The sequence below is a fragment of the Sus scrofa genome, chromosome X (assembly GCF_000003025.6).
Source record: "Sus scrofa isolate TJ Tabasco breed Duroc chromosome X, Sscrofa11.1, whole genome shotgun sequence".
Classification (NCBI taxonomy): domain Eukaryota; kingdom Metazoa; phylum Chordata; class Mammalia; order Artiodactyla; family Suidae; genus Sus; species Sus scrofa.
Window position 1 is genome coordinate 86,465,339 of NC_010461.5, and position 288,358 is coordinate 86,753,696.

Genomic DNA, 288,358 nt, shown 5'->3' on the forward strand with positions numbered 1-288,358 from the left:
TCATGTGAAAAGTTGTTGAGGATCTGTGGCTAACATTGTGGAGCTCAAAAGTAGGAAATAGGCTTCAGTGAGAGAAGAAACAGTTCAGGAATAAAAGAAATTTATAGAGAAGTTTCAAGAGCACATCAAAAGTATCCTATATATTACCTTTTTGCAACAATTTGGAAAATGACAGGTGTGAGAAAGAAGGATATTCTGGAAAGAAAGAAGTAAAAGGAGACCCACTTGGTGACTGAAGGGATTTCAAGTATATAGAACCACTGGTTTTAAGAATGCACTGCCCTTTGGCATTTTATTTTTAAATAAATTGGTTGGTTTTCACCAAGCATTTTCCAGAAAATTAAATAATGACCAAGGGAAATATCCTGAAAATTGCACATATAAAATCTTTACACTCCTGGTATTCATTTCCCAAAGTGAGGTAGTGAGCTGATAAAACCAGAGTGAAGTTGGAACAGAAAATGTCTCCATAGTGACCAGTTAAGTTTGAATACTTGCAATTGTTGTTACTCTTTTCTAGGAGAGAATATAATGTTGAAAATTTTCTGGCTCAAATTTCTCTATTACTCACACATTTTTGTTCTAAGATGTTTGATTGGAGGTCACAGTTTTGAACATTAAGGCACTCTGATAAATGTATGGGGCTATTTAGTAAACAATAATCATTCGCTTCCAAGTCTTTCATATCAAACTTGTCTATTTTAGAACTAAAATCAGCCAGAGGCAATTTAAGAAGGTTATTCAGCACTCTATTTAATTACTGTAAGATCAGAACTTGTAAAATCACCTATACCCATCAAAACTTATCTTCCCAACTGCTCACTGATATTTAATCAATCACATTTCTCCAGAGGTTACTAAAGTCAACTGTGAATACTAGGTGCCCACTGTATAATGTCCACTACATAAAGTATAATAGAAATATTTTTAATTGAAGTGCCTGTTTTCAAGTAGTTTATGCACCAAATGCAGGAAGAAAGGGGTATTTTCAAGACACATCCCAGTGTAGGAAAATTAATATTGTACATGCAGAGTTGATAAGAGAGGTGGAGTGACACAATCCTGAACTGGGCAAAAGTAAGTTTGGAATAGAGGGAACAAGTGGTAAGAAAGGCAATTTCCCAAGTTCAGAGAATAACATGTATAAAGACTGAGGGGGAGGAGTTCCCGTCGTGGCGCAGTGGTTAACGAATCCAACTAGGAACCATGAGGTTGCGGGTTCGGTCCCTGCCCTTGCTCAGTGGGTTAACGATCCGGCGTTGCCGCGAGCTGTGGTGTAGGTTGCAGACGCGGCTCGGATCCTGCGTTGCTGTGCCTCTGGCGTAGGCCGGTGGCTACAGCTCCGATTCAACCCCTAGCCTGGGAACCTCCATATGCCGCGGGAGCGGCCCAAGTAATAGCAACAACAACAACAGACAAAAAGACAAAAAAAAAAAAAAAAAGACTGAGGGGGAAATAAGTAATCCTCATTTCGCTGATGAGAAAGTTTGGCTAGCAAAAGCAGAAATCTTGTGAGGGCATAATAATAAATAAGGCTGGGAGATTCTCTTGAACATTCATCTTGCAAGGAGAATTAGATGGAAAGAAAGAATGGTGGCAGGGAGACCAGTCGGGAGGTGCATTAGAGTCCACTTGTGAGGTAATAAGATACAGAGAGTGGTGGCCTGGACATGCTCCTAAAAAAAAGGCAAATCTGAGGATGAAGAGGAATAGGCAGGATGTGGTGATGTGAAAAGTGGAAAATTAAGAAAAAAACACAGGTTGATAAAGACTCCAAGGATCAAGAAAGTTAGTTGCATCAAAGGCATTATTTCAGAGCAATTGACTTATATTCTTAATTGAGCATCCTGACACTGTAAAGACAAGAATAGAGATAACAATAGGAATGTTTGCTACTAGAGCAAACCTGAAGTGTTTGCAGAAGCATATTTGTCAAATATGATTTAGAAACAAATAATTGCAATTACTCTGTTGAGTACGACCACAAAATCTTAAAGAGGGAAATGATGGAATTTGATCATTTTGATAGCTTCTGATTCTATTTAAATTCCTCATTCCACTCTGGAATAAAGGATTTTACGTAATCTTAAAGACATTGAAGTTATTCAATCAAAGGAAATTCTGGAAAGCAAAGATTAGGGGTATTTTCCATGAGTTTTAAAACAGAAAAAAAAGTGCCAATAGCTTTTATGAATGTAGATGCAAAATATTAGCAAACCAAATCCAACAATAGAGGAAACAGGCTATATACCGTGATCAAGTTGGATTCATTCCAGGGTCAAAAGAATGGTTCAACATATAAAATCAATCAATCAATGTGATACACCATATCAACAAAAGACAAAAATCGCATAGATGCAGCCAAAGCAGTTGATAAAATTCAACATCAATTCATGACAAAACTCTTGCCAAAGTGAGTGTAGAGGGAACATACCTGAACATAATATAAGCCATTTACTACAAACCCACAGCTAACAAAATATTAAATGATGAAAAGCTAAAAGTCTTCCCACTAAACTCTGGAACAAGACGAGGATGCCCACTCTCACCATTTCTGTTCAAAATAGTATTACACAACCTAATCAAATCAATCAAACAAGAAAAAGAAGTAAAAGTTATCCAAATTAGAAGGAAGAGGTAAAATTGCCATTACATACTGATGATATGATACCAAACCCTAAAGAAACCACACAAAAACTATTAGAATTATAAATGAACTAATCAAGGTAGCCAGATACAAGATTAATATACAAAGTTCTATTGCATTTCTTTACATTAACAATGAAATATCAGAATGCTTAAAAAAAGGCATTTAACATCACATATAAAAAAAAACCCTAGGAATAAACCTAACCAAAGAGATGAAAAACTTATACACTGAGAACTATGAAACATTAATAAAAGAAATCTAAGATGATTCAAGGAAGTGAAAAAATATCCTATGCCTTTGGATTGGAAGAATTAATCATGTAGTTAAAATGGCTGTACTACCCAAAGCAATGTAAAGATTTAATGTGATCCCTATTGAATTACCCATGACATTTTTCACAGAACTAGAAGAAAAAATCCAAAAATTTATATGGAACCATAAAGACCCAAAATTGCCAAAGAAATCCTGAGGAAAAAGAACAAAGCTGGAGACACAACCCTTCCAGACTTCAGATAATACCACAAAGCTATAATCATTAAAACAGCATAGAGACAGCACAAAAACAGACATTTGGGGAATTCCCATTGTGGCTCAGTAAGTTAATAACCCAACTAGTATCCATGAGAATATAGGTTCAATCCCTGGCCTCACTCAGTGGGTTAAGGATCTGGTATTGCCATGAGCTGTGGTGTAGGTAGCAGATGTGGCTCTGCTATGATATGGCACTGCTGTGGCACAGACCAGCTGCTCCTGCTCTGACTCAAATCCTAGCCTGGGAACCTCCAAATGCCACAGATGCAGCCCTTAAAAAAAAAAAGACAAAAAAAAAAAACCCTCAGACATTTGGATCCATGGAACAGAATAGAAAGCCCAGAAATAAACCCATGTACCTATAGTCAATTGATCACTGATAAGACAGAGAGAATATACAATGGAGAAAAGACAGTCTCTTCAGCAAGTGGTGTTGGAAAAGCTGGACAACACATGTAAATCAGTGAAGTTAGAACACACCCTCTCACCATACACAAAAATAAACTCCAAAGGGCTTAAAGACTTAAACTGGGAGAAACATTTGCAAATGTTGTGACTGACAAGATATTAACTTCCAAAATATATAAACAGCTCATACGACTCAATAATATATACATACAATGGAACATTTCTCAGCCACAAAAAAGAATGAAATAATGCCACTTGCAGCAACATGGATGGGCCTAGAGAATATCATACTAAGTGAAGTAAGTCAAAGACAAATATTAAATGATATCACATATGTGGAATTTTAAAACAATATGAATGACTTTATTTATAAAATAGAAACACTCACAAACATAGAAAGGGACATTATATAAGTAATAATAGATAACTATTGTTAAGGACAACAACCCAAATCCTGCATGTATTGCCTGCTCAAATTAGTTCAATGAGGATTAAATGGAGTTATGAGTAGAGGCTCTGCTCAAGAGTCATTCAGAGATAGGCTCTTTCCATTTTGTTTCTCTAATCTCCTCAAGGTCCAAGGGATCCTCTCCAATCAACCAGTGGATGGATGGATAAAGAAAAGAGGGCATGAAAGTTGGTACCAAATGGACCACTAAAACTACTCACATACCAAGAAGTGGGCGAAGGTTAGAGAGTTTGAGAGGTAGGAAATTTACTCTAGCTATTTGCCTAGAAGGAAAAGGAGTTTAATGAACATGGTCTCTGTTAATAAGATGTTGAGCAATTCTTTTCCATAATGTCATAAGATGAGACAAAAAAAAATAGGAAAGTTCTAGGAAGGAGAGCCTTTATTTTCTGAAGCAGAAAACAGCAGATTAGATGAAGTTTCTAAAGATCAATGGTCATGTCTTATTCTTTGTTATAATCCAAGCACATATAACAGTGCTAGTCACAAAGTAGGTGTTCATATCACATTTCTTGATAAATGGACAAGTAAATTTGAGAGCATCTGTGAAGTTTCAATTCCTGGAGTTCTTAAAAATATTAAAGGAACATATTTTTTCATTGGTTTCTTTCAACGAGTAATTTATTGTTTCCAATTTTTTTAAAAGAGAAAAATAGATTATCTCTTTACATCCTGTCTAGGTCTAGAATTTTAGGATTCTAGTCAATTTGTGGTTGGAGATCAAAGTTTCTTAAGCATTTTGCCAGTCAAATAAATCATTCTCCCTCAGAGCATTCAGACAATTTAGTTCTATGAGGCCACCCAATTGTAGTTCATTGCTCCTAACCACATAGTCATGTTTCCTAAATATATGCTTTATGTACTGACTTATTGCCAACAAAAACATTGCCTTTCTTTTTGCAAATGGTACTTTTATGCCTATAATTATCATATTGGGTGGAAAAATAGGAATTAGATTAAGCTCCTTTGCTTAGCAAAGGGTGTGTCACAGTATCAGTTCCTCCAATGAATTCAGTGCACAGAAAAATCCAAGTTTATCTCTTTTGACAAATTTTCTAGACAGTCAATACATCTAGTCCCTGCTACCATTTTAAGAGAGGGAATGTGGAAAAATGAACAGAAATATAAGAATGCCATCCATTTTCATCTTTGTCAAATTACTTAACCTTCTGTGTACCTATTTCCTCACCTATAAAATGAGGATAATAGTAATACACAAAGGGCTGTTGTGAGCATTGTGATTTAATGCATGTAAAGTGCTAATAACAGTGTTTGACACAAAATAGGCATTATATGAGTTAATATTGTATTATAATTATTTTATACAAAAATGGCACCAGTGACCCACCATCCATGGGAAATGCATTTTTATGTTACGTTCTAGTTGGTAGATATTAGCTATTCAGTTTCTTGTATGACTTCCTGTCAGACCAAGGACTCTCATTTTCCAGACAGCTGGCTGAGGCTAGAGGTGCATTCTGTGGTCATGGAACAAATCAGAGCTAACTGGCCCATAGAAGGAACAAACCTACAGTAACTTTGACCTCATTAGTAATGTGTTCTGAGCTAGACACAAAACAGGACTCTCAGAACATGGATTATTCAGATTTGCTGTCCATGTTAATCAAAGTCCCCAGATGATTGCTTGATATTCTCCTTCACTTTAGCTAGGTTTACATAATACCAAAACATCTGGATGAGAAGTGAAAAAATGCAGATGTTTAAGCCACATTATGGGAAACATCCAGATGTCTCGAATTTGTATTTGTCATTTTGTTCTTTGTTTTAAAAGAAAGAGAAGCCAAAAACAAACAAACAAACAAACAAACAAACAAAAAAACTACCATGGTTTGTCTATTTCCTTAACCTGGGTAAAATCGAGCTAGTTTCTTGTCATAGAAATTTAAAATGCCCAAAGGCTTATTAGGAATCTTGCTGATAATAGCACTAGATGAGATGTTTTTCAAGAGGATTTGGGGGTGTTTGTTTATGTTGCTTTTTTTTTAATTTAAAGAAGACATCTGATCCATGAGTAGCATTAGTGAGAATTGACTGCTTTTAGAGTGAGACACTATCTTGGAAGAGTTGATCACAATGAACTATCAGGGAAAGTATGGTTGGGATAATACCAATTGTAAAGTAGAATTTGCTAAATAAACTCCTCAGAAATAATCTGTTTCCTAAGAGGATCTGTACTCAGCTAAATGAGCAAGAAATCCAAAAGAATACATATAAATATTTTCTTCTGTTTATGAACTGACTGGATATTTTCCATCTTAAAACCAACAGAAAGAGTTTACAAAATAGGTAGCTATTTGTGGAATGTGATTTTAAGGAAATCCAAAGTCATGATAAGTCCCCGAAATGCCTATCATTAGTGTTCTAAAATAATTTTAACTAGGTTAAATCTTAATGTGCCTAGGGAGTTGACATAATCTGGCCTTTATGATTCCACCAAACTCCTCTATCAGAAGTAAAGCATATTTACTAGATACCACATTAGCCCAGGTATTGACTCATGCAATTTTACAGCCGAATGGGGACCTTCAATGTTATCTATTTCAATCCATTTATTTTTACTTATGGGAAAACTTAAGCCCAGAAACTAAGTGACTTTCTCAAGTGCATTAGAATACAAGAGTCTATAATTATGAGGCAATTGATGGATAAGTTTTGATAAAGGTGGAAGGAGACGAAGACAGAAAATAGTAAAGATTCTTGAATTCGTGAAAGCACTGGGTACTTGGGAAATGCTACGATTATGCCTAACACAGGAGTAGGAGTTATATAGACACCATGTTGATGAGTATGCCTCACCTATGAGTATTTTTGTCAATATAAACAACACTACTTAACACAAACAACAGCCTCTGCTCCATCTTCCAAACTGGTTAAAAGTCATTAAGCATAATGTTATTTGGGCCTTGGATCAATTCATTTGACAGATGAAGACGTAAAGGTTTAAGTTTTCCCCCAAAGACTCAAATAAGGCATTTAAAGACCAAGCTCAAATTTGGGGAGTTGTTTTTGATTATCAGGTAGTGCACATGGAAAAAAAAAAAAAACCTTCCTTCATATCAAAATGAGTCTTTCCAGGTCTCTAGCACTGTCTTTGGCAATATGTGTAGAGAAAATACAGATCAATTGTTCTCAAATGCTTTAAAAGTCCTGGATAAAAGAAATCAGGAAAATATTCTACACACTTGGGTTTCCCCAAGTATAAAAGGCCAAAAGGAATTTTCTCCTCAGAGTTCCCTGGTCCTCTCAAAAGAACTGCCATATAATGAAGAAAAACTTAAATTAGGACATAACCTTTTTCAAGTATTAAGACCAAAATCCATATAATCATCACATGATGGCCATTTTGTCTAATATAGTGGAAATCTACCTGGGAATAAAAATGTGTTCATTAAAGAGAAATATAGAATATCAGTATAGAATTCAGAGTTCAACCATTGCACCATACCCGACCATTTATCATTTCAATTTAAAAACAGTAATGCTGCCAGTGGAAACAGAAAACAAGTTGTCAGCATTTTTCCTTGAGCACGATGGAACCACAAAGCCATAGACTAGGCAGTAAAATTTGTTTAAAAAGTTCAATGTTTCAAGACAAGCCAGATTATTATGGGAGATATACTGTAAACTACTCGTCTAATTTGTTTTGCACTGATGCCAATTCACATGAAATTAGCTTTATTAGGTTGAAATATTTGTTTTTTCCTTCCCTTCCCTTTCCTTTAATGTGAGCAAACCCAGTTCTGAGCCACATTATGCAGGATAAGGGTCATTGATCTCCTTCTTTGTTTTTCAATTCCAGTTACAACCCATGATGATTAAAAGTGGTAAGGGCAAGGCTAGATTTTATTTTTTCATTCATGGCAATTTTTAAAACTTTTTTCTTTACTTGTCTACTGCTGGTTTCCTTTAATCTTTTAAAACATGGAACATGAGGATTGCAATAGTCCTAAAAGATGATGCAATCCTCTTATTTTAAAGATGGGGAAACTGAGACTCAGAAAGGCTAAGTGACTTATCCAAAGCCAGAGAGCTAATTAATGACAGGGCCAAAAGTAGAATCCAAGATATCTGTCTGACCTCTCTTTTCACTATTCCAATCATGCTCTCAGCAATTCATAGACTGAATCCTAAAGATATTTATCCATTCATCTACCTTTTCAGGTGGAGGGCAGCCAGTGTCTTTCAAATTTACATAACTTTAAATCTTTTCAAACATCTTTATGTCACATGGATTCATGTGTGAGATTTTAAAACATTTAATAAAATATACTACATACACGAAAGTGACCGGAATCAATTGTGATACTTCCTCCCCCTTGACCACCACCACCACTTGCAGGAGAGAAAAAATCTGGAATATAGAATCTTAACTTACACTTAAATTTGTTTTTTTTAGCCCAAGCAATTTGGGGTAATTTTCTAGATACCATAAGTCTTGGATTACTATTACTTGGATTCTACTATTCTCTTAGAGTCTACTGTTGTCTTTTTTATCTTTTTGAGAGCCGCAGCTGTAGCATATGAAAGTTCCCAGGCTAGGGGTCGAATTGGAGCTGCAGCTGCCAGCCACAGCCACAGCCACAACCACGTAGGATCTGAGCCGCATCTGCGACCTATACCACAGCTTGCAGCAATGCCTGATCCTTAACCCACTGAGCCAGGCCAGGGATTGAATCCACATCCTCATGGTTACTAGTTGGATTCATTACCACTGAGTCACAATGGGAATTCCATGGATTCTACTCTTCTAATTGAGATGTGTGACTGTGATTGGATATGAGAAATACTATGGACACCAACTCTGGAACCAGACGATCTTGATTCTAAGTCCATATTTTAAGTTACTGGATTTGCGGAAGTTCCTTAAATTCTCAGTCTCCGTTTTCTCAGCTGTAAAATATAGATTGGGAGTTAGTTATAATGATTGTGCCCATTTTATGGAATTGTTGAGAAGTTTAAATGAACGTGTAAAATGCTAAGCAGAGAGCCTCACATACAGTAGTTGCTATAAAAGTATTAGCTCTCATTTGTATTTTCTCTCTGCTGTATAGGGGAAATAGTTGCATCATCAAATTAATTTCCCACATTGAACATTATAGGGACTGTTTTAAAGAATTTTAACCATGAAATGTATGTAAAGTAGGGTACTATTATTACTGGTCATGTCTTTTCATCAAACATGGCTAACACATCCTTTCCTTGAAAATATCAGTCTTTATTCCAATTTTTATTTTTATTTCAAATATCATTTTTTTCACATTAGAAAATGATTCAGACTTTTCACTGATTCAGTAAATATATCTCACTATTCTTGAATTAGTGAGTTGTAACTGTACTGCAACCTTCCCTTCTCCCCTCAAATAACAACTCTAGGCATTTTTAAGAAATAAGTAGTTTTTTGACCTAATGAGTCACCTGTATTTTCTATTCACAAAGATATCAACAGGTTTGAAAGGCCAAAATAGTAAAGAGGAAGTTCACCAGGTCAATAAGCCATTACGTAGCTGTGGCTTTTAGGCAATCGGAATTTAAAATGTCAAAGTGTGATGTAACTGCTTAGAAAGCAAATGCAGTGTTAGAGTAGAGCAGTACAAACAGAATGCCCAGTTCAAGGGAGGAACTTGGTCACTAGTTATACCACATCTGGTAGGCTGTGTTCATTTCTGGGCACCCACATTCTCATAGCAACTTTACCAGACTTAGATAGATTTCAGAAGATAGTCCAGATGGCTAAGTTTCTAAAATCATGCCAGGGAGGGATGATTGAAGAAATTGGAAGTGTTTTTCCTGAAAAAGAGTAAATCTTGCCAGAATATGATGTGGACACAAAATTAGACATTCAGTGTAGTCCCAAGGGGAGAACCAAGATAATGAGAAGTCTTGAGGAAGCAAATTTAGGTTTGGGATCAGGAAGCTGTCTAAGTATACAAAATACCCATACACAGGGTGTGCTGCCTTGCAAAACACTATAACTCTGTCACTGCACACTGTCAGAGACTAGGAAAGTGAAGAAAGGATTTCTACTCTAAGTGTGAAGTTAAAGTATTCATTATCTAAAAAGATGTTTAACTGGGATCTATGATTGTAGCCCCATGACTATATGCTCAGAGAGCTGAAATACCCATTTAGCTGATCTATCTTCTAATCTCCAGTGAACACTACTATTACATTGTCAGACCAATATTTTTACTTAATTTTTACTTATTACCTCCCCCCTCACCTTTCTCTCTTCTATTTAATGCACATACACATAATTGTGAGACACAGATGGAGTTCACTGTTTGCCAGACACTCTTCTAAGCACTATATGTACACACACAAACACACCTGATAAATGACTGATTCTTATCTTCTGAATTGGGTCCAAGTCTCTTTTATGACACTGTATACCTCCTACCACCTGAACTCCTCCCTCTTAGCAAACTTATTTCTCTGTATTCTCCAAAATACACACTCTTCTATTGAAGACATTCTAAGTCAAACTCATATTTTATTCTTTGTACGTACTATGTTTCTTACTGAAATTCTTTTAATCCTTCCCTCCACAAAATTAAATTATACTTATTTTTAAAGGCCAATCTCTAGCCCATCTTTTTTTTGGGGGGGGGGGCTATTACAGTCCACTTCATCTCTCATTTCTCTGAATGGTGTAAATTTAGCACTGTCTTATTTTCAATCTCTAATTTTATGTAATCCAAAATTTTCCAAATGAAGAAATGATTAATGCCCCCAATAAAGTGACACATCCAGGCTAACCTAGCATATTAGTAACAGAGCCATAAAGGAAAACTTAAACTTCTGGTTTTGGTCTGGGTGCTTTAGTGTGTAACTGCTTTTGTATCTATTTTATCTTCTCAGATGGATTCCAAATTTATGGGGGATAAGGAGTGCTTCATATTTAAAATGTTCTTTTTATCTTCTGAAAAATTACCACTTTGTTGGGCATATAATGACCACTCACTAAACTCTTGTTTATTGAGTCTACTTGGAAATTTTTATTGAGTGCCGTTTCTGATAGGTACTGTTCCAGGCACTATGTTACTAAAATGAACAAGACAAATACAAATGCATGCCCCCCATAGTGCTTACATTTTAATGGATGGCCAATAAAACTCCTATAAAAGAGTGATTTGTTGAAATAATAGTTAATCTGATTGGCCCTTCTAGAAAAGTTCCTTGCACCCTGCCAAACCGACTTAAACTAAACACCACAGACCTTTCCACATAGAACAATTTTGGAAACTGGATTCTTTCCCCTCTCTTTTAGTGTATCTATTAGAAGGGTCATCTGTCATACTTTTGTGAATGAAAGTAAATCCTGGAAGCTTCTGGTCTTGTCCAGTCTAACTAGTTACATCCAGTCTAACTAGATCCAAGCCAAGTTGACCACCACTAAGAAAAGTATGCCTGAATTTGGCTATCCAAAGCCACATTTACCCAAAGATCTCTGTTCCTCGGATTTATACTTTCAAAAGAAAGTCCAACCACCCTATCCCTAGGAGTCAGAGATATTATTTTAAATCACCGAAGTTCAGAAATTACTAATCAACATGAAAACTGAAATGTCAGTTGATATTAAGTATTATATGCTAAACTTTGTGCATATAAAGTTTAAATCATTATCCCTGCTTTTGTGATGCTAGACAAGAAATAAAATGTACCAAGTATGAAATATAAGCACTTCATATGTAACCCTTCACCATCTCACCAAGGCAAGCATATGCATAGTGTTGGGGAAGGGGATGAATTAAATAAATTAGAGCTCCAAGTTGATGAAATCTGAAAATGCTTTAATTATAATGTTGTACCTCAATAGATGAAACCCTGTTTCTGAGAGAGAGTAGCCTAAGAAGTTGAAGAAACTCTTTTTCTCCCCACTTTTTACTTCCCCCACAGACCAATGCAGACTATGGAATGTAAGTCCACAAACCACCACATCTCCACTCTTTACCTTGTGAGGAGGCCAAAAATGTTTAGCTATGTCAGTGGGTCCAATGGCCAAACCTCATATTTTTATGCATAAATAATTGGGAGTATGTGTAACACTCTGTCCTCAGGGTTTTCAGGGTCTGTGAGGGTGTAAATCATCTTAGAGTGCTGAATAAATGCAGATTGATAAAGAAATGTACACAGGTTTACACATATAAATTCACAGATATTAATATGCTGGAACATTTTCTCCAGCAACCTACAAATAACAGCTGGACCTCAAATATTTGAAAAAGATTTATAAGTCCAGCAACAGTTCCTTTGCTGTTTCTCCTTTAGGAGCTACAACTGGTGATTTTTATGTGACTTCTAACAGTTCAGCTAGTAGTCTTTAAGTTCCAGCAGCTTGAAGAAGGAGACTCAATCTCTAGGTGAGAGAGTGCAATCCCAAAGTCAGTTTTTACAATACAGAAAGTTCTACCCTCATTTCATGAGAACTCTCCAAAGAAAGGGAAAGATATTCCTAAGAAGAAACTCCTTTTTAGGACAGAGACACTTATTTCATTCTCTGAAGAAGTTCTTAAGGCATATTTCTCTAGTTTTGTATACAGTGATAATTTTGAACATATTTTGGCTTATAGACCGTATTGAAAATCTTGTGAAATTTATGTATTCTATCCCTCAAAAAATGCACATATATGCAAGTATACATATTTTTGCTTAGCTCACAAATCTGAGAATGTTCATGTATTTCTAGAGGCTCATCTATGTGTGCCATTAAGGGACAGTGATCCCTGAATTAAGAGTGCCTCCTCTAGAAATTGAAAATTAAACATAGAAATGGGATGCATAAGAGAAAAAAGTAGGAGATATAGCATAACACTTTCAAATTAAAAAAATGCAAAGACTATAAGCAATCTACAGTTAGAGCTGTGATAGTCCCATCCTAGGAACAAAACAAAACAATGAAGAATGCAAGGAGTTGTCACAAAACTGAGTTTTTACTTTACAAAAATAAAGGCAGAATATGCTTAAAGATATTCTTGCAGAATGCAGAAACTGTGACCCTTGGCTGCTATCATTTTTTTCTATTTTTCTTGCCAAACAAATGTTATGAAAGAGTATCTCCAGGCATTCACTCTACCCTGAGGGTTAAAAACATGTACAGGATGGAAACTGGCAGAGTGCTTAGGTTGGCGGACTCATCTGCCTTGCTAAAGCTTCTAGAGACCTTCAAGGGCTCTAGGGATGAGGGAGTTGTCTTTTTTAGAGAAAATCAGGTCACAAAAGAAGTGTCCAAGTCCTCAGAAAAATTGAGCCATGGCAGCAGATACAAGTAGAAAAAAAGTTCTTCAGTGTAGATCCCATGATCTCAGAATGCTGCATTTTACATTAAGAGCATCTACAGGAAATACTCTTGCCAGCACAAATATCAGGAACCTTTCTTGACTGGAGAATCTGGGAACAAAACAGCAGAGACATTATATCCTGGGAGGAGGATAGATGATTGAGGCTTTGAGACAGGATTCCTTGAGGCTAAAATTCTCAAAAAGAATTCTATGGCAACTGAAATTACTCTCAGATATTGCTAGATTTCCAAGGGTCTTTTCATTATTGTCCTGCCTCCAAGAAAGCCAACATCATACTGCCTTTTGCATACTTGAATGACTTAATACACATTTACGAATTCCTCTTATAAGCCCTGCAACTTACCAGGAAGAAAGAACACAACAGAGAGCATAATGGATAAGGTTCCTATTCTTAAGGAATACAGTCTAGTGAGGAAATTAGAAGTGTAAGCATGTAATTATAATTATGTGTTCTAAGTGGACTAATACAGACAGATATATATATATATAAGATATTAGGTAGGATAGCAGAAGGAAAAACTAAATCTTCTTGAAGAAGCGACACTTTGACTTAAGTCTTGAAAAAACAGTAAAACCTTGTGAGGTGACCAAGGGGAAGAAGGATTTTCCAAAGAAAAAATACAGAAAATACAAAGAGAACAAGAAATGAGGTAACATTTATGTGTATAAAAGTGCAAACAGGAAGGATATTGTACTGGAGCCTAACATGCAAATAATTAAACAGAAGAAAGTTAGTTTTTCAGTAGACTCATTGATTTCCAATGCCCATGATCCATAATACCCAAGAGAATTATAATTAAGGATTAGGTTGACCCAAAAGACTTTAAGAGCCATTTAACTGGACATTGGAGCTCCCCACTGTCTAACACTATTTAAAAATATATACCTTTATCTCAAGGAGGTCTTTTTCTGCCTTTTAAAACACAGTTCATTTTGGGGTGCAAAATATGAACAATGCTATAACACATATTTCCACAAAAGCAATATGAACATGATAGCCTACTGCCTTCTAAAGAAACCAGTAGAGTTCCTTGATAAACCAATAAAAGAATATTTTTTACATTTCTGTGGCAAAATTCACATAATATAAAATTAACTAAAGTTTACAATTAAGTGACATTTAGTACACTTAGAATGTTGTTGTGACTAACAACTCTGTCTAGCTCCAAAACATTTTCATCACAACAAAAGAAAACTCCATATCCATTAGCAATCATTACTCTTCCTGCCCCACCCCCAAGACTTTGGGCAACCACCAGTCTGCTTCCTGGCTCTATATATTTGCCTATTCTGGATATTTAATATAGATGGAATCATTCAGTATATGACTTTTTATGCCTGGCATGTTTCACTTAGCATCACATTTTTAGAGGTCCTTCAACATTGTAGAGAGTATCAGTACTTATTTTTATGGCTGAATAATATTCTATCACATGGATATACCATATTTTATCTATGCATAAGCTGATGGACATTTGGGTTGGGCTGTTTCCACCTTTTGATTATTGCGAATAGTGCTGCTATGCACATTCATGTATAGGCTTTTTTTAAATACTCATTTTCAATTATTTTTGGTATATACCTAGGAGTGGAATTTCTGGGTCATATGTTAATTCTATTATTAACTTTTTGGGGAACTGCTAAATTATTTTCCTGCAGATGCATCACTTTACCTTCCTACAAGCAAAGTATGAGTGTTCTGCTTTCTCTATATCCTCAACAAAATTAATTATTTTCAGTTTTTTACGGTTATGGCCATTCTGATGAGTGGGAACAAGATAGGATTTGCCACAATATAAGAGAGAAGATAAAATAAACCTCAAGTGTACTTTGGTAGGCTATCACATCAACTGGTGGAAGATTTGGTTGGTCTCTGACCTAGAGCATTAAAATCTGTGGGCAGCACTGTTGGTTAAAAATTATGATCAATAAATCTTAAGTATCATGCCTTAAAAAAAGCTGTTTACCCTCATTCTGGAGACACACACACACATTATACACACACACACACACACACCCTCAATCGAAAACAACAGTGAAGTGTATAACCATATCTAGCCCCTCAACTAGAAAAAGATTCCACATTGGAATCTCATGATGACAAGTTAGAACATCTTTATCCTCTATGAAAAATGTACTTCTTCATTAACATTAAAGCCTAAAGATGCTATTTTCTCTGTCAAAATCTCATATGTATAAAATATATGAGCCTGTTAAACCCCGGGGCCAACTCAGGATCTCTTTATCATCAATTAGAGCTACAATAACTTTCCAGTGATTTCAATTCTGAGCACAATCCTGAGGGAACTAAGATGCTTGGGTGGGGTGGAGAGATTTGTATGAAATTTTTAGCATTGAGGAGTCTCTGGCAAGCCAAAGCAGCTGGATGAGCAGCATAGAAAAATTCATAAGAACCTGGGACCAGATTATATGACGATCTCTTACTTCCAGAAAACCAAGCCAGCAAACATTTGCCAAAATTAATTATCCCACAGATGAGCCCTACAGCCAAAGGCACATAAAATCCAGAGAGACCAAAATTCAAGCACCATTTTGTCCTAAACTATATATATTGTTTAAGTTGTAAATTGTAACAATGGTCAGCTAGTGAAGAAGTTTCTAGGAATTTAGGTCTTTCCATGAGTCAGGGTATACAAATCAAGACTTATGGAAGAGCTTCTTCAACAGCTAAGAGACAGGAAACCATAATGGAATAATGAATAAAGGTGAGATAGGTTGGAGAAAGTTTTCACTTGTGAAGTTCTTCCAGAAAATCTATTGTCATTATTGGGCCTACCATATACATAATTATGGTGCCTTCCTTCATGGAGAGGAATTTGATGGGTGCTTGAGAAAGTCTATCCTCTGACAAAAAAAAAAAAAATACCCTATTAGTCTGCTTTAGTACCTGAGAATTTAAACATTAGACTCATTCTTTGAGGTTTTGGCATTGTCTCCAGAGGAATTCAGAACTTGATAACAGGCCAGGATCAACTAAAAACTTTGCCCTAGAGAAATGTATTAATAACATTTTGAATAACATTTTACTTGAATTTATATAGTATTTTTGTAGAACACTATGCTAAATATTTTAGGTATATTATCTCATTTAGTCTACACTGTGAGGAGAGTAATATAATTACTTCCCTTTTGCCAATGGGGAGAGACTGAGGCTCCAAGATTGTAAGGGACTTGGGTAAGTTGAAAATTGCCAGTGATAAAACGAGAACACATTATATATGCAAATATTCTTATTTAAATAGGAATATACAGAAAGTTCCATTTTTTTAACCAATGGATAGAATTAGGAGTGAATATTTCTATCACAAAATAAATTGTTCCCATTACAAAAAAGATTTCTTTAGAGAATCTGGTATATGTAATTGTAAAGAGAGACAGCCGAGAATAGAGCTTAGTGAGAAAACAATTTAGCTAAACAGTTAAGACCATTTTGAAATGAGACTGTATATTCCTGAAAGATAAGACCTTTAACACAAGGTATATTTTATTCATTATTCCATGACATTTGGAGTAGAAAGAAAACCAGATTTTTTAATTATTGAGGTATAATTGGCATACAGCATTTTATTAGTTTCAGGTGTACAACATGATTTGTTAATTGTAGAAATTTCTAAATGACCGCCACAGATGTCTACTTAATATCTGTCACCATACATAGTTTCATTATTTTTATTGTGTTGAGAACTTTTAGAACATACTCTTAGAAACTTTTAAATATGCAATACAGTATTATTAACTATAGTAACCATTATATACATTAAATCCCTATTACATACTTATTTTTAAATGGAAGTTTGTAACTTTTGACTCTCTTTACCCATTTAACCCACTCCCTACCCCAGGCCTCTGGCAACCACCAATCTGTTCTCTGTATTTTTGAGCCTGTTTTTTTTTCCTTTCTTTTTTTAGTTTCCACACATAAGTGAGATCATATGGTATTTGTCTTTATCTGACTGATTTCACTAAGCATAATGCCCTTAAGTTCTATCCATGTTGTTGCAAATGGCAAGATTTCATTCTTTTTATGGCTGAATAATATTCCACTGTGTGTATGTAATGTTTTCTTTATCCATTCATCTATCCATGGACATTTAAGTGGTTTCCATATCTTTACTACAGTAATAATGCTGCAATGAACACAAGGGTGAAAATATCTTTTTGAGTCAATGTTTTCATTTTCTTCTGGTAAACACTCAGAGGTGGAATTTCTGGATCATGTGGTAGTTCTTATATTAAGTTTTTGAGAAATATCATACTGTTTTCCATAGTGGCTGCACTAATTACATTATCATCAGTGCACAAGGGATCCCTTTTCTCTACGTCATGGCCAACAATTGTTGTTTTTTGTCTTTATGGATGACAGCCATTCCAACATAGGTGAGGTGATATCTCACTGTGGTTTTGATTTGCATTTCCCTGATAAGTGATGTTGAACACCTTTTCATGTACCTGTTAGCCACCTGCGAGTCTTCTTCAGTAAAATGTTTTTTCAGATCTTCTTGCCCATTTTAAAATCAAATTGAGTTTTTGCTATTGAGTTGTATGGCTTCTTTATATATTTTGGATATTAACCTCTTATCAGATATATGATGCAAACATTTTCTCCCATTAGTAGCTTGCCATTTTGTGCAAAATGTGCAAAAGCTTTCCAGTTTGATGTAGTCCTACTTGTTTATTTTTGCTTTTATTCCCTTTGCTTTTGTTGTCAGTTTCAAAAATATCATCACCAAGACTGATGTCAAGGAGCTTATATCACCTGTTTTCTTCCAGGAATTTAAAGGTGTACCATATCACATTCAAGTTGCAATCCATTTTGAGTTAATTTTTGTATACGGTACAAGATAGAAATCCAGTGTTATTATTTTGCATGTGGCTCTCCATTTTTCCCAATAGCATTTATTTAAAAGATTGTCCTTTTCCCGTTGTATATTTCTGGCTCTTTTGGCACAAGTTAACCATATATATGTGGGTTTACTTCTTAGCTCTCTATCCTCTCCCACTGATCTGTCTTTTTTAATGCCAAAACCATACTATTTTGACTACTATACCTTTGTAGTATAGTTTGAAACCAGGGTGCATGTTATACTGGCACGGTTCTTAAGACTGATTTAGCTATTTGGGGTTTTTGTGGCTCCATAGACATTTTAGGTGTTTTTACCATTTCTATGAAAAATTCCATTGGGATTTTGAAGGTAATTTCACTGGATCTGTGGATTGCTTTTTTTTTTTTTGTCTTTTTAGAGCCACATCCACAGCATATGGAGGTTCACAGACTGGGGGTCAAATCAGAGCTACAGCTGCCAGCTTACACTACAGCCACAGCAATGCTGGACCTGAGCAGCATCTGTGAACTACACCATAGCTCATGGCAACACCAGATCCTTAACCCAATGAGTGGGGCCAGGGATTGAACCTGTGTCCTCATGGATACTAGTTGGGTTTGTTAACCACTGAGCCATGAAGGGAACTCCTGAATCTGTATATTGCTTTGGGTAGTATGGATATTTCAAAAATATTAATTCTTCAAATCCCTGAGCATGGAAACATGGAATATATTTCTATTCATTTGTGTCATCTTCAATTTCCTTCATTAATGTCTTAAGAGGTTTTAGATACAGGACTTTTGCCTCCTCACTGGGTAAATTTATTCCTAGGTATTTTATTATTTTTGATGCACAAAAGGAAAACTAGTATTTATTAAATATTTATCAAGAGTTAACAGTATTATCAGACATCATAATTAGTTAGGACTAGGTTTGTCTTCAAATGACAGGAGTCCTAAGAACAATTTTAAAATAAACAAAAACTAAACAAAATAAATAAGTTGATATTTTTCTGTTGTATAGGCAGGTATAGATAATCTAAGTATTTTACATGATATTGTCAGGAATTCACTTCCCTGGTTACTTGTGGTTCTGTTATTTTGTCACTTCATAATTCAAAATATATCTGCCATGGTTCCAGTCATTGCATTCTTCTTCCAGCTATCAAGAAATAGGAGCAGGAGAGCACACTCTCTCTCCTTAAGGATTCTTCATGGAATTCTTATATTCCACTCACAATGTATCCCCTGTTTCAATTACCTATTGCTGCATTATAAATTTTCCCAACATCGAACAACTTAAGATGACTCACAATTCTGTGAGTCACGAATCTAAGCATGGATTAATTGCAATTTCTGTCTCATATTCCCACACAAGGTTGCAATCAAGGTGTTGGCTGAGGCTGTGTTTCATGTGAAAGCTTGACTGGGAAGGAATCTGCTTTCAACCTTACTCACAGTTGGCAGGATTCAGTTCTTTGCTGGCAGTTGGCTGGATGTTTCTCTCTGTTCCTTGCCAGTTCTTTCCTCTACAACATGATCCCTTTGGTCAGAACTTAGTCACATGGCCATACTCAGATTGAAAAGGGACTGGAAAATGAGGTCTTTATTCTAAATGGCTGTGTGGTAAAATAAAATTAATCATTATACTATAAAGAAGGATAAGGACTCCAGTCAAGATAATGGAATAGTAGGATGTGGAACACACCTCTTCCCACAAATACATCAAAAATACATTTACAAATGGAACAATTCTCACATAACACCTACTGAACACTATCAGAAGACCCTAAACTCTGTTAAGGACAAAAAATATCTCCACATAGCTGGGTAGGTGAAAGGGGAAAAAAAGAGGAAGCAGGACAGGACCTACACCCATTGGAGGGAACTGAGGGAGAAGAGAAGTTCCTGCATCCTGGGAATCCTTCACTGGTGGGGAGATCAGGCAGGACAAAAAATAAAGGAGCTTCAGATGCTCAGAGGAGAGCCAAAAAATGGTTTGTGGCGGGCAGAACAGAGAGATACCTATATAAACTATCTGTGTCACCACTTTCCATGCCCCAGCCTGAGACACACTTCTGTTGGTACGAGCAGAGACTGGAACTCAGGAGTTTAGAGGACAGACCTAGGGAGAAGACTACTCTTGGCTGCACAGAGTGAGCCTGAAGCGGCTGGAGTGTGCTACAGGTACCACCAGGGTTGTTTATGTAAGAATCCTGGGCCCACCAGAAAAGTGAAGAACCACTGCTAAGTGATGTATCACAGATGAGGCCACCACAGCAGCCTCTTTCTCCATGTGCTGGCCACCACCTCCTTGGGTTCTGGGAGAGTGTATCCAAACTGCCATGTCAGAGGGCCATGGAAGCAGATGCTAGTGGGTTTCCCACATGCAGAGTGGGGGCTGAAACCATGGCTGAGTCCCAGGGGCTTCATGATTTAGGAATCAGGGCTGAAATCTCTCCTAGTAGCTACACAAGCTGTGGACTTACACCTCTACCACTGGCTTTGTAAATTCAGCAAATGTGGAAATCTTAACAGACAATGGCTGGTCCCGTGGCTGGATAGGCCTCGCCTTAGCAGCTGTGGGTTTTGTGGGTGCATGTACACGGGGGCTTGGCCAGACCAGGGTCTGAGCTGCCTCCATATTTCTCATAGTGGGTCCAGGTGCACAACTATTGCAGTCCAGGAAACTGACTGCAGTGGATCAAGGCTGATGACCTTGTGAAAACAACACCTGAGAGATACCACTGCTGATTGCTGGCATTCCCACAGTTGAGGTGGGACCAAGGGCAGTGCCAACAGTGGTGTACTTTGTGAGCCCACATAACCAGTGTCAAGTGACATAACAGAGCACACTCACCAATAAACATCTCCAGTGGGGGAATATTCTGTGGCTCCTCTCCCAGTGGGATTGCTCTAATACCACCTACCTCACACCACAGCTCAGGAATGGATCTTGGGGTTTTATTAACAACAACTAGGGAGCCAATCCTATCCCTTATAGGAAAGTGACAACCATAGAGCAACAACGCAGACAACTCAATATCCAGTGCAGGCTCTGGTCACCACAACACCAGTCACACCTCCTGTCAAGGGGATAACAGCCAGCATACACTGAGGAAAGAGGTGGCAGGCATCCATACTAAAAACAGCCCACAGATGAAAAAGTTAAATAATAAACCCATGCAGGACACACAGGGACGTTTCCAAAACTAGCTTAACAAGAACACAATAGATAATTATTTTCTTTGTTCTATGATTTTAGGAGAAACATAAGCAAAATGAAGGAGAGGAACCACTCTTGAATAAAAAGTCAAGGGAATTCCCATCAAAAAACAGTGGAACAGACTTTTTCAGTCTAATAGACACTAAGTTCAAAAAGGAGATAATGAAAATAGTGGAGGAATTAAGAAATGATATCAATAGAAATGTTGGTTACTATAAAAAGAAACTAGAAATTACAAGAAGGAGCCAAGAAAAATTGAAAATTCATTTGCAGAGACAAAAGCCAAAAAAATTTCAGAGATGGAAGATGAGCTAAAGGCAATGAATATCAGAATGAATAATGCAGAAGAACAAATAAGTTATCTGGGAGATAGAATAATGGATATCACTCAATGAGAATAGGAGACAGACACCCAAATGTAAATAAGTGAAAGCAATATGAGAGACCTGTGGGATAATATAAAGCATTTCAATCTATACACAATAGGGATCCCAGATGGAGAGGAGAAAGAATGGGGGATTGAAAATATATTTGAAGAAATCATGGCTGAAAACTTCCAAAATCTAAAGAAGGAAACAGATATCCAGACAAAGGAAGCACAGAAGGTCCCAAACAGACCTATGTGAAGACATATTACAATAAAAATGGCAAAATTTAAAGATAAAGAGAGGATTCTAAAGACAGCAGGAGAAAAACAAAGAGTTAATCACAAGGGAACCTTCAAAAGATTATCACCTGATTTCTCTATAGAAATGTTTCAGGACAGAAGTGAGTGGCAAGATATATTCAAAGTCCAGAAAGAGAAAAACCTGCAACCTAGGATACTCTATGCTGCAAGATTATCATTTAGAATAGGAGAGAGAACGAATTTCTCAGACAAGCAAAAACTAAAAGACTAGAGCAATACTAAACCTATCCCAAAGGAAATACTGAAGTCTATTCTAAACAGAAAATAAGAATTTGCAGGAAAAATAAACTCACAATTGGAAATCAAATCACTTAAGCCAGAAGACAGCACTACAAAAAATCAAAAATTTTCTGTGAAAGGAAAGATAACCATAATAAACAGCGAAAGGATGAACACAAGATGTAAAAGAGGACATCAAAATCATAAAATATGGGAGAGGAGAGTAAGAAAACATAGATTTTTTTTCTAGAATGTGTTTGAGCCTATATGACTACAAGTATAAAGCAAGCAGATATAGCAAAGGGTTAACATATTTCAAAAACATGGCAACCCCAAATCAATAACATAATAGATTCACAAAAACCACAAAGATAACATAGGCATAATACAACAGAAAATCATCAAAACACAAAAAGAAAATAAAGGGACAAAGAAGAAATATAAAATCAACAGGAAAACAAGGTTTAAAATGGCAATAAATATCAATAATTACCTTAAATGTCAATGAACTAATTGCTACAATCAAAAGACAAAGAATAGCAGATTGGATTAAAAAAAGAGCCTATAATATGTTGCCTACAATAGTCTCTCTTTAGGGCAAAGGACACATAGATTGAAAGTGAAGAGATAAAAAATGTATTTCATTCAAACGGAAATGACATGTAAGGGGGGGGTCACAATATGGGTATCAGATAAAAAGAGATGTTAAAACAAAAAGCCATGAAGAAAGATAAAAACACTATATAATGATAAAAGGATCAATACAAGAAGAGGATATTATACTTGTCAACATACATGCACCCAATATAGGAGTATCCAAACACATAAAACAAATACTAACAGACATAAAGAATATAGAAATAATAAAGAAAAGAAATTAATGGGAATACAATAATAGTAGGAGACTTTAACAACCCACTGACATCAGTGGATAGTTTTTTGACACAGAAAATCAATAAGGCAACAGAGATCCTAAATGATACAATAGAATATTTAAACTTGATTGATATTTTCAGGACATTACATCCAAAAAAAGCAGAACACATGTTCTTTTCAAGTACACATGGAACATTCCTTAGGCCTGACCACATAGTAAGCCACAAAACAAGCTTCAACAAATTTAAAGTCTAGAAATAATTTTAAGCATCTTTTCTGATCACAACAGCAGGAAACTACAAATCAACCACACAAAAAAATAAATGAGGGGGAAAAAACAATAACATGAAGACTAAACAACATGCTCTAAAACACCAGTGGGTGAATGATAAAATCAAAGCAGAAATTTAAAAATACCTTGAGGGAGATGACAATGAAAACAATATACAATATACAGGATACAGAAAAAGTAGTTTTTAGAGAGAAGTTTATAGTGATACAGAATTTCTTTAAGAAATAAGAAAAATCTGAAATAAACAACCTAACTCCCTACCTAAAAGAAATAGAAAAAGAAAAACCTACAAAATCGAAAGTCAGTAGAAGGAGATAATAATGACCAGAGAGGAAATAAGAGTTTTAAAAAAAATAGGGAAAAAAATCAATAAAACCAAGGGCTGGTTCATTGAAAAAGTAAACAAAATTGACAATCTCTGGCCAGGCTCACCAAGAAGAAAAAAGAGGGGACTCAAATAAACAAAATAAGAAATGAAAGAGAAGAAATAACAAACTATCCTGCAGAAATAGAAAAAAAAAAGAATACTATGAACAATTATATGCCAACAAATTCTACAACCTAGAAGAAATAGATGACTTTCTAGAAACTACAGCCCACAAAAACTGAATCAAGAAGAGATAACTTGAAAAGACCAATCACTAGAAGTGAAATACAATCTGTAATTAAAAAAAAAAAAAACAACAACAACAAAAAAACACATCCCTGCAAACAAAATTCCAGGACCAGATGGCCTCATTGGGGAATTCTATGAAACATACAGAGAAGAAGAACTTACACTGATCTTTCTTAAACTCTTCCAAAAGACTAAAGAAGGAACACTCCCAAAGACATTCTATGAAGACATCATTACCCTGATATCAAAACCAAAGCCACTACCAAAGAAGAAAATTATAGGCAAATATCTTTGATGAGTATATGAGTATGAAAAATTCTCAGCAAAATATTAGCAAACTGAATCCAAGAACACATTTTAAAAAAATCATACACCAAGACCAAGTTAGATTCATCCCAGGATCACTAGGATGGTCCAACATATGCAAAATCAATATGGTACACCACATCAAAAAAAGACAAAAACCACATGATCATATGGATAGATGCAGGGGAAAAAAAGCATGTGATAAAATTCAACTTCCATTTGTGATTTTAAAAAAAACCCTTACAAAAGTGGGTTTAGAGGGAATATATCTCAACATAATAAAAGATATTTATGACAAAATACAGCCAATATAATACTCAATGGAAAAGCTGGAAATCCTTCACACTAAAATATGAAATAAGAAAAGGATGCTCCCTCTCACCACTTCACTTCAACATAATATTGGAAGTCACAGCAATCAGACCAGAAAAGGAAATAAAAATGTATTCAAATTGGCAGAGGTAAAATTTTCATTATATGCAGATTATATGATACTATATATAGAAAAACCTTAAAGACTCCACACAAAACTACTATAACTTATAAACAAATTCAGAAAAGTAGCAGGATACAAGATCAACACACAGAAATATGCTGCATTTCTTTACACTAACAATGAAATATCAGAAAAGGAATGTAAAAAAATCCCTTTTAAAACTGTATCAAGAATAAACATCACTCAGGAATAAATCTCACCAAGAAGATGAAAGACATATGCCGATATAACTATAAAACATTAATAAAGGAAATTGAAGATGATTCAAAGAAATGGAAAGATATTCCATGCTCTTGGATTGGAAGAATTAATATTGTTAAAATTGCCATGCTACTCAGAACATCTACTGATTTAATGTGATCCCTATCAAATTACCCATGACATTTTTCACAGAACTAAAGAAATAATCCTAAAATTTATATGGAACTATAAATGGCTCAGACTTGCCAGGGCAATCCTGAGGAAAAAGAACAAAGCAGGAGGCATAATCCTCCCAGACTTCAGACAATACTATAAAGCCATAATAATCAAAACAGCTTCGCATTAGCAGAAAAACAGACAAATGGATCAATGGAATGGAATAGAGACCAGAAATAAACCCATACACCTATGGTCTATTAATCTTAGACAAAGGAGGCAAGAATACACAATGGAGAGAAGACAATCTGTTCAGCAAATTTTGTTTGGGAAAGCTGGAGAGCTGCACTTAATCAACAAAGTTAAAACACACCCTCACATACACAAAAATAAACTCAAGATGGCATAAAGACTTAAATATAAGACAAGACACCGTAAAACTAGAAGAGAAACATAGGCAAAACATTCTCTGACATAAATCTTATCAATGTTTTGTTAGGTCTTCATCCTAAGGCAATAAAAATAAAAACAAAAATATACAAATGGGATGTAATCAAACTTATAAGCTTTTGCATAGCAAAGGAAACCATAAACAAAATGAAAAATCAGTTGTTCCTGTTGTGACTCAGCAGGTAAAGATCCCCATGTTGTCTCTATGACAATGAGGGTTCAATCCCTGGCCTTGCTCAGTGGGTTAAGGATCCAGTGTTGTCACAATCTGAAGTATAGGTCACAGAAGTGACTTGGATCCGGTTTTGCCATGGCCATGGCATAGGATTGCAGCTGCCTGGGAATGTCATATGCTGCAGGGGCTGTCATAAAAGGAAAAAAAAAAAGACGATATATAGATTGGGAGAAAATATTTGCAAATGAGGCAACAGACAAGCATTTTGTTTCCAAAATACACAAGCAGCTTATACAATTCAACAACAAAAAAACAGAAACAACCCAGTCAATAAATGGACAGAAGACATAAATAGGTATTTCTCCAAAGACATTCAGATGACCAATAGGTACATGAAAAAATGCTCATCATCCCTAAATAATAGAGAAATGCAAATCAAAAGCTACGATGAGGTACCACTTCACACTGATCAGAATGGTCATCATCAAAAATCTACAAATAATAAACGCTGGAGAGGTTGCAAAGCAAAAGGAATCCTCTTACATTGTTGGTGGGAATGTAAATTGGTACAACCACTATGGAAAACAGTATGGAGTTTCCTTTAAAAACTAAAATAGAATTGCCATATGATCCAACACTGCCACTTCTGGTCATATATCCAGATAAAACTATAATTTGAAAAGATACACGCATCCTAATTTCATAGCAGCACTATTTACAATGGAAGCAACCTAAATGTCCACTGACAGAAGAATGGATATAGAAGATGTGGTATTGAAGTCCCCATCGTGGTGCAGTGGTTAACGAATACAACTAGGAACCATGAGGTTGTGGGTTCTATCCCTGGCCTTGCTCAATGGGTTAAGGATCCGGCATGGCCATGAGCTGTGGTGTAGGGTGCAGATACAGCTCAGATCCCATGTTGCTGTGGCTCTGGCATAGGCCAGAGGCTACAGCTCTGATTAGACCCCTAGTCTGGGAACCTCCATATACCGCAGGAAGTGGCCCTAGAAAAGGCAAAAGGACAAAAAAAAAAAGATTTGGTATTTATGTACAGTGGAATGTTATCCAGCCATCAAATTAATGAAATAATGCCACTTGCAGCAATGTGTACAGAGCTAGAGATTATCCTAGAAGGTGAAGTAATCAGAAAAAGAAAGACAAATGCTGTATGATATCGCTGATATGTGGAGTCTAAAATACGATGCAAATAAACATATCTCAAAACAAAAACAGACTCACAGACATAGAGAAGAGATTTGTGGTAACCAAAGAGAAGGGGTGTGGGGAGGGGAAGTCTTGGGAGTTTGGGTAGGAGATTCAAACTATTATATATCATATGGATAAACAAAAAGGTCCTACTGTTGCACAGGGAGCTATATTCAACATCTTGTCATAAACCATAATGGATAAAAATATGAAAAAGAATATATATAAATATATATGTGAGTAACTTGGATGTATAGCAGAAATTAACACAATGTTATAAATCATCTATACTTCTAAAATTAATGTTTTTAAAAAAGAAAGTACAGTACAGAATTTGGGGAAACATTTCATGGTTTCCACCACATATATTTTACCCCATTGATTATTATAATTACCCTGTAAGATAAATATTATCCTTTATACAGATGAGAACTTTAATAAGGCTCAGTCTCTTTTGTTGTCATTTTTTTTGCTTTTTAGGGCTGCACCTGCACCACATGGAAGTTCCCAGGCTAGGGGTCAAATTAGAGCTACAGCCACTGGCCTACACCACAGCCACAGCAACACGGGATCCAAGCCGTGAATGCAACCTATACCACAGCTCACAGCAACAACAGATCCCCCACCCACTGAGCAAGACAAGATATCAAACCTGCATCCCCATGGACACTAGTCAGATTCATTTCTGCTGGGCCACAACAGGAAGTCCCAAGGCTCAGTCTGTTAAGTAACATTTCCAGAGTTAAAAAACTGCTTAGGTTGGGTAGAAAGTATTGTGATTATTATGGCATAACCTAGCCAATAGTAACTGAGATATCAAGGGGATTTTACAAGTTGGTAAACTACTAGAAGAATAGCAGTTAGATTTTAAATTCCTTGAGGATTGCATACATGACTATTTCCAAAGGTACAGTGATGGTAATCACCTGAATTTTCTTTAGGCATTATGGGGTTTATCTTCTTTAAGCTGATCAAGATACTGTAATTAATACACTGATAATTTGCATAGATAAGTACAATACAGAAAGAAATAAATGTCTAACAGTGAGATCACTGACCTTGATTATACAAATGGCTGATTCAATAAACCAGCTGATCAGATACTAGAAATGAGAAAAGAAAATGATTTCAGTGAGTCCTAGTCCTATATAAAGTTGGAGAAAATTTTTTTTTCTTTTTTTAATTTAATTTTTTTTTTTATTTTCCCACTGTACAGCAAGGGGGTCAGGTTATCCTTACATGTATACATTACAATTACATTTTTTCCCCACCCTTTGTTCTGTTGCAATATGAGTATCTAGACAAAGTTCTCAATGCTATTCAGCAGGATCTCCTTGTAAATCTATTCTAAGTTGTGTCTGATAAGCCCAAGCTCCCGATCCCTCCCACTCCCTCCCCCTCCCATCAGGCAGCCACATTTTTTATAACCAAAAACCAAGACTAGTACTTAAATTTGATTTTAACAAAGAAAAGTATAATTCTAGTTCTCTTGTGAGCTCAATTTCCCAGCACCTTCTCAAAGCCAACCAACTACTTTCCAGCTAGACCCTTAAGACCACCACAGTCTCTTGAGTTCCTAGTCCCAAGTTTCCTTTTCTTTTGCTGCCCAAATCCCAATGTGACACCCCACTTAATTTTATCTTGATATTTTCTCTATTCTCTGCCTTCTTGTTTTCCCCCACTTTTCCTTTGCTTTATCTCTCTCTCTTTTTTTTCCTCTGAATGACTCTTCTATGAGAATGGGGAACATGTCTGTATGAAAGAAGAAAAGGAAAATGAACAAAACTTACTCGTATTCCTTTTACCCCTCATTTCAATTCCAGGCTCAACTTGGAATATGTCTATTATTGTACCCACTGAGCTGGGGCCCAAATGATTCCTTGACTTTGGTTAAACTTAATCATTAAGATTCTCTAAGTTCTCTGGGATATTTTGAAAGAGAAAGCCTCCATAATCAATCTGTCTGCATACTTCTGCATGTTAAGTTTACCACCTCAACTTTGCAGAAGCCCTCAGATCTATGTTTAAAATATGGGTAGGCATGTAAACCTAATGCTGATAGGCATCACAGAAAAATCCTTATAACTGGGGCTGCAATGTAGGAAGGCTGAGCTATGGCTATAACATCTATGATCTGTTATTTACACTTTGTCCTACATAAGTAATTAAACCATGTTTGTAATAGAACCTTGAAAGCCTCTTACTTCTGGAAGAGCTTCCATGAATGTCTTAAAAGGCAAAAGAAACATAGAACATAAGGGATACTTGGAAGATAATGCCTAGTTTGGAAAGGCAAGAATATCATTAAGACATGAAATCTTCATTTTTTAGTTATAACCAGAGATGAGGTTGATATCAATAAATATATGTGCATTTCAAGCATTCTAAAAGCAAACCTTGGAAGATAACTGATGTGTTAAGGTCCACATACAGAAACCACTGGGCTCTGTTATAGCTAAGCCCTACTTTGCTAGGAAATGGCCTATCAAATTTACCTAAACATATTAAAATATCAAGAGCTACTCAAAGGCAACAGAAATATCAACACACATAGAAAAAGTTATCAGAAGTGACAATGCCTTTGTTTGGAGGCTTTTTTATAGGAGTGCTCAGTTGCTCCCATAAGCTTAATGAAAGAACATTCTTCTTTCTGAAGGTTAGTTTCTTCCAACATGTGTGCAGTTCCATGAGAGATCCATAAGGAAAACTGAGCAATGCTTTACACTAATCATTTCAATTTTCATTATAAACCAGCCTTGGTAATCACCATCTTAACCAAACTGCAAAATCCAGACGATACTTAGGGGATCTTGACATTTTGCAAAAGTAGGATTCAACAAGTAAGACAAAATAGAGTTTCTACTTTGACAAAGTGTTCTTCATGCTTTTCATGGCCACCTACAATGGTACCAATGGGGAGGGACCTACATCGCATTAAGTACCTACTGTGTTCTACGCACTGTGCATTTATTTGCTTTTCATATCATATTTAAACCTCTCAATATTTTTGTAGATATCCTTTCTTTTAGAGAAGAAATCAAAGCCCATAAAAGTAAGTGACTAGTTCAGTGATAACACACAGGTAGAAAGTGACAGAAAATAGAACCAAGAGAGTCTGGGTCAAGGACTAATGCTCACAGCATGTCGCTGCTGTGGTATGGGTTCAATTCCTGGCCCCAGGAACTTCCACATGCCATGGACATGTCCAAAACCAAACAAACAAAAAAGATGAAAATTATAAGTGTACTTTTCATGTGGGCCTTTTAGTTTTTGCTATGTTCCAGAACCAAATAAATAAACAAATAAATCTTTTAGAAAAATATTTCAGGAATGTCCACATCTTTGCATTTCTGTCATACTAGCTTCTATTCCTTGTGAAAAATATCCATCCCAATTAACACTCCTTGTTTCAACTTGCTTCTTCCTTTTTCTTTTGATCACTTACTTTCATTTTTAAGTATCATTAGAGTACCACCCAAGAAGCTTTGGAAAGGGACCACTATGACCTGAAAGGTGAGCATTTGGAAACTACAATGTAAGCCTCATTATTCTGAATTCTATTAATTGGAGGAAATATATTAACCTTGGAGTAGAGATAGTTAATATAACCTATAGCATTTTACTTCAGTACGGTAAAAAGATAGCAGATAGAATGTCCCTTGTGTGAAAGTAAAAGAGAAAATAAAGGAAATTCACTGTTGGTCCTTGAATGCTATAAAAATTGCAAAAAGTTAGATTTTTTTAGACAGAAAAGTAACTATCTCAGTTTTTATCTGAATAAACCTATCAGTAAGCAAGTTCCAAACTTATGTCTCTGAAGTTAGAGCCCACTTAGAAAGAAGAATGTAACATTTAAATGGCCTTCAAAAGAGAATCTAAAATGAGTCTTTAAAAAGAGAAACTAACATTCTCTAGGATTGATGACAATCCGGGCCACAAATCAAGCCTCAATAACTTTAAGAAAACTGAAATCATATCAAGCATCTTTTCCAACCATAATGCTATACAATGGAAATCAACAAGAAAAAAACTGCAAAAACACAAACACATGGAGACTAAACAACATGCCACGAAACAACCAATGGATCACTGAAGAAATCAAAGAGGAAATTGAAAAATACATGGAAGCAAATGGCAACAAAGATACAACACTCCAAAACCTATGGGATGCAGCAAAAGCAGTTCTAAGAGGCAATACGAGCCTACCTCAGGAAACAGGAAAAAGCTCAAACAACCTAACTTTACATCTAAAGCAGCTAGAGAGAGAAGAACAAACAAGACCCAAAGTTAGCAGAAGGAAAGAAATCATAAAGATCGGAGCAGAAATCAATTAAATAGAAACGAAGAAAACCATAGAAAATATCAATGAAATTAAAAGCTGGTTATTTGAAAAGATTAACAACATTGATAAACCCTTAGCCAGACTTATCAAGAAAAAAAGTGAGAGGATTCAAATCAATAAAAATCAGAAATGAAAAAGAAGTTACAATGGGCATCACAGAAATACAAAGGATCATAAGAGACTACTACATGTAACTATTTGGATAGTTGCATGCAATAAAATGTAAAACCTAGACGATATGGACAAATTCTTAGAAAAGTGCAACCTTTCAAGACTAAACCAAGATGAAATAGAAAAGATGAATGGACCAAACACAAGTACTGAAATTGAAACAGTTATTAAAAAACTTCCAACAAATAAAAGTCCAGGACCAGATGGCTTCACAGGCAAATTCTATCAAACATTTAGAGAAGAGCTAACACCTATCCTTCAGAAACTATTCCAAAAAATTGCAGAGGAAGGAACACTCCCAAACCCATTCTATGAGGCTACCATTACCCTGATAACAAAACCAGACAAAGACACCACAAAAAGAGAAAATTAAAGACCAATTTCACATAGATGCAAAAATCCTCAACAAAATACTAGCAAACCAAATCTAATAATACATTAAAAATATTGTACATCATAATCAAGTGAGATTTATCCCAGGAATGAAAAGATTCTTCAATATCTGAAAACCAATCAGTGTGCTACACCACATTAAGAAACTGAAGAAGAAAAACCATATGATCCTCTCAAAAGATGCAGAAAAAGCCTTTGACAAAATCCAACACTCATTTCTGATAAAAACTCTTCAGCAAGTGGACATAGAGGGAACCTACCTCAACATAATAAAGGCCATACATGACAAACCCAGAGCTAACATTACTCTCAATGATGAAAAGCTGAAAGAATTCCCGCTGAGATCAAGAACAAGACAAGGATGTCTGCTCTCACCACTACTATTCAACATAATTTTGGAAGTCCCTAGCCTAGCCACAGCAATCAGAGAAGTAAAAGAAATAAAAGGAATCCAAATTGGAAAGGAAGAAGTAAAACTATCACTATTTGCAGATGACATGATAGTATGCCTAGAAAATCCTGAAGACGCTACCAGAAAAATCTTAGAGCTCATCGATGAATTTGGCAAAGTGGCAGGATACAAAATTAATACACAGAAATCAACTGCATTTCTATATAGTAACAATGAAAGATCAGAAATAGAAATTAGGGAAATGATCCCATTTACCATTGCATCAAAAAAATAAAATAAAATACTTAGGAATAAACCTCCCTAAAGAGACAAAAGACCTGTAATCTGAAAACTATAAAATGCTGATGAAAGAAATCAAAGGTTAAACAAAAAGATGGAAAGACATACCATGCTCTTGGATTGGAAGAATCAATAATAACAAAATGACTATACTATACAAGGAAATTTACAGATTCAATGCAATCCCTATCAAATTACCAAGGACATTTTTCACAGAACTAGAACAAAATATTCTAAAGTTAGTTTGGAAGCACAAAAGACCAGAATAGCCAAAGCCATCCTGAGAAAGAAAAATAGAGCTGGAAGAATCAGGCTCCCTGATTTCAGATTATATTGCAAAGCTATAGTCATCAAACCTCTATGGTACTGGCACAAAGACAGAAATATAGAGCAGTGGAACAGGATAGACAGCCCAGAATTAAACCCATGGACCTATAGTCAACCAATCTATGACAAAGGAGGCTAGAATGTACAATGGAGAAAAGACAGTCCCTTCAATAAGTGGTGCTGAGAAAACTGGATAGCTACAAGCAAAAGAATGAAATTAGAACACTTCATAACACCATACATAAAAATAAACTCAAAATTGGTTAAAGCCCTAAATATAAGACCAGATACTATAAAACTCTTAGAAGAAAACATAGGCCAAACACTCTCTGATATAAACCACAGCAATATCTTCTCAGATCCACCTCCTAGACTAATGACAATAAAAACAAAAATAAACAAATTAGACATAAAATTTTCTGCACAGCAAAGGAAACCCTAAACAAAACAAAAACACAACCCACAGAATGGGAGAAAATATTTTAAAATGAAGTGACTGACAAGGAATTAATCTCCAAAATTTATAAACACCTTCTGCAACTCAATACCAAAAAAACAAACAATGCCATCAAAAAATAGGCAGAAGATATAAAGAGACAATTCTCCAAAGAAGACAGATAGTAAAAAAACGCATGAAAAGATGTTCAATATCACTAATTATTAGAGAAATGTAAATCAAAACCACTATGAGGTACCACCTTACACCACCCAGAATGGCCATCATCAAAAATTCTACAAGTAATAAATGTTGGAGGGGGTGTGGAGAAAAGAGAACACTATCACACTGTTGGTGGGAATGTAAATTTGTGCAACCGCAGTGGAAAACAGTATGGAGATTCCTAAAAAAACTAAAAATAGAATTACCGTTTGATCCAGCAATCCTACTCCTGGGTATTTATCCAGAGAAAAGCATGTCTTGGAAAGATACATGTACCCCAATGTTCATTGCAGCACTATATACAATAGCCAAGACGTGGAAGAAACCTAAATGTCCATCGACATTGGAGTAGATAAAGAAGATGTGGTACATATACACAATGGAGTATTACGGAGCCATTAAAAGGAAAGAAATAACGGCATTTGCAGCAACATGGATGGACTTAGAAATTACCATGCTAAGTGAAAGTAGTCAGACACCAAGACATTGACATCATATGCTATCACTTACATGTAAAAATCTAAAAAAAAAAAAAAAAAAAGGACATGATGAACTTCTTTGCAGAACAGATACTGACTCATGGACTTTGAAAAACTTATGGTTTCCAGATGACAGGTTGAGGGGTGGAGGGATTCACTGGGGATTTGGGATGGAAATGCTATAAAATTGGGTTGTGATGATCATTATACAACTATAAATGTAATAAAATTCATTGAGTAGTAAAAAAGAGAGAAACTAAAAAAGAAATAATTCCAACATAGTTTGCAAGGTGGGAAAAGGGGGGAGGGAAACAAGGTAAATAAAAACAAGTAACAACGATATGGAAACCATTGAGATAGGCAATGTTTAATATTATATACTGCTATATCAGGAGGGGTAGCCCACTTAATGTGTCTTTAATTGGGATAAATAGGCAAAATTGTTGATTTTATTCAACCTAGATTCCCAGTTTGCTCTCCAATCTCCAAAAACATTCATATATTTCCTCCCCACTTCTTCCTCTTTATATTTCCTTATCCTGTGTCATAGTATTTTAGCAGCCTGTTTAATACTAGATATAATATGATAAAATTCTATCAGCTAAGGAAGTAAAGGCTCAGAGTGATTTATTAACTCCCACATATATATAAATTTTAACAGGAGTCTTCAACAAAAATAAAATCCAAAGGATCAAAGGATATTCTAAGATGGGAATGTCAGGCACTGGCACAGACTGACTAGAGAGTCATTGGGGAGCAGAAAGGGATGGATTTCAGCATATTTCAACACATACCATGGAATATTACACATAGGTAATATACAAATTGCTGAGAAACAGGGCCATTTTAAAGTTGATAAACTACACAAGAAAACAAATACAATAATATAATAGGGTTAGAACCATTGCATTAGGCAATAACTTAAAAGTTCAATACTAGTCAAGTCTTGGGGAGGGGGAGAACGTATCTCCCAATAACATCTATTTCCCACCAGCTATCCCCAAGTCCACACATAAGCAACGCATTTTTTTGGCCCTTGCCTGGAAAGAAGAGCAAAAGGAATATCCAGGAAGAGGGATCTTGGAAGTGGGCAGCTTCCAAGTCAAAGACCAGAGCTAATGTCACCAAACACAGAAGCAATGCTCTTCCTGGTCTATTATTATTAAACCAACACTTGCAAGTACTAGGATCCCTACCACTGGGCTTGGCTAACTGAAAATACATATATATAGCATGAGTGTCCTGTTTAAAAATACACACAAAATAATAATGTTTCTTCATAATATGGCAAGATATTAAATCAAGGATGAATCAATCAGGCTGTGAAAATTCAGGCAACTCTTTTGCCCAAGAGGACCAGGGTGTTAAACAGAATATAGTAAACACATAAACAACCATTCATATAAAGCTACTCATCCTTAAATGGGTATCCCCAGTGATACTGAATACAGAGCTAAGCTCTCATTTCATCTTCTGAGGCCATCTAGCTAACGATGTAGGCACTCAGATATGATGGGGGTTAGCAGGGTGCTTCCTTTCCTCATAAAGTTGCTGTCATCACATTGCTAACAGCCAAGTGACCAAATAGTTTATATAAAAATTAACATTGGCACCAAAAAAGTCAAATAAAAGGATATTAAAAGTTTCAATTCAAGTTGAGAATAAAAACAAAATAGAATGTCTTCTTTTCCCCATCAGAATTTCTGTAGAAAACATTTAGACACCAGGGTGAAATATTTTTCAAGTAAATATTTAGAGAAAAACATTCCAAATATATGTTTAGAAAAAACCAAGTACATAATGAGGGAACATTTTCCTTTCACTGCAAGTAAGTTTATCCTGATCCTATAACAATATATACATCCCGTAACAATACAAACAGTTATACATTAGAGTGAAACTGCATTAAATAAACAGAGAAGGTAGCTATGCTAACCATTATACCAAAAACACTTCTGCATTAAATGAACCTAGAAGCACTTTTTTGTCCTTTAGGAAACAAAGTATAGTATTTGTGTTGATGAGTTTGAGGATTCTTTTTATGGCAAAGTACTTTGTTTTAAAGACACTTTAAGAGTATTTAAGTAATGTTACTGAAAATTTTATTTTAATCTATAAATTTAAAATACTTAATATTTGAAGACTATTCATCCCAAAACAGAAAAAGCTCTCATTAGCTGGGGTTCTCATTTACAAATAAGTTTACATTCCAAGCCAAGAGCATAGACCAAAGGAAGCCGAATCCTAGCCCAGTACGCAAAAAATAAATAAATAAAAAATAAAAGAGGAATTTGATAGTGACACAAGCCTGTGCAAACAAATACTGTTGAGAATGTCCCCAAAGGAAATTTCACTGTGTGTGTCTGTAAATATAAACAGAAAACCTCTAATGACCAGTGTTACTTGAGAAATAATGTCATGACATTGTGGGATAGAATTTGAGCATAGAAGCTATGTTGAACACATACATACACACACAAACACACATATACACATATACATATCTCTATCCTGAGAAACCTGGAAACATCACTGAAAATGCTACTTTGCACAAATTTAATTGGTGGTGTTTTTGAATAAAGCACCAAGGACTACCTTGTCAAGTGACTAAAGCATGGTGTGATTGAAACTTGGAGCTCAAGTTTGGCTAAGGAAATAAAGGCAACAAAGGGTACGATTTGATTAGCATATTAAGGCCCTCTTCCAACTTGACTCCTTCAACAGGGAATACTTGGGGGAAGGGAAAAACAGAACTTGTGAAAAATTTTGAGGAATTCATTGAAAAAAACTCCAAATTTGAGAAAAATAAGATTTGTTTAAAAATCACCATCTACTAAAGTAAGGATATTAAATCACAAGTAGCAACATTTCTTCTGTTAGTAGATCCAGAAGAAGAAAAGGCCAATTGTTTTTTTTTCCCCTTATTAATGTAAGACCAACGTAATTTAAGATCCCCAAAGTAATGCCCATACCACCTAAATCAGAATTCAATATATTCTTCTGGGAATTGGGATTATTTCATTCACCCGCATACTGATCATGGCACAATGATCAAAGTGGATAGAACCCACAAATCAACAAGAGTAAGCTTGAGTACACTTTTGGATTGTTGCACCATCTGAGCGATGTTTATTCACTTTCAAAAGGTGTTAACAAGTCAAAGGTTAGTGTCAAGTAGTATATAGATTTAAGTCTTTTGGGACATATGCTAACAATTCTCTAGAGAAAAATCTTTTTTCCTTTTCTCCAAAATAATATGATTTAGTATTAGAACCAGCTTGTTTTGCTCATGCGTAGAATCACAAAATATTTTCACCCATTTAATAATGATCTAGACCAAGAGACACTGGGCTTGGAAGAGCTATTCTTCATCATTATGAGTAGTGATCAGAATAGGCAACTTAAATCATGGTGTCATTATGAGGATATCATGAAGACACCTCTGTCTCCTTTCCTTTCCCTTACCCTGCAATTATTTCCCTCATCTTGTTTGCTGATATCTAAATTTCAGTTATTGCTTTATCTTTTTGGCTTAAGGCACAGTAGTATTGGTTAAGAACACAGACTTAAGATTCATTCAAGATTGTATTCGAATCTTATCTTTACTACTTATTAGCTGGGGGGCCTTCGGGAAATTATTCAATCTCTCTGAGCCTATTTTCCCAAGTTATAAAATAAGCATGGTGCTAATAATAATAATGCCTACTTTATTGGATTATCATGTAGGTTAAATGAGATAACACTTAACAGCATCATGTACTAAGTCTGGAATACATATTAACTATTAGTATTATTAGAATTCCACCACCCCCAAGAGAGAAAACATATTTAGCTTTATCCATAATTTTCTAATTAATTTAGCAGCTCTCTTTCTTTAGAGCAGGCCGTGAGGAGGTAAAAATCCAGAGAGGATGCCAGGTTATGGAGGGAGCAGCACAGTCACTCTAGGTGAGGGGAGAGGATGCATGAAGATAAATGCAGAACTTAAGATATGCCCTCAACCTCACAAGTTGTCTAGGGTTCAGCCTTTCTTCTGCTTCATATATTTTCCAGCTACTTAAACAAATCAGGTTTGTGAGCACTGATTTTGGGGGTAGAACTACAAAATCTCCATCCTTATAATGAAAATGTTAAAAAAACATATCTTGAAAAAATAGATGTATTAAAAACAATGCCTAAAAGAAAGGGATGTTTACATAGGAGGAGCATTTCACTTCTCGCTAAGCCTCCCTTGTGACTTCTGGCTTATATTTTCTAGGGGAAATGGCATGTCTTTTACAAAGGAAAACACAAACACCTCTGTCTTATTCATTTGTTTTTCATTTAAAGAGTGATCTTGTTTTACTGCCTCACTTTTGATCCCAGAAAATCTGGACCTGGACTGAAGAAATATGAAGACCCAACTGAAAGATTAGTAATTTCTTTCAACCTGACCTTAAGACAAAGCCACTTTAGGAACACAGTGGTCCGTATTAGTCTAATGCTTGACAAGAAGAGTAACTCGTAAAAAATTATCAGGTGGTGAAAGTGTGTATCTGTAATTGACTAGCCATGTGACTTGAGTTGCTTAAGCTCTCTAGGCCTTGCTTGCTTTCTTCATAGGATAATAGCAATTCCTAAAGGAAATAATTGTGGATGAAGTGAAATCATGTCCCTAAAGCTTGTTAGTGCAGTAGCCCCCTCCCAAATGTAACAATCAGTATTCTTGCTGAATTAACTCACAATACTGGGTAACATCATGGTATAATGACATGAACATGGTATAATGACATGAACATGGTATAATGACATGAACATGGTATAATGACATGAACATGGATTTCAGAGGCAATCAATCTCAATATGCTTTTTTATGGCTGTGCCTGCAGCATATAGAAGTTTCCAGGCCAGGGATTGAATCCAAGCCACAATTGTGACCTATGCTGCAGCTGTGGCAATGACAAATCTTTTAACCGACTGCAGCAGGCCAGGAATTGAATATGTGCCTCCACAGCAACCCAAGCTACTGCAGCTGGATTCTTAACCCAATGCACCACAGCAGTAACTCCCAATCCTAATATTTTTTTTTTTTGCTTTTTTTTTTCAGGGCCACACCTGTGGCATATGGAAGTTCTGAAACCAGGGGTCGAATCAGAGCTACAGCAGCTGGCCTATGCCGCAGCCACAGCAATGCAGGATCTGAGTCACGTCTGTGACCTACACCACAGCTTACAGAAATGCAGGATCCTTAACCTGAGTGAGGCCAGGGATCGAACCTGCATCCTCATGGATACTAGTCAGGTTTGTCACAGCTGAGCAACAATGGGAACTCCCCCAATTTTAATTTTGAATCCCAGACTCCCATGTTACCTTGGGTGAGTTATTTTACCTTCTTGAGTCTCAGTCTGGTCATCCACAAATGGAAATAATAACACAGACTACCTTGAGCTCTTTGAGGAAATAAATATAATGAAATAGTGTATGTGATGAGTCTGGCTTGTGGAAAAGTCTCAATAAATGTCAATTCCTTTCCTTTCTGCATAGACCTTAAAAAATGCTAATATCTAGGTATTATTCCTATAGTAGGAAAAATTCTCATTTAGAAAATATTCTCCCCAACTCAATAAAACAGTTGCACTTAGAGTAAAATGAGGCATGAAACATACCTATCAGGTATTATTCCCAGCTAAATGACACCTCTTCACTGAGGCTTTACTTTTACTACATTATATAAGGCGAGTCTCATAATTATTCTTTCTCTTATCCTTTTTATTATTTCCCTAGCACGTGTTAAAAGACAGGGATTTTTTTGCTTATATGACACATAATAACAGGTACCCCATAAATATTCCTTAAATGAATGAAACCCACCTATTTCAAGAAAGTGTAATCAGTGCCTAGAGAAATGGCAGGTAGTTTCCTTATTTTTCACACTGAAATAATAATCTACTGTCACTTCCCACTTACTTTAATTTCCCTTCAGAAACCTTATTTTTATTTCCCTTTGAAAATCTTTTCCAGGGTGATGAACACTTCTAACCCAGCACCACTAGGAAGAAATAGGCTTTGAACTTACTTTAAGGTAGTAGAGGAGGGTTTTATATTGAGCTATTCACACACATTCTGCCCATCTTGTGAGGAAAGCAACAGATACCCAAAGAGTTGACAATGGCTAGTGTTGCAGTCTGTAATTCTGGAACACAACAAAAACTAAAAGGCCCACATGAAAACAACATCCATAAATTTTATCTTTTGTTCATTTTGGCTTTTTGACCATGTCCATGGTATGTGGAAGTTCCCAGGCCAAGGATCAAATCCATGCCACAGCAGTGACCTGTGCCACTGCAGTGACAATGCTGGATCATTTACCAACTGTTCCCCAAGAGAACTTCCTCATTTTATTAACTTGTTACTTCTCACACTTATTCAGATAAGAAGAGCATACAAATCAAAGCCAAGCCTACAGGCACCAAGAATTGACTTCACAATCCCCCTTGCCAGATAGTAACGCTGGCCTAAATGATGATCTTCAAGTTATCAAGTAACTTGGGGGACTCTCCACCCCATCAATCACTAGAAGTTGTGGAAGATGAGTCAGTACCATTCTAAAGTCCCTGTTTTCTGGCCTAACAGGGAATCCTCTAACAAAGAAAAAGCCTTGAAAATATCTGTTTTTCTTCCTCCCAAAGCTTTAGAATCTCTATGATCTGACAGCATTTTGGGGAATAGTAAATCCTTTTGAAGAGACTGTCATGTTGTGTCTCATCAAAATCATCAAGGCCCATGATCTGATGAATGTGCAAAATTTCCAGATAACCTGGGAAGTTTAATTCAGTCATTTAAAAAGTGAGCACCTATTCTATGAGAGGCACTGTGCTAGACACTGGTGAGCAAGACATATTCTGTCATTGATCTCATTATCTCTCAGTATTGAGGGATATACTGCAAAAAATAATGTTTAAAGCTATCAGGAAAAAAAAGGCTTTTCTTGGAATATATGGCATTGTCTAAGGGCTTTTTAGTAAGTTTGTCTACTGTTGAAATCATTGACAAAAGTATAATCCTTCAATCACTCTTAATACTTAAAAAGTTACATAGTTGTTATTTTTATAAGTCATTAATTGTTGTGTAGAAGATGCCCTTAAGCTGTTGGAGGATGAATATGTTATAGAACAAATGTTGGCACGGTGGGTAAACCTTTGGCATGGTATGTGAAATAAAGAAGAGCCAGGTTTGAAAAAAAAAAAAAAAGAAAGAAAGAACCCAATAAATACAGGCTTGTTCAGCGAAGGCTAGAACATTTGAATAGATCCTTAGAAAAGGATCACTTTGTAAGAGATAAAATCAGTACATATATGGTACTGAATAGACAAACATCTCCAAAAAAAAGGCTTAGATGTAGGCATGAACGATTGACCATATTGAGCTATTAAGGGAAAGTTAATGGCTGACACAGTCTTTCAATTATGTGCTTGATAAGCTCTACAACCTTTGAGATGACATAGATTAGGGGTCAGCAAACTATGGCCCCACAAGCCAAATCTGGACCACCACTTCTTTTTAGATGACCCATGACCTAAGAACAGTTTTTACATTTTTAAATGGTTGAAAGAAAAAGAAAATGTTATTTCATGACACATGAAAATTATGTGACATTAAAATTTTAGTATCTGTAAATAAAGATTCAGTGGCACACAGCCATGTTCATTTGTTTATTTATCACCTATGGCTGTTTTCCTGTGACAATTAGTTGCAGAGACTATATTGTCTACAAAGCCAAAAATATTTACTATATGACCATTTATAGAAAAAGTTTGCTGACCCCTGCCATAGACCATAATAGCTTTAAAGTTTCACAGATTTGAGTTCAAGTCTTCAGTCTATCTTGGGCAAATTAACTTCTATGAGCCTCAGTTCCCTGTACGAAAGTTGAAATATTAATAGCCCTCTCATAGAAATTATATGAGATGATTAATGTAAAACATTAGCCCAGTGCTTTTCATGATTTAAGCATTCAATAAATCAAACGTATTACAAATAAACTTCTCTGGGTCTGAGAAAAAATACTGGGCTGTATGGCCCATGAGAAAGCCATAGGTGACAGTTATGATGTTTTTACTGAGATCCTTGACCAAGAAGTTCTAAGCTGAAATCTGGAAAACCAATATTTGTTATTCTTTTTCTTACCCCAAATTAAGCATCTTCTTTTTAGAAAGTTGTTAATCTCCTTGATAATCTCCATAAAAGCATACCACTACAATGATAATTTCATTCCTCAGTGAAGAGATGATCATTATGCTAGTCCAGCCAGGTGTGTAAAAATATTGACTCTAAATTTTGGCTGGCACATTGGCAGTGTTAGTTGAGAATCTCATCAGTCTACCAGTTATGCTAACATCAGACACCAAAGGGATGAACTGAGATTTCTGTACAGTTAGATAAAATTAAGTGAATGATAGGCCTCAAAATAATAATACTTTTCACTATATTTAAAACACTTTCCCCCCACTATCACCACCCCCTCCCACAAACCCATACTACTGAAAGAAGAATAGCAATAGATTTAAGAACTTTTTCTGTATGTAAGGTGTTTGGAAATCACCACTCTAGCAAACAAGTAAAAAGCTGAACAGTTCAAAAAGAAAGAAAAATCCAACAACTCTTCTTAGATCCATAAGAGAAGGGAGGACACAGGTCAAACCACTGCTGCCAAAGACTGGAGAGACAGGCAGAATACATAAAATTGCAGCTTATAGGAATGGAAATTCATGAGCAGGAATTGCTGTGGGAACCAGCGCCTGGGTAGAAAAACCTGAACTGTAAATGAAGAATTGCTGGAGGCTTCGTGTGGACAAGTCTGAGAGTTAAAACTCCAAGGGGATGCAGTCAGAGGGGCCCCAATGATATTGTGAAATTTACCTCCAGGAGCTTGAACAGGTTCTCAGTAAATACTGGAGAAAAAACCCTTGTGCTTCCAGCAGGGAGAGAGGTAAAGAACCATCTTGAAATCTATCAGAGTACTCTGTTCTAAACAATGCCCACCCTCATGGGAAACTTGTTAACCAGAGCCTAACCTTCCAGGGTATAATCAGAGCTTAATTGACTAGGGAGAAGTGAAATATCCAATTCCAGCCCATTCTAACCATTCTGTCCCATCTAAAAAACAGGCAAAAAAAGAGAGAGAGAGAGAGAGAAAAAAATCACATGAAAATAAATGCAGGAAAAAAAGTCATCATAATGGACAAAATCCAAGACCTGTTTGTGATAAAAACTCTCATAAAATAGAAATAGATTGGAACTTTCTTAACTTGATAAAGAATATCTACAACAAATCTATAGTTAACATCATATTTAATGAGAAACTAGACGCTTTTCCACTAAGATCAGGAGTAAGGCAAGGATGTCCTCTCTTACCACTCTGTTGGGTTGCACCCCAAGGTCTTGTAGTTCCACAGCCTCAAGGAAGAGCCTGGAGACAGAAACAGAGACACAAGAGGTCTATTGGACAGAGGTACTTACACATGCAAAACAAAGGTTCTGGAGCAACACCCCACTATAGACAGCAGACAGGACATGATAGCAATATTTGCTACTCTAAGAAGAGGGAGTCTACAATTTAAAGGGGAAATTGACATCTGGTAGGCTCATCAGTTACCAGGGAAACCAGCAGCTGGAACAGGAAGTAAGTACATAGGCAGTTACTAATTAACCCAGATAGTAAAAGGTTAGATTTTCATGTGAGAGAAGCAGGAACTGGTTGAGCGGGAATGTACAGAGAGCAAGAGAACAGCCATCTTGAGTGGCCTGATCATACACTCCACCTGTTCATACCCTGCACAACCTTTATAATCTTGGTCTGGCCCTTTTCCATGATATCCCTGGGGTCAGGTATGTAGAGGTGCACTGCAAGCAAATGCCAAAGTTCAATGCAGACAGCAGCTAAATAGTACCAAGAGTCCCAAAGGTAGGCAAACTTTGGAGCCAAAACTGCTTATTGGGTCAGATTTTCACCGAAGTACAGAAGAGGACAACAGTGCCATCTCACTGTAGACCCAGCAGTCAAACTTATTTCCTGGCGAGACCACCATTTTTGCCCAGATTCCCTCCAATTAGGAACAAAATGTAAAATGTTTAACCAGCACAATACAGAGAATGTCATAACCATTAAGCAAAATACAAGCAGTAACAGAATCCTCAGATAATTCCACCCATAACTGTGGCTTTTGTCTTAGTTTGCAGTTCCACACCTCCTATCTACCTTCAGTCCCCATGGCCACTGTCGAATATTGGAGAAGCAGAATAATAACAGACCACAGGTTAATATAATGGTGACTTTCTCCATTAGGAAGCCCTGATTAATTACCTTAGTAGCCTTAGGTGGAACTGGGTAAAATACAGGTAAAATCTGTAAGTACCTTTCAATTCTATTACCCATGAGGCAGCATACCCAAATCTTCGGGGATTTACCTGCCAGTCCTAGGGCCATTCTATAATGTGCTCCTCTGGGAGTAGATCCTGTAGCAAATGGAAAGCAAGTTACTGTCCTGACAGTAACAGTCTTTGGTGGTCAACAGTTGAATTCAGATGGTGTGCTTCTGGGTTAAAATGGCTAAACAGGATAATTGCTCTTGGGATGTTCAGTTATAGTACATAGGGCTTTAGTTAGCCTCCTGGTCCATATGTTGAGAGAGCAGAAGTTTCCTGTCTCATTTGTTATGTAGTCCACTCATACCTTCAATTAGCCCAGCAGCAGTGGGGTTGTAGGGCAGTTGAAAATGCCAGTGAATGTCATTTTATTGGCCCATTCCTGAAGTTCATTGCAAGTAAAGTGGATTCCTTGGTCACTATAGATATCCATTGGGGTCCTTTATGTCACATACAGCTGTTCTAGACTCCAAATAATGTTTGTTTTGTTTTTTTTTTTTTTTTTTGCATTGCTCAATGACTTGGGTAGGCTCATTTGTAATGTCCTCCACCTGTTGTAATGCATGTTAGACCGCATAAAATTGTTCCATCACACTATACTATTGCTCCGCCTCCTTCCACAGCTGAGACCATAAGATCAAGGGTACTCTTTTATAATTCTGCCATTACCACAGGCCCCAACCAAACTCTTCTGCGTAACTGGCCATGTCCAATTCACAAGCCTGTCTCTGTAATTGTTTAGGGGTGGTACATTGAGTGTATGCTTCTCTTTTGTAGATAATACAGGTTCTTGTGTTTTGTCTGCCTTCACCAGCCATCCCTTTGCACTCAGATGAGCCACAAGTATGGGGCTGCAACTTTTAAACTAGAAAGAGGCTCTGAGGTAAACATGATATCATCAACGTAATGGAAGATAAATACATTTCTCATGGTAGTCAGCTACCACAGGCCCCCTTATGCTAGTGGACAGCCACTTTGAGATCACCCCCAGCACCTTCCCATTCCTTGTCTTTATTTTCCCAACATCTTTGTGCTCACAGGAGTTTCCTCGACCTCCTGGCTGCCTCACAAATTGTTGGGCTATACCCCACAGGCCTGCAAGACTTGTAGTTGCCCAGCCTTAAAACTGAAGAAAGAGCCTGGAGACATAGACATCAAAGGTTTACTGGACAGGGAATCTTACATGTCTGAAAAATGGAAACTGGAACAACTCACCATAAAGAGCAATTAACAAGTAGTAAACGGCATCCATCTTTACTACTTGGGGTAGAAGAAGGCTACTATTTATAGGGGGAATTGATGTCAGATTGGCTCATCAATTACCAGGGAAACCAGCAGCTGGGGCAGGAGGCAAATTTGTAGGCAGTTACTAATCAAGCCTTATAATTAAGAGGATTGAATGGTCATGTGAGAGAAGCAGGGACTGGTTGAGACAGGGATGTAAAGAGAATGAGAACAACTACCTTTTTTTATTATTTGCTGGTAATTTATTTTAGCTTTTTCTTTTTTAAATTTTTTTCAAATATAATTGCATATTCTTCATTATTTTTTTAATAGATATTTCCCAAATAAATTTTTGTCTACAGCATGGTGACCCAGTTATATATACATGTACACATTCTATTTTCGTACATTATCATGCTCCATCATAAGTGACTAGACATAGTTCCCAGTGCTACACAGCAGGATCTCATTGCTAATCCATTCCAAAGACAATAGTTTGTATCTATTAACTCCAAGCTCCCCAACCACCCCACTCCCTCCTCCTCCCCCTTAGCAACAACAAGTCTATTCTGAAAGTCCATGATTTTCTTTTCTGTGGAAAGGTTCATTTGTGCCATATATTAGATTCAAGATATAAGTGATATAATATGGTATTTGTCTTCTTCTTTCTGACTTAACTTCACTCAGTATGAGAGTCTCTAGTTCCATCCATGTTGCTGCAAATGGCATTATTTCATTCTTTTTCATGACTGAATAGTATTCCATTGTGAATATATACCACATCTTCCTAATCCAGTCGTCTATCGATGGACATTTCGGTTGTTTCCATGTCTCGGCTGTTGTGAATAGAGCTGCAATGAACATGTGGGGTGCATGTGTCTTTTTCAAGGAAAGTTTTGTCCAGATATATGCCCAAGAGTGGGATTGCTTGGTCATATGGTAGTTCAATGTATAGATTTCTAAGGTATTTCCATAATGATCTCCATAGTGGTTGTACCAGCTTCCATTCCCACCAACACTGCAGGAGGGTTCCCTTTTCTCCACAACCACTCCAGCATTTGCCATTCGTGGACTTATTAATGATGGCCATTCTGACTAGTGTGAGGTGGTATCTCATGGTAGTTTTGATTTGCATTTCTCTAATAATCAGGGATGTTGAGCATTTTTTCATGTACTTGTTGGCCATCTGTATATCTTCCTTGGAAAAAAAAATGTCTATTCAGGTCTTTTGCCCATTTTTCCACTGGGTTGTTGTATTTTTTGCTGTTGAGTTGTGTAAGTTGCTTAAATATTCTAGAGATTAAGCCCTTGTCAGTCACATCAATAGAAAATATTTTCTCCCATTCTGTAAGTTGTCTTTTGCTTTCTTTTTGTTTCCTTTGCTGTGCAAAAGCTTTTCAGTTTGATTAGGTCCCATGGGTTTATTTTGGCTCTTATGTCTGTTGCTTTGGGAGACTGACCTGAGAAAATATTCATAAAGTTGATGGCAGAGAATGTTTTGCCTATGTTCTCTTCCAGGAGTTTGATGGTGTCTTGTTTATATTTAAGTCTTTCAGCCATTTTGAGTTTATTTTTGTGCATGGTGTGAGGGTGTGTTCTAGTTTCATTGCTTTGCATGCAGCTGTCCAGGTTTCCCAGCAATGCTTGCTGAATAGACTTTCCTTTTCCCATTTTATGTTCTTGCCTCCCTTGTCAAAGATTAATTGACCATAGATGTCAGGGTTTATTTCCGGGTTCTCTATTCTGTTCCATTGGTCTGTCTGTCTGTTTTGATACCAGTACCACACTGTTTTGATGACTGTGGCTTTGTAGTATTTCTTGAAGTCTGGGAGAGTTATGCCTCCTGCTTGGTTTTTGTTTCTCAGGATTGCTGTGGCAATTCTGGGTCTTTTGTTGTTCCATAGAAATGTTTGGATTGTTTGTTCTAGTTCTGTGAAAATTGTCATGGGTATTTTTTGCATTGAATCTGTAGATTGCTTTGGGTAGTATGGCCATTTTTACAAAATTAATTTTTCCAGCCCAGGAACATGGAATATCTTTTCATTTCTTTACATCTTCTTTAATTTCCTTGATTAATGTTCTATAGTTCTCATCATACAAGCCCTTTACCTCCTTGGTCAGGTGTATTCCCAGGTATTTGATTTTTGAGGGGGTGCAATTTTAAAAGGTATTGTATTTTTGTATTCCTTTTCTAATTTTTCATTGTTAGTATACAGAAATGTGACTGATTTCTGAATGTTAATCTTATATCCTGCTACTTTGCTGAATTTGTTGATCATTGCAAGTAGTTTTTGGGTTGAGTCCTTAAGGTTTTCTATATATAGTATCATGTCATCTGCATACAGTGACAGTTTGACCTCTTCTCTTCCTATTTGGATGCCTTTTATCTCTTTCATTTGTCTGATTGCTGTGCCTAGGACTTCCAAAACTATGTTGAACAGCAGTGGTGAGAGTGGACATCCTTGTCTTGTTCCAGATTTTAGTGGAAAGGCTTTCAGCTTTTCTCCATTGAGTAGTATATTTGCTGTGGGTTTGTCATAAATGGCTTTGATTATGTTAACGTATATTCCCTCTATACCCACTTTGGTAAGAGTTTTGATCATGAATGGATGTTGGACTTTGTCAAATGCTTTTTCTGCATCTATTGAGATGATCATGTGGTTTTTGTCTTTTCTTTTGTTAATGTGGTATATGACATTGATTGATTTGCATATGTTGAACCATCTTTGTGCCCCTGGGATGAATCCCACCTGGTCGTGATATATGATCTATTTTATATGTTGTTGGATTCAGATGGCTAAAATTTTGTTGAAAATTTTTGTGTCTATACTCATCAAAGATATTGTACTATAGTTTTATTTTTGGTGGAGTCCTTGTCTAATTTTGCTACTAGGGTGATGGTGATATCATAGAATGTCTTTGGGAGTGTTGCTTCTTCTTCAACCTTTTGGAGAAGTTTAAGGAGAATGGGTACAAATTCCTCTTTGTATGTTTGGTAGAATTCACCTGTGAAGCCATCTGGTCCTGGACTTTTATTTGTAGGGAGTGTTTTTATGACATATTCAATTTCATTTCTAGTGATTGGTCTGTTCAGTTGATAGCTTTTTTTGATTCAGTTCTTGATTCAGTTTTGGCAGGCTGTAAGTCTCTAGAAAGTTGTTCGTTTCTTCTAGGTTGTCAAATTTGTTGTCATACAATTGTTCATAGTATTCTCTCATGGTTTTTTGTATTTCTGTAGTATCCGTTGTGACTTCTCTTTTTTCATTTCTGATTTTGTTTATTTGGGTTTTTTCTCTCCTAGTCTTGGTGAGTCTGGCCAGAGGTTTGTCAATTTTGTTTACCTTTTCAAAGAATCAGCTCTTGGTTTTACTGATTTCTTCAATTGTTTTTTGAATCTCTATTTTATTGACTTCCTCTTTGATTTTAATGATTTCCTTCCTTCTGCTGACTTTAGGTTTTGTTTGTTCTTTTTCTAATTCATTTAGATGTTGGGTTAAGTTGTCAATTTGAGATTTTTCTTCTTTTTTGAGGAAGGCCTGTATCACTATGAATTTCCTTCTGAGCACTGCTTTTGTGGCATCCCATAGATTTTGAGTGGTTTTTCTCCTCATTATCATTTGTCTCAAGGTATTTTTTAATTTCCTTCTTGATTTCCTCATTGACCCATTGGTTTTTTAGTAGCATGTTGTTTGGTCTCCATGTATTTAGTTTTTTCTCATTTTTTCCCCTTGATTGAATTCTTCTTTCATGCCATTGTGATCAGAGAAGATACTTGAAATAATTTCTATATTCCTAAATTTATTGAGGTTAGCTTTGTGCCCCAGTATGTGATCAATTCTTGAGAATGTTCCATGTGCACTTAAGAAGAATGTATACTCTGATTTTTTTGGATGTAGTGTCCTGAAAATGTCGATGAAGTCTAACTTTTCTATTGTGTCCTTTAGGAACTCTGTTGCCTTATTGATTTTCTGTCTAGAGGATCTGTCCATTGTTGTGAATGGGGTGTTAAAGACTCCTACTATGATTGTATTCCCATCAATTTCTCCTTTTATGTCTGTTAGTATTTGTTGAAGGTATCTGGGGGCTCCTATATTAGGGGCATATATATTGATGATTGTAATATCCTCTTCTTGAATGGATCCTTCAACCATTAAATAGTGTCCTTCTTTGTCTTTCCTTATGGCCTTCATTTTTTCTGATATGAGTATTGCTACTCCTACTTTCCTGTCTTGTCCATTGGCATGAAATATCTTTTCCCATCCCCTCACTTTCAATCTATATGTGTAATTTGCTCTAAGGTAAGTTTCTTGTAGGCAAGGGTTGAAGGTTTTTGCTTTTTTTATTCAATCTGCCACTCCATGTCTTTTGATTGGAGCATTCAGTCCATTGACATTTGAGGAGATTATTGATAGATATGCCTTAATTGCCATTTTAAACTTTGTTTTCCAGTTGATTCTGTTTCTCCTTTGTTCCTTTCTTTTTTTGGTTGGATGGTTTCCATTTATTTTATGCTTGAGTACTTTTCTTTTCAGTTTTTGCAAATGTAATCTTTGGTTTTGATTTGTGGTTGCCTTATCTTTTAAGCACGTTAAGCCCTTCCTATATCTGGTTGCTGTTGCCTGATAGTCATATAGGCTCATACACATCATTAAAATTAAAAAAAAAGAATCTATATTTTATTACTTTCCTTCCCCACATGGTATGATTTTGATGTCTTCTTTTTTTTAACATCTTCATGTTTAGATCTGTATGCTGGCTTACTTAAGTGATTGCTTTCCAATTGTGGTTTCCACCATCCTAATTCTTCTTTTTCTCTATTTTTTCTCTGTCTCTTTTTTAATTTAGAGAAGCCTTTTCAGTATTTCTTTTAGAATGGGTTTAGTATTGCTGTACTATTTCAGCTTTTGTTTGTTGGAGAAATTCTTTATTTCCCCTTCTAATTTAAATGATATTCTTGCTGGATAGAGTATTTTAGATTGCCAATTTTTTCCTTTCATCACTTTAAATATATCTTGCCACTCCCTTCTGGCCTGTAGTGTTTCTGTAGAGAAATCAGCTGATAGCCATATGGGGCTTCCCTTATAATTAATGCTTTGCTTTTCTCTTGCTGCTTTTAGAATCCTCTCTTTATCTTTAAATTTTTCCATTTTTATTATAATATGTCTTGGTGTGGGCCTGTTTAGGTTCAGCTTGTTTGGGGCCCTCTGTGCTTCCCGTATCTTGATATCACTATGCTTTAGACTTGGAAAGTTTTCAGCCATAATTTCTTCAAATACATTCTCAATCCCCTTTTATTCTTCTTTTCCTTCTGGAATTCCTATTGTATGTAGATTGCCCTGCTTTATATTATCTCACAGGTCTCTTATATTGCTTTCATGTTTTTTCACTTAGTTTTATGTATGCTGTCCTGATTGGGTGATTTCCATTATTTTATCTTCCACACCACTAATTCATTCCTCTGCATTATTCATTCTGCTCTTTATTGCCTTAATCTCAGTTTGTCTCTCTGCAAATGAATTTTCTAGTTTTTCTTGGCTCCTCCTTATATATTCTAGTTCCTTTCTAAAGGAATCTGCATTACTGTTAATATCCTCTCTTAATTCCTTCAGAATTTTCAATACCTCCCTTTTGAACTCAATGTCTGTCAGACTGCAGAGGTCTGTTTCATTGTTGTCTGCTTTCCTTGAATTCTCCTATTCCTTTAACTGGGAATGGTTTCTGTGCTTCTTCATCTTGCTTGTGTTTTTCTTTTTCCATAAGTCTGGGGAAGCCAAACTGTAGTCTTGTAAGGCTACTTCTATTCAAGAATACCCCTTTGTATTTTTCTGGGGGGTTACTATTTATTTTTGGTGTGGGAGTTTGAATATTTGCTGTCTCTTTCTTTGGTGTGAGAAGGCTGTTGTTCCGAGGATGCTCAGTGTGTTTTCAGGGAGAAGGAAGAAATGGGTAGGGCCAGCAGTCAGTGCCTGGTCATTGGGCTCTCAATAGCAGCAAGGACCTCCAGAGCCTGAGTCTCAGCACCCAGCCCCCGCCTGAGCATCTCAGGCTATGGTGTCCAGGCTGGTTGTTCATATGGTCTGTGCAGCTCTCACTCTGCCTTGCTGTTCTCAGTCCAGCTGTTATGCTTTTCTTGGCACCTTTGAGGTCCCACCGACTCAGCTGATATTTCCTCATTTAGGTGGCTTCCCAGGAGGTGGGTTCCTTTTCTCCTTCACGGATCCCTCTCAGGAAAGCTAGCCCCATCCTGATTCCTTTTCTCTCTCTCATTTTCTTTTATTCTACCCAGTTATGTCAAGAGTTTCTTGCCCTTTTTGGAGGTTTAGGATCTTCTGCCAGCACTCAGTTGATCTTCTGTGCAAGTAGTTTTACATGTAGATGTATTTTTTTGATGTGTTTGTGGGAGAAGGTGTGCACAACCTCTTACTCCTCCACCATCTTGCTCTATTTTCAAGAACAACTATCTTGAATGATCTAACCATACATACTCCTTTTCAACATCACACTGCAAGTCCTAGCTAATGCAATAAGACAAAAAAAGGAAAGCAAAGCTATAGAGATTAAGAAAGAAATGAAATACTTAGCTATACATCTAAAAATATATATTAAAACCTGCATGACAAAAACTGCATAAATGTGATAAATGAAATCAAAGAACAAAATAAAAAGAAAGATGTTTCCATTTTCATGGAGAGGAAGACTCAAAATTATTAAGATGTCAGTTTTTCCCAACTGGATGTATAGATTCCATGCAATCCCAATCAAAATACCAGCAAGTTATTTTGTGAATATTAACAAACGAGCTGTAAAGTTTATATGGAGCAGCAAGAGACCCAGAATAACTGACACGATATTGAAGATCAACAAAGTTGGAAGGCTGACTCTACCAGAATTCAAGACTTAATATAAAGCTACACTAATCAAGACAATGTGATATTAGTGAAAGAACAGACAAATAAATCCAGGGAACAGAGTACAAAGCTAACAAAAACCCACATAAATATAGTCAACTGATCTTTATCAAAGGAGCAAAGGCAATACAATAGAGAAAAAATAGTCTTTTAAACCAAATGTGCCCAGGGAACTCTACCCAATACTCTGTGATAATCTATATAGGAAAATAATCTGAAAAAGAACCAATGTGTGTATATGTATAACTGAACCACATTGCTATACAGCAGGAATTATCACAACATTGTAAATCAACTATACTTCAATAAAACTTTTTTAAAAATTAAAAGAAAAGATAGGTAGGAGTAGAAGAGATGCAGTCTTGTCAAAATTCACACTCCTGGTGCAGCAACCTGAAAGCAGGAGAGAGATCACAACCATAAATATCTGCTCCAAGTGACAAGGGGACTGAGTCCCATGTCAGACTCCCTAGCTCAGGGGACTGCATGGGGAAGATAGTCTCACATCATGTGTGTGGCTTTGAAAACCATATAGACTTATGTATAGAAGAGCCAGAGGGCTGTGGGAAATAGAGACTCAATTCTTGAAGGGTTCACATATATACTCACTCACTCCAAGGTCCAAATACAGATGTAGCAGCCTAAAGAGTCCCTGAGTTGACTGATTTTAGGACATGTGCTAGAGGGGCAGGAATATAATGGAACTTTCTCTGAGGCTAGAAGTGCAAATAGGTACCATTTTTTTGAAAAAAAAAATCTCCATCTGCCTAGCTAGCCTGGCACTAATAGATGCCATTTCTGTCATTCTCAACCAACCTAAATATTACCACGTTCCCACCCCACTGGCCCCAATTCTTCCTTGCTGCACCCAGTGGGCCACCTTGGCTAATACCAGTGCCCCTCCAAATGTGCTTTTTATCCAGGGGGCCAGCCCTATACACCAGCATGCCAGGCCTCATCATCAGAAGAGCCAGGGACAGGCCCCATCTACCAGGGCATCCATAGAAGTCGTGACCAAGCCACACAGCCAGCAGTACTGGAGACCAGTCCCACACCCACAACAACAGCAAGCAAATCACAGAATACCTGGAACACCTGGCTTTGGCGACTGGGAGAATTGTGCCACTGGGCCCCATAGGACATTTTCCATATACAGCCACCCTTTTAAGATATACCTAACACATAGAATCAAACACAGAGAGTTAGATGGATAAAATGAAGAGACAAAGGAATACTTTCCAAACAAAAGAACAAAACAAATTCACATAAAACAGAACTAAAGGAAAGGCAGGTAAGCAATTTACCAGAGAAATATTTTAAAACAATAGTCATAAGCATGCTCAACAAACTCAGAAGAATGGGTGAGTTCAGTGAGAATTTCGCTAGTTGGAACTGAAGAGTACAATAGCTGAAATGAAAGTACAATAGAGGGAATCAACAGCAGATTAGAGCATGCAGAAGAATGGATCAGCAATCTGGAAGACAAGGTAGTGGAAATCACCCAATCAGAACAGAAATCATCATTAATATTTTGGCTTACTTGCTTTCAGAATTTATTTCCATTATGAAATTACTGACATTTGGTCCTTTTTGACCTACAAAAATCTTAATTTCATGTGTTTGCCCTAATTTATCTAAACAATGTCATATACATAATATTTTTCTTAAAGGCATGCTAAACAGATTGTTTTTTACTTTGATTTTTCTCATTTAATATTATAATTTGTGTTTGCTCATTATATAAATTTTTTTGAAAACATTATTATGAATAACAATTATACTCTAATGTATGAATGTAACAAAATTTATATAATAATTCCCCCACTATTGGCCATGTCAGTTGTTTTCATTTGCAACTATTACAAATAGTGCTCTGCTAAACATCTCTATGTACAACTTTTAAAAAAAGAATAGCAAGAAGAAAGAAAAAAAACCTTTAAAATGAAGACAGTTTAAGGGACCTCTGGAACAACATCAGTCATACTAGCATTCACATTATAGGGTCCAGGAAGGAAAAGAGAGTGATAGAAAGGTACGGGAAACCTATTTGAAGAAATAATGGCTGAAAACTGCCTTAAGCTGGTAAAGGAAACAGCTAAGTCCAGGAAGCACAAAGAGTTCCAAACAAGATGAACCTAAAGTGACCCACACTAAGACAAATTATAATTAAATTGTCAATACTTAAAGAGAGAATTTTAAAATGAGCAAGAGGAAAGCAACTATATACAAGGGAATTCCCAGAAGACTACAAGCTGATTTTTCAGCAGAAATGTTACAGGCAAGAAGGGACTGGAATGATGTATTCAAAGTTCTAAAAGAAAAAAAAAACAAACCTTACAACCAAAAGTATTCTACTTGGCAAATTCGTCCATAATTGAAGAAGAGATCAGGGATTTCCCAGGCAAGCAAAAGCTAAAGTAGTTTTTCACCACTAAACTGGACTTATAAGAAACATTAGAAAGACTTATTTTAACAGAAAAGAAAAGGCCATATCTAGAAATAAGAAAATTATGAAAGGAAAAGGCAAACATATAGTAAAAATAGTAGGTCAATTAAATATAATGCTAGTATGAAGGTTAAAAAGCAAAATTAGTAAAATCACCTATGTCTAAAATAATTAGTTAAGCATAAATAACATTAAAGATGTAAAGTATGATGTTGAAAACATCAAACATGAGGGGGAGAGAGAAAATATAGTGCTTTTAAAATGTGCTAGAACTTAAGCAAACGTCAAGTTAAAGTAGACTGCTGTTGTTATATGTGAATCTCCTGGTAACCTCAAAGCAAAAACTTATAAGACATAAGCAAAAAATAAAAAGAAAGGAATACAAACATAACACAGAAAGTCATCAAATTACAGGAGAAGAGAATGAGAGATGAAAGAGACAGACAACTACAAAAATAAGCAATAGTAAAACAACCAAAAATCAGTTAAAATGATGGCAATAAGTACCTGCTTATCAATGATTACCTTAAATTTAAATGAACTAAATGCTCCAATTAAAAGATATATGGTGGCTGAATGGATATAACATAAGACTAATATATATGCTGCCTGCAAGAGAATCATTTCAGAGCTAAAGACACACACAGACTGAAAATGTTGGGATATTCCATGAAAACGGAAACCAAAAAAAAAAAAATAGTTGGGGTAGCAATACATATATCTGACTAAATGGTCTTTAAAAGAAAGACTGTAGCAATAGACAAAGAAAGAAGGCCCTCATGCAATGATAAAGGTGTCAATCCAACAATTGGATATAACACTTGTAATCTGCTGGGGTTGATCATGATAGAAAAGAATATAAAAAAGAATATATATACATGTAAAACTGAGTCATTTGCTGTACAGCAGAAACTGGCACAACATTGTAAATCAACTATAATTTAACTAGAAAGGAATAAAGGAAGAGAGGAAGAAAGAAAGGAAAGAAGGAAGGGAGGGAGGGAAGGAAGGAGGGAAAAAGGAAGGGAGAAAGAAAAATTCCATCATGACCTATTCCAACAAACTGGATATAGTTCCCTAAGTTATAAGTAGGATCTTGTTGTCTATCCATTCTAAATGTAATAGTTTGCATCTACTACTCCCAGACTCACAGTCCATCCAACTCCCTTCTGCCTTCTTCTTGGCAACCACAAGTCAGAACAAACAATCTTAAAATTTGTATAGCCAAGGCAATCTTAAGAAAAACAAAGGTGGATATTGTAAATAGTGCTGCAATGAACATTGGGGTACATGTGTTTTTGCGATTCATGGTTTTCTCTGGGTAGATGCCCAGGAGTGGGATTGCTGGATCAAATGGTAGTTCTATGTTTGGTTTTCTGGGGAATCTCCATACTGCTTTCCACAGTGGCTGCACCAATTTACAATCCCACCAACAGTGTACTAGTGTTCCTTTTTCTCCACACCCTCTCCAGCACTTATTATTGTTTGTAGACTTTTGGATGATGGCCATTCTGGCTGGTGCAAGGTGGTACCTCAGAGTGGTTTTGATTTGCATCTCTCTAATAATGAGTGATGTTGTACATCCTTTCATGTGTTTCTCAGCCATCTGTAGGTCTTCTTTGGGGAACTGTCTCTTTAGATCTTCTGCCCATTTGTTGAAGCCTTGTTTGTTTGTTTGTTTGTTTGTTTTTTGGTATGGAGCTGCAGAAGTTGTTTATAAATTTTGGAGATTAATCCCTTGTCCATCAATTCACTTGCAAAGATTTTCTCCCATTCTGTGGGTTGTCTTTTCCTTTTGTTGAGGGTTTCCTTTGCTGTGCAGAAACTTTGAAATTTGATTAGGTCCCATTTGTTTATTTTTGTTTTTGTTGTCAATACTCTGAGAGGTGGATCTGAGAAGATGTTGCTGTCATTTATGTCAGAAAGTGTTTGGCCTGTGTTTTCCCCTAAGATTTCCTCTAAGAATTTTATAGTGTCTGGTCTTATATCTAGGTCTTTAATCCACTTGGAGTTTATTTTTGTGTATGGTGTTAGGGAGTGTTCTAATTTCCTTCCTTTCCATGTGGCTGTCCAGTTTTCCCAGCACCACTTATTGAAGAAGCTGTCCTTTCTCCACTGTATATTCTTGCCTCCTTTGTCATAGATTGGTTGGCTGTAGGTGCATGGGTTTAATTCTGGGTTTTCTATCCTGTTCCAGTTCCACTGATCTATATTTCTGTCTTTGTGCTAGTACCATGCAGTTTTGACGACTGTTGCTTTGTAGTATAGTCTGAAGTCCGGGAACCTGATTCCTCCAGCTCCATTTTTCTTTTTCGGGATGTCTTTGGCTATTCTGGGTCTTTTGTGCTTCCAAACAAACTTTAAAATATTTTGCTCAAGTTCTAATGGAAACAACCAAAATGTCCATTGACAGAGGAGTGGATCAAGAAGATGTGGTACATATACACAATGGAATATTACTCAGCCATTAAAAAGAACGAAAGACCAGCATTTTTTACAACATGGACAGACCTAAAAGCTATCATGCTAAATGAAGTCAGCCATACAACGAGACACCAACATCCAATGCTTTCACTGCCATGTGTAATCTGAAAAAAGGACAGACTGAACTTCTTTGCAGAACAGGTGCTGACTCACAGACATTGAAAAACTTACCATCTCCGGAGGAGACAGTTTGGAGGGTGGGGGGATGTGCTTGGGCTGTGGGATGGAAATCCTGTGAAATCAGATTGTTATGATCATTATACAACTACAAATGTGATAAATTCATTTGAGTAATAAAAAGAAAAAAAGAAAAAAAAAGAAAAAAAGAAAAACAAAGGTGGAGATTTTACATTCCCTAATTTTAAACTTTACATGCAAAACTATAGTGATCAAAACTGCATGGTACAAGCACCAAAACAAAGGCAAATGCATTGATCAATGGAACAGAAAAGAGAGCCCAGAAATAACCTATGCTTATATGGTCAAGTAATTGATGACAAAAAGGCTGTAAATATTCAGTGGGGAAAAGACACTTTCTTCAGTAAATGATGTTGGGAAAAGTGGGTATCTACATGCAAAAGAATAAAAGTGGACCACTTTCTTATTCCCTACACACACACAAAAAAAAAACCTCACACTGTATCAAAGACTTAAATAGAGATCTGAATTATAAAACTCCTTGAAAAAACCATAGGCAATATGCTCTTTGATATTTGTCTTAACAATAATTTTTCGGATCTGCCTCCTCAGGAAGGGAAGCAAAGGCAAAAATATACAAATGGGACTACATCAAACTAAAAGGCTTTTGCACAACAAAGTAAATCCTCAACAAAATGAAAAAGCAACCTATGATATTGGAGAAAATATTTGCAAATCATATGTCTGACAAAGTGATAATATCCAAAATATACAAAAAACTCATTGAATTCAATATAAAAATTTTGATTAAAAATGTGCAGATCTGAATAGACATTTTCCCAAAGACATACAGATGCCCAGGAAGTACATGAAAATATGCTGAACATCACAAGTTATCATGGGAACACAAATCCAAATCACCATATCACTGTATGCCTGTCAAAATGTCTATTACCAAAGAGACTAGAACTAAAAAGTGTTGGCAAGGGTGAGGGAAACCTTGTGCACTGTTTGAAGGAAAGAAAATTGGTACAAACTCTATGGAAAAGTGTATGGAAATTCCTCATAAAGTTAAAAATAGAACTACCATATGACCCTTCAATTCCACTTCTGGGAGTTTATCAAAAGAAAATTAAAATACTAATTATAAAATATATATGCACCCCTATGTTTATTGCAACCTAACTTACAATACCCAAATATGGAAGAAACCTAAGTGTCCATCAATAGATGAATGAATAAAGAAGATGTGGCTTTTATGAGTATGCTATTATATATATATATATATATATATATATATATATATATATATATATAAAACAGAATATATACCCATAAAAAAGAATGAAATTGTGTCATTTGCAACAATATGGATAGACCTAGATGGTGTTATGATAAGTCAAATAAGTCAGTCAGAGAAAGAAAAATACCATATGATTTCACTTAAATGTGGAATCTAAAAAACAAACCAAATAAAACAGAAACAGACCCACGGATACAGAAGAAATAAGTGATGGTACTTAGAGAGGCGGGAGTTGAGGAGTTGGATGAAATAGGAGAAAAGGATTAAGTAAAAACTTCCAGTTATAAAACAAGTAATTCACTGTTAAGTAATGTACAGCATAGGAAATATAGCCAATAATATTATAAAACTTAATATGGTGACACATTATTACAGTCATTGTGTGATCAATTCATACTGTATAGAAATGTCAATTGCATATATTGTACACCTGAAACTAATTTAATGTTTTTAAGAACTATATATACCTCAACAAAAAAGTTAAAAAGAAAAAATAATATAAAAGAATAGCTTTTGTTATGGGTTTGTTTAGGTTTGTAAGAGCATGGAAAATTGTGCAGTAAGTAGTAAATTCTATTAATGCATGGAAAGTGAGACTGCAAATGTAAAACACTTTATAAATGCTATTATGCTTTATATACCTGTATTTTATAGTTTTACTATTTTACCCTCTTTTTACAATGAAATTTTATTACTTTCACAATTTTAATGAAATATACTTTTTCTCTGGATTTACATTTCCCTGACTACTATGAAGTAGAATACGTTTTCATATATTTATTGATTACTTGTTTATCTTCTGTGAATTTTCTATCCATATCTTTTGCCCATTTTTCCATTGAGGAGGTTTTATTTTGCTATCCATTTTAGCAGCTCCTTGTCTATTAGTAATATTAATAATTTATATATTAATGATATATATTATAAATATTGTTCTAGGTCAGTTTTTATGTGATCAAACCTATCAGTAAAAGCTCTTAAAACAGTGTTAGATCTATATGTTCTGATATGTATAACATATTCAATGAAATAAAACGAGTTGCTGAGTAATATGATAGGAACAGTATGATCTTGTCCTCTTATTTGTAAAAGAGGAAAATAGATTGTGTATTTTGCATATTTTTTTTATGAGCAAAGATAAATGTATGGAAAGATAAAGCCCAGGCTGTTAACACTGATTGTCTCAATAGTGTGAGATGGGAGGAGAAAAGATTATTTTTTCTTTACACATCCCTTGTTATAGCAAGTATGTCTAATTATTGGATTTTTTAAACATCCAATCAATGGAAAAATAATAAAGAATACTATCAAAGTGCTTTCAATATCTTCCTTGGATGAGAATGTATATCAGGTAGTACACGTACTACTCTCACAGATTTCTCTTGGAATCACTATAAGAGAAATAATTGGATTTGTTCCATAAATTTTGCTTGTGAGAATTGCATAGTCATTCAGACACATTCCGGAAGGTAAGTACCCCCTCGACGTGCGCATGTGCAAGCGTGCATGCATGCGCGCACACGTGCACGCGCACACACACACACACACGCTATACGACCTTAAAGGCTTTCTGTAAAGTTTCAATACCACAAAGAGAAAAACAGAAGAGTTAGAAGTAGATATTTTCAGATTGTGATGAGAGTACACTTTGCATGGTAACGCCTGGGATCAGGAGGAGGCTGAAGTGAGAGGGAAGGAGTGGTGGCAATGTTTGCATTGCTTGGCACTTGCTCCACGTATAAAAATAGCTAGTTATGTCTTTGCATTCTAACCAAGCATAGCATTTGTTCTGTGACTTTATATAAAATGTAGTTTCATGGGTATGATTTAAGGATTCTACAGGTCCCTAAGTTGGAAACAGAATAGCAATGTCTTCTGAGTGAATAGCCAGAGACCACAATACATGGAGGAAAAGAACAGTAGTTGCACACTTTCTCAGAACCAGAAAGGATTTAGAGTTGCTTTAGTTCAATCTATCTTCTAATCCTTGAGTTCTTTGTACAAATCCAGGGCAGATGATCATGTAGGCTCTACTTGAAATATTTCCAGTTAGAGAGAGTTATTTCCTTTATAAAGCAGTTAATTCTTTATAGTGATAACTATTAGAGTGATCTTTCTTAAATTGCTGTAAGTTGTAACTTTTTGAAACATCTATCAATGTTTCTTTCTTATGACTTCTCATTAAAAATATATGAAGACAGCTACTCCATCTCCCTAACTCTTCTCAGAAGGCTAAACATCACCAGTCCCTCAGCCTTTCCAAATGTGATAATTTTTAAGTCATTCACCATAATTCACTTTCCCTAGTTTCGATACCATTTAATTTGCTTAAAATGTAATACTGGAAAATAATCACCCCTCTCCAGGTGTCTTTACCGGGGTACAATTAATAAAATTGTCCTTGATTTGGTTATCTTACTGGTCTTTCCGGTATCACTGCAATGTTAGATTAACGTTAACTTTTAAAGTTAAGGTTCTCACTTCATGTGCTTATGGAATTGATTATTTGTTTTGCAACCTGAAATGCAAAATTTCACACTTGTATCTGTAAAATGTCATCTGGTTGGTTTTGGCCAATAATTCTAGGCTCTTGCACAGTCTGATTCTTTATAGAATATCCCTGCAACTTTAATGCTCTAGCCCATGCCAGAGGGAATGCAAAATGTCATAAGCAAGAGCAACCAGAGGAACAAGACAGCCCAAAACCAGCAAGAGCTGGTCTTTGTTTGTGCTTATTTTTTATTCTCCTTCGGTTTGCCCCCACCTCCCTTTCCTAACCCCCTGCTCATTCATCATTCAGCTTCTTGGCAGCTTCAGTCTCATCTCTAGTTTTATCTTCTAAGCTTGTCTGCTTCACTGCCTCCCAAACCTATGCCCAATTTATTGCTTGTCTACTCTACCCTGTTCTGGCCTTGGGACCTTTCCTTTGAATTAACCCTAAAGACTACCTTACATCTCAGCCCAATCACCTCCTTAGCTCTACTCCCATCTTGCTTGATCTTGGATTGGCAGGCCCAGGAAAAATGCTGTCACCCTATATATTAAAAATTCTTTCCAGTTTGGATTAATCAACAAAAGTCATATACATGTCTTTCATGCTGTCACCTAAAACATTGATAAATAAGTTGAACACCTAGCCAAGGACAGATGATCTATATCACGTTCCTTTTAGAGTTTCTACCCTTAGAATTCTATTTATGTTTCCACTAAACTTTAAGAAACCTCATTTCTTAAATCATATAATATTGCACTGTCCCATATAGTGGCCTCTGGCCAGTCTATAATTTTAAATTTTACACTGTATTAATTATGCAATGTAAAAATAAATTGAAAATTACCTTAATTAAATTTAAATAAAATTAAAGATTCAGTTCCTAAATTGTAATAGCCACATTTCAAGTACTCAGCCAAATGTTTCTGGAGGATATCATAATTAACAGTGCAGATATATAATATTTTTACCACCGCAGAAGTTCTATTGGACAGTGCTACTCTGGAATATATATTTCACTATGCTCAACATATCAGTATCACAAATGCTCTTCAATTTGCTATTGATTCATTACTCAACTGTTACGTTCAGCTAGTCATGCCTTTCTTTGCTATTCCAGCCCACATTTTTTTATCTATCCTGAAATAAAAATACATTGACTATATTAGTATCCTGATCTACTTGGCGAGCAACTCATTTGATTAGTTATTTATTGCTTTGCAAAAATTCATTCCAAAATGTTGTGGTCTAAAACAATAATCTTTCCTTATCTCTCACATTTTCTGTAGGTTAGAAATTAATCCTTAATGGCTTAGCTCAGGGTCTGTCATGAATTTGCAGTCAGATGTCACCGGTGAGTATCATCTCAAGGCTTGAATGGGGCTGAGAAATTCACTTCCGAAGTGACTCATTACATAATTGGCAAGACGGTATTGGATGTTGTCCACAGGCCTCACGTAGGTTTCACCACAGGGCTGCTTCAGTGTCTTCAATCCCTGGCAAATGGTTTCCACGAGCAGTCTGAGCAGCCTAGATAGAAGCTTCAATGTCTTCTATGACCTAGCTTTATAAATCATATATTATCACTTCATATATAGTCTACTGGCCACACAGACCAGCCCTCATTAATTGCGGGAGGATACCACACAAGGTCAGGTCATGAATAACAAAATGCCTAGTTCATTGGGGTTGGGGATAACTTGAAGTTTGATATTCCATCATTCAAAATAGAACATGAGCTGGTTTCTCATGTTTCCTTATTAATGTAACCTCGAGTGCTTGCTCCTGGGAAGCACCTTCTAGGAGCCATCTATATAATATTCTGTTAGAATTCCCTTAGAACCAAAATCAGGCTTACTGGTCTATAGTCTCTGGAATACATCTTGTTCCATTTGGAAAATTGGAATTTTGCCTGTTTTCAAACTTGCCATGCTTCTTTTATGTTCCAAACATCACCACAATCACATATGCATGTGTTTTTTTTTAAGTCTGTCATTTTTATGAGCCTAGAGATTTGCCCCTAAACACAACAGATGAGGACTCTATATAAATTATCTTTCTTCTCCTATTGTGTAGTGTATCACAGTATTGTTTTGTTGAAGTAATGTTCCCCTGGAACATTCTTGATTCTGTGCTTATGCGTGTATGTGTTGCACTCTACAAAACAGAACCATGAACAAGAATCCAACTTTTTGAGATATAAGAGAAAAAAAGGATAAGGAGAGAGAACTATGTGGGTGTGTGTTTTCCTAAAGTTAATTGCCACAGAGAATGGTGTGGAAGGATATACACCAAATAGTTAACATCTTGGGAGAGGGGGTTGTGGTGGTAGTATGTGATTGGATGGACAATGTAGAGACTGTTACCTCTTTCTACATTCAACTTTGAGTTGTTTGATTTATTACAATGACTTTATATTTCCTAATACAATAATATATGACATTAAAAATATACTATCATTATTGCTTCTGCCCCCAGTGACAGTGCTGTGACCTAGATTTAGGAAAGCATTGCCCATATATTTCCTGTCATCAGTCTGTAGCATACTCTCATAATGATCCCACTTCCGTTTCTTCTTACCTTTTAATCCTCAAAAGATATCCATCCTACTTAAAATGTACTCCTTTCTATATAGATATTTAATTTCTTAAACTCCAGTACTATTTATCTTTTCCTTCTTTCATTTTTTTCTCTTTTCAAAACGCCCACTATCTAGTTGTGGATTGATAGTTGTAACTCATTTTGTCAAGTCTCAGTAATATTGTGAAGACTACATACACACCCACATTCACACACATATATATTTCCACTTTACTATGCTCTCTATAAATTATGCATTCAGGGCCAAATCCAAGTTCTGTTGGACATGAAGCCTTTATAATTTGGGGAGCCCACTTCAAACTAGAATATAAAATTGCCAATACAGAATTACTAGTACCTCTCCCAGGCCCTCAGAAGTACAAGTGAGGTGTCTTGAAGTGTAAACTTCATTAACATCACAATAATTGTGTTCCTGTGTGCATCAGTGCTGAGCAAGGGGGGTTGGCTAGCCTGGAGCTGCTTGTTGGGAATTCTAGAACTGGGATGGTATGGCCTTCAGAGAGGGCAAAGTGTGGGGAAAAAAAGGAAGCTCCATGGCTAACTCCAGAAATTCTTCTGATTTTTGGTTTTAATTTCTCTGTTTTGGTTCTCTTTATAAAACAATTGTCTTTTTTTAGAGTAGCATTCCAGTTTTCAATAGCGACAAGACCCATGTTCAGCCAGGATCAGATTTCCAGGGCCCCATTTTAGAAACAAGCATAGCTCAAATCATGCCGAGCTTAAGAGCATTCCATGACAAGTGACAGAAGCTTTGCAAACTATGGTCAGAAGGCACATTTCATGACCTTTAGCCTGAGAAACATCAGGTGTTTTTTTTTTTTAATTTTGCTTTGTCCCCAGAGGAGTGGCACATAGGAAAAATCAAAAGAAGCCATAGCAAGGTTGTTGGGGACCGTGGCAGAAATCAATCCTACAGTTTCGAAGTTGTCTCCATAAAGAAGAATGAAAACCTTAAGAAGGTCCTTTCACCCAGTGGTTCCCAAAGGAGGTTCTTCCCTCAAAGATACATTCCTGAGACTCTTAAAGATAGGCTTCCCCAGCCACTCACATGTATACTTGGAGATACTGGACCTTGAGTATTTACAATCACAAATGCGAGAAAGGATCTTTTCAAGAAGATTGCTACGTAACTTCATTCCATTATTCCCACTCAGGGCCAGTAGTGTAGGCAGCAAACTTGTGTTAACATATAAGTTTACAAGATATTCATTTTTATACCCAATGTGTCAGAATAGAGGAAAAACAATAAACAGCATACCATTTTATGTGTTTAAATGCTTAATAAAAGTGTAATAAAGCATCTTATGAGATTCATTTTAGTGTCTATTAAGATATATACGGCAAATATAAATGTATAAATAAAAAAAACAGCCTAACATCTTTCGAATCTGCATTTTTCATAACACACACATGCTCTTATAGCATAATTTCTCTGGATTATGGTAATAAGCAATTTATATGAAAAAAATGAATATGCAGTTCTTTGTATACAAAGATGAAAGTACTGATTTTGGAGGTTTTTTTTTTTTCCATAAAGCCAACTCTGGCTGGCCAGAGGTGAGGTGCCATCAAGGGCCAAAGAGGAGACAGATGCACACTAGCCCTCTGGAGGATCAAACCCATACCCTTGGCACCATGTCTGCAGTACTCTTACCAAGTGAGCTAACTGGCTGTAACCTTGCCATTTAGCATCTCAGGTCTGCTAAGCACGATTGCTCACAAACACAGCCTCCTTCAAGTCTTCACTGAATAAGGTTTGTTGTCAGCCAAAAAAATCTCTGGAAGGAATAGGAATGGATTTTAATAATTTCTAAGCATTGAAAATCACTGGTTTTTTTCCTCCGGAAGTTTCCTATGCTTAAATTCCATGATCTTTTCCTGTGAAGTGATCCACTTAGTAATCTATGCTCAGACAGGTAGGTCACTGGCTACTCTTGGGTTATAGCTGGGTTCCACTTCTTTTTATAAAGCCCTTGTTATTTCTGTTAGGAGGGCTTGAAGGCTGAAAGGGGGAAAGGGGAATTGGATAGCTCAGGGGCCTAGCTTATGTCATCTGATCTCATTTACCCTGAAGCTTTTTTGAATTTGGCTCCTCTTCACACAGTCTCAAAATATGCACAGGCCCTTCAACAGTCATTGACAAGTGGGTTCTGAAGTCAGACTGCCTGAGTTGGAAGCCAGGATCCTTCAATTACTAGCTGTGGGGCTTTAGGAAAGTTACTTCATCTCTCTGTGCCTCATCTTCTTTGCCTATGAAATAGAGATCATTTAAAAGCTGGAAGAATCACTGACAAAATTAAATGAGATAATATACACAAAACACTTAGTCCAGAACATGCAGCAAGTACTCAACACATTTTAGCTATTAAAAATTAACAACAATCAAAAGTTACAAAGTGCTCAGGGCCTTAAGATAACCAAATGAATTGTAGGAAAAAGGGATGAGATACATATGGGACATAAAGTCTTGGCAGAGAATTTATTTCCGGGTAAAACACAATATGACAAGTTCCTAGACCCTGGATTGACTGGGGTTATTTTTATGCAGTTTGAGGTCAGGAATGAAAGAGAGAAAAAGTACTTTGGAAGGGGGAAGGGGAAGTAATGGTTGTGGGGTGAGGGGAAAGAAGTCTTGAAGTTGGAAAAAAAAAAGTGCCCTACTTCTGGGTTTCTCTGAGCCTCAAGCTTGGGGGGCATCTATTTGCCTTCTGGTCAGCTAGCCCGACTGACCTTCCCCAAGCTGGCCACAAAAATCCCCATATTGCCAGCTTACAAGGCAACGTTTCCATGCTTTTCCATGACTCCTTTTTCCTTGAAAACGTTAATAACTTTTAAAATGTGTAGGTTCTCTGTCAAGTTCTGGTCAAACACCTAGTTTCCCCTCCCCCCAAGACCTGGGTCCCACCCGGAGATGTGGCTAATCCCTATGGAGCCATGAAGCCGCTAGCCTCCCACGGAGCCCTGCAACTAGAGAGCCCAGTGATCTAGACTGGATTCTTTTGCCTGGTCTGGACTTGTCCCCTTAGACAGGCTAAAACAGTCTCTGCCATCGGGGGCCACGGGGCATTTCCCTACACTCTGCAGTCAGCAAACCGCATTGTTTTTTAAAAAAAAAAAAAAAAAAAAAAGCTTAACACTTCTTCCCTTTAGCAAAGATTCTCTTCAGATTCTCTTAAGATTTCCTTTAAATGTTGTATTTCTTGACTCAATTTCTAAGACCTAGATATGCATTAAAAAGTGTAACTTTCCATTAACTAGCTCACCTGCCTAGCTCTACTTATGAAATGTTATTTTCAGGTGAATATTTAGCAAGATCTAGAAGAGTGTTACTGATCATCCAGAAAATCTTAAATTGTTTTTAAAAGGGCAAGATTTTGTGCGGTGGAATTGTGAAGATTTGAATTCTTGGAAAATATAATTTGCTTGGTTTACATCATATTTGAATTAACACGAAAATTCGATCCAGAACACCAGAGTCCCTTTTGGGGGGGACGCAGTAGTTGCTTTTCCCCTCACCCGTTCACAGAGGATTTTCTTTATTTAGCTAGACCGGGTTCCTCCGTCAGACTGTGGGCTATTACAGAACTCGCTGAAGCTCGGAGGTGAAGGAATGTAAAGAGGTCAAACTCGGAAGTTGAAACAGACACGAAATAAACAAAATCCACCAGTATATAAAGATAATAATTACAAAAGTTAGAAGTGTGGGTCAGAAATGGTGAACCCCAGGTCTATGGGAAGAATTATTCCTGTAGGTCTTCCTAGAGGAGGTAGAAATGTTTTACTTGAAAAAGAAAGAAACAGGAAACGAACCCACCTCGCATTCCGACCCCTGAGTGCGGGTGCGCGAACGCAGTAGATCAGCTCGGGAAAAATAAGCAGATTTGGGACGTTTTCTCAAGTGTTCTTTGCAGTGCAAGAGCTTAGAATGTGGTTAGTTTTACACACCGACTCCCTTTTCCATAAACTCTTTTAAAAGGTGCCTTACTTCTCAAGGTTAAATCACCTTTGTCAGATTCTTTAAACCGTGTATCGGACCTCCTGCGCTTGGTGGGGAAACGGAGGCGAACAGCCTGGGCGCCAGGAAACGCTGTGCAACGAATAGAAGAATGAATGAAACCCGGCCTGAGAGCTGGAGACTGGGAAAGACGCAGGAACATTCTCTGCGCTTTGCGAACGCGGCGAACTGCAAACTCGAGACCCCGGGTAACAAGCAGGACTTCAGAGACTGTCTCTCATAAATCCCAGCACCTGTGAACAGGTGCGGTTCCGACTAAGCGGCCCGGGTCTGGTACCAACTAGAACGCAGCCAGAAGAGACGTGGCCTGCCTCGAGGGGACTTCACAGCGATGCCGTCCACGCTGCGCTGCCCTCGGCCAGTGGCTTCGAAGGCCAAGCTGTGGTAGCCCTGCGGCGCACTTGGTGTTCTCTCCCCGCCCCGCCCGCACAGGGGCTCGCCTAGCTCTGATCCCTAACCCAGGGCCGAGTCGTTTCCTTATCTAACTGGACGGATCTCTGCAATAAATGGGAAAATAACATTAGGGGAGGATAAAAGAGAAAAATAGCTGACTAGAAAAGTCACAAGGGTTTCGCGGAGAGATGAGGGCGCGGGCTGTTTGGACTGTGGCAGGGCTGTGGGGCCCAGACTGGGAGCGGCGCAGAGCGGGACCGGTTTTCCGGGGCTGGCAGCTGCCTCGAAAAAGTTTCCTGTGGAACGCTCGCCAGCGGGGGCGGGGGCGGGGGCGGCGGGAGGGTGGGGGGAGGCCGCCGGGGGCCGGCTCGCAAACCGTTATAGTCCTTCAGCACCTCCTTCGGCCAGCGGCCCCCCACGCCCGCCTACCCGCCGCGCGGCTGCCCACCTGGCGAAGTGACGCTGCACCAATCCCCTTCGAGCTGCTCCCGGCCCCCCCCCCTTGCACCGCCCCCCTCCCCACCCTGAAAGAGGCGCACCCTGCCGGGGCAGACGCTGAGCTCTCGCCCGCGGAGCACCCGTCTCGCTCCTTGGTCTCCGGGACCGACGCTCAGACTTCTCCTGTCTTAGCCAAGTTCACTTTCCCGCCTCTCAAACTCTGCGTTCCCTCCACCCCTCGCTCTTTCCCCTCTACTGTCCCCTTCTCTGTCTCCCACGCCGCAGACCCTGGTTCCCCCCTTTCTTTCCCTGGCCCCTTCCCCTCCCCTCTTCTCCTTCGACTTCTGTCCACTTCCACCTCAGAATCCCCGGAGCGTGCCTAGCTCAGTCGCCCGCTCCCGTTCGGCTCGAAGCCATGGCGGGACCTGGGGGTTGGAGGGACAAGGAGGTCACGGATCTGGGCCACTTGCCGGTGAGTAGAAGAAGCCCGTCGCCCCCCGCAGTTATCTCTCCTGCGGGTTCTGAGCATCGAGGACGGGGACAGACATCCGCAAGGCTAGCTAGGCCAGAACTTCGATTGAGACCGCGAGTGCGGGGAGGGAACCCCCTGGAGCGGGCTTGCAGTAAAGGCGCCCCCTGGGCACCCAGGTCGCTCCAAAGTCAAGGAAAGGCAAAGGGCCAAGGCCTGAGGTGTGGTGGGGAGAGGTGGCCGTTGGGTGGTGCGGGCCAAACACAGCGGGACATTTTCTAAATGTAGCCCGTTTGGTCTAGTAGCGCTCTGGTACTTGTCCTACCCAACTCAAGAAGAGGCCAAAGAGCGCGACGACGCATGGCTTCCTAACAGCACTCCTTTCTGTCACCCCGCCACCCTGTCGTTTTCTTCTTCTTTTGCCAGAAGAGATGCCCACTCTCAGTGTGACCTTTCCTTTTAGGTGATTGCGGGCCAGAAAATTGGACTCTCACTTTCTAATCGTTACTTTGGAAAACCTTATTCTGCCAGGGCACTAGTCCCAACTTAGTATTTCGGGAGTGAAAGAACTCGACGCCGCTTGGGGAAGAAGTGAATTCTGCACATACTCGATTTTTTTTTTAAGTATTGCGCTCACTCGCTAACGAGATTTAGCTTTTGCTGGTGGTTTTCATTTGCGGATTCTCCTTTTCCCGAATACCCAGCTTTCCTCCAGAGTTGTAATTGATTGGTGAGCTATTATTGCCACCGTTATTAGTAGACTTATTATTTTAGCGGCGCCGTTTATTTCATTGGCATCTGGTTTCTGGCAGATATTGGATCCCACCCAAATCCATTTTTCAAGTTCCCTTTTTTAGATTGGCATTTCACTCGCATCCTCTCTTAAATGCGAAGGGCCCCTGTACACTCTGAAAGGGAATAAGCGTGCACCATGCTGGAGTGATCGCCACGCAACTGTAGTTCAGAGCAGTGGCCTGCTTGCTTTGGAAAAAGCTAAATATTAACCTTGAGGTTATAGAACTATTCAAAGTCGCAGTGCCTTATTTTTATGCATATTTACATTTAAATGTTGTCTTGTTGATGATAGCAGAGGGCTGTCCCTTTCAAAAATGGGGCATTCCCCAAGCCTCACCTGTATAATTTTACACTAAAACGATGTGAAAGGGGAGGTGGTGCACATGATAATATTTTAGCAAATTGTTATCAGCCTTTAAAAAAAGGAGTCTCAATATAAACATGTTGAATTACAGATATTAGCATTGTGGCTACTGATGAAGCTTCATAAAATAAAGAGAATTTTTAAAAGCTGAATATTTTTCCACTATGCGTTCATGCAGTGTATACATGAGATTTCTGGAATATGGAGGCCTCGATTGGTGGTTTCCTTTCTGAACAACCCTTTCATATTCTGACTAGATTTGTTCCCAAGTAAAAGTGTAAAACCAATGAATGAAATGTTACACTCCTCCAAAATTCTCTGTGTATGATGGGGGAAAGGGGGGGGGGAAGGACACTAGGGCAAATATGGAAACCACACATAGGCAAACTGAAATAAATTCTTTTTAAAATTAACTAAAGGGAAAATGGGAAATACCTCCTAGAAATGATAGAGCAAGGAATCAAGGAATTCCAAACACAAGGAGAAAAAGGAGAAAAGTTTTGATTGCCACAAAAAATGGGGGGAAATGGCCCAGACTTACTGACCCGGTCATGGCCCTGGGATATAAGAACTTGGTGAGAGCCAAGGAGATAAGGGGAAAGTCTGCAATCTTTACATTGCAGTTCAGTGAAATATTAGTTTTCTGGGTGTTGGTGGGATGTGGAGGGTAGAAAGATGAGGTTAGTTTTTAATACAGGAGTAAGAAGACACAACATATTGGCATTGCTCTTTGGCCTCATTTTACAGACTTCGTGAAAGTCTCAGAAAGTCCTCAATTTCTAACAATTTCTAAATTTCTACTATATAGGAGCCATTTTATATCTGGAGATGTTCACCATGTGAGCAGATTATGCATATTTCTCCCCTCTCCCCAAACATCCCGATCTAAACCCCAAGAAATCTAGCAGAAGAGCGTGTCCTTTAGAATTTTTTTTTTTTTTTTTACATAGATGCTTGAAAAGTTCACCATTGCTTTGGTCACTGAGGTATCTTTAGTGATTCTGGATTTCTTTACATTTGACTTATTTTCTAAGCCGCTGAAGATAAAAGAGTAAATGAAGAGGCCAAGAGACTTCTAAGTTAGCTCTTTGGAAGTCTGCATTATGATGTAAAGGAGAGATGATAAAGCAAGCAAAGAAAGTTGCATATGGTGAGATCCCTTGTGATAATTATCCTCAATAGGATATATATGAATGTCAGAAAGCTGACATCTGTCAACATGGAGTATAGTAATTTGACAACAGCCAGATAATGAGGGAGAATTCAGATTTTTGGAGTTTCACATTGAGGAAAAATGAATCTTGCAGAGTATAGAATAATTAAATACAATTAAATACAGGTCTAGTTTAAGATTGGTATATTATGTCCTTTCTAGGGCTGGCCAGCTAAATGACCACAAGACATGGACCCTTGAGAGAGGTCAGGCTGGCTGTGCAAATTGCAATTTAAAGAAAGTGGTAGAAGTGTATTTGGAATTTTTGTTGTTAGATATTTTTAAAACCTAAGGAAGTAAGCAAAATTGAAAGCTTGGGGAAGCAGGAGTGGGAGAGGGAATTGTAAAAATTTTTTGCATGATTTCCTGAAGTTAAAGATGTAAAATAAAAGAGTGAACAAACGTAATAACCAGAGACTGACATTTTCTTTGTTCATTATTGGGTTATTCTCATTTTTCCATTTTTCCTGACTTACTATTGAATAAATATTTCCTGTAGGTGACAAAACAGAAAAGAAAGTACAGAGATGTGTGGTTTGTGCTTCCTTTCTAAAAAAAGAGTTGCAAAATTCTTATGTTTTATATACATGTGTGTGTGTGTTTCACATTGCCTGCCAGCAGCAATACGTGGGGAGATTTATATATATATATATAACATATATATAACATATATATAAATAATATTATATATATATATATATATATATATATAACATACACACACACATATAGTTTTTTTTCCCCTAGTATACATATGTCACTCAATCCTTGGGACTGGAAACTATTTCATCTCCAAATCTGGCATGTCTTTCACTATGATTGTCCCCTTTGCCTTCTGTGCCCAGTATGGTAATGACATTCCTGATTGCTGTGGCCTTGGTATTTGACACTGCCATGTGTAGTCCTAATCTATATTGGGGTCAGGATTAGACAGGCCTGGAGGACAGTAGCGGCAGAGGTGATCTGAAATAGCACATGATCCAAAAAACTATATTTGAATTACATTAGGTTTATATTTAAATATAACTGCCAGCTCTCCCAGTCTTCCACCACCTGGAACAAGATTGCTTTCCACACTCAGTCATGAGAACCTTCCACTTTAAGTCCCTTAGCCCCTTACTTTGAATCAATTATATCTTCTGGTCAAGAGAATTGAAGTATTCAGCATTTCCTCCATTAGGTATTCTAGAGCATCACCTCAACATGATATTGTACTTCAGTCTGTTTTCTCAGTCTTTTCTCTCCCTAATTTATAGGGCAGGAAGTTTTATGCTAGTGCACCAAAACAGTGCACAAGGATCATCTTGGATCTTGGGACCCATCCACAGAAATTCTGATTTCATAATTCCATGGCTGGAACAAGGAAGCTGTATTTTAAACAAGATTTCCCACATGAGTCTCATGTAGGGGGAGTCTGTACAGTCCACAGTTTGAGAAACACTAGTCTAGAGGAAGAGATTTTCCTCTCTAAATTTTCCACTGAATTGTGAAGCCCATTCTTCCAAATATCTCTGAAACTTACTCTGGCACTTTTTGTGTTTCTGCCCCTTTCAGGTTCTTTCTCCTTAAAGTCTTTTTGTAAAATCACTATTTCTAATATTTTAAACAAAAGAACAATAGCCCCTGCTACTATTCCTTATAAGCACTGTGCAATCTCTTTCCTTCCTTTAGCTGTCTGACTACTCTTTTACTGCCCTAAATCTGAAATTTATTGCTACCTATGTTGACCATATATTGGTTCCCCTTTGTTCTTAATTTCTGCTGTCTTTGGTTCTCTGCTATCGAATCTCTTTCATGACCAGCAGACACTGCCTTCTAGTGGTTATTTTTCTTCCTGTTACCCCTACCCCCGCCCTTAATAAAATGACCTATCAAGGTGTTCATTTTTGCCGCCTTATTGACTTCAGAAGACAGAAACGACTCCCCCAAATTCTGGATTTCATGGGACAACCAGACTAGGACTTTTAAATTGCAGGAGTTAATTTAGATACATAGAAAAATATAACAAAGTATAGACTATTTGCCCAACATTTGTGGTTCAAAAATATTTGAAAACTTAGAATTTTAGTAATATCTTTTGAGAGAAACTTTCCACAAATTAAGATTCCTTGTTAACTTATTTAAAAAAAAAACCAAATGGAACATTGAAGCATTCTGAACTACAATATTCTCTAAATTGATACAACAGTCATAAATATAAAGATCTTTCCTCTTGTTTTCTTAGCTCCAAGGAATAGGGCAGAGGAGAGAAACAAGTAATCATAGAGACTCATCTGATGAGAACTTTTAATTTCACAGTGATAAAAAAAAAATGTTGACTTCTCAGTGCTTCCTTCCTTGGGAGCTCAGAATAAACTTTCTCTGACTGTAATTCAGTGGAAAATCTGATATATGAAATTGAGTAATATTACCATAGTAATTAGCATAGTTCCCCTCCTCTTTTTGCCCAGTATGACAATCATTTAGTCTTAAAAGATATTAGTGTGGATATGGGAACCAAAAAAAATTGCGTAAGACTAATGAAGAAAATACTCTTAGAGTAGATGAATAATAAATTGAGCTGCCTTTAACAACAGAGAAAAAGGTTTTAAAACCTTCTTTTATTAAATGTGTATATAAGGATAATTAAGATGTTTTGGTAATGTGTGAGCAGGGAAAATTTTCTAAACAACATGAATATGGCCTCCAAGAATTCCATAGGCATTTTATTGTCCCGTTCATTTTCTTGGTGTCTTTTTTGAGTAAGTAGATGCCTGAGTTCAAATATGAGTATGATACATATGTTATTTAGCACTAGAAAAAGGATTAAAGAAATTAAACACTGTGCTCACAGATTAAGAAATTAAGTTTGTTCAGATAATACGTAATTTTTTGATATATGGTATCATTTTTTAATTAAAATACAGCCTTAACTGTAACAAAGAATGGTTTACTAATAGAAACCAGCTAACATATTTCTTTTGACAGATGATCAGAGGCTGTTTCTCCAGAAGTCATAATGTCTAATATAAATTCCTGAAAGATCTGCTTTAAAGAAATATTCAAAATTCATAGTCTTCAAGCTGAAACTTAGGAACTTCTTTGTTGACTTTTTCCCATAAAATTTTCAAGGAGTTATAACAATAATAATATGCTTATTATCGAGTCCACTATAACAATCTAATTTTACTTTTCTTGAATGCTCAAAATTATCATTTTTAAAAAAGCTTCTGTAATTTGGTTGGGAGTATGGTCCCTGAACTATTTTCTTATAATGATACTGTGCATATTGTGACATTGATTTTAATGATAATTTTAAGAAAGTAGGCTACTAACAACTGTCATATCAATGCATTGGATACATCTGGATTTTAGAATGTAGGAATCTGACTTTTTCCTAAAGAATTTTAGAGCAAGGAAATCACCTAACACTGCACCTTTATTTTATATATGTGAAAACTGAGTCCCAGGGGGAGTAAATAACTTACATAAAGTTATATAGTTAATTAATGGCAGAACTGGGGCTAAAACTTCAGTCTCCTAACTCTGTCCAGTTGAATACTTGTTGACTGAAGTAATCCCAGAGCTGTGTCTTTTTCCTATGACAGTTTTGCTAGATTACACAAATATCACACCAGTTTAAAGGAGTCTATAATTTCAGTCATATACATCTCATTTACTCAATAGATTTTCTGTTTAGCCCACATTTAATCACAGTGATAAAAAAAATTCTCAAACAAGGTTAAACCAAGTTTATGTGTATAAAATGTGCTTTCTATAAGGCATGTCAATTTCCAAGAATTTGCAAGTGCTTCTAATACTTTGTGTGTAAATTGGCATATACTCATACTTTCTATATGTTTTGCTAAAATAGCAAAATAAGCTGCTACAGTAAAAGTTTAAATGGTGATAAAATTCAAGGAACCACATTTTGTGATGAACAAGCAATGAATGTCCATATTTTAAGGTAAGGAAACAATGTTTAAGGATGAATATGGAAACCTTAGGAATCTGTCAATAAACATGTTATATTCTGTCTCCTGTAATGCCACATTTAGGCTTAAGACACAGAAAATATCACCAGTGATTTTGTGCCATAAAAACAATCGGCCAATGTAAAGATTAACTTAAAAACAAACAAAAACAACCCTGTCTAGTTTTTTTAAAAAAAACAATGCCACAATCTCGTTTTTTTATTCACATTTAGTAGCAATATTCTTTAAGAATTACTTTTATACAAACAATCTAAACTTTGTATCAAATATCCACTCAACATTACATATCTACTCAGTATTACCATTGCTGTATGGTAAACTTTCTGCCTGTCTGGTTAGCATTCAAAAGATGGATATCAGAATATTTCAATTGCAGATAAATGAAATCATTTCTATTATGATAGCCTTTCTAATTACGAATATGTCTCAATTAGATATAATTTTACATTTCACAGTTTTAAGATTAATTGTACAACTACTTAATGTTCACATCATTGCTTCTTTTCTATAAATGACTATACTCCATCCAGGGAGATTGTGACAAGTCTGTTCTTTGGTAAATGACACTAGGTTCTTCCCATGGAAATTCTAAGGGAACAAGGCAGATTGAAAATACCATTCTAGATAGTTTAATGCTTGGCTGCTTTTCCAAGAAAATAGACTATTTTTATTTTACATTTTTCCAGGATCCAACCGGAATATTCTCACTGGATAAAACCATTGGCCTTGGTACTTATGGCAGAATCTATTTGGTAAGTGGAGTTGCGTTATGTATTCATTCTTAGTGTTCTAATAACAGCAGTGATTATAAATCAAAACCCTACACTGTAAATCTAGTAACACCAAAACACACTTCACTTTGAGAGAACAATCAAGTTAAGATAGCTCAGTAACAGCTGTGAGAATTATTACAAAAGGAATGGATTGGAAAGCTATAGTGAAACACGAGATCTAAATACTATTAGCAGAAATTAATACCAGTCACTAAAGGAAAAGAGAACTAATGCATTTAAGATGTACCCGAATAGAAATATCACTCATTTTATATTATTATGTCCATACCATTCTAATTACTCACATTCAGCTTTTAAACTGAATGTTACAAAAAATTTCCATAGCACTCTATATCATACTATGTACATGAATGTGCACATGTATGTGATAGCATTTCCCAAATAATTTAACAAGAAAATATCTGCATTTGTTTAATGATTTTTTATTAAGCATAAAGTATATCTCAGGCACTGTGATACTCTTTGGAGATAAAGTGGTGAACAAAATAGACACTCCCTGCCCAATGTGTGAGTGATTAAATATGTGTGTATGTGTGTGGAGAGTGAGGGGGTTGGGGTGGCACATATACAGATAAGCCCATGAATAATTGTATGATTGCAATTGTAATATATTTTCTGTAGAAAAATTCCTAGTGATATAAAAGCAAAGAACAAGGAGGCTTGATTTAGATTGAAAGGTCAGCCTCCCTGGAGGAATCACTGGTAAACTGATACCAGGAGGACAAGTATGAGATAACTATGGAAAAGTATGGTTATGGAAGATGATGTTGATGCATTCTAGATAGAGCAGGGGCAGTGTTAAGTGCCAGATTGGAAATGGGGGTTGCTTTAGTGGCCCTATCATCCTGATCAGGTGCCTTCCCCCACTATCTAATATGGTAAATAGACATTTTCTCAGTCTTGTATAATGTTCTATACAAATGCAGGGTTCCTCTTCCCCAGGCATTTCCCTCAAAATCCAGTTCATTGTCCCTAGGCTGATCCTTACTGTAAACTTACCACAGGTCCTCTACATATGGGTCATGTATAAGTGTCCTGGAATGGGTCCAGGGGAAGAGGCTTCTATTTCAAAGTTGCCCTCTGCCTGCCAAGCCTTGTACCCTTAGGGCTGCATCTGCCCACAGAGTTTCTTTTTAAAATTCATATACCCAGGTGGGGTGGGGGAGATGTTTAAAATTTGCACAAAGGTGCCTAGTGCATAGAAGTTGAGTAGTAGAAATAGCATTGTGGAAGATTGTTAAAGGCAGAAAAACTTGTTGTGTATAAGGAACAGAGAGAATACCAATAATCATGATAAAATTATCTCAAACCATTTTGACCTTACCTGTTAACAGAAACAATAAGCTATGGACAGTGATGTGATACAGACACACATATACTATTTATGTTATCTTAATTGCATTCAAGACTGAATGATTAGTTAACATTTATGTGATCTAAGCAAATTTTGCCACCTTATGCATAGATACCTACACTTTATACATAGAAGTTTCTCTATGCACATTTACGGTCTCCATGGATATACACACATTTTAATTCCTAAGATGTGTGTGTGTGTGTGTGTGTGTGTGTGTACTTGCTTTGATTTTAAGATATAGAGCTCTCTCCACCATCAGATATTAGGAATAAAAACCTCAGTTATGTAAGGCAAAAAGCAAAGGTAAGGTTAGATAACATAGAGGTGGTTTCTTATCAGCAGTCATCAGAATTGTGATGCTATAAAAAGAAGAGGGTAAGAAGGTGAGTTGTGCATGATAATTCTCTTTTTTTAAAAAAAAACTAGGACTTATTGAGGTATTGATTACATTTGGTAAAATTCATCCTTTTAAGTGTACAATTTTATGACTTTGGACAAACATGTCCAGTCACATAACTACCACCACAATCAAGATTTTTCAATATTCATCTTAAATTACACAGTATACCTTCAAGTAATATTCTACCACTTCACTATGTGGTGTCCCAACTTGTGTATATGGTTATGGTTGTTATATATTTTGTTTTTATGTGTGATGTAAACCTACACTACTGCTACTTTGTTCCCTCTACTCAATACTGCTACTACTTTTTATTTAGTTAATTAACTTTTAGAGCAATTAAAAAGAAAATTTATATTTATACTCACTTGAGATATTTTTGGAATCTTCATTTCTTCAAGTAAATCTGAGTTTCTTTCTGAGTATGATATTCCTTAAGCCCAAAGAACTTGCTCTGACATTTCTTATAGTGCAGGGCTTCTGGTGATGAAATCTCTACCTTTGCGTGAAAAGTCTTCATTTATCCTTCATTTTTGAAGCATATTTACACTGGATATAGAATTGCGGGTTGACAGTTACAGGTTTTTTTCTTTCAGCACTTTAAGAATAACACTCTGTTGCATAGTTTCTGAAGTTGGTCGTCGTTCTTACCTTTGTTCCTTTGTGTTTTTCTTCTGGCTGCCTTTAAGTTTTTTTCTCTTTAACTTCTTTTTTCAAAAGTTTAAATATGAAACGTCTAGGGATTTTGTTTTTATATTTGTCTGGTGCGGTATTTACCATCCTCGAGGTTCTCTGAGCTTCTTGGATATGAGCTTTAGCTCTTCTTTGTGCTTCTGTGCTCCAAAGATTTCTTACTCCATGCTCTTGTGCCTCCCCTAGTGGTACATTGCTATTGCTTCTTACTAAGTGCTTGTCAGCTTGGTGGGGTAGGGCAGGGAGTTCTCTGTTTTCCTGGTTCTACCCAGGCTTAGGCAAGATCCTGTGCCTCTAGGTCATGAGAGTAGGACTTTCTTACTTCTCCTGCCCCTCTATGAGTGATAGGACACTTCTAAATGGTCTGGGCCCAGGATTAATTCCTGCCCCTCCCCCAGAAGTAGAGGAATTAGTTTTCTTTTTACATTTTCCCCAGTATTTTAGGTCTTCATCTGTATTCTGAGGAAAACAGGGTTTGATGACCTTTCACTAAAGCTTAGGGCTTTTATTCTATAGTGGGGGAAGAAATTGGATATGGTTTCATGCTCTCTCATTTTGCTATAAGGACTTTTTCTCTCCGCCAGGTCGGTAACATAAATCCATGGGGGAAAGCCTGTGACTGTGTATAAATTCCTCTTGTACCAATGTTTCCTGAGAGTATTGTACTCTTTGGCTAGCCCATATTTAGCCTTTAGCAGTTCATTAAAAATTCAACTGAATTCTTTATACTAGCTTCTATGGTGATCTTGTCTTCCCTCTGTAGCCAAGGTGAGCCAGTGCTCATGTCTAAGCTCTCCCTGCAGGTAGGTACTTATATTTTTTCAGACTTCAGGCTGGTGGGTTGCCTTGAGACCTCTCTCTGGGTTCAAGAATATTTATGATTTCATAGATAATGCAGCTTTTTATTATTGGTAGTGGTGGAAGTGGCACACCCTCATCAGGAGCCAGAAGCTCATGTCAATTTCTTTTAATTGAATCTTCATGAAGCATCTACTATAAGCTACATCCTTTACATGTTTATAATTCCTAAGAATTTTATATGTACCTATTCACATCCAAAGATAGAGGACAGATCTTCAAAGTAGAAACCTCTGTGTTACAGAAGGTGGATAATTACAGGTGCTTTGTTTACATTAGACAGACTTTCTTTTCTACCTCAGATTTATTTCCTTCTGTAAAAAGTTTTGGGATGGTGGCATTTTGTAGCAATACCTCCTTCATGAAAAACAATCTTGAGTATGTAGTAAATGCTTTAAAAATGTTCATACCTGGGAATTCCCTTCATGGCTTGGTGGTTAATGAACCCGACTAGGCTTCATGAGGATGTGGGTACGATCCCTGGTCTCACACAATGGGTTAAGGATCCGGCGTTACCTTGAGCTGTGGTGTAGGTCACAGACAGTGCTTTGGATCCTGCATTGTTGTGGCTGTGGTGTAGGCTGGCAGCTGTAGCTCCGATTTGACCCCTAGCCCAGGAACTTCCATATGCCACAGGTGTGGCCCTAAAAAGCAAAAAAAAAAAAAAAAAAAAAATTCATAGCCTTTACACCAATAATTACACTTCTGGAAATTTGTGATAAACATCAAAAATGTAGAAAAAAATAAAGATATTCATTTTAGCAGAAAGGTAGCATATTGTGGTAAAAAGTAAGCCTGCTTTGGAACCAGACAGACCTAATTCAGTGCGTACTAGGCCATTAATTAGCTAAGACCTTGAGCAAGTCGCTTAACTTCTGAGTATAAATTTTCTTATTTATAAAATAGAGTTAATAATACCTACCTTGCAAGATTTTATAAAATTTAGAAACAATGCATATAAAGTACTTGGTACCTGATAGCTATCTTTAAAAGATAGTTACTGATATGATTATTAATGTTCCTATTACATATAAAAGACAAATTCAGCAAAATCCTAAATAGTAAAATATAAGATGAGTTATCTTAACTCAGTCAATATATCATTGTTCTGAAAAGCAATGTTTATGAAGATATCTAGCAGCATAGAACTATGTTTAAGATGTTAAATATTGCATGTTTTTATATATATTGCATATATAATATGCATATTTAACAAAATGCATATATATATATTGCATATTATGTATTTCATATTTTACAATATACTGATTGAAGCTATGTTAAAACTTGCACATGAAAAATGTTGAATTAAAAGGCTAGAATAGGGAGATACTGGATATACTTTTCTAGTCTATGTTTTTAAATTCTATATTTATAATGATTATAATGTATTATTTAGGTAAAGAACATATGTGTGTGCATATGTATGTATATTAAATGTATATACATATATATGCATGTATATATATATACATGCACATATACATATATGTGTACATGTGTGCATATATATACATATATATACACACACACACAACCCAAATACTGTGAACAACAAAATGGAAGCATGATACCATTCAAAATTAATGTCGGAGTGACTCATAGAGTCCTTTGCTTTTTCAGCACTGCCAACCACATCCCCTGCTGGTGTTTGTTTTGGTTAAAGTCTCTCCAATGTCTTCCAGCTTGTTTCCAAGGCCTCGTTCTCTGGCAGGTTTCCAGCTGTCTGCTGAGGTCTGTGCTCGTTGAAATGAAGTCTGAGTCGCACACTCCACATTGTAACCCTTTTCCTTTCCTCCTTTTCCTTCTAATTAGATGCCCATCTTTCTACCCTCTCCTACCTCCTGCCAGTACAAACCTCACTTAAACTTGTGGGTTTTATTTTTCTCTCTCTTTTTAGGAGAAAGTACTGTTCTTCCTTTTTTTCCTCTAGTAGAGTTTTCTCTTAACCTTTTTAACAGTTTTTAACCTTTTTAACAGTTTTTACCCTTTTTACCCTTTTTAACCTTTTTAACCTTTTTTTAACAGTTTTCTCTTAACCTTTAGCTGCTAGTCTCATAGCTTAAGAATTGTCATTTGAATTGGAAGAATATATAGAATTTGCCCCGATGAGACCATATTAGCAAAAAGAAATTAAGTTGAAACTTGTTTTTTTTCATGTTACTATTAAAAAATTAAACAATTTCCCAAAGAGAAATGTACACAGGAGACCACAGTTATTTTAATGAAATATTAAGAAAGAGCCCAAAACCCTTTAGGATGGCTCAGTGGGTGGAAACCTGACTCTCCTATTATCTGACATTAAACTTATAAATTGACTTTTCTGGGCCTATTTCCTCGAATATAAAGTAAATGTATTTGACTAGATAATGTATTTGACTAGACATCTCCAGCATTTCTTCTGACTCTTTAATAATATACTAAGCACAGCGCCTGGAACCCAATAAAATGTAAATTGTTCTTATTTGTAATGTCGTTAGCATAACAATAACTATCTCATAGTGCTTTCACCACTTTGGAAAATAGAAGTTGATTATTGGCTATTCATTGAAGTAGTTCTTAATTTAACCAAATAAAAATGATTTTCATCATGTTTTTCCATTCTTGTCTCTACTTTACTACCTGGTAGCAAGACCTAATATTTAGCTCAGTAATTGCCATGTTACTCTTATCTAACACCTTTTTGTTACATGGAATACTAGTGGGGCAAGACAGTGAAGTGAGTCACCAGAATGAACCAGTTTGCCTTGAACTTCATGAAGTCTTGCTATATTTCTAACCTGAATCACCTATTTCCACATTGTCATTTGCAGATGGTGAGGGCAGGAAAAAGAGCAGGAAAAGTTTCAATGGACCTATTTCAAGCAAAGGAAAAACTCACCTGGAATGGGGTGAAACAGTTGGGTCTAGAGCTTAATTGTTCCATGTGCCTAATGACTAGTTGCAACTCAGTTAATGCCGGTGGAAGGAAGTGACTGGACCAAATATCTTATTGTTCTAAAACTTAAAAACATACGTTGGGCATAAGTAAGCATCCATCCTTGAGAGATATTAGAGCAGTCAGCTGCCCCTTGGTACTCAGCAGATTAAGTCAGATATAGAGGGTGTGGCATTACAAGCACAAATTCCCGAGTTGCTTACACTCTGGAAGTGCATTGTTGAATATGGAAATTTCTTTTTAAAACACTGTTCCAGTGCATCACTGTTAAGTTTGATGGTTTTTTAAATCACTGCTGGACACATTGCTTTTACTTGGAAATTTCACCAGACAGGTGAGATTTAGGTTTACTAGTTATGTTTTCTGGATTTTAAATTGGGACAGGGAGTGGAAACAGAAAGACAGGAAAGAAATGTCCTCAAAGTTGATGACATAGAATTTATGATATTTTAAATTAAGTTTCAGAAACATGGTGCTGACATTTGGGTTGCCTGGCCACTAGGCCTATTGGATAGGGGCTTGAGTATTTTTCCTTTTAGGGCTGAAATTATACTGTTTATTTGCCTACCAAATGTCTAGCACTGTGAATGCTTTCCTTTTAGGTAGGAAAGTTTCCTCACATCCTTGCCATTTTGCAAATATAGCTCAATTAAGTCAGCCAACAAATATTGCTTGAGTGCCCATAAAGTGCATAACACTGTGCATTTCATTATACATTGCAAGCCTTAGAAGCAGGAGCTGAAGTTGAAGCTAAGTTGAGGCCACAGGCTTACTTGGTTGTTGTGTCTTCCTGGTGCAGTACCATAAGTCCAGAGCCATCTCTTGGTTCCACCTTCTTCCTGTGACATTGCTTCCTTGTGATTTTATGCCTCATATGTAGCGATTGTACTTTCTTAAGTAACCCTCAGACTGCTTTAGCTTAGGAAATATAAATTTATCCCTTAAATAGAAACATTACTTTGAATATTTAATTTTCCATAATGCAATAAAATAAATATTTCTTGAATGCTCACTGTGTCCCAAAAACTGTATTAGGTACTAGGTGCTAGTTAGAATGATCAGAAACCATTGGGGGGAGTGGTCATTTTTATTGATTTAGTTTTAGTAGACAGAAGGAAGGAGGTTATTTTCCCTATGACTGTACTTCTACATTGAGGAGGGAATGAAAAGAAAGGGAGAGCTAGGGGGAGATTGGGTAGAAGGAGAGAGGAAATAGGGATGTTCTTTTTTCCCCTAGATGTGGAAAGTCTACAGGACCTTCTAACTCACACTCTAGAGAAAAATTTTTTTCCTCAATCAGAGGGCTGAGGTTGAATATTTGCAATGGAGGTGAAAGAAGCAACGTACACTAAATAAAGTGAGACTCGGGGGACCAAATTAGCAGAGAGTGATGAGGCCTAGAAACCTTGGAGAAAATGGAATATTTCTATCTTGGCCATGTCATTTCTCCAACTGTGGACTATAACCCAGGTTCTGAGTTGTAGGTTTGTCTTTTTCTTTTTGTGTTGTACCAAAATTGACTTCTGCCTCCTGATAAATTTTGAGGGAGGAAGAAGCAATAGCATGATAGAAATTAAAGGTGAAAATAAAAGTCATATGTAGAATTTTTGTTCTCAAAGGGCCACAATTAAATTTTTTCACAACTACTCTAATCTGTTTAATAAGTTCACATATATATATGGGGAAAATTTGGTATGTTGAGGTCATGCAAATATAATGGTCTCATGTCTTCAGATATTTGATCCAGTTAATTCTATAAATGGGTTCTAGGAGCAGAAAAGATAAATTTAAATGATTAGAGGCAAATATATATTTCTAAACAAAAGCCAAGACTAATAAACCATAGCATGGTGGCTTTGGTCAGTGAGATAAAAGCATCCCAATTGTAATTTTTTTTAATAAAATATAAATCTCTGTGTGTAGGGGGAAATAATGTAGTTACTTTAAAATTGACCTACATAATTGGATAATTGATACTTAGCTTATACACTTAAAGATGTTTTTAATATATCAGTCCTAGGAAAATTTATGTGGATAAGCCCATTTTAAAGAGTGATAGTTTTTAGAGTAAAAAACTAATGTACTCTTTGTCTAATATGTTGAAAATCAAGTAATTTTTATCTTGCATATACATGCGCATATATATTTATATATACTGTATATGAATATAAATACATAGGTATATACATATAAACATATATATTTGTATGTATACACATGATACATACTATATACTTATATGTAATTATAATATATATTCTATATTCTATATAGTATTATATATATATGATTGCAGTCAGATTCTCAGCAAATTCAGTGATTCAGTGAAGGTGGTTGAAGTATCAAAAGTTCTTACTTTCCTTGATCTTCTAATAGTAGAACACTAAAAACTAGTTACTTAAGTCCTCTCTACATTTCATGAAACAGACACTTTGGAAAATAGCATCTAGGCAATTCTAACTCTTGAAAATAAGAATGAGCCCTAATTTGGTTTTAGGACTTTTCAACATTCTCCCATATTTGTGTATTTATTATTCATGTCTAAGGTAGTTTTGTGGGTGATGCCAAGATTGCATTTGGAAATTAATATGCCACTGTAGCTGTCTGGAGGTGCCAAACCAAAAATGGAAGCTCTTACATGTTTTATATTGTTGGGGCTACATTAAAGACAGGCTCTTATAAAGATGCCTATGAGTAAAATGATGCTAAAATATCAAAGAATATCAGAATATGTCAGCAGTTCTTTAACCTGTACTCTTATTTTTCTCTGCTCACCTACACTCAGGAATTTGTATTCCTCCTCTACCAGAGCATGGAGAAAGAGAGGAACAATGAAGCATAAATTGTGTCTTTTTAATTGAAGAAATAATAATATGGAGGTAGTTTATTTGTAATTTGTGTTGGAAAAACCATAAAGCTCCTTTTAGGTAGGTCATTTATAGGCAGAGTGAGTCCACTTATGACTAGGAAAAGGAGGTTGGGTTATTCAAGGTCCCCTGAGGGAAAAGAAGATTGATTATATTCTAAGCACTTACCTGTAACATTTTGTATAAATCATTAACTCTGAAGAGAAACAAAACAAAACAAAGCAAAACACCATCAAATCAAAAAGGAGACGTCTGAGAGTTCTCGGTGAAGGACTCCTTAACTCTGAGAAAAAATTAAACTAAAACTTTCGTTATATAGGAGTTCCCATCATGGCTTAGTGGTAACGAACCTGACTGGTATCCATGAGGATGTGGGTTCGATCCCTGGCCTCGCCCACTGGGTTAAATGATCAGGCATTGCCATGAGCTGTGGTGAAGGTTGCAGATGCAGCTCAGATCTGGCATTGCTATGGCTGTGGCCAGCGGCTACAGCTCTGATTCGACTCCTAGCCTGGGTACATCCATGTGCAAAGGATGCAGCCCTAAAAAGAAAAAAAAAAATGGTATATAGAGTGTGGGAGGGAAAAAAAGATGGAGGATGAAATGTTAAGTCACTTTAGAGATAGTGAGCTCCATGTCCTAAAAATTGCTAATATTCACTGAGTGCTTACATTGTGCCTAGTGCTTAATTTATATTGCATCATTTGTATCTGATAAGTGTTTTGAGGTGGATACCACTGTCGTCATCTCCCTCATCTCATAAATGAAGAAATTAAGGATCTAAAATTTGAGTTACTGAACAAAGGTAGTGAGTTGCAAAGTCAGGAGTCATACCAAAATTCGCCTGGCCACCAGGTCTTTGTTCTTAATTCTGCTATATTATATTCAGCTCAACAGGTACAAACCAGAGTCAAAAAGTACTAAACTGGATCAGCCAGTTAAAAGATATATCTGCTCAAATATAAAAGTTTACAGGAAACTGGTGAGGGGAGGTCAGTGATAAGGATTATTTATATGTCCCTCCAGCATATTTGTTTCCTTCACGATGGGCACTAAGGCACACACTAGTCCCTGGAAACTTAGCAGAATTCTAAAAGTGGATGGGGACAGGCATGTGGGCTTTATAGAATACTTGAAGCTGATGTCTGGAAAGCTCATGACCAAATCCCTACTCAAACCCCTAGAAGCCCTAGGAAGGCAAAGAAGTGCTGACTAAAGCTCTACTCTCTTCTGGTGAGGTAAGCCAGTGGTATTTTGCCTCAGTTACTGCTCTTACTGGGAACTCAAGGGAAGAGGGAAGCAACAAATCATCATTGAAAATCAGCACCTCTCACAGATGAAACAGAACCTAAGGATCTCCTTTGTGGATGGTTGGTTTCTGATTGGTGGGGACTTTTTAAATTAACAAATTAAAAAATAATTTGTTTATTTTCCAATGCACCTCTAGGAATATGAGTAAAATTATATATAATATAATTGTTCCCTTCATAAGAACACAACCTCTCCTACAGTCTCGGCTGGAATAAATTATGTGTAGGGGCTAAGTGGCCATAGCTTGGAAGGTTAGAGGCTGGTAGAGGAAGAGAGTCGAACAGGTAGATAGAGGAAGTTTTCTCATCAAGATAAGGCAGTGTCTTCTAGGTGTGCTGCTTAAATAAAATTCTTCTTATACAATCCCTTCAGATGGAGATGCAGGTTTCAAAAGAACTTAGAACTTGAGGCTTTCATTGTGGTTAACCTCTACAAGAATTTTGCAGGCAACCAAGTTCCTCCCACCTTGTCACAAAATAATGTGTTACAATGACAGTGGAAAACCAGCTATAAGCCTTGGAGAGGATGCTGAACGATTCATCAGTCTTTAACACGAGTTCACAAATTTCTTAAGGGGCATAGACCAGGACTTTTTCATTTTGGTTGTACTTCCAGAGCACTTTGTCAAGGCACAAAGAGCATCAGGGATATATGCCAAGCAAAAAAATTTGATGTAAATGTCTTAATATGTTTTGTATTGCCTAAATTCATTTTTTCCTTTTATTATCACTGTTGTCATTCTACGAGTAGGTATTATGAAAAAAATTAGGTGTGCCAAGAAAATCTATCTGAATCGCCTTTGTAATCTCTTTGGGACTAGCAGAATATCTTATATATGTGGGGGCTTGACACAAGTTCTTGTGGGGCTAAAAAGATGTGTGCAAAAATGACCCCCTTCCAAATGATATTTTAGTAAGGGCTCTCTGCAGATGTGCCTTGATGGAAAGGATTGACTAATGACACCCCATTAAGCAAATGCTGGAGACAGGTTGGCCTTTCAAAATTATACCACCTAAGTAACTTTCTACTCTGACTATTAAAAAAAAAAGGTGGCACTGTGTAGAGATAAATATTTCCAAAGGATGGAAATATTAGCCTTACTCTTTTTATTACTTTCAGCTGAATGAGTCATTTAGGAAGCTTGAAAGAGTATATTTTTTCTTGGGGTACTGTAGTTTGCTGTAGTGTTGTTGGCACAGCCAAGTGTAAGGATGGTTCAAGAGAGCCTCATACCTTCAGGAAGATGTCTAGAACATGTGCAAATATTTCCTGACTTGGAAGATTGGCAGCCATTAGAAAGAAAAACACATAAATAAGAGCCTACAAATGTCTTGCTTTTCTCAGCTTTCTACCCACGCTTGCCAGTTGCTGTAATGGGTTTTTAAACTACCTTAAGTTTTAGTGAGTTTCAAAAAATTAAATGCCCCAAAATGTTAAACTATAAAAGTTTTAGTAATATGGATTTTGCAGGCGCTACACTGATATATAGATATAGATATATATTTTACAGGCACTACACTGAGATACACACACACATACACATACACACATATACACATACTTACACAAACTCACCTTGGTTTCATTTGTTAGGTTACATTTCTGCTCCCCATGTCTTAGGAAGCTTCCATCAGTCAGGGACATCATACATCTATGCTTGATTTATACCTTTCCATACTTGAGCAGCATATTGTATTAAGAGATAGCTATATCATCCCTTCAGCTATACTCAGGACAGAACTAACAGATGGGACTGGAAAGGTGCAAAGTAGTTTAAGAGAATTGAAAAACAAAGTGGTGATATTTGTAGGGAGCCAAATCTATGCTTACTCCAGGCAGCACACTGTGAAAATTGGGTTTGACTGATTTCTTCACCACCACTACAACCCCCTCCAGAAATCTGATAGAATTGACTGATTATTTGACAGAAATTACCAAAATGTTTGTTGGCATCTAGTCGCATAGCCTTACTAAAATGGAAAATGGGTGTTTTAAATTGTATCCAAAACGCTTTTTAGAAGGGCCTTCTCAGACAGGTCTTAATGCTTGGACATCAAGGGAGGGAGATTAGAGACCCATAACTCAGTGTCAGCCTACCTCCCTGAGGCTCTTCAGATGGGATGCTCTGGTATGAGGCCAGAACTTCCCAGATTAACTTCTCCCTACTTCCCTTATATTTTTGGATCTGTGAGTGGCATGGGCGATAGGTGAGTTGTGTTGGGAGAGGGTTTATAAAAATCAATTCAAAAATGGCCCGTTAATTTATACAAGATAATTAATTTGAAGAAATAAACATCAAAGTAACTATTTCCATGATTCCATTGAGATTGAGTTGTAAAGCCTTCCTCACTCTACAAATGAGGAGAATTTGTATTTTTTTTTTTTTTGAGCAGGCAAGTAATCTGCCTTTCTACAGTAATTGCTAAATATAGTAATGTGCTCTCAACTTCCTTATAAACACTTATTTCTTTTGATTTCTGTTGGTGCTGTGAATTATATTGCCATTTATTTGCATCTTAGTATCATTATATACTTGATAGAGAATGGCAGTGCACTTTGAATGAGTTACAGTAACAGAGATTTAGTGGCTAAGGATATATCTCAAGTTTATACAGAAGCAAAAGCCACTTGAATCTTTAAGGATGGAACTTGCCTGTTATGTGCATTAAAACCTGCAGAATGAAATGTGGACCCACGCAACTTCATGTGGCCCCAATCAAACTTTTCATTGCAAAAAGGCTGTGAAGGCAGGGACTAGATAAGATAATTGTTTCTTTACTATCCCCTAAAGTAGCTCTATGTAGAATGACATTTTGTTTGTTAATTCTATATTTTGTGATTCTCTTTATTCAAATTTTATATCCCAGGGCCCTGATGATCAGATAGGTGAGAGGAGGGAAATAGGAAAAAAGAGAGAAATAGAAGGATGTAGCTATAGAGGCCACTGAGTACAAGTGTGTAGTTTTCTCCTTACTGAGTGGCTGAGTAGAGGAAAGAAGGACAGTTTTCTCTTTGACATACCAAGGAGATCATCTTGCCTGCTTAGTCCCCTGGGCTGGAGAAGAGAATCAATATCACTTTTTTTCTTACTCCAAAAGTGGAAGGGCACTGGGCTGGTGATTTAATTAGTCACTCTCCAGTTTTATTATGCCCAATATGGACCCAAGCATCTAGTGTGATTGCAGCCAATATTGGTCAATGATATATGTTTGTTTTGTTTTGCATTGAACAATCTTATATTATTCTGTTTTCAGGCCAGGGTATCACTAACTTCAATTTATAATATTGTTTCTTCACAGGAAGACCATTTGTGTAGTTCAGAGCCCCACTGCATGTAGTCCATTTCTTTTTTAAAAAATTTTTATTACAGTTTGTTTATGATGTTGTATTAGTTTCAGGTGTACAGCAAAGTGAATTAGTTATACATATACACATATCCATTCCTATTTCCCTTACAGAACATTGAGTAGAGCTTCCTGTGCTATACAGTAAGTCCTTGTTAGTTATGTATTTTATATATAGTACTGTGTAAGTGTTAATCCCATCCTCCAAATTTACCCTCTCCCCACACACATTTTCATCTTGGGTAACCATAAGTTTGAGTTTGAAATCTGTGAGTTTGTTTCTGTTTTATAAATGAGTTATTTTGTATCATTTTTATTAGATTCCACATATAAGTGATATATTTGTCCTTATCTATCTGATTTATTTAGTATAATAATCTCTCTTCTTGTTTTGAGTTGTGAGTTAAATAATTTTGCCTGTGATACTGGGAGGTTTACCTTAAAGAAGGATATATAGGGCATGACTGACCTACAGTGCAAAATAGAAAAAGATTGCCAACAGAACTGTTTAAATCCAACAACCATCACATCGCACTGCTCCTTATTCCCTCAGAATGGTCCAGAGTTACTCAAGGACAACTGATAATCACAAAGGAAGAACGCTTCTTCAGATTTTAAAGAGATTCCAAAAGGGGTAGTGATGTAATGGAGGTGGCATTGTTAATTATGCCCTGTCTGGATTTGTTAAGAGTCCCCAGTAGAGAGAAAAATAGAGCCTGCAATGATGTCACCATCTCCCAGCTCTCTCTGAGGCTTCATTTGTTGGACCTTCTGCCATCATCAACTCCTTCTAGTCCTTTAGGAAAAGCAGTTCCTAAATAATAAGTGAGGAAGTCCATGCACTGCAGTGTACAGATACAAAATGAATCAGTCTTGAACTATTGCCAAAAATAATTCATTACCATTAAGTGCTTACTATATACAAGAAACTATTCTATATACTTTATAGGCATTAAATAATTTTGACCCTCATAGAAATCCCATGCAGTAGATTTTATAAATCGTGTTCTTGTTTTGTATATGATACTGGGGAATAGAGAAGTTAACCTGTGTTAAGTCATAAAATAAGTGGATAAGCCAAGTTTAAAACCAGATCTCTCAGGCCTGCAAAGCCTCTTTTAATAATTCTCTATAAAACTATGCTAAATACAAAAAGAATACCTTTCTACATGATATAGTTGGATCAGTGAGAACCTGGAAAGTGGTTCTACCAAGCCTCCTAGGAGTGTTTAGGATAAGGTGCCAGTGTATATAATTCTCCCACTTTAAGTAGAATTATTGTTTCCCTCCAATCAATTTCAGAGAGCTTTTTTGATAAAGTTAGAGAATTAGAGAATTATCTTTTCAGTCAGTTGACAAAGCCAAATTACATGGTACATTTTATGGGGAATATTAGAAGCTACATGAGAAATTAATTAGCCATTCATGAAGTCCCTGTTCTGAATAGTAAATATTTAAGAAGTGTTCAATTAAATTTTCTCACTGAGGGATGGCTTTTATTTTTAAGAATAAATTTTATGTAAAATCCTTCAACAGCAAAGTGTCTGGTGCACAATATAGGCTTTGGAACCAGCCAGAACAGAAATAAATTAGACATGCTATCGATATTGTGCTATACAATTTCAATAGGAAGAGCTCTTCTCTCAAAAAACTAGACAGTAGACACACTATTTAAAGGACTAATCCCTCTGATAGGACCCAGGAAGGTTTCAGTTTAGGTTCATAGAATAGATTCCAAGTAGTCAGCCAAAAATTCATGTAGGGACTTATATTAACACAAGTATGAAGTATACAGCTTCCATCCTTGTATAATCAAGTCTGTCTAGTCCCCTGCCATGCCACAGTAGGAGCATGTGTTTTGGTGTCACACAGATATGAATTTAACTACATGAAGTGAGTGACCAGGAGGCAGGTCACTTAACATCTCAAACCTGCAGTTTCACAAAAATATTGGGGATAATAAACCCACTATGCAGCGCATCTGTTATTATCCCCAGGAGAGAACATGCAAAAAGCCTTTCATCAAGACTGAAAGCACTACAAAAATGTTATTACTATTGAGAGTGCAGGAGTTGATGGAGGAATGCCTTTTTTAATATAAAAGTTTTTTTAATATTCACTAGTCAGAAAGCTGAGGCAAATGAGGAAGAATCAAACTCTGCTGCAAGACAGAGCTGGGAGGACTCCCTAGAGGTCAGATTATTTACAGATGATGAAACTCAAGCCCTGAGATGAGATGTGACTTGCTTAAAGTCAAATATCTAAAGGTGTAAAGCCTCATTTTGTTATAGAAATACCGTGTTCCTGTCCCCTGCTAACTCAAACTCAGTAGTTCAAGACTTTTCAGATATTAACTAATGCTGTAATTTCCAAATAGTCACCCCCTGGGTATGCCACTTCTTCCTAGGGAGCCGAGATGAAATATCTCCTTTTTCCCTCTCATACAAGATTATGAATAATTAAAATTGTGATAAAGTTTATAGTTGTAACTATTGTCTTATTATACCAGTGAAACTCTATTTTTTGAAATCAGAAATGACAATTCAAATGTACCTTCACACTCTTCTGAGTGACAGCTAGGAGTAAAGGATGTTATTCAGTTTACATTAAGAAGGCTTATTGGTATTTATCAAAATGCAGGGAGAAAAATATTTCATAAATCGGGCTTTAGTTATTCCAGCCTCTGAAAAAAGAATCCTCTATTTTCAGCTCATATCAGCCTCACTTTACGTCTTTTTCTCTTAACAAGTTCTTTTATTTTTGTTTTATATCCCCTCTCATTTTTTCTTTAAATACTAACAATTCTAAGTGTGGTAAATGACCTTGACTGCCATAAGTCTCTAATTTGGGGGGACAGAATCTGGAGAAATTTAAAAGTAACTTATTAGTTGGATTTACAGTCACTTTGCACCATGCTTATCTCCATATGCTTTGTATTATTATGTAAAATTTTGTGTAATTTGTCCCATATATATTAGATGGCGATGAACATTTGAAAGCACTGCAATCAAATGAAGGCCTGGCCTGCCTCATCTTAAAACATCTCTCTGTATTGTTCCTCATGGCCCTGTAGCAAGTCAAATAACCACTGATTTATGCAAAGGGGTGAGAGGCAGTGAGGAAGACAGAACGAATGAAAGAATATATACTCATGGTTTTCAATGTTGCATTTTTTTTTCCAGAGCAATACATAATTTGACATGAATTGAGAAACATTGTTTAAGCAGCATTGTGAGCAAAGGCAGAATCAGGCCTGGACTTCCTGCTTTCTGATGGAACAGAAAGCCCTGACTTCTGTATTTCTATGGTTCTCAATCAGGAGTGCCTATCAAAATCTCCTGGAGGAATCATTTGAAAGTGCAAATACTAAAGGCTCACTCTAAAAGATTCTGATTGGGAACCACTGCCTAGGTGAACTTAAGTCTACATGTAAACTAGAAATATCAGAGAGTGTTGATTACTTTTTCCGTAACTGGAAAAAATTAAGTATATGTGCTGGGAAGTTAGAGATTTGACTTAGTATGGTATGAGTTTCAGGAAAGATATCCCAGACCAAATATGCTTCCCAGAGACAAATCTACCACATTCCTTGAAATTCCCATTATTCAAGAGTCATTTCTCTTGACTTCTTACCAGAAATCACCTGTTTACATGCTGTTATAAATTAAGTAATACATTAAACTACTAATTAACACTTTAGCACAGATGAGATTAGGTCTCGTCCTAATCCCAAGGGAAATGAGGCACAAGGCATGTAAATTATTTTTGATGGCTGTGAGAGAGAGAAGAGGGAGGGTTTTGTAACATGGGGAGTTGTTCCTAAGGTAAGCAAAGCCAGATGTAGTACCTCTAATAAGAGAGAGCATTAAGGGCAACATGGGAGGAGTCAGTGAAAGGGAGACAGGGGATATAGGCAAAATACACTTTGCCAGGAGTTATCCATTTGCCCTTGATGGAGGGGACCTGTTTCTCTCACTCATACAGGCTCAAGTCTCTTTTGCTTAGAATGACCCTCCACTGACCCTGGTTCATTTAAATGCAAAGCAACAGAAGGAGAAAGGCTGGAGGGACTTAACCTTTCCTTTTAGGTTACACAGTATTTAACAGCTGATTGGTTTGGCCTATTCAGTGAAGAAAAAAACATAACATACACGCGCGGGTACACACACACACACAAGCACACACACATGCACGCATGCACATATTCAGAGCAACTTTAAGTTTGTTAGTTCAAGGAAATTAGTTAAACTATGTTAGATCAATGGAGAAACAACTTTCTCAATCATTTTGCAAATACCATTTTCTGTTTGCTCACATGACCCTCAGAGACGTTTGTGGGCCTTACTAAGTCCTCCGGCAGATAGGGGAACTGACTCAGGTGAAAGAAACCTTTCAGAACCTTTCAATATGGTGAAAATGCAGGTGCGGGGATCTAGGCTGAAGGCTAGATGGAAGGGATGGGGAAAATGGCCATGTACATTTGGCTGTTTTAAATTAACTGAAAAATAGTGACAAAGTGAAAGATTTGATTTGATTGAAAAGAAGTTTTAGGACATTGGTAATCATGAATTCTACTATGACTTTTATCTTTATTTCCAGATATCAATAAAGATGTCCTGAGCAGCATATAGTTAAGAGACTATGTTTCCTTTAAAAATATGGTTTTGATTCATCTGCTCTTGGATCATCTCATTGCGCTTTGGTCAGATGACTTGAGTCTTGGACTTTTTATTATTTTTTTCTTTTTTATATTTGGCCATGTAAAAGAGGGATTAAAGCACATATCAAATCTAAGCAGCAGGATTTAAACCAAGCCAAGTACATGAACTCTCTTTTTTACTCCCCCCTGCTCCCAAGTTAGCATCTAGTCCCTAAAGCAGCACTAGTGTTTTTAATTAAGAAAGCCAGCTGAAGTGGCATGAGTGGGGACCACTTTCTTAAGGGGAGCCAGAAGCCAGTATTGAAGTCTTGGCAGATAATATAGTAGAATTAAAATCTAGTCAATACGGATTTACTGGAAATATGCTCAACTTCCTCAAACTCCCAAGACCTTAAGAGCCTAGATGGCAAAGGAAGTGATTGAAAGATAGTATTTGAAAAAAATTTTGAATACTATATTACACCCTTGTGAACTTCACAACTATCAATTAAGTAATGAAATTAATTTTTGTTCTTCCTCTCATTTACCACTCTCGCTTTGTAAAGTTCAGTGCAGTGGCCCAGTGGTCCTTGAAATGACTCTAGTTTTTACTTTATGACCTTTTGGAGCAGTTGATTCACATATTCTGCTTTCATATGTTAATACCCTTACAAAGTGGTTCCCAAATTTGGCGTCTGGGTCAGCAGCATCAGTACCACTCAGGAACTTGTTAAAAGGTTAAATTCTTTGTTGCCACCTCAGAGCTACTAAATAAGAAACTCAGACTCTGTGGAAGAAGTGCTGGTTGTGGGGGCAGACAATTTGTTTTAACAGATGAAGTAATTCTGATGCATGCACCAAACTGATGGAGCCACTGCATTAAGCACATTTCTTAGTTATATACCATCCTTGAAGGTACTCTTTAATCCCTCTGTTGCACATACTATATGTCCCCATGTCAGGCACTTGAATTTATATAGTTAACCTTCAGATTAAGTTCTTAGAGGCTATAGACTTGGGGAAGGTATCTAAGACTCTCTTTCACAGTAAAAATAAACTATAAACTATGAAAGCATGTCCTTGGGCATTGATAAAAGCAAATCTCCTGACTCCTCTACTCCCACACCACAAATCCCTAAAAGTTTAGAAATACATGTAGCTCTGGTTTTGATTATAGAATTAGTTACTTTTCCTTGCTTTGCATATGTATCCTGTTAGTGAATTGGAAACTTAAGCAATTTGTTCCTAACATCTTAATACACAGTTGAGTAGCATTTGGGGGCTGTCTTCACAAAGTTCTTTCTTGGCAAGTTAGTGGTGGCAGCTTAGTGCCATGGTTTGGAGTACTGTAACAGCATTCTGCAGTAAATTTCCCTGTGATGATGGGTTAGAATTCACTAAATATTTCTGCAGAACTTTCAGATGTGGAAACCTGGGCAAGATTTCTCAGAAAGGGCAGAAGTTGAGGATGGTAATGGAGAGAGTTGTATGATCCTCTCTCCTGGTAAGATTTACAAAGCAAGATACTTTGCAGATGATTTTAGGACTTTTGTTATTTTGATGCCAAACTGATTGTTCTATTCCAGTCAGTTTAGTCCATCAATTTAATAATAAAAAAATGTCAAACCAGTTGTCTGACTAAATTAACTCTTGATTAACTATAGAACTGGCTATTTCTTTCAAGACCCAATAGCCACAAGACAGCCTAAGTTTGATATATTTCTAGAAAGAAACAGAGTAAACAGTAACATCTGCAAGCCACGTGAATATAATTTTATACTTGGTTAATGGGCTTCAGATGAAACTTAAGCATTTGAGTCACAGGAGGCACCAAATCTTTTATGGTAAAGTACACTCCACCTATGTTTCCTTTAACCTGCACCCAAGTTGACTAAACCCATGTTAACTATGCTCTGGTACATAACATTATAAGTATATATGTCAGATGATGAATGTTCTTCTGCTCTCTCTGAGGTTGAGTTTCAGTATTTGCAGGAGAATCCTCAGTTGTATTACCTCTCTTTATTCTTATTTTAAATAAGTGAAACCTGGATTGCCTTCAGGAGCTGCATAGTATATTGCAAAAAGCATGAGCTTTGAGGTTGCTCAGACCTGGGTTTTAACCCTAACTGTGCCACTTTCTGCGTGACCTTAGGCAAATTACTTAAACCTTCTAAACCTCAGTTTTCCTCATCTGTAAAATTAAGGATGATAAAACTTTCCTCACAGGATATAGTACCTGATAATTAAAGAGTAAGGATACAGTACCTGGTACTTAAAGATACTTAAAAAGTTAGAAGAACTCAGTAAATGTTAGTTACCACCTTTTAGGACAAAGGAATCTATACTGAGAACCTAATCTTAATTAAGAGGCATAAACACTGAGTTGTCCCAGTGACTTGGAGGGAGTATACTGTTTGTCTTTCTGACAGAATCAGTCATGAACTATGCACATGGTAATATATAAGTTGTTGAACAGAGAGGAAGAGAAGGGAAAAGGGCCTGAGGCTGGCATCTCTGTGCTTTGATTCAATAACAAGGAAGAAGAGTTTTGATTCAATAGAATAAAAAATATCACATGGTTAAGTGGTAGTACAGAATTCTCAGGGAAGAAGCCAAAACAAGAATTGGGAGGAGGAGGGGGAACGTATCTTCATAATTGAACTAGGAGAGAATTCAGAAATAATTGTAGTACAGTGCATATTATAAGTACTTCGAAAGGAGCTGTGAAGACTTTGTGGGAGAAGAGGAAGGAAAGACATTGAAATTATTCTGATTGAGAAAACCAGGGGCAAGGAGTTTCTGGAAGCTTTCTCTTCAAGCCCTCTCACCTCCTCTATCTGGGAGACTAGTCTGCGTTTGCAACATACATAATTGATTATCTCGTCAGGTGACTATCTCCTGAATAATGATCTTTATTTAACATATAAAACAAAAGAATGAAGGAAAATTATTGGCAGCAGAGATCTATAGATAATCATGCCTCACTTTTTGTCAAGACAATAATATTTTTTAATTGTGCTCTGACTCTGACAGAAGATAACATGAAATCCACCAAACCACTGAAGATACTGTATTTTTGTGGAAGATAAAATATGTAATTAAGGTATTAACTTATGCCTTGCTTCTTTGTTCACGCCTCAATTTTTACACCACTGTAGTGTACCTAACATTAGGGGAACAACAAATTTAATAAATAAACTTAGGAAAGGGAACCCTCCTGCACTGTTGGGGGGAATGTAAACTGGTACAACCACTATGGAAAACAGTATGGAAGTACCTCAGAAAACTAAATATAAAACTACCATATGATCCAGCAATCCCACTCCTGTGCCTCTATCGTGACAAAACTTTCATTGAAAAAGATATATGTTCCCATATGTTCATTGCAGTGCTATGAACAATAGCCAAGACATGGAAACAACCTAAATGTCCATCAACAGGTGAATAGATTAAGAAGATGTGGTGAATATACCCAAAGGAATACTACTCAGCCCCGAAAAAGACAAACTAATGCCATTTGCAGTAACATGGATGCAGCTAGAGATTCTCATACTAAAGTGAAGTAAGCCAGAAAGAAAAAGACAAACACCATATGATATCACTTATTTGTGGAATCCAAAATATGGCACAGATGATCCTAACTACAAGACAGAAACAGATCATGGCCAAGGAGAGCAGACTTGTGGTTCTAGGGTAGGGGGTGAAATGGATGGGTAGTTCAGGATTTTGGGATGGAAACTCTTATCTTTGGAATGGATGGGCAATGGGGCCCTGTGGTACACCACAGGGAACTATGTGCAATTGGGTCACTTTGCTGTATAACAGAAATTGAAGAAACATTGTTAATCAACTAACTTTAATAAGTAAATAAAATAAGGGTCGTTAGGATGACTAGTCACTCTCTAGCTGATAGTCAATAATCATTATGGTTTTCCTGTGAGCCATTTGATCCATGAAAATAATTTTTATATAACTTTTACCATTTTTCTTCAAGTTTTATGTTTATCAACCACACTCAAAAGTAACATCTGGTATAATAACTTTTTGTTGCTTCTGTGGATCTGTTTCCTATAATCATTCCTCTTTAATTAAAAAGAAATCTTTCCGGATGGTTTCTCAAAGCCTTGGATTGATACCTTATGAAAATATACCTATTTTATTTACATCTATTAATAGTTGCTTACAAAAATTTGAAAACCAAGAAATTTATGAGAAAGCTCTGTTGAGGAAGTACCTAAGTATCTAACAACTATCAACAATGATCACTAGAATTCTTGTTCTTAAAGGAATTCCAAACTCCAGGACTGTGCTTATTTTTCACTTTTGCCACTTGATCTTCAATGGTATGTAAACAGTCTGTAATAAAGTTACACTAATGCTTCTGGAATGTCATGAAAAATCTCATTTTAGTCCACCGTGTCATAGGGTTAGTGCTCATGTACATAAGATGCTAAACATCTGGATGTTTGATTGCAGCATCACATCAATATTACCAATGTACATGCTTCTTATTTAAGACTCTTCACGGATGCAACAGCAGTAGAGAACAGCATCAGTATTTATTATGTTAGAGGGCCATTCCAATTAGAAAAAAATAATATACTAAACTAAGGATACCAGTACTACAAAAATAGGCACCTCAAGACCACGTATAGTGCTAAAAGGGCCTGGTTTTTGTAGATACTGCAATATCTAAACTTAATTATCCATGTATACACAGCTGTTTAAAATAAATGCTAAGCCAATAGGTTTTATCAGTAAGTGAGTTGTTGGCATTCAGTTAAGAATATTATTTGACTCAACAAATACTGAAAGGCAGTACTGTATAATCATTCAAAACATAGGATCTGGATTTTTGAATTTGTATCCTGACTCTGCCACTTAAGTACCTATGTGCTCTTGGGCATGTGAACTCTTAATTTTCTTATCTGCACAGTGGGTATAATGCCATTTATCCCATAAAGTATTAGTGACAATTGACTGAGCTTACACATGTAAAAATTCTCAGAACAGAACCTGGTACATAGCAATCTAAACTTTTCATTTTTATAATTGTTATTAGTTATTTGAGTCTAATGGGTCTTCGTCCTGCAGTAACAATGAAACAATGGCCAGCATATTAAAGAAATTAAGATTGATTTATTTCCTTTTTTAAAGCAATCATTATTCTTTATTGCTGTAATCTACTATCAAGAAAATAGTATTGCTTTATAATCTTTGATTAGAATCACATTCATAAAATATGGGCTATCAATTAAGAAGCAAAAGGTTGGTACAGATTCACGTTCCACATCACTCTTTTTAGCCTGTTACTAAGCAGACAGATGTAAATAATTTATAAATTAAACCTCACCTTTTTCAGAGAATTTGAGATAATTTATAATGTTAATATGCATTGTTAAGATCCAAGTGAGAGACAGAAATCAATTAGAAGAATAAAGATAATTATCCCAATAATCTAAGATAAGAAAATGAGTTCATATGAATAGTAGACATGGATTTCTTTTTTTAACGGCCACACCCACAGGATATGGAAGTTCCCAGGCCAGGGACTGAATCCCAGCTGCAGCTGCAGCAACGCTGGATCTTTTGACCTACTGTGCCATGCAGAGGATCGAACCCAAACCTCTGGAGAGACCCAATCCCCTGCAGTTGGATTTTTAATCCACTGCATCACGAACTCCAAGATAAGGATTTCTTGACATTCGAGGCCAAGGAAAGGGAAAAAAAAAAACACTCTTCTAATCGAGATGGCATTTATGTGATTTGTAGAACCCTATTTTTTCAAAGAAAGAAAACTAATTATTTTGCAGTCACATCTGATTGGTTAAGCTCAACCTGAGGGAGCCTTAATATATTGGGATTTTGTTACATAAATAACTTGTAGGACAAGGAGGAAAATAACAAAACAAGCATAAAGGGTGTTCTCGTTGTGGATCAATGGGTTATGAACCCGACTAGCATCCATGGGGATGCAGATTCAATCCCTGGCCTCACTCAGAGGGTTAAGGATCTGGCATTGCCATGAGCTGTGATGTAAGTAGCAGACCCAGCTTGAATCCTACATTGCTGTGACTGTGGCATAGGCTGGCAGCTGCAGCTCTGATTCAACCCCTAGCCTGGGAACTTCCATATGCTGTAGGTACGGCCCTAAAAAGAAAGTTAAAAAAGATAAAAAGCTATCTGTAGGCATTTGCTGGCAGGCAAGCACACATTGCTCTGGGTTTCACAAATCCTCTGTCGATAGCAGCCTTCAAAACCAACTGTCTGCAAAGTATATGAATAAGCAAAATTTCCTTTGCCATCTCCCCTTCCTCTTTTTTTGCTCCCTCCTTCCTTCTTTTCATTTGATAGAGTCCCTCTCAGGCTTGTCACCTGAGGAACCCTATTTGATCAAGGAAATTGGTCTTTTTCTCCTGCCTTTCTCTTTTCTGTTTAATAAGGCAGCAAATGGACTCTTGCATTTCACAAACCTTTACAGTAAAAGTGGAACAAAAGTTGTCTTTGATTACCTCACAGTTAAGCATAATATTTAATCAAACAAAACCTCCATTAATTGCTAAGTTCATTATCAGCACTGCCAATATGGTAAGAATAAAGTGCCACCAAAGGGAATTTTCTGGCTTTAATGATACTATTCTATATCTTGACTGTGATGGTGGTTACATGACTGTGTTTTTCAAAACACATAGAAATATACACTAAAACAGGTAAATTTTACTAATGTAAATTATACTTCAGTAAACCCGGCTCCCCAAAATGTGCTTCATCTCCAATTTTTTTTCTTCTTGGTATTTGAAAAGGGTATTTAAAATATATGCGGATGGATGAATGGATAGATATATAGAGATAAAATTATGCAGTTATAGAGAAGTACTGAGACTGAGGCCCCAGAAGCCTAATTTCAGGCTCAGTCACACCACTTGCTACACCCCTCCTCCAAGTGAAACCACCAAGTTTACTTACACTTTCTGGAGATTTCTGCCTCTTAGAAGCTTAAGGTGTTGGACTAGAACCTCATTAAGGTCAGGCAATTCTCTGTTGAGGTGACCTGATTTGGGGGGAGAATGGGAGGAGCAGTTAAGGAGATTTGTTTAAGTATCAGAAAGTAAATCATCTGTCACAAAACAGGTGGAATGGATAATATCATGTGAAATTTGAGAAACATCTGTTCTCCTACAGCAGTGTCTGGGTCAAGATGGAGCCACCTGGGTTGAAGTGATATATCAGGTTGCCGAAATCAGAATCTAGTTGACCCAAGATATTTTGGCCAGTGTAAAAAAAAAAAAAAAAAAAAAAGACTATCATCAGTTTTATAGTTTTTAGGATTGTTTTTACTTTAATTGGGAAATGTTTTCTGTGTTTTATTTGGGGGAGGGCAGTGGGGTAGGAGGAAAAGTTAATTAACGAACAGTTATTCTCAGTGTAAGAGAATCATACTCAGAAGAATAAAGATTGCCTCTAAGAGGAGTAGGTATTATTTTATGAATATTTTACTGTCTTGCTTTCCTATAATTTTTGCTTGAAAAGATCTCTTTCAGTTAGTGAAATGAGCAAAACCTGTATCATTGATTGTCCCAATATTGAATGTGAAAAAGTAATTCATTGAGCAATATTGGTATGTACTATAATATAATGTAATCAGGCTTTGGACACCTGATTTCAATTTCCAAGCACTAACAGACGTATTAAAATAGTAAAGTTGTTGAGATGATGATTTTGAAATAGAAATAAGAGGAGCCAAGGCAAACTATGTTCTCTTGTTAAACTTGGTTGTCTTCAATTTAATAAAGAGTTTCTATAAATGGAACCTACCAGATAAGATTCTCCAGTGATAAATTAGAGTACTTTTATGTCAGTGACTTGTCAAACAATTATGTATAGCTGGTATCAGCATGATTTGGGTGACTCATAACCCAACAAGGGTGTGGTTAAGATAAAAGGTGGCTTGAACCTAGAGAACAGCAGCAACTGAGAAGTCTGCATGTATCTCAGAAACACACTGGAATGTGTTCCTCAACAGAGTGCATGAAAGCCAGGCTTCTATTGTAAAATACTTTTAAAAATATACTATAGATAACCCCAGTGAGAAATAACTGCTTTAATAGTGTTCACTTAACAGCATGAACAAGTAGAACTCTTTGTACAAACTTACTTAATGTTTCTATAATCATTTATGTGACAGTGGGGGGTAGGTTGATGCAGAATTCTTCTAAGGAGGTAAGTGGGTAGTTAGGTAGCCCGTGCTACACCGAAAGCTTGGAAAGAATAATAAACCTGGTTTATGGTAATTTTTAATAGCCTAGTTGACCCTGAACCTCTTGAAGGTGAAGTCCTTGACTTAATATGTTTTTAAAGCTCAAGTGCAACACCTTGCATTGAATGAATTAGTTCTGTTTGCTTTAATATGTTTTTTAGGGCTTACTTTGTGTCAGGCGTTGTGCTACTCCTTTGATGTGTGGTATTTCTTTTGCTCTCTAAAACATTCCCGTGAGAAAGCTATCAGCATTCCTATGCTACATGTGAGAAAATTGAGATTCAGAGAAGTCAGGTAACTTGCTTAATAATTAGGTGATACATCTGAAATTCAGACCAACATGCTCTTTCTACCATACCAGAGCTTGCATCACTATCCAAAGATATTAAATATATATATATACCCAATATATTATTAATTATTATTAAGCTCTTTTTTTGATAAATTTTTCTATTAGGACTAAAGGAGATTCATACTTAATGTTCCCACAGTCATTATTTTACTTATGTTCATTTTTAAATAACAGCTTTATTGAGATAGAATTAATATAACTTTCACCTTTTAAAAGTGTATAATTCACAGAGTTCCCATTGTGGCTCAGCAGGTTAAGGACCCAATGTTGTCTCTGTGAGGATGCAGGTTCGATCCCTGGATTCACTCAGTGGGTTAAGGGTCCAGCATTGATGCAAGCTGCAGCGTAGGTCACAGATGTGGCTTGGATCTGGTGTTGCCATGGCTGTGGCATGGGCCAGTGGCTGCAGCTCCAATTTGACCCCTATCCCAGGAACTTTATATGCCACAGATGCAGCCATAAAAAAAAAGAGGGAGTTCCCGTTGTGGTGCAACAGAAACAAATCCAACTAGTGACCATGAGGTTGCGAGTTCAATCCCTGGCCGTGCTCAGTGGGTTAAGGATCCTGCATTTTTGTGGCTGTGGTGTAGGCTGGTAGCTGTAGCTTTGATTCAACCCCTAGGCTGGGAATTTCGGTAGGTCATGAGTGTGGCCCTAAAAAGCAAAAGAAAGAAAGAAAGAAAGAAAGAAAGAAAGAAAGAAAGAAAGAAAGAAAGAAAGAAAGAGAAAGAAAGAGAAAGTTGAAAGTGTATAATTCAGTGTTCTTTAGTGTATTCACAATTTGGTGCAACCATGAGTACTATCTGATTCCAGAAGCTTTTCATTACCCACAAAAGAAACTCTGTACCCATTAGCAATCACTCTCCATTTCTTCTTTCCTCAACCACTGGCAACCATTAATACACTGTCTCAGAATACTTGTATATTCTAGAAATTTTATATAAATAGAATCATACAGTATTTGTGCCCAGATACTTTCACTTAGCATACCATTTTCAGGATTCTTGATGCTGTAGTATAAATGGGCACATCATTCTTTTTTAATGACTGAATAATATTCCAATGTGTGGATATGTCACATTTTGTTTATCCATTCTTCAGTTTTGATAGAGACTTGAGTCATTTCAATGTTTTTGGCTATTATGAATAATGTTGCTATGATGATTCATATATAAGTTTTTGCAAGGATGTATATCTTCAGTCCTATTGGGTATACACTTGGGATGGAATTGCTGGATCACATGGTAAGTATGTGACTTTTTGAAGAACTGCATGACTTCCACAATGGCTACAACATTTGACATTCTCATAATAGTGTATGAAATTTCTGATTTCTTTCCATCACTTTTTTTCATGAAAAAATATTATAGCCATCTTGGTGGATATGAAGGTATCTCATTGTGATTTTGATTTCCATTTCTCTAATGACTAATGATGTTGAGTATATTTTAATATTCATATTGACCACTTGTACAGGGTAAATGTCTATTCAAATCCATTGCTGATATAAGTACCTGATCAGATATATGATTTGCAAATATTTTTTCCCATTCTATGGATTTTCTTTCCATTTAATTTTGATGAGTTCCAGTGTATCTATATTTTCTTTAGTTGTTCTAAGAAACCATTACCTAATCTAGTGTCACAAAGAATTGCTCCTATGTTTTCTTCTAAGAATTTTGTAGTTTTGGCTTATATCTAGGTAGGTGATCAAGTTATATCAAGTTAATTTTGGTATATGGTATAAGGGAGGGATAGAACTTCATTCTTTTGCAGGTTATCCCGACACCATTTGTTTAAAAAATATATTATTTCTCTATAGTTTTCTTGACATTCTTGTCAACAACCATTTGACCATAATTATAGACATAAGGGCTTATTTAACTTATTTTCATGTAATTATCAAAAATTTCATGATGCCTGCCATGAATTTAATTTAGATATTTGAGCTTCACACAAAATAAAATAGTGATAAGATACAAACTTACTTGCTCTGAAATAGTTTTTGAAAGAATTTTGTCATCGAGGAAGAAAAAGTGAGTGATTTCTAATTTTGAAAATAATTATGCTTGGATCTTTGTTACAGTAAATTATTACTTACTATAGTTTCACCTTAACTGTTAAATGGATAACCCAAGAGCTAGTTTTGAATATAGTAATACATAAATGTCATCATTGATTACCTTCTTTAAAATATTTTTTACTGGTTAGCCACTAAAATTACAAAGGAGAAAAGAAAAACCAGCCAGATAATTATCCTATATGAATGAAACATAATCATAAGACACTAAAAAAAATGAGAATAAAAGGAAAATTGTCACACATCTCCAAAACAAAGAAGATATATGTTTTATAGTCTCTGAAGTGCCTTCCTTAGGACTTTCCTTTGGCTGAGATTATTCAGGTATTTGTTTCAAAGAATAGCAATGGGTGACAGAATATTTTGGTATTATGATATGGATCATTTGATGTACAAACAAACTACACAGAGAAAAAGTTGGTTTTAAAGTGGGTGTGTTTGTGGCTTTAACTTCCCTAAGTCAACATTTATGATGGATACAATTAGTGGCAGATGTTAAAACCAGGGTGGAGGAACTTGTGTTTACTGTGCTTTTAATGAATTGCAGCTAGTTGATTAAATTTGTTTCCAGTGAGCAATACATTTGTGTGAGAGAGGCTCTGCATAGTACTTAGCAAATTCATACTTGAACTGTCCTTAAATCTTCCAAATGGTGAGTGGCTGGTTTGAGATTTAGGATTTTTATTCACCAAAAAATTAGAAAATAGCAGGAGAGTTTATCCTACATAATAAGCCTTCTATCTTACAAGATAAGCCTAGGGAAAACAAAAGCAATGGTGGACAAGAAATAATAGTTAAGCTATGGTATGGTATGATATATAATTTTTTATGAAACCTTAGCCCAGTCATTTACTACATTGATTACATTTCCTGAAAGGTAAGAAGGAAATTCACTATGAAAACACAAGGGATGGTTCTAAGAATGCTGAAGTCACAAAAGGTAAGAAGGCAATTGTATAATTGAATACTATTACTATCAGGGAATAGAGAGTTTTGTTCCAACACCAACACACTCTGTTTAGACTGGCCAAATTTCAAGCTTTCAAGTAGGTTACACACACACACAGAATTTTTAAAAATCTCTGTGAAAAGAAAGTGACCCATTCCCATGTGTTATCATTTTAATTGTCAAATAATTCTTGCTGCTGTTTAGTCAAAATCTTTCCTGCTTTAATTAAAGCCTATTTCCTTTTCATCAGTTTCCTGTACTTACAGCAGATCCATGACCTTCTGTATATTTTGAAGACAATCTTCCAGGTTACTATTGAACCTTCTTTTCTCTCAGCTTCACAACCTTAATGCCTCTAAACTTTACTGGAAAGATTCACTTACCATCACTTCAGTGATTTCTGTTGTTCTTTGTAAAAGAGTATTCTTATCTTTAAAAAATAATAATGCTCAAGCTTGCCTATGTAGAGTCTTTTTAGGAGTCTTTACTTTTTGTACTTTTTCGGTGAAAGCATCCCAACAATCTCAAAATTCTATCTAGGAGACTTTTATTTCTCATTCTGACATTTGTCAAACTGTTGTCTCTCACCATGTGTGGTCATATCTGAAAACTATGTAAGAAAAGCTTATGCCAAAGCATCTCTCAAAGGCTTCTGCCATTGGAGTCAATTTGGTCATTAACATAGGAGAACAGTGTGTTTAACCAAATTGAGTTGCTTTTGCAAGAGGATGATCTTCTAAGCTTTCCTTTATTCATGGTCATTCATAGTCATGTGTAACAATATAAATTTGTAATTTGGATGGAGAATTTTTTCCCTTGTGGCATAGCAGGTTAAGGATCTAGCACTGTCACTGCAGCAGCTCTGGTCACTGCTATGGGACCTATTCAATCCCTGGCCTTAGAACTTCCACATGCCTCAGACAAGATCAAAAAGTGAAAATTTTAAAAAGGGTTAAAAATGTTGTTCTACATTAATGTAGCCATATTTAGAATATATAATGTAAGGGCATGCTGAGTTTAATTTATATATCAGAAAGTAAAGAGTGTAGAGTTACAGATCCTTGTAGAAAGAACCTTACAGTTCTCAATGCTGCTTAATTCCAAAAATCTAAGTGGGACACAGATAAAAGACAGATATTTAGTCTGCAATGTTGTACAGTACATCTTGTTACCTTGTAAACATAGGGGAAATCATAAAACACGTATGGGCCTCTGCTGAGTTATATTTGACCAATATTGCAAATGTATTCACCCTATTTGTTAGAAAAATCTCTTCCTATTATTTGAGCTGAAAGTTTCTAAATCCTTTAAAATTAAAATGAATAAAATAAGTGTTATTGGAAATACTCTGAAATCATCAATGTGCCAAGCAGAGGAAGAAATCAGATCTTTATAGAAAAATAGCATTTATTTTAGTTGGTGGAAAACGTACCAAGCCATCTGAAGTTTAATAAATACAAGCCTATTAAGTGAAACACACATATGCACACGTATATGAATTTCACTTTTAATTATCACAAGAGTGAGCAGTCTGTATTTAAAAAAGCAATTCTTAGCGTTCCCGTTGTGTCTCAGCAGGTTAAGAACCCGACTTGTATCCATGAGAATGCAGGTTTGATCTCTGACCTCAGTCAGGGGGTTAAGGATCCTGCATAGCCTTGAGTTGCAGTGTAGGTTGCAGATGTGGCTCAGATCTGGCTTTGCTGTGGCTGTGGTGTAGGCTATTGGCCGGCAGCCGCAGATCTGATTCATCCCCTAGCCTGGGAATTTCCATATGCCACAGCAGCAGCCCTAAAAAGACCAAAAAAAAAAAAAGTAGTTCTTAATCATTAACTAATTGATACTACATCCTACTTGCTGGACAAAATAAATTTCCCCCTCTAAAAGACAAACAAGCTAAATTTTAGCCTTCGAACTGAAATTGCTTTAAAATACAGTTTATTCTTAGGCAAAACTGAGGCTAAGAATAGAGCTCTATTTCTCTATATCTGTTGCATACTTACTTAGTAAAAAGATATTGTTCTTACAGCCTTGTAGACATTACTATGGCTACATTACTAGAAGAATATTTTCTTCTTTTAGATTCTACCAACAAAGCCACTTGTCAGTCAGTTCAGGGGAAAAACCAGTTCAGTCAGTATTTTGTTTTCAGAGTTTGGCCCAAGGAACACTGATTATCCTGGGGAATACTCTAGGTGGCATAGCTCTCAAAAAATGTAAGTCAGGTGCTTAAAGCAAACCAAAACAAAGAGTAAGTAATAAGAATGGTTTTTTTACATGATAGGTTTTAATTTTTGTTATGTGCGCACATGGATATTTTTCCTCACTTACATATATTTTTATTACTGATAAAACAAATGAATTAAAATGTAATAAATTAAAAATATTAAAATATCAAAACTTCTATGCATATACGCCTAAAATATACTCTAAAAGTAAGTGAAGCTAAACTGATAGAATTACAAGGAGAAGTTGGTCCATTCCCAATCACCTGTCTCAGAATTTTACAGACCAAGTCGACCAAAGAAAAATTAACGAAAATACAATTAGCAAGCTTGATTTCTTAGAAATAAGTAGAATTCTGCAACCAGCTATTAGTGAATAAACATTCTTTCCCAGAACATAGACATTTTGAAAAATTGGTATGATACTTTTGGCTATAAAGAAAATCTTAAAGGATCTGTATCATATAGAGCATGCTCTCTGGCCAAAATTCAATACAATTTAGGAAGCAACAACAAAATGATAACAAAAATCTTCATGTATTTAGAAATAAAAAACTTGCATATATAAATAATTCATAGGAAAATTTGCTTTTTAATATATACTCAAAAATATTTATTCAGTCACGTTTATCCAATTCAATAATATTTTTGATTAAATGGGAAAGGGCTGTTTTGAACCTCCATGCATATCAAATAATAGTAGTAAACAAGTAGCATAATAATTCATAGTACTTGGTTGATTGGGATAAAATGTATTAAGCAAACTAATGCAATAGACAATCATAAGTAGATTATTTAATCTATTTAGAATAACAGTTTTTTTCAAGTCCTTTGGTAGCACACACTTTCTAGCACAATGCTTTGCAAACAGACTTTCAGTTAATTTTTCTTGAATTGTATACAGTAGAAAATAGTGAAAAACTATACCTTGGTATAGTCTTGAGTTAATTAAAAATCATTCTTACCCAATCATTAGATTCTCTAAGGCTGTCTATTTGGCAATCTGGATAAATATACTTAATTTATTTCAATTTAGATTTTGAAATAATTCTGATTGGCCTTCCTGAAATTCTGCTAAATTAATGACACATAATATACTTAATATTTTTAAAAGGCAAAGTGACTACCAAAGCTACATGTTACAGATGCTCTCTTACCCAAGTCAGGTGTGGGTGAAATGTCTTCTCTGGACTCCATACTCTGATCCTAAGCCAGGTATGATGTATGGTTTTTAAAAGGTCTAATGATTAGTCAACTGAATTTGCTAAGGTTATAGATAGGCCACCTAAATATAGTGGCCTAATTCCCGACTGAGAATTAGACCACAGTCCCTGACTTATACAAACCCACCTTGAAAATAAATCTCATCAAATATATTTCTTTCATTTAGTAAGTTTCAGGATAAGAAACACTTAACTGGTTGAAATATTTAAACAGCACGTGTGCCTACATTCGAATTCACAGAACTCTTTTCTTTCTTCCACTATAAATAAAAATTTAAAAATAAAAAATTCAAATAGCCTGTTATGTCTGTTGTTTTCCTTGTATCTTCTAAGTATTAACAATTTGCTCCATAAGATTTAATTATGAATCCATCCTGAACCTTATGATTATAGCAGTAGTATATGGCATTGCCATCAGTATGAGACCATATAGAACCCATGACCTAAGAAAATGTAGCTGTCCTGTATGAATTCAGACATGCTAGAAATTTGAAAATAATTAAATATATAGAGTCTCATTGATTTTGGGGAATGCTGGTCTGGATTTTGTGGCATATCCCAATGCTTTCAAGGACCATGTAATTTTTCATTTGCACCCTTATAAACGTTGCCACTTTGTACTGCATTTTGATAGTTTGTATACCTTTATTACTATTTTAAAAATTTTTTAGAAGTATAAACTGTAACTAATTTTTATAGTGTCTTGCCTGGTGTCTAGCATATAGGTGTGGTTTAATAAATACTTCTTAAATATGGAGGTTTATGAAGGAGTGAAAGGAGCAAGCAGACTGGGAAGAGAGTCTCGGGCTTAAGCTTAATTGTGGCTGTGCTGCTAATCTGAGGGGCTGGTAGTGGAGAATACAGCAGGAAAAACTGACAAAACTATTTGAAGGAGAAAAGAAAAAAGTCAAAATTGTGAAAAAGACAGAGTTGATTTCTACATGCCCCAATGATCCTTTAGATCTCTTTTTCCTTTCCTCCAAATCAGCACACACACACACACACACACACACACACACACACACATAGATTTTATTGAAATAACGAGATATTTGGTATAAATGTATGTTTTCAGCCTTATTTTTTAGCCTTTTTATTGTTTTAGTTTCTTACTTAAAAACTAAGTTTCTTAACCACATCACCTTGCTGGATTGACTTGCCTCAGTGACTTTCCTCTTTTGGTTAGCCTTAAGATCTTCCTGTACTTTTATTTCCCTCTGTACTAGCATTGTTATCCTTTTATCATGTTACAGTTTTCAACTCGGCATTCTCTGGGAGGTTATATTCCAGTATCCTTTCCCCCTACCTGCCCCTGCCACACAAGTGTGAGGGATTGGTTCACTGGGAGGTTTAACTTTGAGCCTTTTAGCTGATTTCACACTCTTCATATTTCATTTCTGCAGACTTGATGTAAACAACCTGTTATTGACAAATCCAACACTATAGTTGCTAAAATGTGCTGCAATTCCTGTTGCCTACATAATTCCTTAGATTAAAAAAAAAAGAGAGAGAGAGACCCTCCAAAAAAGCAGACAGGGCCTGTTAAAATGTACCTGTAGTACCTTGGTGAGAAGGGAGGTCACTAGATGAGAACTCCCCAATATGTCAGTAAGCTAAGGCTTTGACTTTGAAAAGGCCACAGCAGGATACTAATGAATGGGGTAGCAGAGTGGAGTGTTAAAAGAGTAAACATCTAGGGCATGGAGCATTGCCCACAAAGATCTATTCAAGGTCAGTTCAAAGAGATGTAGGTTTAAGTGGTCTTAGGAGCCAGAATGAGGACTCCCAAATTTTTTGAGACTGCAGGGCCCAGGAGTTAGTGGTAAATTACCAAAGTAATATTAGTGGAATTTTTTTTAATTTCTTCACATCTATGCTTTAAAGTATTGATTAGACCTTGAGGGTTGTTGGTGTTTCTTGGCCTGTCTTCTGTGAAAGCCAGTTTTTTCTCCTCATCTCCTTTCTCAGTCTTTTCTGTGCCCTGCTTATCTTTTCACTTCCCCCACTACTCCTTCCTTCTCCATTTTTCCCTTCTTCCTGGCATGTCCCTAAGTCTTAGTGTCCATCCCAGTCAAATACAGGTGCTCCTAAGGTGCCTTTGAGAACCGCTAATTACTGCTATAGATTAAGGAGACAATTCAGGTTTTATGGATTTTTATTTTTTCCTTTAAGAAAACTTCTTATTGACCTTAGCTTCAAACTGTGGGTATTGTGTTTTTACCTCTGTGTATTGACAGACCCGAGTGATTTCAGTATCCTGTTTTGATTGGGTAGATTTTGAGCCAAAGCAGCTTCTTTTGGTTGTGTCTCTCCTTACCCATCTGTCTCAGTGCTTTTCTTTCAACTGGTTGTGCTATTTGATGGAATTGAAAACATTGCAGATTACATCTGTCTGAGCAGATGGAATGCATTTTGCATGAGTGTTAACTGATTCATGCACAGCATAAAGAAAGCAATCTGTGTTAAAACATTGTGACATTGCAAAGAAGCATTATCTGGTGTATGCTGGAACCTGTTTTCTTAGAGAGGATTTGATTCTTTGCCCTTGCCCATGCCTCATCAACTACCCCATAGTCAAGCCCAGATAAGCCTTAAAGAAAGAAAGAACACTATCTATGACAATGGAAGAAAATGGGATCTAAAAGGAAAAAAATCTGGATACAAAAGTGGTTTCTGGTAGCTGAGTTCCTTCTTTATTTTTGTAATATATGGTCCTTCTTATGGGGGAAAATATCATTGTGGGGAAGTTTCACACATAGAGAACTAAATCATCATCTCTCACTTGAGCCTGACTTCACTATACATTATAGACAATATGTTTGGAAGTGTTTTCAGAGCATTTGACTTAGCATGGACCCTAGTCTCACAGAGTTCCTACACAGTTTCTTCAGCATGAACATAGTTCTAGACTGTGTCTTTAAACCTGAGTTGTGACCAGCATCAAAGGTTTTATGATGTCACCCATTTATAGCACACTCAATGGCTTTGTACTTGTGTCCCCCATGGACACTGATGTGCTTTTCACATAGCAGTTTATTGAGATCACACCTAGTTGCCTACTAGTAGCTGTTCATTTATTTCCAGCAAAAATTGTATGTATCCTTCAGCCAAGAACATAGAACTTTATTGTCCATTTTGTGCAATTTACTCTTTGAATGTTGTAGTACAGTAGAGAGCTATTCCATTTGCAAATGATGTTACTACATATTTTGACCTATTTTTCCCTGCATGAGTAATAACAAGGGTAGTAAAACTCAGTTGAAGCTGCTGTATAAGCACACGTAACTGCCTCAAATTGCAGAGCAGTTTCTAAGCTACATAGCCACTGAAACCACAAAGGCCCTCTTCCGACTACTTTCACAGTTCTAACAAGCATGACCATGAGTGTCCCATATTTCTGGATGAGGAAAAACATTATTCTGTTGGATTATGCTGGTGGTTAGTAGCTTTTTAACTACAAAATTTCTGTTTCAGTACATATTCTTTGTCTCCATTTAGCCAGGGTTTGGGTAATTTGGGGGTTTGCTAAGAAAAAAAAAGAGGTGAGGAACTTGGAGTTTTCACCATCTCATGTACTTGTAGTAGATATAACCACAAGAGGCATAAACAGCAGATCTTTATTGAAGAAACTTTGGAAGTAGTATCCATGAGTTAGGGGAAGCATGGATAAGAGTTAGGTCATTTCTCCTGATAAACAAAACATGTACCAATTTGGCAAGAGCCTTGGCACTTCTATTACTTATTTAGGATCCTGCCCTCTGATCTCAACCAGCACATATCTCCTCCTTTGTGGATCTCTGACTGAAGAGAATTGTGAGGAACGTTGAGTGGCTTCACAGTGGAACCACAAAAAAAAAATTTGTGGGATCAAAAACTGAAATTCACCTATGGACAAATAATGATCTTTGAGTTCCTAGAGGACCCTGCTGCAGTGCAGCATTTCAGTCTTTTTTAGAAAACCCCAGTGTATCATGGGTCACATTGGACCCTGGGCCTCCTTCAAATCTTCTCCCATATAACTTGGCATAAACATTATCTTTGCACCCCCCACCATTACACACACACATAATACATACATACCTTTGCCCATGCATATCCTCACCTATTTAGAGCTCCATATGGAGACTGACTTGGTTTAGTTCAGCACATATTTGCTGAGTGATGGTGACATGCCAGGCTTTGTGCTAAAGATATATAGAAAGGAAATTTGCCTTTAGAGAGCTGCCAGTCTAATAGTGGAGATGGGTAGATAAATAGACGAATTAGGTAAAAGGAATTTATGAAGCCTCAGGAATGTAAAGTCCCAACTTATAATGTGTTTCAATTATGTTGCTGAAACAACATGAATGCAAGTTAAATCTCATGATATGTTTATAAGGATATGATACTTCTTCATGGGGACCTAAAAGTGGCAACTGTGCCATAAACAATATAAAGTCCATCAGCAATCTCTTTGTTACTATTCTTGAAGGAAGTGTAGCTCCTCTTTCCTTCTGCATTGCAAGTTCTGAAAGTTGTAGCAACTTGATTGTATAAGCCTTCAGTCCTAAAGCATCAGGGTTAAAATAGTATTTATTCAACCCAAGCCTCCATCTGCTCAAAGCCATAAATATCTTCTACTTATTCTGAATTCTTTCCAAAAGGAGAAAGTCATGCCCAAAAAATGTTTTCCAACTTTGATGTGTTTGGTTGTATCAAGACTTTTGTGATGATGGGGTTCTCATGCAAATATCAAATCAGAGAATCTCTTTAGTGCCCCTTGTCAGTTAAATGACTATGGCCCCCTCAAATTAAATGAATACAAGTTTTGTGGCTTAGCACTGTACTAGGCTTTGTGGAATTACGCTTGTGAGTCGTAATAATTTGTCAATCATCAAATAGCATTTATCAAACATCTACGTATCTATCTATGAGTTCCTTACAACATTTTAAAGCAAATCTTCAGGTAAAGTCTATGTAATTCCTTTAAGGAGCTCCCCAAACAGGCTGCATCTCTTCCTTTGGCAATCTTTACGATAAATAAATCTTCCTAGTGGCTAAGTGCTGAGGTGTAGGGTGATTGACATGTTCCCTTATATGTCCCCCAATACTACCTACTTACCACTACTACCAGTCTGGACTAGATCCTCTCCAATCTTGGCCAAACCTCTAAATCTTGACTGCTCCAAATTCATCTGTCCCTTTAGGGTTGTGGAGCTTGTTGGTGGTGAAGACCAAAAAGAAAAATAAATGAAGATTTTCAAATAAGAACCAAATCACCATTATTTCTCATTTCAAATATTGGTTAAGGAAAGTTCCTGCTCAGAGGCAGGAATATGGACTTGCTAATCTATGAAAGTTCTTTCTAGCCCCATGTCATTGTTTTTCTGCATAGACACGATGCTGACAAAAAAAATCATCTTGTTAGCCACATTGTCTTATCCCTCCACAGCACAGCATGGAGTACTTGGCTGCTGCTGTTTAGGGTTACACTCTTGTTGGCCTTGAAGCATCACTCGGTTTGTTTGCTGGGAGAAAACTGGCACTCAAACAAATGACTAGAGGACAAACCTGTGTGAATGAAAAACAAAGTTACCAAATGGACATGAGTGTAGTGAGTGCCTTGTGGCCTTCTGCCACCACAAAACCAATTGAAATGAAAAGAAGAATGCCCTGGGGATTATGTGGTTTAAATTTGCCAACAGAAGGCAAAGCAAATAACTAGAAGGACCATGTAGGAACTGCCGAATAGTCGGCAGTCTTTCCACAACAATTTCCTTAACTGCATGATTAAAAATAAAGTTTTTAGCCTAATCAAAATTACAAGGCCATCAAGGACTGTCTTGTATTCTTTCTGGGGAAAAAACATGGTAATTAAGTGCTGCAGAATGATGGATTTTTTCCAACACAGCTGTCACAATTGCTATTTTAAATCATTTGTTATGGTTTAAAATGTGTAATCCCCAAGAAATTGATCATTACTACAATTCAGTGCTAGTTTTTCAGTGCCTTAACCACCCTGAGCTTTACATTAGACCATTAACTAACAAAATCCAGTCATAAAGTACTATACTACTAATGGCTAATTTCTCATTGATCATTTCTGCCTTCTTTTAAATAAGATTTTCTTTTTTAAAAAATTATGCTGAAATTTCTGGTGTGACAAAAATAGGTGCACCCCCATATTCTCTCCTTTTCATCTTTATTCTCTTTCCAGCCACTCCCACTTTTTCCTTTTCTTTTCTTCTTCTGTGGTTGTGCCTTCTTAATGGCATTACTTCATAGCCTTTGTTCATGGTGTGTCACTTACTGGGTTCACCCTGCCCATCAGAATCTGTTCAAATGTTATGCTATCTTCATGGTCCAGTTGATATTCTAACTCTTTCAGGAAGCCTTCCCAGTTACTCTATTCATACTCACAGAGCTAGTGTTTATTAAAAGGGTCTTACATACCAGCCATTGTGCTAGGCACTAGAGACACAAAAATGAAAGAAATATACTCCTTCAAGAACTTTTATTTCTCACCCAAGTTTATTGATGGAGTGACTAAATCCTTGATATGATTATGTGCTTCAGAACTAGACTTTATTGCCTTAATTTATTTTTCCATTGTAATTGTCTATATGTAATTAATTTACCTGCATATCTTACTTATCATTGTCAGTGAGGTTCTGTACTTATAAAGGATTTGAGAAAATTGGGCCCTACCTGAGGGCATCACCTGTTTTGTGCTCTACTACCATCCCTCTCTCTACTCTTCCTTCCACATCTACATCTATCTCCTATATTTCCTAACAAAAATCATAATAAATAACTGGAATAACTATTTATCTCCATCTGAATAGGCCCAAAGCAGGGAACAGGCGTATCAAACAAAAGTGGAAATCTTGAGATGCTGTGGGCCAAAAGGAAGTATGGTGGACTGGTTGGTCCACTAGAAGTCAGTAAGTCTAAGTTTCAAGTGACCAGGAGGAATCTTCTGCAATCACTGGGTAATCTGTAGTTTGATTCTTGATTCCCTAATGTACAAGTTCACCTTGCTTTATTACTTTTAATATATTCCCCCAAATTGGAAGTAATTTGAAATGTGGTAATTTGAATTTCCAAAAATAAATTGAGGAGTTTGGCATTTAATGAAAACTAGTACAAGTCCATTTGTAAACCAGAGAGTTATTTTATGGTCCTCTCTTCATTTACTTTGTTACATATGTAAAGATTTTTCCTGCAGTGTTTTTTTTTTTAAAGCAGACACATATACCTTTTAACAATGTTTTAAATATAACTAGTGTCCTAAATTCAGGCATAGGTCACAAACTGTTCATAGAACAGATTCCCAATGCTAGCATTCAGCTTGGAGCCATTGAAGAGCAATAGCACAGTAATAAACTCTGTTTTCCTGGGGAAAGCAGACTAAATAATGCTGCTTATTTGGTTATCTAAATTAATTAATAAGAACAGAAATCCTTGCCAAATTGAAATCAACACATTGAGTAATTTATGTTCTTTCATGGATAATTTTAAATGGCTCTGGGAAAAGACTACAAGTTTGTCCTAAGTAATATATTTTGGAGTACAACCCTAGAAAACAGTTACTTGTAAGATCATTAATTAGGGAAGTTTCTTAGGACCTTATTTAAGACTTCATATGATAACATATATTTATTCTCTTCAACACTCTCATCTGTATTTAGACTGTATTTGGGACCCAAGAATTCCTGCTGTTACCTAGTCTTTTCATTTGGTTTCATTCTTTAATTGTTGCAGGTGTCTACATCTTAAACACTGAATTCTTCCAGTAAAGTTGTGACTTGGCACATTTTGTCTCTTCACCCCTCCACTTTGCCCTCTGTTTTTACTCCCTTCACACTTTGAGAATCACTTCTCAGTCACCTTTATCTTGCTCCCATTTTATTTTATGTTCATTTATTTATTTATTTTACTTTTTAAAGCCGTACCTACAGCACATGGAAGTTCCCAGGCTAGGGGTTGAATTGGAGCTGCAGCTGCCAGCCTACACCACAGCCACAGCAACAAGGATCTGAGCCATGTCTGTGACTTGCAGCAATGCTGGATCCTTAATGCCCTGAACAAGGCCAGGGATTGGAACCCACATCCTCATGGATACTAGTTGGGTTCCTTACCACTAAGCCACAATGGGAACTCCTTTGCTCTCCCGTTTAGGCAACTGCTACCTTCATTATGGCTGAGAAGCAATCTCTCCTGGAACTCCTGAGATTCTAGCCCTTTCCTTCCTCCATCGATATTTAAATGTTTATTGCCATTCTTATAGTTACCTAATCTGATCATCTAACTCATGCGTTAATGATGAATGATAAATCAGTGTCTTTTTTCTCAGCTGATAATTGAATAATCAGAGTTTCATTACTTTAATAAAATTGAGGCCATAATAATGAGTTTTATACTTTGTAGTAGGTTATAAACTGTAGTGGAGGGGTATTTTTTTGAGAAGCTGGCTTTCTGTTGCCCCTAAAATCATATTACATGAACTGCATCTATTAATAACTAAACTTAAATAAGTTGAATAAGCTTGGTTACAAGGCAAAAGGTTGCCTGAGGTAAAAATATAGGTGACTTGATGTGAAATGTCAGTGGGGTTGGGCCTAGAGTTAGGAATGGCTACAAAACATTGTTACTATATATCTTCTGTTACTCAAATGTGAGAGCACCTATGAATGTATGCAAAAGATTTAAGCAGAAACTTCTTATGATAGGAGATTTTTCTTCTTTCTCTGTGATGTGTGTGAATTAAAATGTCATTCTCTGCATGCAAACTCTTATTTAAGGGAGTATTATTAATCCAGAGCAGTTAGTAGCTCTTGTATGATATTATTGGTATTTGATTGTAGGAAAATCAGAGCCCCCAAATCTACATTTATAGTTCAAGGTTTTTCCTATATAATATTCACTAAGATCAGTGGGAAATGTAAGATTATTTAACATTCAAAACCAAACTCCTTTATTAGCATTCTCTATGTGTATTTTCAAAAATGGTATTCTAAATTAATTTTTCATAAAACGTACATTGTGATGGAAGAAAGTCACATCCTAGAAATTGAATTTGCTGGTCCTGAATGAACCTCTCATTTGGGAAACAGTCTGTTTGTGACAACATGACTTTGAGCGAAGATCACAAATCAATTTCTGTGTAGTTAGTGAATCACAAGATGGCATCACTGAACAAATAGTTTATCCCAAGATGCCTTCTAGGTTCTCTAGATAAATGCTCAAGAATAGTATTATCCCTCTTCAAAACCAATGTTAGTCACTTCTGATGAATAGAATATGAAAGGGGAAAATAGTAACTTTACAATGAAGAAAACTGAGAGACATCACTCAAACCAGTGTTGTAAATTAACATCACCAGTGATCAGTCATGGTCATATCATGTATCCCTGACATGATATAATGAGCAAGGACACTTTTTTTAAAAAAAACCTTGCTGGTTTATCCAGAGTACTTTTATTTATTTATTTATTTAGTCTTTTTAGGGCCACACCTGAAGCATATGGAGGTTCCCAGGCTATGGATCCAATTGGAGCTGTAGCCACTGGCCTACATCACAGCCACAGCAATGCAGGATCTGAGCCGCATCTGTGACCTAGACCACAGCTCATGGCAATGCTGGATCCTTAACCCACTGAGCGAGGCCAGGGATTGAACCTACAACCTCATGGTTCTTAGTCGGATTTGTTAACCACTGAGCCACAATGGGAACTCCAGCAAGGACGCTTCACTTCTGTGATGTCCTTTCCTCAAACCCATGACCTCAGTCTAATCATGAGAAAACCTCAGATAAACCCAAACTGAAGGTATCCTACACAATACTTGACCAGTACTACCGAAAAGTGCCAAGGTTGTGAAAAATAGGAAAGAAGGCTGAGGAACGGTTCCAAGTTGCAAGAGCCTAAGGAGACATGACAGCTAAGTGAAATGCAGAGGTCCCAATTTGGGTCCTACATAAAGGACATTAGTGGAAAAACTGAGGAAATCCCAATAAAGACTACAACGTAGATAAGAGTATTATACCAATATTAATTTCTTAATTTTGACAATTGTACCATGGTCATATAAGATTAACATTAAAATAAGCTGGGTAAGGAATATACAAGAACACTTTGTACTACCTTTTGAAACTGTTCTCTAAGTCTAAAATTATTATTTAAAACAAAAAATATTTTGAAAGTCGAGATACAGAATGGAAATCTCTGAAATACTAGGTTAATAGTCAACAATTGTTCATTTATCTATTATCTACATATTCCAGACTTCTATGAAAGCTTGCATAGTGGTTAGGCGTATCAACCATGTGCATGGTTGCAAGATCATAATTCCTCTATAGACACAGTGAGCATGTTTCAAACCCCACATTATGATACCTCGTCTGATGAAATAATTTTGTCCTGTTTTCAAATGAGATAATAGCCCACAGTGAATATAGGACCAAGTTGATTTTCTCTGTTCTGTGGCAGTTGGTGGCACTATTTAAAGACATTCAGTTATCACAATAATATATGTTGTGAGTATGATGACTGTGTATTCCAGAATTTTTAAAATTGTGTGGCTTACGAACAATTGGTCAAATAAAGCAATATGGCTAATATCTTTGCTAACATGCCAAATATTTGTGTGGCATAGGGTAGTTTGGCCCACAGCCTCTTAGAATCAAGGAAGGAAACATTTTAACTCCTCTAAAGGGTGTGTGAAAACAAGTTTCCAACATGTTGTGTTTGTGCACACAGATTTGGGTAAAATTTGACTAGAGTATGTTTATGTGAATAATTAGAAAAAATTCCAAGTCATGATAAGGGCTAAAAAAATTAAAGTATTAATATATATTTTCTCCCAAAGATGTAAGTAAATGAGAGTCTCTAACATATTTACATTTACACATGGAAAAGAATGAAATTGGACCCCCATCTCAACCACTTATAAAAATTAACACAAAATAGGTTAAAGATTAAATAACCTGAAACTGTAAAACTCTCAGAAGAGAACATAGGGGAAAAAAACGTTTTGACATTGGTCTTGGAAAAGATTATTTTAGCCATGACACCAAAAGTGCAAGCAATGAAAGCAAAAATAATTGTTACTACATCAAACTAAAAAGCTCTGAACAGCAAAAGAGACCATCAGCAACATTAAAAAGTCAACCAACAAAAAGGGAGAAAATACCTAACAAATCATCTATCTGATAAGGGGTTAATATCTAAAATGTTAACTACTTTTCTCTGATCAGTCCATAACCTACAACCTTTTCCTTTTCTTTAAAAATTCTTGTCTTTGGTAGCTGTTATGCTCCACCCAAAACTGCTCACCTAATCCTAGACATTTCTTTATACCTTGATTATTAGTTTCTGAATTCTATCCCAAGTCCAGGCCCATTCCCTTGCTTAGTTTCTATTCTGTTAGTCTTGTGAACTAGTTTCCTAGGTCTGCTGTAACAAATTACCACAAACTGGATGGCTTAAAAGAAATTTATTTTTTCCCAATGCTGGAAGCTAGAATTTCAAAATCAAAGTGTCCCTAGGGCCATTCTCCTTCTGAAGGAACTAGAGAGAAAGCCTTCCTTGCCTCTTCTAGTTTTGGTAATTGCCAGCAACGCTTGGTTTTCCTTGACTTATATACACACCACTCCAATCTCTGCCTCTATCATCAGATTGCATTCTCCCTGGGTATCTGTGTCCGAATTTTCCTGTTCTTATGAAGTCACTAGTCACTAGTTTTAGAGCCCTCAATAACCCATTATGACTTCATCTTAAGTTGAATCATCTGCAAAGACCTTATTTTTGAAGAAGGTCACTATCTACAGTTATGGGTGAATCTGACTTCTGGGTAGACACTGTTTAACCCAGTACAGCTGAAAATCAAATCTTCTGCTGGAGAACTATCAGAAAAAGCATTCTGTTTTCAGTTCAAGCCTTATTCACATCAATACCAGACCGATGTTTTTTTCTGACGACAGCTTGAAATATTTCAAAAGGCACTAGCCACAAAATAAGTACTCTGATTCCAAACCTCTATGTTTTTTTGGAAAATTATAAATCTGTAACTTGTTTGCATTTTGTCTAAGACTAAGTTCTTAGAACTGAGAGTGTTTTCAATGAGAAAGAATCTTTCAGAACTTCTATTCATACATATATTTGGTTTCATATGATTGAAGGCACACTAAAAGGTTTAGAGGCCATTGAATTATGAATTCTTATCTGTGATCATTATGGAAAAAAACATTTTTAGTATATAAAAAGGGGTTCAGTGGAAAGGTATGTCTGCATAATACCACATAATAAATTAGGAAAATGTTCAGTAGAATATTTCCTTTTTTCCCATCTCCAGTCTGAAATTTTTACTTTTTATCTGGATGCTTTGGTGCCATGTAGACCTAGATTAAAATTACTAAGAAAGCAGTACTTTCAAATGTGCAATCATGTCCACTACTCAAACCAGACATAAAAAGCAAAACTACATAAAATTGCTTGATTTTTTGAGTGAAATGTTTGGGGTTTCTTTGAAATGTTCATAATTTAATATTTCTGTTCTCTATGTAGTACCTTAAAATTCATCTCTATATAATATTTTATATTTAATAATAGGCTACAATGTCTAACCTTATTTAATTTCAATATTTTTACTTTGCTTCTTGATTAATGGATTATATAGCCAGCATTTGATGTTTATTACTATCCTATGTTTTAGGGACTCCATGAAAAGACTGGTGCATTTACAGCTGTTAAAGTGATGAATGCTCGTAAGGTAATATTATATCCTGTCTGTATTCTGTTCCCTTAGTGGACTATGATCTTGGGGTAAACAGCTCAGAAAATATTGTATTTGTTTCTTATATCATTGTTTTATATAATTATCTCAATCTGGATCTATTATGCATATCATTTAATATTATTTCTATCATTAGCATATTATTTTTATTATTGATTTTTATTATTGATTTATTTTATTTACACATAAAAACTTTTACTCACAGAAAAGGTGCTATATATTTTAGTATTCTACCAAAATGAAAAAATCTGTATTCTTGTCTATTTGTAGTTGATTGTCTGTTTGCAGGGACAGTAAAGAATAGGTTTCCTCTAATATTTGTTAATCTTTCTACATTTCACCATAGTTTTTCACTCTCCAACCATTACTTTTAATTTTGTTAAAATCTTTTTAGGGCTGCACCCATGGCACATGGAGGTTCCCAGGCTAGGGGTCGAATCGGAGCTGTAGCCGCCAGCCTACACGACAGCCACAGCAACACAGGATCCAAGCTGTGTCTGCAACCTACCACAGCTTGTGGCAACATCGGATCCTTAACCCACTGAGCAAGGCCAGGGATCAAACCCGTGTCCTCATGGATGCTAGTCAGATTCATCTCCACTGAACCACGATGGGAACTCCCAACCATTCCTTTTAAGAACTGAAACCATTAGATACTCAGTGATAGGTAGAAAGAAATAACTTATCTGGGACGCACATTTTTTATGTATTTTCCGACAGATGAGCAAGAGAGACAGCTTAATTGGCCCTGTTCCTGCTAAAATTCATAAAGCTGTGTTGCAGTTCATCACATAATTTCATAGGATTTGCTAAGCCCTGATCTCTTTCCTCTTTCTTTAACATGAGTGCCTCACTTTCTCAAGATAATATTAGTGCAGATATGGCAAAGGTCAAAACATCTTCACTTCAGTGCACTCTAAAGGAAAATTTTCAAATATTATATTTGAAAAACTGTGCATATTCACTGAATTGTCAATGCCATAAACTGTTCTTTTCCAATTTGTGCAGAAAGTGAATTTTTGAAATTTTTTTTTTTTTTTTATGGCCACACCGATGGCATATGGAAGTTCCTGAGCCAGGGATTGAATCTGAGCTGTAGCTGCAGTCAGCTGCATCAATACCATATCCTTTAACCTACTGCACCAGGCCGAGTATCAAACCCATACCTTCATAGCAACCTGAGCTGCTGCAGTCAGATTCTTAACCCACTGTAGTACTGCACCACAGTGGAAACTCCTACTAAAACTTTTAAAAGTGTTGCGTGATTTTTGTTTTGCCAGTAAATGTCAAATTTTGCAAACCAATGTGAGTTTCAATGGATTTTAAGGGTTTTTGGATATATTTTACCTTAATAACCATGACTTCCAAATAACACTTTTTGAGAAATATTATTTCTTTTTTTTTAATTTCAGAGACTTCGACCGACATTTAATCTACATTTTAGATACTCTAACTCGAAATAGTTATCCTTAAGTACTTTGTGTTCCTATTTAACTAGTTTAAGTTAGAGTATAGTTTTCAGCTCATAGATAGTGTCAATTATCTTGTTTTGTTAGGGGAAGTAGCACTTTACTAACATTGAATTGTAATTTCCCATTAATATGGCAGTTAATTCTGTTACTGCAAACTTGATGCCAAGTTTTTCTATATATATATAAATCTGATTTTTTAAATTAAAACTATTAGTGAAAATTGAGAGAGGAACACTATTATGTTCCTCTTCCATATAATACTAAAGGAATACAAGGCACTTAAGAATAAACCATTTTCACAGTATACCAGTGGGTCTAATAATATTTTGTTCTTGGCTTTGCAGACCCCTTTACCCGAAATAGGAAGGCGAGTAAGAGTGAATAAATATCAAAAGTCTGTCGGGTGGAGATACAGTGTGAGTACTGAAAGTCCTTATTAGCCCCTCCAAGCTGTCTTGCCTTTAATTTTCAACTTTAATCTCTTTGTGTTGTATTATTATCTTTAGAAGACCACCACTAAAATGTTCTTGCTTAAAAGTGATATCATATTCATGTATTTTAACATGTTTACATAGATTCATTCATCATATTTGAACACTAGCGCATATCAGAAAACAGAGCCTGGGAAAAAAAAGGTTCCCTGAGCAAGGAAGTATTGACTGTGGGTGAAGGACTGAGTAAATCCACAGCACATAGAGCCCTCTAGCTGAATAATAACAAAAGAGATAATGGGAACATGAGTGAATTTTGCCTAAAATTGGCCTTGGTGAGTTCCTTTTCACACCATTTAGATGGTTTTCTGGACTAACTAGATTTCCTCCCCCCCCCCCAATTATGACTCTAAGAAACGTTGCCATTGTATATGAGCCAAATGAAGACTAACTACTCTTTTTTGTGTAAGAACAGTACAAGACAGAAAACTGACAGGTTACCCAGCCTAAGAATGTTCACACACCTGGCACAGTACTTGAATACATGAAGGAGTGTGAAGGTGCTTTCTACCTGAGGCTTTTTAACTGACTTATAAAGCAAGCTCTAATACTCTGATAATTTTCTGGCTCTAGAATAAGCTCTGGCAAAGCAAATTCTTTTTCAGTAGATGTTGATAATGTAGCTGTTAGTGGTCTATTGAAATATTCTGTGGGCCTAAATGTAGAATTTTGCTCTTATCAATATAATTAATTGATGTATTTTTTCATAATTTTCTCCCCTGCAGTTAACTATCTAGTATTCAATATTTTCAACATTCTTTGTCTTAATAAGTATGCTCTCAGGCACATTAAAAATAATCTTTTCCTTTAACAATTATACTCAGAAGAACTTTCTAGTTATATTAGGAAGGTATTGGTAAACAGTTTCATGATTCATTGATTAATACTATTTTGTTTACAAAATAGGCTCCTATTTTAAGTTTCTATTTTGTTTGCAGGGTATCTTGGGAGCAAAAGCATATCCAAACATAAACAGGTAGTACTGATTAATAACATGCTTTGGTAGATCAAGAAGCTATGAAAGTATGAAAATTTCTAGTTACATCCATGATGCAAACTATTACATTTAGAATGGATAAGCAATGAGGTCCTACTGTATAGCACAGAGATAGAACAATGGGAAGATAGTATGAGGAAAAGAATGTATATATATGTATGACTGGATCACTATGCTGTACAGCAGAAATTAACGCAACATTGTAAATCAACTATACACTATTAAAAATTTTTAAATACAAAAATGTTAAAAATAAGATAAAAAAAGAAGCTATGAAAGCTAAGGTATGACAAATATAGTTGTTTGACTAACTCTGGCTTCATCAAACATTTGTGTTAATAAACTTCTTTAAATATCATCTCCAAACTGGCTCTGGTATTTTTTCTGTAGGGAAAAGGATTTTGATTCTAGAATTGGGTGAAGTTGCAAAGGAAGTTTTGGCATCTTTGGGCTGCCTCTTCTTGACAAAAAGCAGGATATTCTAGCCACGCTGGGATCAACTGGCCCTGAGCCAGGAAATACTGTAGCGTCATATTACTGGGATATGTGTGAGCGTTTTAAATTACCCACTTGGCCTGATGGATATAATGTACTTATATGTTTCTCACAAGCTCAACTTCCTGTTAATTGAGAATGGCAAACATACTAATGCTTTCCAAACATATCTGATCTTGGTTTATTGGTTTTGGGAGAGTTTACATTTATGTGGGAAACCCACTCTTAAAAGTTTTTCTAGTTGGGAACTTTGAATTCTCTGATTATATTTTATTAAGAAAAATAACTGCAAACTGATCAGCCAGTTAGTATCTTGAAATCATCCTGAATCCTTTGGGATAAGTTTGTGATTTGCACAGACATCACATTAAGTCAGGGATTTATGGAAATAGCAATGATGTGGAAAGCCAGAAACTGAATTCAAATGCCAGGTCTACTGGTAAACAGCTAAGAAGTACTTTGAAAAGTGGTCTTACCTCTCTACGCTTCAGGTTTCTCATAGGTAAAATGGCACCAGAATATTTGGCCTATCTATAACAGAGTTAAAATATGGTTAAGTGCAACTACATAGCTGCCTGGACCCCAACAATTCTCATTCCTGCTTGGGAACATGAAATTTCGAACCCAGAAAGAAAAGGAAACTAGCTCTTTGATATCAAACTACTAAACAAATTAAAGGACTCAATCTTATCTGTGTTTCTCTTTAGCCTGTTTGTTGTGTTCTTATCTGCACACCAACATCTCATTGTTATATGCTGCAGTCTTTATGAGTTCATATTTCTCTCAGCAGGACTTTAGTGCCTTGCTAGGAACTAAGAGTGGCCCTGTACATATAGAATTGCTAGTTCCTGAGGTTTATTTCTATATGATGGCACATACTGTTACCATTTCAAAGAGCCACATTACAAGGGAAGAAGAAAGTTTAAGGGTCCTACGTGGCAAGAATGAAAGCCACAAGGATCAACTTCTAGCTTTGTAGAAAACAGGTTAAGGGAATTTGAAGGAAGCTTAATAACCGAGCTTCTTTGGGAGGCTGAGATGAAACTGGAAACTGAATTTGCATATAATACTCATGCTACAATTTGATTGTTTTATCATTCATGCCTTTATCACACAATAAATAAAAAGAGACCATGTCATGAGGCTTTCTAGCTGAAGAAATAAGGCTCCATCCACTCCCTCAAAGACACACATGTGCCCAGATTTTTTTTCTAGTAGTTGAATGTTTATGGATAAATCCACTGGAAAATCCTAGGGAAAGGCTAAAGAATGTTCTACAGATATATTTCCCCCATCTCCAGGTCATCAAGTCAAGGTAAGTGAGGGAAACTCGGAAGAGTTAAACATAGTTAGAGGTTTACCCCTTAATGGCTTTTAATGACAATTGGCCCTGTTCTAATTCATTGCCCAAAAGAAGTCGAAGGTAATCTTTTTCACTGGATTTCAGAATAGGAGATTAACTATATCTTTAATTTAAAATATATTTCATATGCTGTAAATATATTTCACTTTGTACAATAAGAGTATTCCTGAAAAATTATATAATTGAACTTTTATAGGTGCTTTTTATATTTCATTATTTTATTTTTATTATTATTAAAGTATAGTTGATTAACAGTGTTTCTTCAAGTTCTGTTGTACAGCAAAATGACCCAGTCACACACATGTCCTTGTGCTGTACAGTAGGGCTCCATTGCCTATTCATTCCAAACATAGCTGTTTGCATCCAAAAAAACCCCAAAATGCCCACGCCCTCTCCTTTCCCCCTGGGAACCCTAAGTAACCTAAATGTCCAACAACAGATGAATGGATTAAGATGTGATACATATATAAAAAGGAATATTACTCAGCCATAAAAAGACAAACTAATGCCATTTGCAGCAACATAGATGGAACTAGAGATTCTCATACTAGGTGAAGTAAGCCAGAAAGAAAAAGACAAATACCATATGATATCACTTATTTGTAGATGCTTTTTTATTTACAATGAAAATGAAATTTACAGTAGGAATTCACAACTGTGGTTGTGAATCCATTTGTCAGGTGCAGGATCATGTTCTGATTCATTTCACACAACCCTCAACTTCATGATGCACCATCTAGTATTCATCAATGGCTATGTCGTTCATGCATGTGACCCTTACTTCCTTGTATGTAAGTTCCTTTAAGTTAGGGCTATGACACCTAAATACATAAAGCAATGATATATTCATTGGAAATTCCAAACTGTTTATCTCTTTGTAGGAATTCCCATTGTGTGTGGCACAGCAAAAATGAATCTGACAAGTAACCATGAGGTTGTGGGTTCCCTGGCCTCACTCAGCAGGTTAAGGATCTGGCATTGCCATGATCTGTGGCGTAGATTGCAGACGTGGCTTGGATCCTGTGTTGCTGTGGCTGTGATGTAGACAGACAGATGTGGCTCCAATTCAACCCCTAGCCTGGGAACCTCCATATGCTGCACGCATGGCCCTACAAAGAAAAAAAAAAAAGTTATCTCTTTCTAAGTTAATATTTTAAGAAATTTTACAAATTATTAGGAAATGAGCATTTTTTTTTTTGGATTGGCTAAGAATTGTTACAGGATTATGGAAACTACTTGGTTGGTTGTCATGGTACAAGCAGACATGGCCGAATCTTAGGGAGATGGAATTCCTTCTCATTTCACTCCACTATAACAAATGTGCTGGAAATGAAAGTTTTGAGAACATGTTTGTAGATTACAGTAAGAAGTAGAGAGAAAAGTATACTTCTGATAATACTCTATTTTATTTTATTTTAATTTAATTTTTTTTTTGTCTTTTTGCTATTTCTTGGGCCGCTCCCGTGGCATATGGAGGTTCCCAGGCTAGGGGTCGAATCGGAGCTGTAGCCACCGGCCTACGCCAGAGCCACAGCAACGCGGGATCTGAGCCTCGTCTGCAACCTACACCACAGCTCACGGCAACGCCGGATCGTTAACCCACTGAGCAAGGGCAGGGACCGAACCCACAACCTCATGGTTCCTAGTCGGATTCGTTAACCACTGCGCCACGACGGGAACTCCCACACTCTATTTTAAATGCATAGGTTAAGTAATAGAGAAACGGTATGCTGATACCTTGCATTTACTGCATTCTCCTTCCAAAGATTTCAAAATACTTTGTGTATTACACCATTTGATTCCACTAACATTACATGGATATAGGTAATGGCTGTCATCTTCTATAATATTTCTGAGGATAAATCAAGCCTATGCATTTTTATATATTTACCATCGTAGTGACCAGGGAAATAAATGAATTTAAACACATCTTTTAAAAATATCAGCACAGGAGTTCCCATTGTGGTTCAGCAGTAACTAACCCAACTAGTATCCATGAGGACATGGGTTTGATTCCTGACCTTGCTCAGTGGGTTATGAGCTGTGATGTAGGTGGCAGATGCGGCTCAGATCTGACATTGCTATGGCTGTGGTATAGGGAGCAGCTGTATCTCCAATTCAACCCCTAGCCTGGGAATTTCCATATGCTGCGGGTGCAGCCCTAAAAAGACAAAGAAAAATCAGCACAAATCAATCCAGTACCTTTAAAATGCAACTAATCACAAATTAAACAAGACCTTGCGCTACAAGCATAAGGATAGATACATAGATCAATGAAATAGAACTATTTCCATATATCCATGGTCAACTAATTTTTGACATGGGTGAAAAGATGATTCACAGGGAAAGCCTAGTCTTTTCAACAAATAATGCTGAGACAACTATATACCAACATGTAAAAGAATGAATATGAAAGAAAAATTCTACTTTATATGAAAATTAACTCAAAATAGATCAAAAACCTAAATGTAAGAGTTAAAACTATAAAATGTTTAGAAGAAAACACTGGAGTTCATTTTTGTGACCTTGGATTTGGCAATAGATCCTTAGATATGATACCAAAAGTATAAATAAGAAAACTAGAAATTGATAAGTTGGACTTCATCAAAATTTTAAAATTTGTGCCTCAAAAGACACTGTCAAGAAAGTGAAACAACTTATAGAATGGGAGAAAATACTTGCAAATCATATACCTTTCATAGTACTTATATATAGAATATATACATAAATCTTAAAATTTAATGATAAAAAAAAGAAACCCAATTTAAAAATAGGGGCAAAGATTTTCCATTAGACTTGCCTCTGATAATCATAAAATGGCCAAAAAGCCCATGAAAAGATCCTTAACATCACCAATCTTCAGGGAATTGCAAGTCAAAACCACAAGATACCACTTTACACCCACTAGGGTGGTTATAATAATAAAATAGAAAATAATGTGTTAGTGAGCTATAGAGAAATGAGAACCATCATTGATTTAGGAATGTAAAATCATGTAGCCACAAAACAAAACAAAACAAAAAAAGGAGTTCCTGCCATGACTCAGTGGTATCAAACCCGACCAGTATCCATGAGGATGAGGATTTGATCCCTGGCGTCCCTTGGTGGGTTAAGGATCTGGCGTTGCAGTGAGCCGTGGTGTAAGGTCGCAGACGCAGCTCGGATCCCAGGCTGCTATGGCTGTGGTGTAGACCAGCAGCTGCAGCTCCGATTTGACCCCTAGCCTGGGAATTTCTATCTGCAGAGGGTGGAGTCCTAAAAATCAAATCCAATCCAATCAAATCATGTAGCCGCTATGGAAAACAGTTTGGCATTTCATCAAAATGTTAAATATAGCATCACCATTTACTTTAGTAATTTCACTCCTAGGTATACACCAAAGGAACATGAAAACATGTATCCACACACTCAAAAAAATTGATGTGAACCCTCATAGCAGCATTTTTCATGATAGCCCAAAGGTAGATATAACCCAAATATCTATCAAGTGATGAATGGTAAATGAAAAGGAATGAAATACTGGTGTGTACTAAAACATGAGTGAATCTTGGGGGGGGTAAGCTAGTCATAAAAGTTCACGTAGTATATCATTTTTTGTTTATATAAAATGTTAAGGATAGATCTATAGAGAGAAAATATCTCAGTGGTTGCTTAATTCTGCGTGTGGAAGAATTTTGGGGTGATAGCAAAGGGTATGGGGTTTCCTTTTGGAGTGATAAAATGTTCTAAAATTTATTGTGGTGCTGATTGCATAATTTTGTAAATATACTCAAAACCATTGAATTTTACGTTTTATTGGGGTGACTCCATTCAGCGACAACTTTATACAATGAGGAGTTCCCATCGTGGCTCAGTGGTAAAGAACCCAGGTGGTATCCATGAAGACATGGATTCAATCCCTGGCCTTGCTCAGTGGGTTAAGGATCCAGCATTTCCGTGAGCTGTGGTGTAGGTCGCAGACTTGGCTCAGATCTGGTATTGCTGTGGCTGTGGTGTAGGCTGGCAGCTACAGCTACAGCTCTAATTAAGCCTCTGGCCTGGGAATTTCTACATGCTGCCAGTGCAGCCCTAAAAAGACAAGGAAAAAAAAGCTGTATGGTTACCATTGCTGCTGGTCCAGGTATCACACTTTGAAAACCACTGAATTAAAAGATATTTAATTAGAGTTCCTGTTGTATCTCGGTGGGTTAAGAACCCAACTAGTATCCATGAGGATGCAGGTGGGATCCTTGGCCTCACTCAATGGGGATCTGGCACTGAGGCAAGATGAGGTGTAGGTCATAGATGCAGCTGAGATTTGGTGTTGCTGTGGCTGTGGCATAGACCAGCAGCTGTGGCGCCAGTTCAACTCCTAGCCTGGGAACCTCGATATGCTGCAGGTGTGGCCCTAAAAAATAAAAATAAAAAATAAAATGTAATACTGATAAATTTTTTTTGTCTTTTTAGGGCCGCACCTGTGGCATATGGAGGTTCCCAGGCTAGGGGTCTAATCACAGCTGTAGCCACTGGCCTACACCACAGCCACAGCAATGTCATATCCAAGCCATGTCTGTGACCTATACCACAACTCATGGCAATGCTGGATCCTTAATCCACTGAGCAAGGCCAGGGATCGAACCGGTGTCCAACACTAGTCAGATTTGTTTCAGCTGAGCCACAACGGAAACTCCAATACTAATAATTTCTAAAAAATGTATTTAATTAACCTTTATTTTCTCCCAAATTCCCAATTAATCAGAGATCTCCATTCTGACAATTCTATTTGAGATTTTTTTTTATATCAATTGCTGTGAGATATAATGGGTTGTCCTAGGATCCTCCTTCTTTGATCTACTGTAGTTTAGGGTTCCATAGTCATTGAATGGCATAGCTTAGGACCTCTACTGTCTATTCTTATTCTGCAGGATGAAGAAGAGGATCTCAGGATTGAACTCAATCTTTTGAAGAAGTACTCTTTCCACAAAAACATTGTGTCCTTCTATGGTGCATTTTTCAAGCTGAGCCCCCCTGGCCAGAGGCACCAACTTTGGGTGTGTATTTAGTTATTTCAATTTTATTCCACAAGACTTAGTCTTGAGCACAGACACTTTCATAAGCTGAGATGTCACTTTTATGCACCTACAGGAAAACTTAAGTATTCAGCTACTCAAAATGATATGAAAAAAAAATGTACTCAGATTTCTGGAAATGGGAGTGATAAAATGTGGAAAAATAAGTTTAAGTTAAGTGCCTAGCAAGGGGCTCAGGGATAGGATTGGAGAAGACTCAAAGGAACACTGGAAATACCTAACAAATTTTTTTCCAGATTAAGTTTTGCTGCTTTTCACTTGATGTAATTACCACATTTGCTCATAAATTAAAGGTATATATAGCTAAGGAAAATACCTGATGGACTTGGGAATAATGACTCGATCAATATCGATTCTAGTTAGCATTTGAGGTGAGCATATGAGTGCATTTTAAATGTTTGCTAAATATATGTACTTATGTTTAAGCATAATTCCTAGAAACTGTTTTCTAAATGGTTAGTTGATCTTTTTCTTAGGCTTCATGCCCATAGTATCATGAATTACAAATCAATGAGATATATGTTTTAGATGCTAACTGAAACTCATGCTGCAGTTAAAAGAATTGTTACTGTTACATGCTGCAGTTAACAGAATTGTTTATGTCTCCCACAAACAGGAGACATAATCAAATCACAAGAAAATGGGCTTTGATCAAGGATATCTTTATTTTAAAAAGAATATTTAGAACATAATCTGTGGTCAGTGTATACTTGCTTACATTTCGATTTCTAGTCCAAGAGTAGTATTTTTTAAAAATAATCACTGAGACTTTTCGTGATCTTCAAGAGTCAAGGACAGACTGTTATATTTTATATGTGGAGTTTAGGAAATAGGATGGTGAACATTATAGAAAGATTTTCAACAAGGGATTGAATTGAAACAATGGTTCTCAAACTTTACCCTGCATCGGAATCTCATGGAGATTCTGATAAAACACAGATTTCTGAGCCCTACCCTGTTACTGATTCAGTTGGTCTGGGGTGTGGGTCCACAAATTTGCACTTGTTAACAGGTTGAGGAGTTCCCTTCATTGGCTCATGGAAATTTATCTGACTAGCATCCATGAGGACGCATGCTCCATCCCTGGCCTCGCTGCTCAGGGGGTCAAGGATCTGGGGTCGCAGTGAGCTGTGGTGTAGGTTGCAGATGTGGCTCAGCTCTGCTGTTGCTGTGGCTGTGGTATAGCCTGCCGGCAGGTACAGCTCTGATTCAGCCCCTAGCCTGAGAACCTCCATATGCCGTGGGTGCGGCCCTAAAAAGACAAAAAAAAAAAAAAAAATTGAGAGGCGATTTTGATTCTACTGCTCTGATAACCCTCAAACTTAGAGATTTTTCAATTTAACCCTATTTTAATTTTAACCCTATTATAATTTTAAACTCAAATGTCGGTTAACTAAGTCCTCTATTCTCTGACAATTCCAGTTCAGATTTTATTAAGTATCACTGCACATCTTTAACTGCTACAATTTTTTTCTTTCCTTTTCTTTTTTTTTGGGCATATACTTGTCTTTTAATATATATTTTACTTACACATTTTTTCCTCTGACCATAATAAGGTTGTCTCTTCACTAGATCTATTTCTTAGTTTATTCAGTCTTTCATATATCAAACATATATCAAAATTCATCTATTTGCCAGGCTTTCTGCTAGATACTGGGAATACAATGATAAGCTGAACTGACATGTCCCTGGCCCATTAGCGCTTACAGCTATTTGTGAAGACAAATATCAATCAAATAATCACACAAAAATGTATAATTGATCATAAGGGAAGTAACATGCTTCTGTGTGGGCAAATGACAAAGGAATATAAATTAAGTTACAGAATAGGAAACTCTTCCTTGAGAAACTTTTTCTTGCACTGAGATCTGAAGGATGAATAGGCAGTGCATGCAAAAGTTATTTGTGGAGGTAAGAATTTTCATGGGACCATTCACACTTTGTTGCCAATGTAAATTAGAATAAATAGAAAGTAAATGACTAAATAATTACCATTTATAAAGTGTATGTGCCAAGCATTGTGCTTACAAAACCAGGAAAATGAGAATGCCTTGCATTCCTTTCACAGTAGAACGCTTCTGACTCCAGTAGTACTAGCAAGATTTTCCAACTGTCCTTCTTAGTAAATGGCTTTAATTCAGGTTTTTCATGGTTCAGAATGAGCCCCTTGCATTACCACAGTTGTGCCCATTCTATATGGTTGACATGAAAATTAACCTTTTGTGGTTTATCTGTATTGTTGGTTTTGTCAGGCTGTTTCTTCTCTTCTTTTTTGAGAGAGCATACTCAGGTAAAAGACATGTGATATACAGTTTTGAACAAATATAAACTAAGGGAGTAATTTTCTGAAAAGAAAATCTTAGTATTCCAAAAGGAAATAAGGTAGACTATTTGAATATTCATGATTTGAGGTTCATTCTTTTGCTTCCTTTCATCTATGGTAATAATTAACTTACTTGCCTTTAAAAAAAAGAAGATATGTCTTGTTTTATTGACAAAGCAGTATTGGCATGGGCACTAATGCATAAACCTGTGCTTAAAGAAAAGTTTGCAAAGTTAATTATAATAGTTACACTCTCCTTCACATTGGGTCAGTCCTCTAGTTAGCTAATCTGTGGAGGAAATTTACTAGTTGGGCACCTGTTTCATTAGTGGCAAAAATAAATTTCCTGAGAAATTAAAATTATTAATAAAGTAAAATTCTGGAGGCCAAAATATTAGCCTTAAAATAGACTTCCCTTAGCAATAAAGTCATTGGGAAAAAAATGCCCTATGGTAATTCAACTGACTGTTTTCCAACTGGAGTTGTATTTTACCAGTATTTGGGTGAAAATATACTAGAATTTGAAAATAAAAACAAAACAACAATAAAAAACAGATCTAGTATTAATTTCTTAAGTGTAAATTGTTTTGATATCCTTTATATCCTGCTTCCCTACCTGCAAACTGTTCCCTCAACTCTTTCCAGTCATCACTCAGGTTTGTCTCTGCACAGGCTTCTTTCTAAAGGCATGTATTCATTCTGTTTTCAATAAATTGAATGTTCATCCCTCTCAGCATGTCCAAACACTACCTATCCTTCAAGGCTTAGTTCAAATCCCACCTCCTGGTTTAAAAATCCCTAGTGTAGTACCCGCATTCTCTCCCTCCACAGCTATTTGGGTTTTTTCCATTTCTTTCTAATTCCACTAGCCTTCCACCAGACAATTGAGCCAGTCTTTGCAGTGCCTAAATGTCTAAACATTACATACAAATACAAGCCATATGAACTAAAACTTTCCAGATAGTTTGGAGAATTACTTTCTAAATTTTGATACTTTGCTGACTTCCCTGCAGATGGTGATGGAGTTATGTGCAGCAGGTTCAGTCACTGACGTAGTGAGAATGACCAGAAATCAGAGTTTGAAAGAAGACTGGATTGCTTATATCTGCCGAGAAATCCTCCAGGTGAGCACTCATACAGTCATTCTCCCCTGGCCTTGAAAAAGCCTGGGGGTAAAATATACAATGTACCTTTTACCTGCTCATATAGGATGGTTTAAGAATTCTAAACATAACATCTGGATCAGGATACTGAAAAGACAAAAAGGTTTGAGAGAAAACAAATTTTCAGGTGATATCATTAAACTTTAAGGTAGAACACCAGATGGATAAGCAGATCCTTCCAAATCATGGCCTTTAATGGCTCTGTCAAAGTCAGACTATAGTGTTCAAAGGATCATGGATATAACAACTTGGAGTATTTATCAGGTTATTATGATTTATAGAGTTCTTTAAAAAAAAAAAAAGCATAGCACTGTCATTAGAGATTCAGGAAGTCGAAGAAGCCAGTGTTTTACCAATGGCCCCAAACTGTGCACGACTGTTTTGCAGAAAGATATCCTCTCCAAATAATGTCTTACTTTTAAAATGTCCCTTATTTTGAATACCAAATTGGATGAAGGTAGCAAATTTCTTGATCTACCAAACTCATATTTTTGTGTCTCCTATGCTTAGGATTACCTAAAAAGGATATTAACAGAACGGAATAGCACCACTGAGAAAATGTTAGAATATTTTTTCATCCCATCTTAATTGGATTCACTTGTGGTAACAGTGTAACTAATTAAGAGTACAAACTCTGGACTGAGTTTAAAGTCTGGTTCATCATGTATTAGCTGTGTGTCCCTAAGTCAATTACTTTTTTAAAAATATTTTTTATGATTTTTATTTTTTCTATTATAATTTATTTATAGTGGTCTGTCAATTTCTAATGTACACCAAAGTGACCCAGTAATACATATATACATACATTCTTTTTCTCACATTATCCTGCATCAAGTTCCATCGCACAAGACTGGATATGTTTCCCTGTCCTATACATCAGGATCTCATTGGCCATCCACACACTCTAAATGCAATAGTTTGCATCTATTAACCCCAGACTCTCAGTCCATCCCACTCCTTCCCCCTCCCCCTTGGCAACCACAAGTCTGTTCTCCAAGTCCATAAGTTTCTTTTCTGTGGAAAGGTTCATTTATGCTGTATATTAGATTCCAGAAATAAGTGATATCATATGGTATTTGCCTTTCTCTTTCTGACTTACTTCATTTAGTATGAGAGTCTCTGGTTCTATCCATGTTGCTGCAAATGGCATTATTTTATTCTTTTTTGTGGCTGAGTAGTATTCCATTGTGTATATATATATATACCACGTCTTCTTAATCCATTCATCTGTCTATGGATATTTAGGTTATTTCCACGTTGTGGCTATTGTGAATGGTGCTGCAATGAACATATGGGTCCATGTGCCTTTTTCAAGGAAAGTTTTGTCCATATATATGCCCAAGAGCGGGATTTCTGGGTCATATGGTAGTTCTATATTTAGTTTTCTGAGGTACCTCCATACTGTTTTCCATAGTGGTTGTACCAATTTACATTCCTCCCAACAGTGTAGGAGAGTTCCCTTTTCTCCACACCCTCTCCAGCATTTGTTACTTGTGGACTTGTTAATGATGGCCATTCTGACAGGTGTGAGGTGGTACCTTATAGTAGTTTTGATTTGCCATTCTCTAATAATAAGTGATGTTGAGCATTTTTCTCATGTGCTTGTTGGCCATCTGTATATCTTCTTTAGAGAAATGTCTATTCAGGTCTTTTACCCATTTTTCAATTGGGTTGTTGTTTTGTTTTTTGGTTTTTGTTTTGTTTTGTTTTGTTTTTGTTTTTTTTCTGCTGTTGAGTTGTATAAATTGTTTGTATATTTTAGAGATTAAGCCCTTGTCAGTTGCATTGTTCGAAACTATTTTCTCCCATTCCATAAGTTGTCTTTTTGTTTTTTATGGTTTCCTTTGCTGTGCAAAAGCTTGTCAGTTTGATTAGGTCCCACCTGAGTCAGTTTTTAATTTCTCTAAATCTCTTTTCCTCATCCATAATTTGGGGTGGTGTTAGCACCTTCTTTAAAGGGTCGCTGTGATGATTTAATAATTTACTCAATAAAGCACTTAGCATGGTGCTTGGCAAAGAATAAGAACTCAATATATATTAGTTGTTTTTACTGTTACTTCTATTATTAATGCCTGGTTAGTATCTAGAGCAATATCAATGAAGCCAGAGCACAGATTAGCCAGGACACAGGTTAGTTTTAGTGGTGAATCGTCCAGAGACAGCATGGTAAGACAAAACAAATTGCAAATGCTTTAAAATGAACTTCCATACCCCCCATCCACAATTCTCATCCTACAATGTTGACTAGAAAATATTGTGGACTAAACAGATGGTTGGATGAGGAATAGAGTAAAATAATGGCTGAACTATGATATTTAAGCTCTCTTTTGGTTAGTTGGAAAAATTGAGGCTATAAAGGAAGGTAAATGGCCCAATGTATACAAACATTAATTTTTCATGTTCCTTTTATTTGATGGGTGTCCTGATTTATTTTCCTTTCCTTATAGCCAAAAGTAGTATTTCTAGGAATTGGTTGTAGTAATTCCAGCATAAAGAAAGAATTTTGTCTAAAAAATGCAAATCTGGGCTTTTTTTTTTTTTGGCTTTTTTTTTACCAAAAGTTTCCCCCAAAATACTAAGAACAGCACCAGAAAAAGATTAAAATATATATTGATGTTGCTTTTTTATATTAATGTATATATATATATATATACATGCAGGGCTTAGCTCATCTTCATGCACACCGTGTAATTCACCGGGATATCAAAGGTCAGAATGTGCTACTGACTCATAATGCTGAAGTAAAACTAGGTAAGTTTATTCTTATAATACCTTAAGTGAAGCCCAAAATATCTTTTTTTTTCTTTTTAGAGCCACACCCACAGCATAGGGAGGTTCCCAGGCTAGGGGTCAAACTGGAGCTGCAGCTGCCAGCCTACGCCACAGCCACAGCAACACAGGATCTGAACTGCATCTGAGACCTGCACTGCAGCTCAGGGCAATGCCAGATCCTTAAGCCATTGAGTGAGGCCAGGGATCAGATATGCATCCTCATCCATACTAGTCGGGTTCCTTACTGCTGAGCCACAATGGGAACTCCCCAAAATATCTTAATGGAGAAAAATCCTTTAAGATTGCTGTGTTTTCTACCTTGTCACTAACAGTCCCCTCTACTTAGTTAGGCTAATGTCTTCCATGACTGCAAAACAAGTCAAAATTTGAAAATGCATTTGGGAAGGGAGGTGGGCAAGAGAAAGATACACCGAACTGCTATTCTGAAGTCATATAGATAAAAATAACTTTTGAAGTATAATGGGAGTTTTACATTTTGGTCATTGCTTTACCCTCTGTTAGACTTAGCTATTACATTTATTTCAAAAAGTGAATTGAGTATTTACCACGTGCAAATTTCTGTGCCATAGAAAGGGATTAAACAAAAAGACAATTCTTTCACATCACAGAGCCATGTTTTCCAAAGAATATCAAAGAACTTTTAAATTAAGCACAAATTACCTCACTGGAATTTTCCTTGAATATTTAAAAAGCCACTATCAGTTAAAATGATGCTCCAGTAATATCCAAATCAAATTCAAAATTAGAAATCAAAAGGCCAAAGAGTTCCTGGCATTCTATTCTGGAGTCCAGAATCACATAATTTATTGGAAAATAACTACATATATTGTCTCACAAGCACACAGGAAACAATGTATTTCACTCTTTAACATTTAAAGTAAATATTGTTGGTTGTTTTTTAAATAATAGCATATGAATAATGTCAGTATTATGTAATGGTAGTTGACCTATTGATATAGCATAAACCACTGGTATCAAATCCTGTATTATTTTTAACTATATTAATTATTGCCTACCATATCTCTGGCATGACCTTAAGATGATTCCCATTTTCCTGCTAAATCTCAAAGTTCATTCACTGAGAACACTTTTCATTGAATATTTGTGGAAGAAGCATGAGGTAATAATTGTTCTTGAAATAAGTGAAGACTATTTCAACAAAATATGTCTTTTTTGTCTAAAAGCTACAAAACTAGAGACACCATTTTAAGACACTGTTAAAATACATGAGGGTCATTTGGATCTCACATTCAAATACAGGGTAGGTAGGATATTACAAGGCTACACTGTATGTTCACATGTGGCAGCACTCCCATATATTTGGATGAAGTTGCTGGCCAACACTGCCATTTGAAACAGAAGAGAAATTATAAGTGAAAAGCCGCTCTAAAATCTGTCACAAAGTCCATGCCCTAAAGATCATGTTCTTGACTCTGTAGGAGAGACCTTTTAGCACTAGATTTGATTTTAACAAAGCTTATTATATACATAATCCTTATACATTTAGTTTTAGATTTCTTAAACCCTTGTATATTTTAAAAAACATATTATAAGAAGGTTGCAGAGGCCAAACCAAATGACAGCCAAAAGGAATGACAGAAGGGAAAGAGACTGAACAATGACTGTATTGCAACTGCAATTGATCAATAATCCTCATATTCTGGTCCCTAGGTCATTAAAGAAAAGATTGGATGAGCCACTGTTGAGGTCTCATCTCCAATTTTTTTGTGTTTTTTTTTGGGGGGGGGTTCTTTTTAGGGCTGCACATATGGAGGTTCCCAGGCCAGGGGTCCAATCGGAGCTGTAGCTGCCAGCCTATGCCACAGCCACAGCAACGCGGGATCCGAGCCATGTCTGCAACATACACCACAACTCACAGCAAGGCCAGATCCTTAACCACCTGAGCGAGGCCAGGGATCAAACCTGCATCCTCTTGGATACTAGTTAGATTCGTTTCTGGTGAGCCATGATGGGAACTCCTCATCTCTAGTTTTAATTTCAGCTTTTCTTTTTTTTTTCTCTCTCTTCCATTCATCACTCTTTCTTCTAGTCTTTTCTCCTTTCATTTTCTTCTCCGAAGGTCATGTATTAGTTTATAACCCTCATAGGTATTTCCTGGTCCTTAAAGTTGGCCTCAGGGATAATGAGAATGCTGAGCTCTGATGTAACCTATTCTCAAAAAAATATCCAGGTAATGAGATTTTGCAACACCCAATGATGATTTTCATGTATTATGAACATTTTGTCATTGTTCTTGTTACTCTTTCCTTTAACACTGCCTTAAACCCTTAATTTAAAATTTTTGTCTTCTTTTCCTATATTATTTAAACTGCTTTTCAGTAAAGGTTGTTTGCCATCCTCCGGATTCCTGGAAACCATTCTAAATTAGAGAATCTATTTCATTTTTCATCCCTGTCTTATTTTTTCTGGACTAAATAACCCGTCTACTTTAACCTTTTTTCTGTCTGTTTCTGAGGATACCATACTAAATATTTTCATATAATATATCCCACAGATGGATAGAAGACTGAACTTTTATGGTCTAAGCTATAAAATACCACAGTAAATATATGGATACCACAGTAAATACTTGCATCTGATTCAGAAGATCTATAGAAGAACTTAAACTAAATTTTAGCATAAAACTCATTTTTCTTTATCTGTGTGATAGGACTTTCTAATATCATGAATGAGGTTTCCTAATAAAGTACTAACAGGTTTTGGATTTCTTAGATGTTGCTTATAGTGCTAGTTTTCCTCCAGCTTGGTGGCAGGTCCAAACACTACATATGTTATCACTTCAGAGGTTCAGGGTGTACTGATGGAACTTTATTTTTAATATTCATGGTAAACATTCAGTCAAAGCTACTGTAGACTTATAATAGCACTGCTGAGTCTTTTTCCAACATAAATACCAGCAAAATCCTATTTCCCAGTATTCATGGAGTAGACTTCATGGTAAAGTTTGCTGGGCTGAAATGAAAATCTGTTATCCATTGTGGCTTTTGTATTGGCAATAACTTATTGCGCTTTTTGTTACTGATTAATTATTTTGACAAATGAATTTTGCAGTGGATTTTGGAGTGAGTGCCCAGGTGAGCAGAGCTAACGGGAGAAGAAATAGCTTCATTGGGACACCGTACTGGATGGCACCTGAGGTGATTGACTGTGACGAGGACCCCAGACGCTCCTATGATTACAGGGTAAGTGTGAGGATTCGGATAGTAGGAATTAAACTTTGGAAAGGACTTTTGACATTTTATTTTAAATTATAAAATAAAAGAATAAAAATCAGAGAGCTCTTTCTTTAACATAGACTAATAGGAAATGCAAGCCACTATTCCTATGTGTGGTTTGATTATATGCATAAAAATTATATTTTCTAAGAATGTAGACAGAGTAGACCACTGGGAGTTATCCATATTTGAGGAGGAATGTCTAGTTCATATTACTTGCAACTTCTTGGTAAAAACATTATATAATGTGGCTTTATATGGAAATTTAACTTCCAGGGAAAGAGTGCTTTGTAAACTTAAAAATGACTAAATGTAAAGTCAATTATTAATCCTCCCAGTAACTTAGCTCCAGAGAGAAAAAAAATAATAATTTGATTACTCGGGGTAATGGAGAAAATCTTTGGCATGGTTCACCTCCAAACCACAGAAAATCAGTGGAATAGACAAATTAAGTAACAATTCATGCTGTTTATTAAAATTTCCACTGAAGCTGCAATTTGGACAATATACATCTATGTACACATTTCAAAAAGCTGATGTGGAAAGAAAACTCGCCATTTGCTATAGACTGGAAAAACCACACTCACTCTCCACATCATAAGTCATCCAAACAATTCATTGTGGTTTCGTTGTGTGGAACCTAGGACTCAATACTTGAAGTTGATTAATTCAAGTTTCATCTCTTTTCCCTTTCCCTTAAATGCCCTCTGCTTGATCTGCAAGCAGATCTACTGAGAGCTTATTATAGTCCAATACTATTAGGAGCTATGGAGACAATGGAAACATAATGTTCTTTAAGTGGCTGGCTGTAAAAATAATACTATATAGCTGTACAATTTCTGGCAGTCTTCCAAGGACTCTAAACCCATATTAGTTATATTTTTAAGTTTTTAGTCACATGTAACTTAAAGAAAGCTTAAACTTAAACCATCACAACAACCCTTTGAAGCCAATCCATGTATAAACAGGTGTTTTAAAAATTCAATTAACCTGTTTAGGAGTCATTAAGCCAAACAATGTACCTCTAGGTCTGTGCCCTTTCCTCATTCTAAAAAATCAAAGTACAGTTAATAGTAGTGAAGGTCATTTCCTAGAGCCTCCCAGAATGTAATTTCCTAGAATTATAATACTTCTATCCTCAGTTTACTATATTCAAGGAACTACTGAGAGTGCTTATATATATAATTTCATCTAATACTCATTCTAGTTCTATGACATGGATACCATTATCATCTTCACTTTATGTAGAGTGAAACTGAGGTACAGAGAGTTAAATCAATTTACCTAAGATTTACTGCTGGTAGGATAGGACTTCTTTACAATGAATTCCTTTTGTTATTTCAGTTAAGGTAACAATAGCAAAATGAATTTTCCTTAGCACTGAATTCCATCCCACATCAACTTGTTGTGTAGTGCAGTACTGGTTGGTCACAAGCTCAGATAATATCTTCCTATAACAGTCTATAATTAAGCTTCATTATAGAAAACCCATAAAATGACTCAGGCATTGACACCTCCTCTCAGCCAAAGATTGTTTTGAGATTCTAAATACTATCAGTTTCCTGTTTTTAAGTGACATTTTTGGGGTCATCTTTTCCTTTATAGAGTGACGTGTGGTCCGTGGGAATCACTGCTATTGAAATGGCTGAAGGGGCTCCTCGTGAGTAAAAATATTTGATTTTGTTCAAAGTTAGGGAAACATGCTGTACAAATCTACCACTTGTACTAGCCAGTTTGTACTGGCCACATAGGTGTGCCATACTATGTGCCAAAACTATAAATGGTAGCCTTTTCCTGATTACCAAATGCTATAATCAAAATTGCCAGATATGTCTATGAAAGGAGTTGATATTTTTTCCCTCTTAAGATATCTCATTTTAGGCTGATTGACTTTTGTTTCACTTTAGCCTCAATAACATTTGGTCCCGAAAGTCCTGACAAAAAAAAAAAAATCTAAAGGCATTCCAGTATATATTCCCACTGGTAAAATATTTAGGTTCCAGAACATGTACAGCTATACACTGCTACTACTTCAGACTATGACTGTTTAGAAAATCCTCCAGTGGTTCATTTTAATTGAGCCAATCTTCAACAATGTTGAGAAGTAAGCATTTTTTTTCCTTTGGAGAAACTCCAGCTCATCACTGGTGCCTTCCTTACACCTTTCAGCCCCTCCATTGCCCGTAATTTTTTCAGAAGGTTCCATTTTCTCTTGTTTCCCTCTCCTTCCCATCATTGAAATGCCTTGTCAGCATCCTGTTCTCTCGACACTGATTTCTGGTAGGAATTGAAAATGGAATGTGAACTTGGGCATAAATGATTGATAACCATGTAATGTATAACCCCATATGCAGAACATACTTGCTGTCCTCAATACCTAAATCCAAGGATATAAATGATAAACACATCCCTAGTATTGATGAGAAGTGAGAGAAATGCCTGGAGTACGTGTATGTCAGGGGGCAGGGGTTGGATTTGCTTTGCTTCTCCCTCTCCAAGCAGATCTTGTGGGTTCCCATGTTCCTGCATGCTTCATCTACACAATATCTACCCAGCAAGCTTTATAAGCTTGGACTATCTTAGCACTATTGTTCAAGGCTAATGAGAGTAATTTCAAAGAGTAAAAATAGCAGTGACATAATTGTTAAAATTTCTGGTGTCCCTTGGAATATCACAGAAGGCGCTTGAATTAAAGCTGGACCAGATATGGAGATCAGGTCATTGCTGCCTCTCTGCTAGTGACAAAAAATCTATTAAGTTCCTATATTGGGTGAGTTTTAAAATGATGGAAAAACCATTTATTCCACATATGTAAAATCGGAATGAGACTGGGAAGGTGCATGTTATTCTTCATCATCTCATGTTTATTTCTCTTTGTGAAACATGCTTAGATTATGTTAAATTGAGCTGCTGCTTCTCTTTCCCCTCACCCTTCCTCCTCTACCCTCCCCTTCCCTCTCCTCCACTCCCTTTACCCTTCCCCTTCGACCCCTACTTTTCCTACTTCCCCTCCCCATCCCCTTCCTTCCATTCTCTTTAAATACACAATATGTATTTCATGAGTATTGATGCATGTATTCAGTTGGGATCCATGACTGCATCAAGTAATATATTATTTCTATTATCTTTTCAACAAGACTAGCTTTCTACATTTTGCAGATTTGTTCTTCTTGATTCACCTTTTCTGTTTCACTTTTATTCTAAAATGTTAAATCATGCTAGAAAAGAGGGGTAATGAGCAAATTTGCAGAAGTAGAGAGAGGGAGGTTTACCACAGATTGCACAAATGACAGCTTTTTTTCAAAAGGCAGGTGAGGATCAGGAGATTCATAACTCACAAGAGAAAAAGTACCAGCATGCCAGGATTAGTAGTCATTGCAATGATGCAACTTTGGTTACGAGCAACTTGAAATAGCCACACTGCTAAAACAATTGTCTTTCACCAGCTTCCTTTATTGCCTGGAGTATTAACTTTGGATGGGAATGGTTGCCATCAGTTTAACTGCAGAAATCCTCCAGGTTGTTATAATTAGTATCTTAGAGAGAATGGCCTTCCAAAGTCACCGTTATGTAATAATTGCCTCTGGGGTCAGATAACAAAATCCCCTTCTGTCTTTGATGAGCCTCTCCCAGGGTAGCAAAAAGAGAGAATATCTTCTCACTGAAAAGGTGCGATAGAGGCTCTCAGAGGAGAGACCAGCAGGACCATTGCACACCAGGACATTCTTAAGGCTATAACATGGCTAATAGTTATTAAAACATCAGCCTATCATAGGTCAATTAATATTGAGTATGTGTGGTTCTTAGTTTCTTTATTCTTCATAGAGAAGTGAATCTCTGCCTGGTGGAAAAGCAGAATAGGATTGAGTTTTCTCTGACTCTCCTTCGTTGTTCAGGATCAACACCAGCCAATTTACCTTAATCTGAACTGTGTCTTTCTCTATATTAGCATTCTCCTTGGCATTGTAGAGATTATTTTTAATATTGTCAGCCATGCTTGTTTATAGTCCTACTTCTATTCCTTGTAGTGTCCTTCTTTCATATCCCAGATCAATCTTTACCTGAGGGTCTTGTGACTCAAATTTATTTAGTATTCAGAAGATTCCTTCAGATCTCAACATATTGTAAGAGTAAAGCACATCATTTAAAATAATTCAGGAGTTCCCGTCATGGCGCAGTGGTTGACGAATCTGACTAGGAACCATGAGGTTGCAGGTTTGATCCCTGGCCTTGTTCAGTGGGTTAAGGACCCAGCATTGCCCTGAGCTGTGGTGTAGGCCGGTGGCTACAGCTCCGATTCAACCCCTAGCCTGGGAACCTCCATATGCCGTGAGAGTGGCCCTAGAAAAGGCAAAAAGACAAAATAAAATAAAATAATTCAAACTACACCCAGTTTAATGTGTAGTTTAAATTATTTTACTACACAAGAGATATACTGCAGTAAAATACACTATCAAGAGAAGTGTTTTTAAAGTAGATTTATTGTTTCAAAGGAATGAGCCTCCAATGGTCAAAATTTAGGCAATGTTAGGAGATATGGGGTGAAGGGGTCATTAATTGACATTCCTGGAATTAGACCTTATAGGAAACCTCCACAATTGCTGTTTGACATAGTTCTTTCACCCATGCTATGCTTTATTCCTTTGTGGACTTCTCCTTTCCTTTAATGAAAACTCACCTAGTCTGTGCCCTAACTCTTGACCTTGAAGATGTTTTTAGTTGACTGAGATGCTTATATGTTAATAAAAGACAACTGCTTGATATTGTACAAATTCACTTATAATATGTTTAAAGGACAGAATCTGGGGACTGATTGTACACAGTAAAGGAATGAATAGAATCAAATATGTTCCTGATATTTTGAGCTTGGGGCTAATTCTTCCCTCAATTATATACCTGCACCTTCTGTTAATTTATACCCATGTAATTGAAAAAAAGACTTGACCTTTGAACAATTAATTGCCTTTACATCACTCTAATGAAATTACCCGGGGAGTTACTTTCTACTACTGTGAGAGGCCAGTTTGGCACTGTATTTTTCTGGAGATATATTTTGGGAGGGGAAAGATGACTCTAAAGAGTCATTAATATCAAATTATCCTCACATGAATGACACGCTTATAGTGTTAGATGGAATTTACACTATGGTTCTCCTATGGATAATTTTTGCATTGCCAGTTTTCTTTAATCAAAACACAAGAGGAAACAAGTGAAGTGAGACATATTTAAATGCTTAGAGCAAAGCCCAGAATTCCCAAACCAATGAGGTAATGAATTTATATAACACATATTGGAATAGGCTTTTCTTTGTATGGCTGTGTGTCTGAAAAAGAGAATGAAAGTCCAGTAATTTGGCACAGAATTATGGTGCCAGATAGTTAAAATCTTTCTTATAATATCAATAAATAGTATTTATTAAGTGCTTACCTCTGTGCCAGACACTTTTATATGTAGGTTGCCATTTAATCCTCACAGCAAGTCTTTGAAGGAATTCTTGATATATTTCCTGTTTTTAAAATGAAGAAACCAAGGCAGAGAGGTTAAGTAATTCACCCAAGGTCACAAAAGTGGAATTAGGATTTGAATCCAGGTGATCTTACTCTAGAGGGTATGCTCTTAACAGTTACACTATAACCACCCCTTTTCCTAAGATTGCCAGTTTCCAAAAGATTCCTCTCACCTTTTTAGATTACTAAATCATTCTTTATTTTTGGAAAATGACTTTTTAAATTTTTTAAAATTTTTTTCTACTGTACAGCATGATGACCCAGTTACACATACACGTATACATTCTTTTTTCTCACATTATCATGCTCCATCATAAGTGCCTGGACATAGTTCCCAGCAGGATCTCATTGCTAATCCATTCCAAAGGCAATAATTTGCATCTACTAACCCCAATCTCCCCATCCACCCCACTCTCTCCCCCTACCCCTTGGCAACTACAAGTCTATTCTCCAAGTCCATGATTTTCTTTTCTGTGGAAAGGTTCATTTGTGCCATATATTAGATTTCAGATGTAAGTGATATCATATGGTATTTGTCTTTCTCTTTCTGAATAACCTCACTCAGTAAGAGAGTCTCTAAACGGGAACCCTCCTGCACTGTTGGTGGGAATGTAAGCTGGTATAACCACTATGGAGAACAGTATGGAGGTACATTAGAAATCTATACATAGAACTACCATATGACCCTGCAATCCCAATCTTGGGCATATATCCGGACAAAACTCTACTTAAAAGAGACACATGCACCCGCATGTTCATTGCAGCCCTATTCACAATAGCCAAGACATGGAAATAACCCAAATGTCCATCGACAGATGATTGGATTAGGAAGATGTGGTATATATACACAATGGAATACTACTCAGCCATAAAAGGACAAAATAATGCGTATTGTGCTTAGTTACCCGTCTGGTTGACTTTTTCAGCCTGTAAAATTCCAATTTTACAACTGTAGATACCTACAATACAAAAACGCAGAAAGATGCTTATCTCTGCTTGTATTGTTTACTTCTCTAAATATAGAGCATCGATCACACATTTCAAAAGTTTTGTCTAATGTAATTTATTATTATTTGTCACACCTGGCAATAGCGAAGCTTTAGGACCTTATATAATGGATTGTTTACATTAAAGTCAGCTTTTCACCTAACTGCATTTTTTGTATCTATTCTTTAGTGTCTATTCAATATGATATGTGAAAGGACACTGAGAATCCCCGCCAGAATAAAAACTGTGTTCTGTAGTTACCCATCTTACTCATCCTAAACTTATCCATTTTTCTTTGCAGCCCTGTGTAACCTTCAGCCTTTGGAAGCCCTCTTTGTTATTTTGCGAGAATCTGCTCCCAAAGTCAAATCCAGCGGATGGTAAAGATGAATGACTTAATCTCTTAAAAACATTAACTGGCTATTTTTATGCAGCAAAGAAGTTTTAATTCACTTGATCAGTCCTGCTTCACCATTCCTGTTGGAAAATATTTCCTAAAAACTAATACCTTAAGTAAGGGAGTCTAAGTGACTAATATTGATTAAGAGCTAGCTAGCCAGCTAGAAATAATACCTTCCATAGTATACTATGATGAAATTACTGTCCTGGCATAGTGGCATATTCAGTTATTTCTCAAGTAAGGGATGGACCAGTGGAAACCATTTTGAGGTTTCTCACTGAGTCTAGATAGGCCACTGGTGATTATGATATATACCCCAGTCATTTGACCCATTAAATTAAACATCCACAGACCTAGAGAAGATGACGTGTTCCCTACTAAACGGGGAAATCTTTCTTATTTATTTATTTATTTATTTATTGTCTTTTGTCTTTTTCTGAGGGCCACACCAGCAGCATGTGGATATTCCCATGTTAGGATCTAATCGGAGCTGTTGCTGCTGGCCTACACCACAGCCCCAGCAAGGTCAGATCCAAGCCGAGTCTGTGACCTGCACCACAGCTCACGGCAACACAGGATTCTTAACCCACTGAGCAAGGCCAGGGATCAAACCCACAACCTCATGGTTCCTAGTCAGATTCGTTTCCACTGAGCCACGATGGGAACTTCTCTTTCCTGATGAAGCTTTTTGATCTAGCACCTGAAACTCTTGCTTATTCTTAGTGTTTATGGCTTGTTCTGATAGAAGTGGTTACTATGATTTGATTGCTGACATTCTTCCTTGTGATTAAATTTAACTCTTCCCACAGATCCAGCTTTTCTGATCACATCTGTTTGCATGGACCATTTTAAAAGATCAGTTAGTGCTGGTGCTATTAACACCTTTTCCTGGATCATTACATTGACACCTTTATAACTCAAAATGCACATAGTCAACTGAAATACTCCGACTTCAAAGTATGACTACTGTGGGATGACCAGTCTGGTTTTATGGCCTACAGAAATCACATCAACCACTTAATTGCCATTCCACCACTTGACTTTTTACTTTTTACATACTTCCAAACTCATTGAAGTTTCCCCTATTATTTGAGTAGAAAATGCCATTGACTCTGGCCTCTTCTGAGGTTTGAATGACATTTCTGTGTAATATATGTTGCCAAACTGCAGGATATTTGGCAACTGCAAAGACTATAATAGCTAGTGACAACTCTCTCCAAAAATACCACCTTCAGAGTGGCATGTGAGTAGAGGTGGGAGGAAGTTTGGCAGGCCTGAGAATGACTTTGATTGATTTCTTTTAGGTCCCGCAAGTTCCACAATTTCATGGAAAAATGCATGATAAAGAATTTCCTATTTCGTCCTACTTCTGCAAACATGCTTCATCACCCATTTGTTCGGAATATAAAAAATGAAGGACATGTTGTTGAGTCATTAAAGAAGCATCTTACCGGAATCATTAAAAAGAGACAGAAAAAAGGTAGAGCATGTGCATCTTCATTTTTACTGGAATGAATATTCAAATGAGAGCAAAATTTATTAATTTATTTTTTCAGGAAAAATAGTATTTGTTTAAGAATTAAGGTGAAAGGGAAATTCTGAGGCCTTTCATATTTAGATTTTCCACTAATATGCCATGTGCATTTAATTCATTCTCTCTTGCCTGATCATCTGTGTACATAAGATTATAAATTGTTACCAGTTACAAATGGCAGGTGTTCATATTTACAAAAACCTTTGAAAGCCTCAAGAAGAATTTCATGATGTGCCAATTTTATTTTAAGAAAACTCCTAACTGAAGAAATAAACAAAAGATAGCAAAATATATATTCTATTATTCTTTTTTGACTAATATGGTAATTAACTCCAATGAGATAAATGAATTTGTAATTACCATTTATTGACTGCTAATTTTAATGTAATATCTGGGTACCATACAAAGTTGATTTTATGTGTTAGTCTCCATCTTTAAGATGCAATTAAAGGAACAAATTTATACAAATAAAAGTAAGCTTCTAGATATTAATGCCAAAAATGGTAGGATGGATGTTCATCAAATCCAGAGGAAACTACTTAGGAAGTTCTAATTTTATAGGTTTTATGCCACATGCTGCATTTGATTGGGAGTACCATAGGCAGGATTGAGTAGTAATGGAGTAAAAGAGAGAACCTGAAAAAGATAGCAAGCATTTTAAGATTCACTGCAGGATTGATTGCAACAGAATCCCTTCCATCTGCATAACTATACATATCTTATTTTGAAGTGAGAGGCAGAGGGAATTAATTTATTTAACCATGGTGGAGAATGTATTGGACCAGCATCACAGAAGCCAGCCAATCTCAAATGTGTACAAGAAGATTCCCCCCCCCAATCTATTTGAGAATTCAGTAATTTCCAGAATTGCAAGATTTCCAGAATGTAACCTTCAGGAAAAGTCACATATAGAGATTACATGGAAGAAGTAAATGTAGTTGTCCAAAACTCTTTAATATAAGAAATTGAAAAGAAAACTCTTTTGTTTTGTAAGCTTCTATATTTCAGTATGGCACAGCCAATAGGAAAGAAGCCAAACATTTTCAATATGTTAAGTGTAAAACCCAGAATTTAGATCTTTACCTTCTCTTTGAAAGGACCAAAGATCTCGATCCTCATTTTCAAAGATCCTCACTGAAAGAACTAAAGATAGATGTGGGCTCCAGCCATAAAGTCCTTACACCAGAGCATATACCTATAAGCCATGCTCACCAACCATTTAGAGTTTGTCTTGGCCCTTTATCTTTTTGCCTTTCTCAAACTTTTCTCTTTAGAATTGCAGCAATCAGACTGCTAAATTGTCTTTCCTAAGCCAAGAGAAATTAGTCTGTATGGAATAGCTGCACCATGCTGCAAAAGTGGGCCTAGGAATAAGGATATTGTCTACATCAACAACCAGGTATAATGTTAAGGGTTATAGTCCTCTTATCCTTGTAAATTCACTTGGCATCCTGAGCAGTAAAGGGTACAAATTGAATAAGGTAGATATATTAATCTCTACTAATTGTTATGCTTTATTTTTTCTATTTCATAAAAAGGAATACCTCTGATCTTTGAAAGAGAAGAAGCAATTAAGGAGCAGTACACCATGAGAAGATTCAGGTACATTAGACATTACATATATAATTTGATGTTACCAATTTATGTAAGACAGTTGATTCTATACTCTTGCATTTGACTCAGAAAAACCTTAATCCTTTCTGATAAAATAAAAATAAATCTCTATTTTCAAGAGATATTTGAGTGGAAATGTTAAAGAAAATTATTACTACTCAAAGAAGCCTTAATTTCAGCAGTAGAATCATTGAGTAGGTTATCATACCATTAATACTGACCATGTTAGTAATACAAAGACAATTTCAGACATTATAGATATGATTCAGGATTCACTGAAAATATCTTTGTGCAGAACATATTTATCTTTTAAAATAAAAGCATTTCTCCTGAATGAATTCACTCTACTGACAATTCCAATTGTATGGCAATCATTCATTTGTTTATTTCCAGGGGACCTTCCTGCACTCATGAGCTTCTGAGACTGCCTACCAGTAGTAGATGCAGACCACTTAGAGTCCTGCATGGAGAACCTTCTCAGCCAAGGTGGTTACCTGATCGAGAAGAGCCACAGGTTAAGGCACTTCAGCACCTGCAGGGAGCAGCCAGGGTGTTCATGCCACTACAGGCTCAGGACAGTGCACCTAGGCCTCTACAGGGGCAAGCCCAGGCACATCAGAGACTACAGGGGGCAGCTCGGGTGTTCATGCCACTACAGGCTCAGGTTAAGGCTAAGGCATCTAGGCCCCTGCAAATGCAGATGAAGGCACCTCCACGACCTCGGAGGACAGCCTGGATGCTGATGCCACTACAGGCTCAGGTTAAGGCCCCTAGGCCTCTACAAGTACTGGCCCAGATACCCAGAGAGCAGCAGGCTCAGACCCAGCCCCAGGCATCAGAAGGGCCACAGGATCTGGACCAGGTACCAGAGGAATTTCGTGGGCATGATCAGGTACCTGAGCAGCAGCAGAGGCAGGGCCGGGTCCCTGAACAACAGCAAAGGCAGAACCAGGTACCTGAACAGCAGCTGGAGCAGAACGGGATACCTGAACAGCCAGAGGTGCAGGAACAGGCTGCTGAGCCTACACAGGCAGAGACTGAGGCAGAGGAGCCAGAGTCATTACGAGTACATGCCCAGGTGTTCCTGCCCTTACTGTCACAGAATCACCACGTGCTGTTGCCACTACATTTGGATACTCAGGTGCTCATTCCGGTAGAGGGGCAAACTGAAGGGTCACTTCAGGCACAGGCCTGGGCACTAGAGCCCACACAGGCAGTTGGCTCAGTTCAAGCACTGATAGAGGGACTATCGAGAGACTTACTTCAAGCACCAAACTCACATAACTCAAAGCCACTTGGTCCACTGCAAACCCTGATGGAAAACCTGTCATCAGACATGTTTTACTCTCAACCAGAACAAGCACGGAAGAAAAAATCAAAAGTTTCCAGTCTAAGGCAAGCATTGGCAAAAAGACTATCACCAAAGAGGTTCCGGGCAAAGTTGTCACGGAGACCCGAAGAGTTTGAGCTCTCAGATTTAGAAGCCCACAGGCAAAGGCGCCAGCGCAGATGGGAGGATATCTTTAGTCCGCATGAGGAAGACTTGAGACAAGTTGCAAATGTAAGAGTTTCTGATATTTTTACTAAATCAAATATGCAGACAAAATATGCTAGTTCATACTCATGTGTTCCTTCTATAAAACCAAATGAAGTAAACATTCATTGTGTCCCAAGATTAAATAATTTGTTCTTCAAATAAATTATCCTGAAATTTCCAGGTAATTGTAACTTTAAGAAAGAAAAAATTTTGCTTAAGTGATCCAGGTAATTGCTTAATATCATTGTAGAGATATAGCTTTAATTATTTGTTTATTTTCTACCTATTATTCCCTTAGCCAAAAAAGGGACATGATTATGCACATTTAAAGTTACTATTTTGGATTTTTAAAAATTATTTTCATGAATCAAAGTTTCAAATATAACTCATTAAAAACAAATATAGTTTTGTTCCTCTAGCCTCTAAGTTAGTTTATTTTGCTCTTTTTTTCCCATAGAATGCTGAATTGTACTATTTAAGAGAATTGCATTAGTTTTTGTAGTGCACCCGCTGTACATGGAAGTTCACGGGCCAGGGACTGAATCCTTTAAGACATTGCACAGGGCCAGGGATCAAACCCATGCCTCTGCAGTGACCCAAGCTGCTGCAGTCAGGTTCTTAACCTACTATGCCACAATGGGAAATCCAGGAAGATCATTTTCTATATAGTTTCCATAAGTACTACTTGTCTCACTAATTTTCCACCCATTTTACATAACTAATCAATGAAGTGCCTGCATAGAACATCACACAAGTTAAAGATTCATACCTTGCACTCTTTTGAAATGTGGGGTAATTATGTTAATCTATTATAGAAAAATGCTTTAGTCAATAAAACTTTATTCTTTCAAAATTCTCTAATATAAGTGGATATAATTTGGCTGGAATTGATAGATAGATGCAAGCTGGCAAATCTAATCTGATACTGAAGGGTTTGTGTCTTCATAAGCAAATTAAAGAGGTCAAAAAGACCGGTAGAGTAGTTGTTTTCTAATATTTCACAGCATCCATTTACATAAAAGGACTCATCCTGAGTGTCCTAAATTAAACCCTGGTATCAGCATCCACCTATCTAATAGTAAATGAACCTTGTCTGAATGTGTCTGAATAAGGAAGCCTTTTGATTTGTGTCCATTGAGTTAAATGAGCAAATACTGACTCCCTTACATGTTTAACATGACAAAAGTTAAAAGCAAAAAGAGAATAAAGGCCCCAAAGGGGAAATGAATGTCTGGTCCCCAAAAAATCTGACAGATAAGAGCCAAAAGAAACCAGATAGAGAAGGGGTGGCATGAGTCTAGAAAGCTGATATTTGCTTGACCTTAGGGCATCTAAAATGCTAGTGACTATTCTCAATTTGCCCTAGTAATAATTGGATCTGATGAGTTTTGCATTTTTGAAAAAGACTATTATGCATCCCTGTAAGACATAATATTAGTAGCATGGCACATACCTATTGTCATTCAGTGTTTTAAATATATATGTGAGAAGCCATTCTAAAATAGAAGAAAAAGTCAATGAATAATAGTTACCAATCCCATGACCTTAGGATTTTGTGCAGACATTCCTATCTTTATGTGTAGCTCTTAAAGAAAAAATAAAGAAAATTATTGATGTTATAGTCCAAGTATCAGACCTGAAAATGTATCAGAGTTTAAAGACATATGTGAGTGCTTCAACTCACTAGAAGGAAAGAAAACACATTTCCATTATTCTCTTTGAGTTGAAGAAATAATATTGATTGGATTAAATGGGAAAACTGAAACTTTCCTTAACTCCCAGGATTCAGTTAAGGAGAAATATTTGCACTGCTGCATTGCAAACCTTCCACTGCACAGGAGGAACAAACTTTCTAGTTATAACTGCTTACTAAATGTGACAGTTTGGGGTTATGAGCTAAGCTTTAGACCAGAGATTTTTTAACCTGGGTCTTAGATGAGTTGCATGTGGTCAGCGATCCCCCGAAAACACATGCAGAGACGTGTGTCTGTCCATATGCAATTTCCTACAGAGAATCTCTAGCATTCATCAGACTCTGAATGGGATCCAGAACCAAAATTATTAGAAACTACCAGCTTAGATTGATTTGAATATTTGAAAATTATTTTTTATTGAACATTAAGATAATGGGAATTGCTCCTATTATTTATATTTTAACAAGTAAAATATTTATTTTCCTTTTTGTTTCAAAGGACAAAGAAGATGAATCATCAGATAATGATGAAGTATTTCATTCAATTCAGGCTGAAGTTCAAATAGAACCATTGCAACCATACATTCCAAATCCTAAAGAAAACGAAGTAAGTTTTTCCGTATGAGTTTCTGTGACACTACTAAGTGCCTAGAACTTAAACTTTTGGTCTCAGGATTTCTTTATATTCTTAAACACTGAAGACCCCCCAGAATTTTGTTTACTTGGATTGTATCATCATTCAATGTATAATGTATTAGAAATTAAAACTAAAAAATTAAAGTATTTATTACTTCATTTAAAAAGTAACACAATGATTAGCTATTAATATAAGAAAAAAATTTTAATGAAAAATAACTGTTTTCCATCTTGCTTAATGGAAAACAGCTGGATTCTCATATCTGCTTCTGCGTTCAATCTTTTGCCATCTATTGTTTGTTTATTTTATTTTATTTTTTGTCTTTTTGTCTTTTTGAGGGCCACACCCACGGCATATGGAGATTCCCAGGCTAGGATTCTAATAGGAGCTGTAGCTGCCAGCCTACACCAGAGCCACAGCAACGCCAGATCTGAGCCACATCTGTAACCTACACCACAGCTCACAGCAATGCCAGATCCTTAACCCACTGAGTGAGGCCAGGGATTGAACCCACAACCTCATGGTTCCTAGTCGGATTTGTTTCCACTGCACCGCGACGGGAATCCCCTTATGTTGTTTAGGTTGAAGTATATGAGTAAAGCTGGCTTCTCTCATATAGGTGGTTGGAAAAGGAGAATTTTCAAAGATTTTTCAGATAATTGTGGATATTCTTTGATAATGCACCACAACTAGAGAAGAGAAAACCATATCAGTAAAATTTTGTATATTAAGTAATATTAAAATCTGTAAGTCTGTTGTGTACTATCAATATATATTTTGGTCATACATAATTTTGTATTTTTATCCATTGGTTAGTTGGAAAATATTGGTTAATTGTTTATGTATTTTTTCCAAATATTTACACATTTTATTATACAGCACCAAAAAACAGCATTTCTTAATATCAACTTCATCATAAAAATTACTGAGTATTGATAAGCTGTCAAGTGCACAGTGAGAGATGTGTTTCAAATTTTAATTTTCACTTGAAAGCTCAGTTTTATCATTGCTAACAAATAACATCAGTTGTTTTTTCCTTGAGTTGACAGGCTTACTTCTTTGATTTTTAAATAAAATGCCTGCCAGATACCCAAGTTGAATAATTGCAGTTTATCTTGCCAGTCATTCTTTTAAGTAAAAGTATTTCCCATGAAAAATTTGGTAGTTCAGCTTGTAACACAGTCACACATACCTTTTCCCTTGATTGTCTATGTTCTGAGATGTAGTTTATGACAGGGTCTGAGTCATTTAATCTATAATTTATTTTCTTACATTTATGGGAATAATCGAGTCATTCCTATTGTCTAAGTTGATTGTTGTTCTCATGAGTTTATTAGCTATTAGCACATGGTATTGATGAGGACCACGTGGCAGTTTCAATTCGTATGTAGACAAGAGAGTGTCATTATAGACAGCATTTCCTTATAGCCAGTCATCTAAAAATTTCTTGGTCACTAAGAGCAGCTAGGTGAATGGGTAAAGAACTTAGAAATTCTTGCCTTTCTTTTAGTGAGTCAGAAATCTCATTACTGTTCTCAATCAGGACAAAGCCCCCCCACCCCGATCACTCTATTTCTTCCTTCAAGATGCTTCATGGTAGTCTTTTTTGATGTATTTCATGGACAGTCATCCTTTTTAAATATGTTCTTTGTGATATTAACAGTCCTCTGAAGTGAATAACAGAGTATTTCTTTATAAATACTAATCACTGGCAGAAGAAACATATGCTGAATTGTATTATTTAATTATAAGACAATATATCCCTCTCTGCCTTAATAAATGATGACTAATTTTACTTCCAGATAATAATTATTACTTTAAGTAAGATACCTTAAGCTAAAAATATAATGAACTATGTCTGATTGGTTTAGAACACGTCATTTTCCTTAGTATATGCAATTCTTACTAATCATTTTCTTCTCCCTATTTTTCAGACCAAATACAGTAAATTCATATTGGGCATTAGCCTTTCTTATTTTTGGCCTTTATCCTTTCTGAGTAATTTTGGCCTTCAGTTTACTGAAATCAGCTTCATGAACCAAGAGGCCTAGACTGGGTCAATATGATGCCAGTTATCAGATTGAAAAGTGGAAAAAGTCAGTCAGATGCTTATCTTGCATACTGCCAAACATCTGGTTGTATTTGAAAACATTCATTAGCAAAACATGTGAATTATTGACAATATTTTTCATTTCTAATCTTTCTGTTGGAGTATAAAGACAACTTTGATAAGTCACTACATAAAAAAAGAAAAAAGCATAGTAAGGTTAGTATAGTTTCTGGAAAGTTCAGAGTGATTTTTATCAGCATGAAAATGCTAAATTTATTTTTTATTGTGACATGTTGAATTTTCCCTTCTAAAGAACCCTTGTGACTGCCTTTGTTGAATGTCAGAATGTCCTATTTTGGGGAGTAGCTAAAAACTATTTTGAGTAGAAACCTAGAGATATAAAATTAAATGAGGCAAGGCAATGCTGCACAGCCCTATCTACTAATGTTAGCAGCGAGTAAACTGCACTGCTGATAGAGGTTGGCTCATTATATGTGATCTTTCTCAAGTCTTTTGCTGTATTAGATAAATGAATAATTAATAAAATTCAAATTTATTTAAGATTTAAAGTGATTATGACACTGATTATGACAGTAAGGTCAAGTTGTAAAGTGAAAAAAACATGCTTTCTTAAAGATGGAACACTTTGGACTCCTGAGAGATTTTAGGATGTGTATATGTGTGTTACAGTTTTTAAACATCTAGTATTAGCTTAAAAGTGTGAGCAAATGAGAAGTTTGAGTTTCAATTCTGCCTTATAAATTTGAACTTGATATAAAAATTAATATGAAAGGATAAAGAGAACATTAAAGTAGCATGTGGGAGAACTACATTCCGATTAAAGATATTCTTTGACTTTAAGTAAAATTATTTGAAAAGTTATTTTCCATCTCTGAGCTATAGATTCCTCAATAATAAAATCAAGATGTTTCATTATATGATATCCAGAATCTGTTACTATACTAAAATTCAGGAATATATTTAAAAATTATGATTGAGCAATTCTTTTTTAAAAATGTTTACTATAGTTGAATTACAATGTTGTATTAGTTTCAGGTGTACAGCCTGAAAATATAGCCTATTTATGAAAATAAGGTTTTATAAGCTGGATTTTTAAAAGATATCTCTATGTGAAGAATGACATTTTCTCATGAATTAATAACTCAAAAAATTTACGATTGAGAGTTCTACCAAAGTATTGTGTTGTGTTTCTAAGGTCCAAGAGATATCTGCTTCTGTGCCTTACAACCAGGATCGTGTACATCATGTCAAGTTCTCTTCAATGTATGTAACTCTGATTTCTATATTCAAATTACTCATTATTTACTATCACATGGAAAATTAAAGCCTATTTATTTGACACTAACTTCTGTGTAAATTCAAAACTAAAATATTCGTGAAAATATAGTCACCAATGATACCATTGGCTCATATTTAAAACCTTAAAATTGCAACAATCCACTAACTAGATCCTTCACATTTGCTCTTAGTACAATCTCGATATTATTTAGTTTGATGACTAGTAAGATTCACAATTTAATAAAAAGAAACAACAGTGAATTCTTTGACACCTTTCAATTAATAATTTACAAAAAAGATATGGAATTTCATGGGTATCGTATACACTTCAATTATATGTATCCTCATGTAGTACATCACGAATGTCATGTACTACATGATAAAATACTAACAAAAAACTCAGTAATCTCAGGAGCTAATGTTACAGAATGGATAAACCTGAAATGACCTATAGGGAAAATCAAATCTAAAACTCAAAATTATATCAATATTTTATACCTGTGACTATATTTTTAACTCTGTAGTATTGATGATCTTCAGTGATTTTCAAAGATCATGTTTCGTATTTTAGATGTTGTATGCAATGTGTTATATTTTAAAGCTAAATTTTAATGTTTGTGCTCCTTGAAAATCATATCTCCTACAAGTCAAACTCATAATGGAGAGAACTTAGCTTATATCCATTCACTCAAACATTCAGTAAATACCTATTGAGTACTTACTGTATTCAAGATTCTGAAAAGTATGGCCAGATGGCATAGAATTGATGGTATGTAGTATGTTTATTCCTGTCTCATTATTTTTTAAAACCCCTATGCATTCATGTCCTTATATTTAACTGGTATGCAGAAATATTGAAAAATTGTAAAGCAAGATTAGGAATGTTCTCTTACTATGCATTCAGTGAATGAGTTGTCATGATCCTTCTGACAACAAAGGAGGAAAATCAGTTTAGTTTTACGTATCTGTTTTTGGTATCACAGAGTATGATATAAAATCAATATAACTATTAAACTATTAAATGCAGGGTATATAAAATCAATGTTGCTGTTAAACTGGAGTTGGTTGTTATAAAATGATTTTTTTAAATTTATAAGTAGCAAATATATTTACTTTAAATATCGTTACATTTATAAAATTAACTGAAACTTGAGTCTTTCCTGAAATTGGGGTCATAGAAAAGACTCTTGTCTGTTGTAGGCCTAAATCCATAACCAAAGTCTTTCCTATATAGAAATTCCAAACTAACTATAAAATAACTGTTCCAAAGAAATTTTCTAAATATTCTCTGAATTTGAATAGTAAAAACAAAAGTGTCCTATCTATCTATTCATCCATCTATCTAAATCAGGAACAGGACATTAAAAAAATCCCGCAAATTCCAAGCATTTGAAATCAGGATGAGAATAGTGAAATATTTAACAATAACTTAGGTTTTTATGTTAAAATCCTCACATGCACTATAAATTTATGTTTATTGCTGTGTTACCCAGGTAATAATAATGTCTGAATGTTAGCTTAAAGAAAGTTTATAGGAATTTTTAGAAAAATTATTATATGTGATAGAAACATATATGGAGACAATTTTTTATATTTTGGAAATTGTTTCTCTGTTCTAGATAAAATAGCAGGCTTGGGGAAATTGGAAAATATTACTTAAGCTCTACTTCTTTTCAGTTTGATATATACCCATATACTTAAAACTTTGATTGGTCTTGATGTTGAGTTGTACATTCCCTTTATGAATGTTAGGACATGGCACATGCTTTTCTGTCTTTTCATTAGTGTTCCTCAGCGGTCTCTTTTGGAACAAGCTCAGAAGCCCATTGACATCAGACAAAGGAGTTCGCAAAATCCTCAAAATTGCCCAGCAGCATCAGGTGATTCAAGGCATAAAGTTTAAACAGTCAAAACAGAGTTAATGTTTAATAGTTTATATTGCAAAAGTCAAGAAGGAATTTCAAGAAGGGATGAATCAGTAGTGTCAGTGAAGCCAAGTAAGGTTAAGACCAGGTGGCCTTTGGATTTTGCAATTTGGGTGATCAGTGATGACCTTTGAGAAATGGAAAGTAATTTTTCTGAAGTTTCTTTTTTCAGTTGGATAGTAGCTAAACATGTCTAGGGAAGCATGGGGGGTGGTGGTGGTATCAACTTTAGTTTCTATACCATGTGTGAAAAATGTAGGAAAGGAACTTGAGAGAGGCCTCTCCAACAGGATAAAATTTATAGACAGTCTTTAGAATATTGAAATTTTAGATGGAGTAGTGTGGGCATTTGTTTTATTTATCAGTTTTTTATTTCACCTCCCCAATGTAAGATATGTACAGCATCTCATAAATATCTCTATATGCTAAAATTTGATGTTTTTATTCAAAATGAAAAATTAATAAAACCATAAAAAATAACTTCACAAACTGATATGAATTTCAAATAAGTATTTTTATTATAATGTGCTTTTGAGAGAGTTTAAATGAATTATAGATTTGTGAAATATCAGAATAAACAAATCAAAAGTTATGGCTTGGGTCATAAAATCTGGCATTATCTACTTTTAAACAATTCAAGTACATTAAGCAAGGGAAAAATGTCCCCAAGTCATCTCTAAAAATACAGCGTATAGATTTTATTAAAATGTTAATAATTAAATGGACATATAGGTATACTGTATGAAAATCAAATATTAAAAGATCTGAATTTTAAAATCCTATTCTTCATAGGAGACTCAGGTAATGGAATAATTTTTTAAGTAATAATGTCCCTCATGCAGAAATTTTATCTTGTAAGAAATAATATAAACCAGTGTGAAGAGAAACTTTAGGAATTTTTTTCCCAGAATCCTTCCTGGTTTGACTAGGGCTAATTTTGCTAACAATTGAACAAACAACTAAAAATGTAAGATTTTTTTTTGTCTTTTTTTTTTTAGGGCTGTACCCATGGCATATGGAGGGTCCCAGGCTAGGGGTTGAGTTGGAGCTACAGCTGCCACCTACACCACAGCCACTGTAACGCCAGATCTGAACCACGTCTGCAACCTACACCATGCCGGATCCTTAACCCACTAAGACCAGGGATGGAACCTGCATCTTCGTGGATGCTAGTCAGATTTGCTTCCACTGAGCCCTGATGGGAAGGTTTATTCATATTGCATATTTTGAAATAAGGAAATTCTGGACTAGGCCCCAAAGAAGTTATGAATAGTGGTGGGAGGGAGAAGGGGAGAATATCTGTGTAAATAATAGCTAAAGTTCTTTTCAGCTCTAAAATTCTATCATTATTTTTTTAACAGCCACATCTGCAGCATATCAAAGTTCCCAGGCCAGAGATTGAATCTAAGCCACAACTGTGATTACACCACAGCTGCAGCAACACTGGATCCTTTAGCACACTAAAGCTGGGCTGGGATCAAACCCAAGCCTCTGCAGCAAACTGAGCTGCTTCTGTCAGAATCTTAACCCACTGAACCACAGTGGAAACTCCTAAAACTCTATGATTTTATTGTGTGTGCTACATAGATGATTTGAAGTTTCCATGAGATTGCATACTTCATGAGGCAGGAAATCAGAACATCTTACTACAAATTTGCCTCAGAATTTCAAACATTCGCCCAAACTTCTTACTTAGCCTAATAACACACCATAAGACTTAGAGAAAATAGTTTACTACAGAAAGATAATAAACTATGAAATATAATAGTTGTCAGAGATGCAGATACAAATTGTAAGATATGTTCCAGTATAATATTCTCAAAAGATGTCAGTGTTTTCAAATACATGCTTTTTGAAGTTGTAGTGTCAGTACTTTGGCTATATATATCAAGGCAGCAAATAAAAGAGGGATAGTACTATTTATCTTTAAAATCCAAGAACACAAACATAATAAACAAGGACTTGAGAGTCCCCTTAGTGACTTTTTTCTAAGTACACTCACCCAGGTCTACTGATCTTTGAGCCTAAATATTCCCACTCTATTTTAGCTATAGATGTTATTTACTATACCAAATCTTAATATCAAAAATCCAGACTGCCAATCCAGAAAAATTTGCATGTTAAGTGAAAGTGTTTACACTATAGAATTGAGCTTTGCATTGTGATATAACTAGCAAATATGGCTATTAAAATTAAAACTAAAATGAAAATGAAAGAAAAATTTAAATTCCTCCCCTCAGATACACTGGCCGTATTTCAAGTGTTCAATAGCCAAGTGTGGCTAGTGGCTACTGTATTGGACAAGGCAGATACGGAACATTTCTATGACTGCAGAAAGGTCTATTGCAGAGTGCTGCTACAGAAAGTTTCTCAGCTTTATAAAAAGGACAAAGATTTGTCACTCTTCAGTTGTTTACTTCTCAACTGTACAGAAGCACCTGAGAATATATTGGGGGTAACACCTGGAAATTGGGGGATTAAGATTATAGACCCAACTCTCCTCTCGAAAGTTTTATCTAATCTATCATATTCTAATAACACTGTTGGACTCTTTTACTACTGGTTAGAATGGGAGACCAGAGGTACCACTCAGCCCTTCTTATTCTTGATACTTTTTTTTTTTTTAAAAGAAATGGGGCTATCTGTATAAACATCTTACTGTGTGCCTTTTTACACAAATAGAAATATTTAGTAAGTGTACACTTAATATTAAAAACAAAAGAGCCATGTAAGTCTAAAAGAGTAAACCTTGAGCCTGTCACTACCTCCGAAAACAGAACATGAGATCTTGGCCCCGTAAGAATTTGTCAGGTGATATCCCCTGAATGTAGAGGCTAAAAGAAAAATACCAAAGGATTGAACTGATGTACTGTAAAAATGAAGTCGATGGCTGTGATCAGCACTGTTACTAATGTTTGTTTTTATTTTTTTGGCATTCCACAGAATCTTCTTCTGAGGAACAGAGTCCCGTGACCAGGAGGAGATCCCAGTCATCACCACCTTATTCTACTATTGATCAGAAGTTGCTGATTGACGTCCATGTAGGTTTCCATCTTAACTCCTAACATAATGACATCTGTTCTATTTAATTTTTGATTTATTTTTGACTGACATATTTTCATCTTCACTTGAAAGACAGGTTAAAGTGTTTAGTTTTTTATTAATCTTTTAAATACAGGTTTCTGTTGCTATGTCAGTATGTAGAATATGAAATCTAGAAATTAAATTTGAAATGGAAAAACATTTAGTTGATCATAAAATATTTAATTTTCACATTCTTGTGTCATAACATATTCAAGAGAGGAATGATAAAAAGCTGTTTATAGAAGCTAACCTCAAATTAAGGAGTAGATGCTCAATTTTTTTCCTACAACATGTGAAAGTTCCTAGGCCAGGGATTAAACTTGAGTCACAGCAGTAACCTGAGTCATGGCAATAACAATGCCAAGTCCCTAACCACTAGGCACCAGGGCTCCTAGATGCTCAATTTTTGTCTAATATCATTTCTTGGATGGTGAGGCAATGCACAAAGATAAAACATTTAGTGAAAAATACCTTCTAATTTCGTAAAGAAAAAGTCCTTCCAATTATTTTTGCAGTATGCTTTCAGATCATTCATTTACTTTTGTAATTACCTCTACCCTACTACATATACCCCTTTCAGATTGCCCAAAGCTTGCTTATATGACACATATCATATGTAAAGGTGGATTCATATTAATTTACTACTTAGAAGAGTTTGCATTACTTTAAGACAACCTATGTTGAATAAAACTAGAGCTGGGAAATTAATGTATCAATTTTAAGAGCTATGTGTTAATCCTAATATCAGAGAACAAAAGAAAAAAGTGACTGTATTCTAAAGAGCATCAAATTATCTGTTCTCTTCTCCAGCACCAAACTAAATGTCTACTTCTTATCAGATAAGTAGGGCTAATAAAAAACGAAGTCAGTAAAACTTGCCCTGTGTGATCCAGAAAGGCCATTAATGATCACAGCCTGAGGTTTGGGTTTCGGCATCTCATCCTCACAAAAATGTTGACTCTATCTTATGAGTGAACATCTTCATTTCAACTGAAAATATATTTTAAAATATTGTCAGCTTGGAAGCTTTCCAATTTAGAAGAAAATGAAAGGCTACTGGAGACTACATTAACCTTTCTTGTGCACACAGGTTCCAGATGGATTTAAAGTAGGAAAAATATCACCCCCCGTTTACTTGACAAATGAATGGGTAGGCTATAATGCACTCTCTGAAATCTTCCGGAATGATTGGTTAACTCCCGAACCTGTCATTCAGCCACCTGAAGAGGATGGTGATTATGTTGAACTCTATGATGCTGGTGCTGATACTGATGATGATGATGACGATTCTAATGATGCTTATGAAGATACCTACGACCGTGACAATGGCAGCGATGACTTGGACAATCAGGTTGATCAGGCTCATAGTGTTGGTGAAGACCATGATGTTGAAAACAATGATGATGTCATTGATGACAAAGGCAATAATCCTGATGATGCTCCTAGCTGGCCAAGGTTAGTTTTTCTAGATTACTTGCACTGTCCATGTTTTAAAATTTCAGCACTATTTGCATCTTTGATGTACTTTCAAAATTTATTACCAAGAACGTGAATGAATTGCACTTGCATATTGGTAAATGATAGATTTTCAATAATAGATTTTAAATTATTTTAATGCAAAACACTTAATTTTGCACTTCTCGCAATACTATATTTTATTAAGTTTACTAGGTTCTTTATAACTGGAATCATCTGGATGTTTCTGTTAAATTTAGTGTTACTGAATCATCATACCCTGTCAAACCACAATGAAAATGAGAAATGGGGTGACAGACTAACTAGTGTGCTACTTAACAACTGTCCATTGAAGCCTTGATGTTTGTGAACAAAATTTCTAAATTTGTTGAGAAAAATGAATTGCAAATTTGACACTCACTTGATAGTTTAAGGCTGCAATTTACTAACACCATTATTCTTGGGATTCTGAAAACTGCTATAAGTAAATTTAGTGCACACTCAACTTTATCTTCTTATAGAGTAGCTGCCCCAAGTGATAATATTTAGTGAAGTTGTGTTTTTGGCAGACCACCAGTTGTTTGTTGTATATATAATTACTTGCTCCCACTCTATAAACAGCCAGTGTATTTTTAATTATATATGCTATAGTTTGTATATAAACTGCTCTCAAGAATGATTCATTAATACTATATGTTTTTATATTTTTAGAAAAATACTTAACACTGGGAAGATCATTTGCATTACAATATTGAAATCCACATTTTGTTTTATTAATTTTCAAGTATTACTGGGGGTATACATGACATAACAGACTACAGATCATTCAACATTTTTTTTCTTTTTTTGCCACCTAAAAAAATTACCAGGAATTTTGTTCTCAAATTTATTTGCTTTTAGAATTATCATAGGTATATATGTATGTCATCTCTTATGCAAAAGATCATCAGACATTTTGCTAGGCTTTGTGTTCTTAGCAAACATCCTCAGCAGCTATCTTAAATGAGATCTATATTACTGAACTTCCTGCTGGTAGTAGTAGAATAATCAATGGGAATCTGTTGCAAAGCAGACAGTGTACATGTTAGAAAATCAAGGCACATGTTTAACATAAATTAGATCTGTTACAAGAATTATTCAAATATGTTGTGGTTGAGCCAAAAATATGGGCTTGATAATTCATGTGGCTATGAAGTTGTTAATGCATGAAGTAGTCTATTATTTAAGAAAAAACATATTATTGCTACTAACCTAACACATGTTCCTAATAAAGGATGCATCTGCCATCCAAATGCAGCAAGTAATTAACAGTGGCTATGATGTTAATGTGATATTTAAGATTTGCTGAAGAAAACAACAGATTTACTGGACATAGGGGCATATTTCATATCTATATCATGACAGTACACTCAAATAGAGCAAAAACAGTCCTGGATATGGTACAGATGTATAAGGCATCCAAATTGTTTCATTTGTTGACTTTCAAATATGTTTTTGTTGGGTGGCTTTCTATCATTAATTGGATCTTGTCATCAGGCCAGGCTATGGCAGAGGTGGTAGCTGCAAGCAAGATGGCAAATATGGAAGTTATAGAAGAGAAGGAACTTTCAACAACTATGGAAGCCAAGGAGCTAGTAGAATCCACAGAGAAAGTGCAGCCAGTGGAGACAGTGCAGACATTGGAGACTATGAAGGACACAGAGCCAGTATAGGTAGTGGAAGAAGAGGCAAGGAGGGTAATGGAAATGATGGAATTAGTGGAACCAATGAAGAGAGTAAAGCCCTTGAACTCAATGGACAAGAAAATTCCTCAGAGACAGATGATCCAGTATTAGAGAGACCAGCATCCCAGGAATTTGAACATCAGCCAGAGGTAATGTACCATTTGAAAAGGAGAATGAATTTCTCTCCTTGTGAATGTGTTTCTTTATTTGATGTCGTATTTCCAGCCATTCCAAATGTGTTTTAAATTTCTATTCTAAAGACTTAAACATTTTTAAAAATTATATCTGTAGATAGATCTTTATTTCCTCTAATTTGGATGGTTTCTATTTATTTCCAGGGACAACAGTGTCTTCTTTGTTTACCTTAATGACTCATATCCTATGCTTAGGATAGTATCTCTTAACACATACATTTTTTTTTCCTGGGAGTTTTTATTGTGATAAAATATACATAACATTTTACATTTTAATTGTCTTTAAGTGTACAATTCAGTGGAATTAAGTACATTCGTAGTGTTGTGCAACAAATACTACTGCTCATTTCTGGAAATTTTTATATCATCTCCAACAAATAAGTTTCCATTACCCCTCCCCCTAATCCCCAATTACCTCTATTCTACTTTCTATCTGGGTACATCACTTACCATAATATTTTCAAGGTTCATCCATGTTGTAGCATGTATCAGAATTTCCTTCCTTAAAAAGGCTGAATAATATTCTAGTATGAATATATCACATTTTGTTTATCTATTCATCTACTGATAAACATCTGGATCATTTTCACCTTTTGCTGCAGTGACTATTGGTGTAAAAGTATTTGTTGTTGAAGTCCCTGTTTCCAGTTCTTCGAGCTATATATATATCTAGGAGTGGAAGGAATTTTTAGATTCTAGTTTAACTTTTTGAGGAACTCTTAACACAAGCAATTTTAACAGAATTAGTGTATTGTGTTTAGACAATGATTTTGTCATTGAAAAACATTTACTGACTTTATGGATAGTTTAAAAATACTCAAGTAGCTTCATAGATGCTAGATCTATAGGAACTACCACAGAGAAGATTTTCTGGAGCATGTAGCTATTTGAAATAATTCTCGATGAATGGGGAGTATCTGGATATCGGAAAACACAAGGGAGATTCCAGACAGAGGAAACATCATGCCAATTTACTTTCCCAGCCTATTGTCCTATCATACAAACAGCTTAGAAGATGCCATGATCTTTCATGAACTGGTGACCTTGTGCAAGCCGTTTCCTCTGTCTATAAGGGTTCCCCCTCACCTCATCTCTGTTTTTGAGCTAGCCATCCTTCATGATGCAACTCATATATCATCTTTGACTTCCCACTGCAGAATTATACACCCCTTCATCTGTGCTTATAAGCATTTTGCCATCATTTTATTTTAGTACTTATGACATTATAATTTATTTATTTGTTTACTTAATCTTCTGTCACAATAGATTGTGAACTCTCAAGAGGCAGGAACTATGTTTAATCCATCTTTGATTACTTTTCTTTACCCACTCACCATCCCAGGGTCCAACCGAGGGCTTGGTCTATGGTAGGCACATAATAATTATAGGAGAAATCAGTAAAGGAAGAAAATGAAGAAAACAAGGAAGGAAGAAACTCCCTAGATGGTTTCCAATGTGAAACCAGTGTCAGTGGGAAACTCACTAGATGGTTTCAATGTGAAAACAGTGGATGTCTTCCTGTCTGTCTGTCTATCTATCATCTATCTATCTATCTACCTATCTATCTATCATCTATGTATCTATTTTGTCTGTCTTTCTATCTTTCCTTTCATCCATCCATCCATCTATCCATCCATCCTACCTGCATATTTACCTACATAACTACTTATCTTAGTTAAAGCATTAAAACAGGATGTCCCAGCACAGTTTTCATAGCACTCTGGGTATCTCCAGTTCTCAAGAAATGTCTTTAACATTTACAGAATGAATGGCTCTTCCTTCCACTTTTAAAAGTACATATTGTCATATAACACTTTTGTGGCAGGAAAGGTCATAAAAACAAGTCTTTAACTGTATTAATGCCAAAAATCACTGTTTAGACACAAAGAAATGCTTATCAACAAACAGGCTTACCAAAAACAGTTGGTATATTTGTCCACGGTATATGGCATCCCACATAAATTGTCACATATTGTGACTTTTATCCTTGAGTTTCTTCTCTGTAAGTTCTCTGAAAGCTGGCTTGATTTTCACCTAAGCTTGTTCACACTCTTGAATTTGCATTGGTTGATTTTTCATCATTAGCTTTGTCATTTGATAAAATGAAATTGAATCCACCACAATGGTGCTTTTTATTTTTTCAGTGTAACTGTTTGGCATAGCATAGCTGAATTAAGCTTTGGAATCAAATAAACTTTGGCTTCAAACTCTGATCCCCCTACTTATGTCTTTGACCTGGAATAAATTATTTGACCTCACTAAGCTTTAGTTTCCTTGTAAGTAAAATACAGATGATCATACTTACTTTTTGGGTTGTTGTAAGAATTCACAACAATGTCTAAATAAGATGCCTAGCAAGGTATATGATGCACAATAAAAAGTTCACAAATTTTAGGTCCCGAAATTATCAATGAAATATTTCATGTTCCTTGAATTTTTATTCTGACATCAGTTGTCTCAACACAGGTTAATTCTTTCTTTGCTGATAACATTGTTGAGTTCTTCTGGTAAATGATTTTATAAGGACAAGGAATTATAGATGTTACAAATTTTGCATTCTCTTTTTCAAAAGACCCCTAGGCATATTTTATTTCTCACATTGCTAATTTCCTAATAAAGTCAATTTTCCATCATCTTTTAGGGGTCTGGTCTTAGAAGAGAGGCCTCAAATGCCGTTGCCTCAGGCGCTGCACCCATAGCACCTGATGATGAGAATAACAGTGTGGACATATCAGAAGTATCAGCAGAATCGGGTTTTTCTGCCACCCATTCATCTCCTTCCAACGGTTCTGAAAGGGCTGCAAATGCTGACTTTGCTGGTGCCATCTGTAAGTATATTTAATATAATCTCCAACTGCTGCAGTCTGTTCACATATTAGTGTTTGATCATTGGTCCATTATCAGAAATAATCAAATCACTCTGATTTCAGTTGACATAAATTCAGATGTGTATATATATATATATATATATATATATATATATATATATATATCCCTGTGGGAAGATGCATGTATATGTGTGTGTGTATGTGTGTATATATATATATATATATATGTATGTATGTATATATATATATATATATTTTAATCTACTCTTCACTAAATCATTATGATACCTAAATTTGAACTACAGTTGAGAAACTGGGGCTCTTATCTGGATTTTATTTGCAACCTGATCACAGTAACCCAAAATACATTCATATTCAGGAATGTATTGGACCATCTTGGTTTGTGTTATCTGATGGTTTAGGAGTTGTAGAAGTGATAATGCCAATAAAATATAAAAGGCAATAAAGGAAAAGGAATTTTTGTAGGCTGTGTCTCATTTGTGGAAACACTCAAATGCATATGGTATATATTCTAGTAAGTTCTCTCAATATCTTCTCTTCACAGTATATGCTGGATTTGTGGAAGTACCTGAGAAATCACCTAAGCGACCATCTGAAGTCAACGTTAACCCACTATATGTCTCTCCTGAATGTAAAAAGCCACTAATCCACATGTATGAAAAGGAATTCACTTCTGAGATCTGCTGTGGTTCTTTGTGGGGTGAGTTATGTTTCTTAAAACTGAGTTGATTTTAAGGAATATATTTTTATAGAAAACTTGTGAAAAAATCGTAGATGTAAAACACGTGTTTGCTATTGACAAATAATTTCCAAGTATACACACACACACACACAGTAGTCAACTTGCTTATTTGTGTGTTTTAACTCAGTGCAGTTTGATGTTTGAATTGCTCCCTCCCTTTTTTTATTCTGCTTTTATTTGTAATCTGAATTAACTTGGCTAAAATATAAAGTTGGACTAGATTATGATTATTTGAAAATTCAAGCTTAGTATTTTTAATTTGTGGTAGTGTGCAGCATATGATACTTAATGAGGCATTACAAAAAATTCTTCAGATTCTTATTTTTAAAATATCTTGTGGATCTGTAGAGAAAGTTCCCTCTATAATATCTTAACCTTGGTAGACTTTTTCAATCCTTTGTTCCAGAAAAATTATAGCCACATTGGTAATGCTGAGACAATATTTTACCTCAAGCCAGTCTGAATCATAAATGAAACAGAATAAATGAATGCAAGGAAGGGAAAAGTCCAAAGCAAATGCCAACCTCCAACCTACAATTTCATAGACTTTGCTTAATGTGTGATTGAATGGGAGATAGAATTTTAAATTAAAAATAGAGCAGTGTAGCAAACATTATAGTTAAGTGAATTAAACAACTTAGGGAAAAAACATGCCATCCTCAAAGTTCTGCTCATATAATGTGTCAGCTAACAAGAAAGCAAAGTTTACTTCATTATCATTTCAGTCAGGCAACTAGCCAGAAATGAACTTCATCTCTAGTAATTCATTTTTATAACTTGTGGTTTTATATTTTGAAAAGTAGAAGATTATTGTCAAAATGTATTGTACTTCCCCTTCTCTGTCTGATTCCCCTATGGGAAGATGCAGTTCCTAAATCTACCACTAAGCATTAATTAGGTAAAGGATGGAGTGGGGAAATGAAGGAAGAGACACTTGTCTTTTCTCCTCATACCCTTGGAGAACAGGTATTGTCCAAGTAGACTGGAGACACTGAAGTATTCTTGTATATTATTTTTCTTAGTTTTCTCCTGTGACTCAGGCAATGGGGGGAGGGGAACTCCTGCAGTGGTTTGAAGTGTATTTTTTAAATTAAAATATAGTTGATTTACAATGTTTCATCAAGTTCTGTTGTACAGCAAAGTGGCCCAATCACACACAGTTCCCTGTGCTGCACAATAGGACCTCACTGCCAATCCTTCCTAAATGTTATGATTTGCATCCACCAACCCCAAAGTCCCTGTCTATCCCACTCCCCACCCACCCCCCATAACATCGTTAGTGTACAATATTAAGTTCGTTTCAGGTTTGCAGCAGTGATTTGACAGTTAAATACATTATGAAATGATCACTATGATAACTCAAATAACTATCCCCAAATTATTATTATTCACCATATTCTTTATGCTATATATAATAGCCCTTGACTTATTTCATCATTGGAATTACCTTTGAATCCCCTTCATCTATTTCATCCAAACTCCACCCTCCTTTCTGGTAACCACTCCTTTGTTATTTGTATCTATCTATGTTTTCATTTTTTTTAATTCCATTTATAAGTGAGATCATATAGTATTTGTCTTTGTCTGACTTAATTCACTTAGCATTATAAACTTTAGATCAATCCATGTTGTCACAAATGGCAAGATTTCATTCTTTTTCATGGCTCGGTTATGTGTGTGTGTGTTTTTTATCCATCCATCTGTTGATAGTCACTACTTAGGTTGCTTCCATATCTTGGCAATTGTAAAAATGCTGCACTGAACATGGAGTGCATATATATCTTTTTGAAATAGTATTTTAGTTTTCTTTAGGTAAATAAATATTCAGAATTGAAGCTACTAGATCATGTGATAGTGTTTTTTTTTATAGTCAGACATGCACTCAACGAATATTTGTTTTTTTTAATACAATTGTTTTCTACTGTACAGCATGGTGACCCAGTTACGCATACACGTACACATTCTATTTTCACACATTATCATGCTCCATCATAAGTGACTAGACATAGTTCCCAGTGCTACACAGCAGAATATCATCGCTAATCCATTCCAAAGGCAATAGTTTGTATCTATTAACCCCAAGCTCCCAACCATCCCACTCCCTCCCCCTGCTCCTTGGCAACCACAAGTCTATTCTGCAAGTCCTTGATTAGTTTTATATTTAATTTTTTGAAGAACTTTCATACTGATTTCCACTACAGATGCACCAGTTTACAGTCCTACCATCAGTGCACCAAGGTTCCATTTTCTCCACAACTTCACGAATACTTGTAATATCTTATCTTTTTGATGATAACCATTGTGACCAGTATGAGGTGATACCTCATTGTTTTTATTTTCATTTCTCTAGTAACTAGTGATGTTGAGCAACTTTTCATGTGCCTACTGGCCATCTCTATGCCTTCTTTGGAAAAAAAAGTTCCTCTACCCATTTTTTTTTCTTTTTAGGGCCACGCTGTGGCATATGGAAGTCCCTGGGCTAGGAGTTAAATCAGAGCTGCAGCTGCTGGCCTACACCACAACCACAGCAATGGCAGATCTGAGCCACGTCTGTAACCTATGCCTCAGCTTGCATCAATGCCAATCCTTAACCAACTGAGTGAGGCCAGGGATTGAACCCTCATCCTCACAGACACTATATCAAATTCTTAACCCACTGAGCCACAACAGGAACTCCTACCTTTGCCCATTTTAAAATCAGACTATTTGGTTTTTTGATATTGAGTTGTATGTGTTCTTTATATATTTTAGATATTAACCCACTATTGGATATATTATTTACAAATATCTTCTCCCATTCAGTATGCTTCCTCTGGTTTTATCAATGGATTCCTTTAATGTGCAAAAGTTTTTAGTTTGATGTAGTCCCATTTGTTTATTGTTGCTTTTGTTTATCTTGCTAAGGAGACATATCCAAAAAGAATTTGCTAAAACCAATGTCAAAGAGAGCTTTCTTCTAAAAGTCTGCGTTCTTCTAGAATCTTTAGGGTTTCAGGTTTATCCATATTTCATTTCTTTTTGCACATGGTGTGAGAATGTGGTCAGGTTCATTCTTTTGAATGTAGTTGTTCAGTTTTCCCAACACCATTTATGAAGAGGATATCTTTTCCCCATGGTATATTATCACTTCCATTGTCAGAGACTAATTGCTCATTGAAGTGTGGCTCTTATTTCTGTGCTCTGTATATGGTTCCATTGATCTGTATATCTGCTTTGTGCCAATACCATATTGTTTTGATTACTATTGGTTGTAGTATAGTTTCGAATAAGGGAGCATGATACCTCCAACCTTGCTCTTCTTTCTCAAGATTGCTTTGGCTATTCAGGGTCTTTTTTTATTCATACATATTTTAGGATTGTTTGTTCTAGTTCTGTGAAAAAATATCATTGATATTTTGGTGTGGATTGTATCTAATGTGTAAATTGCTTTAGGTATAATGGATATTTTAACAATATTAATTCTTCCAACCCACAGGTATGGTGTATCTTTCCATTTGTCCATGTAGTTTTCAGTTTCTTTCATTAATGTATTATAGTTTTCAGTGTACAGATCTTTTACCTCCTTGGTTAGATATATTGCTAAGCATTATTCTTTTTGATGCAGTGGTAAATGGGATTGTTTTCTTAATTTATCTTTCTGAGAGTTCATTATTAGTGTATAAAAATGCAATAGATTTCTGTGTCCCAGAGGTTCTTTAAACTATCCTCTTTTTTACACCCTTTTTTCTTTTCTGTGTTCACCTTGGGTGATTTCCACCACCCTGTCTTCCAGATCAATGGTCAATTCTTTTGTATTTTTTATATAATCTACTTTTAATTCCTTCTAGTGTAATTTTTACTTCTGTTACTGTGTTCTTTAGCTTTGATTGGCTCTTTTTTATATTTTCTAATTCTTTGTTGAAATTCTCAGTATGTTCATCCATTCTTCTGCCAAGTTTGGTGAACATCTGTATGACCATCATCTTGAACCCTTTATCAGGTAGATTGCTTATCTCATTTCATTTAGTTCTTTCTCTGAAATTTTTGTCTTACTCGTTCATTTGGAACATATTCCTTAGTCTTTCATTTTGCATAATTCTGTTTTTATTTCTATGTTTTAGGTAAGTCCATTACCTCTCTCTCAGTCTTGGAGAAGTGGCCTTATGTAGGAGATGTCTTGAAGGGCCCAGCAGCATGCTCCCCTCTGGCCACCAGAACTAGGTGCTCTAGGGGTGTCCCCTATGTGAGCTGTATGTGCCTTTCTATTGTGGCAAAGCCAGCTACTATGGGTATGTTGGTAGGCAGGCTGGTCACTAGCCTGGCTGGCTGCAAGGGCCTGCCTCATGTGGTTGCTGTGGGACTGCTAATGCCTGCATGTTTGGCTGTGTGGCCCAGTGGCATGCAAGTGCTTTGGACTAACTTCTGAGTGGTGCAGCCTTCTTGCATGGCTGGCTGTGCAGCCTGGCAATGCACAAGTGCTGCAGATTTACTGGTGAACAGAGCAGCCTCCCATGCAAATGGCTGTACAGCCTGGTGGTATGCAATTACTGTGGCCATGCTGGTGGGTGGAGCAGGCTCCCAATACTAATAGCCTAGACGGAGGATTCCAAAACAGGGTTTGTCAAGACTGGTGTCCACATGGTAGAACAAGATTCCCCAAATGGCTACTGCCAGTATCTCAGTCCCCAGAGGGAGTCCTAGCTGCCTCTTGCCTCTCCAGGGGGATTCTCCAAGATCAACAAGTGGGCCTGACCCACCTTTTGAACTATTGCTTCTGCCCTGGAACTTGGAGTATGTGAGATTTTGTGCATGCTCTTTAAGAGTGGAGTTTCTTTTTCCTATAAACCTCCAGCTCTTCCCAACACAAGCCCCACTTGGTTTTCAAAGCTGGATGTTCTGGGAGCTCACCTTCCCAGTGCCAGACCCTCAGGCTGGGGAAACCAATGGGGACTCAGATGCCTTGCTCCTTGGGGAGAACGTGTGTGGTTATGATAATCCTCTTGTTTGTGAGTCATCAACCCTAGATATTTAACCACATCTGTGCCCCTCTTTCCCATTTCGTTGTGGCTCCTTCTTTATATCTTTAGCTGTAGAAAATCTTTACTGCTAGTCTTCAGGTCATTCTCATTGATAGCTGCCCTGTAAATTTTGTGCCTCCATGAAAAGAGGTGTGTTCAGGCTCTTCTTACTCCATCTTTATCCTGAATCCCTATTTGAAGTGTATTCTAACTTTAGTTCAATATCCTATTTTAGTCTTCTCATTCTGTCTTTAAACAGTGCTTATATTTGAATGAATACATCCTGCAGACAAATAATAGAGTGTAGGAATTTAAATACATGAAAATAAGAGTTAATTTTATAGGTATTTAGCAATGTAAGTTTTTTCATACATGCATGAACACAGAATAATTCAATTTAAAAACAATTTAGATACAGTTACTTTAAAAGCATTAAAACCCTGTTATAGTTAGGAATCAGAAGCCAACTGAATTGAAGACTTCACAAAAGTTAGGTATCTTGAATATTTAATGATAACTTTCAAAAGGGTTGATTGATATTTTTTATAAAGTTTGGGACCCTACAAATGGTTCTGAGCTACGTATTACGTTCTACTTGTGTGATAGCACACCAGACATCAGCCAGAACAATATTGCCAGAGGGTATTATCTTCTGTATTTCAATGAAAATCAATTTGTTCTGTTGGTAGTACATTTTTACACAGAATGAAGTTAATATTAGCCTAAAATGATAAATGTCACCTTTTTTTACGTAGATCAGCACACTTGAGTAGCAAAAATACTAATATAAATTCAATTACAAAAATGTAATCTGAGATAATATAGCACTTTTCATTTTATATATGGACAGGAGTGAATTTGCTGTTAGGAACTCGATCAAATCTGTATCTGATGGACAGAAGTGGAAAGGCGGACATTACTAAACTTATAAAGCGAAGACCATTTCGTCAGATTCAAGTTGTAGAGCCACTCAATTTGCTGATTACTATCTCAGGTTTGTTTAAGAACTAAAATTAGCTGAGTAATTATTCAGATTAATTAGGTTGCAAACTAGGCTAAAGACTTTCTCAGGTGAAAGCATTCACAGGAAAGCACTTTAAATATAACCTTTAATTAGGGCACCAGGCTTTCCTACTTGTATTTTCTTCTCTATTTACAATTTAAAATTCCGACTCTCCTTTGGTGTCTGGGTATTTGATTGTAATGTACCTATCCTAGGTCAGTGATAAGAAAAACCATGCCATTTGCATCCTTTCAGGTCTTTTCTGAGTAGCCGCCTACAATTTCACAACTCATAGCTTCACCCACCCACACACTCACAACCACACTAACCTCCACTATATACCTTTCCTGTTATGTGTTAGAAACAACGAAGAACAGAGTGCAATAATTAGATGAAAGGAGACTCTGTTGTCCCTAGCAGAGCCTTATCATGAGATCCTGCGGATAGGGTTGGTAACAAAAATGGATCCCCTAAGATCTCTCCATTCTTCCCACATTGTAGTTGAACTTCTTAGTTTTGGACAGTCTGAGCCTGAACCTTTGAATATGAGAGACCAAATAAATGGATGTTAATAATTATTGTGATTACTAAACAGTTCTTTGTATCAGAAAAGCACTAATATTAATGCTGACTTTAGGCCAAAAAAAAAAAAAAGACTCGAAAGATTATGGAAATATTTTTAAATGATTTGACTATAGAATAAAATGATGCCAATTACAGTAATTTGTGTTTATATACTTCCTGTCTATACATAATAGTGATATTACACATTAATTAATGATTATGTATAGTCCTACATATGATTAGCTTTGCTTTAAGTTTTGGTTAGAGAGAAAATCCTCTATAGATACACTAAAGCTTCCTGATTCTTTTGACCATGTTTCATGGTCATTCATTTAGAATTGCTTGAGGCACACAAATGCAACATTTAGTTTTTGAAAACATCTGCATGATTAGAGACTACACATCTGGATAACAGATTACTTTTTATCCAGATTTTTCTTACTCAAACGTGCTCTTTTTAATGCTTAACTTTCTCATAAATGAGCAGTTTTTTTGCATCAAATAGTACTGAGAACATCAGTGTAGAAAGATATCTGATAGTTTGGATCTCAAATTTGTTTTACCATTTAAGAATAGAATGGCAGTAGATACAGTTGCTTGAATTCTAACTAACTGCTTCAAAAATGTCATGTAGGAGTTCCCGTCGTGGCGCAGTGGTTAACGAACCCGACTAGAAACCATGAGGTTGCAGGTTCGGTCCCTGCCCTTGCTCAGTGGGTTAACGATCCGGCGTTGCCCTGAGCTGTGGTGTAGGTTGCAGACGCGGCTCGGATCCCGCGTTGCTGTGGCTCTGGCGTAGGCCGGTGGCCACAGCTCCGATTCGACCCCTACCTAGCCTGGGAACCTTCATATGCCGCAGGAGCGGTCCAAGAAATAGCAAAAAGACAAAAAAAAAAATGTCATGTAAAGACATATATAGGATTAATATATTAATAAGTAAGAATCTTATTGTTGGGCCTAGAAATCTTATAATCACAAACCCTAAAAATGAATGTACAGTCACTATATATGAAAAGAAATGTGTAATTTTAATGGCTTGCTTTTCCTAAAGGAATTGTAAGAATTTGATGGGATTTACAATTAGAAAGTTAACATTAAAGATAAATTGGGTTGTGAAAAATAATAAAAATGTTCAATTATTTCGTAAGCATACTGAAATGAAAGTGTATAGAGACTCATCTCACTGGTCCAGAATGCCTAACAATCAATACCTCAGACATCCTCATGTATACCAAGAGATATGTTCTGGGTCTCTGAATCCCAGAAAGGTCATAATTTAGATAAAAGCCAAGGTACAAATGAATGGATAGTAATTTTATTGCCTGCACAATGGCAATCTTAATCTGTTCCAAAGAAGTATTCTCATTTACTTCCACATAGGTCCTGGTAGACACTTTGCCTGTCTCTTGGAAGTGAGAGACTAAGAGATACTTTGCTATCACATTTCCAAACCCTAAAGGGAAGACTCCAATGCAGTATGGTTTCTTAAAAGTGCTTCTTACTTTAATGAAAACATTTGGTTAAAAAGATAAAATTCCTTTACCTTTTTTGTTCTTCTAATATATTTTTAAAAATAGACTGAATTGAAACATTGTATCTTATCTATCAGGCCGTAAGAACAGGCTTCGGGTATATCATTTGACTTGGCTGAGGAACAAGATTTTGAATGATGATCCAGAGAGTAAAAGAAGACAAGAGGAGATGTTAAAGACAGAGGAAGCCTGTAAAGCTATTGACAAGTTGACAGGCTGTGAACACTTCAGTGTCCGTAAGTCTCATTTCATGTTTACTATAGCTATATAAATTGTGCTTCCCTTCATTTGGCAAAGTGCATTACTGTGAATGGCAAAGTAGAGGAAGGAAAGAATTTACAATTACAAATACAAAGATGAGTGAATTTCATTGAGATATCTTTCAGATCTTTTATGTCACAACCATAGCTATTTTTGTGAAAATATTGACTGACTGAAATAGCTATTAAACTTGTTTGGTTTACTTTCTCATCTTTCTTCCCTTTCCAGTCAATCTAGTTCATATGAACTGATATTTCTTCCTGCTTCTATTAACTTTAATTATATAAATGTGGATGTATCTTTTTGTACATTTTTCTTTATTAAAAAATAAAGTTCTATTGAAATAATATGCAAACCATAAAATACACCCATTTAAAGTGTACGATTGTACATTTGTGGTATGTTTATAGAATTCTATAACCATCACTATGATCTAATTTTCATTATTCTAAAAAGAAAAGTCATGGCCATTACCAATCACTTCACATTTCATTTCTCTTACCTTATTCCTCTCATAGTCTTAAGTAACTACTGATCTATTTTCTTTGCTATAGATTCATCTTTTCTCCATAATTTTTTAAATGGAATTATATATTTTATGGTTTTACATAATGTTTTCAAGGTTTATAGATCCTGTAACCTGTACAATATGCATCAATATTCCTTTTTATTTTATTTTTATTTATTTATTTATTTTTGTCTTTTTGCCTTTTCTAGGGCTGTTCCTGCGGCACATGAAGGTTCCCAGGCTAGGGGTCTCATCGGAGCTGTAGCTGCTCTGGCCTACACCAGAGCCACAGCAACGCGGGATCCCAGCAGCGTCTGCGACCTACACCACAGCTCAGGGCAACGCCGGATCGTTAACCCACTGAGCAAGGCCAGGGACCGAACCCGCAACCTCATGGTTCCTAGTTGGATTCGTTAACCACTGTGCCACGACGGGAACTCCAATATTCCTTTTTATTGATGAATAGTATTGCATTGAATAAATATATAACCTTTTGTTTACACAAATTTTATACATCCATTGTTTATATATTTGCACTTTATCCACATTTTGACTATTAAGAATAATCCTGCTATGAACATTTTCATACATGTCTTCGTACACAACAGTGAATATTTTCTTTCCTCTTGGGTAGTACTGCCAGACTGATTTTATTTTATTTTTTTTATTTCATTGGAGTGTAGTTGACTTACAGTGTTGTGTCAGTGTCAGGTGTACAGCAAAATGAATCAGATGTACATAGATCCACATATCCATTCTTTTTTTCCCATAGAGGTTATTACAGAATATTGAGTAGATTTGCCTGTGCTATATAGTAGGTCCCCGTTAATTGCGTATTTTGTATATAGTAGCATGTATATGTAATTCCCACATATAAGTAATATCATCTGTTATTTGTTTTTCTCTGTCTGACTTACTTCACTTAGTATGAGAATCTAGGTCCGTCTATGTTGCTGCAAATGGCATTACTTCATTCTTTTTTATGGCTGAGTTATATTCTATTGTATATATGTAGTGCATCCTCTTTATCCATTCCTCTGTCAGTGGACATTCAGGTTGCTTCCATATCTTAGCTATTGTAAATAGTACTGCAGTGAACATTGGGGTGTAGGCATCTTTTTGAATTATAGTTTTCTCTGGATATATGCCTAGGAGTGGGATTGCAAGATCATATGGTAGTTCTATATTTTTTTAAGAAACCTCCATACTGTTGTCCATAGCAGCTGGACCAATTTACATTCCCACCAACAGTGTAGAAGGGTACCCTTTTCTCCACACCCTATTTAGCATTTATTGTTTATAGATTTTTTGATGATGGCCATTCAGACTAGTGTGTGGTGATATCTCATTGCCATTTTGATTTGAATTTCTCTAATAATTAGTGCTGTTGAGTATCTTCAATGTACTTTTTGGCCAACTGTCTGTCTTCTTTGGAGAAATGTGCCAGCTCTTTTTAAAAGTGGCTTTACCATTTTACATTGCCACATATATGGAGGCTCCACATTTCTCTTCATCTTTGGCAACAACACTTGTATATATCAGTCTTTGGATTCTAGCCATTGTGTAAAGTGGCAACTCATTTTAATTTTTATTTGCATTTACCTAATAAGTAATGTTGTTGAGTGTCTTTTCAAGTGTTTATTGGCCATTTGTATATCTTCCTTGTGTTATTTATCTTTTTGTGCAGTTGTAAGCATTCTTTATATATTCTAGATATTAGACCCTTATCAGATATATGACTTGCAAATATTTATTCCCATTATATACATTGCCTTTTCACTTTCTTTTATATATGTACATAATATGATGTTTATTTTTTTCATTGTAGCTGGTTTACAGTGTACTGTCAATTTTATACTGTATAGCATGGTGACCCAGTTACACATACACGTATACATTCTTTTTTCTCACATTATCATGCCCCATCATAAGTGACTAGACATAGTTCCCAGTGCTACACAGCAGGATCTCATTGCTTATCCATTCCAAAGACAATAGTCTGCATCTGTTAACCCCAAGCTCCCAATCCATCCCACTCCTTCCCCTTCCCCCTTGGCAACCACAAGTCTATTCTCCAAATCCATGATTTTCTTTTCTGTGGAAAGGTTCATTTGTGCCATATATTAGATTCCAGATATAAGTGATATCATATGGTATGTCTTTCTCTTTCTGACTTACTTCATTTAGTATGAGAGTCTCTAGTTCCAACCATGTTGCTGCAAATGGCTTTATTTTGTTCTTTTCGATGGCCAAGTAGTATTCCATTGTATATAACACATCTTTGGAATCCAATCATCTGTCAATGGACATTTGGGTTGTTTCCATGTCTTGGTTATTGTGAATGGTGCTGCAATGAACATATGGGTCCATGTGTCTTTTTCAAGGAAAGTTTTGTCTGGATATATGCCCAAAAGTGGGATTGCTGGGTCATATGGTAGTTCTATGTATAGTTTTCTAAGATATCTCCATACTGTTTTCCATAGTGGTTGTACCAACTTACATTCCCACCAACAGTCCTTTTCACTTTCTTGATAGTGTCTTTTGATACACAGAGGTAATAATTTTAATGAAACCCAGTAGTTCCCGTCGTGGCTCTATGGTTAACGAATCTGACTAGGAACCATGAGGTTGCAGGTTTGATCCCTGGCCTAGCTCAGTGGGTTAAGGATCTGGCATTGCTGTGAGCTGTGGTGTAGGTCACAGATGTGGCTCAGATCCTGCATTGCTGTGGCTCTGGCATAGGCTGGCAACTACAGCTCCAATTAGACCCCTAGCCCTGGAACCTCCATATGCTGTGGGGTTGGCCCTTGAAAAGGCAAAAAGACAAAAAAAAATTTTTAATGAAACCCAATTTATCTGTTTTTTTCTTTTGTTGCTTATGGTTTTGGTGTCAAATGTAAGAATCTATTTCCATGAAGATTTATTCCTATATTTACTTCTAAGAGTTTTATAATTTTAGCTCTTAATTTAGATCTTTGATCCATTTTGTGTTAATATTTGTATATGAAGTGAGGCAGGAAGTCAAACTCATTCTTTTGTATGTAAATAGCCAGTTATCCCAGTACCATCTGATGAAAAGATTATCCTTTCCCTATTGAATAGCCTTGGTACTATTGACTGTAGATGTATGGGTTTATTTTTAGACATTGAATTCTACTCCTTTCATCTATATGTCTATCCTACGTCAGTACTACACTGTTTTGATTACTGCGTCTTGTAGTAAGCTTTGAAATTGGGAGCTGTGAGTCCTCCAACTTTTTTAAAGATTGCGTTTTTTGGAGTTTGTTGGGGACTTTTTTGGCCAGGTCCATAGCATGCAAAAGTTCCCAGGCCAGGGACTGAACCCATGCCACAGCAGCAACCGAGGCCACTGCAGTGACAACACTCGATCATTAACCCACTGCACCACAAGAGAACTTCTCAAGATTGTTTTCACTATTTGGGCCCCCTTCCAATTCCATGTGAATTTGAGGATCATCATTTCCATTTCTGCATAGAGAGTGCATTGAATCTGATCACTTCAGATAATATTGCCCTCTTAACAGTGTTAAGTCTGACCATTCTTGAGCAGAGGAAGTATTTCCATTTAATTAGATCTGCTTTAATTTCTTTCGGCAATATTGTGTAGTTTTTCAGTGTACAATTTAGAGTATTCTTGAAGATTAATGCATAGCCTCCATAAGACTATATGGTATTTTTGTTACCTTCTTTTGGGCATCAAATTGTAACCAAATAACTTTCTAAAAATGTGTTATCTATGCTCTTAAATTGTTGTTATAACGTTTTCAATGACAAAGACAAATACTTGAGTGTTCTTGTTAACTCTGTGGCATTGTCGTTTCTTTGTATTTCGTTATTGCAGTCCAACATGAAGAAACAACATATATTGCAATTGCTTTGAAATCATCAATTCACCTGTATGCGTGGGCACCAAAGTCCTTTGATGAAAGCACTGCTATTAAAGTGAGTAGTCCCATTTTTCTTTGGTTTTTCTTTTGAGAAATTGTAAACAGAACAGTATTTTGGAATATAGGAGCAGAAATATATACCGTTCTTCAACAGTTAATGTCAATTGAACATATCATGTCAATAATTATTGTTTAACCCATTTTTTAGACAATTCACAGGCACCACAGCAAGGGAGAGTGTGAGCAAAATCCCTGACCTCTCCCCTTACAGGATCTCCTCACCAGCTCCTCACCCCCAATTCCTATAGTCAACATGAAGAACTTCTCTTTTAAAATACAAACACAGACATTGGGTGCCACCTCAATGACTTGAAGCTCAGAAAGTCCCTGTTCTGTCTTAGTGGGAGTGGTGAGCAGAGGGAATGTGTGACAATGGTAGAAGGAGGAACCCCACTGAAAGAGGAATGAGGGAAGAAAAAGCCTTTACTCTAATTATCAGGGCTACAGTAGATGGGTGTAAGGAGGAAAGGTGGCTTAATATTTTTTCCAAGCTGGATCTCTAGACATATTTTTCTCTACAGTTATTACAAGGAATTGTAGTTAAGTTTATTTGTATTATGAGTACTATTTCCACCCTTATGATTTAACTGAACTTCTATGGATCAGCCTCTTAAGGTAACCATTTATTGTCCCAAACAATTAAGTTTCTGATGACTTTTAATCACATCTCATAAACTGGGGACCCTTTTATCATTATTATCTTTTCATAATGCTCCAGAATTCAACATAAATAGGATTATTTTGTATTTATTCTATAGTAGTAAGGACTTATTATTGAACTGATGGCATTAGAGTCTAGTATCTCTTAATCTGGGATATACATAAGAACCATCTGGAGTATTTGTTAAAAGTTTAGGTCTCAGACCCAACCCCAGGCCAAATTAGTAGGTCTGAAGTTCAGCCTAGGAATTTATATTTTTAGCAAACATCCCAGGATATTTAGAACAATAGTCTATGGACAAGTTTTTATAAAGAACTGATAGGGACACATCATGATAAATCCCAGCAAGGTATTCATGAAACAGTATTGTATCTTAGGTCAAAATCTGTTTTCCTGGTGTATTTTATAGGCCAAAACATCACATATATGCAATAAAGATTGGTTAATGTTTATGACTGATCCCAATGTCTATTTGTACAATAAATACGTTCTTTTATAAATAGCATAGACTACTATATAGACAGTCTGGGTCTATGCTTACGCAAATCATATCCCTTATCTGATCTCCCTAAATTGGGCCTTGGGTCAGCTGTCAGTATTTGGATATGGGTTTGTTCTTGGGTGTCTGCTGATTGGTCAGAGCTGCCTGGTATGGAGCTAGAAAGTGAAGAAGGTAAGTACGAATAGTCTGTCCAGCCTGATACACAGTTCCTAGTCCAAGTCCTTACTCCAGTTCTTGAATCCTACCTCATGACTTCAGCATGATGAAACCTGTGATGCCCAGTCCTCTACTATGACCTGAACTTGGCAATGAATCCTGTTTGGCTTTTCGTTTCCTTGGACTAGGAACCATAAGAACCTAGAATACATCCAGTCTATGGTAGGTTAACATGTCTGGCCTTTTTCATTCCCTACCAAGTGTGCATTGATCAATCAGCAGACTCCGAAGGAGACTACATGTCCTATGAAGCCTATATACGAATACTGGCAAAAATACAGGCAGCTGATCCAGCAAACCGATTTAAGAGACCAGATGAGCTCCTTCATTTGCTGAAGCTCAAGGCAAGGAATTTAAAAGACAGCAAACAGAGCATAGGGCCATGCAAAGCTCTTAGGATCATTGGAGATTTGGCCTTCCAAGGAAAAATCAATATTTAGAACCTGAATATAATTGTTCTTGTTATAATAACAGACCTAAGAAAAGTTGTAATACATAGGTCTCAAAATATGTAATTTTAAAAAATCATTCTGGGTTTTATAAACCTGTTAAGCAAAAGGGTGGGGGAATTTTCACCTTAGAGTGTCATTTTTGGCCTTTTGGCCATATTTGGTTTTATATCTACAGGTGTTTCCAACACTTGGTCATAAGCCAGTGACAGTTGACCTGGCTATTGGTTCTGAGAAAAGACTAAAGATTTTCTTCAGCTCAGCAGATGGATATCACATCATTGATGCAGAATCTGAGGTTATGTCTGATGTGACCCTGCCAAATAACGTAAGATCCCCAGAAATTATTGAATAACACAATTCGAGTATTTCCAAATGTCCAAAATCTTAAAGGTTTAAAAATATAAGTGTTAATATCTATACTAGAATTTAGACATAAAAGGTAAGTGTAAAGTATCAAAAAGTAGTAATGGATAAACAAAAATCACTGATGGTTTCTTAGTCCAGGCAGCTAAGACTGTTTTACAGACAGTGGGGTTTTTTTGTTTGTTAGGTTTTAAATGGGCATAGTTTACACATAAAATATGTATTTCTATTGATAAATCAATGATCTGATGACATCAGACTCACATTACTATCTGGCCATAGTCAACTGAAACCAATTCGTGCCTACCCACTTTCAGATGGAATATATGTTATACATTCTCTATCCATCCACTTTGATATATTTAAAATAACTGGCAGTAGTAGGCATATGAGTTTGCAATGTTTACTTTAGTCCTCTGCACCTTTTAATGCATTAACAATGTTTTTTATTACACCAGTATTGCAGCATTATTATGTGTATCCCCCTTCTTTATCCAGATTGTACTACTTTAAATATAATATATAGCAAATTACCATAAAGCATTCTCCTATAGTGTAAATTACACCTAGAATTTCTTTCTTTCTTTTTTTTTTTTTGTCTTTTTTTGCTATTTCTTTGGCTGCTCCCGCAGCATATGGAAGTTCCCAGGCTAGGGGTTGAATCGGAGCTGCAGCCACCGGCCTATGCCAGAGACACAGTAACGCTGGATCTGAGCCATGTCTGCAACCTACACCACAGCTCATGGCAACGCCAGATCCTTAACCCACTGAGCAAGGGCAGGGATCAAACCCACAACCTCATGGTTCCTAGTCGGATTCATTAACCACTGCGCCACGACGGGAACTCCATACACCTAGAATTTCTGATCAAAGGATTCAGCATTTTGAAAACTAATGTACTTCAAGTCTTAACTTTTAAATAATTATAAATATGAAAATATTGCACAGCACCTAAAATGTAGATAATTGTAAAAATACTATACAAAGAGTTCAAACATAACATAATACCGCTCACACACACACACCATACATAATATGATTTTACTGTATCTCAAATTTGATGGTGAAAATGAAAATTTACCTATTGAAAATTATTTGAAAAAGAAGGACTGAACCACAAATCTCTGCTTCACCCTTTTTAAATTCCCATTTTGTCGACTCCTAAAGTTTTAGCAGTTAACCATTATACAAAAGTCTACGAGAAAACTTTTATGTACTTCTAAATCACTGTAGTAATGCTATTTTGCACAGCTTTCAGAAATATCTCATATATCTGACAAATTACATAGAGAAATTATCAGGTCATTAGTGGAGACATTTTTTTTTAAGTTTTGGTCATATTTAACAATCTAATTAGCTGACCATTTGGTTGTCACCTATGATTATATAGAAATCACTGTTTATAATGTAGAAAATACTGAACCAAACTCAGCCAAAGCAACTTAAATATAAGTTCAGGTTAATTTCGGTATAAATATTATAGTACTCTTCACTTGGAGTGTCTTCCATCATTACTTTTTTTATGTCCATCAGATAGCCTTTATATTGAAGCTAGTGTGTTATTTAACATTACAATGTTGGTCCAAGTTTACACTTATTTGAAAAATGACTCAGGAAGATTGAATTCTGTGTTCCACTTGACTATTAAGCAAGGAGAATTATTTTCTTTTGAAGCCAATCAATTAATTATTGTAGAAATGAGTATGAGAGAAGATGAGTTTTTTAAAAAATCATTTTCTGTCCTAATTAGGATACCTTAAGTGTATTCAAAAATAGAATTTTTAGCTAAATGCCCTAGTGTCTTGACCCATTAAACAAGAAAGGATTCTAATATAAGGAAGGGAGGAGAGAGTGTCTTCTGAAGCAAAATATACTAAAAATAATATTTTTCCAAGAGTGCTAGATTACAAAAGCTGTAAAGTTACAAAGGAGCCGTGTTTGCTAGAAAATATGTGGTTACTGCAGGAATCATCTGAGAAGCAAGAGAATTACCTCTGAAACTTTCTGGATTTATAGCAGTCCAGCTTTATTCTGAACAAAATTTTTTGAGACAACCTTTTTTCTTGCAATTTCTTTTTCTCTCTTCCTTCATCTCTTTTCTGATTCAATTGCTCATGCGAGTGCCTAGGGAACGCATTAAAATTGCTTTTCGCCTCTGGATCCCCATTTTAGTTTTAAGAATTGTTGTTGCAGAGACATGGCCTCACGCTCTTGGCCTGAATACGCTGGGTTTGGCAAGTATAGTTTTTGACCTTTTTTCTTTTAATTTGCTGATTTGGGGAAATACTAGAGGAAGTAATTGTTCATTTTTAGAGAAATATGATTTATGTGACAATATCTACATTGCTTTATGCATCATGAAATTTAGAAATTCTTAGATGTTTCTTAGTATTTCATATTTTGTCACCTAATTCATCTCTGAATTGAAGATATTTTAAGATTATTTAAGTTGGATAAAAAATTCTGTGTTTTTGGTGAAGGGAGGATGACTTACAGTTAAAGCAGTGAAGCATACTATAAGACTGCTCCTTGTAAATATTTAAACTCAAGCAATTTTAAATTTAATTTTTTATTTCTGATTTGAATGAAATTGGTTGATAACCAGTGATTTTGTATTTGTTACTTGATTCACACATTATTTACTTAAATGTTCATTAATGCTGAGCTTAAATCAACTTGAAATCAAACAAGTAAAGTTTCTTCTATCATCATACATAATGCTTTGTGAAATTTCAGTGAATTTCTCTGTGTTGGAAATATATCTCTGCTTTTCTCAAACAAGTTTTTATCCTAAATATAAAGGAGAATAGTAAACAGTGACAATTTTATGACGTAAGGAAGGCTCTTTTCAAGTGTTGAATAGAATGCTGTTTAATACTGAAATGGAAGTTTCTTTCCTTCCTGCACTTTGAACCCCTTTTTGGTCTTTATTGCTCAGCCAAGCTGCTTCAATTAAAGTAATAGTGATAAAATGTTGGACATATAAATCCTTATGAAACATAATTCCAGCCCCTGGAAATCATTATACCACAGAATATCATCATTTTACCTGATTCCTTGGGAATTGGCATGATGCTCACCTTCAATGCTGAAGCCCTTTCTATGGAAGCAAATGAACAACTCTTCAAGAAGATCCTGGAAGTATGGAAAGACATACCATCTTCAGTAGGTATGTATAAAATTTCTCTTCTTTCAGATGAACTATTTCCTGAAGCAACACTTTTTCTCAAGGCATATAGGGTTAACTTGGGATACTGCATAATTATAGGAAACTGATTTAGCTGTCTTAATTTTTATTTTCAATAATCATATAATTAAAATAGGAAAGTAATTCCTTTCCATGGTCATCTATAATTTTGTTTTAACTCCTTTTGCTTGCAGATTTTACACAGATGTTGAAAATGCTTCATTCCATCACATTGATTTTGGGGGTTTACCTTTATCTTAGATTGCCAGATAGTCGTAAGAGAAGAGCAAAATGTTTCCATTTTATACACTCAATAGTTTTATGTTTAGCAAGTAATAGTCCTGTGAGGAATCAAACATAAACTGAATATGTGACATATTATCACTAAGATTTCATCATCCTTCACTTACAAAATATTCCAGTCAGATAAATATTACTGACTGGAATGCCTATTAGCTACTACCCAGATGGCAATATAAAGAAAACTGCCTTTTCATCTTTGTTAGACCAGGACATTTTTTATTCTTCCTGACCAATACAAGACTGCTGATCTGGAAATCTGAATAACTTGAGACTGTCATGTATGTCTCTGAGCCTTGGCGACTACAGGAATGATTCTAGACAAGGAACAGAATAATGCATATGAACAATAAAAATATTAGGGAGAGTAGAATGATTTGTGGAAGATAAATTCTCCTGGAAGGAGAAGTTTAAAGAAGCAAATAAAAGAGATGGGAGAGAGAGAAGGAGGGAGGGAGGAAGAAAGGAAGGAAGGAAGGAAAGGATGAAGGGAAGGAAGGAGGGTGAAAGAGACAGAAAGAAAAGTAGTTTATTAGTAGAAAAGCCAGAAGCTTCTGAAATCTCTGTAAAATGGCTAAATGTGATCTTCCACATGTGACTTTGAGGACCAGTTTAAAAAAACTTCTGTTTAATGGACAATTTTTTTTCATTATGGGATGATGGCACTTTGCATTGAATCTACAGAATCCTTACTTTTTGCATGCATAGTGTTAAGGATTGTCCTGAAAAACCTCCTTCAATTTCTTCAAACAAGTAAGAACTCGCAGAGGGTTTAAAACCATTTTGTGACAAAAGGTAAATGCTTACAATATAATTGACAGATCTGGGGCAAAAGAAACAAAATAATGAATCTTGTTCTAACCTTTACAGTGGTTGTGATCAATATATTAATCAGAAGATTGGAATAAGGAAACCTCAGTTTAAATGGGAAACTGAACCCCTATATTTATGCCATTAGACAATTATAGGACTCAAAGAGGTCTGAAAAGTCATCTGGTACAGCGCTTGCCCTTAGGCAGGACAATTTCTGACCTAAAACAATAAGCTGTTTTAAGTCACTAAAGTTTGAAAAGCATCTCTCTGTATGTAAGATAAATTGTAGCACTAGAAAACACAATATTTAGGTCTGTGTAGTAAGGTATTTTGACAGTATACTAAAGACTGCATTATAACACTAATATTAAGGAAGTAAGTTACTCTCTTTTTGCTGTATAAAATCAACTGTTTTATTGTTTAAAACTAACCTAAATCCAGATTTCCCCAATTTAAATTTTACAATTCCTTGAAATGTGATAAATGTTTTCACTGATAAGATCATTGCTTTGGATTTTCAAATAAAAACAGAGAGACTGCAATCACATCAAGTATCATCAAGCATTACCACTCTAAATCATTGGATTCCATCTCATAGGCAAGCTAGCCCAGTAGCTAGGTTAAGTGGCAGAATAATGTGTTTCAGACTTAAGATAGAAATTATGTAATCCTATATGAACTGTGTCCTTAGACTCAGCAAGTAGGTTATGCATTAAGTTTAGAAATTTTTGCTCTATCCAGTTGTTGAGAAAAAAACTGCTCCCTGTGTCAGAAAATATTTTACAGCATCAGCTGACTATATACTATTTTCATAATTAGGTTTTCTGCTTTAAAGCAATTGTCATAATATTTATTGTCACTGAGTAATATAAAACAGGGTCCAAAAGTTAAAATCTTAAAAATTTCCTGAGCAAGAGAAAGCCTTAATGGTATCAAATTAGCTTTAGTTCTACTTATAGCATGGTCATTAATTCAATTACATTAGAATTGCTAACGTCATTACTTGAGCAAGTTGTTTTTTAACAGTTTTAATTTTGAGGAATTAGTCAGATTTCCATGTATGTCACTTAAACACAAATACAAAACCTTATAGCATGTTGTACCTCAACCAGACTGTAAAGAATGGTCATGGCTAGATTTGACTTTCTACAAACAGGGTAAAATTAACTCTTAGTTTTTCTTATTTATTCTTATTAACTCTTAGTTATTCGTATTGTAGAATATGAATACAAAAGTTAACTGAAATCTAGTTACTCACAATGGTGAATAGTTGGTCAAAATGGTGACAGTACATAGCTGGTTTGAACACTACTGCTGAGCAGCACAGTGGCCAAATGACTGACTTAAAAGGAGGAAAGAAAAAGAATATATTTACCTGAACTGTAATAATGTCACTCTTAATAATCAAATGTTGACTGTGGTTATAGATTTCTATCACAATAGAAAGATTTGGTGTTTTTCTGACTTTTATATTTTTTATTGTAGCTTATGAGTGTTCACAACGAACCACAGGATGGGGCCAAAAGGCCGTTGAAGTCCGCTCTTTGCAATCAAGGGCTCTGGAAAGTGAACTGAAGCGCAGGTCAATAAAGAAGCTGAGATTTCTGTGTACCCGAGGTGACAAGGTATAAATTGCATCTCCCAGTTAGAGTGAAAATAAACCAAGTGATGAAAATTAACTAAGGAAAGCTAAATCCTTTTCTTTCTGTCTATAAATATATTTATGCTAAACCTCCCAAATTGCTATACTATTAATAATAATAATAAAATAATAAGAACAGTTCTGCAACTTACATTAGAAACATTGATTTGGTAAGAGAAATTTTGTTTCAAAAAGAAATCATTTTCAAAAATGTAAAATTTCTAATTATGTCCAAAGCAGAGCTTTATTTTGTTATAAATTCCGTTATTGTCTTTGATACATAGTCTTTTCACATTCATGTTAATATGACGTTTTGAAAAAAAATGGTTGAGTAAATTTGCCTTTTTTCAAGGTTTTCAACCTTATCCAATAACAGAAGAAGGAAAATGTACTTATGTTTGTTGAACACCTAATTATGTGGTAGAGTTTATGCTAAACACTCTAGAAGCTATCACATTTAATTTTTAACAAGTGGACATTATTATGTCCATTTTACAGGAAAGAAAAACAAAATTTATATTTGGCAATTATTTCTGTAATGTGATCAGTTTAACCAATTCATATAGTTTAGATGGAAAAACTAATTGCATCACATCATTATAGTCCCTATATGTTATGAGATATAATAGCCTGAAGAAATAATTCTAACAGGACTAGGAAACATTCACATTTGGAAGAGATTGCTGAGGATTTGAATTAACATCAGAACAAACAGGGTAAAGCCCTGGGCATCAAGAAAATGTGTTGGTTTGCAATATAAAGAGATACAATGGCAAGATCCAGTGTTTGAGGTCAGATAAACCTAGGATGCAGTCCTGGTTCTGCCACCTAACTACTTGTAAGAACCTCAAAGTTCGATTCCTCTTTCTGAGCCTTAGGTTTCTCATTTCAAACAATGGGAATGTTAACTGCTTTGGAAACAATTCTGAAATTATTGATAATGTGTACATAATAAGCATCTCACATATTGCCAAGCACATAAAAGGTGTTAAGTCAAGGGTAGCTAGTATCATCATCATCATTATTATGTCACACACCCTCCTAAGTATATCTGTTGTGGATGTTGAAAGCCTTAGTCCTAACAAAAGACCTCAGTTTTCTATTTCCATTCATGCACTGTCCTAATTTTCTTAATGGCACAGATCACATTTACACATGTTCATCTCTAAGCCAATTGGTTTAGCCCATAATATCAGTCTATTGATGTCAGGCTAGTCCATTGAAATAGAAAATTGCACCAAGTAAAAAATTTCAGTGGCCACTTAAACACTAGCAACAATAATGAAAAGGGGATAAATAATATTTTCCGTATATTAAAAGGGAAAGTCAACTTGAGTAAAAGTAGATTTTTTTTAAGCAAAGGAAAACTGTTAACCAAATCAATCAAGAAATTTAGCAGATGATTCCACCTAAAAAACCTAATTTTATTTCAACTATAGGAAGTACAATTATATAGAATAGAAAATGGTAAAAGAGTTTTTTAAATTATAATTTAGACTCTATACTAATTTATTTTTTATTTTTATTTTTTATTTTATTATTATTATTTTTAATAGTTATTTCCCCAATTTTTTTCCTACTGTACAGCTTGGTAACCCAGTTACACCAACATGTACACATTCTATTTTCTCACATTACCATGCTCCATCATAACTGACTAGACCTAGTTCCCAGTGCTACACAGCAGAATCTCATTGCTTATGCATTCCAAAGGCAATAGTTTGCATCTATTAACCCCAAGCTCCCAATCCATCCCACTCCTTCCCCCTTCCCCTTGGCAACCACAAGTCTATCTGTAAGTCCATGATTTTCTTTTCTGTGGAAAGGTACATTTATGCCATATATTAAATTCCAGATAAAAGTGATATGATATGGTATTTGTCTTTCTCTTTCTGACTTACTTCACTCAGATGAGAGTGTCTACTTCCATCCATGTTGCTGCAAATGGCATTATTTCATTCTTTTTTATGGCTGAGTAGTATTCCAGTGTGTATCTATACCACATCTTCTGAATCCAATCATCTGTTGATGGACATTTGGGTTGTTTCCATGTCTTGGCTATTGTGAATGGTGCTGCAATGAACATGCGGGTGCCTGTGTCTTTTTTAAGGAAAGTTTTGTCTGGATATATGCCAAAAAGTGGGATTGCTGGGTCATATGGTAGTTCTATGTCTATACTAATTTAAATGCTTATTCTTTAATCTGAGGAAAGCCCATTCTGAAAAAAAGAGTCTGACTTAATATTTTAATTGGTTAATGCAGATACACTGAAATTATAGTTATGTCTATCAAATATCAGGTTGCAATATATTAAATATTTACTAATGGTGTCTCTTTCTCTCTTTTTAAAGCTGTTCTTTACCTCTATCCTGCGCAATCACCACAGCCGGGTTTATTTCATGACCCTTGGAAAACTTGAAGAGCTCCAAAGCACTTACAGTGTTTAAAAGGTTCCAAATGGTTTATTATGACATTGACAAACATCGTAAATATGCAATTTGCATTTTTAAATTTCTGAGATTAAATTAGCATTCAGTTTTATTGGTAGGGAAAAATTAAATCAGATACTTTACTTTTAATGTAGCACAGAATAGTTTTAATGAGAAATGCAACTTTATATATAAAATTAACTATAGCAAGCTCTATGTACTCCACTGGTGTACAATGTCTTTTGCACAAACTTTGTAACTTTTGTTACTGTGAACTCAAACATTACTCTTTGGACAGTTTGGACAGTATCTATATTCAGATTTTACAATATGGAGTTAAGAAACCTGTAATGAATTAGATGCCAAGCACCTTTCAAAAGAATTGGCCCTGAAAGAGGTTTTTTTTTTTTGGAAAAAAATTTAAATAGCAACAAACCATATGCAAATTTGCAAAGTCCTATAAAGAACCAAAGGTTAGATTATGAAATGAAAATAATAAGAGTTGGTCATAAACCAGACTAAGGCTAAACAACCTGCATGCCTGGAGAAAACTGAAGTGATAAAGGGGAAAAGGTCACCCATTTCCTCATTGCTCCATGACAGTAAAGCTTACAGTTAGAGACCAGTTGTGTTCTTTTCATCCCTTGTTAAGCTGGTTTTCTCCTCATAAGAAAGGAAGAAAGCCTCAGATGCTTGACTTTCCTCAGAAACCCCAAAGACGTGCAATAGCTGTTTTATAAAACCACCAAATAATACACTTGCAAGCCTGAATACAGGACTGAACTCCTATACACATGTACTGTAGAATGAGTTGTGTTTTTTTTTTTTTTTTAGTACTTAAAGTAGGCGTCAAATTCTACCCCCAAAAGCAGATTGGTTGATTTATCAAAATGCTTATCTGGCCAACAGTGTGACCATCAGACAGCATTAAATATTTTCTGTTGTATCCCAGATTAAACTATATAAAAAATTCCCTCCAATTATTAAACAAAAAACAGTGAAATGTAACAACAAAAAGTTTTGGCTGCTAATACCTGTGTCTTTCATGTTTCTATTTCTGTAAAATCAGAAATTAATCTAAAGGTGATAAGTCCACTTGTGGGGACTTAATGTAATAGGTTAAAAGAAGATTTTGAAAAAAAAAAAAAACCAACTTTCATCAAATACCTAGGTCTACAAATTTATAGTAGTGAAAATTGTGGTAGACCATCACCCCAACATGTTATAGACGCCATAGATGGGTGGCGTTTGGTCACCTATGGTAAGTGCTACCTGGTGAAAAGCATAATTTCTGCATATCCATCCTCAATACCATGGTTAGTTCTGGGGCAGTAGAGAAGCAACAGAGCTACCACAAAGTATACCTCAGTATAATTCCTCTAGTTCTGCTTCTAAAATCTGAAGGCAGTGCTAGTGGGATAATAATTTTCAAACTACCTGGTTAACCAAAATACAAAAGCAGCTGACTATGTGTGATTTTGTGATAGCACATTATTTCTTGGCACCTTGGTGCCAGGAATGATGATTTGGATTTTCCTAACAACTTATATCAAGAATGTAGTAGCTCAATAATGAGAATTTAGGAGAACCTGAATCCATGAATTTTAAAAATAAATGTGATTCACATTTCTGTTACTGTGACACAATAATGTGATCTTTAAACTGGCTTATCCTTGAGTGTTTACAACTCGAATGACTTTTTAAATGCAATAGTTTAAAGAGAAAACAAACTTTTATGTCAAATTATTTCCTTAGAAGTAGTCTTCATTATTATAAATTTGTACACCAAAAAGGCGATGGGGAACTTTGTGCAAGAACCTCATCGCTGAGCAAATGGAGCTTGCTATGTTTGAATTTCAGAAAATTTTCTCATTTATGTAGCATGTAGAATCAAGTCTTTTAAGAATTCATTTCTTCTTCATAATATTTACTCAAAGTTAAGGTTCAAAAATAAGTTTTATCTTAAAATCATATTTTAACACAGTAAGTCAGTAAACTATTTTAGGAAGTCAACTCCCATAGTGCTCTGTGGCTGTTATTCTACTAAACCTACACAATAGCGAACCACATCTACAGAAACGTCTCAAAGTAAACAAGCAAGAGAGAGTTTGAATGTGTAATTGAGCATTAAATGATAAGATGCTAATGAGGAGAGGAAGCTGGGCACATATTAAGAAAGAAGATTGAAGTGCTGTATAGCCAACTAGGACTGAAAATATTTAAAGTGGTTTGTAGGTAATGAATATTTCAAATTCAGATGTTAATCCATCTGGAATTTTAATATCCTTTGCCAGCTGAAACAAGAAAAGTGAAGGGACAATTAAATCTCATAGTCAGTGCACAGTAATAGAAGAAATTATAACTATACCTCATCTTGTAGCAGTAGCACCTGGAAGCCATGACCCATCACAGAAGTGTTGAGAGGGATTCTTGAAAAGAAAAATTCCCTAGTCCTGTGACTTGAAGCATGAAAGTTCTGGCACGTTCTGAGTAACATTGGGAGAGAGTACAGTTTTATTTTAGTCTAGTTTTCTTACCAAAGCCCTTGTCCAAAATAACATGCATTATTGGAAATATTCAAAAACTAGAAAATGATTTATGCAAAGGGCTGACAAGAAAAGTTCAGCATGATTAGGTCTCTTGAAGTAAGGTAAGAGTCTCAGAGGAAACAGCAAGAGAGGATAAACATTAAGGTAGTAAAATAGGCAAAGCAGAATCCACACATGTGTGCACACACGCAAAATGTATTAGAATGCATAAATTTAAATATTTTCAGTGCTACAGTTTCTAGATAAAGTAATCACTAAGTGTTTTCTGCAAGGACTCATTTAATTATAAATATTCCATAAAACTAGGAATAATGCCACATGAATTCAATGGGATCTTTTAAGTACTCTTCAATTCTTTTCAAAACTGTGCTATTTGAATTGATTTGTATTCAATCTTCTCTAACTTTAAAAATTATTGAAATAATCTTTGAGACTGCTAATTGTTTCATCAGAAATTCTGCAGTGAATCATTGTTCAACCTCTAAAAATAAATTTTTTAAAATGTATTTGTTAGTGTCATTATTTGAAATACATTAGTCTAATACCTCAGAATTAAGGCTCATTCAAAGAACATTCATTTCTTTAGAATATGTAATAATGCAGTGATTATGAAGTGTTAGGGGTTCTGCCTGTTGTTCCATTAGGAATTGTAGCCAAGGAGAGATATATTGATCTGACTAAAATATTTCTGGGTACAGCAGTGAAATTAGAAACTGATTAATTTTCCTCTGAATGTATGATGCTTTACACAGACATGCAGACTCACAGGGTATGGGTAAAACCCGAGCAAGTTTTAATGCTGACTTCCTTCCCATCTCATCCCAGTGTCCTAAAGTCCAGTGGAGAAGAGTCAAAATTTATCCAGAGAGGAGTAAAGATTTGTACTTTATTGTCATGCAAGAAAGGTTTAGCGTGGAGTGATGGTAGAAAATAGAAAACAGAGTAAACAGGGAAGATTGTCAACAAAGCTGAGTCCTTCAACTGGGGTCAGAAGAGGAATAGCACTTCTTTCAGCAGGTCACAAAAGCATTAGAGGAATGGTCCCATGAAGATCCTATTATTTTGGAACACTCTGGAGAGATGTTCATCAAGCTTTCCTGTTAGAACCAACTGGGTATGGTCTTATTTATCAAGTATGGTCACGCATTCAGGAGTTGGGTTACTTGGACATGACAAGCTTGCCTAGGCTTTAAGAGCCTAAATTCAAAGAGTTTCACTAAAATCAAATTAACTCATTCAGCTTGAGACATAGGATCCACAAACTTCAACTACTTTAAGGGACAGTGTTATGAGCCAAGGAACAAAAATATTATCACAAATTGGAATTAGAATGGGCATGTGGTGCCTTAAGGCTAAAAGATGGCATTTTCCTGGGGACCCTTTACCAAAGCATGGGACAGGGTAGGTTATAAGTAGAAACAGCTATTGGTAATTTGATCACTCTCAAAGGGAGCTGTGGATTTACAGACACCAACACTGCAAATCTATTAACAATCTTTTTCAAATTTATTAACAATATTTTAATAACTTTTTTATTCACAGGCCCTTAGCCCACAACTAAGGATATTCAGGTTGAGTGTGGGTCCTCTTCAATAGGCAGCTAATGTATTAAAATCCAAACATGTTTCAGAAAATATTGTCATGTATCATGTTTTATGTTGCTTACAACCATATCAATCGATTGAAAAAGAAAAAAAAATCCTAAGGGAGTAAAATTGATTTTATATAGATTTATATTTTCAGGAGCTAGTGCACAGCCTACTTTGTAGATGAGTGAAAAGTCATGTTCGGGATTAACTTTTTCTTATAAAGTTGCAATCCTAAATGTCAAAGTGCTCATTGCTTATACAGCAAGGGTCAATAAAAGCATGAGTTGAAAGGGAAACGTGAGCCTTTTTTGCTTTGATTGTCCTTTGTGCTGTTTTATTTACAACAGCCTAAAATTAAAACTCAAAAATCCGGGAGTTCCTGTCGTGACTCAGCGGGTTTCGAACTCGACTAGTATCCATGAGGACGTGGGTTCCATCCCTGGCCTTGCTCAATGGGTTAACGATCTGGTGTTGCCATGAGCTGTGTTGTAGGTCACAGACATAGCTTGGATCCAGTGTTGCTGTGGCTGTGGCATAAGCTGGCAGCTGCAGCTCCGATTCAACCCCTAGCCTGGGAACTTCCATGTATCACAAGTGCGGCACTAAAAAGCAAAAACAAAACAAAACAAAATAAAAAAACACATCACAAATCCATTTGTTTCATCAAAGTACCATCTGTGTTCCAGTGACCAAAGGATAATGACCTATTTTGATTAACTTCAAATGATTTTACCCTAAAAACCTGAAATGAAATAAAGGATAGGTCAAATTAAAATTAATGTATTATCTTTTAAAATTTTGTTTAGCCTTAAAAGCAACTCATAAAGTACCACTATACCCCTTTAGTAATTAGTCAATGATTATGAGAAATGACAAAGGTTGTTTAATTTCATAAAAACAGCACAAAAACAAGCCACATAACTCTGTTTCCCACAGATATTTGGTTTAAATGTGATTCTTTTCCACAAGAACAACACTGCAGCATCCTAATACATATTTAAGGGTCATCAAAGCTTGTCAATATATTTCTGATCCCTAAATTTTAAATTATGTTCCTATAAACCAATATATCAAATTCTAGGCATTTCCTGAAGGTACTTTTTTAGCTGATGAAAGAGTGTCTGACTTAGAAGTGGGCAGGCAGCCATTAAAATGCATACCAAATAGAATGATCTTTCCAAAATTCTAAAAGCAAATTTGCAACATTGAAAATGAGTCTCAAAAATTCACATAATAAGAAATGAATATAATGAAGTTCAAAGCAAATTGGACTACACAAAATAAAGATCTTCTCTCTACAAGTAATAATTAATATTATATGACAGGCTGGGAAAATAGCCACTTCATTTGATGATGTAAAAAGTACTTATGAATTTTATTCCACATGCTTGTATGTGCAAAAACAAATCCAAAACAAACAAAAAATGGTTGTTTGAACTCCAACACTTATCCCACCAGTCTGAGAGGAAATTTAAGCTTAATCATTATTTGGATTTTCCACATTTATCCATTGGGTTTGTATAAAGGTCTGAGGGATCAGAAAAAATAGGGGTACCCCACTGGTCTTTAGCCTACACTTATAAATATTGATACACTCATTTCTCACTTAGACTCTTGCAGTGATTCTGAAACTTATGTTTCTTGGGTGGCCATGGAAATCTTTGTCAAAGTAGGAAGCCCAGATACCTAGGTTTATATCCACTCTGGTCACAGTGCCTCCTTGGGTGCTGGGTGGCATGGGTCCCTGCTGTTTTAAGTTCCTCATATCCTTTCCTATTCCTGGTGAATCTACCCCTCTCTCTCATCTTAAGCCCTTGTACTTCTGTCCCCACTTATCCCATATAAAATGAAATTACCCATTTCCAATTCTTTTCATGAGAATAGTGTCAAAGATCATAAGCAAAACAAACATAAATCCAGCATGAGATTTTGAGACAATTTTTGCTTTAAGTTCCACTGTATAGCCTCTGTATCTGCCAGAGGGAAAGGAACCATCCATAACCTTGGAGACAGCAAATTCAGTTAGAGCAAATTAAGACCACAATTAGTTGTCTTGTCACTTAATACGAAAAAAATTCAACTTAATGTACTCAAAGAAATGAACATTTTAAAGACTGAAACGCTATTCTTTCCATTATGAGAAAGTCCAAAAATTTCTAATCACTTCTCATTACCTTCTTTATCATCCCCTTCCTAGAACCATGACCCTTTCCTTTCTGCTCCTTTGTGTTGCAGCTTCCAAACAACTGTCCCTTCTAAATCACTGCCTCTGTCTCCTTGATGGTCCCCACTTTTGAATCTCTTGCTATCAGGCCATACTATCCATTACCCATCTTTGATGAAGTCATAAATAGACCCCTCCACACACATCATTCCTCCTCATTCTTTAAAAAGTTTAGCACTGGCTGGTTGTCATTTCCTCTGACACTATTTCTAATTCTTGATAAAGTTAACATCTACTTAGATGATTCTGTCAACATCCTTCCTCCTGCAATCCATGACTTCCTACCCAGTTAAACTTGACCACCAGCTCCCACAGGAATGCACTCTAGACCAAATCATTACCAATAACTATACTTTCACAACCTTAGTTTCAATTGTTCCACTCACTGCCACCTTCACTTTCCAACTGTCTCCTCCTTCTATCGCTGGACTCCAAAAATTCTTTAACTTCATATGGACCCACAATTCAATGGTCCTAACATCTTCTTACTGCCCTTCAACCTCACTCAAAGTTCTCAATCCTTATTGGCTCAGCTAAGATTTCATGGTGTATCAACATAATCAATCTTTAAATGGACCCTTAACTTCATTGCCTTTATTTAGCTTAGCAAAATTACAAATTTTGTTGAATTAAACTCCTCGTCTCCTCCACACCTACATCAGTATAGCTGATCGTGGCTATAGAAAACACACAACTTTGTTAAGTGGTCTCATTTTGAATTCATATCTGAAAGCCACCAATAAAATTACCACTCAGTAATTTATATTACATTTCCACTCCTTCTTCCCACTCACATATAGGAAGATGAAAAATTCCTATTTTCTCTTCTATCCTTAATCTTCTAAAATCTCCCCTGATTTGAATTCTCACCTAATGAACTCATCACTACTTTACTGAGAAGATAAAATCAACCAGTAGCTCCCACCATCTTAATCCACCCATATATCAAATTGATTCCCTGCAATTCCTCTCCTACAAGAGGAATTGTACAAGAGAACGCTCCTCTTCTATAGTTTTGTATTAATTACAGTCAGACTTTCACTCTCACCCCTCCACAAAGAGCTGATGAGTTCTTTTCAAGGTCATCAATAACCTCTACATCGTTAAATACAATGCCAGTTATTCCCAGTCCTCTTTCATTTAATGTATCAACAATGTTTGGCAAAATTGATCAGTCCCTCCTCCTTGAAACAATTTCTTCTTGTGGCCACTGAGATACCACTCTTTCCTGATTTGTCTACAAAATCACTGGTACAATTGATTGTAGCTCTACAGTCATGTACAACTCTTATAACCAGTATCATTTCTTCCTGTCTCCTTTTCTGGTTTCTTCTCATCTACCTGAACTGTAAATGCTGTATTGCCCCAGGGCTCGGTTCTAATACCTCTCTATAATTTTTCTTCTATCTACAATTTCTCCTTAGGTGATAACATCTTTTCTCATGCATTTTAATATCATCTATATACTGACAACACCCAAATAATTTCCTCCAATATGAACCATTCTTCAGAGCTGCAGAATCATACAATCTACTGCTTACATGATATATTCATTTTTTAAAACAGCTTTATTGATATATAATTGTCATACCATATACAATTCAGTGGCCCTTAATATATTTATATATAGTGTGTGCATCACCATAAACAAATTATAGAACATTTCACCGTCCCAGAAAGAAGCATCATACCCATCAGTAGTCACCATTGCTCCTCCACCCCTTCACAACCCTAGTCAATGATTAATACGCTATCTAGCTCTATAAATTTCCCTATTCGGACAGTACATATAAATGAGATAACACAATTTTGTTCTTTTTGATTGATTCATTTCAGGGAGCAAAATATTTTTGAGGTTAATCCATGTTGTAGCATGTATCAGAATTCATTCCTTTTATTGATGAATTATTTTCATCATATGGATTTTCTACATTTTATTTATCCATTCATCAGTTGATAGACATTTGAGTGGTTTCTATTTTAGGCTAATAGAAATAATGCTGCTAGGAACATTCATGTACACATTTTTGCGTGTATATGTTTTCACTGCTCTTGGGTATGTACCTAAGAGTGGAATTGCTATGGCAAATGGTAACTCTATGATTAACTTTTAATTATGCCAACCTATTTTCTAAGGTGGCTGCACCATTTTACATTTAACTATAGCTATCCTAGTGGTATCTCATTAGAATTTTGATTAGCATTTTCCTAGTGACTAATGAGGTTAGTATCTTTTTATGTATTTTTTTACTTTTTTTTTTTTTTTTTGGCCTTGTATGATGCTTGCAGAAGTTCCCAGGCCAGGAATTGAACCCACACCACAATAGTGATGACACACAGCTCCTTAACCCATTGCACCATGGAAGTCCTTTTTTCATGTATTTAATAGCCATTTGTATATCTTCCTGGAAGAACAATGTATTCATATCCTTTGCCCATTTTAAATTGGCTTTTGTCTTTTTGTTCTTGTTGAGTTTTAAGGATCCCTTACATATTCTCGATCCAAGCCATTTAACAAATATGGGATTAAAAATATTTTCTAGCTTTCCATGCATAAATTGTTTGGTTTTCTTAGTGGTATCATAGAAGTTATTAATTTTGATGAACTCTGATTTATATTTTTTTCTTTGATCATTGTGCCTTTGGTGTTATATCCAAGAATATTGCCAAATCCTGTGTCACGAAGTTTCCCCCTATTTTTTTTTAAGGGTTTGATAGTTTTAGCAAATACACTTAGGTCTTAGATCCATTTTGAGTTAAGTTTTGTGTATAATGTTAGGTAGAAGTCCAACACACTTTTATTTTTTGCATGTGGATATACAGTTGTTATCCAAAAATTTGTTGAATATATTTTTCCCCAATTGAATTGTCTTATTTCCCATGTTGAAAATCAATTGACCATAAATATGCTTTTTTCTGAACTCTCAATTCCACAGTATTGATCTGTCTATCCTTATGCCAGTACCATTCTGTTTTAATTACTGTGTAGTTGTAGTAATTCTTGAAATTGGGAGTGTCAGTCCTCTAACTTTGTTATTCTTTTTCAAGATTGTTTTGGGTTCCTTGCAGTTCAGTATGCATTTTGAGATCAGCTTCTCAATTTCTGTGAAAATTGGAGCCAGGATTTAAATAGGGATTGTGTCAAATATGAAGATCAACTGGGCTGGGGAAGTATTAATATCTTAATAATATTGTCTATCAATATTATTGATATTGAAAGATTGCCTTTCCATTTATTTAGGTCTTTAATTTCATTCAGTGATATATTATAGTTCTGAGTGAACAAGTCTTGGGTTTTTTTGTTAAATATATCCCCAAGTAGTTCAGGTTTTTTATACCATCGTAAATGGAATTATTTTCTTAACTTTTATATCAATGTTACCTAAAATTGTAGGTTTTTAATTTCTCAGTGAATAAATTCCAAATCTTTTATACCTGTGCTTTATTGGCCACCTAGCACAATATTAATTACATAACGTTTAACAGCTATTAGCTAAAAATTCACCATGTGCCAGGAATTGAATGCAATGAATAAAAAAAATAATATTTCACATCCCATAACACAGAGAGAAAAATTAGACATTTTAAAAGGTTACAGTTATTTACATATTTGTACTCTCTAACATTCAAAACTGTGAGCTACTAAATTAAAGAAATAAATTGAGCTGAACCCAAATACTTCAAAGTAAATTCAGAGACAAAAGGGAGTTCCCATTGTGGTTTAGCGGAAGCAAATCCAGCTAGTATCCATGAGGATGTGGGTTCGATGCCTGGACTTGCTCATTGGGTCGGGGATCCAGTGTTGCCGTGAGCTGTGGTGTATGTCACAGACTCAGTTCAGATCTGGTGTTGCTATGGCTGTGGCAGCTGTAGCTCCAATTAGACCTCTAGCCTGGGAACTTCCATATGCCATGGGTGCAGCCCTAAAAAGAAAAATAAATAAATAAACAAATAAATAAATTCAGAGACAACAATAAATATATTTTAAATGTTTGGAAAAGTAAAAGATTCACCAGAAAATCATGTCTGGCAATAAGATAGTATGAAAATTCATCTTCTATAATACAAGTTCAATTACTATATTTAATTTTCTGAAATTTTCACAAATGGTATGTTCTGAAATTTTATTTTTCAATTATTTATTGCTACTATATAGAAGTATAATTGAACTTTGTTTATTGACTTGGTATCCTCTCACCTTGTGAAGTTAATGTATAGTTTTAGGAGCTGTTTGTAGATTCCTTAAGATTTAGTGTGTACACAATTATTTTCTAAGAAAGACAGTTATATTTTTGTTTCCTTTTTAGACTGTTTATTGTTAGTGTTTAGAAATACAACTGATTTTCATATGTTTATCTTGTATTCTACAATTTTACTGAATTCCTTTACTAGCTGTAATAGTTTTTGGTAGGAGCTTTATGATTTTCTATGTATGAGATCATGTCAAATGTGAATGGAGATGGTTTCACTCCTTTCTGTATGATTTGGATGCCTTTTATTTCCTTCTCTTGCCTAATTGCCCGGTCTGTACTTTCCAGTACAGAAATGGATAGAAGTGGTTATAGTGAACATCCTTATCTTGCTCTTAGTCTTAGGGAACAAGTATGATGTTAGTTGTTGTTTTTTCATAAATTCTCTTCAAAATGCTGAAGACATTGTCTCCTACTCCTAGTTCGTTGATAGTTTATGTTATGAAAACACATAAAATTTTTGTCAAATATTGGGATTTTATGGCATCAATTGATGTGCTCACATTAAATTTTTCCTTAACTTGTTTATATTATAGAATACGTTGTTTTCTTTTATCTTTTTTAAAATTATTTCCCCAATAGATTATTTTTTTTCCTACTGTACAGCATGGTGACCCAGTTACACATACATATATACATTCTTTTTTCTCACATTATCATGCCCCATCATAAGTGACTAGACAAAGTTCCCAGTGTTACACAGCAGGATCTCATTGCTAATCCATTCCAAAGGCAATAGTCTGCATCTATTAACCCCAAGCTTCCCATCCATCCCACTCCGTCCCCCGCCCCTTAGCAACAAGTCTATTCTCCAAATCCATGATGTTCTTTTCTGTGGAAAGGTTCATTTGTGCTGGATATTAGATTCCAGATGTAAATGATGTCATATGGTATTTGTCCTTATCTTTCTGACTTACTTCACTCAATGTGAGAGTCTCTAGTTCCATCCATGTTGCTGCAAATGGCATTAGTTTGTTCTTTTTTATGGCTGAGTAATATTCCATTGTGTATATATACCACTTCTTCCTAATCCAATCATCTGTCGATGGACATTTAGGTTGTTTCCATGTCTTGGCTACTATGAACAGTGCTGCAATGAACATGTGGGTGCATGTGTCTTTTTCAAGGAAAGTTTTGTCTGGATATATGCCCAAGAGTGGGATTGTTGGGTCATATGGTAGTTCTATGTACAGATTTCTAAGTTATCTCCATAATGTTCTCCATGGTGCTTTTACCAATTTACATTCACACAAACAGTGTAGGAGGGTTCCCTTTTCTCCACACCCCCTCCAGCATTTGTTATTTGTGGACTTATTAATGATGACCATTCTGACTGGTGTGAGGTGGTATTTCATGGTAGTTTTGATTTGCATTTCTCTAATTATCAGTGATGTTGAGCATTTTTTCATGTACTTGTGGGCTATCTGTATATCTTCTTTAGAGAAATGTCTATTCAGCTTTTTTTGCCCATTTGATTGGTTTTCAAATGTGCAACTAAGTTTAGATGCCTGGAATAAATCTGATTGTTGATAGCACATAATTTTTCTTTTTTGGCCGCACCTGTGGCATATGGAAGTTCCCGAGCTAGAGATGAAATGCAGCTGTGACCTACACCACAGCTGAGGCAATGCTGGATCTTTAACTCAAAGTTCTGGGCAGGGGATCAAACTCATAGTGCCTCAGAAACAAATCTGAATCCTTAACCTGTTACACCACAGTGGGAACTCCAATCATGCATAATTTTTTATATACTATTGGATTGAGTTAGCAAAGATTTTGTTGAAAATTTTCGCATATAAGTTCATGAGAAATATTCATCTGTAATTTTCATTTGGGGATTATATTTGTTTGGCTTTGGTATCAGAATAATACTGACTTCATAAAGTTATTTGGGAAAAATTTCCCCACTTTTTATTTACTGGAAGAGGAGTTGCAAAAGTTTGAATTCTTCATTCATCATTTGGAAGAGTTCTCCAGTTGTAAATCAACTATACTTTAATAAAAATTAAATTAAACTAAGAAAACCATCCTTGTCTGAAGATTTCAGGGGGTAGCTTTGAAAATAAGAATTGTTTTTTAATGGTTATATGGCTATTAAGATTGTTTAATTCAAGCTTGTTGATTTTTAATAATGTATTGTTTTTAAGGAATGGTCCAATTCTTTTAAATTGCAGTATCCTTAGTCGTATTCCCTGCCTCAGTCTTGGTAGTGGTGATTTATGCCTTCTATCTCTTTATTTTTGTCTGTCCTACCAAAACTTTATCAACTTCATTGAATTTTTTGAAAATCTTGTCTTTGTTTTGCTAATTTTCTATATAGTTTTCCAATTTTCATTTTCATTGATTCTTGCTCTTATTTTTATTATTCTCTTCCTTCGGCTTGCTATGGATTTATCTTGCTCTTCTTTTTCTATTTCCTTGAGGTAGGAACTTAGATTATTGATTGGAGACATTTCCTTGTTTACAATGTAAGTTTCTAGTTCTGTAAATATTTTAAAGCTTAATTATATCATTGCATTAATTTTGTTTCCTATAGTTCTGTCTTCTATTGCTCTCTTCTTATCTTCCTATGGACTACTTGAATATTATTATGATTACATTTTGGTTTATTTATAATGATTTTGGATTTTTGTTTGGTTTGGTTTGGTTTGGGATTTGTTTTTTGTTTTGTTTTTGTTTTTGTTTTTGTTTTTGCTTTTTATGGCCTGACCTGTGGCATATGGAAGTCCCCAGGCTAGGGGCTGAATCAGAACTGCAGCTGCCAGCCTACACCATGGCTCACAGCAATGCCAGATCCTTAACCCAATGAGTGAGGCCAGGGATCGAACCCGTGTCCTCATGGCTGCTAGTTGGGTTCATAACCACAACAGGAACTCCTATAATGATTTTTGGTGTATTGCGTTGTATGATTTTGTATATCCATAAGGATATTTTAATATTCTGTGTAACAATATCTAATCTTACATCTAATGATATCAACACTTGATGAATTGAAGTAAAATATGAAAATCTTACTTCTATTTAGATCCTTTTGCCCTCCCCATTTTAAAATGTCATTAGCTTGATTATCAAATTGTGTTATAATCTTTTCAACTATCACTTTAAATAAAGATACGTGAATATTATAATTTATACAACTCATGAAGGAAGGAATAGTTTATTGTATTATATTTCTGGCTCTTTCCTTTTTTCTTTCTTCTTCCTGTGACTACAGATCCCTTCTTGTATCAATTCCTTTCTGTTTGAAAAACTTCCCTTCACCAAACTTTCAGAGTAGTTCTTCTAGAGACCAATTGTTTTAGTTTTCTTTAATCCTAGAATCAATTTCTTTATTTCGACCTTCATTTCTGAAGAATATTTCCAAAGGATATAGAACCCAAAATTGACAGTTATCTTATCTCTGCACTTGAAAAATATGAACCACTTCCTTTTTGGCCTCTATAGTGTTAAGTGAAAAATATACTCTCATTCTAGGTGATGCTTTGTTTCTTTCTGGATCCTTTCAAATATTTCATTTCCCTCTTGTTTTCAGAAGATTAATTATTTTTGAATATCATCAAGGTCCAAGATGGAAAGGAAAGAGAGAGAGAGAGAGAATAGTATGGAAAATAATCTAAAGAAATAATGACTTAAAAAGTCCCAAATATGGTGAAAGACATAAGCCTAAAAATTCAAGAATCTGATTAAAAGCTTAGAACTGTTTTATTGTTTGGTTTTTTTTTTTTTTTTTTTTTTTTTTTTTTTTTGCTATTTCTTGGGCCACTCCCATGGCCTATGGAGGTTCCCAGGCTAGGGGTCCAATAGGAGCTGTAGCCACCGGCCTACACCAGAGCCACAGCAATGGGGGATCTGAGCCACGTCTGCAACCTACACCACAGCTCACTGCAACGCCAGATCCTTAACCCACTGAGCAAGGGCAGGGACCAAACCTGCACCCTTATGGTTCCTAGTCGGATTTGTTAACTGCTGCACCACGACAGGAACTCCTAGAATTGTTTTTATAGCATCCCATAGGTTATGCTATGTTGTTTTTACATTTTTATTTTTAAGATATATTTTTTATTTTCCTTTTGTATTCTTTTTTGACTCATTGATTGTTCAGGACTGTGTTGTTTAATTTCTAAATATTTGTAAATTTTACAGTTTCTTGGTTTTGATTTCTAGATTCATACCATTGTGTTTGGAAGTCATACTTGGTATGATTTCAGTCTTCTTAAATTTACTAAGATTTGTGTGACTTATTATATGATGTATCCTGGAGAATATTCCATACATGCTTGATAATAATGTGTACTCTGATGCCGTTGATAGAATTTCTGTTAGCTTCATTTGTTCTAAAGTATGGTTCAAGTCCAATGGTTCCTTGTATATTTTCTGTCTGGATGATCTGCCCATTGCTGGAAGTGGGATATTGAAGTTCAACCTTATTATTGTTTTTTTCTCTATTTTTCCTTTCAGATCTGTTAGTATTTGCCTAATATATTTAAGTGCTCTTGTGTATATATTTACAGTTGTTTTATCTTCTTGTTTAGTGGACCTCTTTATCATTATTTAATGACCTTTTTGTCTCTTGTTATTGTTTTTAGCTTAAAGTCTATTTTGTCTCATGTAAGTATAGCTACCCCTGTTCTTTTTTGGTTTCCACTCACATGAACTATTTTTTTCCATTCCCACTTTGAGCCTAGGTATGTCTTTTAAACTGAAGTAATTCTCTTATAAGCAGTAAATAGTTGGATCTTATTTTTTTATTTTTTAATCCATCCAGCCATTCTGTGCCTTTTTATTGGAGAATTCAATACGTTCACATTTAGAATAATTATTGATATATTAGGACTTACTAATATCACCTTATTCATTGATTTCTGACTGTTTTGTAGTTCCTTTATTTCTTGCTGTCTCTCTTACTGCCTTCATTTTTGAATTGGTAATTTCCCATCTTGGTATGCTCTGATTCCTTTCTCTTTATTTTTGTGAATTTACTATAGAATTTTGCTTTGTGATTACCATGAGATTAATACAAAATATAACAATCTGTGTTATGTCAGTAACAACTTTACTTCGATCACATAGAAAAACTTAACCCTTTTATTCCCCTATTTTTTGTTTTTAATGTCACAACTTACCACTTTTTATATTGTGTATTCATTAGCAAATTATAGTGGCTATATTTATTTTTGATGCTCCTGTCCTGTAACATTTATACTATAGTTAATTGGTTAAGAATCATCCTATTACAGAATTAGAGTTTTTGTTTTGTTTGGTTTTTGGTTTTTTTTTTTTTCTTTTGGACATCCTGCAGCATATAGAGTTCCTGGGCCAGGGATCAGATCCAAGCCACAGTTGTGGCCTATGTGACAGCAGTGGCAATGTGGAATCCTTAACCTGCTGTGCTGGGCTAGGGATTGAACCTGCATCCCAGCACTCCAGAGATGCTGCTAATCCCATTGCACCACAGTGGGAATTTCAGAATTAGTTTTCTTAATCTAACTGTGTACTTACCTTTACCACTAAATTGTGTATTTTCACATGTTTTTATTACTTTTATTTCTTTTTGCAGAACTCCTTTCAACATTGCTTGTAAGGCATGTCTAGTGGGGATAAATTTTCTGGGCTTTTGTTTGTCTGGGAAAGTCTTTATTCTCTTTAATTGTTGAAGGATAACTTTGCCAGATGGAGTATTCTTCATTAGCAATTGTTTTTTCTTTTCAGCACTTTGAATATATCATCCTACTCTCTCTTGGCCTGTAAGTGTTCTGCTGAGAAATATGATAGCCTAATGAGGATTCTTTCATAGATTACATTTTTTTTTACTTGGCGCCTTTAAAATTCTCTCTTTGTCTTTGATTTTGGCAGTTCTATTGTAATGTGACTTGGAGAAGATTGTTTTAGATTGAAATAATGAGGTCATCTATTAGTTTCATGAATTTGGGTATCTGAATCTCACCCCAGTTTTGGGAAATCTCAGCCATTATTTATTTAATAAGCCTTCTGACTACTTATTTATGTCTTTGCCTTCTGCAATTCCAATGACTTGGATATTGCTTTTTTTTTTAATGATCTCCCATCAACCACATAGGCTTTTTCTGCTCTTTGTTATTGTTGTTCTCTGACTGGTTATTTCAAAGTTCCTATTCTCTGTCTCACTGATTCCACTGATTCTTTCTTCTGTTTGATCTACTCTGCTGTTTATGTTCTTTATTGCATTTTTTTCATTTTATTCATTGAATTCTTCAGCTCCAGAATGTATATTTTGTTCTTTTTTATTATTTCTATCTCTTCATTAAATTTCTCATTTTGATTATGTATTGTTTTCTTGATTCCATTGAATTGTCTTTCTGTGTTCTTTTTTAAATCACGGTGTTTCCTTAAAACAGCTATTTTGTTTTTGTTTTTCTTTTTCTTTTTCAGGCCACACCTGTGGCATATGGAAGTTCCTGGGTTCAGGGCTGAATTGGTGATGTGGCTTCCAGCCTACACCACATCCATAGAAACATGGGATCTGAGCTGCATCTGTTAGCTACACCACAGCTTGCCACAACACCAGATCCTTAACTCACTGAGCGAGGCCAGGGATTGAACCCGCATTCTCATGGACACTATGTTGGGTTCTCAATTCACTGAGCCACAATGGGAACTCTAAAACAGATGTTTTTGAAGTCTTTATTGTGTAAATCAATCATAGATCTCTATATCTTTGTGTTTGGTTACTAGATGATTAGTGTGATCTTTTGGTGCTGTCATCATTCCTTGATTGCTCATGTTCCTTGGAGTTTTATGTTGCTGTTTTCACATTTGAAATCACAGTTACAGCCTCCAATCTTTCCTAATTGAATTATGAATAGAAATCCTTTTCATCAGTAAACTCTGAGGCTCTCTCAGGCCTAGTATGGATAGAACTGCTCCATGCTTCTTGTTACTTCTTGTGGAAGAATTCTTAGTCTTGTATGTCTTCTCTTGATCCTACAGTGTATCAGGCCAGCTGCTAAATAGGCTCTCTTTTGTTTTCTTGAAGTGGGTACTGCAGCTCAGTTTTGTGTTTTCTCCCTTGCCCACAAATTCTGGTCTGCTTTCTATTCATGTTCCCTAGTCTCCTTCCAAACCTCACTCTCATGGCCACCATGGGAAGTGAGCTACAGAGTTGTAGGAAGTGTGAAATTTTTATGCAGTACACTGTGGGTGTCTGTGGGCCAGTCCAGGGGATTAGCAGTTGAGATTTCCCTGTCAGCTTATGGGTATATTTCATAATGGCGTCCAGAACGCAGTCAGCAGGAACCATGTCCCTTTAATACCCTCCAGGAATCTTTTATGCCACTCCCTTGATCTCCCCCCCCAACAACCCCGCCTCTGTCATGGAGCTCCCAAGTTAATACTTGATGCTGTGGGAGAGAAATGAGTCTCTTTGGCAGTGTCCCACGCAGCTGGGGAAGCCAGGTGTTTACTCACCCACTCTCTCATTCTCCCCTGAGAGAGATCGCAGGCTGATTTATTTAGCCCTAAGCTGTGCTGCTTTGGGAGGGGTAATGCTAGCAAAGTAAAGTTTTTTTTCTTTTACCCATTCCAATGTGTACAAACTTGTATTTTTTTTTTCTCCAAGGGAGTGCTGTAATTTCTCTCTGGAAATCTGAACTTTCCACAAAGACTCTCGGTTTCACTGCCCAAGTGTTCTCCAGTTGCTCCCACACCATAGTCAAGAGGGACTAGAACCAGTTCACAGTCTCCTGCAGTTTCCTCAACAAGTACCAAGGTCTGTCTGACTACCAAATGCACAGATGGGTGACACTCATCCTGGGTCCTATGGTGCTGGATCTCACAATTCCCACAGAGAAGATTTTGTTCATGGATAGTTAAAGTTTTGTTGTTAAAGTAGGGGGACAAATAAAATGTACCATGATAGTGGTGCCCAGATGACTCCGACATTTGATTCATCTTACTTTTGGCAATTGTTGATCACTTTTTCTTATTCAAGTTATGATTTCCCTGGCTCTTGGTATGACATATTTATATTGTTTCCTATATTGTTTATTTATTATGTTTTACATCCTATTTAATTCTTTTATCTAAGCAGGCAGCCACCATGCTTAGGTTTAACACACAAGTCCTGGTCTACTTTTGTAGCGTGTAGTTACAATGACATTTTATTTATTTTCAGAGGCTTTGCAGTATTATTTTGGTCTATTTGGTCTATCTAGTAATGCTGTAGTGCCCACTGGTACCTGCTGCTGGTGTGGAAGATGTTTCCCTAAGCCTGGCTATATGGTTTCTCTGAGTAAGTGTGGGGAGTCTCAGGCCATGCACCAAAGAGGCTGCCCTGGCAGTGAGGGCGTTGTGGCATGATTTCCTCAGTGAATGATGGAGAGTACTTCTCTCTCTGGTGGGCCACTTGTTGTAAGAACTCTTCTGCTAGTTACCTAATGTCTCCAGCTAGGGAGGAGGAGTCTCATGCTAGTGGAAACAAAGAACCTTTCCAGGCTGGGCTGATTCTTTTGATGGAACCCCTCTTAATGGAGTTGCCAGACTACCCCCAGTATTTTCCAGTGTGGGATTTGAGTCTCTGGCCCAGTCAGGAAAAGAGTGCCTCCCTTGGCAACATTTTTCCTCATGAGGGTCCTGATATATCTCCTTTTCTAGTAGTGTTGAGCTTTCCTGATGTTGTCAGAGGGACTCTTATTAGATCTGTGGGGAAATCAGCCTATCTGGGCTACCTCTTGTTACTATTTTGGGGGTTGGGAATACTTAAGACAACTTGCCACTGTGTTGTTTCTCCAGTCTTGAGAGTCCCAAACCACCCTGCCTTCTTATTACCACCTTTCAGGACTCTTCTTTGGTTGCCAAATACATTGAAAATTCAGAGTTTATAGTTACCTCTGGTGGAAAGGGATAGGAAGAAATGAGTCTGCTCCATCTTGTCCCTAAAACTTTCAGTGACCTAAATAATGCCTCCATGCTTCCTTTTATTGTCTTTCCTTCTTCTTTTTTTCACTCTATTTACTCCCAAACTCCTGCTTTCTGAGGTCATCTCTCAAATAAACTATATGAACCCAAATCCTTGCACCAAGTTCTGCTTTCAGTGGAGCCAAGCTAAGACAAACGCAGTAGGCTAAAATAGGCTAAAGACGTGACTGATATGGCCATCAAAAGAAATATGAATAACTTCTAAACATATTAAAATATATTTGGGCTACTCATACTGAAAAAACAAGAATGAGAACAAAGATAACCATTTTTATCAGTCAGATTGGCAAAGGTTAAAGATTTTGCTATTACGCCACTTGTATATGCTAATGTTGCAAACCGCAAGGCAATTTAACAATAGCATTCAGCACACAAATTGCCTTTGAACCAGCAGTCCTGCTTCCAGAAATATGCTCACACATGTACACAGTTATGTGCACAAGAATGTTTGTTGCAGGATAGGTTATAATAAAATACTGGACTGGGGGGAAATACTGAATTTCCATCAGTAGGTGAGTGCTTTAAAAAGTACAGTAAAGCTATACAGCAGAAAATATGCCATTAACAAATTGGAGCATATCTATGTGAGCCAATATGAAAAATCTGTCAGATTCATAAAAGGATTACACGAGGTATAAAACGTACATAATATAATTAAGAATTATATTATCTATAGTACCTGTTACATGACATAATAACTTTTAACATTAGCACACAATGTCTCTGAGAAAAGAAAAATAATTTCTAATTGGCTAAAATACTGTTTTTATATCACTTCATACATTTATATTTTTTTTTTCTTTTTGTCTTTTTTTTTTGCCTATTCTAGGGCCACACCTGTGGCACATGGAGGTTCCCAGGCTAGGGGTCTAATCAGAGCTGTAGCCGCCGGCCTATGCCAGAGCCACAGTAACGCAGGATCCGAGCCGCATCTGCGACCTACACACAGCTCACAGCAACGCCGGATCCCTAACCCACTGAACAAGACCAGGGATCGAACCCACAACCTCATGGTTCCTATTCAGATTCGTTAACCACTGAGCCATGATGGGAACTCCCATACATTTAGAATTTTTAGTCATACCCATATGTTACTTTTCAATATTAAAAAATTCACCAAATAATAGATGTTGTGTTCCTCAATTGTATTTGAAATTAATCTTCAGTTTAATTTTGTCTATTGGTTTCTATAGAGCTTGTGCATGGAAAACACAAATGCGCACACAAACACACACACCCCAAAACATTAAAAGTAATTATCTACATAGAGTTAGGACTATGTATTATCTTATTTATTCTTCATACTTTTCTGAATTATTTAGAATTTGTATGTATTACTTTATTTTTTATCATTTATTTATATGTATATTTTTCTCCTGTACAGCATGGTGACCCAGTTACACATACGTGTATACATTCTTTTTTCTCATATTACGTGTTCCATCATAAGTGACTAGACAGTTCCCAGTGCTACACAGCAGGATAATTATAATAAAATGACAAAACCCTCTCCCTCAAAAAATATTTTCATAAAATCTGCATGGCATCCTGTCTGGTGGTACCATCACCCTCCTCACTGGAAAACTCTTTTATCATATTACCAGCTATTCCTTTTCCCTTGATTCCTCTACCTTCATCTAACTGCTGCCTTTGAAGCAAAATCAAGTAGTATAATAGAGAAAAGGAGGCAGTTCCCTTCGTGGCTCAGCGGTTAACCATACCGACTAGGATTGATGAGGGTGTGGGTTTGATTCCTGGCCTCGGCTCAGTGGGTTAAGGATCTGGCATTGCCTTGAGCTGTGGTGTAGGTTGCAGACATGCTTTGGATCCAGAGTTGCTGGGGCTCTGACGTAGGCCAGTGGCTACAGCTCTGATTCGACTCCTAACCTAGAAACTTCCGTATGCCACAGGTGCAGCCCTAAAAAGCTAACAAAAAATAAAAAGAGAAAAGGACTTCCCTCACCTGGTCTTGAGCTTAGACCTCTAATGCAATATCTACCAAGGGTAATACAATTTTTCCCTGAGATTAGATGAAACTTCAACTGTTTGATATTTGTATTATAGTTCTGCTGCACTTGATTATTTTCAATAAGTGCAGTAACAAATCAAAAGTTAGAAATAGCATCTGTTTTCCTATTACACTTAAGAAGACTACTCCTAACCTTGCTTTTCCAATGAAACATACTGGCCACTAAGTGGAGCTATAGGCTCAAGTATGAGAAATGATGGTCATACATTTCATTATTTTATGAAAATAGATACAGTGATGTTCTTGGAATCCTCTAAGAAAAATGACAAAAATTCAAGCCTATTTTCCTCCCAAAATTTTACTCCCTTGCTCAAAAGGAGTTTTCAGAATCTGAGATGTTGAAGAGCCAGATGAGCTCACTAGAAAGCTTAGGGGTGGGATACACACTTTGTTTCATTATTCTGCTGCATCCCAAATTATTTAAAACAAATGCAGTATTATAGAACGTACAACAATTTTAGTATCATAGAATTCTTTTCCCTATAAAAATCTCACCTTCTGCATGCCATTCCACAATGTGCCTGTGATTACTAAAAGACTTATATAATTTTACACACCAAAGACTAGAAAATAAAAATGCTTTAAGTTTATGTCATATTTAGTACAGTATTTATTAAATGGTTCATATTATAAATTTATAACTCTTAGCATTTACTTTTCCAATATCTTATTGCCTAGCATACGTGTTCTCAACTGGGGGCTGTTTGGTGACCCAGAGAACATTTGGCAATGTCTAGAGACAATTTTTATTGTCACCAGTGAGTGAGGTGGGTGCTACCAGCATGTAGTATATGGAGACCAAGCATGCTAAGGAGGATGTATTTTACACTTTCCCTAATGCATTTCCATTATCTTTTGTGATCCTTGCTACTACAACACAAAGAAGAAAAAAGAAGAAAGAGAGAGAGAGAGAGGGAAGGAAGAAAGGAAGGAAAAAATAATAAGTGAATTGCCCAAGGCCATCTGAGTTAAAACTCAGATTTTTTTTTTTTTTGTCTTTTTTTTACCTTTTCTCGGGCTGCTCCCGCGGCATATGGAGGTTCCCAGGCTAGGGGTCGAATCGGAGCTGTAGCCGCTGGCCTACGCCAGAGCCACAGCAACGCTGGATCCGAGCCGCGTCTGCAACCTACACCACAGCTCAGGGCAACGCCGGATTGTTAAACCACTGAGCGAGGGCAGGGATCGAACCAGCAACCTCATGGTTCCTAGTCGGATTCGTTAACCACTGCGCCACGACAGGAACTCCAAAACTCAGATCTTCTAACTCTTGGGCCCTTTAATAAGACACACTATCACTGTGAAAATTCATACACAATACTACAATTTTGAAATTAAAGTTCGGAGAGTTTCCATATGTACATCTTGGTGAGTTTTTAATGTGAATAATCATGCATATATGTATAAATAACACAAACTTCTATTTGTCGAACTTACTATATATCAAATACTGTGCTTAAGCAATTTGTATGGATTACTGATATTAAAATTGCAATATCCCAAAGAGTTAGTATTTTTTTCTGCTTCATAGATGGCAATTTAAAGTTCAAGGAAGTGAAGTAACTTATCCAAGTCACAGAGCTTGTAGGTGGAAAAATCGGTGTTTAAATCTGAGGTCTGCTGACTCAAGATCATGATTTTTTTTCTATTTTAATATAATTTACTTTTAGAGCAGTTTCAAGTTCAGAGCAAAATTGAATGGAATAAAGTCCTTGTTTTTAACCAATATCTCGTCTCATATCGTCATTCCCATAAAGGCTACAACTACTACACGTGCACACACACATATACCTATAGATGTTAACAGTACTACACACATATATAATGGAAAAGTAGTTTAATTGAGAAGGGTGGTAGCAGAGACTGCTCCTAAAATCCATACTTTTCAAGCCTGATATAGACCCTTTGGTTCAATCATACAAATAATAGTATTTTTAGTTGGAAATGTAGCTCCCTAGAATAAAGAATAAATTTCTGAGTCTCCCTACAAGTGACATGTGATTAAATTCTGGCCAATGAGATAAAAGTAGAAGTGCCATGTGACATCTTCAAACAAGCTTTAAGTGCTGAAGGTTCTCCTTTGTGCCTTCTTCTTCATAGTTTCTTTATCCTGCTGCCTGGACTGTGGTTGATGCTTTAGACCTAAGGTAGATAATGAACTAGAGGAGCTTAAGTTCTCTAAGATTTAATTGGTCAGAGCTGCCATGTCACCACTGTCAAACTCCAGATTTTACATGAGAAAAATACATTTCAAAAATATGTAAGCAACTGCAATTGAGAAAGTTTTTAGTCCCTGGCCACAGATCCTAATCCTAACCATCATAAAAATAAAGCGTTTTTCCAAAAAAGAATAAAGGCCAGGAATGCAGCCAGGCCTTAGGCCCTATGGATTATACGAGACACTGCTTTCCCAGACAGGACCACCCAGTCTTCAAATTTGTGGTGCATTTTCCCCAATGATATTGCCCCAGATACAGCTGAAGAGATATTCAGTGATTCATTTTTATTTGATACTGTTGGAACACAATCTTTCTAAGAAAAAAACCATCTTGACTCCATTAAACTAAATCTGATTTCATTTTGTCATATAAATGCTGTTCTAGACACATTTGCCAGATATGCGGAAGAGACTAAGTCTGTGTTGACTAGACCTTAACAGTGCCATCTTCTTTAAAGGCCCTTATTAGATATAATTTATCTCTAGGAAAGAACTTGACTTTGTACACTAATGGTTTATATGCTCTGCATAGATGCACATCTGACAAATGATATGCAGAGGATATGACAAAAGAGAATGCAAGGCCCTGAAGGTGAACCCAATATGTCAGAATATAGAGTCTAGCAACATGAGTCAACCAGGTAAAAGAGACGGAATTTAGAGATGGTTAAGTATTGGTATAATATGTGGCCTTCTGATAATATTAAAGCATATTCAATCCAAGATTATTGAACCCACTTTAACCCCACCACAGGAAACAATTTTGTGTCCTAGGAGAAGAAACTAAATGTGAGCATAAAACTAAATGTGTTATAACACAAGACTTATTTGCTTATCTACTATTAGATCTTTCTTAGCATATTTACTATTAGATCTTCCTAAACCAGCACAAATGTGTGATAAAAAGGCATTTCCTAATCCTGTGAAATCAGATTGTTATGATCATTATACAGCTACAGAAGTGATAAATTCATTTGAGTAACAAAAAAGGCATTTCCTTATAGTTCTAAGAATTTGAAGCCCAAGAGATGATTATAACCAATGATAATATCAAAAGCACATTGTGACTATGAAGATAATAGCTCAGGCAAACTCTAAGTTGTAGTTTGGAATACTATGTTGCATAAATGACCAGAGGCATTTGAACAGACAGGAGTTCCATGAAACTGGACATTGGACAAGTTTTCCCCAAATGGTGACAGAAGTAATTAGCACTTATGGATATAGAGTGTCAATCAGCAATAGTAATCACACGAGTCTGTGCAGTGGCAGCAAGATAACAAGAGTGAGAATGGATGAATTCATGGTGTGACACATGTCAAGGTTAAGAATAGCCTTGAAAACAGTCCAGGTGCATCTTAATTCAAATTTCACTAACTTTTCTTGAGTATCTAGTATTTTTGAGTCTCCCTTCTAGATGCTATTGACATAGCAGGGAATAACAGAAACAAAAATCCTTTATCCTCATGGGGCTTATTTTCTAGAGGAGTGAGATACTAAATAGGCAAAATGAATAAGTAAATTATATAGTATTTTAGAAGATGAAACATGGAAAAACAAATCATGCTAAAAGAAAGGAGTGCTGGAGTAATTGTCTGCAGTTTTAAAGAGGGTGGTCAGGGTAAGTCTAAATAAGTTAATATTTGAGAAAAGATTTTAAAGAGGTGAGGGAGCCACTCATGTATCCATTTCAACAAAGAGCATTACAAGAAGAGGAAACAGCAAGTACAAATGCCCTGAGGTGGGAACATGCCAAGTGTGTTCAAGGAGCAAAGAGGTTAGAGTTGAAATTACATAGGGGGTGAGTGTAGATTGACAAGAGAAATGGTCTAAGAATTGAACCCAGGAGCTCTCCAAACTTTAGATGTTCCAGTGACTAGAAGAGACAAACAACAAAACTAAAAAGGAGTGACAATGAGGCAAGTAGAGAACCAAGAATATGTGGTGTCCTGAAAGTCAAGTGAAAAAAAGTATTTCCAGGAAAAAGAAGTGAATCAAATTAAAATCTGATTAGAGTTGATTAAAGAGGGTGGAGGAAAGGAACTGGAAACAGTGAATAAATGCAAAAAACTATTTTGAACAATTAGGATGCTGAGTAGGTATACAGCTATGGCGGCATTTAAGAGATGGAGAGGAATAGAATGGAAGGATGCCCATGCTCCTGAAATTGCTGTATTTGTAAACCTGTACTTTGAGGAATATGATCCTAGAGGATGAGCTGGACAAACATAAAGCTTCCTTGGAAATCTGAAGGAGAAAAATGTTTACATTTTGAGGGAGCAGGAGCATATATTAATTTGAGGCTTGTTGAAAACTTGAGAGTCAAGATTTAAAGATGGCCATGTCTTCTTCTAATATAGATAGTGAATCACTGTTTTGAAAGGCAAAGTGCTTGACAGCTAATGCTGAGTAAGAGCAAAAGTTTAGATAAATGTATAAACCGTATGTGTGGCCACTGTGAAGAAACTACATAGATACTCTCGAGAAGAGGATCCCTAGGATCAGGAGCCTATAGGTAGACCCACTCTGAGTTATGTTAATATTAGAACTATTAACCCATTGCCAACAGGGCAAGAGGAATGTGAGAGACACTATGTGGTTCAAACTTGAGCTCCTGGAGGGAAACATTCTTCAGAGCTGGATATACCTTCGAGAAACAGTGATACTTTTACTATGTATAAAATAGATAAGTATCAAGGGCCTACTCAATACTCTGTAATAAGCCATATGGGCAAAGAATCTGAAAAAGAATGATGTATGTTCATGCGTAACTGATTCACTTTGCTGTACACCTGAAACTAACACGAATTTGTAAGTCAACTATACTCCAATAAAATTTTCAAAAAAGAAATACAGTGACACTTTTATAATCCTTACTCTGCTTTATTTGACAAATAGTTTTAAATTCATAATGTTATGTTATAGTTTCTTGGAATACATCAGGAACAAAACAAAAATATTCATGCCCTCATGAAAATTATATTCTAGTAGGGACAAAAAATAAATGTAATAAATATATAAATTATATAAAATGTTGGATTGGAATAAATTATATGAGAAGAAATAAGACATAGAGTAGGATTTAAAATGCCAGGAAGAGGGAGTTCCCTTCGTGGTTCAGCCGTTAACAAACCTGGAGGATCCACGAGGATGCGGGTTTGATCTCTGGCATTGCTCAGTGGATTGAGGATCCAGCATTGCCATGAGCCATGGTGTAGGTGACAGACACAGCTTGGATCCCTCATTGCTGTGGCTGTGGTGTAGACCAGCAGCTATAGCTCCGATTCAACCCCTAGCCTGGGAACTTCCATATGCCGCAGGTGCAGCCCTAAAAAGCAAAAGAACAGAAACAAAAACAAAGTTAAAAAATAAAATAGCAGGAAGAGATAATGTAGGGAGAGTCTTTCTACCTTTCACCCTGTTTCCTACAGCGGCAGTATCTTTTGATACCTTATAAAATCACAACCAGAATATTGACATTGATACAATCAAGATACAGAACAGAATCATGTATGCATTCTTTTTTCTCACATTATCATGCTCCATAATAAGTGATAGACATAATTCCCAGTGTTACACAGCAGGATCTCATTGCTAATCCATTCCAAAGGCAGCAGTTTGCATCTGTTAACCCCAAGGTCCCAGTCCATCCCACTCATTCCCCCTCCCCCTTGGCAACCACAAGTCTATTCTCCAAGTCCATGATTTTCTTTTCTGTGGAAAGGTTCATTTGTGCCATATATTAGTAACTGGTCACCATGCTGTACAGTAGGGAAAAAAATAATCTATTGGGAAAATAAAAAAATAAATAAAATTAATTTAATTTTTTAAAAAAAGATACAGAACAGTTGTATCAACATAAATATCCCTCCTATTGCCCTTTTATAGCTATCCTTTCCCTCCCCTCACCTAGATATCCTTGTGGTGAGGGAACTGTTCCATCTCTTGACTATATCAATATTAATATTCCGGTTGTGATGTGCTATAATTTTGCAAGATATAACCATTACCATTTGGGAAAAGCGGATAAATGGTACATGAAATCTCTCATATTATTAATACTACGTATGAATCTACAATGACATATAAAAACAGCATTACTTTAAAAGCCTTCTTTATATAGTTCAAATATATCCAATTTAGTTTTACGTAAGTTTTACTTCAGTAAAGTCAATTTTTAAAAATGAACTTGATTTTTATAATAGTTTTAGATTTACAAAGAAATGGGTAAGATAATATAGTTTTTGTATAATCACACCCAATTTTGCCCATTATCCACATTTTACATTAGTATGGCACATTTGTAACATTTAATGAAACAATATTGATGCTTTATTATTAACAAAGTTAATAGTTGATTCAGATTTCCTTGGGTTTTTAGAAAAATGACCTAATGTCCTTTTTTTTTTTTTTCCAGACTCTCATCCAGGATATCACATTGCATTTACTAGACATGTTCCTTCGGCTCCTATTAGCTGTGACTGTTTCTCACATTTCCTTGTTTTTGTTGACTTCTTTCAGTACTTGTCGGGTAATTTTTAGACTGTCTCTCCACTGAGATTTTTCTTATGCTATTCTTATTATTAGAGTGGAGAAATGAGTTTTGTGAGGAAGACAACAGAGGTCACGTTCTATTTTTATCACATCATGTCAAGGATTCCTATGATCAACCTGACTTATCACTGTTAATGTTGATCTTGAGCATCTGGATAAAGTAGTGTTGTCAGGTTCCTCCACTATAAATTTAACTTTTTTCTTCTCTCTTTCCATTCAGTATTTTCTGGAAGGAAATAACTATGTGTAGTCCATACTTAAGGAGGAGAATTTACATTCCACTTTCTCGAGGGCAGAATATCTACACAAATTATTTGGAATTCTGTTACATAGGCTATCCCCTATTCTTCCCCATATCATTATTTACTAAATAATTTATGTATATCAGTATAGAATTATGGATATTAATTTTATACTTTGAGTTACAATCCAACACTACTTATTTTGCTGCTCAAATTGCTCCAGCATGAGCCAGTAAAAAATATTTCAATTGACTCCTATGTATCACTGACATACTCGCAACACTGTGTTTGTGTTGAGCACTTCCTTACTTTCTGTTGTTACAAAATGCTAAAGGCTCATATATTTCCCACCCCATTCCTAGAAGGATCCATTGATTCAAGAAGTTCTGTATCTTTTTTTTTTTTTTTTTTTGGAGAGCAGTAATAGAAACCAAGATCTGGGCAATAGGTGTGCTTATTGCTACTGAAGTGTCTTTGTTTCCAGGTCCTCCCAACTGACTGACAGAGCGAGGAGAGGTGTGTATATCCTAACCAGTGTATGTATGTATAATGGATATTACACATAAAGATTTCTTCATGTAACCATCCATATCAACATTGAGTTAAGCATGAGTTTGTATTGATATCTCAAACTCTAGTCAATTACCATGTGGATCATTCCAATCTCTTTGCTTATTTCTAAACTCTTACTCCAATAGTGAGAAACCTAGTTCCTACCATCCACCATTCATATACTTATTTGCTTACTTTCAGTATTACATACACTTGGCTTTAGAATTGTTAAGCCATAACCCCATGTCGAGGGGTGGAACTTTATCACCTAAGTAGAGTGCTAATATGAAGTTCATCTCATCTTTCATGTTACAGACTCCAGTCTTTTCTAAAGTCACTTAGGTCAGCACTTTCCTATCCAACCCTCTAAAGTGAAGTTATTTCATACATTGTTAATACAATTAGATTCTCTTTTCACAGTCTGCATTCATGCATGGAGTCCTCTGACCTCTTAAATCACTTTAAAATTTGGATACATTAACATTCAATCTTTATGCTGTAAATCTTAACAGATTTTGAAAAATGCAGAATGTCATATATCCAATCTCAGTATCATACAGGATGGTTTCACTGACCTAAAAATCACCTATGCTTATCTGTGATATTCCTCTTCTTCCTGAAACACTGACAACTACTGATATTTTTACTCCTGCAGTTTAGTCTTTAACAGAATGTCATATAATTGGAATCATATACTATGTAGCCTTGTCAAATTAGCTTCCTTCACCCGGAAAATTCAACAATTTCTTTCCATGGCTTGATAGTCTTTTCTTTTTATAACTCAGGTATATCCTATTGTATGCCTTCCCCACAGTTTATTTATTTACTCACTTAAATAAAGATATCTTGGTTGATTCCAGTTTGGGGCAATTATAAATATAGCCACTATACACTTGCATGTAGGATTCTCTGTGGACACAAGTTTTCAAACCAGTTAAGTAAACACCCACGAGATCAATTGCTTCATCGTAAGATAAGACAATATTTACCTTTGTATGAAATTGCCAAAATGTCCTCCAAAGTGGCTGTACTGTTTTTCATTCACACTTTAAATGAATTAGAGTTCTTATTGCTCTACACTCTCACCAGCATTTGGAATCAGTGTCTTGGATTTTAGCCACTCTAATGTTTTATACTAGTAACACATTGCTTTAGTTTTCAATCCCCTGATACCCAGTGATGTTTATCATATTTTCATATGCTTACTTTCCACCTGTATATTTGGGGGGTGCGCTGTTTGTCTGCTCATTGTTGAATTTTAAGTGTTATTTGGGCACAAGTCTTTTATCAGATATGATTTTGCAAATATTTTTCCTAATCTGAATTGTATTTTCATTCCCTTAACAGGGTCTTCTGAAGAGCAAAAGTCATTCAGTTATTAAAGTCCAACTCAGCAATTTATGTTCACTTGGATTGTGTTGTTGATTCTGAGTCTAAGCAATTACCCTAAAACCTAAAATCTCCTAGATTTTTCCAATATTTTCTTTTAGAAGATTATAGTTTTATGATTGATATTTAGGCCTGTGATCCATTTTGAGTCAGTTTTTGTGAAAGGTGCATCATCAGTGTCTACGTTCATTTTAAAAAAAATTTTTGTGTGTAGACATCCAGTTTTTCCTGCACTGTTTGTTGAAAGACTATTCTTGCCACATAAAATTACTTTCGTCCTTTTATCAAAGGTCAGTTGACTATATTTGTGTGGGTCTATTTCTGGGCTCTCAGTTCTGTCCTATTGATCTGTTTGTTTATTCTTTTGCCAATACCATGCTGTCTGATTTATAATACCTTTATTCTATGACTTCAAATTGGGTAGTTTGTGTACTCCAACTTTGTTCCTATTCTTCAACATTACTTTGGGTATCCTAGGTCTTTTGCGTTTCCATTAAACTTTTTTTCGGAGTTCCCATTGTGGATCAGTGGTAATGAACCTGATTAGTATCCATAAGGATGTGGGTTCGATCCCTGGCCCTGATTAGTGGATTAAGGATGCGGTGTTGCTGTGGTATAGGTCACAGATGTGCTCGGATCCCACGTTGCTGTGTTATAGGCCAGCAGATGCTGCTCTAATTAGACTCCTAGATTGGGAACTTCCATATGCTGTGGGTGCAGCCATAAGAAAGACAATAAAATAAAATAAAATGTGATATTGATAACTATTTTGTTATTTGTCTTCTGGTAATTCTTCTACGTTCTTTTCATCTTTAATCTCTTCTCCTGTGGTTTGATGATTTCTTTAGTGTTGTTTTTGTTCCCCTCTATCTAGTTTTTGTTTATCTATTGTTAGATTTTGTTTTGTGGTTACCACGGAGTACATATGTGTTGACCTACATCTACTTAAACTTATAATCATTTAAGTTCCAACACATTCTGAAAGTTCTACATTTTTTACTCCCCTTCTCATGTTTTGTGGTTTTGATATGTTTTCCATATTCATGTTTGTCTCTCTTAACTGTTTATTATAGCTATATTTGATTTTATAGGGTTTTTTTTTGTCTTTTAATACCTATACTAGCTTAAGTGGTTGCCTACACCAGTAGAATTTTTCCCTTTCCTATAGCTTCTTTTTTCTTGTTATAACCTTACCTTTTTCACTTAAAAAAGACCTTTTTAGCACTTCTCCTAAGTTTAGTTTAATACTGATGAACACTTAATTTTTGCTTGTCGGAGAAACACTTCATCTTTCCTTCAATTCTGAATGATAAGACTTTTTCCTTTCAGCACTCTAAATATATTATGCCACTTCCTCTGGCCTGCAAAGTTTCTGCTGAAATATCAGCTGATTTTGTATGTCTGTGATTCCTGTATGTGATTCTTTATTTTTCTCTTGCTGCCTTCAGAATTGTGTTTTTATCTTTAACTTTGCTATTTTAATTATGATATGTCTTGTTGTGGGTTTCTTTGGATTCATCTTGTTTCAAACTCTGTGTTTCCTCTACCTAGATATTTTTGCTTCCTTCTTCAGGTTCAGAAAATTTTCAGCCTTAATTTCATCAAATAAATTTTCTACCTTCTCCATCTGGGACCCCTGTAATGTGAATTTTAATATGTTTGATGTTGTTCCAGAGGTCCCTTAAACTTCTAATTTTTTTAAATGTGTTCTTTTTTGTTTAACTGTTCTAATTGGTTGATTTCTATTATTCTCTTGGGCAGATCACTTTTGCATTCTTCTGTATCACCTAATATACAATTAATTTCCTCTAGTCTATTTTTTTTGTCTCTTTGTTTTTGTTTATTTTTAGGGCTGAACCCATGGCATATGGAGGTTCCCAGGCTATGGGTTGAATCAGAGCTGTAGCCACTGGCCTACACCACAGCCAAAGCAATGCCAGATCTGAGCCGTGTCTATGACCTACACCACAGCTCACGGCAATGCCAGATCTTTAACCCACCAACCAAGGCCAGGGATCAAACCCACATCCTCATGGATACTAGTCAGGTTCGTTAAACACTGAGCCATGACACCAACTCCCTCTAATGTATTTTAATGTCAGTTATTTTATTCTTTATCTCTGTCTAGTCTGTCATAACTGCAGCTTGGATCTGCTCCTTGGCCTAGGAACCCCATATGCTGCAGGGTGTCCAAAAAAACCCCTCCTTTTCTCTTTACTTTTTATTTTGATAAAAATACTTATGAAAAGTACCATCTTAACTGTACAGTATATGTTGACTATATACATATTACTATGCAACAGATCTCTAGAACTTTTTCATTTGAAAAACTGAAACTCTCTATTCACCGAACAACTCCCATTTTCCATCTCCCTCCATCCCTTGGTAACATTCATTCTTTCTGTTCCTTAGTTTGACTACTTTATATTTATCAAATAAATGGAATCATGCAATATTTGTCATTTGTGACTATCTAATTTTATTTAGCATAATGTTCTCAAGGTTCAAACATGTTGAAGCTCATCAAAGGTTTTTTTAAGTCGAAGAAATGCCCATGGAAGAAGCAAGTTGCCGTGTTAGCTTTTCTTGGATAGATCTTTTTGAGAATTTGACTTCTGATCTAATAGTTGAAGGAATTTTGCAAGCCTTAGACAAGTAAGCATCTGGGAAAAAATATTCTAGTCAGAGGGAAGAGCTAGAGCAGAGATCCTAAAGAGAGAATGTGCTTGGCATATTTAAGGAATTGCAGGGTAGCCAATGTGGATGGAATGGGGAGATTAAAGAAGGATAATAATAGAAGAAGAAGTTATATAGATAATGGCACCTGGAACAGGCAGAACGTGAAGGCTCTTATGGATAAAGACTTTGTTTTTTTTTTTTTCTGAGTGAAATGTGAATCTATTGTAGTGTTTTTGAACAGAATAATTATATAATCTAATTTGTGTTATAAAAAGTCATTCTGGAAACTGTGTTGAAAATACCTTGTATGTGTTGTGAAGGGGATGTGGTTAAAGGTGAAAAGAGAGGAATTAGTTAGGAGGCTAGTGCAGTAACCAAGGAAGAGAAAATTGTTATTGTAACAGAGTAGTAACAGTGTAGGTGGTAAGAAATGGTTGAAATTTGAATATATTTTGAAGTTAGAGCCACAGAATTTGCTGATATATTGTATACAGGCTGGAAACAAAAGCAAGAGGTATATGATGAATCTCATGGCTTTGCCCTATGCAAATAAAAAGATGTAGTTTCTATAAACTAACATGGGGAAGTCTCTGGGTGGACCTGGTATCAGTTAGATTGAGAGTTCCTCTGGGTAAGTTGAGGTGTTACATATAAAAGACATTCAAGCAAACATATCAAGGAGGCAGTTGGATTAACAAATTTAAAGTTTGGGGGAGACAGGGGGTAAAGTCATAAATTTAGTTTCTTTCAGTATATGGATGATATTTAAAGCCACAATACTGCATATAAACAAGGGAATGAGTATAAATAGAGAAGAGGAATAAAGACTGAATCCTGGGAAATGCCAACGCTAAGAGGTTAACAAGAGCAGGAACAACTAGAAAGGACGAAGGTGTCAATGATGTTGGAGAAAAAAGAAAAACACAAGAATGTCATTTCTTGGAAATCAAGGGGAAAAAGTTTGGAAATTCCTTTGCAGTGCAGTGGGTTAAGGATCCAGTGTTGCCACAGCTGTGGTGCAGGCAGTAACTGTGGCTCAGATTTAGTCCCTAGTCTGGGAACTTCCACATGCCATGGGCGTGGCAAAAAAAAAAAAAAAAGTCTATAAAAGAGAACTGTGTCAAATGCTATTGCCAAGTTAATTAATATTTAGATTGAGAATTTAATAGGATTTAGAAACACAGAGGTCATTTGTGACTTTTTATTTTTTTGGCCATGCCCATGGCATATGGAAGTTCCTGGGCCAGGGATGAAATCTGTGCCAGAGCAGTGACACAGGCTGCTACAGTGACTACACCAGATCCTTAACCCACTGCACCACAAATTAAACCACATTTATGAGAGCAGTTTTGGTGACGTGATGAAAGAAAAGGTTTGGAGTGGGCTTCTGAAAGGATGAAACTTCTGTTTCTCAGGAGGTTAATAAAAGAACACAAAAGATCTTTGCTCTTGTGGAACTAGCAAAGGAATTCATAAATAATTTTATAGGAGAGAGAAGGAAGAATCACTGGGGCTTAAATAAAAGTAGCTAAAAGAACATGTGAGCTAACGCAAAAAAAAAAAAATGGTTTTAGAGAAGAGGAAAGAAAGATCATCTCAGCATTCCCATCATCACTCAATGGGTTAAGGACCTGACATCTCTGTGAGGATGCAGGTTTGATCCCTGGCCTTGTTCAGTAACTTTAAGATCCAGCATTGCCACAAGCTGTGGCATAGGTCGCAGATGTGACTCAGATCAAATATTTGTGTGTAGGCTAGCTGCTGTAGCTCCAATTCAACCCCTGTCCTGGGAACTTATGCTGCAGGTGTGGCCATAAATGGCGAAAGAAAGAAAGAAAGAAAGAAAGAAAGAAAGAAAGAAAGAAAGAAAGAAAGAAAGAAAGGGAGGAAGGAAGGAAGGAAGGAAGAAAGGAAGGAAGGAATGAAGAAAGGAAGGAAGAAAGAAAGAAAAGGAGAGGAAGGAAGGAAAAGAAAGAAAGGAAGGAAAGAAGGAAGAAAGAAAGAAAGAAAAGGAGAGGAAGGAAGGAAAAGAAAGGAAGGAAGGAAGGAAAGAAAGAAGGAAGGAAAGAAAGAAAGAAGGGAGGGAGAGAGGGAGGAAGGAAGGAAGATCCTATCTGTACAAGCAGAAAGAGTATATAGGCATAGATGCTGCTAAGTGGATAGAAGTACTGATAAAGTACATGGGAATTCCCCTTTTAATTGTTTCAATTTATGGCAAAGTAAGAAGCAAAGTCATCAGCTGAAAAAGAAGATGGGGAATATGATATTAGAGGTTGGAAAAAAAAGAAGCTGTGAAATAACCACCTGTGTGGATGGGAAATTTAATGGACTTAAATCAAATAATAAGATATTTGGCTATTTCCTTTGGAATGAATAAGCAATTAGATCTTGCTGTATAGCACTGGGAACTACTTCTAGTCACTTATGAAAGAGAATGATAATGTGAGAAGAAAGAATGTATATATGTATGTGTGACTGGGTCACCTTGCTTTACAGTAGAAAATTGACAGAACACTGTAAATCAGCTATAATGGAAAAAAATAAAAATCATTTAAAAATCTTTTTTAAAAAGATATTTGGCAGCATTAAAAACACACTTTGGGGAGTTTCTGTTGTGCTCAGCGGAAATTAATCTGACTAGTATCCATGAGCAAACAGGTTCAATCTCTGGCCTTGCTCAGTGGGTTAAGGATCTGGCATTGCAGTGAGCTGTGGTGGAGGTCACAGACACAGCTTGGATCCTGCATTTCTGTGGCTGTGGTTTAGGCCAGCATCTACAGCTCTGATTAGACCCCTGGCCTGGGAACCTCGATATGCCGCAGGTGTGGCCCTAAAAAGAAAAAAAAGCTTATCATGGTTGAGCATGAATTTGAGGTGAATAGAATACCCAGATATAGAGACTATTATTATAATAAATTTCCTAAGAAAATGGCTTCATAAGGAAGGGTCTACACTTTAGAAAAATATATAATTATAAAAGTATCACATGTTCATTCTTTTTTTAAAAAAAATGAAATGTTTTTGGGGTTCCCAGGTCACTTACCAGGTTAAAGGTTCAGTGTTGTCACTGCTGTGTCTCAGGTTACTACTGTAGCATGGGTTTGATCCCTGGCCTGGGAACTTCTGCATGCCATGGGCACAGCCAAAAACAACAACAAAAAATTAAATGTATAAAATATAAATTCAAATACTTAGCATCTATACCTCCACCCCTCACTACTCAGGGCCAACCACTATTAAATATTTTGTGTGTGTGCCTGCACATCAAAAATGTAGTTAATTTTCAAATCCTCTCCCTACAAATGCAGAATTTTTTTTTGGTGAGTGAAAGGGCTGCATTCCCAGAAAGAGAAAGGTTTATAGCTGAATGAATGAATAAATAAATAAATCCAAGATGTCACAGAATTAATAAATTATGGGAACCTAAATTAGGATAAGTGATAGGAAACAATGTTCCTCTAATCATTAAAGTCACTTTTACTAAAAGCAGAGAATTTTCTCAGATAGTTCTGTTCTAGCACCAGAGAAAGAGACATTTGAACCTGGTCTTTAGCAAAATTTGTTGCTGCCAGATGGAAAAGGTAAAGTAAATGGGGAGAGTTTAAAGGTCCTTAATGTTTTCAAAGTAAACACTAGTTAAATAATACTGACAAAGTGCTTTAGAACTCTGAGGCAGGCCAATGGGAATATTATGAATCATTCAGACTATTCGGGTCAAAAATTCAGCATGTTGGTAACGAAGACTTAACTACAGAAAACAATAGGGAAATGAGCACAGCTAGAGGAAGTACTGATGGATATTGCCTAGGAAAAAAAAATATATATATATATATGGCAAAGGGGGCAAGACAGAATATTTCAGCTGAACCTCTCAGGAACACATCAGGAGAAGAAACCACCCCCATCATATCACTCACACTCACATACACACTCAATTTATTTTAATTAATACAAAGTAAAGCTTACTGTCTCTGATCAGTTACATCACAATGTTATATTCCAAAGACTCCAGGCCAATAACCAAAAATCATTGAAAATCAATTTGAAAGAAATACCTCCTGACCCTTTCCCAAGGTAAACTGAACTAATCTTTTCAGGTCTTTTAGTTCTGAAACTCTATTCATTATTCCAATCAGCACAATCAAATCCCATATCTGGGAGCTGCCCATGCAATAGGGGATACCTTCTAATAAAATGGTAATGAAGGACAAAAGGGTAGGAATACCTAAGTCAAGAAAATTGAGTCAGTTACATTGTAGAAAAAGCTAATATTTTTTGGACAGTTATCACACAATAACTCTATGATGTAGGTGCCATTTTTATCATCCCCTTTTTACAAATAATGAAACTGAGATCCAGAGAGTTTAAGTCAGTTGCAGTACCAGAATTTAAACTCATGCCCTGATGCTAATACCCATGTCCATCATTGGTTTATTATACTGAAATTCTTTACATTTCTTAAAAGACAGTAAAACATAAACTTAAAAAGTGAATTTGCTATAATGATATTAAGATATCAGAGAGCCAACAAGAAACTAGACAGATGGACAAGGAAAAACCAAAAGTGGTGGTGTAGCACAGTTAGTCTGATAAGGATATTGACACATTGATTGCTCAGACCCCAGACATTTTTAGTCTTGTGTCCCTATAAATAAGATCTAAAATGTAGCCATAGAGGATTCGATTATTCTAATTTAGGTCAAGATACACTTGTATCTTGGTTAGAGGAAAGAAGTGCCATTGATTGATTTAAGTAGATTTAATACAAAGGACAAAGAGTACTTCTTTAAAAGGAAATTGGAGAACAATCAGGAAGGGGAAATTTGATGTTGGGTTGCCAAAAAGCAAGACATGTCTGTTAGAACCCATGGTTAGGGCTGCCCAGCATCTTCATACCCTTTATTCCCATATATGTTCTTCCAAAAATAATCTCGTCTGAAATGATACAATTATCTTATGTATAATCCAAAATAAATTCTGTAATTTCCCAACATCTCTTCAGTCACTTCACTGAGCTCCAATTCTAGGATCTATGGGTAATATCCATACTTCCTTTAGATTTATTGTGATTATGTTTCAATATTTCTCAAACTGTTAACAAAATTTAGCCATCATAAACATACTTTACATACAACTTTGGGAGAAAATGAATATATATTAATCAAAATATATAGGTATAAACCCATGACCAGGAAGAAAGAGCCAACTTGCAAAGACAAATGCTCTCAGTTCTATAGCTGGTATTGAGTTTGTATTTGGTATTTATGACTTCCTTCTGCCACTCTCCATTTAATTTCTACCAGCCCTTAGCAGTTGGGCTTTATTGCTCAGTGATGTACTCAAACTTTAATTCTTGACTGATCTGAGCCCTTGGATGCTCTGAGAAGAGTTGCATTGTTTTCCATTCTGGTGCCAACTCCTCAATCTAGATAACAATTTCAGATTTTTTTCCTAGCGTTATATCAATTTCACACTCTTCAGGCATTAAGTGATTTGCCAAAGTTCCTATACCCCAGTAAGTGATAGAACCAAGGTTTAAATTCAGGTTCCTCTGAATCCAAAACTCACACTTGTGTTGCTAGTCTGGCTCCTTGAATGAATAAGAAGAGACTGAGATGAGACAGGAAAGTGGAATAACATCAGGAGTCAGAGGTCCACGGTCAGCAAAGAGCAGGCCTGTTGGGTGGGCAGTAGAGAAATGGAAAGTAGATAAGACAGTTTCCACAACAGGATGGAGGAAGGGAGGTACAGACTGAGAAAAACCCTTGCAAAATCTTACCTTGCAAAGTTAATAATTTACAAGGAAATAAAACAAATAGGTGATGGGGGAGCAAAAATCAACTTAGACCTTGTGAGGGTGTTTCATCTCAGGTTCTGAGAAGTGTGGTATATCAAATAGAAAGAGTAACCCTTGTTTATCCAACCTGCAGAAAAGGACGATTATGTCTGAATTGTTGTAGTTCCTTCTGCCCTGCTTTATTCTTCTACATTATATCACCATGTAAAATCTCATATATTTTACTTATTTAATTTACTGTCTGTCCTTCCACACTTGGACTGTAATCTCCACAAATATTTTTGTTTTCTTGGAACAGACCCTGGCATGTGATAGGCCCTCTATTTATGTCTGTTGAATAAATGAATGAATGAATAAATGCATCACCAAGATGATTTGTGGGTCCCACCCCATTTCTTGGCTCTAATACCAAGTTCCAAATTCCCAACTGACTTCTTGGAAATGTGTGGCTCCTTCTCAAATACTCGTGAAGTTTTGACCGCTTTTGTTTATTTCTTTCTATTTACCTTGTGGGTGGCCTCCTGCTATAGCAGGAAGTAACTTTGGACAGATACTGGTACTGTTGGCAATGCTCTTATTTCTACTATTTTCCAGGAAAAAAAGTAATATCCTAGCCAAGAGCAGAAACTCCAGAGTAAGATAGTATGGCTGAGAATCCTGGTTTCAACAATAAAAAGCTATTTGCCTTTGGGATGTTACCCTAAGGCCCTGAACTTTTATTTCCTCATCTATAAAGTTTCCTTAGCTATGTATACCTGTATGCACCTTCCTCCTCACATCTAGAATATACTGATTCCTTCTCCAAAAAATATAAGCCAATGTTCTCACCAGTTACTATATTCATCTCAAAATCCAGGATATCTGGGTGATGTGTGGCCTTCTCCATCAAGATCACATGTGGATACTTTTGAACTAAAAGTTAAATTATCAGTCTCTCCCACACCCGCAATATACAGTGGTGGAATAGGGACAGAATATGCTGAATAAAAATTCCCACCATGAAAATGGAAGAACAAAAGATGTACTGTGATCACTTGTTCATAGCAATGATGGAATCTTACTGACAATGTACTCTGTAGACACTCTGCCCTGGTAGTGAGGGAGGTTCCCTGATTAGATACTGATTCTCCTGTCTATGGGAAACTCCCTTGTCCACTGCTATCCATAGACAGATCTCAAGTGGGATTGAAGGATATTTCCCTCTTTGGTGGATACACAATTTTCCATGACACTTTTCTTGATGGTACAAGTTTGCGGACCAGGCTATATAGTCATGAACTCTTTTAGAACAAGTTTGTGATTTCTTTGTCAAGGCAATTAACTCAAAACTCAATAAGCTTTCAGTCTATTTGCTTTCAATAAATCCCATGTGACAGCAACCATATCCAACTTTTTTTCTAGACACAATTAAGCCTACCTTATTTCTTTGCTTACTCTCTTTCTGCCAATGTTTTTCCTTATTTAAGGCCATCTAAATCTATTGGGTTGGGTAAAAAGGAAACAATCTTTATCTGATCTTTGATAAAAGACTAGTACATCTGTTTAAATGTGGCTTTAATATGGCTTTTTTGTTCAAAGATCTTTTTTTAATTGAGTTAATTAGGACTTTTTCTATTTGGCTTTAATTTTTGTATATGGTGTGAAGTAAAGGTCCAATTTCATTCTTTTGTTTGCAGATATCCCATTGTCACAACATCATAGGTTAAACAGATTATAATTTCTCAATGAATGATCTTGGGACCCTTGACAAAAATCAACCCACTATAGATGTATGGATTTATTACTAGATTCAAGTTCTATTCCATTGATCCATATGCCTATCAATACCGGTACCACATTGCTTTGATTACTGTAAATTGGCATAGGTTTAGAAATCAGGAAGTACAATTTCTACATCTTTTTTCTTTTTCAAGATTGTTTTGACTACTTAGGGACCCTTGTACTTCCTTATGAATTTTAGAATCAGCTTTTCTGTTTTTGCAAGAAAAGGTGGTTAGAATTTTGATTAGGATTGCATTTAATCTGTGGATCCATATTGGGGGAGTAATGCCATCCTAATAATATTAAATCTTCTAATCTGTGAAACCAGAATAACTTTCCATTAATTTATGTATTCTTCAATTTCTTTCAAATACATTTTAGTTTCAATGTACAAATATTGCATTTCCTTAGTTAAATTTATTCCTAAATATTTTAATCTCCATGATGCTAATTGTAAATGAAATTGTTTTTTTAATTTTCTTTCAGATTGCTTATTGCTAGTATGTAGATAGACATTTGATTTTCATGTGTTGGTATAATAATCCTACAATGTGACTGAATGCCTTTATTAGTTCCAGTAGTATCTTGTGGATTCTTAAGACTTTTCATCTGCAAATAGAAATTATTTATTTCTTCCTTTCAAATCTATATGATATTATGTCTTTTTCTTGCCTAATTGTGTTGGCTAGAAATTCCAGTAAAATATTGAATATAAGCAGTGAAATTCAGCATCTTTGTCTTTTTCCTGATTCAGAGAGAGATGCTGCCAGTTTCTCACTATTGAGTGTGGTATTAACTTTGGGTTCTTTAAAAAATGTCCTTTAAAGGGAGTTCTCATTGTGGCTCAACAGGTTAAGAACCTGAGACAGTGTCCAGGAGGATATGGGTTCAATCCCTGGCCTCGCTCTTTGGGTTAAGGATCTGGCATTATCACAAGCTGCAGCAGAGGTTGCAGATGTGGCTCAGATTTGGTGTTGCCATGGCTATGGCCTAGACTGGTAGGTAGTTGCAGGTCTGATTCAACCCCTAGCCCAGGAACTTCCACATGCCACAAGTGCAGCCATAAAAAAGAAAATAAATAATAACTAAATAAGTAGATAAATAAATAAATAAATAAATAAATAAATAAAAGGTCCTTTATCATATTGAGGATGTTCCCAATGTTCTCTTTTATTCCTACCTGGTTGATTATTTATATTATTAAAGGGGTTCAACTTTTCAAATAATTTCTCTTCAACTATTGAGATGATATTGTGTTTGTTTACTCGTTTTATTAATATGCTATGTTATATTGATTGAATTTTATTTGTTGAACCACCATTGCTTTCCTGGGATAAATCTCCTTTGGGCATGGTGTATACTACTTTTTCTACGTTGCTGAATTCAGTATTTTATTAAGTTCAGTATTTTATTAAGTATATTTCATCTATATTTATAAATGTATTGGTATTTATTTTCTTTCTTGTGGCGTCTTTGTCTAGCTTTGGTATCAAGGTAATACTGGCCTAATAGAATGAGTTAGAAAATGCTCTTTCTTCTACATTTTTGCAAGATTTTGAGAATAATTGATTGTAATACTTTTGTATAAAAATTTGATAGAATTTGACAGAGGAACCATCTGGGCTTTGGCATTTTGGAATTTCATGTATAGATCTGTTAAGTCTATCTTCTCCAATGTTTCATTTAAGGCTAAAGTTTTTTGGTTGACATTTTGCCTGTGTGATCTATCTATTGATGTAACTATGCTGCAAAATTCTGCTCTATTATTGTGTTGCTGTAAATTTCTCCCTTTAGGTCTGCTAATAATTGTCTCATGTATGTGGTATTCCTGGGTTACAGGCATACATATATTAATAACTTTCCAGCATCTGGAAAAATTGATTCTAAAAGGTTTTGCCAGTTTATTAGTTATTTTTATGGGAAAAAAATGGGCTTTTAAGTTTCTCTATTCTGCCATTTTCTCTCTAATTGAAGAGACTTAATCAGCTTTTTTTCTTGAAGACTTTTTCAAACAGAAGTCTTTCTATTTAGAGTCCAGAGTAGTTGGCCCTGGACTGAATGTGTCCCTCTAAACTCTATATGTTGAAACCCTAACTTACAGTGTTACGGTATGTGGAGATAGAGCTTTTAGAATATAGTTAATGTAAAATGAAGCCATAAGGATAGGATCCTAATCTAATAGGATTGGGAGATGTACAAGAAGAAAAAGAGGGAGATCTCTCTTTATATATACACACTCAAAGAGAGAGAGAAAGAGAGAGAGAGGCTATGTCAGGACAGAGCCAGAAGGTGGCTACCTGTAAGCCAGGAAGTTAGTACTTTATTATAAACCATTCCTGTTGCGCCTTGTTCTGGAACTTCCAGCATCTCAAACTGTGGGAAAATTAACTTCTTTTGTGCTACCCAATCTATGCCATTTTTTTTTATGGCAGCCCAAGGAGACTAAGACATTTTTTGTTAGCGAGAAGTGGGGTGTTGATACATAGCAAATACCTAAAAATGTGGAAGTGGCTTTGGAACTGGGTAATGAATGGGTAGAGGTAGGAAGAGTTTTAAGGTGAAATCTAGAAATACATTAAAGGTGACTCTACTGAGGCCTCAACTGGAAATGAGCAACATATGTAATGTGTATGAGATTAATTGATTGATCTTACCGAAATGGATCACAAGGTTGTGGAAGCTGGCAAGTTCAAAACATGCAGGGCAGGCTAGCAGGATAAAGACCAGGAAAGAGCTGATGTTGTAGTCTTGTGTCCAAAGGTGATCCAGAGGCAGATTTTCTACTTCATATTCCTACAACTCTGGGCTCTTTAGGGTTTTAGTTCATGATCCCCAAAAGGCAAACATTTCTTGCATGAATCCCAGCAAGGGTTTCATTGTACTATAAGCTATGGATAAGCTATGGATGTTTCCTGGACACTTCAGAATTCTTTTGCTCAGGAAATTGCAAGCAAGATGAGGAGTCATCATGTATTGTAGCCATCCCACAGATACAGAATAGACTCTGGCTCAAGATTTGTTTCAGATGTGAACTCTGTGAACACACACACACAGTGTTATTACTTACATAATAAGGCTTTTTCAAAGGAGCAGGACAGGCTTCTTCTTAACCTGGTACCATAATAACTTTAGAGATCTGGGAAACAAAATGGCTTGGGGTTTTATAGTGAGCAGGGTGTGGAGATTCTTTTGCACAAGCAGGGGTTTGTGTGGTTTGAACCTCCCATCAGCACCAAAGGAGGAACACCTTGATTTCTTATAAGCTTGCCAAGGTGTGGTAATATACAGGGAGAAAAGAGAGAGATGAGGCTTAAAAGATGTCAGCAGCCAAACATTAAAAAATGGGTTCAGACTATTATATCATTTAGAAAAACTTAATTGACTCTATCATGAGGAGGAAGAGATATTGTTACACAGTGGGAGTAAGCTGTATAGGCTTGGCATAAAAGCAATCCACATGATGCCTTTTGATACTCCTTTGACCCATTTTGATGGGAAATGGACATATGTAGTAACCTTTGCCAGAGAAGAGCATGGCAACAAGTGGCTCAAGACTTGTCAGGGATGAGGGTCTCAGTCATGTAACCAAGTGAGATACAGAGACAAGGTGAGAAGTAGAAGAATCTAAAATGGATAGTGAAGGACTCTGGAGGATCTGTTTCCTGGAAATACATGAAGAAGTAGGTTTCAGCAGCATAAGAAGTAGTAGATTGTGTTGAACATCTGGATGGTGTACCATACAAATGTCTCTTCAAGAAAGGATTTATTTTTTCCAGATTCTAGGTGTCCTGTTAGTAAAAAGTCTTCAGCTTTTAGACCTTTTTAGGACAGCTTCAGTTTTATAGAGCTGCCTGTCCCATATCCAATGACTGATAGAGGTGGGTATGTGAAGACACATCCGTTCCAAGGCATCAATCCCATGGACACTCCCTAATAAACATCCTGTATGATGAACTCTGTCTGCTTCCTGGAGAATATAACCTGCAACATCCCCACTAATGGTACCAATTTCTGTGTGACTTGGAATAAACCTGGTGTTATGGATTGAATGCATGTACTCTCTCCATGCATATTTTGAAGCCCAGTATGGCTATATATGGACTGAAGAAATAATTAAGTTTAAGTGAGATGACCAGAATGGGGCCCTGATCTAAGATTAGTGTCCTTATAAGAAAAGATGCCTGATAGCAAACTCACTCTTTCCATATGCATGTATACATGGGAAGAAAAGCCATAAGAGGACATAGCACAAAGACTTCAACTAGAAGAAAGATTTCAAAAAAAAAAAAGAAAGAAAACTTCTAGCCTCCAGAACAGTGAAAAAATTAATTTCTCTGAGTTTGTTTTGTGGCTCAGTGGTTAACGAACCAGACTAGGATCCATGAGGATATGGATTCACTCCCTGGCCTTGCTCAGTGGGTTGGGGACCCAGCATTGCCATGAGCTGTGGTGTAGGTCAGTGAATCGGCTTGAATCCCAAGTTGCTGTGGCTGTGGCGTAGACAGGCAGCTGTAGTTCTGATTCAACCCCTAGCCTGGGAACTTCCACATGCTGCACATGCAGCCCTAAAAAAAAAAATTCTCTTGTTTAGGCCAATCAGTTTGTGGTATTGTTATGACAGCCTAAACAGACAAATTCAGCCAGGCTGCTTAGTAAATAGACTCAGTAATAAATCTGACTCTTAAAGAAGACAAACATTTATTTCCGGTCACCTAATAACCTGGGATAAAAATTTAAGGTCAGTGGCCACCTCTCTTCCATGTCAGTATTTAGATATCAAGTTATTTTCCAAACTATTATTCTGCAAAGGCAGAGTTTTTAACCTGGAGTTCAAAAAAACCCCAAAGAAATCTAGGGACAATATTTCAAGAATTTATAAACTTGTCGATGAGAAAATTTTATATTTAACTTTACTAGCCTCCAACCAAAATTTAGCATTTCATTCATTTATAAATGTGGGCCACAAACCACAGTAGTAGCAACTGTACCTGTGATTTTTGTCACAGAAAAGTTCACATAATTACAAAGCACATTATTATTGTTGTAGATATCTGAAAATATTTATTACTTTGGAAGGAATATATTTATTATAACAGTTATAAGATTTTATTAATTAATATGTTATGATAGTTGCATACATATTACTATACTCAATCGTATTATTTTTATAATTATGTTAAATCTTACTAATGGCCTTTGTAATCCTAAATTTTTTGACACTTAAAATATTATTCTCCAAAGAGACACATACATTACACCATACTGCCAAATAGCTCCTGAGTTACCTGGTGGTAAAACTAAATCATAAGTCCACAATTCAGTTTAGAGGAGATGGAAAAAGAGTGAAGGAGGTACCCAGTTATTATAATGTCCTGGCCAGTAAATGCCACACACCACCTACACTCATATTCCATCAGTGAGAACTTAGTCTCTTAGGCACACTTAATTGTATAGGAGTCTAGGAAATGCAATATATCAGGGAAGTCTTGTGGTTAGGATTCTACTACAATGGAGAAAGGAAAACAGAATTGATGAACTTCATGCAGTCTATGCCACTACAATTCTGTATCCTGTCCCTAACAAGTTTTCTCCCTTTCGTTGTAAGCATTTGTCCCACAGATTTTTCTTGGTTTTTCTGTATAAACAGATTTGTTCCCTTCTTTTCACTCTGTTTTTTATAATGCTTATTTATTTTCCTTATCTTGCTGCATTCACTAGGACCTCCAGTATAATGTATAATAGAAACAACGATAGAGAAATACTTGTATTTTTCCCAATTTAGTAAAAATTCTTCAGTGAACTTTCGGTACTAAGTTAGATATTGGTAGAGGTATTTTATGGTTAACCCTTATGAAATTAAGGAAGTTGTCTTCTATTCCTAGTTTGCTAGAATGATCTGAGATTTATAAGGTAAATAATGATAATCCTTCATGATCTGGTGGCAGGAATGAATGATAGAATGAGGTTTATTCTCTAACAAGATACATGAACTGCTTGAAAGACAGGGTCTTGGTAATTCCCAATTTTCCCCCAGAAAAACTGATATTCCTCCCAGAACAACCTCTGATCCAACTCATTTGAGGGGGTTCAGGTAGGACTGTATGGCATTTACTCAGGCCTCTGGAGGTAGGGTCTGAGCTAGAGCATATAAATTTGCAAACAGGAGACCCATACTACAATCTTGGCTCCAACACTAGGCTAATGTTGACCAATAGGAATAACAACTAATATTTACAAGGCTTTTTATCAGTTGCCTGGATCTGTGATGAGAACATTACAAATTTTGCATCATGTTCACAAAATCCTGATTACATGGATATTATTGGTGTTCCCATTTTACAGATGAGGAAAACAAGGTGCAGGGATTAGGTACCTTGTCTAAGATCACAAAACAATATAAGTAGCAGAACCAAGGTTGTAATGTAACTTCAGTGAAATCAAACCCCATGTTAGCAATGATTCTTCTGTGCTACGAATCTCATTTCTTCTCTGGGATTCCAATTTCCAATCTATAACACTAAAATGTAAACCATACCAGGAGTAAGCAAACCTCCATGCAAATGAGCCTAATAAAACATTAGAATGTTTGCAGGCTACATACTTCTCTAAACATACATACTGATTTCAATATAGATGCACAATATCTGCAAAAAAAAGCTAGAATTTTAGACACCTTATGATTAATAGTCACTGTACTATTTGCGTGTACTGAATTCTAATACTGGAGTTCTGAATACTTATTGACTGAAACGAAGTCTAGATTGGTGTATGAGAGTAGAATGGTATGTACAGACAAGGGGAGGTTACCAAAGGATCTGAGGATAGGGAGGTATCAAACTTCAGTGAGACTAACCTAGAGATTTATACTTGAGCAAGTGGGACATGTGTACAACCTTTGGAAAGGAGTCTGATTAGAATACAGAAAAGAAAGGGCTATGAGATATAATATAAATGAATCACCTTCCTTCTCCACTTCCAACTTATAAATTAGTGATAATGAAGCTTTTTTTAAGGGGTGAGGTGGGCTTGTACAGTGAAGTTCTTTTGTCCCATGCTTCTTAGGTCAAAAAAGCCATATCCCTAGCAGTAGCTCCCAGTCTGTGACTCAACCCTGTAGTGATGAAAACACCTTTTTATAACCCACCAATGACAGTTCTGGCAAGAACACAGAGAACAATTTGATGGGGTGGAAGGAAGGAGTGGAGATATACACATATAACCCACTGCATTTACATTGTTTTATATTCATTGGACTTATTATTAGAATAATAGGGTATGAGGAACTGACCTGCATTTAAACTATTCACCAAGAGGGCAGATGACAAAAGCTTTAGTCAGTTCCGTAAAATTCCTTGGAGCTAACTAACTGGGGTCGTGGTGGGGGGAGGGTTCTGACAAAGAGGAACACATTGATATGTAACCTTCCTGTGTTTTAGGTAATGAGTCACTCATTGACTATCTGAACACAAGAGTGGCCTCTTTCACACCCAGGGTAGTTCGGCTATGGTCCAGTCTCCACCCCTGCACAAAGGAAAGCACATCAAATACCACATCAATCACATCAGGCCATACTATTTATTTATTTCCCATTGCAATAAGCACACGCAATTAGTCAATGGTGTCTTTCCCAACTACACTTCTGTTGGGTCCACAACTTTCCCTAGAAAGAGAATACTCCTGGTGCTTTTCTCCAATATCAACAACAGGAAGGATCTATCAAACTGGATGATAGGATGAAGAAGAGTTATCTTAGGCTGATTCAGGAATGTGACTTCAGGTATAGCTTCAGTTCCCTTTTCACCAATGTTCAGCACAGCCTTGTGGGCAGCCTATGAAAGGAGAACATACACTGCTGATCCCTTGAAGAAACATGAAATACCTTTGGAACAGTTTTGAAGCTGGGAAGTAGAAGGAAGGACAAGGCTAGCCCTTTTCTGTATTGTGTTGATATTGCTAGAATATGAACGACACTCGTCTAAGTGTAGTTAATGAATCTCTGGTGATTTTAGAGCTAGCTGTCAAGGAACCGCCTCTTTCTCCATGGCTTTCTTCCCCTAGAAGTCACTCCTTAAGCTTTCCCTACCCCTGCCATCCCCTCAAGAACTGTATCTTATCAGAGTCAATTCTAATGATCCTTCTATAATCATATATAAGTTCATATATGTTTATATATATATATATGTTCATATACATATATAAGTTCTTCTATAATCATTTTAGGACATGAAGATCAGGAATGAATGGAAGTAACTGGTATAGTGACTTGTTTGGGGCTAATAAGAATGATACTGGAGTGAATCTGGCGTAGGAGGAGTCATTCTGCCTCTCTAGACTTAAGAATCATCACTGATTAAATGAGAGAGATGAATTCACTGCCTCTGAATGACCCTTCCTCATACATTAAATGACTCTAATCTACCAACTTACATTGGAAAGTTTAAGACCATTGTCCTTTGTGAGTCCAGAAAAATCGGCATTGTCAGCAAAGGCATCCTGAATGCCCATCTTCAGAAGAATGTCTCCAAGGTCATATGTGGCAGACATGGAAAACTTTGGAACAAACAAGTCAATCCATCTGTGGGGAAAGAGGGAGGAAACACATGACTATCAGCATACCAAACTCATGATTCCCTCCCTCTCTGTCTCCACGGTATTGTATTGGACTCTGCTCCTCTCTTAGGTATTGACAAACACTGCTATGCAGGTCAACATGTGGCATGAAAACTTCAGATGTTATCATGGAAGGAATGCTCGCTGGTTCAGCCCATGTAGGACTACAGCTATGGATGTTGAAAGATGTGACCCTTTTATAATAAAAGAGAAACATCTCTAGGGTATTCACTAAGGCTGAGGGGTGGCATTGGCATGAATGTCAATGGGTAGTACCAGGGAAATTTCCTGGTTTTCCACCCAGCACTTCCAGCCGAGTATGCAATGTCTTTCGATATCCTACCCATTCCTCCAAGCTTCAGCTGGCCTCTGGGAAGGCATCAATTTACTATCTGACTGACTTTGGATAGCTTGTTTTATTTTTCTATTCCTGATTTCTTCATCTGAAGAACGCCAATGATTCTATATCCTTTGGAAGCTTGTTGATGTCCCTAGATGAAACAAAGTATGTAAAGTGCCCAGCAAAGGGATTGGCAAAAAGTATATTCTCACTACACTTCAGTGGTCATTGCACAGCTCTTAAATAATTCAGGGTGATTCTTCTACCTCTGGATTTCTGTTGAACTCAATCTCATCTGTGCCATTATGCCTACCCTCCACTTGTCACATCATCTAAGCTGTTTACCCCTTCTGCAGTAAGCGGTTCCATTTCTTCAGTATTTTAGATGACATGGCCCCTTCTACCCATTCCATCTGGCCCTCATTGGGAAGGACAAAGAGTGCCAGAGCATTCTTGCTGTAGTCCATTTGCAGTACTGTGCAGTTCAGCTCTGTATCCACCAGGTTATAGTATTGTTCCATCTGGTGCATCATGGGCACTTGCACTGTTGTAGTCTTGTCCACTAAGAAGCTGGAACCCTCTTCTGTCTTGGACGGATCGAAAGGATTTGCCCACTGGGCTTAAAATACAAAGAGAAGAGGGTTGTTTGTTTTAAACCAATATAGTTCCAATGTGAACTTTTCCATCAGTCATCTAATCTAGTAATTAATACCACCACAGAGGCAGGTACTTTCTGTCAATCAGTTTTACAAATGAGTAACTGAGGATCAGAGAGAGAAAGTAACTATACATGGTTTCCCAGGTAGCTGGTGGCAGAGCCAGGAGTCACACCCAGGACTGTTGGACTCTATGTTTAACAGATGTTCTGTCTGTGTTCAAAACCACTGTACTTACACCAAACCCACCAGAGCCACAGTTTCCTCTTCCGTAAAAAGGTATAAGCACATCCAACACACAGGGTGAAATGAGACAACAGATCTGTTCTGCCGTTTTATCCGTCTACAAGTGTCTGATTTGTGGCCAAGAACCGTTCACTTCTCCACCAAACGTGGCTGACATGTGCTGTAGAACCAGGAGAAATCATTTGGGCACAGCACCTTCAGAAAAGAGTCACATGATTCTTGTTGTTACAAGCACCAGCTGTAGAATCCGACAAACCTGGGTGGGAATACCAGCTCTGAAACTTATTAACTGTGAACCTGGGCACTTGTGAAGATTAGATGAGACTATGTGTATAAACCACACATGTAGCACTGTGCTTAGTATAAAGTGGATACGTTGTACATGATAGAAGTGTTTATATAACATGCACCCAAAAATGAACAGCAAGTGAAGGTCAAGGTAAGGTTTAAACCTGATTTTGTTTACCTGCCAAGTGCATACCCCACCTCACCAATTCTTTCGGAAACCATAATTATCTAGCTAGATGTGAGCAGGGTGTCCATAACACAACTCTCTGAAAATGCCCTATCCCCATAAACTTCCTGGGCTCATCCATAGAATTATGTGTCCCTCCTGGGAGATTCAAAACTACACACAGCTATGTCCAGTGGACAGGCCACTGTGGTATGAGGGACACCTACTGCTGCCAAGTGAGAAGACACCATGAGACCCCCCCCACCCAGCACCCCACCAAATTATTGGAACACTGAATAAGAAATGGACATCTTAGAACCTCACCTTTAAAGCAAATATAGTTCACCAGGACCATGATGGTGTTTGGTTTGAGGTCTGGGATGAGGCCAACAATTTTTCCTTTGGTTTGCCTCTCCACATGACTATTAAGCTCCTGCTGAGCTGCAGAAACATTGGAGAAGTCAGTAGAAAAGACTTCAGTCTCGTAAAGGTTCTTAACATCATCCAAGAACTTTGCCAGTGGTTTCAGCTGCTTCTCAATGAAGAGGGCATTCCCCATCTGTAATTCCAGCTCCTTCTTTGGAAAATTCAGTGAACATATCAAGTGCTGGAAGCCCTGCTGGATCTCTGCCATTGGCATTTCTGTGAGGTTGTACCCCAAGCTTTCCAGGATTTGAGTTTGGGTGCTGGAACAGGCCCCAAAGGAGAGCATGGCCAAAGCTGCAGAAATGCTCACAGGGGAAAAGAAGATGTTCTGATCTGGAGTCTCCACCGCGAACCTCCGGTACAGGTTGAATGCAAAGTCAGCATTGATAGATGACATCTTATGGAGAGTGGCATTTTGTTGAGGGGAAAGGCAGGAGGTTACTTTGCCTTCAGAGATGTTAGGTTGTACACAATGAATCCCAAGTACCAAGAGAACCATATAGAGAAACAGTGGCATTTTGGAAGGGAGGTAATCTATAAGAGATGAGGTGAGAGAACCATTGGAGATATTAGCTGGATGAAAACTCTGAACCAGAAACACATAATAATCTCTCATTGTAATTAGTAAAACAATAGAAAATATTTAATTGTGTGCTCCCCAAGGTCTGTGAGGAAGCTTTTCTCCCCTGAAAAACTGATGACATATCTAATAGGAGCAGGAATCGGTGGCTTGCTGGGGCCACAGAAGTAAAGGTAAGGACTGCCATTCAGATGTAATAGAGACATATGAAAACTCTGACAGTAAATTGAATTTATGGAAATTGAATTTGTTTGAACCACAGTCAGCCTTTTTAGAGAGGGAAGAACTTTTAGATAAAATTAGCTCCCTCTCTTGACATTATATTTTGTAGATTAGAATTTTTTGGGTTTTTTTATTTGGCATTTTTCTTAGGATAAAAATCTATAAGAGATAATACCAGTACTTTTCCTTGGATAAAAGACAAAAAGAATAATTTTCACAAGATAGGTTTAGTTGAAATGGAAGAGTGGTAGTTTATGGAGCTATATACAAGATCACGAGCTGATAATTAATATATTCATGCAACACATAGAAGTCACAAGAGCATTTCTAAACAACAGAAATATGAAAGTGTAACTTTCTGCATTTCAGATCTCTCCCACCATGAGCATCATCTAAAGGGTCATTTCTAAGTTGTAAGTCATCTTAACACTATTATTCTTTTTTTAATAAGCAATTTTATTTTTATTTATCTTTTTCCAAGTTAAGTTTTATTTATTTTTTTAATTGTTATTCCCCCAATACAACCTTTTTTTTTCCTCCTGTGGAGGAGTAAGAGGTCGCACTCACCTTCTCCCATAAACACATCAAAAAAACACATCTACATGTAAAACAACTCACACAGAACATCAACTGAATGCTGGCAGAACTTAAACCTCCAAAAAGGGCAATAAACTGTTGACATAACTGGGTAGAATAAAAGAAAAAAAGAGAGAGTGAGAAAAGGAATCAGGACCGGACTAGCATTCCCAAGAGGGAGGTGTGAAAGAGAAAAGGAACCCACATTCTGGGAAGCCACCTAATGCTATGATTCTTAAAAGTCATTCATGTTATTTTTTCATTATTAGAGCAGAAGTCAGAAAATATGACGTAAGATTCTCTGAGCCTGGAAGAGTACAATGCAACCGAGCAAGGAAGTCAGCTGTGGGATACAATGACCATGGACATGAATGATATGATGGAAGAAATTGATTGAGTCAGGACTGGACTCCTCCCTTAGCCCTCCATTCTATTCCTGAGTGATCTCATCCACTTGAAGGAAATGAACTGCCATTTCACAATACTACACACTGTAGTGTAGACTGCTCTCCTGTGTTCCTGCCATTTGTCCACCTGTCTAGTGCACATATCCACCAGAAGGTTCCACACATACCTCAGTTTCAATTTGGAAATCTCAGTTTCCAAAGGCAAACATGTCATCTCCCTGTTCTTCAAGGCTGCCTCTTCATCGTCATTCCTTGCCACTGTCTATTGAGGCTCCCATGTCGGAAACCTGGGAGTCATCCTAGGGGCTTTTTCATTCTCATTCCCCACATCTAATGAATTATGATGCCCTGTATTTCTACCATCTAAATACCTCTCAAAAGTTTTCGTTTCTATCCCTTTGTGCTGCCACTGCCTCAGTTCATGGACTGAACTATCTCACCACCTCCTAGCAAGTCACACTGCCTTCAATCTCTCCCACCTCAACCCCCCTCCCCCACTTTTACACCTCTATCCAAACTCCACATTCTCACCAAAGTTCTTTTTCTTAAAAAAGTCACATTGGCTAATAGGAGGTAAATTACCACTTAGACCTTAGCCTCTAGAGCTAGGAGTTTGGAGCACGTAGTTATTTGGGATTCTGACTTGCTGATATAGATGCTCAAAGTTCCAAAAGAGAAAAAAAAAACTACTTACAATACATGCCCAAGAAGCCACTTGCATCTCTCAGAAAGCTAACTTTTTCCACTTTTATAATGTGCCCTGTATTGCAAAAGTAGAGCATTCTTAGTTACTCATTAACCCCAGGCATTAGCCCTGGGATTATATTTTCAAAGCTGATGTACAAAACCAAGGCCAAAAAAAAAAAAGTGAAAAATGATTAGGATGGATCTTTGAATGATTGTTTTACTGTCACATCCTTCATCTATAACAAAAGAGGAAGAGGATTGTCAGAGTTGGGAGGGTTCATGTTCATACTAGGAAATGTGCTTTTTCAGTAGGCAGGATGAGGACCAGGGATAAAAGTGCAAGAGGCAGCAAGAAAAAGACTGTTTTCCCCATCACAGTTCTGGGATCAGCTGTCTTTTGAAGGATAGGTACCAACGGACAGAGGCTCAGTGAACCTTTTTAATGGGTACTATAGAAATTAAATGACTTATGCATTGGCTTAGAGGAGATGATGTCAAAGGTAGCTTCCAACTGTAGACTTCTGATGCTGTACACATCTATGTCTGTTCAGGGAGAAACCAGATCTGTCCGCTGATCACTGAAATCACCTGTGCTATTCCCTATGCCACAGGAATCCAAAAGAGGAGCCAAGAAGAGTGAAATCAAATATTTCACTATTCAGTATTCACTATGTACTGACCTGTTTGCTCCAAAGAAGCAATAGGAGCAAAGAGCAGCGAACTCAGTCAGGGCACCTGAGTTCAACCTTGCCTCTGCCAATTTCTAGGTCTAATAGTAGAAGTAAAAGGAGGAGGAAGAGTAATAGCAACTCCTTATTATTTACCATGTGCATGGCTTAATGTGAAGCATCTAATTCCACTCACTGCTTCAGGACTACATTAAGGATGTGTGTATATTAAGATTAGGATGAGTGTTGGGGAAAAGGGGACTGGTTTGAGATAAGTCTAGACCACAATCTATGGTGGTACTTGGAAGCCAGGTTAAATAGTGCAAACTTTACCTTGGGGGCGTTAGAAAATTACTGGGGGATTCTGACAAGGCAATAACTAGATAGAGCAACTGTACTGTGCAATTGTTTCTTCTCAAACACAGAAAGAGCTTATGAAAACGACCACACTAAGCACTGGGGTTTCAAAGGTAAATGCTAACTATCAGTCCTGAATCCAAGGGATCTTGCTAACTACCTGACACCCTCGGCCCAAACTAAATAGGAGAGGACACACCTCACATATGGGAGGTGTGTCCTCACATATACACATGGGTGTATTTGTCCTGCAGCAAAGCAGTGGATAGCTCAGATCTCTCTATACTGAGGTCAGTCCATACTCACTTCTGGTATACAACACAGCCTGCTCTCTCAGCTATAGGTATTTACTTCAGAAGAAATAGGCAGACTGTCTAGAGAGAAAACTTCCAAAGTTGTGCCCTCTGGTGGCATAGCCAGATAATGGCACAACTTATTTTCTGCTCTATCTGCGTGCTTCAGCTAACCTTTGCTAGCAGGTAGCAACTGCAGGATCCCTTGCTGACAAATTGCTGACTCCCCTTTTCTGGGCCCTAGATTCCTGCGCTCCTGTCATGACTTTGCTATATAGGAACTGTGTAATTTGAGGCAGGTTACTTAATATAATCTTAACCTCAGTTTCCTCCCCTCTGTAGTGGAATGACAACAATCCCCACATCATGTGGTTATTAGGAGCATCAAGTGAAATGTAAAGGTGGTGTCTGAAAGCTCCTATACAGTGCCTGGCACATAGTAGGGATCCAGAAACTCATATTTCTCTTCCCCATCATTTACTATCTTGATTCTTTTCCCCCACACCAAATCTCCACAGTCCCTGTAGTCCACCTTCCTCCCATTCCTGGCTACTGTTCAGTTCTGCATTCTGAAAATGCATTCTTCCTAGGATGAAATTGATTGACTGTTAGTATGTAAGATCTTCTCTAAAACTTCTGTTTAAGATAACCACTCAGTCTTGTGTAAATCTGCTGGAGCTAGCATGTTGACTACAGAATCTCTAGGAAGTACAACCGTATCAATAAACTTAACAAAATCTATTCACAGAACTAGAACAAACAATCCAAACATTTCTATGGAACCACAAAAGACCCAGAATCGCCAAAGCAATCCTGAGGAACAAAAACCAAGCAGGAGGCATAACTCTCCCAGACTTCAAGAAATATAGCAAAGCCACAGACATCAAAACAGTGTGGTACTGGTATCAAAACAGACAGACAAACCAATGGAACAGAATAGAGAACCCAGAAATAAACCCTGACACCTATGGTCCATTAATCTTTGACAAGGGAGGCAAGAACATAAAATGGGAAAAAGAAAGTCTATTCAGCAAGCATTTCTGGGAAACCTGGACAGCTGCATGCAAAGCAATGAAACTAGAACACACCCTCACACCATGCACAAAAATAAACTCAAAATGGCTGAAAGACTTAAATATACCACAGGACACCATCAAACTCCTAGAAGAAAACATAGGCAAAACACCCTCTGACATCAACATCATGAATATTTTCTCAGGGCAGTCTCCCAAAGCAATAGAAATTAGAGCAAAAATAAACCCATGGGACCTCATCAAACTGAAAAGCTTTTGCACAGCAAAGGAAACACAAAAGAAAACAAAAAGACACCTTCCAGAATGGGAGAAAATAGTTTCAAATGATGCAACTGACAAGGGCTTAATCTCTAGAATATATAAGCAACATATACAACTCAACAGCAAAAAAGCCAACCACCCAATGGAAAAATGGGCAAAAGACCTGAATAGACTGTTCTCCAAAGAAGATATACAGATGGCCAACAAGTACATGAAAAAATGCTCAACATCGCTGATTATAAGGGAAATGCAAATCAAAACTACCATGAGATACCACCTCACACCAGTCAGAATGGCCATCATTAATAAATCCACAAATAACAAGTGCTGGAGGGGCTGTGGAGAAAAGGGAACCCTCCTGCACTGTTGGTGGGAATATAAACTGGTACAGCCTCTATGGAGAACAGTTTGGAGATACCTTAGAAATCTATACATAGAACTTCCATATGACCCTGCAATCCCACTCTTGGGCATCTATCCGGACAAAACTCTACTTAAAAGAGACACATGCGCCCGCATGTTCATTGCAGTACTATTCACAATAGCCAGGACATGGAAACAACCCAAATGTCCATCAACAGATGATTGGATTGGGAAGAGGTGGTATATATACACAATGGAATACTACTCAGCCATAAGAAAGAACAAAATAATGCCATTTGCAGCAACATGGATGGAACTAGAGAATCTCATACTGAGTGAAATGAGCCAGAAAGACAAAGACAAATACCATATGATATCACTTATAACTGGAATCTAATATAAGGCACAAATGAACCTTTCCACAGAAAAGAAAATCATGGACTTGGAGAAGAGACTTGTGGCTGCTCTGGGGGAGAGGAAGGGAGTGGGAGGTATCAGGAGCTTGGGGTTATTGGATACAACTTGGAATGGATTTACAAGGAGATCCTGCTGAATAGCCTCAAGAACTATGTCTTGATACTTATATTGCAACAGAACAAAGGGTGGGGGAAAATATATACATGTAAGAGGAATTTGGTCCCCATGCTGTACAGCGGAAAGAATTAAAATAATAAAACAAGAAAAAAAATTCCTACCAAGCTCTGAAAAAAAAAAAGAAGTAATAGCCAGTTTCGCAGCTGTCTAAAACTTCACTTCTGCTTAGTGTCCAGTACTCAACTAAAACCTGTTTACTGATCTGTGTACTTTTCTCCCTTTTTATTTATTTAGGGAGAAAAATAGTACTACAGTCCAACATCTTTGAGAAAAATACTCTGTTTCTGCACCAGTTCTATGAACTTGCTATTAGGTGGCATTAATATTTAGAGAAACAGATCTGCCTATTTTATAACTGCTTTCAGTGAGATTAAGCTAATCTATCAGACCAAAAAAAAAAAAAAAACACAAAAAGCAAAAACAAAAACAAAATCTAAAATGATGTATCTCCCTTATAATTCAGAGGACCACTTAGTTTCTTTGTCATTTAATTTCATATTCCCTTAATAGAATAAAAATTTGTTGTCTACTGCCTTTACCTCTACTGGACCAGATATCCAACTTCAAAGTTTCATAATTTCAGTAATGTTTATTGCATGAAACCTCATTCCTCATGTTGATGTGTCAGAGTGTGTGGCTTTAAAAAACAGTATCTGCTGTAGGATAACTTTAACAGAAAAGACATTTTTGGATAATATGAATCTACACAAAAATTAAAAGAATGCCAGAGAATCTTTCTCCTTTTGCATGAAAGGAAATGTGGAGACAGAATTATAAATCTAACCTGATTCATGGACATTGGGTAATGGCTTATCTGGATGTTCACTGGAAGCAACATGATTGCAAAATAGGTAATAAAATGATGAAGAGAAAAATATGTTTGTAGACATCTGCAAATGGGAACAGAGTGTGAAGGTATCTGTGTCCCATTTGAAAGCTTACCAGAGAACATCAGCAGAGTAGAAGTTTAATAATCTGGAAAAATAAGATGATGCATTCTGTGGATGGCAGTTGGAATTTTTCTCCAAATACTCCTGTGTTAGTCTAATGCATTCATACAGAAAATGGCCATGCAGCTGGGATGGAATTTATACATGGACTCAGAAACACGGACCTCCATTTAACATGGCTGATCTGTTAGAGCTACATCGGATATCAACACAATATGGCACTATTTCCCAGAGGTCTAGTAAGTTACCTTTTTTCAAATTGATTACATGAGATCACTTCTATCAAGGAAAGAGCATTGCTTTATTCTCAAAGGAATAGACACTGATTTCGAATATAGCTTCATCTTCCTTGCCTGAAATTCTTCTGCCAAAACCACCACTCAAGGACACATGAACTACCATATCCACCGCCATGGTATTCTACACAGCATCTTTTCCAAACAAAAAATAAAAACAATTTCACATCAAATAAAATATGGAAATAAATGGATATTCATGAAACTCACTGGTCTGACCATGTTTCCTGTCACCTTAAAACAGCTGGCCTAATACAGAATGGAATAGCATTTTGACAACTCAATTACAGAGCCAGCTAGATGAAAACACAATCTCCTAGATGACAACACAATATAGGGTAAAACAATGTCTTTTGTTATGTGGTATAAGCCCTAAACCAGCATTTAAAATGTGGTGTCATTTCTACCATAACTGGATCCACAGGTTGAAGAGTCAAGGAATGAAAACGAGGGTGCATCCTCTCATTATTCCCTTACTAATCCATCAGCACAACTCTTGCTTCCTGTTCCAATGAACTAGGCTCCACCTGGTTGAAATGGATGAGTGCTTCCATCGAGCAGTGCAACAATGGATCCACCTAACTTGTAGCTGAGATTGCCATCTGGCCACCTTGGGTTACTCATGTCACTGAATGAATAGGAAAAGTAAAGGGGTTAGAGTACTGGTCGAGGTGTACATCCTGACTATTTTGTTCATCCTGACTATTAAAAGGAAATTTCATTGCTACACAAAATGGGGGTTTGTAATGCAGGAATTTCCCAGAGATATCTCTAAGTACTCCCAAGTCCTGTAATCAAAGGTAGAGGGAAAATGGTAGAGAAAGCTTGGTCTGGTTCTTTCAGATTCCCTCATTCGGGGCTATCTACTTTCTCTGTGGCTGGCTCATTAACCTTCAGTTGTCATGTCACCCCACTAGTTGGATAAAAAAGAAGCAATCTTGTTTAAATGCAGATTAGGCATCAGGAAATCTTGGATGGAGACTTGATTCTGCCATTAATTTGCATGACTTTTGGCAAGCCAATTAGGTGCTCTGGGACATTGATTTTTTTCTCTGTGTCTAGTTAGTTACCTTACCACGTTCCCTTCAAATTTAAATCAAGGGGTTCCCCTTGTGGCTCAGCGGTTAATGAATCCGACTAGTATCCATAAGGACATGGGTTCGATCTCTGGCCCAGCTCAGTGAGTTAAGGATACAGCATTGCCATGAGTGGCTCAGATCCTGTGTCGCTATGGCTGTGGTATAGGCCGGCAGCTACAGCTCTGATTCAACCCCAAGCCTGGAAACCTCCATAGGCCACATGTGCAGCCCTAAAAAACAAAAGACAAAAAAAATTTTAATCAATATTTTTTCACAATACCATGCTTCTTTCTTTCTTCCTTTCTCTCTTTCTTTGTCTTTTTAGGGGTGTACCTGCAGCATATGGAGGTTCCCAGGCTAGGAGTAGAATTGGTGCTATAACTGCTGGCCTACACCACAACCACAGCAACAACAGCAGATCCAAGCCACATCTGCAACCTACACCACAGCTCATGGCAACACCAGAAGATCTTTAACCCACTGAGTGAGGCCAGGGATTGAACATGTGTCCTCATGGATACTAGTCAGATTTGTTTCCACTGAGCCAGGGCAGGAAATCCCCATGCTTCTTTCTTGATGTGAGATCAGAGACAAACTTCAAGATCCAACATTTTTATTCCACACACCCCCAGGTTTTATGTTTTGGTGCCATATGATCGTTATCCTTCTTCTGGGTATTTATCCAAAGAATAAGAACACACGAATTTGAAAAGATATATTCACTCTTATGTTCATGGCAGCATTATAATAGCCAAGATATGGAATCAACCTAAATATCCATCAACAGATGAATGGATAAAGAAGATTTTCTGCTGAATAATCTATCATTGATATGAGTAGGGTTTAAAGTCCCATACTGTTATTGTTTTACTGTCTATTTCTCCCTTTATGTCTCTTAACATTTTCTTTATATATTTAGGTGCTCCTATATTAGGTAAATGTGTCTATGAATGTTATAGCTTCTTGGATTATCCCTATATCATTATATAATGGCCTCCTTTGTCTTATTATAGACTTTGTTTAAAATCTATTTTGTCGGGAGTTCCTGTCGTGGCACAGTGGTTAACGAATCCGACTAGGAACCATGAGGTTGTGGGTTCGATCCCTGGTCTTGCTCAGTGGGTTAACGATCCGGCGTTGCCGTGAGCTGTGGTGGAGGTTGCAGACGTGGCTCGGATCCCTCATTGCTGTGGCTCTGGCATAGGCCGGTGGCTATAGCTCTGATTAGACCTCTAACCTGGGAACCTCCATATGCCGTGGGAGCGGCCCAAGAAATGGCAAAAAGACAAAAAAAAAAAAATCTATTTTGTCCGATATGAGTACCAGTGCCCCAACTTTCCTTCATTTCTATTTGTTTGCAACTTTCCTTCATTTCTATTTGTTTGGAATAATTTTTTCCATCCCTTCACTTGTAGTCTGTGTCTGTCTTTAGATCTGAAGCAGTTCTTTGTAGACAGCATAAATGGGTCTTTTTTTTTAAATCCAATCAGTCACCCTATGTCTTTTGATTTACATTTAAAATTATTATTTGTAAGTATGTACTTACTGCCATTTTTTTTTTTACTTATTTGTTTCTGTAGTTCTCTGTTTTTCCTTCTTTTAGTCTCTTCCTTTGTAGTTTGAAGATTTTCCTCGATGTTATGTTTGGGTTCCTTTCCCTTTGTTATTTATCTATCTATTGTAGGTTTTTGATTTGTGGTTACTATGAGATTCATATATATTAACCTATAAAAATATCTACTTGTTTTAGACTGATAGTAATTTAAGTTCAAACACATTCTAAAAGATCTAACATTTTTACTCCCCAAACCTCCATGTTTTATATTTGGGTGTCATATTTTACATCCTTATATGTATCCCTTAACTCTTTATTATAGTTAAAGTTGATTTTACAGTTTTTATCTTTTAACCTTCATGCTAGCTTATTTAAGTGGTTGACTGATGCCTTTACTATATGTTTACATTTACCAGTACTCTTTTTCCCTTCAAATAGTTTCTCATTTCTTGTTATAGCTTTTTACATTTTTCTTAAAGAAGACATTTTAACATTTCTTATAAGGCTGGTTTAGTGGCGATGAACTCTTAGTTTTGCCTGTCTGGGAAACTGTCTCGCCTTCAATTCTGAATGATAATCTTGCTGGATAGAGTATCCTTAATCATAGGTTTGCTTCAGAAAATTCTTTAAACCAACTTCTCAGATGTACAAGACCATTCTTTTTACTGTTCCTAAGATGGTTTATAGAGATAAGTCACTGACCAAATTAGACCCTAAAAGATAACCTGTCAGGCACTAGCCCTTCAGTAAATATTGTGTTTATATATAAGGAAACTATACGAAGAACTTAAATCTTATTGTAAGAGATCTCGCAAAAACTATAATAATTGAAAATTGAAAAAAAAAAGAAAAAAAAGAAAATTGACCTCAAGCCTTTGCATACCAGATTTTTAATTCAATCCTTACGGAAACGCTGTCTATTGATAAAAATGTCAATGAACTGTTAAAAATAATTTTTTTTCTAGAGAAGCTTGTAGAACTGATTGAAGATATTGGACTTCACATGGCAGGAATATTTTGCTTGCATGATTTGCTGTCCTCAGATTAAATGTGAAGACTGGTCAAATCACTGAAGGGAGAGAGAATGCAGGATGCTTTTGGACTAAGGCAAAAACATTGTCATTACTATTGAAATTTTGCATGTTGTACTTCATACTGTTTTTATTATCTTTGGTGCCCAATAATAAGATAGACTTTATCTCAGATTGAATGCAGAATAGGAAGGCTAATACAGAAGAGTCTTTATAACTAATTCAACTCCAGTGAAATTTTTTATGTACAGGACATCTGTGTTTTGTAAAGAATTATTGTTCTGCACTATTAGCCCCATCAACACTTCAGAAAAGCCACACTGCCTCAAAAAAGATTGACCAACAACGCCAGCCCTCAGGCAATATTCCACGGCAGTGACAAGGCAAACACTGCCCATAACGGAGAGGACAACTCCCTCAGGAGAAAGAAAACAACAAGCAAGATGAAGAAGCTGAGAAACCACCCCCAGTCAAACCAACAGGAGAACTCACCTAAAACAGTCAACAATGAAACAGATCTCTGCAGTCAGACAGACCTGGAGTTCAAAAGAGAAATAGTGAAAATACTGAAGGAATTAAGAGAAGATATGAACAGTAATGCAGATACCCTCAGAAAGGAACTAGAAAATATAAGGAGGAGTCAAGAAAAACTACAACATTCATTTGCAGAGATGCAAACTGAACTAAGGGCAGTAAAAACCAGAATGAATAATGCAGAAGAACGAATCAGTGATATGGAAGATAGAATAATGGAAATCACCCAATCAGGTCAGCAGACAGAAAACCGAATCAAAAAACAGGAAAGCAATATAAGAGACCTATGGGATAATATAAAGTGGGACAATCTACGCATAATAGGAATTCCAGAAGGAGTAGAAAAAGATAAGGGAATGGAAAATGTATTTGAAGAAATTATCGATAGAAACTTCCAAAATCAAAAGGACACTGGGTTCAAGATACAAGAAGCACAGAGGGCCCCAAACAAACTGAACCCAAACAGACCCACACCAAGACACATCATAATAAAAATGGGAAAAGTTAGTGATAAAGAGAGGATCCTAAAGGCAGCAAGAGAAAAGCAGAATGTTACCTACAAGGGAACCCCCGTAAGATTATAAGCCGATTTCTCTACAGAAACACTACAGGCCAGGAGGGAATGGCAAGAGATATTTAAAGTGCTAAAAGGAAAAAATATGCAACCTAGAATACTCTATCCAGCAAGAATATCATTTAAAATAGAAGGGGAAATAAAAATTTTTTCCAACAAACAAAAACTTATAGAATACAGCAACACAAAACCCAGGTTAAAGGAAATATTGAAAGGGCTTCTCTAAACCAAAAAGAAAGGAAGGAAAGGGAAGAAAAAAGAAAAGGAAAAAAAAAAAGAAGAAGAGGAAGAACTAGGACTGAGGAAACCACAGTCAGAGAGCAGTCACTCAAATAAGCCAGCATACAGATTTAATCATGAACATGCTTCAAACAAAATAAAATTAAAAAGAAAAAATAAAGAGTCATCAAAACCATAAAATGTGGGCAAGGGATGTTAGGAAATAAATAGACCCTTTTTGTTTGTTTGTTTGTATGTTTCTCTTCTTAATTTTAATATAGTAATGAAGTGTTTGAACCTACAGGACCATCAGGCTAAAACACACAATTATGGGAAGGGGTTAGCATACTTAAAAAACAGGGCAACCACAAGCCAAAACCAAATATTGCATTTGCAAAAAATGAAAAAAAATACACTCAAGCAGATAATAACAGGAGACCATCCAACCAAAAAAAAAAAAAAAAGAAAGGAAGAATGGAGAACCATAGAATCAACTGGAACATGAGGTTCAAAATGGCAATAAATAATCATCTATCAATTATCACCTTAAATGTCAATGGACTGAATGCCCCAATCAAAAGACACAGAGTGTCTGAGTGGATAAAAAGGCAAAAACCTTCAATATGCTGCCTACAAGAAACTCACCTTAGGACAAAAGATACATATAGATTGAAAGTGAAAGGGTGGGGAAAAATATTTCACGCCAATAGACATGACAGAAAAGCAGGAGTCGCAACACTCATATCAGACAAAATAGACTTTAAAACAAAAGACATAAAGAAAGACAAAGAAGGACACTACTTAATGATTAAGGGATCCATCCAAGGAGAGGATGTTACTATCGTCAACATATATGCCCCAAATATAGGAGCACCCAGATACATACAACAAATATTAACAGACATAAAGGGAGATATTGATGAGAAAACAATCATAGTAGGAGACCTTAATACCCCCCTCGCATCAATGGACAGATCCTCTAGACAGAAAACCAATAAAGCAACAGAGATCCTAAAGGAAACAATAGAAAAGTTAGACTTAATTGATATCTTCAGGACACTACATCCAAAAAAAGCAGAATACACATTCTTCTCAAATGCTCATGGAACATTCTCAAGAATCAACCACATATTGGGACACAAAGCAAACCTCAATAAATTTAGTAGCATAGAAATTATCTCATGTATCTTCTCTGACCACAATGCCATGAAATTAGAAATCAACCATGGGAAAAGGAAAGAGAAAAAACCTACTACATGGAGACTAAACAACATGCTACTAAAAAACCAATGGGTCAATGAGGAAATCAATAAAGATATTAAAAACTACCTTGAAACAAATGATAATGAAGACACAACCTCTCAAAATCTATGGGATGCTGCGAAAGCAGTGCTCAGAGGGAAATTTATAGCAATACAGGTCTTTCTCAAAAAAGAAGAGAGATCCCAAATTGACAACTTAACCCTCCACCTAAATGAATTAGAAAAAGAAGAACAAAAAAGTCCTAAAGTCAGCAGAAGGAAGGAAATTATAAAGATCAAAGAAGAAATCAATAAAATAGAGACTCAAAAAACAATAGAGAAAATTAATAAAACCAAGAGCTGGTTCTTTGAAAAGGTGAACAAAATTGACAAACCCCTGGCCAGACTCACTAAAAAGAGGAGAGAAAGAACCCAAATAACCAAAATTATAAATGAAAAAGGAGAAATCACAACGAATACAGCAGAAATACAAAAAACCATAAGAGAATACTATGAACAACTATATGGCAACAATCTGGAAGAAATGGACAACTTTCTAGAATCTTACAGCCTGCCAAAACTGAATCAAGTAGAAACAGACCAACTGAACAGACAAATCACTAGAAATGAAATTGAAGAGGTCATAAAATCACTCCCTACAAATAAAAGTCCAGGACCAGATGGCTTCACAGGTGAATTCTATCAAACATATAAAGAGGAATTGGGGCCCATCCTCCTTAAACTCTTTCAAAAGGTTGAAGAAGAAGGAATACTCCCAAAGACATTCTATGATGCCACCATCACCCTCATTCCAAAACCAGACAGAGATACCACCAAAAAAGAAAACTATCGGCCAATATCATTGATGAATATAGATGCAAAAATTCTCAACAAAATCTTAGCCAACCGAATCCAACAACATACCAAAAAAATTATACACCATGACCAGGTTGGGTTCATCCCAGGTTCACAAGGATGGTTCAACATACGCAAATCAATCAGCATCATACACCACATTAACAAAAAAAAAAAATCAAAAATCATATGATCATCTCAATAGACGCAGAAAAAGCATTTGACAAAGGCCAACATCCATTCATGATCAAGACCCTCGCCAAAGTGGGTATAGAGGGAACATTCCTGAATATAATCAAAACCATTTATGATAAACCCACAACAAATATAATCCTCAATGGGGAAAAACTGAAAGCCTTCTCACTCAAATCTGGAACAAGACAGGGATGCCCACTCTCACCACTGCTCTTCAACATAGTTTTGGAAGTCCTAGCCACAGCAATTAGACAAACAAAAGAAATAAAAGGCATCCATATAGGAAGAGAAGAGATCAAACTGTCACTGTACACAGATGACATGATACCATACATAGAAAACCCTAAGGACTCAACCCCAAAAACTACTTGAACTGATTAATAAATTCAGCAAAGTAGCAGGCTGTAAGATTAACATTCAGAAGTCAGTTGCATTTCTGTATACCAGCAATGAAATATTAGAAAAGGAATACAAAAATACGATACCTTTTAAAATTGCACCTCACAAAATCAAATACCTCGGAATACACCTGACCAAAGAGGTAAAGGACCTATATGCCAAGAACTATAAAACTTTAATCAAAGAAATCAAAGAAGATGTAAAGAAATGGAAAGATACTCCATGTTCCTGGATTGGAAAAATCAATCAATTGTAAAAATGGCCATACTACCCAAAGCAATCTACAGATTCAGTGCAATCCCTATCAAATTACCCATGACATTTTTCACAGAACTAGAACAAACAATCCAAACATTTCTATGGAACCACAAAAGACCCAGAATCGCCAAAGCAATCCTGAGGAACAAAAACCAAGCAGGAGGCATAACTCTCCCAGACTTCAAGAAATATAGCAAAGCCACAGACATCAAAACAGTGTGGTACTGGTATCAAAACAGACAGACAAACCAATGGAACAGAATAGAGAACCCAGAAATAAACCCTGACACCTATGGTCCATTAATCTTTGACAAGGGAGGCAAGAACATAAAATGGGAAAAAGAAAGTCTATTCAGCAAGCATTTCTGGGAAACCTGGACAGCTGCATGCAAAGCAATGAAACTAGAACACACCCTCACACCATGCACAAAAATAAACTCAAAATGGCTGAAAGACTTAAATATACCACAGGACACCATCAAACTCCTAGAAGAAAACATAGGCAAAACACCCTCTGACATCAACATCATGAATATTTTCTCAGGGCAGTCTCCCAAAGCAATAGAAATTAGAGCAAAAATAAACCCATGGGACCTCATCAAACTGAAAAGCTTTTGCACAGCAAAGGAAACACAAAAGAAAACAAAAAGACACCTTCCAGAATGGGAGAAAATAGTTTCAAATGATGCAACTGACAAGGGCTTAATCTCTAGAATATATAAGCAACATATACAACTCAACAGCAAAAAAGCCAACCACCCAATGGAAAAATGGGCAAAAGACCTGAATAGACTGTTCTCCAAAGAAGATATACAGATGGCCAACAAGTACATGAAAAAATGCTCAACATCGCTGATTATAAGGGAAATGCAAATCAAAACTACCATGAGATACCACCTCACACCAGTCAGAATGGCCATCATTAATAAATCCACAAATAACAAGTGCTGGAGGGGCTGTGGAGAAAAGGGAACCCTCCTGCACTGTTGGTGGGAATGTAAACTGGTACAGCCTCTATGGAGAACAGTTTGGAGATACCTTAGAAATCTATACATAGAACTTCCATATGACCCTGCAATCCCACTCTTGGGCATCTATCCGGACAAAACTCTACTTAAAAGAGACACATGCGCCCGCATGTTCATTGCAGTACTATTCACAATAGCCAGGACATGGAAACAACCCAAATGTCCATCAACAGATGATTGGATTGGGAAGAGGTGGTATATATACACAATGGAATACTACTCAGCCATAAGAAAGAACAAAATAATGCCATTTGCAGCAACATGGATGGAACTAGAGAATCTCATACTGAGTGAAATGAGCCAGAAAGACAAAGACAAATACCATATGATATCACTTATAACTTGAATCTAATATAAGGCACAAATGAACCTTTCCACAGAAAAGAAAATCATGGACTTGGAGAAGAGACTTGTGGCTGCCTGATGGGAGGGGGAGGGAGTGGGAGGGATCGGGAGCTTGGGCTTATCAGACACAACTTAGAATAGATTTACAAGGAGATCCTGCTGAGTAACATTGAGAACTATATCTAGATACTCATGTTGCAACAGAAGAAAGGGTGGGGGAAAAATGTAATTGTAATGTATACATGTAAGGATAACCTGACCCCCTTGCTGTACAGTGGGAAAATAAAAAAAAATAAAAAAAAGAATTATTGTTCTGCCACAAGCAGTTTTGACTTGCAGTCACACTGGAATTTATAATAAAAAAGAGATTAAAATGGAAGAGCTTTGTTTTTTTCTGTTTGGTGTTGGAAGTGAATTTGAAGTCACTTTCCTATTACTTTAAGATTCACATCTCAATAGAAGTTGCCAATAACAGTTACTTTATTTTTCCTATTAAGGTTTATAACCTCTTTACATTTTTTACCTGTATTAGATTATAGTTTCATTGTGCATTCCAAATAGTTGATGTGCTTCAGAGTTTTGGGGAAGTAGTCAATTTTTAGTTTTTTATTATACACTTGAATGTCATTTTCCTACTTTTCCTGTTTACATATCATATATATATATATATAATATATATGTTTTAAAGTGATCTCTATTTTCAGTCCATGTTTCATTTAGAAAGGTGTGTATTTATACTTTATATAATATTATACTGTAGGTGAAATCTTTCAAAAATAAAGAGATTGAGTAGATAAGACTATGTGAATGACTAATACTCAAAATATTTAAACCATTGTGATGGTATATATTCCAGATAGTAATATCTTGCAATGACAAACAGAAATAATGGATAAAGGTATACCTCAGACTTCACTGTGCTCATGAATTTTAAAGAAGAATGGGTTTAGTCACATTTGGGGCTTGACTTGGTTACTGTTGCCTTTGCTTTTCTCCAGAAATGAAGTATTCAACATGTTGACCCAGTATTTTTAGTTATTTTGCATGGGCTTGTAATACCTCTGTTATGTTCTTGGTTATAATCAACTAAAATTATGTGTAACACTTCCAGTAACTAAATGTGGCTATAAATACTCCTATAGCACAGTACACATTCAAGCCACCATTTATTATATATATTATGTATTAATATATTTTTAGAAAATAAAATATATATAAATAAAACCATAAATATTTATATAAAAATATGTATTTATATATATTATATATTATATAATACAGAGGCCAAATAAAACCCTTCGTCCCCAAATATCTTCATTCCAAAAATTATCACAATGAGATACTACCACACACCAGTCAGAATGGTCATCATCAAAAAGACTACAAATAAAAATTGTTGGTGAGGATGTGGAGAAAAAGGGACACTTGGAGTCTCCACTGTGGCTCTGTGGTAACAAACCCAACTAGTATCCATGAGGACATGGGTTTGATCCCTGGCCTTGCTCAGTGGGTTAAGGATCTGGCATTGCCATGAGCTGTGGTGTATGTTACAGACAAGGCTCAGATCCTGCATTGCTATGGCTGTGGCTCCAATTCGACCCCTAGCCTGGGAACTTCCATATGCCACAGGTGTGGCCATAAAAAGAAAAAAAAAAGGAACACTTGTACACTGTTGCTGGGATGGTAAATTGGTGCAAGCACTGTGGAAAACAGTATGGTGTTTAGTCATAAAACTAAAATTAGAACTCCATACAATCCAACAATTCCACCTTAAAAAAAGGAAAGAAAAGCCATTCATTTAAAAGATATATGCACACTAGTGTTCCTTGCAGCATTATTTATAATAGGCAAAATATGGAAGCAATCTAAGTATCCATTGATAGAAGAATGAATAAAGATATAGTGTGTGTGTATATATATATATACACGTGTGTGCGCACACATGCACGTGCACACACACACACACACACACACACACACACACACACAATGGCACATTACTCAGCCATAGAAAAGAATGAAATACTGCCATTTACAACAACATTGATGGGCCTTGAATATTATGTTATGTGAAATAAGTCGGACATAAAAAGACAATTACTGTATGAACTCACTTATATGTGGGTTCTAAAAAAACCAAACAAACAAAATACAAACAGAGTCATAGATACTGAGAAAAAACTAGTGGTCGCCAGAGGGGAAAGTAGTTGAGGACTGAGGAAAATAGATGAAGAAGATGCAGAGGTACAGATGTCTCAGAGTTCCGGCTGTGGTACAATGGATTAGGAATCTGACTGCAGAGGCTCAAGTTGCTGTGGAGGCATAGGTTTGATCCCTGCCTGGCACAGTGGATTAAAAGTTCGGGCATTGCCCCAGGTGTGGGATGGGTCACAACTGTGGTTCAGATTCATTCCCTGGCCTGGGAACATCCACATGCCATGCATGTGGCCTTAAAAAAATAAAATAAATGTCTCAGATATGTAATATACAGCATAGAGAATATAGTCAATAACATTGCAATAACTTATGATGACAGATTTTGCTACACTCATTGTGGCAATTAATTTGTAATGTATATAAATGTTGAATCACTATGTTGCAGATCTGAAACATAACTTTGTATGTCAACTATACTTTTATTTTAAAAAGAAGAAAAGAAAAAGAGACAATGGAGGCCAGAAGACAGTAGAACTCTCAAAAAAATAACCAACCAATAATCCTATATCAAACAAAATGATTTTTCAAGAATGAAGGTGAAATAAACACAGTCCAGACAAATTAAAGAATTTGTTGCTACCACACTTGCAGTACAAGAAATACTAAAGGGAGCTCTTCAGGCTGACAGTGGGTGACTCCAGATGGTAATTTGAATACATACACACACAACAACAGTAACTATGCATTTATAAAAGCATATTTATTCACATTTACTTTCTTAATGGATTTAAAAAAACTGAATAAAAATATGTACATAATATATTGTGAGGCTTATAACATATAGAAATACATTTAGCAAAAATAGCACAATGGAGGTTGGGGAACCAAAGCTATATTGAACTAAGGAAATGACTCCAGACAGTAACTTGAATTCACAGAAACAAATGAAGAGAATGGGCTATGATAAATAAGAAGATTGATATAACAAAAGCTATAAACATATGCTTGTTCTCCTCTCAGATTCTTCAAGAGATATACAACTATATAAAGTAATAGTTATGATAATGTATTCTTGGGTTTATAACATTTATTAGTTAACATGTATGACAATAATACTATAAAATAGGTTAAAGGGAATATAGCTATATGAAAGTAATGTTTCTATATCTAACCAGAATTAAATAGTATAAAATCTGAAGCTGATATTAAAAAGTTAAGATGTATATGTTAAGCCCTAGAGCAACCACTTAAACCAAAAAACGAACCAAAAAACCCTACTAAATTTTTTTGGTTTTGATTTTTTTATTAAAGTGTAGTTGATTTACAATGTTTCTTCAATTTCTGTTGTATCGCAAAGTGACCCAATCACACACAGTTCCCTGTGCTGTTCAGTAGGGCCCCATTTGCCATCCATTCCAAATGTAAGAGTTTGCATACAAAAACCCAAACTGCCTGTCTGTCCTACTCCCTGCACCACTTGCCCCGCAGGAGCAATAAGTCTGCTTTCCTTGGCTGTGATCTGTTTCTATGTTGTAGATAGGATCATCTGTGCCATATTTTAGATTCCACACCTAAGTGATATCGTGGTGTTTGTCTTTCTCTTTCTGGTTTACTTCGCTTAGTATGAGAATCTGTAGTTGCATCCATGTTGCTGCAAATGGCATTAGTTTATTTTTTTATAGCAGAATAGTATTCCATTGTGTATATATACCACATCTTCTTAATCCATTCATCTGTTGAAGGACATTCAGTTTGATTCCAAGTTTTGGTTATTGTGAACAGCACTGCATGAACATACAGGTGCATGTATCTTTTTGAACAGATGTATTGTCTGGATACATGTCCAAGAGTGGGATTGCCGGATCATGTGATAGTTCTAAATTTAGTTTTCTGAGGTAACTCCATACTGTTTTCCATAGTGGTTGTACCAATATCCCACCAACAGTGAAGGAGGCTACCCTTTAATCTACACCCTCTCCAGCATTTGTTATTTGTTGAGTTGTTAATGATAGCCATTCTGACTGGTGTGAGGTGGTATCTCATAGTAGTTTTGATTTGCATTTCTCTAATAATTAGCAATGTTGAGCATTTTTTCATGTGCCTGTTGGCCATCTGTATATCTGCTTTGGAGAAATGTCTATTTAGGTCTTCTGCCCATTTTTAATTGGGTTGTTTGTTTTTTTGTTGTTGAGTTGTATGAGTTGTTTGTATATTTTGGAGATTAGGTCCTTGTCTGTTGCATCATTTGCAAAGATTTTTTTCCCATTCTGTGGGATGTATTTTCATTTTTTTAATGCTTTCCTTTGCTGTGCAAAAGTTTTTGAGTTCAGTTAGGTCCCATTGTCATTATTTCAGGAGATGAGTTAAATAAGATATTGCTGTGATTGATGTCAAAGAGGGTTCTGCGTATGTTTTCCTCCAGGAGTTTTATAGTATCTGGCCTTATATTTAGGTCTTTAATCCATTTTAATGAAAATACAGATTCTGGCTCCTTGTTAAAAATCTATATGTGATTTCCAGGCCTTACCATAAGCAACTACAAAGGCTTAACTGACAGACCTCACAAGAGAACACTGCTCTCCCCACACCAGACATCTTGTATAACCAATGCTTTGAAATCTCTGGAGGGAGTTACTATCAAAGAATCCGCCTTCCCTGGCTGGTCATGCTCTTACACATGGCTGCATTCCTAGCCTGGGCGCCTCCACTTGGAGGCCTCTTTATCAGGTGCCTTTGGCAGAGGCCTTCTTCTGCTTAAATCTCCTTGTGTGGGGGATGGAGAGGGAAGGAAACTTTAAGATACTTTTTTCTCATTTCTGAGTCCGTGCACATTGTATTTTTACCCTTCCCTCTTTTCTATTCCCCAGCTCCTGGGACCATAAAACCACAGGAGCATTTTGTTCAGGGCTCCCTCCACAGTGAGACAATTTCCATGTCTGTGTTCATCCATCTGACTCTAATGCTGGTACTGGTCTGTGGGCAAAATGGAAAAGAGTGCCGTCAGCACTTTCCCCAGTTTAGTTTTTGCTTATCTATTGCAGTAAGTGATTTAACGATGGCTTGAGTGTTAACTTTCATTTTGGCTTGTTGTCTTAAGCAGCTACTCTGACTTCTGGCAGTTCAGCTTTCTCTCCAGCTCAACTGAGCTCCTGACAGATTGGTGTAGTGAGCCAAGCAGTCAACCACAATGCTATCCTGGAAAAGCAAAAAGCCAGAAGATCCCACACAGTACCTTTGGGAGATATTAGCAAAGTCTGCAGGGCATATTAGAAGGTTGCTAGAGGATTATTTATAAGAGTTTAAATGTCCCATGGGGCACATTGCTGGCCATGCATATGGGTCTTGAGGAATGCTAAAGGAAGCCAAAGGGCGTTCTTAGAGGGTGTTGGCATATTTTTTATATAAATTTTTCAGTTCTGAGGGCTATTTCTGATCCCCTTTAGTGCCTGACTCCCCTGGCTGGTCAGGTAAGTGATCCAACACGGGTGTTCAAAGAAAGCTAGGAAAACAATATCCTAGCCACCATTTTAGGGCTCTCCAACAATCAGAAGGGGGTGGGGGCTCTCCCACAAGCTGAGTAACTTGAAGTATATGTTCCTGGTGCCAATAAACACCCCACAGTCAGCAAGTTGTTGAAACGTCAAGAGAAAAAAAAAAGCGTAGTACCTGTCAAGATTACTTTGTCCTGTAGCCTTAAGGAGACTTTAGAATTCGATTCCTCCAGAGGGAAGCTGGCTAAAGTTAATAAACGGAGGGTGGCACAATGTGGGGTGCCTTACTCCAAACCCTGTCCTTCAGTGTGCCCTTATGGCAGCCGTTGCCAGGATAACAGAATGCAAACAGCAGCAGCAACAGCAGCTGCAGCCTTCTGGTTACCACCTCCCACCAGGGCAGCCTGGCTCTGCTTGAACAGGCCCACCGTGCACACCCCCTGGAGTCCCAGCCAGGAAACAGCTATCCACTCCAGCCAGTTGCCTCACCCACTCTCTGATCTTTCTCTCTCTCCTGCTCCAGAGAACTTGTGACCACATCTAGGGAGGTGGCCCTTGCTGGAGTCTGCACATTGTCAGGTGCTGTGACTAATGCGGATCGTGTTCCCTCCACCCCTGCCTGTGGAGCTGGGGATAGATCAAAAGACCCAGCAGCTTTTGTCTAGACCTCTCAGAATTTTTTTTAAATTTAAGGTCTAATTGACATATAACGTTATATTAGTTTCATGAGCACAAGTTAATGTTTCAGTGTTTGTATATGTTGTGAAATGATCACCACAAAGGGTCTAGTTAATGTCACCTTACATAGTTACGATTTTCTTTATGTGATGAGAACTTTTAAGATTTACTTTCTTAGCAACTATAGCGAACTCTACCCAGTATACTGTGATAATCTGCGTGGGAAAATATTCTGAGAGAGAATGGATATGGGTATATGTATGACTGGGTCACCTTGTGGTACAACAGAAATTAGTACAACATTTAAAATAACTATACTTCAATAGAACATTTTTAAAATTAAAAAAATGAAATAGAGTATTAACTATATATAGCCATTATATTGTACACTACATCAGCATGAGTTATTTTATAACTAAAGTTTATACCTTAGGATCCCTTTCACCCATTTCTCCTACCCCTCACCCACCATCATTGGCAACCACCAATCTATTCTCTGTGAGCTATGAGCTTGGGGTTTTTTATTTTGTGGGGTTTTTTTTGCTTATGTTCCACATATAATGATACGATACAATACTTATCTTTTTAAATTTGGCACTTTTCACTTAATGCCCTCAAGTTTCAGCCATGTTGTTGCAAATGGCAAGATTTCATTTTCTATAGCTGAATAATACCACATTATATATATATATATGTAAAGTGTGATAACTATATATAGGGAAGTTTTTAATTACTGATATATATTTAGTTATCATACTTTATATATATATAATATAATTATATGTAGTTAACACATTTTTTTCAATTCTCTGCTGGATCATATGATAATTATAATTTTTTGATGAACAACCATACTGTTTTACATAGTGAAAATTGTCTATTCTGATTTTCTGCTATTTTTTTTTCATTTTTTAATCTATTTTGGATATTAACCCCTTTTCAGATATGTGATTCACAAATATTTTCTCCTGTTCAGTATGTTGCCCTTTCATTTTGTTAATGGTTTCCTCTGCTGTGCAAAAGCTTTTTAGTTTTATGTAGTCCCACCTGGTTTTGTTTGTTTGCTTTTGCTTTTGGTATGAGATTCAAAAACTATCACCAAGACCTATGTGAAATAGCTTACCATCTATGTTTTCTTCTAGTTTATGGTGGCAGGTCTTACATTTAAGTCTTTAATCTGTTGAGTTAATTTATGTGTAAGGTGTAAGATAATGGTCCAGTTTCCTTCTTTTACATGTGACTATACTGTTTCCCCAACACTGTTTAGTGAAGAGACTGTCTTCACCCCATTGTATATTCTTGGCTCCTTTGTTATAGATTGACCATTGTAGGTTTATTTGGGGGTGCTCTATTCTGTTCCACTGATCTATGTATCTGTTTCTGTGCCAGTGTCATAATGTTTTGATTACTACAGCCTTGTAATTTACTTTGAAATAAGGGAGCATGATGCCTCCAGCTCTGTTTTTCTTTCTCAAGATTGCTTTGGCTATTCAGGGTCTTTCATGGTTCCATACAAATTTTAGGATTGTTTGTTCTATTTCTATGAAATTGAAATTTGATGGATTTTTTTTTCTTTGTAGGGTCACACTTGCAGCATATGGAAGTTCCCATGCTAGCGGTCAAATGGAGATACAGCTGCCAGCCACAGCAGGATCCGAGCCAAGTCTGCAACCTACACCACAGCTCGTGGCAACTCCTGATTTTTAACCCACTGAGCAGGGCCAGGGATTGAATTCACATCCTCGTGGTTACTAGTCTGGTTCCTTACTACTAAGCCACAACAGGAACTCCCAGAATTTGATGGAATTTTGATAGCAATTGCATTTAATCTGTAGATTACTTTGGGTAGTATGAATGTCTTAACAATATTAAATTTTCTAACCCATGAACATGGTATAATTTTCCATTTTATTGTGTCTTTTGCAATTTATTTCATTAATATCTTGTTGTTTTCATTATGCAAGTCTTTCACCTCTTTGTTTAAATTTATTCCTAGGTATTTTATTCATGTTGTTGCAATTGAATGGGATTGTTTTCCAAATTTCTCTTTCTGATAGTTATTACTGAATAGAAACACAATAGATTTTTGTATATTAATTTTGTATCCTGAAGTTTATAGAATTCTTACATTAAGTCTAATAGTTTTTTTAATGGATTCTTTGGTTTTTCTATATATAACATCATGTCATGTGCAAATAGTGACGGTTTTACTTATTCCTTTCCAATATGGATGTTTCTATTTCTTTTTCTTACCTAACTGCTCTAGCTAGAATTTCCAATATTATGTTCAATAAAATTGGTGAGTTGAGTAGGGATCCTTGTTGTTCCTGCTCTTAGCTTTTTACCATTTAGTATGATGTGAGCTGTGGAATTGTCATATATGAACTTCAATATGTTAAGGTACATTTCCTTCACACCCAATTCGTTGAGAGTTTTATTATAAATGGATGTTTAACTTTGTCAAATGCTTTTTTGCATCTATTGAGGTGATTGTTATCTTTAATTTTATTAATGTGATATATTGCATTGATTAATTTACAGATGTGGAACCATCCATGCATCCCTGGAATAAATCCCATTTGATTATGGTGTATCATTCTTTTAATGTATTTATTGTTGCATTTGGTTTGTTTGTATATTGTTGAGGATGTCTGTGTCTATGTTCTTCAAGATACTGGCCTATAATTTTCTTTGATTGTATGTCCTTTCCTAGTTATATCATAGTAATGCTGACTTTGTAAAATGAGTTTGGAAGAGTTCCCTCCTCTTCTATATTTTAGGAGTTTGAGAAGAGTTGCTCTTAATTCTTCTTTTAAATGTTTGATAGAATATATCAGTGAAGCTTGGGGTTTTGTTTGTTTGTGATTACTGATTCAATCTCCTTACTAGTAATATGTCCAGATTTTGTTTCTTCATGATTATTCTTTAGTAAACTCTATATTCCTAAGAATTTATACACTTCTTCTAAGTTCTCAGATTTATTGATATATAATTGTCAATAGTAAGCTCTTATGATCCTTTGTATTTCTGTAATATCAGTTGTAACATATCTTTCCTTTATGATTTTATTTGAGTCTTTCTCTTTTTTTCTTGGTGAGTCTAGCTAAAGTTTCATCAATTTTATCTTTTTCAAAGAACCAGCTCTTAGTTCTACTGATCTTCTCTATTGTCTTTTTATTTTCTATTTCATTTATTTCTGCTTGCTTTATGTTATTCTCTTCCTTGTACTAACTTTAGGCTTGCTTGTTCTTTTTATTGATCCTTTAGGTTTAAAATTAAGTTGTTTATTTGGCATTTTTCTTGTTTCTTGAGGTATGCATTTATCACTATGAACTTCCTTCTTAGAACTGCTTTTACTGCATCACCTTAATTTTGATTAATTGTATTTCCATTTTTGTTTGTGTCAAGGTATTTTTTTTATTTTCTTTGATTTCTTCTTTTATTTGGTACTTCTATTTTCCACCACTTTGTTGAAGTTCTCACTCTATTCACCCATTCTTCTTCTGAGTTTGGTGAACATCTTTATGTCCATTATTTTGAACACTGTATCAGGTTTAGATTACTTATCCTCATTTCACTAAGATCTTTTTACTGAGATTTTATCTTATTCTTTCATTGGGAGCATATTCCTCTGTTTTTTCATTTTGCTTGATCCTCTGTATTGGTTTCTATGCATTAGATAACCCAGCCACCTAAACCACTACTGAAGTAGTGGCCTCATGTAGAAGATGAACCTTGTCATTCAACTCTTCCCTAACTCTTGGTTATGTCTCAAACCTTTGTGATTGCCCAAGAAGTCTATTATATTTTAATAGCTCCAAGTATTTGAGGGTGTGTCAAGACTTGCCCACATCCCAAATGGGAGGATCCCATTAAGCACCTAGATTTGGGATGATTGAAATCCAGACCCTCAGGCAGCAGCTTTTAAAGTATGCAAATATGTACAAGCATGTGTCCTGCTGGCCACCAGAGCCAGGCAATCGAGGTGTCCCCTGAGCAGCAGTTTCAGAAATTGGAGCTCCAGATAGGTATATAAGCTATTTTATGGGAGATACTGGCAATCTGTAGCAAGACAGAGGGAAAGCACAAAAGTGGCATCCACTGTCCCACATTCCCTGAGAGCAGCTCCATCAACCCCTAGGTTTGGGCCAAACCTGAAGCCTGCTCCTCAGGCCAATGCTCCAGGACAAGCAAATAAACTTTTTTCACAGAAAGCCTGGAGTTGTATTTAAGTCCACTGTTTGGGCAATGTCCTGGGAGTGCTAGCCTATGGAGAAATGTCTCTCTGATTGTTAATGCCCAGTGGGACCCAGGAACACAAGCTTCCATGCCCTCCAAAATCAGGTAGTCAAGGAGTATCCTCTGGGTAGCAGCCACAAAAACCAGGGCACTGGACATGTGTAAAAGCCACCCTCTGGGAGATATGGTTGCTCATGAGCAAAGAGTAGGGAGAGTATGAAGATGGCATCCACCATCTAAAGTCTGTGGAAAGGATTCAGTCAGCCCTCAGATGTGTGCTTACTTAGAAGCTTGCCCCCTTCCCAGTCTGCATCTGTGATGATTAGCTAATAGTCTCTTTCAGAGAGACTGAGTTCCGGGATATGCTGCCTTTTTTTTTTTTTTTTCCCTCTATGGCATATAGTGTAAGGGTGTAAGGGTATAAGCTCTTTCTGGGAGATATCAATGAGCTGGAGTGAGGCAGAAGGAACGTGCAAAGACTGTGTCCACTGGCCGCTGTTCCCTGAAATAACTTCTTATGGAATTAGATGTGAGTCAAACCAGAAGCCAGTCCCTGAGACCAAAGTTCCTGGAAAAGAAAATAGGCTTCGTTCACATAAATATTAGGGTGTTTTTCAGTCTACTATCTGCACAATGCTCTGGGAGTAATAGGCTGCCAAGAGCTGTCTCTCTGATTGAGTCCCATGGTTCCCAGGGACCAGGGAATTTCTCTTGGCCTCCAGAACCAGGCAATCAAGAGGCATACCGTGGGTAGTAGCTGCAAAAATCAGGACACCAGATATGTGTGTAAAAGCTCCTTTCCTTGAGATACTGATGCTCTGGAGCACAGCAAAAGGAGAGTGTGAAAATGGTGCCTTCTGGCTGTAATGAGGCAGGGGAAATCATAAAGATGGTACTCACTGGAGACAGAATCAAGAGGATAGTACCTGCTGATTAGAGTAAGGCAGAGGGAGAGTACAAAGATGGAACCCAACAGTCTATTCCCAGAGAATATTCCAGCAGGATCTTAGATATGTGTGTATATCTAATATCTTGGGATACAGCATAATGGAAGATAATATGAGAAAAAGAATGTGTATATATGTATGACTGGGCCACTATGCTATACAGCAGAAATTGGCACAGCACTGTAAATAAACTATACTTTAACAAAAAATAAATAAATAAATAAATATTTTTAAAAATTAGATGCTCGCCCCCTCAGGCCAATACTTTAATGTATATAAATCTCTTTTACTTACTCCAATTAGTCTCTGAGTGCAACTGGCTACCTCTGATCTAGGCCTTAGTGAGTTGAGCCCAAGCACACAAACTCTTTTAGAGCTATTTCTCAGATTACTACACACTTGTGGGTCCCATGGACCTGAGCTCAATTGGTTTTCAAACTTAGAAGTTTTGGGCATTTGCCTCTCAGGTCTTAAAAGTTGTGGTGCCCAATGTGGAGTTCAAACATTTTGCTCCTCAGGGAGAAGTGTTGAGTTTTGAATTCCCTCCCAATTGTGGGTCACCATGCTGGGGATGGGGTTTATGGCAAGATTGTGTTCCAGTCTCACCTAAAAACCCATTTCTATGTGGTTTTCTTATTTGCTAGCGTGTAGTCATTGCTCAACCAGCCTTTAAAAAAATTTTGGACTAAATTGTTCATATGTAGCTGTAGATTCCATGAGTCTGTTGGAGAGGGTGAGTTCAGGATCTTCCTACATAGCCATCTTGAACCAGAATCTGACCTCTCACCTTTCAAAAACAAATAAGACTGGGGTCAAGCCAATGTCTCTTTATTCCTAGAGGCACCAGAGTTCCTATGCAAAGGTTAAAATTTAATAGAAAAGAGAAATTTTAAACTCCTTGGCTTTCTAAATATCATTTCATAACTGACTGTTCTTCACACAACCACTGGCACAAAGATAAGGGAAAAGTAATATGCTTTGATTTGGAGTCTAAAGCCACCACATGAAGACCTTTGTGTAAGCCTGACTACGAGTGGATCCCTTGGAGCTTCTAAAAATCACTAATTTTATGTCCCCCACAAATGAATATGTTATCAGTATTGACATATTATCTATGTACATCCCTGCTAGCCTTTGCCCTCAAGCCCTGATGGGAGTTGCTGCAATTATATTCAACGGGACATATAGAAAACCATAAATCTATGTGACTCTAAGGTTATAGCTAATGGCTTGGAAATTTGATCAGGCCACTAGCAAGCTTCAGACTGGCTTATAAAACAAGGTTCCTTGTGGGACAGAGGCATATAAATAAAAATCAGTTCTGCTTTTAATAAACATTTCATTACCCATTCAGATGCTCACTAGAAAAATCTCTGACAATGACTAGGGAAAACATAGTCAATGAGAGACTGTGCTGAGATTGAAGTGTTTTCTACCATAAAGCAGGTAGATTTGTGATAGGTTGCTTTCTGGATAGACCAGAGATCACCCGTAGAAATTCAAACATAATCTTAGGCTTTGTCTACACACATAGACTTCCACTGACATCAGAAAATGAAACAGCATGGAAAAGCTGTTATACCTGCCAAACACTGGCCAACTGCTAAAAACACTGCTCAGGGACAGATTCCCCAAGCAATAGGCCAAAACGTTTTTAAGTTAATCACACTGAGTCTTTGATCCCATCTTCAGGGGTTCACTGGATGCTGACTGCTGCTGACACTTTCTCTGGGGTTTGGCTTAGCCATTTCAATGTATTTCACTGACTTGGCCATATTATCCTTGACCTACGAAACAACATTTGTTTCCACAAGCTTTCCTGAACACATTGTATCTAATAAAGTCTTCAGATTTGTGACCAAAAGTACACATCAGTGGATGCTTCATATCACCCACAAGCCATAGAGATGATTGGACAATTTAAAGGATAATTAAAAGACAGCCTTAAGCAACTGACAAGATGGGTCAAAATAATCCCAGTTTGGACTACATATCTCAGGTGAATAGTCTGGGATATCAATACAGCACGTCCCCAAAAAAGCCCTTACGCTCATGTTTGATCAAGCTATCTGGCCCCTTCCTTCAACTGTGTTCCCTTCTTTCATAGTATTTACACTTTGGTATCTATAATAGAACCTGAATGGGCGTTCCATATCCTCTTACCTTTTTCTAAAGACCCAGATAAATGGGAAATAAAAATAGAAATTAAACATTTACTTGTTTATTATAAGGGATACAACACAGGAATTGTGAAGTGGCATAAACCAAGATATGGAGTAGTTGCATGGAGCTTTCATGCCCTCTCCAGGCATGCCACCTTCCCAGCACTTTGATGTGTTTATTCCAATAAAGAAACTTCCCAGACCCTGTTGTTTAGGGAGCTTAAACGGAGATTTAATTATGTAGGCATGATTGACCAAATCATTGACCACTGATGATTGAAGTCAAGCTCCAACCCCTCTCCCCCTCCCTAGAGATTAGTACATGGAGCTGAATGTTCCAAACCTCTAATAATGGCTTGGTCTGTCTGGCAGCCAACCCCAATCCTAAAATTATCTAGGGTCTAGCCAAAAGTCACTTCATTAGTATAAACTCAGGTAGAGTTGAAAGGGGCTTATTATGAATAACAAAAAAAGTTTCTATCACTCCTTTGACTCAGAAAATTCCAATGGTTTTAGGAACTCTGTGCCAGAAACTGGGGACAAAAAGCAAATAAATATTTCCCATTATATCATACTTGCACAACTTTCTTGTCCTTTCAGGACTTACTCAAGCCAAATCCTCTACTTCCCAGCTATACCACTGTCATTTGTTGATGAAAGGCTGCTGTTCACCCCAACTTTAAAGTGTTAAGCAATATTCAGTTCATCATGACTATTTCAGGTTACATGAGAGTTTGGTGGCCCATGATTAAGCATCAGTTTGTCTAGAGTTTGAGATCAAAAAAGAAGCTGCTTGAGTTCCCACTGTGGCTTAGTGAGTTAAGAACCCAACATAGTGTCTGTGAGGATAAGGGTTCGATCCCTGGCCTCGCTCGGTGGGTTAAGGATCTGGCGTTGCTGTAAGCTGTGGTGTGATCTGGTGTTTCCATGGCTGTAGCACAGGCTCCAGCTGCAGCTCCAGTTTGACCCCTAGCCCAAGAACTTCCATATGCCATAGGTGCAGCTGTTAAAAAAGGACGGTGATGAAAGAACATCTTCTGTGTCCACAATGTCAAGTAGTGCACCAGATTACTTATTTTCATTTTCACTCAAAAGAAATATAAGTGGAGATTTGCATCACGGACATTGGTTAATGGTTTACCTGAATGGTTGGGAACATGGAAAGGACATGAATAGAAAACACATGGGCAAGGCATATGTGTGTAACTCTCTGCAAATGATCATGGAGCATGAAGATATTCATGTCCCACATGAATCCTCATCAAAGAGCAATTCAGCAGGGTAAAAGTTTAATAATCAGGTGAATAAGATGATGCAGTCTGTGGACATTAATCAGCTAGTTTGTCAGATATCCCTGTATTTTTCAGGTGATATCATGAGTAAAGGGGCTATGCCAAATGAGATAAAGTTAATGCATGAACTGAGAAATGTGGACCTCCACTCAACAAGTTCAGTATGTATACAGCTGCAGCAGATATAGCAGTGCTTAGATCCAAATTGGGCACTGCACCTTAGGGGAAATAGCAAGCTGTTTGGTTTTACCTTGATTACACTACACCGTGTCTACCACGGAAGGGGCATTGTTTTGTTCTTACAGGAAAATACACTGACTCTAAATGAGGTTTTGCCTTGCTTACCTGCCAAAACTATCATCTACAGACTGGTTTATCTACCATCATGATATCCTACATAGCATAACTCCTAACCAAAAATACTCATTTCACACTAAACTAAATGTGGAACTGGAATGTTACCATGAAACATACTGGCTTGATCATGTTTACTTAAAACAGAGTGAAATGCCCCCCCCCCTTTTTTTGGCTTTTTAGGACCACATCTGCAGCATATGGAAGTTCCCAGCCTAGGGTCGAATTGGAGCTACAGCTGCCAGCCTACATCACAGCCACAGCAACACTGGATCTGAGCCACATCTGCAACCTGCACCATAGGTCACAGCAATGCTGGATCCTTAACCCACTGATCAAGGCCAAGGATCAAACCCACATCCTCCTGGATACTAGTCAGGTTCATTACGGCTGAGCCATGATGGGAAATTGGAGTGGCCTTTTGATGACTCAGTTACAAAGCCAGCCAGCTAGATGACAACACCTAGTAGAGTGGAACAATGCCCTTTGTTATGTGGTATATACTCTAAATCAGTATCCAAAATGTGGTGCCATTTCTCCCATAGCCTTGATTTATAGGTAGGGGAATCAAGGAGTGAAAATGAAGGTGCATCCTCTCATTATCCCCTTACTAATCCACTAGCACAATTCTTGCTTTATGTCCCAGTGAACTAGGCTCTCTGGGTTGAAATAGATGAATGCTTTCATTGAGGGGTGCAACAATAGATCTGCTGAACTTGTAGCTGAAATTGCCATCTGGCCACTCACCTTGGGTTACTCATGTCACTGAAAGAATAGGGAAAGAAAAGAGTTTATAGTATTGGTTGGGGTGGTGTACCCTGGCTATCAAGAGGAAATTTCACTGCTACACAAAATAGGGATTTGTAATGTAGGAGTTTCCCAGGGATGCCTTTTAATACTCCCAATGTCCTATGGAAAAGCCAATGGAAAACACAGCAGACCATACAAGTAGGACTGCTAATGGTTCAGCACCCCAGGAGTGAAAATTTGGGTCATCCACCAGGCAAGGAACTATACCTAACTAAGCAACTTGCCAATAGCAAAGAGAATATAGAATGAATAGTGGAAAAAGATAGTTGAAAGCACCACTTATGATCACCAGACCAGCTGCAAATGCCAGGGTGTAATGGTCATGAGTATTTTTTTTCTTGTTTTGACATCAATATATCTGTGTTTATGTTAACCATATACTTTCACCTTCCTTTTCTTCTGTTCTTTCACCTTCCTTTTCCTCTGTTCTTTCTTATTTATATAAAAGATGAAAACTAATTTTTATTTTGGTGAACAAGTTAAAGGATATCAAAGTGGTCTGAGAGTGAGAATCGAGCATCACCCAAAATGGATAAAGGGAATTTGTATCTTCTTTCATGAAGAAAGTCAGCATGTTCTCATTTTTACCTGGGAGAGTTGCATCATGATAGACTGAGGCATGGCTTTGCTCTTTAGCTGCAGTGTGTACGGGTGCCAAGTTGACAAGGGCTGGACTGTGAAAATCTCTGTAATGTGTCATTTGGGCTAAGCCAAGCTACATTTCCCAGAATTGTTTACTTTGCACATTGGGAGTTAGAGTTGGCTACCATAAGATTGTACCTAATCTCTGGAAAGCAGAAATGAAACAGTACAGTAGTCATATTTTACTCCTGAAAAGAAGATGTAGGTCATGCACAAGGCTGTAGATCACATGCTTTGTTGTGCATCTGCTGGTTCCCCTTGTTGACAATGGCAGTATCCAGACTCACAGCTCCAGCCTCCACAGTCATGATTCTTTAGCACCTCTAATTTCTGGGCCAAAGTCAAGAGAGACTGTGTGGCAAGAGTTACATTTCTTTTGTAGATCATGCTTGACCATAGACAAATTCTGACACAGAGTACAATGAAAGAAAGGAAAGATACAGGTTCCGTCTTGTTTGCATGTTTCAACATTTCCCTACATTTTGCCAGTTAATATTCATTCTTCCTTCCTGCCCATGTGTCCTGTAAATTGAGGAAAAGCACCAGATACCCAAAAAAAAGATGAATCAAAATTGTTTTACCAGTTCCCACAGCAATTTAAAGTCAAGACTATTATATTTCCCTTCTTTCAGAGAGAAAGTCAACACTCTGAGAGGGCAAGGGCATTTTGAGGTGGCAGAGTGAAAGCTGTCCTACCAACTCAGAGGTCTGCTGCCTGTATTATGGTGTCCACCTTAAGTCCTTCTTCCTCCTTTCTGGAGAAAAGCCCACCCACTGTGACCCCTCTTAACTCTTTCAGCTACAGAGTCAGTAGTAAATATATTCCATGTAATGATACTTTAGTTACAGATCCACTTCACATTTAGCCTTCTCTCCCAGCCAGAGTTTGAGCCTCTTATTTTTTGAGACTGTGGCACCTCTTTCTCAGTCCCTAGCAATGTTTTTGATCAAAGATGGAGGGATAATGGCAGAAATAGCTTGGTCTGGTCCTTTCAGATTCCCTTAACTGGGGCCACTGACATTCTCTGTGGCTGGCTAATTAACCTTCAGTTGTCATGTTGCCCCACTAGGTGGATAGAAAAGAAGCAATCTTGTTTAAAAGCAGATTAGACTTCAGAAAATCTTGGATGGAGGCTTAACTTTGCCATTAATTTTCATGACCCTTGGAAAGCCAATTAGGTGCTCTGGGACATTGATTTTCTCTGTGTCTAGTTGATTACCACATTCTCTTCAAATTTAAATCAGTATTTTTTTCACAATCCATGCTTCTTTTTTGAGGTGAGACCAGAGACAAAATTCACTGCTATATAATCCAGCTATCCGTCTTCTGGGTATTTATCCAAAGAATATGAAAACACAAATTTGAAAAGATATATTCACCCCTTTGTTCATGGCAGCATTATTTACAATAGCCACGATATGGAAAAAACCTAAGTGCCTATCAACAGATGAATGGATACAGATGTATCATATATATATATATATATAATTAATGTGTGTGTGTGTGTATATATATATATATAGTGCTTATCCATAAAAAAGGAAATCTTACCATTCGCAATATAAACCTTAAGGATATTATCCTAAATGAAAAAAAGTCAGAAAGAGAAAGACATCTATCATATGATTTCACTCATTACTGGAAAAGAAAAAACAAACAAACCTAATAAATGGGGCAAACCAAACCAAACCAAAATAACCACCTATATACAGAGAACAAAATAGTGGTTACCAGAGGGGAACCACTGAGAGGGAGGGTGAAATGGATAAAAGGGGATTAAATTATGGCAATGGAGGGAAACTAAATTTTTGGTCATGAGCACACTGTTGTGTAGTCAAAAGTAGAACTACAATGTCATAGAGATGAAGGTTATATAATGTTATAAACTCATACTACTTCAATAAAAATACATTAACTTTTTAAATTTAAAATTTATAGAAATTGGGTTGGAGGGATAAAAAGGATTTATCTGTGTTATTTTTCTGATATATAATATTTTATAATTCATTTCCTATATTTAATTTTCTTAAATATTTTTCACTTACAAAACATCCTAATTTTCAGAATAAATACCAAAAAGTGATCTATCCATTTTTTAAGAAATTTTTTACACTTGACTTCTTGGTTTAGTGGGTCTGAAAGCAACAGAAAACCTTAGCTTTTTCAGATCATCCTAGGAAATCTGTCCTTTTAAAGTCTTTCATGGTTGCCTTAAATAAGTGTCCTCTTTTCTGTATTCCTTCTTTAGAGGCTTGATGTGTTTTGGGGAGTATTTATTAAACACCTTCCAGCTCCTGTTTTTAACATTTTTTCAAACCTCTGTTTTGATTTTAACTTTATATGTTCTTTACTAAGGACTTTGAACAAGTCCAAAACCTTTTCTCTCTCTCTCCTTAGAGACCATTGCCACTGTTGGGATCTGAGCTATAGAATTGTTTATGACTCTGTCCCTACTGACATCAACTGTACTTAGAGAAAAATGGGGAGAGAGGATTACAGTTCCTACACTGCAGGGCACAGTCATATCGAAACACTATAGATTTGTTGACAATGGTGAAATTAAATGAACAGGACTTGTGGACTTACATGGGCCTAAAGGGTAAACAAGGACTCTAAGATCTCAAAGATAAGGAGATTCTGAGCAATTCTGTTCTGAAGAGCCTTGATAACTCATTGGATCCCAGGCATGTCAATCCTCACTTCTCAGCAAATGAGCTCAGAACTCCGTGATGACGGAAGCAGTCATTTGTTGACCCTTCAAGCCCCGCCTCCTATCGCCAGCCCTTTGCAATCTTTCCGCCTTGACTACCGTTGCCTCGGCCACAATCAGTGTAGGGCACTCTTCTGGCCACTCCCTGACCTTCCTATCGTGAGACCCCCCCCCAAAAAATACTTTGGTAGACTCTTGTCCCCTGTGCAGCGGGCTTCTCTGCCACCCCCACCACCTCTCTGTGGCCCCGCTGCCCAAAGCCTCCCATCAGCGGCAGTTGGGTTTGGCGGCCCCCACCTTGGTGGCAGTTGTCTTGGTGGCCCGCACTGGGTTACAGTTTAGGTCCAGAAACACACTAGTGGCTCCTTCCTGCCATGGCTGCCACTGAGAAGCAAGACCCAACTCAAAGTGGCCAGGACAGTGTTGATGTTGGGATAGACCGTGACTCTGGACTTGTCGGGGTCCCCATGGCTCCCTGTGCAGAAGGGTCAGATGGACTCCTGGGGGCCGCAGCCTTTCTGGCTTCACAGGCAGTTGCCAGAGCCCTTCTGGAGGAGGAGGGTGGGCAGGGGACCAACCAGCTCACAGTGGAGGAGGACAAGAATGTCTGGTCAGCAGAGCAAGAGAAGAATGTGGAGGAGAGGCAGAAGGAAGGCAAAGAGAAGAAAGAGGAACAGGACTACCACAGTGAGGAGGAGGAAGATGAGGATGAAGGGGATGGCCATGATTAAGAGGTACAGTAGGGTGCAGCATTTGTTGTGCGGGCTGGCGAGTTAGCCATGACAGAGTTTCAATCCCTGTCCCGGGAACTGGTCTGTTCCCTTCAATGTTGTATCCATTATAATGACCAGGCCTTGGTTTGGCCCCATGCTGGCCATGTGATCAACAGGTGTTGTTCATAAGAGCCCAAGAATCTGGGAGAGAGGCCCATACCTCAGCAGGGTGAGCACCTGGCAGAAGGAGCAGAGAATTGGGAGAGTGAGTAGCAGTGCAGACAGGGGGAACCTCCCCGCAAGTGCCCAAGGAACATACAGAGTGGGCTGCATCCCAGAAGGCAGAAGCCAAGGTCTGGGAGGGCAAAGCCCTGGCTGATGCCTCTGAATCTGGGAAGGCCGGCAAATGGTGGCCGAGTTCTTCGGCTATTTCTGCCCCTCTTGGGGCCTCAGGTTCCAAAGCTGGCCAGGCTCAGCACTTGCCTCTAGTGGTTCAGCAGTGGGTCAAAGCTCTTAAAAACCTTCAGGCACAATTTGCACATCTAGAAGCCCAATTCTATAAAGACCTTTATGATCGGGAGGAAAAGTATGCTGCCTTCTACCAGTGAGAACTGACATCCTCACTGCACTTCATGAGCCCACAGAAGGCAAATGTCAGTGGGAAGAAGTAGGTGTTCAGGAAGGGACTTGGGAGGAAATGGAAGGAGAGCCTGAAGGAAAGGGGCCAACAAATGACATACCTCACTTTGGGTTGACAGTTTGTAAAAATATAAAGGTTCTTGGTAAAATGATCCAAAAAAAAGATGAACTTGAAAGATGTAAGAATAAATTTTTCAGGGGTGGAGGAACCAATGAGCCTCACCACAGAATTTATCGTTACATCAAATGAATACTTTTCAACAAAAGTTCTAACAAAAACATACCAATGGTGATCAGACCAGATGATTCTGATCCCTTCTCCAAAGTGCCAGAAATCATCTACAGAATAGGATGTGATATCTACTGGAAAGAGGAGAAAAAGTCATTGTGATAAGATTGACTGTTTTAGATTTAGAAAGTTATTGGTGTATATTAACTGTTCAATTTTTCTTTTATTCTTCCTACAGTTTGAAGGCATAGAAAGACATGGATGAAGGAGAAATTTTAAATTGGTTCTTCATGTATTTGAGATTTTCTGATTTTTTGGTTGTCTATGGGAAGTTTGATCAACACTGGTTTGTTCCAAGGTTCATCTCCCCAAAAGTAACATCCATTAATGTCTCATTTTTCTCTTTTTTTCAGACATAACTGAAATATATGTTCAAGTTAAAAATAAAAGTTTGTTTAAAATGAACAAGCCAAAGATTTTTTAGATAAATAACTCTTATTGAAATCTTTGGATCTTTCTTTTTGTTTTGGCCCACTTTACTATAATTGAAAGGGATCACTTTCAACCATGTTTGAAGTTATTTTATTGCATCTTATAATTAATTAAAATATCAAGTTATAAACAATTTTTATAAAGAAGGATGGAGGTCTAGCCCCTACTGCATTTCATTGAAAGAACCTTATGGATGACTTAGCTTACCTCAAGACCAGATGGCACTGGACTTAATACTGGGCTGACGTGGAGCAGTAGCATTAGTGTCATCTGGGAACTTATTAGAAATGCAAATTCTCATGCCCCACTTTAGACACATTGAATTGGATATTTGAAGGTGGTACAGCAATCGGAGTTTTACAAGTCCCTTAGGTGGTTCTGAAACACACTAAAACTTGAAAACCACTGTTTTAGGCTTTATCTATGTTATGTTACTTCACTGACTGGAGATTGTTTCAAGTAAATTGAACAGGATAATAAAGGCCGAGCTGGAAAAGAGACTAGAATTCTCAGGGATAGGGACCAGGTGCAAAGATTGGGTGGTAGCAGTGCAAAAAAAACCATGGATAAGGGGAAAAGCTAGTCCCAGAAGTATACAGAATTTATGATGCCTTGTATACGAAGCTTAAAAACATTTATTTACCCATAATCATGTAGTAAAAGAAATGCATAAGAATTATACATGCATATGTAGCATGCAAAAAGTTGTATATGAGAATTAAACAACTTGTTTAGGATAGTGGCTATGTCTTGTAGAGAGAGAATGAAGAAAATCTAACCAGGGACAGTTACATGATGGTCTTCAACTCTGCAAATGGCCAAGAGTCCAGTATATGGGGTTAAGGGGATATGCATACTCAGAAGCTTTGCCCCCCATCTCAAACCGTGATCCATATATATCTGGGGCCCTGAATTTGTTTCCCATATAGCCGCAAGTCCTAAGCCTCAAGAGGGCTGCATGGTCCTCTTCATGGTTCTATGCTTCTGAGAGTTGAGTTCACTGCCAAAACTCCCAGGAGTGAGGTGACCAAGAGGTGATGGGTGTAGGCAGGGAAGAGAGGACTAGTGAGATACATTACATATGCATGTTAAGCCTCTTGAAGTGAGGATGGAGCTCTGTGTGTGTAGAGAAGTGATAAAGGAGAGGCTGAGGACCTTGGGCCTAGGGTGGGGCCTCCATTCTCCCAACATCACTGGAACAGAATTTAGAGATGTTTGAGTATGGTGGACAGACCAAAAGCTTGGCCCCCAATAATCCCCTAATCCCCACATTCTGGTATTCATACTCTTGTATAATCCCTTGCTCTGGAGTTTGGCAGGACTAATGATTTCCTTCTAGCTAAAAGAACATGAAAAAGGTGATTAAATATATGTGTTTGTATGAGAAATCTTTTGGTAATTTATTACACAACATTATAAAATACACTGAATTTAGCACAGGGCAGCCCTGGCAACAGGTATCTGGATATGTGATCTTCAGTACCACCCAACCATTCATGACATACACCTGTTACTAACAGTAATTTCCTCAATAATCTCTATAAGGAAAAACATCAAAATAAACCAACTATTCAAATTCAAACCTGGCCGTTCAAGTTAATATGAAAATATTCAACAGTCTATTAGTTGATTTAAACCTTTCACATATTTTAAATATGGCATTGTAGGCCTCAATGAAACTCTTGCCCTAAACCTTTAAATATTTCAAATGTTAACGAGTGGACCAGTTTAAATATTTGATCTATTATACCTTCCCTTTCCTCATTCCCTGCCACACTTTGTTACCTAGGCGCAGAAACAGTGTTGCTTCTTGCTTTGGAAATGATCTCTGCAATTTCCCATAGTCCATCATTCTACATGGTTGGACCTGTGGACCTAGTCTCAGCAAGGCTAAAGTATAACCACCAGCCATCTTGTCCCCCTTCCCAGGCCTGACCACATACAAACTCTCTCCTACTCATTTCTCACCTTCTTTGCACATATTGTATGCATAAATCTTATTCAAAGCCACTTCTCCCCAAAGCAAATAGTCATCTTGAGGCTGTAGCCATCAGCTTACTTATGCACAGCTGTATGGAGCCAATTTAGGATCATACAGAACAATCTTTTTCTTTTCTTTTTAGCGCCACACCCACAGCTTATGGAAGTTCCTAGGCTGGGAGTTAAATCAGAGCTACGGCTGCTAGCCTATGCCAGAGCAATGCCAAATCTGAGCTACATCTGCCACCTACACCACAGGTCACAACAACGCCAGATCCTTAATCCACTGAGCGAGGCCAGGGACTGAATCCACATCCTCATGGATACTAGTTGGGTTCTTACCCACTGAGCCACAATGGGAACTCCACTAAACATTCTTAAGAACATATTACTTCTTAAGAATATTTTGCTCCTCTGACAATATTCCAGTCTGACTTGTCAATATCCTATTTGATTTCTGTTACTCATAGATTGAGATAGACCACAGAAGAGTTTCTGTTTTTTAAGTGTAGTTTTTCACAGAGCAAAATACTCAGGAAGCTTCTAAGAAGCTGAAGACTTGTCAAAATGTGCCTCTGAATTTAAAAATTAACCTCTTAATTTAAAAAATTATATTACTAATTTTGAAAAATGAAATATTAATGCAGGAATTGTCAGAGTGAAAATAACTTTATATAGGCCCCCTCTGAAAAAGAAACAGAGTTGGGAGGTGTAGCAGTTAGCATGCCACAATTATCTGGGAAAGGGTAGCAAACCAAATAAACTATTTGCTATGGGCATTTGAAGGAAACATAAGCAAACTATCACTTACAGAAAGAAGCATGGACAGCATCCTGATTTTCCATGGTCACTGCAAATGCCACTAGAGCTGCTGAGCCATACTGACCAAGTAGAAAAGCAGTTTGCATGGCAGCCTGGGAATATTGTAGATCGTTTTCTCATTCTGGGCCCCACTCAAAACTGGCAGCCTTTTAGGGTGCTCAGTAAATGAGTAGTATTATCACTCCCAAGTAAGATACATGATACATTTTTAAAAAGATATATACCTTCAAAATCAAAAGAAGCCCACTAATATGGGCTAGGTGCAGTGACTTGTCCTTCCTCTCGAAGGAACATTTCAATTTTCTCTAGATCACTGAACCCCTAAAAGTTCACCAAGGAAGCCAGTCTTTCAGTTTCTATGGGGTTCATTTCCCATTCTCTGGCATGCATTTTTATGACCTAGATGTCTAGGGTTGTTGCTACATCAGGCTCATCAAGTTCAATTAGCATGATATCATTGATATAATGGGACAATTTAATTTCCTGTGGTATGGAGAGGTAATCAAGCACCTCAAGGATTAGTTTTTAACATAAGGCTGGAAAGTTGGTATAGCCCTGAGGCAGAATGGTGAAGGTAACTTGCTGACCCTGACAGCTGAAATCAAACTGCTTCATACTATCTTTAGTTCCAAATACAGAGGGGAAAAAAGCTTCACACCAGGTGCCAGGGGATATGTTGCTTTGCTTCAGCAAAGAAACCACCTCTTAAATAGCATCTACAATTGGATTTATCATTAGACTGCTTTTATAATAATCCACTGTTATTCTTGAAAATCCATCTCTCTCCTGCACAGACCATAGGAATGTTGAATGGGAATGTGACAAGGAACTCCACTCCCTGAATATTTGAAGTCCTTCATGGTGGTGCTAATCTCTGAAGTTTCCTCCAGGAATGCAATATTGCTTTTGGTTTACTATATCGGTAGATAGAGGCAGTT

General features: G+C 36.5%; 2 protein-coding genes and 1 long non-coding RNA gene across 11 annotated transcripts; 1 reads left to right on the forward strand and 2 right to left on the reverse strand.

The window, feature by feature from the left end:
• On the reverse strand, positions 12,421–44,800 carry LOC110257766. Its single transcript, XR_002340732.1, has 3 exons — positions 44,639–44,800; positions 43,586–43,640; positions 12,421–13,466 (listed from the first exon to the last, which is right to left on the reverse strand). It is a non-coding gene; the product is annotated as an uncharacterized LOC110257766 (long non-coding RNA).
• On the forward strand, positions 69,129–198,002 carry NRK (Nik related kinase). 8 transcript variants are annotated; one of them, XM_021079907.1, is made up of 29 exons: positions 69,129–69,509; positions 76,539–76,604; positions 122,836–122,892; positions 124,733–124,804; positions 132,639–132,764; positions 136,140–136,250; positions 138,950–139,040; positions 142,155–142,285; positions 143,924–143,978; positions 149,114–149,192; positions 150,517–150,692; positions 152,285–152,348; positions 152,754–153,921; positions 156,090–156,197; positions 159,494–159,561; positions 161,362–161,456; positions 164,445–164,542; positions 165,676–166,040; positions 167,577–167,913; positions 170,600–170,786; positions 171,352–171,507; positions 177,397–177,540; positions 179,723–179,881; positions 184,277–184,381; positions 185,963–186,105; positions 186,389–186,538; positions 189,586–189,745; positions 192,362–192,501; positions 194,870–198,002. In XM_021079907.1, the coding sequence occupies exons 1-29, from the start codon at positions 69,453–69,455 to the stop codon at positions 194,963–194,965; spliced, it is 4,764 nt and encodes a 1,587-aa protein (XP_020935566.1). In that variant the 5' UTR covers positions 69,129–69,452; the 3' UTR covers positions 194,966–198,002. The 8 variants fall into 8 exon arrangements, with proteins under 8 accessions (XP_020935566.1, XP_020935559.1, XP_020935560.1 ...); XM_021079900.1 differs by lacking the exon at positions 185,963–186,105 and having other exon boundaries at positions 69,130–69,509; positions 184,277–184,377; XM_021079901.1 differs by lacking the exon at positions 185,963–186,105 and having other exon boundaries at positions 69,130–69,509; positions 184,277–184,377; positions 189,610–189,745; positions 194,870–197,986.
• On the reverse strand, positions 243,286–248,986 carry SERPINA7 (serpin family A member 7). 2 transcript variants are annotated; one of them, XM_021079495.1, is made up of 5 exons: positions 248,941–248,986; positions 246,360–246,995; positions 245,025–245,298; positions 244,157–244,304; positions 243,286–243,558 (listed from the first exon to the last, which is right to left on the reverse strand). In XM_021079495.1, exons 1-5 carry the CDS (start codon positions 248,945–248,947, stop codon positions 243,361–243,363), a joined length of 1,263 nt encoding a protein of 420 aa, XP_020935154.1. In that variant the 5' UTR covers positions 248,948–248,986; the 3' UTR covers positions 243,286–243,360.

What these genes read in the sequence shown, in the direction of transcription:
- NRK (XM_021079907.1), top strand. Translation starts at nt 69,453, where the DNA reads ATGGCGGGACCTGGGGGTTGGAGGGACAAGGAGGTCACGGATCTGGGC. An exon ending in CATGTCAAGTTCTCTTCAAT is followed by an intron (nt 159,562 to 161,361) that starts GTATGTAACTCT and finishes TCTTTTCATTAG; the next exon opens with TGTTCCTCAGCGGTCTCTTT. An exon ending in TTTGCTGATTACTATCTCAG is followed by an intron (nt 177,541 to 179,722) that starts GTTTGTTTAAGA and finishes CTTATCTATCAG; the next exon opens with GCCGTAAGAACAGGCTTCGG.
- SERPINA7 (XM_021079495.1), bottom strand. An exon ending in GAACTATATTTGCTTTAAAG is followed by an intron (nt 245,299 to 246,359) that starts GTGAGGTTCTAA and finishes TTGTATTTTAAG; the next exon opens with CCCAGTGGGCAAATCCTTTC. An exon ending in ATGGTCTTAAACTTTCCAAT is followed by an intron (nt 243,559 to 244,156) that starts GTAAGTTGGTAG and finishes CTCCTTTCATAG; the next exon opens with GCTGCCCACAAGGCTGTGCT.